The 288,358-nt window shown below is 40.4% G+C and overlaps 7 protein-coding genes across 23 annotated transcripts in view; 3 read left to right on the top strand and 4 right to left on the bottom strand.

Moving 5' to 3' along the window:
• Positions 1 to 21,156, top strand: part of INTS10 (integrator complex subunit 10) — a 23,144-nt gene extending 1,988 nt beyond the window's left edge. The window contains exons 3-19 of one of the 6 annotated variants that reach the window (XM_080659428.1): positions 204 to 307; positions 1,112 to 1,251; positions 3,284 to 3,365; positions 3,833 to 3,973; positions 4,406 to 4,577; positions 5,641 to 5,810; positions 6,676 to 6,809; positions 7,412 to 7,565; positions 8,660 to 8,742; positions 9,431 to 9,583; positions 10,450 to 10,558; positions 12,832 to 12,911; positions 14,096 to 14,258; positions 15,134 to 15,227; positions 17,494 to 17,592; positions 18,433 to 18,501; positions 20,753 to 21,053. In XM_080659428.1, the coding sequence (XP_080515554.1) occupies positions 204 to 307; positions 1,112 to 1,251; positions 3,284 to 3,365; positions 3,833 to 3,973; positions 4,406 to 4,577; positions 5,641 to 5,810; positions 6,676 to 6,809; positions 7,412 to 7,565; positions 8,660 to 8,742; positions 9,431 to 9,583; positions 10,450 to 10,558; positions 12,832 to 12,911; positions 14,096 to 14,258; positions 15,134 to 15,227; positions 17,494 to 17,592; positions 18,433 to 18,501; positions 20,753 to 20,909 (2,104 nt within the window). In that variant the 3' untranslated portion in view covers positions 20,910 to 21,053. Of the gene's footprint in view, positions 1 to 203; positions 308 to 1,111; positions 1,252 to 3,283; positions 3,366 to 3,832; positions 3,974 to 4,405; positions 4,578 to 5,640; positions 5,811 to 6,675; positions 6,810 to 7,411; positions 7,566 to 8,659; positions 8,743 to 9,430; positions 9,584 to 10,449; positions 10,559 to 12,831; positions 12,912 to 14,095; positions 14,259 to 15,064; positions 15,228 to 17,493; positions 17,593 to 18,423; positions 18,502 to 20,752 lie in introns of all 6 variants that reach the window. The other 5 variants (XM_080659424.1, XM_080659426.1, XR_013960093.1 and 2 more) reach the window with 5 other exon arrangements.
• Positions 21,157 to 28,587: 7,431 nt separating this feature from the next.
• HGSNAT (heparan-alpha-glucosaminide N-acetyltransferase) lies at positions 28,588 to 58,224 on the bottom strand (the record flags this gene model as incomplete). 2 transcript variants are annotated; one of them, XM_080659422.1, is made up of 18 exons in its annotated part: positions 28,588 to 29,122; positions 30,094 to 30,206; positions 30,306 to 30,376; positions 31,225 to 31,302; positions 33,966 to 34,052; positions 35,165 to 35,291; positions 35,903 to 36,024; positions 38,081 to 38,196; positions 39,299 to 39,459; positions 40,877 to 40,907; positions 41,825 to 41,901; positions 43,926 to 44,035; positions 44,715 to 44,784; positions 48,043 to 48,112; positions 49,756 to 49,877; positions 50,093 to 50,229; positions 53,384 to 53,499; positions 57,984 to 58,224. In XM_080659422.1, the coding sequence occupies 18 exons, from the start codon at positions 58,222 to 58,224 to the stop codon at positions 28,941 to 28,943; spliced, it is 2,031 nt and encodes a 676-aa protein (XP_080515548.1). In that variant the 3' UTR covers positions 28,588 to 28,940. The 2 variants fall into 2 exon arrangements, with proteins under 2 accessions (XP_080515548.1, XP_080515549.1); XM_080659423.1 differs by lacking the exon at positions 50,093 to 50,229 and having other exon boundaries at positions 57,984 to 58,131.
• A 5,946-nt stretch (positions 58,225 to 64,170) lies between these two features.
• On the bottom strand, positions 64,171 to 79,866 carry POMK (protein O-mannose kinase). Of its 3 annotated transcripts, none has more exons than XM_080660408.1 (5): positions 79,792 to 79,827; positions 78,657 to 78,740; positions 75,989 to 76,085; positions 74,344 to 74,646; positions 64,171 to 65,073 (listed from the first exon to the last, which is right to left on the bottom strand). In XM_080660408.1, the coding sequence occupies exons 4-5, from the start codon at positions 74,623 to 74,625 to the stop codon at positions 64,303 to 64,305; spliced, it is 1,053 nt and encodes a 350-aa protein (XP_080516534.1). In that variant the 5' UTR covers positions 74,626 to 74,646; positions 75,989 to 76,085; positions 78,657 to 78,740; positions 79,792 to 79,827; the 3' UTR covers positions 64,171 to 64,302. The 3 variants fall into 3 exon arrangements, with proteins under 3 accessions (XP_080516534.1, XP_080516533.1, XP_080516535.1); XM_080660407.1 differs by lacking the exon at positions 79,792 to 79,827 and adding an exon at positions 79,272 to 79,367; XM_080660409.1 differs by lacking the exon at positions 78,657 to 78,740 and having other exon boundaries at positions 79,792 to 79,866.
• Positions 79,867 to 86,783: 6,917 nt separating this feature from the next.
• Positions 86,784 to 113,821, bottom strand: FNTA (farnesyltransferase, CAAX box, subunit alpha). Its single transcript, XM_080660069.1, has 9 exons — positions 113,543 to 113,821; positions 111,520 to 111,605; positions 107,561 to 107,675; positions 98,979 to 99,083; positions 96,065 to 96,191; positions 91,499 to 91,647; positions 88,987 to 89,049; positions 87,702 to 87,873; positions 86,784 to 87,413 (listed from the first exon to the last, which is right to left on the bottom strand). The coding sequence occupies exons 1-9, from the start codon at positions 113,740 to 113,742 to the stop codon at positions 87,291 to 87,293; spliced, it is 1,140 nt and encodes a 379-aa protein (XP_080516195.1). The 5' UTR covers positions 113,743 to 113,821; the 3' UTR covers positions 86,784 to 87,290.
• An 11,104-nt stretch (positions 113,822 to 124,925) lies between these two features.
• On the bottom strand, positions 124,926 to 220,613 carry HOOK3 (hook microtubule tethering protein 3). The gene is made up of 22 exons (XM_080659325.1): positions 220,268 to 220,613; positions 214,193 to 214,278; positions 210,054 to 210,126; positions 207,502 to 207,552; positions 205,806 to 205,938; positions 200,119 to 200,186; positions 196,673 to 196,735; positions 194,033 to 194,116; positions 183,400 to 183,563; positions 172,199 to 172,339; positions 170,450 to 170,651; positions 164,955 to 165,065; positions 164,185 to 164,272; positions 153,943 to 154,012; positions 150,359 to 150,499; positions 146,875 to 146,962; positions 143,009 to 143,043; positions 134,588 to 134,670; positions 133,077 to 133,177; positions 131,595 to 131,699; positions 131,369 to 131,440; positions 124,926 to 128,117 (listed from the first exon to the last, which is right to left on the bottom strand). The coding sequence occupies exons 1-22, from the start codon at positions 220,322 to 220,324 to the stop codon at positions 127,977 to 127,979; spliced, it is 2,157 nt and encodes a 718-aa protein (XP_080515451.1). The 5' UTR covers positions 220,325 to 220,613; the 3' UTR covers positions 124,926 to 127,976.
• A 93-nt stretch (positions 220,614 to 220,706) lies between these two features.
• Positions 220,707 to 255,643, top strand: RNF170 (ring finger protein 170). 7 transcript variants are annotated; one of them, XM_080663068.1, is made up of 7 exons: positions 220,707 to 220,905; positions 229,190 to 229,333; positions 233,771 to 233,846; positions 235,685 to 235,793; positions 240,921 to 240,994; positions 244,878 to 244,988; positions 254,722 to 255,643. In XM_080663068.1, exons 2-7 carry the CDS (start codon positions 229,197 to 229,199, stop codon positions 254,842 to 254,844), a joined length of 630 nt encoding a protein of 209 aa, XP_080519194.1. In that variant the 5' UTR covers positions 220,707 to 220,905; positions 229,190 to 229,196; the 3' UTR covers positions 254,845 to 255,643. The 7 variants fall into 7 exon arrangements, with proteins under 7 accessions (XP_080519194.1, XP_080519190.1, XP_080519193.1 ...); XM_080663064.1 differs by lacking the exon at positions 254,722 to 255,643 and adding an exon at positions 250,628 to 253,366; XM_080663065.1 differs by lacking the exon at positions 254,722 to 255,643 and adding an exon at positions 250,628 to 253,360 and having other exon boundaries at positions 220,755 to 221,143.
• Positions 255,644 to 256,525: 882 nt separating this feature from the next.
• On the top strand, positions 256,526 to 264,451 carry THAP1 (THAP domain containing 1). 3 transcript variants are annotated; one of them, XM_080663061.1, is made up of 5 exons: positions 256,546 to 256,863; positions 259,962 to 260,157; positions 260,711 to 261,026; positions 262,483 to 262,660; positions 263,520 to 264,451. In XM_080663061.1, coding segments are annotated over exons 1-5 (762 nt in total). In that variant the 5' UTR covers positions 256,546 to 256,792; the 3' UTR covers positions 263,521 to 264,451. The 3 variants fall into 3 exon arrangements, with proteins under 3 accessions (XP_080519188.1, XP_080519187.1, XP_080519186.1); XM_080663060.1 differs by lacking the exon at positions 263,520 to 264,451 and having other exon boundaries at positions 262,483 to 262,799; XM_080663062.1 differs by lacking the exons at positions 262,483 to 262,660; positions 263,520 to 264,451 and having other exon boundaries at positions 256,526 to 256,863; positions 260,711 to 261,379.
• Positions 264,452 to 288,358: the final 23,907 nt, after the last annotated feature.

Below are 288,358 nucleotides of genomic sequence, written 5' to 3'. Positions count from 1 at the left end.
TAAGCCACACTGGCCAGGGCTGATACCCTCATTTTTTAAAATTAGTTATTTTTTTATATCTTTATTTTGGTTTGTTTTAGTACATCTACGTATTCACTTGGAATAATGAAAAATGTGTTTTTATTCAAATGTTAACGTTCTTTCTTTATTGGATATTATATAGAATCTGACATTTTAATTTAATGCATTCATTTTAAAACTAGGTTTGTGAATTTCCCAGATCAGCCGGTGGTATGGAGAGAAATCAGCATTATTACATCAGCATTAAGGAACGATTCACAGGATAAACAAACCCAATTTTTAAGAAGTAAGAATGGAGTAATTACTTAACAGTGTATAAATTACTGTTTCTGGAATACCAAGTTAAATGTAGTAATTTAGCCAAAAAATGACATCTGTAATATTGGTACCCATATGTATGTTTTATTCTTGGCAACGGAAGTCTGTACAAATGATGTCACTTGGTCCCTGTAGCATTTGCTTAGAATCCTGTAAGCTTCCTTAAAGGATGTGGATTTATCAGTTAGTTCAGGGAACTGAATATATTTTTAACAGGTTTTACAGCCATCGGAAAGTATCAGTACATTAGGCAGATCTCCACAAAACAGGAAAAAACTTTAATAATTAATGACCTTTCTTTAAACCTTTACTCTGGGTTGGTTGCTATAGCCCAGTGGTCGGCAAACTCATTAGTCAACAGAGCGGCAAACCGCGGCTCACGAGCCGCATGTGGCTCGCGAGCCGCGGTTTGCCGACCACTGCTATAGCCAATCAAATATTTCAAATTCTGGATAAAAAAGTAGACAGTTTAGGTCCTTTCAACTTAAACAAGTGCATGTTCTCTGTTTCAGCCAGCAACAAGCACTGTTGTGACCTTTCACATATATCATTCTTATCTTGTGGATCCCAAAAAGGTTTTTATGATCATTCAACAAACATCTTGTGCCCAGTGCTATCTGACCCAAAAGCCTTCTAGGTTGTAGGTGAAACCCAAGAACAGTGATTCTTCACATAGTATTTACTGTTCTGTATATAAAAATGCTGTACTTGCACTTTTGCTTCAGTGTTCTTTCTGAAAGGAACTTTTAAAAGCGTGATATGCTATGTACAGGTTTATTTGAAACTCTTCCTGGTCGGGTCCAGTGTGAAATGTTACTCAAGGTTACGGAACAATGCTTCAACACATTGGAACGATCAGAAATGCTGCTTCTACTTTTGAGACGCTTCCCTGAAACAGTGGTGCAGCATGGGGTAAGATTTGATCCTTTCCTTTTCCTTAAGAAAAAATAAAATTCATCAGTATGCTTAGGAGCTATAGTGGATATTGTAAAGCAGAAATTCTGAGGAACATTAGATAAGGTTGAACTTAAATCTTTATCAGTAAAGCTAGAAGGATGTCACTATTACCAAACTATTCATTTCCAGTAGAAGTTGTGTTATCAGTGTAAGAAAACAGTCACTGAGCTTAAGTAAAGTTTTTTAAAAATAGTCTTATTCCAATGTTTTCAAAAATGCGTTTGAATTTTAATGAGAGCCATAGTGTATATTCTTAACAGACATGTTTTTCACGTGCTTTTGCACTATGAACATTGTCTTCTCTCTATTCATTACCTTTTCTTATATCCGTAATAATTGAGTGCTTTTGGCAGGCATTGGGAAATACTAGGAATTTCCTTCTATTCTCCACAGACCCCTTGAGGTAGATAGTATCCACTTTACAGATGAGGAAACTGAATCCTAAATGTTAGTAACTTTCCGTAAGTGGGAGAGTCAGGATTCAAATCGTTAATCTTCCTACTGTTTCCTAGCTTTTGGTGGTCACCAGCAGTCTGTCATTCCTCGGTTTGCAGCTACATCATTCCAGTTTCTGCCTCCATTGTCATCTGGCCTGCTTCCTTGTGTGTCTGTGTCTTTACATGACCTTCTTATATTAGGTCATTGAGTTAGGTCCCACCCTAATCCAGTATGGCCTCATCTTACCTAACTGTATCTACAAAGAGCTCACATTATTGTAAGGTAACATCTGTGTAAGGTCACATTCTGAGGTTCTGGGTGGACATGAATTTCGGAGGGGACACTATTCAACCCAGTATAGTCCCTGATCATTACTCTGACTTTAAACTTTCTGTGCTGTGTAATCTCTCACATTGTCCCACCCCAACCTTGTGCATGCCCAAGTAGTCGCAAGGAAGATAATGCTGACATCTTGGTGAATTTGATGAGCCAACTTTCTACTATGCTAGGACATCAGTAATGGAAAGGTGGCTTAAAACTCCTACAGTCTGTCCAGCCTAGTGCAGGCTGTATGACTGGCTCCTCCAGACAACTCTTGAAAGTGATGTTTCATCTACATAACACATCTTGAGGTAAATAGTAAAGTTAGCTTCCACATTTCTTAGAAAATCTCTACATCTCTATTATCATTCTAACTCCAGTGCATTCTTTTAAGATTCTTACACATTTTGCTAGCGTTTTAATATTACCATTTCAGAGGACAATAACCCAGACAAAGTGATCTGGTGAATTAGGGATTCCCTTTTGAGCTGTGTTGCTGGTGTCTTTTTGTTTCCTAGTCTTTAATATGAGATATTTGTTTCTTGGGAATCTTGAATATATAAACTATGTGGTAAATTTAAAAATACCCTATTGCCCTAGCCCAGTGGTCGGCAAACCGCGGCTCGCGAGCCACATGCGGTTTGCTGCTCTGTTGACTAATGAGTTTGCCGACCACTGCCCTAGCCTATTTGGCTTAGTGGTTAGAGCGTTGGGTCTTGGACTGAAGGGTCTCAGGTTCAATTCCTGTCAAGGGTGCGTACCTCGGTTGCAGGCTCGGCCCCTGGCCACGGTCGGGGCACATGCAGGAGGCAACCAACCGATGTTTCTCACATTGATGTTTCTCTGGCTCTCCCCTTCCTTTCCACTCTCTACAAATCATTGGGGGGAAAAATATCCTTGAGTGAGAATTAAAAACAAAAAATACAGTTTTGCCCTGACTGGTTTGGCTCAGTGGATGGAGCATCGGCCTGCGGACTGAAGGGTCCCAGGTTCGATTCCGGTCAAGGGCATGTACCTTGGTTGTGGGCACATCCCCAGCGGGGGGTGTGCAGGAGGCAGCTGATAGATGTTTCTCTTTCATTGATGTTTCTAACTCTTTATCCCTCTCCCTTCCTCTCTGTGGAAAATCAATAAAATATATATTTTTTAAAAATACAGTTTCTTCATCGTGTAATTCTGACATGTTAAACTGTAACACATTTAAATGATTAAATGTATTTTGAAACAGGTTGGCCTTGGAGAGGCACTGCTAGAGGCCGAAACCATTGAAGAACAAGAATCTCCTGTTAACTGCTTTAGAAAATTATTTGGTAAGAAAAATTGTATTTTGTATTAATTCCTTATGCTACATAGAATATGTAGGGGTAAATATCATTTCAGGGATCAGGTCATTGGTAGAAAGCAAAGGAACTTTGCATATTTCGGCATTTAAATCCTTGTTTATTTTTTCAGTCCAGAAAGCATTTTAAGCAACTTCTAAGTTTTTGTAATGTAATATTTGATATCTCCCAAAGAATATGTGTGACTGTATATTTAAGTACACAGTGTAATAATAAACATACACCTTACCCACAATATACAATCTGCCTATGTTTTCTCGCTGACTTCACCCACTGGTATGCCTCTGCACTGCAATTTTCAAATAAATGTGCCAAAGGGTTTGTCCCCCGTACATTTTAGGTACTACATTAAGTGAACTCGAAAATAAATTTTGTTTTTGTCAGAACCCTACGATAGATAACTAAACCATTTTTTTCTTATTTTTCCTCATCAACAGTTTGTGATGTCCTTCCTTTAATAATTAACAACCATGATGTTCGGTTGCCTGCCAATTTATTATACAAGTACTTGAACAAAGCAGCTGAATTTTATATCAATTATGTCACCAGGTCTACTCAGATAGAGAATCAGCATCAAGGTAAGCGGGAATGTATTACAATCTTGTTTAGACAGACTTTAGTAAAATAGCAAAGTCCGAAATCCTTCATCATTCTGATTATTCCTTCTGGATACATACCACCAGTTTGATAATGTTTCTAAAAGATGGTTTCTAGAAAAGAAATACTGCAGTTAAGAGATGAGACTTTTCTGGACCCAATTTTACCCCTTAATTGCAACAGTTAACTTGTTCAACTCTGTTAATACACTGAGCTTTTATACATGTACCACAGTTCAAAAGTCACTTCCTACTATACCAATGGCCAGTGAAGGTCCTTGAGCAAGACACACACGAGATTCTGTGCTCTAGCTTTTTGAATAGGGAGTGAGACTTTTTTTTCTCTCTATCAAGTACCATATAAACAGTTAAGTAGTAATGTTAATTGCAGGCTATTTTTTTCTTACATCTCAGGTGCGCAAGAAACATCTGATTTAATGTCACCTAGCAAACGTAGCTCTCAGAAGTACATAATAGAAGGATTGACTGAAAAATCATCCCAGATTGTGGACCCTTGGGAGAGGTTGTTTAAGATTTTGAATGTTGTTGGAATGAGATGTGAATGGCAGATGGATAAAGGAAGACGGTAAAAAATTGTTCGTTTCTAGAATTACCTAACAAATCTTTGATAGCATAATCTCAGGATCCTAAGAAACAAAAACACTTTTTTTTTTTCCAAAGCAACTAATATATTAATACTAGAGGCCTGATGCACGAAATCTGTGCAAGGACTCGGCCCTCGCAGCCCTGGCTGCCCCAGCCAGCCCTCACAGCCCGGCTTTGTCCGGAAGGGTGACCAGAAGGTTAGCTCTTTATTAAATAGGATATTGGTACATCTCTCTTTGGGTAAATTCTGTAACACACAGTATTTATGCAAAAGAAGGTAGTTTTTCATTTTATTAAAAGATTCCCAACTGAAATAGGAACTTTTTTTTTTTTTAATATATTTTATTGATTTTTTACAGAGAGGAAGGGAGAGGGATAGAGAGTTAGAAACATCGATCAGCTGCCTCCTGCACACCTCCTACTGGGGATGTGCCTGCAACCAAGGTACATGCCCTTGACCGGAATCGAACCTGGGACCTTTCAGTCCGCAGGCCGATGCTCTATCCACTGAGCCAAACCGTTTAGGGCTGAAATAGGAACTCTTAAGATGATGTTGAGTTTGAAGTACTTGATGTTCGGAGGAAAGAGAAGCTACTTGGCATGTTTGTGTCATAAAATAATGGTCTAATCATTGCTCTAATTCAGGAGAATTTGCATCCATATGTGGACAGTAAAGACTAGTTTTACATGCCTAAAGCTACATTTGGTAAATGTAATGGCTCTATTGGGACATTTCTTTTTTTTTTTTTTTTTAATATATTTTATTGATACTTTACAGAGAGGAAGGGAGAGGGATAGAGAGCTAGAAACATCGATGAGAGAGAAACATCGATCAGCTGCCTCCTGCACACCTCCCACTGGGGATGTGCCCGCAACCAAGGTACATGCCCTTGACCGGAATCAAACCCGGGACCCTTCAGTCCGCAGGCCGACGCTCTACCCACTGAGCCAAACCGGTTTCGGCTCTACTGGGACATTTCTCTCGACCTTTTGCTGACAAGCCCAGAGTAATTAAGCAAATTTTATCATTCTTCATCTTTCAGAAGCTATGGTGATATTTTGCATAGAATGAAGGATCTCTGCAGATACATGAACAACTTTGATAATGAAGCTCATGCAAAATATAAAAACCAAGTGGTTTATTCCACTATGTTGGTCTTCTTTAAGAATGCATTCCAGTATGTCAATAGCATACAGCCATCTCTCTTCCAAGGTTGGTTTAAGAATTTTAGAGTGTCTCAAAATACTGGCCTCGGTGGGGATAGTGAAGATAAAAATGCTTACCTTAACATTGTTCTTAGATCCAGATAATTGTGGGGTGATACCAGCACTTTTTTAAGTTATTGTTTGTTTATGTAAGTACATCTTCATTTAAAGTTTCTATATCAAAAAATGTAGTGACAATATGAAACTAAATGCAGACATTGAATGCCTATATTTTGAAAAAGCAGCAGATGTAGCAAAGTATTGAAGTAGATTTCACAAAGACTTTGCAATAGGCAAAGACTTTTTAAATTATACACACACACACATACACACACTAGTATAGTGCTTGCTTCGGCAACACATAGACTAAAATTGGAATGGTAAGAGAAAAATATATATATATTCATATAAATTCTGGAAAATAAGAAAAATACGAGTGTGAAATCTTCCATAATTCTTCCAGTATAACACAGCTCTCAATTTTTGTGTATTGCCTTATAGTTTTTTCATATATTAGATTTGTTTGGAATTTGTAACCATCATGTACGTGTAATTTTGTAGCCTTACTTTTTTTGGTAATTTTATGATTCATGATTATGGTAAAAAAATTTGTAAAAACATAAGAACAAATACAAAAAAGGAATTTTTTTTGTAACCTGCTACTGATGGGAGAACCTCTGTTAACAATTGGTGTATTCCTGTACAGGCTTTTTCTATACATATATACTTGTTTGTTTTCCTACTTGGGGTCACACTGAACAATTTTTTAATTACCTATATTTTTACATAAAAGTTGAGTAAACTTTCACCTGATATTAAGTGTTCTTTTCCTTGCTACATTTTTAATTGTTGGTGTTTTACCCCACCCATAGGTCCTAATGCCCCAAGCCAAGTTCCACTGGTTCTCCTGGAGGATGTATCAAATGTGTATGGTGATATAGAAATTGATCGTAATAAACACATACATAAAAAGAGGAAACTGGCAGAAGGAAGAGAAAAACCCATGGTAATCCTTTTCAGTGATTATTAATAGATTATATGTTTATGATATTTTTTAGAAATTAATTTTTGTAAAATATGGCTTTGGAACTAAATTGATAAAGCTTAAGTCTTTAGTTATAACATGTAATTACTGTATAAATCAGTGGTTCTCAGCTAGAAGTAATTTTTACCCCTAAGGACACTTGACAATATCTAAGGACTTTGTTGTTGTTAATCCTCACCCAAGGATATTTTTCCATTGCTTTTTTTTAGAGAGAGTGGAAAGGAAAGAGAGAGACAGAAACATCGATGTGTCTGACAGATCGATTGGTTGCCTCCTCCATGCGCCCCAACCAAGGCCAGGGATCAAGCCTGCAACCAAGGCTTGTGCCCTTGACCAGAATCAAATCCGGGATTCTTCAGTCTGCAGGCTGACTCACTATCCACTGAGCCAAACTGGCCAGGGCAGAGGACATTTTTGATGGTCATATCATAGCTGGGTGGGGAAGGGTTGCTATTATTAGTATGTGGTGAGTAGAGGCAGGGATAACTGCCAGAAATTCTACAATACACAGGAAAACCCCCCACAACAAAGAATTATCCATGTTCTTCACATTCTCTAAGCAGAGTTCAGACGATGAGGACTGTTCAGCAAAAGGAAGGAATCGTCACATTGTCATCAATAAAGCAGAACTTGCTAACTCAATTGAAGTGTTAGAAAGCTTTAAGTTGGCCAGGGAGAGCTGGGAGTTGCTCTATTCCCTAGAATTCCTTGACAAGGGTAAGAATATGCTTGTCCTATTAGTGTTGTTTAATTTTTCTATATAAAATCATTGTGCTAAAAAAAAATTACTTGATATGTCAAGTCACTTATGGCTAAATTAAGTAAGATATTTAATCAGTTACTAATATTCAAATAATCATTCACCTCTTAGCTTCTGCTCTGAGTGTATATTATAGTCAGGGTTGGGGTGAAGTAGAGGGAGAGTTTTGTATCTTTTAAAATTTCTATTGCTGACCTTTTTTTTTTTTATGGGTTTGTTTGTTTTGTGCTTTTAATTATCCTGTCCTATTGCTCTGTATCTTCCTTAACCACATGTAACTAAGAATACAAAAGGTAATGCTGTTTTCCATTTGCATTAACTCCACTGCCTGAAAACCTCAAAATCCAAATGCTATAGAAAGCCTGTTTTCTTTGAAGTATAGACATAAAAATAGGGTGTTTCATCTGAATAATATTAAACTATTAAGTATATCAGCATTTCTTACAAATGACCAGCACTTTGCTAACCAACGTATTTTTGCCATCCTTTGGAGTCAAGGCTCATTACTTCCTTTTAGCCAGTGGACATTCATGCCCTGTCCTGCTTCTGTCATGTGCCTATACAGAGCCCTTGGTCACGTTTCTAAGTAAATATAGCATCATTCTGTTTCTCCTGTTGCATCTAGACTTGTGAGCATGTATGTGACTTTTCCTTTAGCTACAAATTGTCTTAAAAAGGAATAAAACTCTTAGTGTTGCATAGTATTTTAACAGGGTAAAAATAAAACAAGATCTTTTGAGGGGGAGGAGCAAAGTAATTGAAAAGATAAATAAGGTAATATGTGAAAAGCATTTGGAACAGTTCTTGGCACATCGCATGTGCTCAGTAAATGTTGGTGCCTAATACGAATGTGCTTGTGTATTACTAAGTATTCTGTTCTAACTTTACTGTCTAATTGAAGTTCTAGACCATTGTTTTAGAAATCAGACTCTACAATTAATGTCTATTTTTGGGTAATGTGTTTCTCTGACTGTTGTTCTCTCTTACTGGGTTATTTATTTCTGTTCTGTGTTACATATTTTTGGTAAATTTGCTTTGAATTCTCGCTCAGAATTTACAAGAATTTGTTTGGCATGGAAGACGGATACTTGGCTTTGGTTAAGAATCTTCCTCACTGATATGATCATCTATCAGGTAGAGTCATGTATATTTAAGCATCTGTGTCTGTACAGGATGACTGTTGCTAACCATCAGCATGCAAGATGTGTATGTCCCTCTGTGGACCATTAGTACTTGCTCTGAAGACGGGTGTTCTGTCTTCAGTGACGGAGGAATTGTGGTTCACTTTCATCTCACAGTAACTCCAAAACAGCAAGGCTGCATCTTCTGTATTGCTTTTGGTATGTCCAGTCTAGTCCTTTGTAAAATAAGATTTTTACTTTTCACTAAAAGATGGGTACTTCTCACTCCTCCTCCTCTCTACTCTGGTGAAGAGTTTCTGCCTTGCTCTGCTGTTGCTGAGCTCCTTATTCGTGGAATGGAGAGAGCAGACCATTCACTAATGGGCTGGAGAGCTTTCAGCCTCTTGTGGAAATGGACAGGCTGCTGCTTTCTCCCTTCATAAAAGTGGTCTTAGTAGTAAAATGTTGATGGAGGAATGGTATATTCAAAATGTACTTTATCAAAGGGCTTGTGTCATTTTATTTAGTCTTAAAAATTAAGACCAGAAAGGCCATTGCTAAGCCTCCTTATTCCTCCTTGGGTAATCAAGCAGAGGTACCTTATTTGTAGTTATTTGCTAGTTGCTTAGTTAACTCAGGAGGTTGGTTGGTTTGTTTTTAATGGCAGTATTTTTCCCCTTCTTGCTGTTTATCTTTCTAAGGGTCAATATAAAAAGGCAATAGCTAGCCTGCATCACTTAGCAGCTCTCCAGGGATCACTTCCTCAGCCACAGCTCACGGGACAGGGAACCTTGGAGCATCAGCGGGCGCTCATCCAGCTGGCCACTTGCCACTTTGCTCTAGGGGAGTACAGAGTGAGTACTGACACCTTGCTCGGGCCCTCAGGGGCACTCAGCTATCTGGTTTGCTCTTTCTCCTTGAGTGGCTTTTTAATTCTGTGCATGTTTACTTTGAAATTTGGTCTTTCTGCCTAGATTTATTACCCAATCTGCTGGGAAATCATGGTGATTTTGTTGTACTTAATCTTCCCTCTACTTTAGCTTCCCTGAAATTGGGCTTCGGTGTTTATTATTGTTCCATTTTGTTGGAAGATTATCTTTCTTCCTTTTTTTTTAACTTGCCTGAAATCCCTTCAGAGTGGAATCGGGCCTGATGTTCTGAACAAAAGGGGCCTTTACTAAGTGGGGAATGAGGACTTACATTAGCTTATCCGAACCTCAGGGTATCTCGGTGGTTGTGAGCCCCTCCTTCACAGTGTTCTTTATCTTGGATCTCTCACTACCTATCACAGTAGTTTGCACAGCTTCCATACTCAATAAATGTTTGAATTCAGTTCATACTGTATGTCCTATTTTGTTAATTTTTCTATCTGGTGAGTTAGTAAATGTTTTAAAGACAGGGACGTACTTCTTTTGGGTTGCCACTATGCTATTTAATAATTGGTAGTTTGATTAAGTAGTAAGTTTTGTTTTGTTGGTGTGTTTTTTTAACAACAGAGAACGAGTTATTGTTCCCTCAAAGGTCTAGTACATAGATTTCACCTTACTGTTACTTTCTCTGTATGTTGAGCAAACAGTGATGGCCACTTAAAGGATCTGGAGGCATTGCCACAGACGCTGTGTGCACGTGTTGCCCAGTTGTACGCAGATAGTCAGTGTGGTGTCGGTTTGCTTTCAGTTTCAGAAACTTCACATTAGCTCCTTCTCCTTGTCTTCCTCAGATGACGTGTGAAAAAGTCCTGGATTTGATGTGCTACATGGTGCTCCCCATTCAAGATGGAGGCAAATCACAGGAAGAACCTTCAAAAGTAAAGCCCAAATTTAGAAAAGGTACAGTGACGAGTTTTATTTTTATTTTCTAAAAATAGCTTTAGGACCCAAGGCTGGGAAATTTTTTATAATTCCTTATAAGATAGTACTGTGTGACCTGCAGAGCTTGACAGAGTGTATACAAAGTTAATCCCTTTTTCTTGGCTCTGGTTTCCTACGTAGCTGTAAGTCTGCCTTTCTTCCAGAGTTCTCTTCATTTCTTTAGTTTGTTATCTCTTCAATTCTGAACTCCTTTTCCTTCCTTTACCAATTCTAGGAAAACATGTAGATCGTACATATCCCTCTTGAGCTCTTTTGAGCTGCACTTCAAGTTGCATGTTGCTTAAAAACTACATAAATTGCCCTAACCGGTTTGGCTCAGTGGATAGAGCGTCGGCCTGCAGACAGAAGGGTCCCAGGTTCGATTCCGGTCAAGGGCATGTACCTTGGTTGCAGACGCATCCCCAGTGGGGGGTGTACAGGAGGCAGCTGATCGATGTTTCTCTCTCATCGATGTTTCTAACTCTCTATCCCTCTCCCTTCCTCTCTGTAAAAAAAAATCAATAAAATATATTTTTTAAAAAAACTACATAAATTTAGCTGTAATGTTTATATAAGAAAGATTCACTATCACTGATCTAAATTTCTACCTTAAAAGTCAGAAAAAGTTGAACACATTAATCCCAAAGAAAGTTGAAGGCAGGAAATAATAACAATATGAGCAGAAGTCAATGAAATAGAGAAAATTAATAAAGCTAACAGTTGGTTTTCTGAAAAGAACTAATAAAATTGATAAACCCTAACAAGGCTGATCCAGAAGAAAGTGAACACTGACTACCAGTATCAGGAATGAAAGGGGGACTGTCACTACAGAGCCTCCTGAAGTCAAGGACATTAAGAGAGTAAGTTATGAACAACATTATGCCAATAAATTCAGCAATTTAGATGAAATGGAAAAATTCATTGAAAAACACAACTTACCCAAGTGGACACAAAACGAATTAGAAAATCTGAATGTTCCTGTATCTATCAAAGAAATTGTTTGTTATCAAAAATCTCCCACAAAGAAAACTCCAGGTCCAGATGGCTTCACTAGTGAATTCTACTAAGCATTTAGGAAGAAATAATACCAATCCTACCTGCACTCTTTGAGTAATAGAGGAAGAGGGAATACTTTTCAATTCAGTTTTCAGACCAGCATAACTCTGATAGCAAAACCAAACAAGAGCCTCACAAGAAAACATTGAAGTCCAGTGCTCATCCTGAACCTAGATGCCAAAATCCTTAACTAAATAGTAGCAAGACAAATATAGCAAATATATAAGAAAGGTAATACAAGTGACCGAGTATACAGGGAATGCAAAAGTCATTTAACATTAAAAAATCAATAACTAATTCACCACATTAGCAGATGAAAAGAGGAAGATCATGATTGTCTTAATAGGTAGAATTTAATTATGTTTACATTTATTATTCCTGATTTTAAAAATCTTAGCAAACTGAAAATAGAAGGAAACTTCCTTGCATCATACTTAACTATGAAATATTGAATGCTCCCCAAGATCAGCAGCAATGGAAGGATGTCTGCTCTCACCACTTCATTCAAAATAGTCTCACCAATATAATAGGCAAGAAGAAGAGATAAAGGCATAAAGGTTGAAAAATACAGCCTTTATTTACAGCTACATATTTGGCTACATAGAAAAGCCTAAGAAATCTCCAAATAGAACACCATCAAAAAACATAGAATATATAGGGATAAATTTAATGAAAGAAATGTCAAAATCTTGTTCGTTGCCCTGGTCGATAATGGATCAGTTCTTTGGAGTGTCATCCTGTACACTGAAAGGTGATGGGTTTGATTTCGTTCAGGGCACATACCCAGGTTACAGGTTCAATTCCCCTTTCGGGGTGCATCCAAGAGGCAACCAGTTGGTGTTTCTCTGTGTCTGTCTGTCTCTCCTTCTTCCTCTCCCTCTCCCTTCCTTCTTTCCCCTCTCCAAGATCCATTTTTTAAAAAATCATGTTTGTAGATAGAAGACTCAGTATGGTTAAGGTACCAATTCTCCCCAATATATCTATAGATTCAGCAAGTTTAGGAAAGAAGATTGATAAATGAAATTCAGTGACCATTCAAAAACCAATTTCAACTCCACTAAACATAATTGTGGTTTAACTATTTATGAAATCATGTGACTGTTGTTCATCCTTTTTTTTTAGGAAAGCATCTTAAACATTTGGTTTTCAAAGCTGTTTTCTTTGATAATAACAATCATATTGTGGACTTTTGTTAGGTTCGGACCTGAAGCTTCTGCCTTGTACCAGCAAGGCTATCATGCCATACTGCCTGCATTTAATGCTAGCTTGTTTTAAGGTAAGCTTAAAGTTGTGGGGCAGTTCGTTTTGTGTGAAAGAAATTTAATTTGGAATATTGTTCGGATGATTCAGAATGACTTGACTTCAAAACTTTGAGAACAATGTTAGTTTAGTCCTTTGCAAATGCAGGTGGTGTAGTGAGGAAAGTGCGTGGGCTAGGAGTGAACAGACAATTATTAAATACAGACTGCACTGGGTGAAGATGAGTAGGAAGTGATCCCCATCCCTGAGAAGTTTGCAAATAATAGTGGGACAAATATGCAAATAACCTTGCTTGTAGCAGTGTTCAGTAAATATTTATGAATTACTATACAATTCAGAATATATTAGTTACAGAAGAAGGGATTGTAAATGTTGGGTTCATGGAGGGATAGTGAGTGTAATATCATAAAGATACAGTGGGTGGAAGCGTTTTAGGCATAAGGATGAACACCAGCAAAGGCCCCGCAGAGCTGGGGAAGGTTAAGGACTTGACAGAATGCCAGGCCCTCAGCTGCAGGCGCTGTGGAGCCTTAGAGTAGGCAGGTTTTATGAGCAAGAGGACGATAATACTGGGTCTCACTTTAGAGTAGTTATTCTAAACTTAACTCATCATCAGAATCACTTGGGGGGATAGAAACAATTGAAAGTGTGATTTTATGCATAGCTGCTCACTTAGATCAAAAAGTCCTTTGCCAGTTTCTCCAGTTCACACTGCTGTTTACTTCCTTTTTGCTCACTACCTTTCTCTCTCCCCGAGTCCATGTTTTCCATCCCTTCTCTCCTAGAGGGTTTCTTGCCCACCCTCCTCTCCCAACTGTCTCCTTAAAAGAAATCCCCCAATTCTTCTCTCTGTTATATAGACCACTCTGCTTTCTCTAGCTCTTATTCCCAAATTCAAAGCTTCAGGCCCACAGTGCGTGCCCAGGTTCCATCACGATACCATGTAAACCCTGCCAGCCCCATTCGCACAGTGCGGGGGTGGGGGGCTGAGGCTTCTCTGTCAGGATTCCCTCCTCGGTAGGCAGTTGTGTGCTGCTTGCAAGGCCGGTTTGTTTTCTACTGTGCTCCCTTCTTACACTAATGACCTTGATTGTGCATTTTCAAATAATAGCATTTTTCAAGGAAGTGATATTTGATGTATTTTAGATTGCCCCATGATTTCCTTTTCCTTCTATGTCTGCATAAACCCTTGTCTTGCAGCTTAGAGCTTTCACGGACAGCAGGGATGACATGGCTCTGGGGCATGTGATCGTATTGCTTCAGCAGGAGTGGCCGCGGGGAGAGAATCTTTTCTTGAAAGCTGTCAATAAGATTTGCCAACAAGGAAATTTCCAATATGAGAATTTTTTCAATTATGTTACAAGTATCCTTTTTCTTGTTTAAGCATAAGAAATTCTGATTTTTTTTTTTTTAATGAATGCATGTTCCAAAGGATTGGGGATCCAAAGTGGGACAATTGCCATTGGTCTTGTGAAAGTCATAAAAAATAAAAGGTTTCAAAGAGGTCATGTAAGGAATCAGGAACATCAACAACCCTGTTCCGTTGTCTATTTCCAGGGATTTCTGGGGAGGTGCCCAAGATGCCTAAAGTAATAGCCTACAGGTTCCTAACAGGCCCAGAGTTGCTGGTATGGCCATAGGGTATATAATAGCTCACTGGCCTTCATCTTTCAGAAGAGAGCCTCCTGGGCATCAGCCATCCCTTGGGATCAGTTGTTGGAGTTCTACTCACTGCTGCTGAGTGCTCACCAAATGTGCAGCCCAACAGTCACTTTCAGTGATAAGAAGTGTTGTATTCAGACTGCCTGTTAGGGAAAGACCACATTTGAATGGAAGGTTATGCATCAGTTTGGTGTTTCTACTTTATTGCTTATCTCAATACATTATTTTTGAGTTGCGAGAAATCTAATATCCTTGTCCAAGTGCCTAGAGCAATAGTTCTTACCTTTTTTGGGCGTACAATGCCTCTCATTTCTTATTTAGAAAACAAAAGATTTTGCTCTTATGATCATATAGAATTTTATATTGCCATCTCTGTGAAAATCATGTTTTACCTTTGTGAGGTAGTTTGGTTGATGTAAGAATCATTAGCTTTGGAATCAGAGGGACCTGGATTCCAGTACTGACTCTCCAGCTGTCATGGGGTGTAAGTTCCTCAATTGCTACAAGGCAATTTCCTCATCCGAGAGACCAGGGCACCTTGTTCTCACACGTGGTTAACCTGAATCTGACCTGCAGATATTGACATGCTGGAGGAATTTGCCTACCTAAGAACTCAGGAAGGTGGGAAAATCCATCTGGAATTACTGCCCAATCAAGGAATGCTGATCAAGTAAGCAGACTGTCTTTTGCTCTCCCCTGCTAAGTGCTCACCTATTGTGTGCTTATAGGAAATGTTTGTAAATTTCTATACCTTTTAAAAATTCAATAGAGAGGAATCCAAACCTAGTCTCTGTTTTTGAGAGATTTTATTCTGGTGCCTTTTGAAAGGCTTGGCGTTTCCTTAGTGACGTTTCTGACCAAACGTTATTTAAACTAGGATGTTTTTGTCACTTCTGAACTATTTCACCAAACAAAAGTCTCATTCGTGATATCTTTTCCTTTCTAAAATTTACAGACTAAGTCAGTAAATGTCTGATTAAACATAGAGTGCTTTTAATGAAAAACAGCCAGGCTTAATTGAAATACCAGATTAGGATAAGTCAGTGGTCGGCAAACTCATTAGTCAACAGAGTGGCAAACCGTGGCTCGCAAGCCGCATGTGGCTCGCGAGCCGCAGTTTGCCGACCACTGGGATAAGTCATCAGGAAAACTATAGACTTTAGTTATAAACTGTATTTGAATTTCACTGTTGAACTGAGACCCACTAAGCAATCCTCACTGCTTTATAGCACAAAGAAAAATAGCCCAGGCTAGAGCCTCCAAGAACACACCTGTCCCAAGAAATGATGGTGGGTGCTTGGTCTCAGGCATGCCCTCCCACACCTAGAGGAAGTTAGTGACCATTTATGATTTTTAAATAGCTCATAAATCTTGCTTCTCTCCTTCAATCCTCATCATAGTTTGGATGGTATATCCTCTGTGCTGTAAATGCCACACACAGTGTGATTTTCATACTTCCTCCTTTGTGTGCTGCATAGTCAGCATGTCTTAAGTCAGCGTTAGAGTCACTGCAGGAGACTGACCCAGAGGGAGAAGGCAATGCTGCTAAGGCTGAAAATGTCTTCCTTTCTCCCTCACTTGTGACCTGAGCGAGTATTCAGTTGTTGACGGAGAAATATCCACAGCTTGTTCTATCTCTGTAGTCTTAGAAATGTTAAGAGGAGGAGGTAAGAGAAGTTCATTCTGGATTTCTGTGACCGCAGTAATTTGTGCATAGCAGACACATGCTGTCAATAGTAGGGTCTTGTGGAATCCAGTCTAAAGAAAGGGAAGACTCAGTGGGGTTCTTGTCCTTCATCTTAAAAATGTTATTAATATTCTAAACATTTAAAACAAAAGAACAAATGCTCTTTTAAAAGAAAATGAGACATTTATACATTCGGTTGCTTCAGCAAGATGGACTGGGCATGCTCATCTTCCCATCTCCATTCACTTCCCAAAGACTGAATTCGAACTGGGAAAATAATTGCATGGGTCAAAACATTCTTAACAGTGTTTGAGAATGAAGATTCCTTTTGACATGGAGCCTTCATAATCCCTTTATGTTGTGATTTTGTGATTTCTTTTCTAGGTTTGAGGCTGGGTATACAAACATTGCTTTTTCGTTAATTCCCATTAACACCCATTGTACAAATTATTATAATATATAGGCAGCCTTAATAGAACCAACTCCATTTACTTAGGAGTAAACCCACAGAAGATTCTCACTTTGCTTCAGGGGTGGGGAACCTTTTTTCTGCCCAGGGCCATTTGGAAATTTATAACATCATTCGCAGGCCATACAAAATTATCAACTTAAAAATTAGCCTGCTGTATTTGGTCACTCAATTAACTCACCCCTAATGCCTTGACAGGGCCAGACCAAATGATTTCACAGACCTTATATGGGCCAGACATGCCCCACCCCTGGTTTAGATACTGCTTAACTGTGGAAGTGGGAAAGAATAGATTGCCAAAAAATCACCAGTTCAATCTCAAAAGTTTATTATACTGAATCTTTTTTAGCCAGTTTTTACTGAGCTAAACAGTGACGGGTACATGCAGACAGCCCCTGAGAGAAGGGGCTTGGACACCCACATAATATGGCAAAGGGTTGTTTAGGATAAGGCAGGGATACACAGCATGCATTTCTAGGCTTTTGGGAGGTAACTCCATGCTCCCTACCATCGTCAGCATAACCCTTAATTGCTAGACCACTAAACTTCGTAGGAATAAGGATTGTTATTTGGTGAGCTGACCTTGTAGGAATTTGCCCAGTCATCACTAAGTGAGTCTCAAAGTCCATTTGAAGCCTGCATTTCCAATTACTTATGCCTAACCTACAGCGGGAGAAGCAAGCGGCATAAGCCAGAGCATTCTTGCCAATTGAGGTACGGTGAAATCTTGAGTAAAACTCTATTCCTTTTCCCTTTGGGTTGCAAACAAATTCTCTGAAGCCATTGCAGACCTTGTGGGTGGCCCCTGCGCCTGAGTGGCAGAGATGTTGTGAGCAGTGTACAGCCCCTCCCCTTGGGTAAGGTTGTGAGTCCGTCCTAGTTGTGGCATCTCGGATGCAAGCAGGTACAGTACGAACACTGGGCACCGGGGGCCTGCCCCACAGGAGGGATACGCTCTTTATTTGTTACATAGTCATTTTGTTCTTATGTATGTTAAAGTAGAGAAAAATTTCTGTGCTGATATTTGCAGTGTCTTAGTTGTATTAGACCGGATGAAATAGGAAACAGTGTCCTATGTATGCTTTGAATAGGATGGATAATAATCTATGAGGTGATCACCCAGCTAATGTACTAAATCTTTGTTGTTACAGAATTCTGCAAAGCCATGGGTCCCAGGCTCTTTCCCTTCCCACCCCCCATTTTTCCTTTTCTCGGTACTTTTTTGAAATTCAAACTAACCTTTCTTTATCAAAAACATTGCCAGCCCCTCTAGTCCTCTTGGAAGGGCCTCTTCAATTTGGGGCTTCAATCCCGTCAAGGATGGTTACAAAAAGTCACCAGGTTTATTTCTAGGACTGGCGTGAGCATGAGAAGAGTGGAGAGTGAAGGAGGCTGGATTTGAAAACACGGCTTCTCAAATGTTCAGCCCTCTCCCCACTGCCATTCAATTGCATCTCATCGTCCTCTTCCTCAGTGGTTGCTTTTTATGCCAAATCTCAAGTGGGCTGAGCGCGGGGACCAGGAACCAAGATGCCTCGGGACGCGCCCCAGCAGCGGGTGCAGTGAGAGCTGCGGTCAGGGGCCTTGGCGGTTAAAGGGTTTCTGTATAGTCTGCTTCCCGTCCTGTGCATTTTCTCTGGAGTGTTGTTTTTGCAGTGCAGGGTGAGTCGGTGTGGGTGTTTGAATGCTGCCGTTTGCTGTTTTTTAAAGGCCTACTAGCCCTCCCATGGGGTTACTGCAGCAGGAATTCTTACCTGTGCTTCAGCCCAGCATACAGACTGCTGACAGGTACCAAGTGGAAAAACACCTGCTCATATAGTGTGCTGTTTTGTCAACATGTTTTACTGCCCATGGTCTTCAGCTCTTTGTTCCTCAGTGCTCTTTTCCATGCTTTCTTTATTTTTTAATTTGTTCTGCATTCCTTGGCAAACCATCTGGTTGTAATATTGTAACATTTCTTATTTTTTTGCCATAAGTTGCCAGTGTTTTTGTGTTCGGTTTAAAAATCATTATGGAACTGGTAAAACATGAAAGTTATATAAAACTGTGTCAGATTGAGTGCTACATTAGGCACTGAACTCTTTTGAGAAAATGTAAGGCATTCCGTTATAAACATTGGAGGATCTAAAGTTATTTTAAGTAAATGTTTACTCTTAAGTTTTTATACGAGTGACCAGTGTTAAGATTTCGGTCTCAACAGGCATTAGCGCAGTATTTGCCTGTCGCCGACACTGGTTTTTCAGACCTTGTCTTTCTGAATTGAAAATATTGGGTAGGCTAGAATGTCACGGTTATTAGCTGATTTATCCTGTTCTTAAACCACAAAGCTAATTCTCTCCATCTAAATTTACCAGAGGGACACATGACTGAGTTTTGCTGCTCTGTATATATGTGAAACAGTACCTTTGAACCATGATCAGCAGGATACAGTTCATTATATTTTTACTAGTATTAAGAAGAGAGTTTGCTTTGCACCACCAATGCCCTTGATTGTTTGCAAATACCAGTAACTTTTGGTTGGTCAAGAGAGTCCGCTCCAATTTGGGGTTGTAGGCTGGCTCCCAGAAATGCAGCATCTCAGGACATCCTAAGGTCTGTGTCTGTTCCCAGTGGGACTTGTGGCCTCGGCCTCACTGACACTGTGTCCTAATTGCCAAGTGAGCCAGCCAGACGAGACTAGGAAAGTCCACAAGAACTGCGTGCTCTCCGTGGCACCGCTGTTTTACCGCGTAGTCCCAGTATTGCAGTGTGCCCAGTAATGTCACTAGTGGCCTGACAAGGCTGGGTGTCTCCCTACGTTGCATTGCAACTCTATGACTTTGTTGTACTTGTTTTACATGCTAGTACAAGTTTAAAAAACAAACATTTTAGAGTGGTTTCAATAGTGTTATTTTGACCAACACATAAATATCTAATTTATTATATATGCTGCTGAAGCGAGCACATAAAAATCTAATTTTAATCCCTGTTACTGTGTCTGAGAGAAGTGAGGCAGTAGGGGGTGGGGAATGGAGGTGGCTTCTATTTGTCTACCCACCAAATTACTGCACTGGTGTTAAAACTCGTTTCTTTTTCATTGAATCCATTGAGTTTTGCTAGACTTTGCTTTTCCTTCTTCACGTTGGTGTCTTTTCTGGGATTTCCTGTGTGGTTTCCCTCTCTAAAGCAGCGGTCGCCAACCTTTCGGACCTTACGGACCACGAATGGTCCGCAGACCACTGCTTGGTGACTGCTGCTCCAAAGGTTTCCTTAAACCAATGGTCGCCAACCTTTCAGACCTCGCAGACCACGGGTTGGCGACCGCTGCTCTGAAGCACACCCTGGAGAACGTAGTTGGAGATCTTTACTTGTGCTCCCACGGGCCCTTCCACCAAGCTGCAGGTCTGTGCACATGGACTGGATCCGGGCTTCAGGTGGCTTTTGCTGGCCTTTGACTATTGCTCAGTGACTGTGCTGCTCCCTCCCCGCCTGTGCCAGACTCTCTCTCATCTTGGGAGCCAGCAGACCTGACCTGCTGGGCTCAGCACTTAGCGGAGCCGTCCTGTTCTGGCAGCAGGGGACAGAGACGTGCTTGTGACCGGTGGCTGTGCACAGTCCCTGAGCCCTTCACGGAGCCCCCACCCACGGGGCCAGGTGCCTAAGCTGTTTGGTGGCACTCATTTTGGTTTCCCTCCTCCCTGCTGCTGCCTCTGCAGTGTGGACTGGACCCAGTCAGCCCACAGTAACTGAATTGTGCACAAGTCAGCATAGGGATGCATAATGTCCAAGCTACAGGAGTTCAAAAGCGAAGCAGGTGGCATTTTACCGAACATTTAGATCTTTAAAATCTTCTTTTCTTGAATGCGAAAGGTGTCTCTCTAGTTTAAGTCTTTGAGAAGGAATGGGCAAAGGGGGCGGTTTGGTTAGGGCTTTTCTTTCTTTTTAAAATGTCTTACTTATTCTTAGATCTGAGGTAGGCTTTACTCCTACCCCAGAGGCCCTGCCCTGTAGAACCAGCGCTAACCACAGTGTCCCTCTGTTTCCCTGTTGCTGCCCTCAGGCACCACACGGTCACTCGGGGCATCACTAAGGGCGTGAAGGAGGACTTCCGCCTGGCCATGGAGCGCCAGGTGTCCCGCTGTGGAGAGAACTTGATGGTGGTGCTGCACAGGTTCTGCATCAATGAGAAGATCTTGCTTCTGCAGACTCTGGCCTGACGGGAGCCCTTTCCGCCAGAGACGACGCAGAAATTTGGGGGAGACGTGAAGCCTTGATAAATGTCGCTTTACACCTCTTAAAACGAAGAAATCCATCTAGGTTCTAACTCCTTGGTTACTTAAAAATAGTTCCCGAAAGCCTGAGAAGCTACTTCTATTTTCTAAAAGTCATTTTTTTTGTAATTTTTGTAAAACAAAAGAATCTGTTTTGTAAATAAAAAAAATCATCCCAAATTTGGAGGTTTTAGAAATTTATTGTGGTATACTTTACTTTAAAACATTATTCCTTCACCCAGCCACAGTGGCTTAGTGGTTGAGTGCCGACCTATGAACCAGGAATTCATAGTTCGATTCATGGTCAGGGCACATGCCCGGATTGCAGGCTCTGTCCCCGAGGCGAGGGCGTGCAGGAGGCGGCCGACCAATGATACTCTCTCATCCTCTCTGAAAAAACAAACATACATTATTCCTTCCATGATCTCAAGATTTTATATTCTACATTTAGGCCGTGGTTAAAAATTTATACCAACACATCTAGACTTTTTCATTCTGGAAATTTTATTAATACCAAAAACCTGTATGCCAAAATGAACTTGTGAATTTCTGCTGAAGGAGCCATGGGATTGGGGGCAGGGGTAAAGTTGGGGGTGGAGTGTCTGCCAAACTGCCCAGGAAAGGGAATGGTGGAGGGGGGCGCCTCCTCCCCCCTCAGGCCACAGGCTGGCCGGGCCTGCCCTGCCCAGGCCCGCTGGTGCCTGCCCAGGCACTTGGCCAACTGGCTTCCAACCCTGGCTCTGCAGCCCTGCACTTGCCATCTACCAGGGACAAGTTCATTTCTCTGCCTCAAGCTTGTTGGAGAAACTCGGATAGTGACACTTCCCTCACAGGTGGTTGTAAACACTAAGTGTGACTTCATGTGAAATGCTTAGAAGAGGGCCTTACACATTGTAATTGTTCAGCCAGTGTTAGCTTATCAGATTCACTTTTTTCTTTTGATTTTCCAGAAATATATCAGTAAACAGCAAGCAAACATTTGTTTCTAGAGGCTCTTTAAGAATGAAATAGCTTAAATTATTCAGTTACTTTGCATAAAAAATTTTAGAAATCTTTTCTAAATGAGGCCCTTTTTATAGCTACATTAAAATCAATAAAATGGGTTTTTTAATCTCAGAAATTGTTTCCTCTAGCTCATTTTGAAGTGTTTGTCAACTTAATATGAGTTGATAAATATATAAACCATCCTGTTGATTTTATCATGGAGTGTGTCCCCCAATAGCTTTCAAATTAAACACTCTTACCGCCCTAGCTGGTGTGGCTCAGTGGATAGAGTGTTGGCCTGTGAACTGAAGGGTCCCAAGTTCGATTCTGGTCAACGGCACATGCCTGGGTTGCAGGCTCGATCCCCAGCAGGGGATGTGCAGGAGGCAGCCAGCCAATCAATGACTCTTTCTCATCATTGATGTTTCTCTCTCTCTCTCCCTCTCCCTTCCTCTCTGAAATCAATAAAAATATTTTTAAAAATAAATTAATTTTTTAAAAAACACTCTTTTACCTTTTGGTTTTATAGCACCTTCCTCATATTGGTGTTTGGAGGCAGCATGCAGCAAAACAAGGCATTCCAAATACCCAGATGATTCGGCACCAGATAACAGTCATATTCATTTATTTAGTGGTGCCACTCCTGTGTGCCAGACTGCAGGAGAGGTGGAATGTGTGGCCACAGATAGGATAAGGTGGAAGAACAAGCAGCTAGCCATGCAAGCTGGGAAAATGAGGAAAAAAAAACCTGGTTTCTGTAGAGCAAATCCTAGTAGTCAGGAAAGAACGCCACCAGAACCCAGAATGGTAGCAGACACTGTGGGAGCCCTGTGCTCGCACCGCAGGGAGCAAGGCCGGCTCTCCTTACAGCCAGCGTTTGGATGGAATTCTGCAAAGGAAAACCAGCCTGACAATGGCATCTCGTCTTATTGTTTTGACATGCACGATTAGATAAGGGGTTTATCAAGTCTGAGGCAGTTTATGACATAATACAAGTACCAAGCAGTTCTATCAACTTTGAATTTGGAAATGCATGTAGCCTGCCTGAAGAAAAACAGTATTTTGGAACTAATGCCCAACAAATACTGATTACCAAGAGAAAAATGTTGGCTGGCTACACTGGGTAAAGAGATTATACATACATACAACTGAAAGCAAACACCGGCCATGGGTGTTCCTTTCTAATTTTACCCCCTTGCCCTCCCAAAGGAGGTAATCGCCGTCCTCCACACAGCCACGGACATGGTCTAAACCAGTTCCCATCACTGCTAGTTTTCTAAGTCGCATGAAGCACTTGTAGCCAATGAGACATGAGGGGAAGGCTGCCCAGAGGCTTGGGGAGGGTTTTCTGGAGAATACACTTAAGGCACAGATGGGAGGCCCTCTCCTTCCAGAGAGTGTCCCATTTCCTGAGTGTGTGTCCCATTCCCCAGTATGTGGCCGTCATGCGGTCCTCCCACAGCCCTGCAGCGAGCCAGCTGAGCCAAGCGGATGTGCGGGGCCTGCCCCTCCCGACTTCTCATGTGAGATAAACTTCCCTTCTAGCCCAGCTGAATCAGGATTTCCTGTTCCTCAGGGTGCAGGGCATCCTAACGGACAGATTCCCCAATTTAAGAAAAGCTGGAGAATTGATCTGGAGAGGCCCAACCCAGCTTCACTTGCTGGGGCTTGGGATGGCAGCTGTGACCATCCATCATGAGTCACTGCAAGAGGGTAGCAGCAAGTGCCCTCAAAGGTGATGTTCCCATACACATTAGCTCCACCAACATTTTCATGGGGTGCGCCAGACACTACTTTTATCAGCACTTAAGTATTAAAAACAAAAACAGCCAGCATTGCTTTGCTTTAATAAATGTTTATTTAGTGCCTGCTATGTACGAGGCGCTGTGTTTGTGCCAATGATATGCAGATGAACAAGGCATAATTCTTGCTCTTAATGAGTCACAGTCTAGCGTGGGAAACCAGACATGTAACCAATAACTATCATAAAGTGACAGATGCCAGGAGATTGATCCCAATAAGATATTATGAGAACCCAGAGGAATAAAATATTACTTTTGGATGAGAATACAAGTTTGGAGAAGTGTCTTAGAAGTAGGGAGTCTAAAGTGACAGGTCATGGATGGACCTTGAGAATATTATACTAAGTGAAACAAGTCAGGCAGAAAAAGCTAAGAACCATATGATTTCACTCATACGGGGGATATTAAATGGACACTCATGAACACAACAGTGTGGTGGTTGCCAGAGGAAGGGGGGTGGGGGTTTAAGGGAGTCCTAATATATGACGACAGAAGATGATTTGACTTTGGGTGGTGGGCACACAGTACAATATATAGACCTTGTAACATAGAAACCCACACCTGAAACCTATCCTATATAATCCTATATAATAAAAGGCCAAGAGGCGTCATGACCGAAACGACCAAATGAACAGTCACCATGAGGGGACCCCTGCCATGATCGGGGGTGTGGCCGGCCTTCAAAATGCAGGTGGCCCCGCGCGCAGGCCGGCCAGTGCCCCAGAGGGGACCCGCGTCTCAGGCTCTCCACCCTCACGAGCCTGCATCTGGCTCACCGGCAGCTGCTGCTCCCCTCAGCCATCAGCCCACCGGGAGGAGAGGAGAGGAGGAGGGAAGCTGCCGGTGCGAGCGCGATCAGAATCACAGATGGCCCTGCTAAAAGCCACACACTCCCACCAAAAATCACTCCTATAGATGTTTAAGCTCTCCCAGTGTGCCTCCCCGCTCCGCCTCTGCCGATGGGACCCCACCCCTGACATGCCTTCCTCCGGTTGCTGCCATCTTGGGAAGGTCAACGCCTGGCTGACTGCCCAGGCCTCAGACAGTAGATGCCCCGCAGATGCCATGACAAAGAGGTCATGGAGGGTCAAGACACTGCCTCTTGTTGAAGCAGGTGCTGTGGGAGCAAAGTGACCAAAAGAAATAGTTATGTCCACAGTCATCTAACTCCACACCTGGTGTGCAAATTAGTCATTGTTAGAGCCGAATTTAGTACTGGTGTGCCCCATTTTAAGCAGATCCCCCAAATAGACTTACCATGTTGATAATTCACTTTACTACAGAAAGAATGCACAAAGATTCTTGAAGTAAGCAAAATATTTTGCACCTCATAGTACGAAATGTTTACATCATTAAAAATAATCTCTATGAGTAAAGAGAGTTGATATTAACAAAATCTAATATACCCAATTCAAAATGTCATTCAGAAATGCATCTACTATGCAAAATCAAAGTATGGGATCTAGGGCTTGGAAAAAGCAAGTTTACTCCATTCTACCTGCTCATCCCCTCAGCCTTAAGCTTTGCACAAAAGTCTCAATAAAGAGATGGAGCAGAAGGAAAAGTAATGCCTCATGGCACTGAAATTTATCTGTTTCTTCAACAAATATTTATAAAAGTTGCATTAACTTTGTGCCTGTATTATAGAAACACAATACAGCGCTGTCCCCATCTTCAAAGGGCTTAAAGTCTCTGTGAGTTCCCGGTAAGGTAAACCTGTAAACAGCCAAAGAAGGAGCAGGTTCCAATACAATTCTTACTATAAAAATTACTGAGTAAAAAACTGTCCTCACTCTCCCTCTAGAACAAGAATTAAAAGGAGCAAATAAATATAATGAGTGAACCCGAACTCCTTAGGGGACCCCAACCCTCAGGGACTAACACAGGTTTTGTGAGGCCTAAAGTTTACTGAACCTGAAGGACTAATTTTTTTTGAGGGGGGGGGGGATTTTAAATAGGGTTCAAAAATGACCTTATTTAGAATAAGAAAATAAATTACAAATGCTGCTGCTGGCAACTTGCTTGCTCTCTCCCCCAGAACAAATCTAGCCCTCACAGGGGCTCTGAAGCTTCCTTAGCTTTACCATAAAAAATTAAAAAAATTAAAAAACATTTCAACAACACTCCTTTCTGGACAAAATTCTTTTTTTTTTAAATTTTTTAATTTTATCAAAGTAGTAAATACATAGTTCATAATGTATCTTTTTTTTTTCCTAATAGGTGTGTAGTGTAGTGGTATATCATTGTTGTTTTTATTCTATTGTTAACACTATTATAGATGTCTCCCATTTCCCCCCCTTTACCCTCCTTCACCCAGCCCCCCACCTCTGGCCATCACCACACTTTTGTCTATGTCCATCCCCCTCCCTTCTGACCTCTATCAGACCCTCCCATCCTACATAATAAAAGGCTAATATGCAAATCGACCAAAAGGTAGAACAACCAGTCGCTATGACACACACTGATCACCAGGGGCAGACGCTCAATGAAGGAGCTGCCCCCTGGTGGTCAGTGCGCTCCCACAGGGGGAGTGCCGCTCAGCCGGAAGCCCTGAGCTGGGCTCACGGCTGGCGAGCGCAGCAGTGGTAGCACTCCCGCCTCTGTAGCAGCGCTAAGGATGTCTGACTGCCGGCTTAGGGAGCGGGCCTAAGCCGGCAGTCAGACATCCCCCAAGGGCTCCTGGACTGCAGGAGGGCACAGGCTAGGTTGAGGGACCCCCGCGAGTGCACCAATTTTGTGCACCTGGACTCTAGTATGATCATATTAACCAATGTCACCTGTGGAGAGTGGCTACAGCATTCAGACTGACTTGTGGCAAAGCCACATACAAGTCCCAGCTTGGAGGGCAAAGCCCTCCCAGCACAATTATAGCCAAAGGCTATGGTTGTAAGCTTGACCTTATAGTCGGATGCTAGGTAGCTAAGGGATGTGGGCTGCGGGGGTGCAGCAAGTGCTGCCAAAACAAGGCTTGAGGGAGTTCAGAGAATGGCAACAACAGGAAAGAAGCAGATTTAAAATTCGCAAGAACATTGTAAACATCTTGCCCTTGTTTTGCTTTGTGTAATCTGACTATAAAATAAAGAGTCAGCTTACAAGCTATGTCACTATTTCCTCATCCAGGCACAGTGATCCACCTGGTCCCAACTGTATTCTCTTGTCTGTCTTCTTTAATCCTTCACCGCCCCTCCTCAGGTTCACCCCTGGCTGTGCTGGACGCGGTTCAGTCACCTCAATAAATTTAATTTAAAAAAATGTAGATAGGAGAAAAGAAAGAGGGAAAAGTAATCCAGGAAGACTATGATCAAAGTCGGAAGCAGGAGGTTCTGGCTAAGTGAGGGAGGCAGGAGGGGTCTAGTGGGGTTGGAATAAATAGGGTGGGCATAGCGGGGGTGGGGATGGGAAGCTGGAAAGATGTTTTGGGCTCAACTGAGGACAGTTATGTCTGCCCGGCAAAGCTGTATCAAGGTCAACGGAAGCTTTTATAAGGAGGTGATATGCTCTGAACCGGCTTCAATCAGCTTAACCTAGTGACAATGGGTGTGACTCTCTGGAAGGAGGGACTGAGGGAAGAGGCCAGTATAAAAAGAAGTAGAGTCTAGACTAGAGTCATAGGTGGTGACAATGAGCATGAAGGCGGCACAGGGGAAGATGGAGACAGAATTGGGGAGACTTGGCAATGACTAAATATGGAAGAAGCAGGGATAGTGGAGGGTGGGTGAAAGAGGGCAGCAGTTTTATACCTAGAGATGAGGTCCACTCAAAGCTAGGAAGATCCAAAGAGGAAAAGGTCTGCATTTGGGACAAGAAAGGAGGGAAGAGGTGAGCCCGGATGCTGGCGGACATCCCGGTGGAGGGGCTTGCAGGCAATCCCAAGTTCGGGGTAGGGGTCGGAGCTGAAACACAGACTAGGCCGTCGTCCGTGCAGTGGCGACAGTGGAAGCAACGCGGAGCTGGCCCCGCCTTGCCACAGAAGGATGCTCCGGAGTACAAGCTATTGTCGCATTTCCCTTAAACATGGAATTCTCACAGAAAATTCCTAAGTATGATGATGCATCACAGGAACAGTGCTGTTTCTCTGTGTCCCCTCCCACCCAAGCTCCCGAGACACGACTTCTGCAGTTTTAACTCCAAGCAGGAAAGGTGCCTCCACTGTGGAGGGTCATTCTGAAAAGACTGACTCCAACGAGAGTTTCTAAACTTTTCATTATCACTTATGTTGAAGAGTTTTCTGTAGTAAAATTATTTTTCTAAGGATTTCAGAAAAGCTGTTGATGTACCCCACCTCACTGAGGACCTGAGAGGTCATCGCTATCTCCCTCATTTCACAGATGAGGTAACTGAGACTCAGACAGGCCAAGGGACTTGCCCGGCATCTTACATGGCAAGGATGGGAAAGCCGGAGCCACAGTAAGACAGTGCGCGTTCCTCCCCCACAGCCTTGTGCCTGGGCACCAGCTTCCATCTAGTCATGCAGAGACACGCACAGGTAGCAAGGAGGTGGGTGGGTGGAGAGGTGATCGACAGACAGGTGAACAGAGAGACATACATAGATAATGAAGCAAGCGTGGCTGAGAACACACCTACATTTAACTGTTTTTCAAGTAGGAAAAAGAGAAAATGGCTTCTGACAGGAAGGCCTATTTTTTTGGACCCACCAATGCCTTGCAGACCTGAAAGGGGAATTACCCTTTCTTAAAGTATTTCACTACACTTCACACACACACACACACACACAAACTACACATCACGTTCCATCAGCCGTAGAGTTAGCCGACAGAAATGGTGGCGCGCGGTGGGCGTGTGTATACACGGAAAGGCAGTGTGCAGAACAAGACCAGTGAGAATCAGACCTTAGATGGTTTCATCCGTCATGGAAGCAAATGCCCAGGGTAATTCCCTTGTGAAAAGCTATCCGAGAAATCCTTGGGATAGAGTTCCAAATCCATCCATGTACAGAGAAGATGGAGAGAAAAGACCATTACGTTCCAAACAGTTAAGTTGCAAATACGCAGGCAGAGCTCTGACAAGCCCTGTCACAGTCACCTAGCCTGAGATATCAGCATCGTCCCCACTCATCTGGAAATACACACCCTACCGATTTCATCATTAACGGTTCCCTTTAATAAAGGCTGGCTCAACACTCCCGCCCGGCCCACCAGAGTCCCCCAGCAACACACGTCAGGTGGAGCGATCAGATTTTCCAAAAAACCTTCTTTCTATAGAGAATGTAGGCGATGAGCACCCAGAGGGCGGTGGCGACGAGGTTCTGGACAAGGTGCTCTTTGTGCGACTGGTTGTCCTGCAGCTTCCACTGGAAGGGGAAGTAGTTCTTGAATACCTCGTGGCCCACATACACCAGGATGGAATTCATTCCTGAAGGAGAGAGACAGACGGTCGTGTTTTCCTGCGTGTATGCCTTCCACTCATCTATTTAACTCTCTTTAAAATATATTTGTATTGATTTCAGAGAGGAAGGGAGACAGAGTGCTAGAAACATCAATGATGAGAGAGAATCTTTGATAGGCTGCTTCCTGCACGCCCCTACAGGGGATCAGGCCTGCAACTTGGGCATGTGCCCTGACCAGGAATTGAACCATGACCTCCTGGTTCATAGGCTGATGCTCCACGACTGAGCCACGCCAACCAGGCTCATCTACTTAATTCTTGAAATGTGATTTTAGTTCAGTGAAAAAAACAAAAGCATGCACTGATATTACTGGCTACTGCCAAAAACAAGTGATGCATATCTTAGATACTTAAGTGTAAACTATATAAAAAAGGACTAGAAAGTCTTCATTTCATAACAGCGTAATTCTTGAATACTAAATCTGAAAGGAAAGCCAAAATTTTAACTCAGATTTCCTCACAGAAAACTGGAGGTCCAAAGAAAGCAACTATTACTAGAATCAGAGGGATGCAATGAGTCGCTGAAGTTACTGGGCCTATCGGTCTCCAGGCAGAACTGCATTGTAACCATTCTGTTTATCTCTTGGTATCGTCTCTTGACATTTCTTCTGTATCATCTGTAAGGCAGTGCATTTACAGTAAGAAAGAAAGAATGCCCCATTTCTGAAGCACTGGAAACTGGACGATATGCCCCAAATCGTTGCTGAGGAAATACCAAATAGATCTAAGTAGGTAAACTGGGTGGACCGCTTCGGAACAGGCCAGGGATGCCCTGAGTGGCCTGGGCCTGCGTGGCCCCTGCTGCTTCCTCTCGCAGCCTCAGCTGGGAGACATACCACGGGGCTGGGGCTCGAGGCCCCTGAGGGCACACTCAGCTGGTCTCTGGGCCAGTCCAGTTGGTCACTGCAGCAACTCTGTTTGGGTCAGGGGGGACTTACCTGGGTAATAGAATGGGGTTCCTGTCCACAGTCCCTTCACATCCACGATGGGGTACAGGATGAGCAGGATGAAGAAGGCAAAGGAGCTCAGCGTAGTGACGTACGAAATGGACCTGGGAGGAGGCGAGCGAGGTGTTTCGGGGCTCCTGAGAGCACATCCACATGAGCAGCACCAGTCACCACACTGACGCGACACTGTTTTCTGTACCTACCAGAGATTCTTGTTTACTGGAATAAAGCCTTCGTTTTCAGAAACTTTCGTCAAAACAACAGAGATAAGCCCCTATAATGAGGGAGAAAGATGTTAAAGGTTTTTTTCTATTACCTCACAAAACAATTATGTTTCAAAACTGGAAAATATTATTTATGTAATTGCTTAGGGAGGGCTGAAATTGTGTCATATCTTATTCTTTTAATGGGAAAAATATTTTTAAGATGCATAACTAAAAATATTCTCTAAAAATATTTTTTCAGCATTCCTCTGAATTGAAGGTACAGTGATACATCAGAGTGAATCCTGAGAGGAACCATGACTGCAAGGTCGGAGTAAAACACAGTCGACCTTACACTCCTCTGTCACCTGTCAATGTGGAAGCTGGTATCTGGAAACCTGGTACCATGTGCCTGGTCGTTCTGGTACGGCTCCCCACCAAGACCCGCACCTTGGTTCTGCTGCCTCGTGCATTCCTAGCTGGCTGCTGATGCCAGTGCTGACTTCTATATAAAGACAGTTTCCTTAAAAAAATAAGCCGGAGAATTTAGGTGGGAAGATTTGTTCCTCTCAGTTATTCAACTGAAGAATGCTGGCCTGGCCAGGTGCCTCCGTTGGTTGGATCGTCAAACCACGCACCAGAAGGCTGCGGGTTGGTCCCCAGTGGGGGCGGGAACGGGAGGCAACCAATTGATGTTTCTCTCACATCAATGTCTCTCTCTCTCTCTCTCTCTCTCTCTCTCTCTCTCTCTCTCTCTCAAACCAATAAAAACATATCCTCAAGTGAGGATTTTAAAAAAAGAAAGAATGCTACCTGTTGTGATGTGGTGTCAGCTGATACACAAGTGTTGCTAACATTTTTTAATTTAAATACGTATGCGTGAAGAAAAGGAGTTTTAGGGAGGAACGTCGTTACTCACTAGAAAACACCACCAGGCAGTGAATCTGATCAGGATGCCTTTGGTCTGATCTTTGTAATACAAGAGTATTTTTCCTGCCTGGAAAAGAAAACACAGTCTGACCAAGAGAATCGCCGAAGGTACATTCTCATTTCATATCCATCCATTATCTCAACCCCTCCACTGACCCCTCTGCCAGGCACACTGCTAGGCGCAGGGATTACAAAGAGGAAAGACATGTTACCCCGCCCTTGCCTAGTGAAGACTGAGAGGCACCGGGGACCACCTGTGGGGAGGAAGACATTAGAGAGGAAGTGCCACAGAGTTGAGGCTACGAGTGCAAAGCAGGAAGGGCATTCAGGCCGACTGGAATAGCATGCCCCGAGCAGGTCAGAATGGGTGAAAAAGCCCACCAGTCCTCAGGTGCCGCAGGTAATTCAGAAAGGCTGGACGGTGGGCAGGGCACGAAGGTGACAGGCAGGTGGACTTGTAGGTCTCACTGACAGGCACTGGCCTTCCCCCATAGGTCTGCCAGATGGCCCAGTCCGGCAGTGGAGGAGGGACAGGGACAAGGTGGAACTGGAGGCAGGGAACATTTTAAACACAGTAAAATCTGAACTCCCCCCAAATTAGGAACTAATTTTGGGAAATATCAAACTATAAGAAGTGTTATCTATATATATAAAAGCCTAAGCGACTCTGTTCGCCTGGTAGCTATGACACGCAATGACCACCAGGGGGCAGACACTCCAACCAGTAAGGAGGGAGCCTGATTCCTCACAGAATCAGCCATGGGTTAGGTTGCTGCTGGGGCAATGTTGGCCCCGAATCTGCTTCACCCACACCCCAGACCCAAAGAGGAGGGAGCCCGATTCTGGGGTGTGTCACCTGAGAACTGCCCTCTCACAATCCAGAACCCCTTGGGGGATGTTGGAGAGCCAGTTTCAGCCCGATCCCCGCAGGCCAGGCCGAGGGACCCCACTGGTGCACAAATCTGTGCACCGGGCCTCTAGTTTATAATAATAGCTAAATTTTATGAATGTTTTCAGAACTTTATATGAATTAAGTTAATTAATCCACTCAAGACCTTTATGAAGTAGGTGCTATTGAAGCACAGAGGGGTCAAATAACGTGGCTGAGGCTACCCAGCTAGCTCGGGGCAGAGCTGGGTTCAAACCCAGGCAGCGTTCACCAGGTCTGCACTCTTTAGTCCCACGCTGCTTCTGCAGGCACAGACTTAGCTAGAGAGCATGTGCAGGGATTAAATGAAAGCACAATGTAAACTACAAAGTGCTGTGGAGATAAAGGCAGTATTTCTAAATATGAAATTATTTAACCACCAAATTGTATATGCTTTAGAACTGCACTATCCAATACAGGAGCCAGTAGCCAGAGGTGACTACTTAAAATTAAATTTAACCCTGGCCAGTGTGGGTCAATGGTTGGGCATCGTCCTGTGCACTGAAAGGTTGCTGGTTTGATTCCCGGTCAGGGTATATGCCCAGGTTTCAGCTTGATCCCCAGTAGGGGGCATGCAGGAGGTAGCCGATCGATGTTTCACTCTCCCATCAATGTTTCTCTCTCTCCCCTCACTTCCTCTCTCTCTCAAAAAAAAAAAAAAATCCATAGAAATAGTTTTAAAAATTAAATAAAATCTAAAATTCAGCCCCTTAGCCCTGGCCAGGTAGCTCAGTTAGTTAGAGCGTCGTCCCAATACGCCAAAGTTCCAGGTTCGATCCCTGGTCAGGGCACATACAACAATCAACCAATGAATGCATAAATAAGTGGAACAACAAACCAATGTTTCTCTCTTTCTTTCTCTCTCCCCTTCCTCTCTCTCTCTCTAAAATCAATAAATAAAATTATTCTTTTAAAATTATTTAAAAGAATAAACAGCCCTGGCTGGTTTGGCTCAGTAGATAGAGCATCGGCCTACGGACTGAAGTGTCCCGGGTTCAATTCCAGTCAAGAGCACATACCCGGGTTGCGGGCTCGAATCCCAGTAGGGGGGTGTGCAGGAGGCAGCCGATCAATGATTCTCTCTCATCATTGATGTTTCTATCTTTCTCCCTCTCTGAAATCAATAAAATAATAAATAAACAAACAAAATAAATAAAATAAAATTCAGCCCCTTAGTCATACTAGCCACAGTTCAAGTACTCAGTAGCCACACAGAGAGCTAACATACAGAATATTTTCATCATCACAGTTTCATTTGCGCTGCTCTGCACATTTTTCTTCTCCCAGTTAGCACCCCTCAAATAACAATTTCAAATACTAATGAGGAGAACTTTAGGAAGAAAAGGCCAGACTGTTCGGAATGTTAGCATGTGAGACAAACCAAGAATAACTTGTACTGACTTTATCATAAAATACGCATGACCTGAAACGACGTAAAGTGTACACAAAAGAAATGTGAAAAGTGTCACGGTGACGTCCCCACATCACCAGTACCAAGTCCTCTGCACAGTCCAGCGGAAATCTTTTATCAGAAACAGCTGTGCCTCTGTTTCCAAGATAAACCATGTGAGTAATAAGAATCTCTTTTGACAATATAGACATTATACCCAATTATTTAACGTGCTGAATTTTAGCAGCTTCTAGTTTTGACAATTTGTCAAACACAAACAAAAATGTTTAGACCTGGAATACACTGAAGAGGATATGGTCCAATGACTTTAAGGAAACAGTTTTTTAATTAGTAATGAACCAATAATCCCAAACTGTCAGAAAAAATGTTTCCTAATGAAATGGACGCGTACCTGAACTCCTAAAAATGCCATCACAATGGAGTTGATGGTCCCTAGGATGCCTTCGGGGTCGTAGGCCATCGTGGTGTGATAAAGCACCTGAACAAAACAGAACAAGGGGGCAGCACTCACTTCCTGGCCACGAAAATGCACACAACTCATAGACTAAATATAAGCTTCAATACACTCCAATATTTAATGTGCTTCATTTTTACTGCAGAAATGCACTGCCAACTTGCAGGGACTGTAAGAATAATACTTCCCGCCAAGACAGTGCATGTGATTGACACTTCAGAAGGGACCCTGAGACCAAGGGCCAGCCAGGGGCCAGCACCGCCACCTCAACTTCAGGTGGCTCAGTGACATGACACACCCCTGACCAGTGTCTAACAATTTCCAAGTTTATTCTTTTTGGTCAATCCTGTTGTAACATCAATAGCGTCCTATCTTCTTTTAAGACAAGTAACATTTAACACATCTATCTGTTATTTTATTATAAAATAAGTTGTGTGGGAATTATAGAAATTTGGCAATATCCAGTGTAGCGGATGCTGTAGTGTGCCACCCAGGTTCCCCCTCCCCCACCCTGCAGGACTAAAGCCTTCCTGCCTAGCTGCTAGAAGTGTTAGTGGCCAATAGCTCTCAGCCAAGTGCCTCTCTGGATCTGTCCTTGACTGAAGAGAGCTGCCTCTCCAGGAGTCAGACCCCCTTGCTGGAGGAAGTCCACATCCCACAGGGGTATAGGGCCAGATCCCTCCCCTCAATTCAGAACACCTCTGAGGCCTACCCCAGTCCATCCCGCTCGCCATGAGATCAGCTGAGGCCTCCATGTGATCGGGATGCATTTCAATTGCTCCCTCAGCCCTTCATTCCCCAGCAAGCCTGGGTCCCTCGGGACTGCCTGCTAAACTTCCTGCTAGTGAATCTGTCTGAGTCTGCTGCCAGGAAATCCCACCTGAGACCCACAGAACAGCACTAGACTTCGCATTTGATACAATGTAGACTCACTTTGAAATCCAAAGTAATGTTTTCCTACTGCCCCATCATGAACACTGAAGTCCCTAAAGTCAGTCACCTTTTCAAATAAAAATTAGTCCCCGTCCTAGCTTATGAAATGGACACAACTGAAAGTTGGCCAGCCCTTTCTACCTTCCTTCCCTCCCTCCCGAGCTCCTAGTGTCCAGTTCCAAGTACAAGCCCGTGCCACTCACAGCTGAGGAAGGATGCTGATAAATGTGATTGTCTCCCAGAAGCAAGCGGTCAATGTAGCCAGCAGCTCCTCCAGTGCAATTTGGGTACTTCCCCAGATCTCCAATACCGCCAGGCCCAAGGTAGCCGCTGGGGAGTGAGAACACGTTACCTGATAAGACTCCAGAGGGATAAGAGTACATACTGGCTGTGCACGCAGCCCAACAAAGAGCCGCACACATGTACCAGCCAGGAACCCCTCTGGCGCCAGGCCCTCTGACCAATGCTCTTTTTTTTTTAAATTTCTTTATTGATTAAGGTATAACATATGTGTCCTCATCCCTCCATTAACCCCCCAAACACTCCCCCCCACTCATGCCCTCACCCCCTGGTGTCCGTGTCCATTGGTTAGGCTTTTATTCATGCATACAAGTCCGTTGGTTGATCTCTCCTCCTTTCCCCCACCTCCCCTACCTTCCCTCTGAGGTTTGGCAGAATGATCCATGCTGACCACTGTTCTTTCAACTAGACTGCCTCCCACACTAAGGCTCCGCAACTTCCATTGACACTGACTCTGAAAAAACCCCCCAGGGACACTCCTCTGGACACACACCACGCTCTTCTCCCAACATAAAGTGGCCTCAACGGAGAAGAGAGAGTGAAAGGAATTCCTTGGACTTGGGGAATCTGAAAGTAGAGCCCCAAATGTCTGAGGCAGAAAATCACAAGCACAAAGGGATTACCTATACGGGGTCACTTACGTGGGGCATCCGGGAACAGGTAAGAAGAACGTCAAAGCCAGCCAAATGCTCTCCAGCATCAGGATGACGAGCCACTGAGGCCAGCTGGATGTGATGTCCTGAAGAGAAAGGCACCTTCTCTCCTGAGTGAGGCCATAAAAAACACAAGCTGAATGCAAGGAGAACGAACAGGAACTAACATGCAAGCATGTGTACCTGGGAAATTCCCTCTGATTCTTCTCTTGGCCTTTATTGTAGTAATGCAGAAACACATGCATGTTTATCTCATATGTATTGCGTGACCTAGATGTTTCCTCTCTATGAAGAACCACAGTAAAACATTAGTTACAAAGAAATCAGTGGACAATTCCAATCCTATAACCAAAGAGAATTGAAAACAGATGTTCACACAAAAACTTGTCTACAAATGTACACAGGATCATTAAAATGCATAATAGCCAAAAAGTGGAAACAAGTCAAATATCCATCAACTGATGAATGATACAAAAATGTGGTTCAATCACAAAATGGAACACTAGTCACCAAGGAATCCAGGACTAATACATGGCCAGCATGGATGAACCTTGAAGACATCACGCTGAGTGAAAAAAGCCAGACACAAAAAAACCACATATTGTATAATTCCACTGATATAAAACATCCAAAACTGGCAAATCTATAGGGACAGAAAGTAGATTAGGGGTTGCCTAAGGCTAGGGGACTTGTGGGGGACTAGCAGTGAGTGCAGGGTTTTTTGGGGACAGTGAAAATGTTCTAGTCCGAGATAGTAGTGATTGAGTGCACAACTCTGAATACCACTAAACATCACTAAATTGTATACATCAAACATGTGAGCTTTATGGTTTGTGAAATATGTCCTCCATTAGGGAAAAAGAAATAGCTGTCACCTTGGTAAACTCAGCAATTTATAGCAAGACAGAAAGTAATCACAAAAGAAGCGACTTGAATACTTCTTACAACAAAGAAACAGCCAAGGACGTACTGTCATTCTCCCACACTCTAGCGTGGCACTTTCCCTCCACGTTGAACCTTTGCAGCCTTTTGTATAGATACTGATATGTACTACAACTCAAAAAAAATACAGCCCAGCCGGCATGGCTCAGTGGCTGAGCATTGACCTAAGAACCAGGAAGTCATGGTTCAATTCCCGGTCAGGGCACGATCCCCAGTGTGGGGCATGCAAGAGGCAGCAGATCGATGATTCTCTCTCATCATTGATGTTTCTATCCCTCTCTCCCTCTCCCTTCCGCTCTGAAATCAATAAAAATATTTAAAAATATACATGTATCATATATACAATATACATATATTATATATCTATATATATAAAAGCCTAAGCGACTGGCTGATGGGCCAGCCAGTAGCTATGATGCACACTGACTACCAGGGGGCAGATGCTCAACACAGGAGCAGAAACCACAGATATGGAAACATGGAACAGACTGATGAATCTCAGAGTGAAGAGAGGAGGGGGAAGGGTGGGAAGAGATTAACCAAAGATCTTATATGCATACTAGAGGCCCTGGCCCACACCCTCTCGGAATCCAGGACCCCTTGGCTGGGAGGCGGGGGTGTCGGAGAGCTGGTTTCAGCCCTATCTCCACAGGCCAGGTCAAGGGACCCCACTGGTACTTGAATCCATGCACCGGGCCTCTAGTATATTTTATATATCTTATACCACAAGGAAATGAAAAGAGATTGAGCCAGCAATCTAGATGATGGTGATATTATTTTAACGCCATCCAAATACCTTTGGTTACTGGACACTTAAAAATGTGTTAAGAGGGTAGATCTCATGTGGTTTTTTTTACCACAATTAAAAAACAAAACACCTGACTGATAGCTCTGGCTAGGTAGCTCAGTTGGTTAGAACGAGGTCCCAATACACCAAGATTGTGGATTCAATCTCCATTCAGAGTATGTACAAGAAGCAACCAGTGAATGCATAAATAAGCAGAACAAATCATGTCTCTCTCTCTACCTTGCTCTCTTTCTCTAAAAATTAACTTTAAAATAGCTGATATAAAGACCAAATAAAAATAACTAATTGAAGTAAAAAAGAATATATTTGACTAACAGCATCAAAGAATCTACTGAAGTACAGTACTGCACTCGAATTAAAGAAAGCTCTAAAAACTACAGAGACATTTTCCCCCTCTTTTAAATAGGGTTTCTCACCGAGACACAGCTTTCAGGCACAGGCTTTGCAAAGAGGAGCTCTAACACGGCCACCACAAAGTAGGTCACCCCCAGCCGCTGGAGCACGCCGGGGATCCGCACCTCATCCCAAGACACTGCAGGAGGTCCAAGTCAGGGGAAGGTTAGCCAGCATCTCTCATCTCACCCCAAGACATTACTTTCTCCTAAGGGGGAAGACACCCTACACTGCACCTGAGTGCGTCCTCTTGAAGCTCTCGGAGATGGAAATACTACATGTGGTCAGCAGACACGCTCAGACTCACAGCAGGAAGCTGGCCCGCTGCGAGACTGGGATGAGAACAGAAGTGTCTGCCTCGGGGGTGGGGATGAAGCAGGAACTACCCTTAGCCCTGAAGTTCATCTCCTGGCCCTTTCCCATGAGACTATGGATTCCACTCACAATCCACCGACGGACTCTCCCTGCCCTATAGGCCACCGGGCTGTATCACTGGAAGAGGGGACCCTATAATGAACCTATAATGTATCCTGCGAGCAGTGGCCCGCCTCTGGAGATCCACCGAGTCAACTTTTCTGTGACACCTTCCCTAGTGACCCCAACTAGAAGTGACCTCTACCTCCTCCTAATGCCTAGTCTTAGTGGTTCTTGCCTGGGGGAGGTGGTTCATCTGGCTAGTGTCTAGCTATTTGTGTCCACTTCTGCCACTGCCCCATGAGGACAGTGACCAGCGCCTTCCTCGATTCTGATACTGGGTCCCAAACAAAGGACTTACAACCTTCCTTCAGCTTTCCTATCTCGCTCACACCCCTAAGACAATGACAAAGGTGTCATGCCTTCCCAGCAACCCAGATGGCATACAGGTGGCAGGTGACAAAGGTGAATTTTTGAACCACCACACAACAGCCTTATTATGAAAGTTACTAAAGCAAAGTGGTAGGAGGGCCAGGTCTGAGAAACAGGGGACCTGGTCTGGGCCCCACTTGGCCCCTCACTGCACTTCGATCATCTGGAGAAAGCACTCCCATGTCTCGTGGCAGGAGATGGGTTTGGGTGGCCCAGGTCTAAGAGTCCAATAGAATAACAATATGGCCCAAAGTTATACAAGCATTTTGTATATTTTCCTAATAACTTCTTTTTGTAGGTACGTGGGATGGAGAGATTACACTTCCTTCGAATTATATCATGTAGTTTCCATATTTCAACCTGAATATATACTAACAGAGGGGGGATATACTTACAAGGACCAAGGCAATAATTGGGGTTCACAATGATAATTCCTATGCAGATTAACAGGAAACTCCTCCACACAACTTTCCCCAGTAGTCTGAATTTTGAACATCCCCGCTGTAGTATGGAAGTCATTGATAGAAAAATTGAAGACCCCATAATAAATACAAACCTAAAAAAAAAAAATACCCAGCTATTACTAGATGGCCATTTCTAATTTTTTGGTCTATATATACAAACAAATTGTAAAGTATCGTAATATTTCATAATCTGTTGCATAAGAGAAGCTACACATGATTTTTTTAAAGTAGCCAATTACTGAAATGACATCGGGTTAACAGCGGAGGAAACATAGAATGCAGCCCTGCTAGGCTGTCAGGTTTGTGTGCCCTGGAGTCCTGTCTTAGAGGAAATTCTTTAGGACTAAGTGCAATTTCCAACATCAACTGTCCCATTTAATCATCAGAGAGAAATAAGGATGGAGATGCTATAATCCAATCCGCTCAACATTCACTACCATGCCCTCCAGTCCTTGAGAAACAAACCACACACTTCAATCATTTCTCACTCACTCTTGCTCCCGGAAGAAAAATGAAAGCTATTTTTTTTTCCTTTTCTGATTTTGTCTGAACCATGCATCTCTTTTCTTTCCTTTCTTTTACCATACTAAATTACCTCTTTAAAAAAAATCAGAATAGCAATTTCTCTATTTGGAGAAGGGTTATAGAGATGAGTTTGCTCTGACTACACACCTTGGTGTCTCCTGGCTTCCTTTTGGGGTCACGTAATCAGATAAAAGCCCCTAGGAGAGGACCAGGAAGTAAGCCACTTTTCTGTAGGGACCCTCACAGAGAATATACGTAAATAATTAGCACGTCTGTGGGCTTGTAAAAGTTCCTCCTAATCTGGCTCAAAAAAAAAACAACACACACACACAAAAAAAAAACAAAACAAAAAAAAACCCCAGCCTCCTTCCCCCAAAAAGCCCTGAGTTTATATTAGTGATGAAACACAAGGGACCAAAGACTTAAACCAACAGCCAGGACCGCTTCCCAGTGACAGAGCTCAAGGTGTCACAGCAAAGACACAGGTTCCACCTTGTAGAGGAGGTCAGGGTCGCCCAACAAGGTTAGCACACAGAGGAGTAAAGACAGTGTTTAGTTCTCCATTGTTATTCCAAATGTTGCTTTAGAATATCATTGCCCTGTTACAGACTTACCAGCATTCCCAGATACCAATATACAGCGCTCCTTTTAGAAATGATTTTTATACTTATTTTCAGGACTAGTGGTATTTGTCATTTCCTACAAGATTCCAGGACCTCGTGCAGTACATGTGTCCACACTAACCAAACGTCCCCTCTGAAATCAATCGTCTTTTATAGGCACACGTCTTAGATAAGCACTACGCATGTGAAGTGTAAGAACTGTGCAGTACAACGTTTGGAAGGACCTCGTCACAGCAGAGGCCTGTGAGTGACACAGGCCTGTGGCCCAGAATTCAAGGCTGGTCTCAAGAAGGGCTCCCATATCAGCTGAGAAGAAAACCTGGAGATGACCTTTGGGAGAGCTGGTGGCAGACGAACTCACCATGGGAACACAAGGTCAGCCACTGTCAGTCCTGCAGGGAAACACCAACACAGAGAGTAAGGAAAGGGAATCTAGAGTGTGAATACTTCCTAAACTGAAAAGGAAAACCTGGTGAAGGAACACACAGGCCCTCCCCGGGGACTGCAACCTGTGCCTGGGCCTACAGCTCTGCCTAAGAACAGGACTGGGCCCGGGAGAACCCAACTAGAAGCTGTGGACAAGTCTGTTGTCCTTAAGCACTGCTACTCTAAACCCATTCTCAAACGAACCGCCAAGGCCAATCAATGCACAGCCATCACTCAGCACCACTCAGACCAACTGCAGGTCAATGGCACCACGGAGGACCCGGCGTCTCCGAAGGTATGTGCATGGCTCTACTGAAAGGCATCTCTAGCACATGTCAGGGGTCATTTACAACTGAGTTCTTTTTCCTTTTTTCTTTTTGCTGTTAATCCTCACCTAAGGATATTTTTCTATTGATTTTTAGAGAGAATGGAAGGGAGAGGGAGAGACAGAGAGAGAAACATCAATGTGAGAGACACACACGGACTGCCTGCCTCTCGCACGCACCCCGACCAGGGTGGGGATCGAGCCTGCAATGGAGGTGCGTGCCTTTGACTGGAGTTGAAAGCGGGAGATTTCAATCCTCGGGCCGATGCTCTATCCACTGAGCCAAACCGGCCAGGGCTACAACTGAGTTCTTAACATCTGCAGAGCCCCTCTGTCCCACAGCAGAGACCGTGGAATCTCCGTGTTATCACAGTGAGGCATCACAGAGCCACAGAACACAAAGGACAGAACGACAAAATAACCTAAAGGTCATTCTATGGGGGCAGGAGCCTGCTGGGGCTTCATCTCTGGCTCCTGAGGGACACTGGGTGGCTCTCCTGAACACAGTTCTTTGAAGGGGTCCCACTTAAGCGACGCTACCTTTAGGAAATAACTTACCATTCCAACTTGCATGTTTGAAGTACCAGTATTTTCCTCCTCCGTAATTAACGAAGACCATGAGGATGAGTGCTAGCCTGTGAAGCAAGAAGGAGCACTGTCAGGGCTGGCACATGTGACAAAGAACGGCCGATGGTCAGAGACACACTTACACACACAAGGTGCAGTCATGACACAAGAGGGGGCACGTAGTGAGCGAAGAATGGTTGCTTCTCACCACCACAGTCAGGACCCTCCACCAAGGTCCCTCTGTTGCCAACATTTCTAACATGATGAAGTCTTAAGAAAAATTTACATTGACAGTAAACTGTGTAACCTGAAAGCAAAGCAAAACATTCCCAATCTCTCGATGCCGTGCTAAGTTTTCAGGTGTCTCAAGTTCACAGTCACTATAGCCCGACCTGAAGGTTCAAATCTTAGGTGCTTCTCTCTTCTGGGTCAAAAGACCGTGGGCAAGACTCTCATAGGCACCTCCATGTGCTTCTCTGTAAGAGGGAACCTACCCCACACAGGAAACGCTGGGACTCTTAAGAACAACGTTCACGATAGCACCTAACCAGTGCTGGGCAATTTTCAGCTCTTAGTAAATGTTAGTTCCTGTCTACCTAAGAACGTTTTATCTCCAAAAGTGGCAATGAGAATCAAAAAGAAAAATTAATACAACAACATTGATTCTGGATATGCTATTGTTTGATGAGAATTCTGTAGAATGCAGGCAACAAAGACTTTAGTATGTTAATGTGATCATTTATGGGGACCCTGGAGCTCAACTGCTCAGGATCAGATCCTGGCTGTCTCAGTCCTTCTGAGTGACCTTGGGCAAGTTACTTAACCCTGTGGCTCAATTTCTTCATCTGTGAAACAGGCATATTAAACATATATACCTCACAGGGTTGTAAAGAGAATAAATAAATTAAGACATGTTAGAACAGTCTTAGCACTTGGTGAGAACTCCAAACTGCTAGCAATTGTTACTATTACCATCATTTTTGTTATTATTACCTGGCTTCACATAAACACACCAGCAGCACTCAGAGCTCTGGGGACGCTGGGACAGGATTCTAAGGTTATCACTGGAGTGAGAGACCCTGGTGAGTAGTAATGGAAGACCTGATACCTAGATACTTTTTTCAGCTCTACACATTTATACTTTATTTTCGGAGTTTGGTCCTGGCGTTCGTTCTTCTACCAGAACTATAAAACAACTGGAGGCCGGGTGCACAAAATTCGTGCAGGAGTAGGCCTGTGCTGCCACAGCGGCTGCCTGGATCCCTCCCTTGCAGCCGCAGCGGCCCCGGCTTCAGCTTTTGTCCAGAAGGTTGTCCAGAAGGACATCTGGTCTAATTAGCATAGTATGCTTCTATTATTATAGATAACCATTTACTACATGATGCTGTGGGTTTGTTATAAAAAGGCCTGGTATTCTAGCTGTTTTGCTAGTGGTGGTGAAGTCTGAGGACAACTCTTTGGGGTGCTGGTGTTTCGTTTCTAAACTAGTGCATCTTCTCATCTGTCAAGTGACTGACCGGGCATGGGGGTGCATGTGGATGTGGGGGCCCCACATACAGCTACTTGCCCAAATGCAAATGACCTTAACTCAGCAGAATCTACACACCAGGGGCAACTGGCTCTGGTCTTGCCCACTACTCCTCGCCAGCTCACAGTACACTGACTACCAAAGCTTCCCAGTAAGGAGATGATGCTGCTTTTCTTGCTTTTTTTTATTAATCTTCACCTGAGGACATTTTTCCATTGACTTTTGGAGAGAGTGGAAGGGAGAGGGAGAGACAGAGAGAAACATCGATGTGAGAGAGACACATCAACGAGTTGCCTCCTGCACACACCCTGACCAGGGCCGGGGAATCTGCAACTAAGGTACGTGCCCTTAACTGGAACTGAACCCGGGACCCTTCAGTCCGCAGGCTGACACTATCCACTGAGCCAAACGGGTTAGGGCTGCTGCTTTTCTTTTATAGCTAGAAATCCTTCCTAGCCTAGAAAGGAAAAGAAATATGAGATACTTTAACATAAAAATGTGTTTATGTGAAAACATGTAATCTGAGACTACCTGTGCCCACAGTGTTACAAGGGAGCCACGTACCCCCTGAACGTGTCCACGCAGCGGAGGCGCGGAGGCACCACAGACGGACGCCACACTTCTGGTTGGGCATCGTCACCGAACAGGCCTGCCCTGCTTGGAGAGCCCAGCTCCTTCAGGAAAAAGGGGAGACAAGTGATTCATAATGCTAGGGAGCAAATTTCATTTTCCCATTGTTTAGAGAGAATGAACCACATGGAAAGCTAAAGATCGTTGTTCTGAACAATACTTCAATTTGCTTTTGTAAAGATTCCATCTGGAGGTTTAGTTTTTCCTTTATTTGGTTTTGTGCCTTTTGCTGAGCTTGCAATGCCTATGCTGATACACGACCACAAAGAACGGGTCCATAAGTGCATCTGTGCAAACATACAAGCAAGAATGTCCGCAAGGGGGCATCCATATGTCCATAATGAATTTATTAGCACAGCAAGATGCTTGATCATCTCAGGAGGCCTTGGCATTCATAGAATCAACACTGGTGTCTCTGGTGTTCAGTGACACTCTGTACGTAACTGGACTGATTCAACAGCGCTGCCTGCAGAGCAAAACATCCCCACATCGCGCATCGCAAGGCAGCCCAGAGGCCAACCTCAGGGAAGCAGCGGAGGGACAGTGCCCTTCACAAAGCTGAGAGACGCTGCTCTTTATTAAGGATACAGGACACACGACCTGGCCTTCCACAATGTAAATAAGATGAATTAAACCAGATACTACAGATGATTAAACAGGAAACTGTAAATTCCAAACCTACAAAACCACCCAGACCACACATGACACATTCTAATAACTCACGGAGTTGATGAGGCGATCGGTTTCCCGAGAATTTATTGCTTTAGAAATCCAATTATTAAAGTCATCCAAACTGTAAACAAATAGAAGGCACAGTTCTTTTGTTTTCTTTGGCAGAATTTCAAAATGACTGGATATCATATTAATTGATTAAAATGAAAATTACGTTAAGTTCAAATTCCATGCAAGTCAAAGAATTAAACGTTTAAAATTTTTAAAGAAACAAAAGTGCAAATCAAAGTTTATAGCAACTGTATTTTAAATGCTTGACTCTTACAGCATAATTTTCTCATCAAGAGGAATAGGAATAAAGAGTTGTTGTGAGGGTTTATTGAGGTTATTATTCCCTGTGGCTAGAATTCTTATTAATAATACTAATAATACTAATAAGAATTCTTATTAATAATACATCATATCATTGAAATAAGAATAGCAAAAAATTTCAAACAAGCACACTCAATAGAGAAATGACCCTGTTACACAGTATATGACAGCTGTGTAGCAGGGTGAGATACAGCTATTAAAAATAACAAGAATGTGACCTCTGTCCATACAAAGAAATACAAATCTAAACTGTTAAAAACAAAAAGCAAAAACTCATTACACAGACTCAACTACAACTAAACTAAAATGCATATGTGCATACTGAGAAAGCTTGAAAGTAACTTTGGAGTAATTCAAATAGTTAACATATTGGGTTCTTATTTTCTAGCAGGGTACTTTTATTTAAAAAGATATCCAGATGATATTAAACTGATTTACATGATTAACAAAAGATGTTAATCATGTAAATCAGTGTAAATCACCTCCCAGCTTCAACAAGTATCTACACATGTCAGTCTTACTTCCTCCACACTCCCACACAATACCCTTTTTATTTTAAAGAATCCCAAACATCATATCATTTCATCCATAAACACTTCAGTATATATCTCCAAACAATAAAAACTTTTCAATTTTTAAACATAACATACCTTTATTGCATTTTAAAATATTATCAATAATTCCTTAATATTATCAAATAGCCAGTTCAATTTCTCAGTCTCATAAGTTTTTCCTTACAGTATAATTGTTTAAATCAGTATCCAAGCATGATCTATAGTCAGTGAATATATTTATGTTGTTGTTGCTAATCCTCCTCAGAGAATATTTTTCCACTGATTTTTAGGGAGAATGGAAGAGAGAGGGAAAGACAGAGAGAAACATTGGTGTGAGAGAAATGCATCAATTGGTTGCCTCCTGCAGGAGCCCTGACCAGGGCCCAGGCCTGGGAGGAGCCTGCAACCAAGGAAAGTGCCCTTGACTGGAATCAAACCCAGGACCCTTTGGTCTGCAGGCCGATGCTCTATCCACTGAGCAACCGGCTAGAGCTGAATATATTTTAAATCTCTTCTCTTGTTTTTCCCACAACTCAACCTCTATTTCTAGTTTATTCAGTACTAATAATATCACTGTTACATGAAAAGTATTAAAATAGAGACATCTAAGGAAGGGTGAAAAGGAGAAGTTAAAATATTTTAAAATTGAACTTTTAAAAATTCTTGTACATGCTTATTCTCCAAGTGAAAGGAGAGAAGCTGTATTCTTACTACTTTTTCTGGTTCAGACAAACCTGAACTTCCCCAGACTTTCATGGGCATGCTGGGGAGTGACGGGGCAAGGACAAGGGACTCTTGATTTGCCAATCACAGCATTCTGCCTGCAAAGGCACACTCTCATGCAAAGCAGAGTTTCAATTCCACAGTGGAGTGAGGTGGTACCTCTTCCCTTTGCCAGAGCTTGTTTTCAGCTACTAATTGCTTTAGAAAGTGATGTAGTAGATACATTCACATGAAAAGCACCACGTGGCCGAAGCCGGTTTGGCTCAGTGCATAGAGCATCGGCCTGCGGACTGAAGGGTCCCGGGTTTGATTCCAGTTAAGGGCATGTACCTTGGTTGCGGGCACATCCCCAGTGGGGGGTGTGCAGGAGGCAGCTGATCGATGTTTCTCTATCATCGATGTTTCTAGCTCTCTATCCCTCTCCCTTCCTCTCTGTAAAAAATCAATAAAATATATTTTAAAAATAAATAAATAAAAGAAAAGCACCATGTGAAGAGAATCCTAATAAACTGGAACAGTATTTGCATCATATCCAAAGACTGACAGGATGATACCTTAATTCAAAGAAATGAAACGCCTCTGCTAGGATTATACTCTGTCCCTAAAAAGCAGGTAGATTCCACACTTGCTTCTGAGCAGCAAGTCATCCTGTTACCCCTACTTACAGTCAGGTTTCTCCTACAGGAGTTATTTCTGGGATGCACAAAGGCAGTGGGTCAAAGTGCATAAAAGTCCTAAAGTTGCAGAGCTCCTGGAGTGAGCCACCTTAAAGGCCAGGTTCTCTTCCTTCCAATTTGCATACAGCTCACCAATAAAACCCTGTGGTCCTTCCTGAGACCCTAACAGGCTGAGTGCATGAAAAATCAATCTTACTCCTTTTAAAACATACAGGAACTTTCCTTTGAAAGATGATTTGCCAGGCCTGGATCTATTTTACTTCCTTTTTCTTTTCCAGTCTATTAATTCACTCTCACCAGAATCATTGTTACTCCATGAAGAATTTCCTCTCAAACTGCTAACCCACAAAGGGAAGGAATCCCTGCTGGGGTCCGGAGGTACCACACCTCATTCCCTATCTCTGCTGCCAGATGCCCAGGCTGGCAGGAGTTGGGAAACTGGATTAGAGGGGCGGCCCCAGGGCTTAGAGCCAAAGGGAAGGAAGAAAAGTCCACTCTGGAAATCACCTCCTAAAATCATCACCACTTCTACTCTTTATTTATTTTTTTTTATAAATTTTTTTACCACTTCCACTCTTTATAAAACAGGATGTGAGACTCTTTCAGGAAATTATTTCTCAAGCATTTGCTTCTACTTTTTCAGCCATTTGGGAGGACTGAAGGCAAAGACCCAATAGAACTAGGCCAGTGGTCAGCAAACTGCGGCTCGCAAGACACATGCAGCTCACGAGCCGCGGTTTGCCGCTCTGTTGACTAATGAGTTTGCCGACCACTGGCCTAGGGGCTTAATCACAAGGAACAACAACAGCCTGTAATTATTGGAATCGAGAGTCTAGGTCAGTGGTCGGCAAACTCATTAGGCAACAGAGCGGCAAACTGCGGCTCATGAGCCACAGTTTGCTGATCACTGAACTAGGCTATCATTTCACTGAAGTCAGCGATCATCTCTTAAGCTACACTGAATCCCTAATCCTAGGACTGGAAGGGGCATGGTGGACACAGTAAGCATTCCTTTCATCAAAGAATACTACTACTTTTCCTAGGGGTGCTTACCTCATCAAGAATCTTAGAAAGCACACAGCAATGATGACCGCTAGTCCAACAAGGAACGCAATATACACAGCTATAAAAATAACAGAAAGCATGTTATCACCAAAAATGTCATCATAAGAATCAAAGTTGTCACGTTATTACATTTAATCTGTATATGAAAAAATGCAAAAAAATAAAAATAAAAAACACAACAAATGAAGGAAAAGCCTATATCATTATGCTAAATTTCCTATAGACAACTGAAAACACTTCATAAGGGGAGTGCTAATTTTCATTATGAAAAATACCAACCTACACAAAAATACAGAGAATTGTACAATAAACCCATGCACACCCATCACCTAAATTCTATTATCATCAAAATATTATCACTCTTGCTTTATCTGTTACCACTCTCCCCTCTGCTGTTTTTTGGCCTAAAGCAGTGGTCGGCAAACTGCAGCTTGCGAGGCACATGCGGCTCGTGAGCCGCGGCTTGCCGCACTGTTGACTAATGAGTTTGCCGACCACTGACCTAGACTCTCGATTCCAATAATTACCAGCTGTTGTCGGCAAACTCATCAGGCAACAGAGCAGCAAACCGCGGCTCGTGAGCTACATGTGTCGACCACTGGCCTAAAGTGTTTTAAAGCAAATCCCAGACACCCACCACACCCCTGCATCTCCAGTTCTATCTCTAAAGCAACGGTCTCATAAAAGATGTTTCAGCATCGTGCAGCTCCTGACATGATCCACTGAGAAGGGCACATCACTTCCGCAATAATCTACCGAAAATGCACGACCTCTACCTCATCGTGAGAGAACAGCAAATAAACCCAAATAACAAACTGGCCAGTCCTCTTCAAAAGTGTCAAGGTCATGAAAGACAAAGTCCCTATAGTAACTGGGACTCTTCTCTAAAGAATTTACCCTCATCATCTAGGACTATTTGATTATCCTAAAATACAGCTGAAACAGGAAAAACAGGATACAGGCTTCAATCTTTCCTTTCAACTGACAATTTTAAGTCACATTAGTTACCTTCAGGTGTCCTATAACCTCAAAAGCAACCCAAGTGTTTTGTTTGGGGAGAGGGGCCTTGTTCTTTTGAGTTTCACAGTGAACTCATTGGGGTTTGTATATTCAATGTGGTCCATTGATTACATTCATTATTCTTTTTAATACTTAAATTGACCCACATTGGCCCTTGCATACCGGCTCTTACATCCTTTGACATGACCCACAGGCTTCAATAGCTTCCCTGTGAACAGCACTTACTAATGCCCTAGGACTTACTACTAGTATATTATCTAGTGGAAGGCTCAGAGTAACATATTCTCCAGTGGAGTTATTACAGAATGAATGGCCCCTTTCTAACCTAAGGGGACCTCTGGACTCTCAACGTAAGACACACACAAGGAAAGATACTTGACAGTCGATTGCTCTATTTCTAGTTTCTTTCCAGTGCATTACCTTTTTTGTCTTATTTATGCTTCATAATTAAACAACTATGACACTATGTCGATATACCATATAATTTTTCTATATATCACATAATCTTCTTGGTACTTTAAATACCAATGACACAGTAAGTACATTTTAAATATACCATAACTATGAGACAGATAACCTATAATCCAGGTTTTAAATTGTAAAGTATTGCAAACAGTACTCAAAAACTAAAACTCTTGAAAATGCAAATTTTAAAAAAATCAACGAAGCATGTATACATACGAAGGTTACTGTCGACAGGATTCTTATTAACGACTAGGTCACAAGCAGTTTCATTGACTCCATTATGGACAGGCTTGACCAAGAGAGAATAGTTTCCAAATTCACCAAATTTGTACTTCAGCCTATAAAGATTAGGTAAAATTAAGAAAAATTATTAGATCAGGAAAAAAAGAGCTGGATTTTGGGTAAGTAATGAAAGCAGAGTGACAGGCATCCCTGGGTGCAGACCAGGAAAGATAAAGGAAAATATTTTGAAGGAAGAAAAAGCTAAAAACCAGCTAAGAAGAAAAGCAGGAGAAAACAGACTTCAGTAGGTCACAGCAAAGCAGGTACAAACCTACAAACTTCCTTCTCTTCCAATGTGCCGTTAAGCTGCAGGATGGATGTGTGCTGGGTGCTCACAGCCACAGGTGCCATGCTGGGCTTCCCAGGTTTTCCACTCCCAGAAACAGTGCCCAGGACCTGGGGCAAACACTACAAAACAAAAGCATGCGCACACTGTCGGAGGTGCTGGGAAGTCTGCTGGTTGCTGGAGGACATGAACAGCCAACTGAAGATCCTCAGATGACCTTCTTTCATACTTACAAAAAAATTGTTAAATTTCAATAATTTAGATAAAATTTGCCTATGTAACTATGTGTTGTTATGGAATTATACAACCTTTATTCATAGGTAGATTTCTCACATAATTAACAAATACAAAGCGTACATTACATCTTACATTCTACTGTTTTGATTATTATTTAACAAAGAAATTTGCATGATTCTACACAATTTGCATAGTTATAACTTTTAATGATTGTATTATATGTCATCAAATATTACAATTTTGCGTTTTTAGGCTGCTTTCAAAGCTTGTTTTATCTTTTCATATGTAATTTATATAAATTACATTGTTGTAAAAATAAATATACAATTTAAGTATATTATATATATTTACAATTTATATGTTATACTGTTTTAAAAGACCTATATATGGCGCTCTTATTCACTTAAATTCTTTCCCTAAAATAAATCTCGAAAAAATAAAATTACTGGATTAAAAAAATCATCATTTTAATGGTTCTTGTTATATGTGCCAAATAGTACTCAAGAAAAATTACAATGTATTTATTTCTCACTAGCCTTCTCAGGATTTAAAAATCATTCTTCTTTTTGTTCATATACTAGGTATTTATGATATCACAACATTAAGATTGCATTTTTAAATTATCAGTAGATTAAATAATTCAATATTCTTTTGCAATTTTGTGTTCTATGGTGTAAGCCATCTTTTAAACACCAAATTCCCTTGAACATAATAGTAGAAATGTCCTCCTCATATACTGTAATATTAAACTTTTAACTATCAGCTATTTCCCCACTCTAAGGCTTTCCTTTTCATCATGTTATATCCTTGTTTTTAATTACAAGTGTTTAAAGTTTATTCAGTCGTGCTAATCTGTCTTGTCATTTCTTCTGTTGCTTCATTAGTTTAAAAATGTACTCTGCCTTTTTTAGTATTTTTTAAGTTGTGGAGGTTTTTTAAAACTCGAATCCACTTGGGGCATTTGATAGATGGCATACAATAATTCTAAATACCTTTCCCCAGGGTTTTAGTTGTAATATGTTAAATTCTTATGTAAATTAGCTTTTGCTTCTTACACTTACTTTGGTCCTGGTCTTCACTTCTTACATATATGTGTGTGTGTGTGTGTGTGTGTGTGTGTGGTTTTTTTTTTATTGATTTCAGAGAGGAAGGGAGAAAGAGAGATAGAGACTACAATGAGAGAGAATTATTGATCAGCTGCCTCCTGCTCGTCCCCCACTGGGGATCGAGCCCACAACTTGGGCATGTGCCCTGACTGGGAATCGAACTGTGATCTCTTCATAGGTCAATGCCCAACCACTGAGCAACACCAGCTGGGCTTCACTTCTTCTTTGGCTACCTAGCCAGCTGTAGCTTCACAATAGACTGACCTGGTCTTCATAATGCCCATTCTCCTTTTGGGCTGTCCTTTGATTCTCTTGCTCACTTACTTTTTCATATAATTTTTGGAATTATTTATGCAGATTCTATGAAGTATCCATTTATATATTAATAACAATTGTGTTAAATGTATGAATTTGGTAAGTGCTGCCACTTTCCCTATGTTTAGTCTTCATATCAGAGTGCATTGGCTATTGCTTCATTTAACCTCTTTTTCCATTAAAATTTCATCATTTTCTTTTCATATGAGCTCTAAAGATTTCTCAAGGATAAAAATGTCAACATAAATAAATATTTAAATATGCTAACTTATGCCCTAGTCCAGTGGTCGGCAAACTCATTAGTCAACAGAGCAGCAAACTGCAGCTTGCGAGCCGCAGTCTGCCAACCACTGCCCTAGTCGGTTTAGCTCAGCTAATAGAATGTCGGCCTGTGGACTGAAGGGTCCCGGGTTCAATTCCAGCCAAAGTCACATGCCCGGGTTGCGGGCTTGGTCCCCAGTAAGGGGTGTGCAGGAGGCAGCCAATCAATGATTCTCTCTCAGCATTGATGTTTCTCTCTCTCTCTCCCTCTCCCTTTCTCTCTGAAATCAATAAAGAAATATCTTTTTTAGCCGAAACCGGTTTGGCTCAGTGGATAGAGCGTCGGCCTGCGAACTGAAAGGTCCCAGGTTCGATTCCGGTCAAGGGCATGTACCTTGGTTGCGGGCACATCCTCAGTGGGGGGTGTGCAGGAGGCAGCTGATCAATGTTTCTCTCTCATCGATGTTTCTGGCTCTCTGTCCCTCTCCCTTCCTCTCTGTGAAATATCAATAAAATATATTTTAAAAAAGTATCTTTTTTAAAAAATGTTAAATATGCTAACTTATTCTGCATGATAGAATTTCATTTAAGACTTTTAAACCCTTATTAATTAGAAAGTTTGGCCTGCATTTCTTGTCATCTCTTTGCCGAGTTTTAAGATGAACATCCAAACTATAGTGCAGAACAAATCAGATACCAAGCCATCATTCTTTGGGGGATGGTATATGCAGGTTAATTTATATAGATTGAGAATTACTTATTATTTGAAAATATAGAAAATGTTACCTATTTTTAGGTAGAGAAATTTGTTATAATTTTCCAGATTTCTTAATCAGTTGCTGATCTATTAATGTTCTCAATTTCTTGAATTAATCTTGATATTATTTTTTTGAAGGAAATCAATCAAGTATTGAATTTCAAATTTATCAGCCTGTAATGCTTCACTGGACCATAATTATTTTAATTACAGTGGTTATATATACCCAGCTAAAATAAGTTCTTTATTATCATGAGCCTCTCCACTGTCCTCATCACCTGGCCCTGGAAGAATACCCAGGTGCCTCACTTCCTTCTCTGGTTATGCATTAAGCAAAGGAGTAAAATAAAACATGCTCCATCAATTCTGCTCATCACTGAGAAATGGGTTTTTTAAAAATATAGGTAGTGGAAAAGATAAACAAATGTTGCTCATTGCCAGGCATTCTCCCTGATTATATTTCCTCTGATTATATAGGCTGTTTGTTTCTTTACCTATAAAACTAAAGTTAACATGTGAAGGGCTACAGGTATGAGCATCAAGGATATATCAAATTATCCCCAAAGTAAACAAAACTGTGAGCATGAACACTCTACCTACATGATAACAGCGTTCAGAATTCCAGTAGACAGTCAAGTTTGTCCCAAGTAGTTCATTATGGATGAGCAGCAAAGCCTGGTCCATCTTCAGCTCTACATGCCTTTTTTTGTCTAAACCTGGCAAGAATTAGAAAAAAAAAAGTTTAAATCAAAGAAAAACAAAGTACCTGAAAATGTGTTTGATACAAAGTACACCTGTGTGAATGGTGGCTTCACAGGAGTGCTGCTCAAATGCCTGCATTCTGGGGTCTCTGGTCCCTTACTTTGTGTATACACAGATATGCATGCGTATACACACACCCACAGATCCCCTTTCGCACAAGTGCCTCCACTACACCTGAGACCTCAGTCAACACCAGTCACACCCAGTGTGTAAAAGAACTGTGTAAGGACCTTACATTCATCAAGTGCTAAGATGCGACAGGCACTGAATTTAGTAGTTTCCACATGTCTTCTATTTTTATAAGACAATCTCATGAGCTAGGTATTTTCTCCATTTTACAGGTGAAGATATTATGGCTCATAAGGATTATATAACTGCCCATGGGCACAGAGTTTTTCTGTGAAATGTTTTGAACTGCCCAATTTGTGTGATCCCAAAGTCCAAACTTTCCTTGGCCACACTAGTCAGCTCCGCGTGCAGTACGGGCAGCATGAGACCTGCAGAACCCCAGGCCTACGGTCAGGATGAGCAGGTCAGCAGGGTTCGTGTGGGTTTTGCAGGCCCTTTCACTGAAGTCTGAGAAGCCCTGCTTTATATCACTTTGGTTTGGAATTATCAATCTCCTTCTAGCTTCCACAGCAGATTTGGGGCGGGTAAGGAGAGAGGAAAAGTCTCCGTCTGAAAGGCAGAAAGACCCAACTGCTCAGTGTTCCCTGGGCTTCACGCTCCCCACTTTCTTTTTTTTTTTTTTAATATATTTTATTGATTTTTTACAGAGAGGAAGGAAGAGGGATAGATAGTCAGAAACATCGATGAGAGAGAAACATCGATCAGCTGCCTCTTGCACACCTCCTACTGGGGATGTGCCCGCAACCAAGTTACATGCCCTTGACCGGAATCGAACCTGGGACCTTTCAGTCCGCAGGCTGACGCTCTATCCACTGAGCCAAACCGGTTTTGGCCGCTCCCCACTTTCTTAGGTGCTCCTAGGAGTCCATCAAGACATGCACAATCTAAATTTAAGTTTGCCAAATTTGGGGGGAAACGAAGTGAACTAATATTAGCTAAAGCTAAAGCAAAACATTTCATTGAGACCAACTGGGCCATTTATATCTATTACTTGAGGCCAGGGGCACGAAATCGTGCACGGGTGTGGTCTGGCCCACCCCATGGGGCCCGATTGGGGGGGGGGGGAGGAAGGGGCCGAGGGAGGTTGTGGGGACAATCAGGGTCCTAATCGGACTGGTTGGCTGCCACAGTGCGTGTCACAGCAACGGGTCGTTCCGGTTGTTCTGTCGTTCCTGTAGCTTGGCTTTTATATATATAAATATTACATGAAGAAGAAATGAATTGACCCTCTAGCTCAGGGGTCCTCAAACTACGGCCCGCGGGCCACATGCGGCCCTCCGAGGACATTTATCCAGCCCGCCGGGTGCCGCTGCCTGTCCTGCTTAGCAGCTGACTCGTCCTGGGCCCGCAGTGCGCATAGGAATTTGTTCATAGTTTTTTTTTTAAACTATAGTCCGGCCCTCCAACGGTCTGAGGGACAGTGAACTGGCCCCCTGTTTAAAAAGTTTGAGGACCCCTGCTAGCTTCTAGGCAGAGGGAAAACACAGGAAACCAGTAACAACTAGAAAGGTAATAATCGAGCCTCTTTTATTTAGTAATATGAAAGCTTCCTTCAAGGCTTAAAAAATAACAATAAATACAAAAGCCCTGGCCCCACTCCAGACCAATTAAATCAGAATCTGTACCCCAACCAGCAAGGTTTTTAAATGTTCCTCCCCAAAACAATAACAAAAACTCCCCGAGTAATTCTAATATGCAGCCAAGGTGGAAAACAACAATCAGAGAGACTATGAGTGCAAAGCCAGGGGATTTTGACATCTTCGTACTTTTTGAATCATTTGAACGTATTTTTTTAAAATCGACGAGTCTGTATCCCTCAAACACACAAAGTATGCAATTCCTAAGCCATCCAATGACACTGAAATTGAACCTGATGCTCAGTTTCAAGAAAAGCTGCCAACTCCTGACACAGCTGACTTTAGAAATATCAGGGTAACACTCAAGGAGCATTATCTGCAAAAGAGCAACTCCAGCTGGCTGGTGTAGCTCAGTGGTTTGAGTGTTGTCCCATGCACCAAAAAGTCACTGGTTTGATTCCCTGTAGGGCATATACCGGGGGTTGCGGGCTCAATCCCCAATAGGGGGCATGCAGGAGGCAGCTGATGGATGTTTCTCTTCCTCTCTCTCTAAAATCAGTAAAAACATATTTTAAAAAATAGAGCAACTCCCTCCTCTTCTTCCTGTCTACAATGTCTAGGTGAGGATATAAACTAAAGTCACCTTTCAGTAGCCCTAAGGTAATGGTAATTTGTGTATCTGACTTTTATTCCACTTCCAAATATTTAACTTCTGGTTCTATCTCTCTGCTCAGGAGTATCTTTGCTGGGCATATTTTAAAGGACATAGCCTACTTAATTTTTTTTTCTATTTTGAAGTAAACTTGAATCCTCAAATCATATGAAGATGGAGTTCTTAGTAGGAAGCTGTCCAGCCCAAACCTGGGCTCCAGGTGGCATGGAAGTTCTGGCTGTCCTTTACAGCTTGGTGAAGGTTCTGGGGTGGATCACTTAAGAATACTATGTTCTTGCCCTAGCCAGTTTTGCATAATGGTTAGAGCATCAGCCCAGGGATTAAAGGGTCACAGGCTCGATTCTGGCCAAGGGCATGTACCCGAGGGTAGCAGGCTTGATCCCTAGCCTCTTTCTGGGCACTTGCAGGAAGCAACCAATCGATGTGTCTCTCTCACAATGTTTCTCTCTCTCTCTCTCTGTGTCTCTCCCCCGCCTTTCCACTCTCTCTAAAAATCAGTGGGAAAAATACCCTCCGGTGAGGATTAACAACAACAAAAAGAATACTACTGTTCTCCTTCACTGTATACAATTACTATTTGCAAACTACTTTTCTTCCCCTAAAATAATTATCATTATGAATTGCTGCTAAAATACAAAGGAAGAGCATTGTACGGCTCTGTCCCTGGCACTGTGACTGGGCCGATTATGCAACCTCTTGGGCTGTTTCCTCAATTATAAAAGAAGGGGGAGAGGACCAGATTGAGTCCGGGGTGGGGGAGGCAGCATACAAAATATCATCAGCTAAAATACTTTTTCAAAATTTATTCTGTCATCGCCCTACAAGATTTTGACTGGGGAGGAGAGGCAGTTTGAACTTCACCCTGACACCCAAACCCCCGTGTTCTGATTCAGAAAAGGGTGAAGAGGGTTTGCTGTACTTGGTTGATCCCACAATCCCCGACCAAAGTACCATCTGGAGAGGGTCTTGGGGTCCTCCTTCCAGGGGGCTAGAGATAGGCCCTGGAATCTGTATTTCCACCATTTGCACTGGCCAGTTCCCAGGCTTTAGGGAAACAGTAGATAAGCTGAGCGCCTCTCCTCCCGGCCTCTCACTTCCCTGGCAAAAAAATACCCGCACCAGACTCCTCCAGGCTGCGAACCTCCCTCTGTGACATCCCCACTAACCGAAGGGTGCCGATACACCACAACCTCGACTCTTCCTCCGGTTGCCTCCGAAGTAAAAAGTCTCCTGAGGGAGGGAGGCTGGGGGGAGGTTCGCTTGAGATCGGACTTCCGAGTTGTCAGGACCAAATTCTGCGATCACCGCCCTCCCCACGTTGCCTCCTGCTGAGTTTCATTGCACGCTCGCTGGCCGCTGGCTGTTCGCTCCCGACTGTATCCCAGCGCCGAGCCAGGCCTTTCGGGGTCCAGCTCGGGACCGGGGCTGACTGGCACGGGCTCCCACAGCTCCAGCCGCGGGGCAGGGCGTCGCCCCCGCTCCCGCTTTCCCGCCCCGCGGCGTGGCACGGGCCAAGTCCTGTCCTCCGGGGAAGGGACTTCACTTGAGCGGAAGGACCGCCGTACACTGGCCCAGAAGAGCGATGTGCACTGGATGCACCGCTCTGGGTCAGGCCCCTCTCATCTAGCTCTGCACCGGGGAGCACACACACAAAAGTCGCCCGGAGACGCTGGGTGCCCCGCAGCCCCAGGCGGGCGGGGCGCGGCTCTCGGAGAGGTCGCACCCCGCTCCCGCCCCGCTCTCCCCGTGCTCTCGCCCTGGGGTGGGTGCCGTTTGGATGTTCCCCCCCACCACCCCACTGCACGATGCTGACCCGTGGGGTGCCAGCGACAGCGGCCAACGTGCTAACGCCAGCCTCCTGGTCCTGACACGTTCACCACAGCGTAGTAGAAACCAACATTCTAGTTCCGGAGACTCGCTTTTCTGAGCGCTCGCGCGGAGCCGAGAGGGGGCGTCGCGTCGCCCAAACGGAGGGGACCATCGCGCGCCCTGCGGTCCCGGCAGCGGGAGGGGCGCGGGGGCCGCCGAGCCGCGCGGGCCGGAGCCTCCACGCACTCACCTCGCGTGCCGCGCTCCAGGGCGTCGCCGGAGGCCAGCAGCGCGGCGCTCAGCGCGGACGCGGCCAGCAGCAGCGCGGCCAGCACCCGGCCCGCGCCCCGCGCCCAGCTCATGCCGCCCGCCGCTGCCGCTGGCCGCCGCTCCCGCCTGGGCGCCGCCTCGGCCGCTGCGCCGCCGCCGCTGCCGCCGCCGCGCTCCCGAGCTCTGCGCTTCTTGGCGGCGCGCGGCCGCGCGCCCGTCATCGCCTCCCTCCCGAATGCCGTCACCGCCGCCTGAGTCACCCGCGGGGGGCGGGGCGTGCGGGAGCCGGGGGCGGGGCCTGCCGGTGTGGGAAGGTCCGAGGGGCCGGGCCACGCCGGGCCCGGCGTTCAGGGAAGCTTGCTATGTAGAGGACCTAAGCAAAGGACCAAGATTCTCTCCAGCTGGCGCACTGCTTTTTGTTCTCGGGGAAACATCCAGAAGAGAGGCCTCCCGCAGGCCACAAGCCACTACTCCCGTCTCTGGTCACCTCCCGGAGAGACATTCTGTTAAATTCCTGCGTCTGGTTATTCAACATACAAATGGGTGTTGGTGTCTTCTGTCCACTGTTCTGGAAATGGTATGGTAAGACAGGCAGAGCCCCAGGCCCAAGGCAGTCACTATCCAGAGAGAGATGAGACTTAAAAGCCATCATGTACCACCACTTTGAAGAGCTCTTGGGCAATCTCTGATAAAGTTCAAGGGGAGCAGACACGATGACCCCGCAGTTGCACTCGCAGCTATAAGACTGGAGAAACTACCATTTCTATAAAGGGACATGTACGATAACGCTTGTAGCAGAATGGGTTATAATCGCAAACACCTGTAAATAATCTAAATATTCATCAGTAGAGGAAATGGATGTGATGGTATATATACAGCAGTATTAATGATCTAGAGTTACAAGTATTGAAATGGATGAATCTCAAAATAAGGCAGAGGGGAAAATGCAAGTTGCAGAAATGCCTTTGTAATAACATGTAAAGTGTAAAGCCAAGAACAATACTATATGTTGCTTAGGGATAAATGCATATGTAATAAAAGTGTAAAAACACATATGGAAAGATAAATGCTAAACTTACAGCTAACATGACACTTAAAAAACTAAATGTGTCCCCCTTGGATCAGGAACAAGGCAAGGATAATGGGATGGGACTCATACTTCTACTCAGCATTGCCCTGGGATCCTGGTCCGTGCAAGAAGGCAGGGAAAAGAAAAGAAAAAAGCATACAAATTGGCTTTATTCAAATATGGCATGAATAAATGTGTGTGTGTAAACTTTTAAGGAATCTCCCACACACACCCCAAAACTAACAGAATTTATAAGTGAATTTAACAAGGTCACAGAATTCAAAGTCAATATACAAAAATCAATTGTATTTTCATATCAAGATGTAAACAAAATTGGAACTTGACTTTTTAAAAATAGCATTTACAATAGAATTTTTTAATTAATACATAAATAAATTTAACAAAACAGGTATAAGACCTGAACACTAAAAACTACAAAACATGACTGAGACAAATTAAAGAAGACCTAAATAGTTGGAGAGATCTACCATGTTCATAGATTAGAAGAACCATTACTGTTAAAATGCCAGTTTTCCCCAAACTGATCTATATAGATTGAGTGCAATCCAAATAAAAATCCCAGTAGGTTATTTCTTGTGTGTATGTGTGTGTGTGTAGAAATTAACAGCTGGTTCTAAAATTTATATGGAAATGTGAAATGATTTTGAAAAAGAACAACAAAATTGTAGGTCTTGCACTATCTGAGTTCAAGATTTACTAGAAAGCTATAGTAATCAAGATAGTGTGTTATCAGCATAAGGTAGCAATAGAGATCAACAGAACAAGATAGAGAGAGCGTCTCTAAAAGTAAATGCACAGAACTGGTTTTTCACCAAGTTGCCAAAGCAACTTAATGGGGGAAATAATGTTTTTAATAAATGATGCTACGTGCAGAAGTAAACTTTAACCCTTACCTCACAGCTGAATGAGAAATACACACAACTGAATGAGAAATGAAATATGGACCTCAATGTAAAAGCTAAAACTATAAAACTTCTGGAAGAAAATAAAGGAGAAAACCTTCATGACTTTCTTAAACAGTATATAAACCACTTTATTTTTTGTTAATCCTCGCCCAAGGATATTTTTTCCATTGATTTTTTAGAGACAGTGGAAGGGAGAGGGAGAGACAGAGAAAGAGAAACATCGATGTGAGAGAGACACATCAATTGGTAGCCACCTGCTCCTACCCAGGGCCGGGGATTGAGCCTGCAACCTAGGTACGTGCCCTTGACCGGAATTGAACCTGGGACCCTTTGGTCCACGGGCAGATGCTCTATCCATTAAGCCAAACTGGCTAGGCCTAAACCATTTTAAAACACAAACTTAAATAAAACACAGTTAAGAAAATGAAAAGGGGCAAACCTCTGGCTGTGAAAAGATATCTAGTAAGAGACTTAATTCCAGATTGCACAATGAACTCCTACAACTTAATAATAAGCAAATTATTTAAAAATAGGCAAAAGATTTGGACTCTTCACCAGAGATGTGAATGGCCAATAAACATAAAAATTTATCTTGAGGAAAATGCAAATTAAAACTACAATGAAATGGCACTACACACCCACTAGCATCACTAAAATTAAATGAGCTGATAATAACAAGTGTAGGCTAAGAGTGTGGAGCAAATGGAACACTTGAACATTGCTAATGGGAATATAACATGGTACAGATGCTTTGAAAAACAGTTTAGAAGTTTCTTATAAAGTAAAACATATACTTAAATGTGATCGTAGGAATATTCCTAGGTATTTACCCAAGACAAAAGAATTGTATTTAAATGGTAACAGCAGTTTGTTTCATAATAGCCCCAAACTAGAAACAACCCAATGTCCATCAGCAGATGGCTGATGAATATACATATAATTGAATGTTACTTACCAATAAAAAGATATAAATTACTGCCCTGACCAGTTTGGCTCAGTGGATAGAGCAGCCGTGGGCAAACTACGGCCGCGGGCCAGATCCGGCCCGTTCGGCTGTTCCATCCGGCCCACGGAGCAGAAAGAGCGGAGGGTTCTCTTGCTCTCCCCTCCGCACCTTTACTTTGAATTTATATTAGTTCACACAAACACTCCATCCATGCTTTTGTTCCGGCCCTCCGGTCCGTTTAAGAACCCATTGTGGCCCTCGAGTCAAAAAGTTTGCCCACCCCTGGGATAGAGCGTCGGCCTGCAGACTCAAGAGTCCCAGGTTTGATTCTGGTCAAGGGCATGTACCTTGGTTGTGGACACATTCCCAGTAGGGAGTGTGCAGGAGGCAGCTGATCGATGTTTCTCTCTCATCGATGTTTCTAACTCTCTATCCCTCTACTTTCTTCTCTGTAAAAAATCAATATATTTTTAAAATTAAAAAAGATATAAATTACTGATATAAACAACAATATGGATGGATTTCAAAACCATTGCAATGAATAAAAAAGGCACAAAAATGTTTATACCATACTGTATGGTTCCAGTTATGATATTCGGGAGAAAATTCTAATCTTTCTAAAAAGCAAGCAGAGTCATTGCCTGAGGCCAGCAATTGGGAAAGGACTGAAGGGGTTGGGGGGAGACTCATGGGAAATTTTATGAGGGAAATGTTTTATGTTTTATCTGTAGGGGTGGTGACATGAGTATATAAATGTATCAAAACTCACTACAATGTACACTTAAACTGGTTGCATTTTATTATATACTAGAGGCCCGGTGCATGAAATTTGTGCGGGGAGGGGGTGAGGGGCAAGAAGGGTGGTCCCTCAGCCCGGCCTGCACCTTCTCGCAGACCGGGACACCTCGGGGGATGTCTGACTGCCAGCTTAGGCCTGATCCCCCTGGCAGTCAAACATCCCTCTTGCAGTCTGGGGCTCTCGCAGTCCTGGACCCCTCACTCTTTACCTCCCGCCTGCAGTGAAGGCTGGAGAGGCTCCCACCACCACCGCTGCGCTCACCAGCCATAAGCCCGGCTTCTGGCTGAGCGGTGGTCCCCATGGGAGCGCACTGATCACCAGAGGGCAGCTCCTGCGTTGAGTGTCTGCCCCTGGTGGTCAGTGCACATCATAGCGACCGGTCATTCTAGTCGTTCCGCCATAAAGGTCGCTTAGGTTTTTATTATATAGATAAACTAGGTTTGTGCCTTAGAAAATCAGATGGATGGTGTGCCACTTACAGACATAGGAAACAGAAGCAGCAAATCCAGCACAGAGGAGAGTAATTTGGAAAATGTTGAATTTGAGGTATTCTTTGTATGGACCTGTTTTCAGTTCACTTGGGTAAATACTTGGGAGTGGAATTGCTGGGTCACAGTAACTCTATTTTGAACTTTCTGAGGAGTGCCAGACTGTTTTCCAAAGTAGCTGCACCATTTTACATTCCCACCAGCAATGTCTGAGGGTTTCAATCCTCACCAACACTTGTTATTGTCTATCCTTTTGAATACAGCCCTCCTAGTGGGTTGTGGCAGTTTTTATAACAAAAAGCAGCAGTTGCCCTAACTGGTTTGGCTCAGTGGGTAGAGCGTTGTTGGCCTGCGGACTGAAAGGTCCCAAGTTCGATTCCAGTCAAGGGCATGTACCTTGGTTGTGGGCACATCCCCAGTAGGAGGTGTGCAGGAGGCAGCTGATCAATGTTTCTCTCCCATCGATGTTTCTGACTCTCTATCCCTCTCTGTAAAAAATCAATAAAATATACTTAAAAAAAAGAAAACAAAACAAAAAGCAGCAGTTAAAACAATACTGTGGGCAAGCACATTCTCTGATCAACCAGAGGACCCAGTCAACCATAGGCAGTAGAGTAGGAGATAAGACTTATACTACTGCCGTATCAGTGCCTGTGGCGCCCTGACAGGGGAGTGGTTGTCACTGCCCTGGGGACCAGTTAGAAATGCAAAGTTTCGGACTCTATCCCAGACCTTCTGAGTCAGAGACTCTGGGGTTTCTGTGATTCCAGTGATCCTACCCCTCCATGTCAGCTTTAACCACCTCATCAGGGATGATTAATATGCACCAAATCCATCATCCTCTGCAAATGACGACGGTGAGCAAGGAAAGAGCTTTTTGAAGATTCAATCGTGCAACTCAAGTGAAAGGGTTTGACACTTTCCAGTCGTGAGTGACAGTGTTGATGTAAAATGTTCACAGTAATTTTGGACAGAGAAAATACAGCAGGAAGGTAAACATGAATATCACAACTACCATCCAAGGCAGTAACACTTGTCATTTCCCTCATACTTGTTGTTATAAATATTCCTTATTCATTAAAAATTTCAGCCCAGCTGGCATGGCTCAGTGGTTGAGCACTGACCTATGATCCAGGAGGTCACGGTTCAATTCCTGGTCAGGGCATATGCCCAGGTTGCGGGCTCGATCCCCAGTGTGGGGCGTGCAGGAGGTGGCCGATCAATGACTCTTTTATCGTTGATGTTTCTCTGTCTCCGAAATCAATCCTTTATAATAAAAGGCTAATATGAAAATTGCCCCCTGGATGGGCAGTTCGACAGGGAGTTTGACCAGGGGATGGGGCCAGCCAGCCAACCGCCCGTGGCCCCTCCCCCTGGACCCACCCCCGAACAGCCCCACTCACCCCGTTCGGGGCTGGCTGGCAAGACCCCAATGGTGCACAAATTCGTGCACCGGGCCTCTAGTAAAAATATATTAAAAAACAAATTTCAAAGAGCATGCCATCATAATTCTCCTTAAACTCCTAGGAAGGAGGATGGCACTGGAGTTTCACAGAGCAATCATTTAAAACAGTAAGGGTGGCCTCACCCATAAAAATGAAGCAGACCAGGGATACTCCCAGGACCTGGTATGTTGATTACCATCTAAAAAAGAGGAAAGAAAATTCTTTGGAGAACTACTCTATGTTTCGTTCATATACTGCCATTTAAAAATCTTCTCTATCTACCTTCTTACAAGCTTACAAACTCAGCTATTAGGACAGGGAAAGGCTCTTTGCAGCTACATCTTTCTGTAGTTACTTCCTTCAGATACGGGTCAGATTCACTGCTTCTCTGCATCTTCTCCTGGGAGCGATCAGTGTTAGAAGTGAAGCCAGACTTAGATCAAGTCGGTTGCTCTGGCTTAGCAATTTCCGCCCAGATGGCCAGCAGAGGCAGCCGCTCACATGTGCACGTGGGTACAGAGGAAGAGCCACCTGGCTGAACAGCAGCAAGCTCGCTGTCAGAGCAGAACTGCTGTAACTGTTCCACTTGTTCCTTAACTCGCCCCCTTCACTGACCGGACTAGTCCTCATAGCATTTCTCTGGTCTGAGACGTCACGGTGTCTCTGAGTGAATTCAGAACCTTCTGGTACGTGTCCAGAACGGCCTGCGCGGTGGGCCTCTCTGCAGGAGTCTGGCTCTTACAGGCCTTATGAATATCGAACAAATGGAATCGGACCATATCGCTCCCTTCGACGTGCCCCAAAAGGAAACTGGAGACATCGGGAATCTTCCAGATGTCAATCTTCTCGTCGTATGAGGGCATGAGATCGTCGCGAAAAGGCACGTCCTCTCCATAGGGCCACAGCTGCTCCGGAGCCACAAAATCCCCGTGAAGCTCCCTGTGGCCGCACTTCACCAGCGCCCCGGTGCTGCGGTTCACCAGGGGCAGGGCGTCCAGGTCGTTCACCACGATGCTGAAGTTACTGGTCAGCAGGTACTGGGACAGCGTCTTGGGCAGGTCGTTGGAGTCGCACATGACCCGCGTGCCCAGGGGGCTGTGGTGCAGGTAGTGGATGATGCCCACGTAGTCCATGGCCAGCTGCAGCCGCTGCCGCCAGGTGTTCACGGTTTGGTACTTGGAAAGGTTGAGCGTCGCTTCCAGGCTGCTCAACGACCCCAAGGGGTGATACTCAGTGAGAATAGTGTTGTCATCTTCACAGAAGCCAAGCAGCGTGACAACATGTTTACTCTGCAGAGATTTCAGCATCTGCAGTCCGTGGAGGAAATCATCTTTCATCTCCAGACTGGTGAGCCGTGAGAGAGCGACTTTGCGTTCCTTCCACTCCGAAAGAAAGACCTGAAACAGAGCCAGAGCACATCACCTGTGTTAGGGAGCCGGGAAACAACTCCACAAATATCTTTCTTTAAGAACTGGATATGGTACAGAGGATACAGAAATTGATGAGACACAAGACCCGGCCCTAGGGTTGCTCTTAGTCTAGTTACAAAGACTCACGTATGAGCAAACACAAGATACCCAGCGAGGCAAGTGCCGTATTAGCGGGAGGATGGGGAGGGACTGACTCTGGTCAGGGTGCTGCAGGGCTATCCGTCTGGCCATCGGAGAGGGTGCCAGAAGGCTCCTGGGAATTGCTCTAAAGCAGGGGTGGGGAATGTCCGGCCCTGGGGCCGTATAAGGCCTGGGAAATCATTTGGTCTGGCCCTACCAAGGCATTAGGGGTGAGTTAATTAAATGTCTGACCAAGTATAGCAGGCTAATTTTTAAGGTGATAATTTTGTATGGCCTGTGAATGATGTTATAAATATCCAAATGGCCCTTGGCTGAAAAAAGGTTCCCTACCTCTGCTGTAAGGATGACCAGGGCTTGCAGGGTGGATGTGAGCACGGGAAACACATTCCCAGGAGAGGGGACTGCGTGTGTAAGGCACTGAGTGGCAAACAGATTGCCAGCTCCAAAATACTGTAGCACCGTGGTCGGCAAACTGCGGCTCGCGAGCCACATGCGGCTCTTTGGCCCCTTGAGTGTGGCTCTTCCACTAAATACCACGGCCTGGGCGAGTCTATTTTGAAGAAGTGGCGTTAAAATAAGTTTAAGTTTAAAAAATTTGGCTCTCAAAAGAAATTTCAATCGTTGTACTGTTGATATTTGGCTCTGTTGACTAATGAGTTTGCCAACCACTGCTGTAGCACAAAGGGGGAGAGTGGGGGGAGAAGAGATGACTGGAAAATCCTACACAGGCAGATCCATCACACATAAGATTACTCATTAATTTTAAAAGGTAGCACAGTAAACCACAAACAGGAATAGTTCTATGTAAGGTAAACATTTTGACATGGTCTGTGGGTTTGTGTGACTTCAGCTGTACAAGCAGGAACTGAAATGCCACAAACACCGGACTTGCCCTGGTTCACAGCTTCCAGAAAATTGTACGGTACTGCCTTAAATTCTCAATTATTATTAGGTAGGAAAGGCTTGCAGGAAGTGCTGTAATTAAGAACCTCTGATCTTCCCCTTAAATTCCCAAAGGAAAGGCAGAAGACTGGCAGAAGAGGAAACAGCTCCGAGGCCCGATCCCTGCCCCAGGCTGCTGCTGCCCCCAGTGGGCTGTGTCTCTCTGAGCTCTGCTTCCTCATTGTGAACATAGGAAAGAAATTTGGGGCGTGATTTATCAAGAACTTTTAACATCTAAGTCTATAATCTATTTAAGACAATAATTTAAAATAGATAAAAAGTTCTAGGAGTAAAAATCTGACATTATTTACAAAAACAAACTGGAAGTTATCCATCCATCAAAGAATGGGGGGTTGTTCAGTTATGGTAGGTTCACTTAAAAGCATATTATGTGGTCAACAAAATGCATACATTGATAGAGTTTTCACAGATAAAAGTATGCTGCAAATGAAAACAGGATATAAAATTACACAGAAATCAAGGAAATAGGCTAATGTTTCAGCTCGCAGTTATATGGTACAATTCTGGGTGATATTTTTTCTTTACACATTTTGGTATTTTCCATCTTTTCCAGAATGAATATATATTACTTTCCTATTTTAAAACATTTTTTAAAAGAACGCAAATATGCCCTAACCGGTTTGGCTCAGTGGATAGAGCATCGGCCTGCGGACTGAAAGGTCCCAGGTTCGATTCCAGTCAAGGGCATGTACCTTGGTTGCGGGCACATCCCCAGTAGGGGGTGTGCAGGAGGCAGCTGATTGATGTTTCTCTCTCATCGATGTTTCTAACTCTCTATCCCTCTCCCTTCCTCTCTGTAAAAAATCAATAAAATATATTTAAAAAAAATAAAAAAATAAAAGAACGCAAATATTATATCAAATGGAGGTGCATCAGAGGACTTTGAAGATTTCTTTTGGATCTGAAGACAATTCATTAATAGAAAAACCCATGTAACGGATTGAGTTCCCTTTCCCATCTAGCTCTATAATTTTGTATAGACCTGTAACACGATTTTAAAGACATGATGGAAACTTAAATTATTTCCCATTTTTTTCTTTTTAACAACAATCCTATATAAAATCGTAGTATGCAAATTGTCCCCTCAACTGGGAGTTTGTCCGGGAGTTTGACCAGGGGGCGGGGCTGGCCAGCAGGGAGGGAGGCCCAACTGGCAGCCGCTAGGGACCCTACCAGTGCACAAATTTCGTGCACTGAGCCTCTAGTGTTACAATAAATAGCCTTCTAGTTACATTTCTGTGAACATCTGCAAATATTTTAATAAGCTAGGCAAGTAGGTGAATTCCTGAAAGAATGTGTACTGCCATCAGCACCCTCCAATGTCTGTGCCAACACTCACTTTCACCAATCATGTATGAGAGAATCCAATTTCCTATAGCCTTAATTACACCAGATTCTATTAATCGTTGTAATCTAGGCCAATCTGATGGATAAAAAACATCTTACTGTTCTAATTTCAATTTCTTTGCTTACTGAGACTGAGCCGTTTTCATCTTTATTGGCATTTCTGTATGTCTTCTGTGGAAAGATGTTCATTGTCCTTTATCCAGTTTTCAATAGGGTTGTTTGCTTTGTGCTTACTAACTTCTAGGAGCTCTTTCTATATTATCCAGGTGATCCTTTATTATAAATGTAAAAGACAAACTTTAGAAAATAATTCACTTATACAATCTTTTTTTTTTTTTAATCACTGAGCTTATTTAATACTTCCTGGATCTCAGAGACTTTTATTTTCCCCAAATTTTTCTGTTTACTTTAAGTCTCTGACCCAAGAGAGGTTAAATGACAGCCCTGAACTTCCATCACAAATCAGCATGTGGACAAGGAACGGAGACCCGAGTGTGCACTTCACCTTTGCTCTCTTGGCTGTTTTCCTGCAAGCTTCTCCACATGAAGGTTTGGATGCTTTATTGGTCTCACATTACGCAGTGTCCTTCCATAGTCTTCCAAGGAAGCTTGGAGTATCATCCATAAATCTTTCAACTTGTGGTGGCCCATCAGATATTTGAAGCTGAATATCATGATCACTCTCCACCTCCGAATTTTCTCCAGGCTAATGACTCTAGTTGCTTTGGCAAGGGTGCCTTTTTTAAAGAGAACCTTCCTAAGTACAAGTTTGTTTCTTGCTCATATAGAGTTTAATTCAGTGTTTCTGATTGGTGGGAGGCTTGTCTCCAAGCAGTAATTCAGAGACCCGGCTCCTTCCATCTTGAAAGGAATGCCCAGGTTGTGGGCTCGATCCCCAGTGTGGGCTCTGCCTTCTTCACCAGCCGGTTTCCATGCCCCGTGGAGGGGAAAGAGCACAAGGACTGCACGTGGGCAATTTCAGGGGCGGAGCCTGGAGGACTGTTACATCACTTCCACCCACATTCCACTGGCTAGCACTCAGTCTATGGCCACACTGACCTGCCGGGACAACTGCAAAACGTGGTCTCGCTGTGTCCTGGAGGAAGAGAAACCACCCATCTCTGACAAATGTGTTTGTTGGTTCAGCCTCATCCTTTCTGGCCTGATTTCTTCCCAACGAGGGTAGCTTTTGAATTTCCCCACCATCTCCCCTCTGCTTTGTCAGTGTTCCCCTGAAAATGTCATTTCCGGAACTGAGCATGGCACCCAGCAGTGGTCCAAGCTGGGCAGAATCTCAGAGACTTTTTTTTAATCTTTATTGTTGAAAGTATTACATATGTCCCCTTTTCCTCCCCACTGACCTCTTTGACTTCCAGCCCCTATAATGCATTCTGTGAAAAAAATTAAATTAAAAATTAAATAAAGACTAAAAAAGATAAGTAAAAAAATAAACAACAAATTAATAAATAAAATGTGTTCTATGAATCAGGCACTGGGCTAGATGCCAAGGACACACCCTCTAAGCCAGGGTGGGGAGCCTTTTTCCTGCCAAGGGCCATTTGGATATTTATAACATCCTTGGAGGGCCATACAGAATTATCAACTTAAAAATTAGCCTGCTATATTTGGTCAAAAATTTAATTAACTCACCCCTAATGCCTTGGCAGGGCCAGAACAAATGATTTTGCGGGCCTTCTATGACCTGACCCCCCGGGTCAGACATTCCCCCCACCCTGCTCTAAGCCCTCAGGGAACTTAAGTTTATAAGAGAGACAACACAGCAGAAGACAAATGAGAAGTTTATGAGGGGTGGGGTTCAGATGGGGGTGTCAGGGAAAGCCGCTTAGAGAAGTGACATCTGAGCTGAGACCTGGATGACAAGGAACTAGCCATGCCAGAGGTGGAGGAAGCGGATTTCAGGCAGAGAACGGCAACTACAAAGGCCCTGAGAGAAAGGGCTGTTCCATCAAGGACCAAAAAAGAAAGGTAGGTGAGCCATAGCCAGTTTGGCTCAGTGGATAGAGCATCAGCCTGAGGACTGAAGGGTCCCATGGTTCAATTCTAGGTGAGGGCACATGCCTGGGTTGTGGGCTCAATCCCCAGTAGGGGGCTGCACGAGGCAGCCAATCAATGATTCTCTCTCATCATTTATGTTTCTATCTCTCTCTCTCCCTCTCCCTTCCTCTCTGAATTCAATGAAAATATATAGGAAGGAAGGAAGGAAGGAAGGAAGGAAGGAAGGAAGGAAGGAAAGAAGGAGAGTGCAGAGTAGGGAGTGAGGATGTCTGGGGTGAGTTTAGGGGGTAGCAGGGCCCAGATCAGGGAGTGTGGCAGATCATGGTAGGAGGTTTGTATTCTTCCCCATAAGGGCAATGGGAAGGCACTGAAGGGGTTTTAAGGAAGAGAATGGCGTGATCTGAATTGTGTTTAGGAAATGACTCTGCCTGGTGCATGGTGAAGGGCAAAAGTGGAAGCAGGGATGCCTGTTCCAAGGCAAGAGCTAATGGTGACTTCACTCCAATGGGTCGGGGACAGAGGTTATCGAACAAGTTTGGGATGTGGGTGAGAGGACTCCAGATGACTCCCAGGTTTGGGCTCGAGCAACTAGGTGAGAAGTGATGGCATTTTCTGTGATTTTAAGGCTGGGGAAGAAGAGATTTCAGAACAGGGAATTATCAAGTGCCAAACTGGATGTACTTAGATGCTCAAGAGACCTCCAAGCAGAGGTGTGGAATAAATAGTTGGATATACAAATCTGTGGCTCAGGGGAGGGGTACAGGCTGGAGATATAAATTTGGGAGTCACCAGCATATAAATTGTATTTAAAGCAATGGAACCAGATTAAATCAACTAAACGTGTATCTAAAGAAGACAAAAGAAGAGGTCCAGGAAGGAACCAAAAGGAATAAGGTTTCTCAGCCTCAGGACTACTGACATTTTGGATCAGATATTGTTTGTTGAGGGTGACTAGCAGCATGCCTGGCCTCTACCCATTGGATGCCAGCAGCACCCCCTATAACCCTCACTATGACAACCTCAAATGTATCTCTACTCACTGTATCTCTACTCATTGCTAAATGTCCCCAAGTGCTCTCTGATTTGGAGGCAGGATGGGGAACAGAAGCAGCAAAGGAGAGTAATCAGGAGTGGCCAGTGAGGGAGGAGGAGCGCTAAAAACACATCATAGGGTGAAGAGCCAGGGCTGCAAGCAGAGAGGAGTCCACTGGATCAGGACTGCGAGAAGGAGCAAGAGGAAGACAGAGGAACGCCAGCCTGAGAAGCGCTGGCACCTGTATGAGAGCAGTGTCGGAGTTTGAAAGCCGCAGGGCAGAGGGCGGAAGCATGAGAAAGTGAAGAGGTGGAAGAGCTACGGCAGTTTTACTACCGAGGGAGGTGGGATAAAGAGAAGAGGATGTTCCTATTCAAAGTACACGTTTGTGTGCCCGTAGGAACGATCCTCAAAGTGGGAAACACTGATGATGCAAGCGAGGGAGGGACAGACTGAGGTGAGGGAAGTTGTGAGAAGTCAGGGACCAACCACGCCTGCGCTGGAGGTTCAAGGACTAGTGGTGGGAAGATGAGGAAATTCCCTTTAGGCGGCTTCTATTTCATCACAACCTAGGTAACAAGATCATCAGCTAAGTCAGGGATTGGGGGTGTTGAGGAAATATCTGTCTCAGAGATTGGGAAGGAAAAGTTACCACAGGCATAGAGTAGGCCAGCTGGTCTGTGCTGAGTGCACAGCTGAGATTTGTGGTCATGCACTCAACCACACAGCTGTGCTTAAGTGCAGAAGGGTAGTGGGTCAACCGGGTCTGGGGCTCTCCAGCCAGGCATGATGGAGAGAGATGCAAAGGAGTTGTGGCAAGTCTGTGTGGGAGAGTGATGAGGATGATGGCCACGGGACCTCTGCTGCTGGGTAAATCGGGGAGTGCAGGCAGGAGCGCGTCGCGTCAGAAAGTGAAAACGTAACACCAGTGGCCTCAATGAGACAGGAATTACTGAAGCAGGGGCACTAGGGAGGAGGTGGGGGGCGGAGAGTGGGGCGTCAAGAACTCTGGTTACAGAAATCCCTACTGAGAAACCCATGCCTCCCAGTGTGGGGCGTCAGTGAGGAGGGGCGCCCACCCGTGTGGAAAGGAAGGAAGCTCGTTCCTTCAGGGCTTGTTCAAATAAGGGAGGAAGAAGGAAGGGGAGATGAGGAAGGAGAGACAGAGCTATGGCAGTTTTACTACAGAGAGAGGGGGAGTAAACGTTCTTACTTAAAGAGTGTGTTTGTGTACCAATAGGAATGATCCTCTGAGTGGGAAAAACTGCAGTGCAGGAGCCGTGAGAAGTCAGGCACCAACCACACCTGAGTTGGAGGCTCAAGGTCTCCTGGAGGGCAGTGCGAGTCTACGCTGGGCCAGAACCTGCCAGGCACTGAGGCTTCGATGGGGCAAGACGAACAGGCTCCTGACCCCAACCCGCCAGCATCGGTGCTCTGGATACCTTTGCCCTGAGAGCAAGTTTTGGCCAAAAGCACACACAAAATAAATGTAACAGCCTTTTAGTCACACTAATAAACAAACCACATCTCTCAGAGGTGGTACCCACATTATTAAATCGCATATTTGGATGGGCACGATGTGTAGAATTCCCTAAAATCATGTCTGCCCTCATACAACAATGATTTGCCACCATCAAAGCTACTCAAAAACCTATCCTTTGAGGTAAAAAGCAATTCCAAAAAATAAATTTTAAAATGTTCCAAGTGATTCCTCAACACCTCCAATCCCTGACTTAGCTGATGATCTTGTTACAGAAGTTATGATGAAATAGAAGCCGCCTGAAGTTAGCGGTAACCTCTGTGGAGGGGACAAATTCACTGCTGTCCTCTTCTCTACTTAATCCTTTGTGGTGCTTTCTTCACATCCGAATGCTCTCAATACCATCCCAAACATACATTCCCCAAACCAAGACCTCCACCTGCTGGACTCGTACATCCAACCAACTGCCGGGCGACGTCTCCGTGGGGACATCTAAACGGCCTCGACGTGTCCGCCTCACGCACACACACCGTCGTTCCTTCCCCTCTGCTCTGTATCAGGTAATGATGAACCTGTTCGTCCGTTACCCAGGCCAAGGACCTTGCAGTCACCCCTCTTTCCCTTGTACCCCACATGCAATCTGTTGGCTCTACCTTTAAAATAGGACTGAACCCACCATTTCTCACCGAATCCACTGCTAACACCTTGTCAAGCTGGGACCATCTCTCAGCTGCCAGGCCCAGCCGGGCCACCTCAGGTCCCCCTCTGCCTCTGCATGCTACCTCTCCTCCTCACACTGCCCTCTGGGCTCACGGGCTCCTTCCCGCTCCCCAGACAACCATGCAGGTTTATCGTGGGGCCTCGGCTGGTGCCTATCTCTCCTACTGGAACATCTTTTCCCCAAATATCCACACAGCTCACTCTCAGACGGTTCCGGCCACCTGGAGGAACAAGCCTGTCACCGCCCTGCTTTGTCTTCACAGCACATCATGGGCATGTTTCATTACACAGTTTCGTATTTTCCTGATTGTCTGACTCCCCAACTAGAAAGCAAGCTTCAAGGGTCTTTTGTTTCTTTCACTGCCTCACCCCTGACAGCCACAATGAATGAATGAATGAATCTTTAAAAGAACCAGTTACCTTGTTTTATGGTTTTACTTTATATAAATGCCTGTCCCTTCTTCCTCACTGACTTCTTCCTTTAAGATGTCTCCTTTCCACATTCATGGGAGCACAGCCGGGGTCCCCATCTCCCAAAACACAGACCAGCACTTTACCAAGCTGCAGCCCTCTCATGCATTTTCTGCTCCCTCCGTCTCTTTCATCAGTCATTCAATGCATCCTCACAAAGGAACTGTCTTTGTTCAACAGTCCTGAACTGGCTTCTAGAGTCGCTCTTTGTTTTATCAGTAAGCCTCGGTTACCATGGAAACGATGACCACCAAAATGCAGCACACACTCCTTGCTGATAAGACAGGGGTTCTTAAAGCCTCTGAGAACTGAATTCACCCCTTTGGTTTCTCTCACTAAAATTAAAAACTTTAAAAAAATCAATATACCATCATAGAGTATGAATAGTAAGAATGAAAAATATTGCCCACAATCCTTCATTGTAGCACAATTTCTATCATTTTTATATTTTTCTAGATAAATACATAATTTTGCAGTTGAAAACAGTATATTCAACAATTTTGTATTTTGCTTTTTTTTCTTTTTACTTCTCATCCTAAATTTTTTTCATGTTGCTGCCCAGGTTCCTAACTACACTTAATGGTTACAGAATATTCTATCAAGTGGTTGGACCATAACTTAATTAACCATACTGCTGCAGTTACTATTTCTAGTTTTCTATTACTATCAAAAACAAAGCAGCACAGCCGGGCGTGGCTCAGATGTTGAGCATCGACCTATGAGCCAGGTGGTCACAGTTCGACTTCTGGTCAGGGCACATGCCCAGATTGCAGGCTTGCTCCCCACCCAGTGGGGACTGTGCAGGAGGCAGCCGATCAATGATTCTCTCTCATCACTGATGTTTCTATCTCTCTTTCCCTCTCCCTTCTTCTCTGAAATCAATAAAAACATATTGTAAAAAAACACAAAAAGAAAGCAAAGCACTTCTTTAAGCATTTAGCTTTTTTCCTTCCACCAGATTGTTTTATTAGATGTGCAATTACTGGGCTCACGATGCTAAGTTGCTTTCCCAAAGGGCCACGCATCAACACCGCGATGGTAACACAGAGGTTAATCAGGAACTCACTCTCTTCACGGCTCCCTCCCCAACACGCTTCAGCTGCCTCACTTCTGTCCTCAGCTCCTCACAGGACAGCCATGCTGAGCAGTTGTTCATCTGTCCCACTCTGAAGTGACCATAGGGACAGTGCCAGGGGTCCACGGCAGAACGCCGAGGGGCGATGAAGAAGCGATCGAGGCAGAGGTAGAGAAGCGCGTTCATGACAGCCATGGCCAGCAGCAGCCCCACAACTGGGGGCACCTCCCTGTGGGGGGCACTCCTTCTACCATCCTGAGGCTTCATTTCCATGTTGTTATCCTCTGTAATTTCCTGAAACGTAAAATGAAACAGTAACGGCTGTCTTTTATTTTCAGTAAGGTGTTTTGATGATGAGGGCCTGAAGATGGCCCACACTCTAGGCCAGTGGTTCTCAACCTTTCTAATGCCGCGACCCTTTAATGCAGTTCCTCATGTTGTGGTGACCCCCAACCATAAAATTATTTTCGTTGCTACTTCATCACTGTAATTTTGCTACTGTTAATGAATCGTAATGTAAATATCTGTGTTTTCCGATGGTCTCAGGCGACCCTGCTAGCGGTTCTGTAGAGCCTAAGACCATCGGAAAACACAGATATTTACATTACGATTCATTAACAGTAGCAAAATTACAGTGATGAAGTAGCAACAAAAATAATTTTATGGTTGGGGGTCACCACAACATGAGGAACTGCATTAAAGGGTCGCGGCATTAGAAAGGTTGAGAACCACTGCTCTAGGCCTCTTATATGCAAGGATCCTGCACTTTGATGTCTTCGGGAGGATGAGAGAAATGCCTGAACACTAGGCTCACACTAAGTGCTCAGTGTCAGCTGCTCTCAGTATTTATTACAAACCACAGTCTGGGCTCCTCTATTATAGATTCAAGTAGAAGGGAGGTGTTAGTGTGCGTCCGATTTCGTCTTGACTCTCCCACCGTGTTTGCGCCGAGTTGATATTCAATGACGAGTTAGTCAAATGAAAGCAAACTGGGGGTGTTTGTCCAGTGGGGCTGGGACGGAAGCTGGACAAAGGAGAGCAGTAGGGGATTCGCCGGGGTGGTCGGTGGGGCTGCAATGCCCTTGAACCCAGCAAAGGAACTGGCATGTTCCTTGGAAGGTACTCAAAAGCTCCCTAATGTTTTTAAGCAGCAAAGGCTACGCTTTGGCAGGCGTGAAAGGTGCATCTGGTGTGGAAGGGACTGAGGCCGAGGGACTGGCAATGAGCCGGGATGAGAGCCGATGAGTAGGTGAGCGAGAATGGTGGTGGTGAGAATGGAGAGAGGGTGATGCAGAGATGGAGCTCACACTATGTAAACACTCAGGGCATGGTCACCCACCAAAGGAATGCCCTGGCGCCGGTGTGAGGACCGTGGTGAAGGCAGGCGTCACAGCTTTAGTTGTTGGACGGTGGAGGGTTGGGAGGGGAAAAGGCTGGGGAAGGGCCATGGACATCAGGTGCTTGACACTCAGGGTGCTGGAGGCAGACGCTATTCACGAATGAGAATGGAACTGTGTCAATACCTTGACAAGGGATATGGTGCGTCAGTATCGGCACTGGGATGCATGGGGGACATTAGTGACAGAACTGACCCTGCACTTCTGGGGTCTGAGACACTTGTGACATGGAGCGTTACCTTCTAGGTACGTCTTCCTTCTGCCAGCTCAGGTCTTCATCCGGACACCAGGTCAGTCAGTGTTCTGGTGGGCCCCGGGCACTGGTTTGCAAGTACCCTGCCACAAAGTACCAAAAGGTCTGTTACCTGAAAACTGCAACTCTGCACAGACAAATGGCAATCGTACAAATGGCCCGTCTTCCCCAGGGGCCCTGGCTGTGCCTGGGTGTCCCTTGGGCTCTTGATTCCCAGGCTGGTGCAGCAGCGGCAGGAAGTCCTCCTGCAGCCCAGCCGCGGTCACAGAGGCCCTGTCCACTTGTCTGGAGGCGATGCTGAGCATCTGTGTGAACCTGGCAGCCTCCCAGGAAACCAGACCCTGGGGTCCACTTTGCAATCCAGATCAGAACGTGACCTCTTTACAGACAGCCCTGCCTGCCTTTGAGCCCATCAAAATAAAGCTTCATTTCAATTTTGCCTAAACACCACCTGTAATAATACCGTGCCCAAAATTCTGTAATAACACTCTCTTTTCCTCCGATTGAGACACCAGGTCCCAACCCTGTCCAGGCTCACCCAGTCAATGGGTCAATAAACCTGACTGGTTCATTCCCATGGCCTATATACCCCTCTCTTCACACTATCACCTCTACCCCCACCCTCTCTCTCAGCTGATGATCCTGTTACCTATTTTCCTGGAAAAACAGAAGCCATCAGAGAGCACTGCCACAAGCTGCCAACATCACATTGTAGGCTCCTGCTCCCTGTACCTCCTCTCCTGTGACTATGAACAAAGTGAGGTTCCCAGCTCTGCACCTGTGCACAGATTCCTATCTCCCGCCTGCTCACGGGCACTGCCCCAGCAAGTCTCCCCTCTTCTCCTGCATCATGGCCAAGATACCCTAACTTCCCCCATCATTTCAAAAATATATTTCTTAAAAAAACTATCCATACTCACTATCTCCATCTCTCCTCCATTTCTCTTTTCTAATATATTTTATTGATTTTTTTAACAGAGAAGAAGGAAGGGAGAGAGAGTTAGAGACATCGATGAGAGAGAAACATTGATCAGCTGCCTGCTGCACACCCCCTACTAGGGATGTGCCTGCAACCAAGGTACATGCCCTTGACCGGAATCGAACCTGGGACCCTTGAGTCCGCAGGCAGACACTCTATCCACTGAGCCAAACCGGTTAGGGCTCTCCTCCATTTCTCTTGAACTCAATGCTACTCCACCCACACTGACCTTATCAAAGTGACCTCTACATTGGTAAACACAACAGTCAATTCATAGTCCTGGTATTGACCTCTCAGCATAGCTGATCACTCCCCCCTCCTTCAAACACTTTTACTTGGTTCCCAGGAAACCTCACTCTGGTGGCTCCCCCAGTCTCTGTAAATGCCGGGTGCCCCAGGGCTCATATTTGACCTCATCACTCACTCCCTCATGGGGGTTATCTATCCAGAATCATGACTTTCCATCTCCCGCTGACGGCTCCCAAGTGTCCAATAAAAAATACAATAACTCCAGTTTTAAAATGGGCAAAGAACTTGAACAGACATTTCTCCAAAGATATATAGATGGCCAATAGGCGCATGAAAAGATGCTCAACTTGATTAGCCATCAGGGTAATGCAAATCCCTCCACACATCCACTAGGATGCTGTAATAAAAAAGTCAGACAATAACAAGTGTAGACAAGGAAGTGGAGAAATAGGAACCCTCATGCATTGCTGGTGGGAATGTAAAATGGTGCAGCCACTGTGGAAAACAGTCTGGCAGTTCCTTAAAAAGTTAAACAAAATGTTGCCATATCACCCACTGCTCGGTGTGTACCCAAGAAAACATACATTCACATAAACACTTGTAGGTGAATGCTTACAGCCATGTTATTCATAATCGCCTACTTCCCAAACTCGGCACCTGCTTTTTCCCTCCCAAATAGCTGTTTTCACAGTGTTCACAATCTCAGTAAATGACAATTCTATTCTTCCAGTTACCCAGGCCAGGGAAGCTGCAGGTCAAAGGTCAGCACAGTGACGTTGCTTCTCTAAGCAGGAAATTTTAGAAATAATTCTGTGTGCTTTTTCTAATTATTTGAAGAAATAGCTGCTTTGCTATCCCTGCTGTCATTAAGAGGTGCCCAGTAAACCCTGGCTCTACTGAACTGCCCCAGCATTACTCAACCTCCTTTTCTTTTCTTTTTTTTTTTTTTAATCCTCACTCAAGGACATATTTTTTAATTGATTTTTGAGAGAAGATTATGGACATCTATTCAGCTTTGTCCGGTAACACTGCATCATGTTTAAAGATCTTTTTTAGAGACATAAAAATATTACATATACAGTTGAAGGCCCTGTGGGCCCCACCCAATCCTATACTGCTCCCTCCCAGGCAGAAATCACCCTCCACAAGTAGGTGTAGGTCAGTAGTTCTTCAGGTGTAGTCCCTGGGCCTATAGCAACCCCTGGAAACTTGTGAGAAATTCAAGTTCTTGAGTCCTCCTCACTCCAGACCTACTGAAGCAGAGACTCTGAGGTGGGGCCCAGAAATCTGTGTTGAAAAGTCCCCCGGATGACTCAGATGCACACTAAAGTTTGAGAATCCCTGGTGCATTTAATTCCCATACATGAGTTTTATTTTCACCACATGAGCCCATTTCTTTAAAAAAGGCTTTAGCCCACCTCAATACCTGATGGGCTTTTTCTTTTACAGTCATATTTCTGGGGTAGGATGCCCCGAGCCTGGGATAAGACCATGTTGCCGAGGAACTTCTCTGTCCAGAAATAAGCAAAAAAACATGGAATGTTACAGGTTGTGAAAATACCCAGCAAGTTGAATAACGATTGGGGCCAGTTGGGTAGGAGAATTCAGGCACTGTTCAGACACAAAGGGATTCCTGACATTGATAGGAAAAAGCTGGCAAACCAGGAAAAGACTGGGAATCACTGCTCTACACTCAGCTTAATTTAAAAAGAAAAGAAAATAAGGAAGGGAGAGAGGGAAGGAGAAAGGGAAGGAAAGCAATGGAACAAAATCAGTTTTTACCAATTTACAAAATAAATATCTTATACAACCAGAGGAGAAACAGATTAATGTCACTCAATACAATTTAGAATGAAACCCTTAATTAAAATAATTGTTTTAAATATTCCGGATGCTGACTTAGCTTTAAGGTTCTATAGTAAAGATAAGAGGTGGAGAAGACAGGACCACTAATAAAACAACTAGCCCCGACCGGTGGCCAGTTGGGTGGAGCGTGGTCCCCTGCACCAAAAGGGTTGCGGGTTCTGGTCTGGACACATACCTAGGTTGCAGGTTCGATCCCGGTCGGGACGCATATGAGAGACAACTGATCCATGTTTCTCTCTTTCTCTCTGTCCCCCTTCTTTCCTCCCTCTCTTAAGAAAAAAGTAAGTCAGTAAGTAAAATGGCTAAATCCTGCTTTTTTAAAAAGAGCAGCATACGTTTACGCCTAACACAGAACTTGGAGGCGGCTGGCACAGCTGGCAAGAAAGATCGCGTGCAGAATAAACTCTGGGAGAAGGACCTTAAGCCTGGAGTTTAATGTCCAGCGCGCGCGCCGGGCGGACGCGGAGGGGGCCCCGCGGGTGGACGCGGCTGCCCGGGGCCAGCGTGGCCTCCGGTAGGACTCCGGGCGAGCCACCCAAGAGGCGCGGCGGGGCTGCCCGGGCTAGGCTTGGGGGGCGCGGGCCGGGCCAGGGACACACCCCGCGGGAGGCCGAGCTGCGCTCCGCGGCAGCCCCGCAGCACCTTGTCTCGCCCCCCAACGACGTGCCCCCATCCCGATCCCCAAGCGCGCCTACCTGCAGGCCCGGCAGGGCTCGCGGCCTCCTGCGCCTGCGCAGCCGGAAACGAGCCCGGCAGGACGATCGCGAGGCTGCCCCCTGGCGCCCCCTGGTGTCCACCGCCCGCCGGTCACATGGAGGGCCGATTGCCACGTAAAGCCCCAGATTGGGCGCAAGGCAGATTCCAGACCCGGTGCACCGTACGCGACACTCTCCTCCTCTAGCTTCTTCTCCACAAACGTATGAGGACGGATGTGTTGACCTATCACTGAGACCAGACGCGCAACCTGGTGCTGGGTACGGCAGAGAGGGTCCCGGTCAGTGGTTTACAAAGGGTGTCCTCAGACCAAATGCTGATGCTTCACATCTCCAGGGAAACTATTCGATGTGAACAGTTTCGGCTCCATCCCAGACCTACAGGGTGGAGTCTACCGATCTGTGCTTAGCCAGGCCTCTGGGCAATGCTGATGCCCTGCAGGTTGAGAACCACTGGAAAGTCAGAGCAGAAAAGCTGACTTTCTCGCATTCAGACGCCCCAAAGGAGGAGCCCTGGGATGGGAAACAAGCCTATTAAATAGTATTTTTTTTTTAAAGAACATAAGAGAAAATGGGTGAGATATGAGAAACTTTGAACGTGAGAACTATGAACAGAAAAGTAATCAGGCTGTAACTGACAAGACAGGAAATTAAGGCAAGAAATGAATAAAGTGCAGTCAGTTCTGCTATAATACATTAAAAAAACAAATATATTTCAGTATGTTTGATGTATTGGGACATCATTTGAGTATTGCATAATTTCCCATTTGTATGATTTCATCCTGGAGAAACACAGGTGAATGCAGAAAACTGCACCAGCTGAGCCACACTGCACAGGAATGATCACACACATGTGCACTCCCCTCACATCGGACAGTGTCTTCAATTCACCCAGTATGTTTGAGCCACATGCATCCACACCTGGTGTTGCAACTTTCCAGTCGATTTCAGCTAATTCTCCAATTCTTCACAATAACTCACAAGCTGCAACCCTTCCAATGCCCACTTACACAAGCAAGCTTCAGGTGTTTTCCAAGGTAAACAGCCATAAAGTGTAAAGCTGTACTGCCATTTTCTTTTCTTTTTTTAACTGATTACATTTTTGAGTGTTTTATCTCTAACCCCATTTTTACCATATGCCCCCTGTTTTTTATTCGTGATTTTGCATGGCATTGTGATGTAGGAACACAGCATCACATAGCAGAACTGACGGAACAAAGGTTTTAAGTGGGTTCAGGTGGAAGAACAGTAGCATCACTAACAGACCAGATCGAGTAGGGAGAAGACATCTTAAGTTTGAAATGGAGGGGTAGTCCAAGTTAGTATGCAGCAGGTGAGTGGGCAGTAATAAAGATTCCCCATATACAAGAATTATCTCCCTCAAAGGATCCTGTGACACTCTGGAAAAGGATGTTCTCTCCAAGAGAGAGAACACACAGAGAAAAGAGCCACATCTGAGTTCTTAGAAACTGTGATTTCAGGATTAGAGGAAGCTTTTAAAAGAACAGAGAATCTGTGAAAGCTAATAAGGCAGAGTGTTAAAAAAAGGACGAGACGGGCTGATTCCTATTAAGACGGAGTAAACCCATGCAAACGTTTCTCTCCTGAATACAACTAGAAAACCTGACAATAACTCTGCAACGTTGTCGGGCATCTCTGAAAAGGGGACATCACCAGATCAAAGAACACCAGACTTGGAAGCACCGCTGATTGGTCATGATTCATTGTTTTTCTGCTGGTTTCCTCTGGCCTGAACTCAACACAGCCCCAAACCTGGAAGGCAGAAAGACACCTTCTTGAATCTGTAGAGATGTTTTCATCAAACTTGGGACATTTTCAGCCATTATTTCATCATATATATATATTTTTTACTTTCTCTTGTGGGACTCCGATTACAGAATGTTAGACTTTTTGTTCTTATCCCAAAGGGGATGGAGGTTCTGTTCTTTTTAAAGAACATTTTTTATTGATTGAACATAGCACAGAAGGAGGTTTGGAACTTCTCATATAGTTTTTGTATCTTATAAGACAAATCCAAAAAGCACTACAAGAATCTGACAACTGAACTGACTTTGGAACATAGCACAGAAGGAGGTTTGGAACTTGCAGCCTACACCTAGATATAGCAAACACTTGTTAAAATAAAAATATTGATATTCTTCATAAGATTTAAACAAGGCTCAGAATCTCATATTCTAAATTCCCAGGATACAACCCCAAATTACTAGGCATATGAGTATCCCCCAAATCTCAACTTGCATAGGAAAAGACAGTCATCAATGACAAGATGCCAGATGTTGGGATTATCTGACAAGGATATTAAAAGTTATTTTAAAAATGCTCAAAACAATTAAAATAGAAGTTAAAACGTGCTCAAAACAGAAATTAAAATAGAAAATATCAGTAAAGAAACATATTAAGAATAAAACATTTTAAAACTGAAAAATATAAAAACCAAAAACTCACTGAATAGATCCAATAGCAGAGGTGACAAAGGACAGAGTCAGAGAACTTGAAGATAGATGAATAGAAATGAACCAATCTGTCTAACAGAGAGAAAAAGATCCACAGGTGGCAAGGGGGCGGGGGGGGGGGGGGGGGATGAACAAGTCCTGGCCTAGTAGCTCAGTTGGTTAGAACACTGTCCTGATACACCAAGGTTATGTGTTCAATCCCTGGTCAGGGCACATACAAGAAGCAACAAGCAACCAATGAATTCATAAATAAGTGGAACAAATAGATGTTTCTCATTCCTTCTTTCCCTCTCTCTCTAAAATCAATCAATAAAAAATGTTCTTTAAAAAGAACAGAACCTCCATCCCCTTTGGGATAAGAACAAAAAGTCTAACATTCTGTAATCGGAGTCCCACAAGAGAAAGTAAAAAATATATATATATGATGAAATAATGGCTGAAAATGTCCCAAGTTTGATGAAAACATCTCTACAGATTCAAGAAGCTAAGCAAACAGGATAAATCCAAAGATGCGTATGGCCAGACACATCAAAATCAAGTTGAAAACTGAAGGCAAACTAAAATTTTGAAAGCAGCCTGAGAAAAATGATGCCTAACCAATCAGTGAACATTCCAATGACAGTAGACTTTTCATTGGAAACCATTGAAGGCTGGAGGAAGTGGAAAAAGATTTTTCAAGAAAAGAACTGTTAGCTCAGAATTCTATATCCAGTGAAAATATCTCCCTCAAAGGATCCTGTGACACTCTGGATTCACCATCAGGAATAGTGAAATGAAGCCCTTCTCAGATGAAAAAACTAAGAAAATTTGCAACCAGTGGACATACTTCAAAAGAACTGCCGGAAGAAATTTCTTCAGATATAAGAAAAATGACACCAGAAAGAAACTGGGAACATCAGGAATGAAAGAAGAGTAGCAGAAATGGAATGTATCTGGGTAAATATAAAAGACAACTCTTGAGTTCTTTAAAAAATATTTGGTAATTGAATGCAAAAAGTATAAAATTGTCTGATGGATTTTCAATGTAAGTTTGTTCATGATAACATTATAGGTGGCTCATTTGGAATATGTTGGTTTGTTGAGTTATATAGATCTCCCAATTATTGACATAATTAACTATATAATATTTAAAAATGGCACTCATTAATATCACTTTGATTCATTAGGAAAGAAAGGTCTATAGGTATTAAGAAGCTGTCAAGCTCACTATGGTAGATTAAAATTTTTACTTGAAAGCTCAAATTTTCTCATTGGCAAAATACTCAGTTGTTTGTTGTTTTCTTTGAAGTGACAAACTCACTTCATTAATTTTTGAGAAAAATGTATGCCAGCCATTCAAAGTATGAATAACCAGCTTTCAGTTGTTCTTTCAAGTAAAAATGGCATTCCATGAAGAGGCCACATTTTGTTGATCCAATGAAAATTGCCCATTAGGAGATGGTCCTCATTAGGAGTATCAATGCCTAAAATTATTATACATTTAAATCATGGAGGCTCCTCGCCTGACTCAATGCTCACTAAGTATCTTTTTGATAAATTGTCACCTTGTTAAACTTCAGACAGAAAATGTGAAATGGTTAGGCTGATGTAACTGTTTTGTCTGCTTCTGTTACATTTCTTAATGTAAACTGGTAAACTGCTGTTAGACTTTTTATTAAACAGTCTCTATGAGCTTTGAGTCAGCAGGCCTGAAACCAATCAATTTGGAGACACTAATAAGATAGTGTCTGAGAGTAAATGTTATCTTATGAAAACTTCTCATATAGTTTTTGTATCTATGAAACCTTTGAAATTGTCTACATAGGGATGATACTTAATGACAATTTTAATAAGAATCAGATATTATGGAGTCTAAAAACAAAAACATGGAAAATATCTATATATCTATATAAAGAGGTAATATGCAAATTGTCTGGGATGCCATAACCACTCAGGAGGAGGCTGCACACGCAGGTGGGCAAGAGGGGACTGCGTGTGTGGTGAGGCAAGCCACAGATGTGTAGGCCATGACCCAGAGAGAAGAGGGCCGGCCCGCCGCAGCGTGCTGGCAGTCCTGCCTCTGCGCTTGAGCTGCAGAAGAAACACCTTTCCTGACCACTCATTGGCTAAGCTCCCGGTACGCCACTCACAGTGTTCTTGGTAACTTGGGTAATAAGAATCCAAGAAGGTGATCTAGGGTTTCTCCACCTCACTCCTGGAGGAAAAAACCAAGGTCCACTGCTGGAGGGCTAAGAAATGTCACATCCTGTCCTAGCCAGTTTTGCTCAGTGGATAGAGCCTCGGGCTGCAGACCGCAGGGTCTGGCTTTGATTCTGGTTAAGGGAATGTACCTAGGTTGCAGCTGCTCCCTGGTTGGGGCCCAGGTCAGGGCTCATGCAGGAGGCAACCAATTGGAAGTGTCCCTCTCATATTGATGTTTCTCTCTGTCTTTCCCTCTCTCCTCCACACTCTCTAAAAATCAATGGAAAAATATCCTCAAGTGAGTATAAAAAGAAAATGTCATATCCTATGAAAGAGACATCTTGAAAATGCCTAAAGAAAGTTGCCCCTGACCGGTTTGGTTCAGTGGATATAGCGTCGGCCTGTGGACTGAAGGGTCCCAGGTTCAATTCCGGTCAAGGGCATGTACCTTGGTTGCAGGCACATCCCCAGTAGGGGGTGTGCAGGAGGCAGTGATCGATGTTTCTCTCTCATCTGTTTCTCTCTCATCGATGTTTCTAATTCTCTATCCCTCTCCCTTCCTCTCTGTAAAAAAATAAATAAAATATATTAAAAAAAAAAAAAGTTGTCATTTTTTCGTGGTGCAGGGACTGGAGTCCGTGTTGATGAAAGCACCTTGGTGGCTGCTGTGGCCAGCAGTGGCAGCAGCAGCGGGGTGATGGGGGCGGCGCCTTCCCCTGATCAGCCCGGTCGCCTCCCGCAGAGGGGCGTGGGCCTAAGTCGTCAGTAGGACATCCCCTGAGGGCTTCCGGACTGTGAGAGGGGGCAGGCTGGGATGAGGGACCACCCCCAAATGCACGAATTTTTGTGCACCAGGCCTCTAGTCTATAATAAAAGCATGATATGCTAATTAGACCAGACGTCTTTCTGAATGAAGCCGGGGCTGTGAGGGAAGCCTGGATCCTCAGTGCCTGCCGGCAACTGGAGGGAAGCCCGGGTCCCAGGTGCCAAAGGGAAGCCGGTGCCAGCAGCCAGGGGAGAAGGAAGGCCTACTCTTGCACGAATTTCATGCATTGGGCCTCTAGTTTAAAATAAAATGCCATATATTTTCTCCAGAAAGTATTAAAATATTAAATCTTTCTGAAATCTTGACATCATTTTTCTACTCTTTACAACTTCTTTAGTGGTAGTTTACTGCTCTGAACACTGAAAATTCTTTATTGATAAAGGTGTAAATATGTGCAGGTAAATAACTAGCTTAACACTCCAATGTCTTCCTAATGTGTCTTCCTGAATTGCATAGGCTGGAAAGCTATGTACTACATTTCCCAGATTCCTTTGCAGTTAAGAGTTTTTGATGCCTAGATGCACTAAAGTGAGCCTTTACTTTGTAATACATTACATGGGAAGGGAAGCAGATGTGCTCAAGTGAAATGATCCCAGGCACAGGCAAAAAAACCTTGATGGTCCAGTTCTGTAATGTGGCTTTGGGATCTATTTCTGGGAAGATCAGGCAGTTATTCAGTGAGCTACCTATATACCTTAATAAAACCTTTGGGTTTAAACTAGCTTTAGTCAATTTTGTTACATGTAGTCAAGAACTGACCAATTCAAACTTTAATAACAGTTCCTAAAGCACAATCATGTTTCTGGTTTCTACAGTTCTATGTCAGTATTTTCTCCCTCAATTGCTTTTCTAAGCTGGGAAAATGTCCCTTATATATAGTTAAATGCTATTTTTAAAAATGAAACTATTTCTGGGAATATATCCTAAAAATCCCAAAACACTGGCTCGAAAGAATATATACACCTCTATGTTCATAGCAGCATTATTCATAATAGCCAAGATCTGGAAAGAGCCCAAGTACACATCAGTAGATGAGTGGATAAAAAAAAACTGTGGTACACTTACACAATGGACTACTACACGGCCATGAAAAAGAAACTCTTACCTTTTGCAACAGCATGGATGGACTTGGAGATTATTATGCTAAGTGAAATAAGCCATTCAGAGAAAGAAAAATACCATATGATCTCAGTTATATGTGGAATCTAATGAACAAAATAAAGTGATGAACAAAACAGAAACAGAGGCATGGATACATGGAACATTCTGACCACTGTCAGGGGAGGGGAAACTGGATAAATGGTGAAGGGATTAGCTAACGAATGTATATGCCTAACCCATAGACACAGACAACAGTGTGGTGATGGCCAGAGGGAGGGGGGAGGGAGCTGGGTGGAGATGGGCGAAGGGGAACAAAACGGGGACATCTGTAATAGTGTCAACAATAAAAATAAATTAAAAAAAAAAAAGTCATACTACTATGATGTTGTTTTAGGATACATCTATAATTTTATTACAAAACCATTCTTTTGGCATTAGTTGGTTACAGTAATAGCAAGATATTGTGAGTGGCATAGCAGCTCTGAGTAACAACTGCATTCCTTGCTTCCTAAACCATAATTTAAGCTACCTCATATCCATTACATATAAGTTATCTGTAATCATTTATGATGCAAATCCTGATGCATATACCATTTAGGGAGGAGTTGATGCTAAGGGATTAAAGTAAATGTTGATAAGACTACAAAAGGACCTTTATGGGACTTTTTTCCTTCTCCCTCCCCCAAATTACTTTGCTATAAAATAATGGAATTACTTAGAGCTAGTCTGCATGGCAGCAGCACCCAAGGAACATCGTACTTAGTTCTTGTTAAAAAGCAATACCTGTGCAGTGCATGTTTTACACTATAGGCACAGGGAATGATCACTCTAGTTTTAAACTCCTGCATTAGAGTCTCTTAAAAAAATAAAAGCAGTCTATCAAGTTCTTCTAGATGGTGTTATTGCTGTACATTTGTTGGTGGGTCACTTTCTGTGCTGTGTTTGCTTTGAAGAGATCTTCCAATATATCTCCAATACTCCTTTCTTATAGTGTCCTTTTCTTTAGCTAGGATTTCACATAACTAAAAATGAAAAACAGACAATTAATTAAAGAAAATGTGTAATTAAATCTTTAGGGCAAATGCTTCTGAGCTACAGCTAATACAGTTTAACTCAATCACATTCAAATGAGATACACCACCAGAGCTGCATACTATGTGCACTAGTGACGGGGGTATTGCTCTAAACAACAGAACTAGTCCTGCATTGAATTCTGAGTAACTTTGTTGAAAGGAACATGAATATTAGTGGCACTGGGAAGACCCAATTCTGAGATAGCAAAAAGCAAGTGATGAGTTCCACGAGCTTACCTCTAGTGCTTTATTAAGAATGTCCTCCTTGTTGTCACATTGGTTTTCTAGCATATCTTCATAGATATCCACAAGAAAGGCAATTAGGTAGGGGGAACTATGACTTGGTTGCAAATCAAGCAATTGATTTAATAGATTGGGATATTTGGAAAGACCACGATCCTGCAAAATCCTAAAAACAGAAATTATTCTAAATTTTGAGAAGAGCAAAAAGAGTAGAAAGATCAAGAGAAAATAGCCCCTGTGACATAAGAAAAGGAGACATTTTGAATGAAGTTGAAACTAAATGAAATTCACACAAAATTAAAGCAGAAAATAAATCTTCTTAAAATTAAGAAGTAAAGGAAAACACAGGAGAGTTTTAACTTATCCTTTTAGCTTCTATCCCTTTAGCTCTCCAGATATTACAGGCCCCTACCCTGCACACACCTCCCAATGTGACTGGGCTACGTACTTTGGCTCTTGGAGACCTCTAAGTTCGACAGGGAACCTGGGTATGTCAGTGGCCAAACAAGGGAAACCTTGTAGGTTTAACAAGTAAGACTTGTAATAGGAGCCTAACTGGTTTGGCTCGGTGGATAGAGCATCAGCCTGCGGACTGAAAGGTCCCAGGTTTGATTCCAGTCAAGGGCATGTACCTTGGTTGCAGGCACATCCCCAGTGGGAGGTGTGCAGGAGGCAGCTGATCAATGTTTCTCTCTCATCGATGTTTCTGACTCTCTATCCCTCTCCCTTCCTCTCTATAAAAAAATCAATAAAATATATATATTTTTAAAAAAGACTTGTAACAGGAGATCTCTAGAAGTGAATCAGAGAGGCTGCCTGAATTTGTGAAATCTGATTGTAAATAGTTGGCCTTGCCTTACTGTGTTCCTGAGCTGCACATACAATGAGGGTGTGTGTTCCATTTTTTTTTTTTTTCACTGTCTAAGTATATATAATGGCTTGTCTCATAGAGAAGAGCACTGGAATAGGTTAGACTTTGTTGCTATAGCAAGCTGTATTCCATTCTTGACATAAAGACTACAGGATTCATAACTTCAGTTATAATTTATTATTGTTCACTCATGGACTACTCTAAAAACTGGGCTGGTATATGTGCTTGGGAGGTGGAGAGAAAAGTAGAGGACACTGTTCTTGGGTGTTGCCATAATACACTTCTGCTCTCAGAGAAAAACAGAAAAACTTTAGTATCATTTTGGAATCTGATTATGGAACATAGTCCCATAATGCATCATATTAACAGGTTGTATTTTATATAAAACAAGCAAAAAAATCCTCTTACCCTTTCAAATAGTTCCATGCACTTTCATTGTGTGGTACTAGCTTGATCATTTCCAGAGTGTACCTATAAGAAAAAGAGCACAAATATGTGTATAATTTTAAGAGCAGTGCAATAATTAGAAACAGTTTTAATAGGACGGTAGCATAGCTTACATATGTGCTTTCATTTCTCTCTGAGTGGACTTTGGCACCTCTCTAGGTCATATTTAAGTCTCTCCAGTCTCCAAATGTCAATTCTTTTTGACATAGTTCTTCCCTATTGAATATTTGTATCCAATTCTGGAGAAGGACACCCAATATGAAGGCTCAATTCATAACAGAAAAGAAATTGAAGATTTCCTTTAATTTAGGCTTTCCCTCTGAAGGAAAATGTCAGCTAAAACAAGATTTTCCTTTTACTTGTAAAGCAATCTTGGGGGGAAGTCTAAGATCTATTTATGGCTGTCAAATCCTTAATTGTTGAAAAAGGAGAACTATATAATCTTAGTAAATGCTTGATAAATAGTAACTATTATTAATAGTGCCAGTAGGTTATGTACTCAAATAGAAATATTACCATGATGTATTTAGTGAAGAAAAAAAAAAAAAGCAATGTGTATAATATGATTGCCTAGGTTGCTGTGTGTGTTTGCAATGTATTTGTAAGGCCTGAAAGGATTCACTACATGTAGCTCACTCTAAAGAATGGGATATGGGCCCTGGCCAGGTAGCTCAGTTGGTTAGAGTATTGTTTCAATATGCCTAGGTTGTGGTTTGATCCCCCATCAGAGCACATACAAGAATTGACCAATGAATGCATGGATAAGTAGAACAACAAACTGATGTTTCTCTCTCTCCCCCTTACTCTCTCTCAAATCAATGGGGAGGGGGAAATACTCCACAATTTTTCAAGAATGGGATATGGGAAGGAGAGTAAGAGATTTTGATGTTTAATTTTATATAATTCAGTATAATGAGTAGACTGCACTGCTTTTATAATAAAAGGGAAAAACTACAGAAAATAATCAGCTACACGTGTATTCTTAGAGTTGAATTTAATTAACAAACTAAATTATAGAAAACTGCTATTCTTAGCATCTTAAATATTTCTTTTACCTATCTAAAGGATATAATATAATAAACTTTAAGAATGGAAAACTCTTAGATTCTTGGCTGATTATTTTTATTTCTATTTGGTACTAGAAAGCCAGTGATCTTCCTTTAAAGGCTATGAGAGAAGTCTGCATTTTCCAAACTCTTTATATTCAATTTTTTAAATACCTTATTATGTCTAACCTAATGTAGTAGGCTACAGTAAATAAGGAACATACAATATTTTTAAACTTCCTAATTATTAACTGGATTATTTTAAGGTAGAATAACCTAAAGCATCCTAACTTTGGCAAGGAAGCTATCGAACTTTCTGAAGGATGATGCTTTGCTTTCCTTCAGAGCACCCTTTTCCTAATTCTCACAACGGAATACCAACTATAAAAGGGAAAAACAGGAGCTGTTAATTAACTTTCACAATTAAAATTATGATTATGGTCTCATGAGGCTATAAAAGCAAACATGTTTAAATTTAAATCAGACTACTGAGACAAAATAGACAAAAGTCAGAAAAGAGGTGGCTTTTAATGTTTATGGATATACACACACATTCATGCCAATTCAGAAATTTCTGGCTCTTATAACAGCCTTATGCTTGCTAGACCAGTAGTTTTCAACTGAGGATAACTATGCTCCCAAGGGGGGTCATCTAGCAATATTGGGGGACATTTCTGTTTGTCACAACTGGGGAGGGAGGGTTACTACTGATCTACAGATGCCCCTCGACTTATGACAGGGTTATGTCCCGATAAACCCATCATAAATTGAAAATATTGTAACTCAAAAATGCATTTAATACACCCAACATACAGAACATCATAGCTGGTTTCTACTGAATTCTACTCCTTTCACAACATCTTTTATTTAAAAAAATCTTTATTGTTGAGAGTACTACGTTCTTCTTTTTCCCCCAATGACCACTTCTAGCCCACCACCAATCCCCACCCCTTTTACAACATCTTAAAGTCAAAAAATCATAAATCGAACCATCGTAAGTCGAGGACTGTGTATACAGGCCAGGTATGCTCCACATACTACAATGCACAGGACAGCCCCTACAACAAAGATTTATCTGGCTCAAAACCCTGCACTAGAACAACATGGCATCAGGGGACTATTATCCAACATACAAAAGAATTTAATACGATAGTTTTAAACAAAGCTTCCTAGACACTATGAAATCTAATTTCTTCTCAATCTACAGTAGCAACAATATTTCAAGGAAGTTAAGACATTACAAAGCAGAGGTACATTACATACTTTTAAATTTAACATTATCAATTTCATCTAAGTATTCTGTCCTATTAGTTCCATGAGGGTAGAACTGGGGGCAGTCCTGACCTTTGCTGTATCCCCAATACCTGACATATGGTAGGCACACAAATATTCTTTTACTGAGTGAGCAAGTGAAGGAGATTACTAACTGGACTTCTCTTTCCAGTATAGCCCGATCATTGTAGCCAGTGGTGTTAGAAATTACGAAGTATCTTTGGTTCCAGACAGAATTATTTCTCACATCCTCTTTAAGAAGTTGGTCTACATACTGCAGCTCATTATCCCAAAGTTTAAATTCCTAAAAGAAAATAAATAATAAAACATCCAATTAGAAATGTCCCATTATTTATAAACAATAAAAATTAATCAAATTTCAGCAAAGCTAAGTAGGTGTAACTGAAGAAGTGGGACTCAGCACATAGTTGGTGGAGAATGACAGTTGCAGATCAGGCAAATGCAGTGGGAAGAAAAGAAATCAAAGATAAGAGATTGGTTCTGAGGGAGGAAAACAACCAGGAAGAGAGAGCAGCCAAAGCAGCCTGTAATCCAGCACCATCTTCTTGAGAACAATTCAGGTAACCAGATGCACGTTTATGCTTTCTGAGCCAACAATTATTCTACAGGACGAAATCAAAAGCAAAAGAAGTGCAATTAACTAAAAGCTTATGCATTGTTTATGGTGAAATTTTAGAGGAAAATAAACCCCACCAAACTTAGTAAGAAAATGATTATCTACAACATATTAATTTGATGTGATTAATCTGACATTAATACATTAAATAAAACAAATATTCAAAATGCACACATATGACAAAATTACATTAAAATAGATGTAGAGAAAGACCCACAATTAGGTTTAGACATAAAGTTTTCACATTATAAAGCTATTTTTTTACAGGAGAAACCAAGATGGCAGCATAGATAAACACCTGAACTTGCTGCCTCGCACAACCACTTCAAAACTACAACTAAAAGACAAAACGGACATCATCCAGAACCACAGGAAGGCTGGCTAAGTGGAGATTCTACAACTAGAAGGGAAGAGAAAAGCACACTGAGACTCAGAGGAGGTGTGGAATTAAAGTGCAGAGGTACAGAGGAGCGGGCGTGGAGAGGGCAGGCAACTGAGTATGTGGCTGGCTTTTTCAATCCTCAGGGAGACACAAGCTCCCAACTGCTCTGAACTCCAGTTCTGGGCGAGACTCTGGGGACTCAAACTCATACCGGGAGAAACTGGACTGTCTGGGATCGGGTGGAACTCGAAGGTGGCTTTCTCTCAGAGGTGCTTGCAGCAATTACCAAGGGACACCAAGACCCAGGGGCCTCTTAGGGCAGGGCTGACGGGAAACCATTGCTGTTTGCTCCGCCCTGAGACTCCACCCCATCCAGGCTGTGCGCAGAGGCTTTTGCATATGAATGGCCTGGTCCTTTGAAATCTACACTTACCTTACAAACTGCAGCTGAGTCAGTGAAACCCAGAACATCCAAAAGAAGGCCCAAGGCCCCGCAGCAGCTTGCATTGCTTCACAGCTGGGCCTCATCTGGGCACCTCCAAAACCCAAACAAAGAAGAGGAATCTGCAGATCTCTCCATAGCTCCTGCTGGGTGGCCTCAGGCAGAGGCTAAATTAGCACCTCCTTGGAGATCCAAGAGTCAGAGTAGGGAGTAGGACCATCCAGATTACAACTCCTCAGATCCATAAGGGACACACTCAGTGAGCACCAAATCCCACTGAAGCAAGTCTTGCCCCATAAGGGTGTCACCAGCACAGAAGTTCTCCCATCATAGACACAGCTGATCCTCACAGCCAACTGGCCTGGAGGTCAATTCCTCCCAGTGATACCAACAACAATCAAGGTTTAACTACAACAAGACTGTGCACACAGTCCACAAAGGGGTGCACCAAGAGTGTCCACCTCAGGTAATTGGGGAGGCTGAGCCACTGGACCCTATAGGACAAGACACCTAGCACACAAAGCCACTCTATCAACTCAGGGAAGCAGCCAAAATGTGAAGACAAAGAAAAAGGTCACAAATGACAGAAATGGAGAAAAGCAAACTACTGGATATAGAGTTCAAAACCATTGTTATAAGGTTTTTCAAAAATTTTCTAGAAAAGGTCGATAAATTTAGTGAGACCCTCGAGGATATGAAAAAGGACCAACTAGAAATTAAGCATACACTGACTGAAATAAAGAATAATACATAGAGATCCAACAGGAGACTAGAGGATCCCAAGAATCAAGTCAAAGATTTGAAATACAAAGAAGCAAAAAACACCCAGCCGGAAAAGCAAAAAGAATAAAAAAATATGAAGCTAGTGTAAGGAGTCTCTGGGACAACTTCAAGCGTACCAACATCCAAATTATGGGGGTGCCAGAAGAAGAGAGAGAGCAAGATATTGAAAATCTATTTGAAGAAATAATGACAGAAAACTTCCCCTACCTGGTGAAAGAAATAGACTTATAAGTCCAGGAAGCGCAGAGAACCCCAAACAAAAGGAATCCAAAGAGGACCACACCAAGACACATCATAATTAAAATGCCAAGAGCAAAACACAAAGAGAATATTAAAAGCAGCAAGAGAAAAACAGTTAGTTACCTACAAGGGAGTACCCATACGACTGTCAGCTGATTTCTCAACAGAAACTATGCAGGCCAGAAGGGAGTGGTAAGAAATATTCAAAGTGATGAATAGCAAGAACCTATAGCCAAGATTACTCTACCCAGCAAAGCTATCATTTAGAACTGAAGATCAGATAAAGAGCTTCACAGATAAGAAAAAGTTAAAGGAATTCATCACTGCCAAACCAGTATTGTATGAAATGCTGAAGGGTATTCTTTTTTTTTTTTTAAATATATTTTATTGATATTTTACAGAGAGGAAGGGAGAAGGATAGAGAGCTAGAAACATCGATGAGAGAGAAACATCGATCAGCTGCCTCCTGCACACCTCCCACTGGGGATGTGCCCGCAACCAAGGTACATGCCCTTGACCGGAATCAAACCCGGGACCCTTCAGTCCGCAGGCCGACGCTCTATCCACTGAGCCAAACCGGTTTCGGCATGAAGGGTATTCTTTAAGAAGAGGAAGAAGAAGAAAAAGGTAAAGACAAAAACTATGAACAACGAAGTGACAACAAATACATATCTATCAACAAGTGAATCTAAAAATCAAGTGAATAAAAAATCTGATGAACAGAATAATCTGGTGAATATAATAGGATCAGGGGCATAGAAAGGAAGTGGACTGACAAAGGGTGTGGGGGGTGTGGGAAGAGACTGGACAAAAATCATACACCTATGGATGAGGACAGTGTGTGTGGGGGGGTAAGGGCAGAAGGTGGGGTGGGTACCGGGTGGAAGGGAGCTATGGGAGCAAAAAGAGGAACAACTGTAATAATCTGAACAATAAAGATTTATTAGAAAAATAAATAAATAAATAAAAAATTGATGCTCCAACCAACAGAGCCAAAAAAACAACAACAACCAATGAATGTATAAATAAGGAGAACAGCCGAAACCGGTTTGGCTCAGTGGATAGAGCGTTGGCCTGTGGACTGAAGGGTCCCAGGTTCGATTCCGGTCAGGGGCATGTACCTTGGCTGCGGGCGCATCCCCAGTGGGGGGTGTGCAGGAGGCAGCTGATCGATGTTTCTCTCTCATCGATGTTTCTGGCTTTCTATCCCTCTCCCTTCCTCTCTGTAAAAATATCAATAAAATATATTAAAAAAATAAATAAAATAAATAAATAAATAAATAAATAAATAAGGAGAACAACAAATTGATGTTTCTCTCCCCCACCTCCTCTCTCTTTAAAAATCAATAAATAAAAAATTACAAAATATGAAACAAACAAAAAAAATGATGGTGAAGAGAACCATACAGATAATTTGGAAAAAAAAGTAAAATGATCAAAACTTACAAATGCTAAAACAGTCAGGGACGTTAACTATGAAAAAGCTAGTGGAGTTATATTTCTTATATTTTAATAGAAAAAAAGGTAGAAATTCATAAAAAATTAAAAATACTGAATACCTTAAAAAATATATCCCTTTATTCAAATTTAGAAAAGTTTAAAATTGTAAGTAAAAAATAATTTGATGAAATAATGTTGGTATAATGAATAGCGCAGAAATTAGTAATTACTGGGGAAAATTTCACAGAAAACAACACTAGAATTGTTTGGTAGAATAAATTAAATGCCCAGAGTGGGAGTCCTAACTATTCTCTTCTATTCAAGATTTAGCATAAAATTTTAACAAATGGGCGGAAATAAAATATATAATAGTTTCTGTAAAATCATATTCCTTAGTTTATATATGCAAAAACCTTAGTGTGTACGATGCTCTTGTTAATTAAAATAACGAAGTTGTATTAAAAATTAGAACTACTTTTTCTATTCAATTTGTTGGCAAATATAAGATGTGATATATATTCAATCTAAAAATATTAAGTTACTATTATTCTTCTTTAATATGAAGCTACTTATGAATATATCTCAAGAAATTATAAAGGTTAACCAACATGAAGTGTCAGATAATTAAGTAACTTAATAATTATTAATAATGACATACATATTTTGTATTTATATGTATATACATAAACTACATGTGTGTTTCAGTTCAGAAGTATACTTGCAATTTAATAATTTTCATTATTTAATTCAGTTAAAAAATAAAAAATTGAAAAACATTGTAATAAGAAAGGCAATACCTGAATAACCCACTGTCGATGTTGCCAGGCATGATAATTCTTTGCATCCTGATTAAGAATATCAGCAATAAACTCAAGCTCCTGAGATGGATCTTTTAGCCACTCCACTAATACTCGCCTATGATGCCTAAAGCCGGGTGGAAAGGGAGAGAAGTTTTGTGTGAATTTATTCAGGAACTAAAGTAACAGTTGCATGTGCTGTGCTAGGTGATGTGAAGGGACACTTAAGAAACAGAAATCATCTCTAATTCTCAAGGCTCTACTGGAGAAAAAGGTAACAAAAAAGAAACACTAAGAGAAAAAATTTCAGAATACTAAGTTGAAAAACATAAAACAGTGATTTGTGATTTTTGTATAAAATGAAATCAAATTTTACATCTTAAAGGAGGTTTAACTCAAGCTAAGTCTTTACAAAATTCTATCAAAGACCAACGGCATAAGACTATAGGATATACAATATCATTTTATCAAGTTTGAAGCTCCTCTGGTTATAAATAGACTGTCAGTTTTCCTTAAGTCCAAAGTGTCACTGTACAAGCAAATAAATACTAATTTCACTAGTTTGTGGGCAGAATTGTAGCTATGATAAGTGACAAAGTTGTCGAAAGAGGAGTTTTCCATGTTGGAAAAACAAAACAAAAAAACCTATCCCTGACTGGCTAGTTGCTATCCCTTCTTTTCTCAACAGCAAACCCTCATCTCCCATTTATGATTCATCCCACTATGTGCCTTCTTTTCTCTTCCTACCACTTCCCTCCTGCCCACCCAGTAACCACCCCACCCAGGTGGGAAGACTCTCATGCCAAGATCACTAACTCATATCCACCTAATTAACAAACTCGTTGGTCATCTTTTAGTCCTTACTTTCCTTGACCTGTCAGCAGTATTGAAACCGTCATCCACTCTTTTCTTCTTAAAACTCTCTCTTCTCTTTGTTTCTGTGATGACACTAACTTTTGGTTTCCTTGCTCAGTCTTCCTGGAATGCTTCTTTTTTTTTTTTTTAAACATATTTTATTGATTTTTTTACAGAGAGGAAGGAAGAGGAATAGAGGGTTAGAAACATCAATGGGAGAGAAACATCGATCAGCTGCCTCCTGCACACCCCCTACTGGGGTTGTGCCCGCAACCAAGGTACATGCCCTTGACTGGAATCGAACCTGGGACCCTTCAGTCCACAGGCCGATGCTCTATCCACTGAGCCAAACCGGTTAGGGCCTGGAATGCTTCTTAAATGATGTTCACTGGTGTTCTATCCTCGGCCTTCTCCTCTAATTCTCCCTGAGCATCCTCATCCATAGCTATGACTTCAACTCCTTTGAGCATTTTTCAACCATATACTGGACCACAATACTACATAGGTTTTTCCATAGGCACATCAAATGCCATTTGTCCAATACTGTATCCATCTCTCTTTCCCAGAAATGTGCTGCTTTGTCTTATAAATTCCCCAGTGGTTGGCACTACCATTCACCCAGTGGTCAAGCCAAATATATTGACATCATTGTTCTTCATCACTCCTCTAATAAATTAAACTTCAAACCTGTTGCTTCTGTCTGCAAACCCTCTCTCGAATATATCCTTCTCTCTCCTAAACCCTTTTCCCACCCTCTCTTAGCCTATACCAGTGGTCGGCAAACAGCGGCTCGAGCCACGGTTTGCCGCTCTGTTGACTAATGAGTCTGTCGACCACTAGCCTATACCAGTGCAATGGCCTACCAGGGCTGTGAACCTATTCCATCTATGCTCCACCCTACAGTCAGGGTAAAACTTCTAAGACACAAAACCAACCATGCTACTTCCTTAATTAAAATTAGCTCTGCACTGCCTAAGATCAAGTCCACACTCCTTACTAATGTTCATAAGGCTCTTTATGATCTTATCCCATTTACTCTAATCACATGGATTTATATAACTCCCTGAGTGCATTGTGCTCTTTCATTCGTCTCCCCAGAATATTTCCTTTGCCCCAGAGATCGTTCCTCTCAGAAATCAACCTTAGATCTCAGGCATAAAGACAGGCATGTGTCGGTTATTATATTGGAAAAAAAAATGGTATAACTCCTGCATTTTGAGCAGGCAGTGAGTGGCACAGAAAGTGGAGACAGTTGCTTCTGCTACTTCACTAGCTTCACTACCACTTCCTCCAGCTCACCTCCTCCTCTACCACCACCATGACCATCACCACCACCCCTTCAACCTCCACTTCCTCCACCAATATGACCTCCACTACCTCCTCCTCCTCCACAACAGCAGCCACAGCAGCTTTCATTCTTGGAGTGCTCACTGTATCCTGGGTACTGTTCAAACTCTTTATTTCTTTGTCCTCTGCTCCATTATTTACCTTTCTTTTCCCATTGTATTCTGCTCCCCTCACAAACACTAATCCATACTCTTGTCTATCTTAACTTAGGGGCTTAATTTTTAGAAAAAATATACTCTGTGAAAAATTATCATTATGCTTTTCACACTACACTGTAAAATAACTTGGTTTTATTATTTGCTTTTCCTTTTAGATTATATCTGATTCATCTTTGTATCTCCAGCATCAGTATAAATATTTTAAATTAAAAAATAAATACAAGATCAAATACCAAAAAGGCATTTTTTAACACAAAGAAAACATTTCAGATTTTTTAACTCAAATTCTTTTCTGAGTCTAGCAGAATTACATGCTAGATGTTTTAAATAATAATAGTAGCAAACATTTTAGTGTTAACCATGGGTCAGGCACTACTTTAAACACTAAAAAAATTGTTTCATTTAATCCTCCTAACAACCCTTTGAGGCAGGTAACATTAGCTTCAATGCAAAGTACTAAAATTATAAAGAAACAAACAATTCCCTATATTTGCATCACCCACTGGCAGGTACTATCAGCACAGTAACATGTTTCCCTCCTATTTTCTTCTTACCAAACTTGATAGTTTTTGGGCTGTTCTTCAATTATTGCAGTGATGTAGTTCATTTCCTCATGTAGATCTTTTTGAAGTGACTTTAAGAGAACTCTCCGGAAATGCCTATAATAAACATCAAGCATTCAAAGTCTCATTACTCCACATAAATCGCCTCCGCACAGTATCAAATAAAGCTACAAGACAACAGAATAAGACTTTTTTTTTTTTTTGGTCTAAACTTCTACATATATCTGGTCATTGGAAAAATCAAGCATTTAAAAGTAATTTTTTTCTTCCCATCCTCCCAGACCCTCTCTTTGGGCAACTATCAGTTTGTGCTCTACAACTATGAGTCTGTTTCTGTTTTGTTTTTTTATTCATATATTTTGTTTTCTTTTTGATTCTACATATACGTAAAATCATATGGCATTTGTCTTTCTCTGTCTGACTTCACTTAGCATAATACCCTCTATGTCCATCCATGTTGCCACAAATGGCAAGATTTGATTCTTTTTTTATTGCTGCATAATATTCCACTGTGTATATAGGGTGTGGCAAAAGTAGGTTTACATTTGTAATACAAATAATACAATTAATAAATAATAATACAAGAATAAACTTTTACATACTCACAACTGTAAGTCTACTTTTGCCCATTGCTGTATATACGGTACACTACATCTTTATCTGTTCATCTATTGATGGACATCTAGGTTGCTTCAATTTCTCGGCTGTTACTAGTAATGCTGCAAGGAACATAGATGTGCATAAACTTTTCAAATTAGTCTTTTTGCTTTCTTCAGATAAATGCCCAAAAGTAGAATTGCTGGATGATATGGCAGCTCTACTTTTAATTTACTGAAGAATCTTCATAAGAGTCAAGCATTTTGAAGTAAAAATAGCGAAAGGCAACAAATGTGACATACAAGAAAAGACAACCAACTAATGATTATTTTTAGGTAATAATCTAGGGCTACCTGTGTTGTATTACACAAGAATCAAAGACATCTCTTTCCTTGTACAGTAAGCTTGTTTATTTACATAATCCTATCTAAAAAAGAGGAAATATGCTAATTGACCATCACGCCCTCACAAAGATGGTACCCACAGCCAATAAAGAGGGAATATGCTAATTGCTGCCACGCCCTCAAAGATGGTGGTGCCCACAGCCATAAGATGGTGGCGCCCAGTCCCCTCAGCCCCCCAGCCGCTCAGGGCCGGCCCAAGGTGCAGGCAAGCCTCGGATGGTGGCTGCCCAGCTGATGCCCGAGGCGTAGGCAAGCCTCGGATAGCGCTGCCCAGCCGACGCTCAAGGCACAGGCAAGCCTCAGATGGCGGGTGCCCAGCCGCCCAGGGCCGCCCGAGGCTCAGGTAACCAAGGCTGGCTGAGGCTTCCCCTGATTGCCAGGTTGCCTCCCGCCCTGGGGGCTCCTGGACTGTGAGAGGGGGCAGGCTGGACTGAGGGATCCCCCCTCCAGTGCATGAATTTTCATGCACCGGGTCTCTAGTTATTTATATAATAGTTCATTTAGGTAATTATTTATATAATAGTTCATTTAGATAATTATTTATATAATAAATTAATTCCATTACAAACATTATCACATATTTTACTTTTAAAACCACCACAAAAATGCTACTTATGAATAAAACAAGTGTAGTGGACAGGGAATTCTGTATCTTCCACAGAAGGAAAAGATAATATCTAAAATGAAAACAGGAGGCAAGATGGCGACCAGCAGGAAAGTAGGGAGGGAGAGCGTGTTAGAGAGTGAGGGAGTGATAGAGGTGTGTGTGGACGTGTGTGGGTGTGTGTGTGAGTGAAATAGGGACATTTAGACCCTGCAGTTCTTCCAGGGGACTGCCAATCCAGGCAGTCTTAGACGGCAAAACCCCGTGGCCACTGCAAACACTCCGGGGAGGACACCGGCGGCACAGAGACCATGCCATCTTGAAGAACAGAACTGCTTGAGAGTAGGATCCTAGCCTCGCCACCACCCAGTCTGGTCTCGGAAGCAAACCAGGACCCTACAACCGCTCTGGTAGAAGACCTGCCACCACAGCTGCAGACCCAGGGACACCAGGACTCCAGGCACCCGGCCGCAGATTTCTGAGTCACAAAGCCAATTCCCCTCCCCCGCCACCCCCGCGGCAGTAACAAAGAAACTACCAGACCCCAGCCGCACAATAAGGCTTTCTGCACACACAAAGCAGTGGCAACTCTGCCTGACTTTGAGCCTTTGTGTCAGACATGGGAAGTTTGTTTCCCGCGACTCATCTCCGCGCCCAGGCAGGGAGACTGAGCGGAATTCAAGCCTAGCTGCTCATCCCTAGGGAGGTGGTCTTCTGCGACCAGATCCCATGCCCACGCAGGGCAGGGAGACAGCGCTGAACTTGAGCTCGGACTTGTGAACTAGGAGAATTTGTTTCCCGCGACTTGTCTCCACGCCCAGACTGAAGGCAGTCCTGAATTTGAGCATAGGTGCACGACCTTGGGGAGATTGTCTTTTGTAACCAGATCCTATGCCCACACAGGGAGACAGCACTGAATTTGAGCCTGGGGGTGCAAACCTGGGGAGTTTGTTTCCCATGACCAGACCCTGCACCTTGAGAGACTCCAGTGAATTTGAACCTGGATGTGCGGTCTCAGGGAGTTTGTTCCCCATGACCAGACCCTGTGCCCACACAGGAAGGCAGCACTGAATTTGAGCCTGGGTACACGGACACAGGGAGTTTGTTTCCACAGTGCACACCTGCGTGACCAGACCTCACACCCACACTGAGGGACAGAGCCACCTGACTTTGATTCAGGGCAAGCACACACAGAAGGCTGTTTACCGCAGGGCAGAAGTGGACTTCCTGTTAACACAGTGCAACTGAGCAACCCGGTCTCCCGGGCAGATCGGGGACCCTGAATCTCCACACAAGAGGCAGCACTGACCACCAGTGACTAGACTCCATTCCTCATTATGTGCGCCTGAGATCCCTGATTCACAGTACATTCACACTAAGAGCCAGTGACTCCAATTCTTGGTGCATGTGCACACAGGGACCTGATTCTCAGTGTGAGGTGGCACCAAGAAACAGAGACTCTGATACTCGATTCTCGGCATGGACACAGGGAGCCTCTCTGACTCCTGACACGCAATAGGGGACTTTGATTTTTGGCACACGCCAGTGGGTTCTCTGTTTCAACGTGGCGCAGGCAGGGTCCCTGATTCTAGGTGCACACACGAGGTCACACTAAGCGCCTGTGACTCTGACCCAGGGCAAGCGTGGTTCCCACCAACCCACAGCAACCACACGTCTTGGTATCAGAGCTCTTCAGTGACACTTGGGGGGTGCAAAACTCCCACTGCACATGGTCCAGGCTCCCGCAACTTGACATCTGAACCTTCTGGTGATAGTCAGAATGGGGAGATAACAAAGCAATCTCCAGAGGAAAGAAAAGGAGGAATCGCCAAGTAAGGAAAGAGAAGCATGCAACATGACAGAAAAATAATTTAGAGTAATGGTCATACAGTTCATACACCGGATGGACGAGAAAATCAACAACCTATGCAAAAATCAAGAAGAAATGAAAAATGACATAGCTACAATAAAAAACACCATGAAAGGCTTCAACAGTAGACTAGAAGAAGCAGAGGACCGAATCAGCGAGTTAGAAGATCAGGTACAGAAACAAGCCCTATCTGAATAGCAACTAGAGAAAAAAATTAAAAAGCAGGAGAAGAGCCTAAGGGAGCTTTGGGACAATGCAAAACGAAATAACATACGTATAATAGGGCTGCCAGAAGGACAAGAAGAGCAGCAAAGATTAGAAAATTTATTTGAAGAAATAATGACAGAAAACTTCCCTGATATGGGGAAGAAAAAAGTTACTCAAGTACAGAGTCCCAAGCAAGATGAATCCCAAAAGACCCACACCAAGACACGCCATAATTACAATGGCAAATGTTATCGACAAAGAGAGAATCTTAAAGGCTGAAAGAGAGAGACAGAGAGTTACCTACAAAGGATCCCCCATTAGATTATCAAATGATTTCTCAATAGAAACACATCAAGCTAGAAGAGAATGGAAGGAGATATGCAAAGTGATGCAAAGCAAGGGACTCAATCCAAGAATACTCTATCCAGCAAGACTATCAATCAAAAAATCATGAGCTTCACAGACAAAAAAAGGCTAAGGGAGTTTATCACTACCAAACAAGCAATGCAAGAAATGCTAAAGGGAATGCTGTAAAAAGAAAAAAACAAAAAGGTAAGAAGGAACACAGCCTCAAAAAATAAAAATGGCTACAAACAAGTACCTTTCAATAATAACTTTAAACGTAAACGGACTAAATGCTCCAATCAAAAGACATCGAGTGGCTGAATGGATAAAAAAAACATGACCCATATATATGCTGTCTACAAGAGACCCACCTCAGAACAAGGGACTCACACAGACTGAAAATGAAGGGATGGAAAAATATCTTTCAGGCAAATGGAAATGAAAAAAAAGCTGGGGTAGCAATACTTATATCTGACAAAATAGACCTCAAAGTGAAGGCCATAACAAGAGATAAGGAAGGCCACTTCATAATACTAAAGGGATCGATACAACCAGAGGATATAACCCTGGCAAACATATGTGCACCCAATGCAGGAGCACCCACATACATAAAAAATCTCCTGGAAGATATCAAGAGAGAGATAGACAACAATACAATCATAGTAGGGGACTTTAATACACCGCTGACATCACTTGATAAATCCTCTAAATAAAAAATCAGCAAAGAAATAATCCTAAATGACTCACTAGATCAGATGGACTTAATTGATATCTTCAGAACATTTTACCCCAAAGCTGCAGAATATACGTTTTTCTCAAGTGCACATGGGACATTTTCAAAAATAGACCACATACTGGGTCACAAGCAAAGTCTCCCCAAATTCAAGAAGATTGAAATCATACCAAGCATCTTCTCAGATCACAATGGCATAATATTAGAAATAAACTAAAATAAAAACAACCCAAAACACTCAAACACTTGGAAGCTGAATAGCATGTTATTAAATATTGATTGGGTTACCAATGAGATCAAAGAAGAAATTAACAACATTCTGGAAACTAATGACAATAAAAACACAACAATCCAAAACCTATGGGACACAATGAAAGCAGTCGTGAGAGGGAATTTTATAGCTCTCCAGGCCTACCTCAAAAAACAAGAAAAAATGGTAGTAAATCATCTAATGCTACAACTCAAAGAATTAGAAAGAGAGCAACAAGAAAAGCCCAGAGTGAGCAGAAGGAAGGAGATAATAAAGATTAGAGCAGAAATAAATGACATAGAGACCAAAAAAACAATACAAAAGGTCAATGAAACCAAGAGCTGGTTCTTTGAAAGGATAAACAAGATTGATGAACCTCTAGCCAGGCTCACCAAGAAGCAAAGAGAGAGGACTCAAACTAAATCAGAAATGATAGAGGTGAAATAACAACAGACCCCACAGAAATACAAAGGATTGTTAAAAAATATTATGAACAACTCTATTCCAACAAACTGGACAACCTGGAGGAAATGGACATATTCCTAGAAAAATACAACCTTCCAAAACTCAATCAGGAAGATTCTAAAAATCTCAATAAGCCAATAACTATGGTAGAAATTGAAGCAGTCATCAAAAAGCTTCCAGCAAACAAAAGCCCAGGCCCAGAAGGCTTCACAGGAGAGTTATACCAAACATTCAAGGAAGAACTAAAACCTATCCTCCTCAGACTATTCCAAAAAATTCAAGAGGAAGGAACACTTCCAAACTCATTCTATGAAGCAACCATCACCCTAATACCAAAACCAGATAAAGACAACACAATGAAAGAGAATTACAGGCCAATATTCCTCATGAACATAGATGCCAAAATCCTCAACAAAATCCCGCAAATCGGATCCAGCAGTACATTAGAAAGATCATACATCATGACCAAGCAGGATTTATACCAGGGATGCAAGGATGGTACAATAACCGCAAATCAATAAACGTGATACATCACATAAACAAGTTGAGGGGGAAAAATCACATAGTCATATCAATTGATGCAGAAAAAGCATTTGACAAAATCCAACACCCTTTCTGATAAAAACTCACAGCAAGGTGGGAATAGGAGTATCATACCTCAACATCATAAAAGCCATATATGATAAACCCACAGCTAGCATCACACTCAATGGGCAAAAACTAAAACCATTTCCCCTAAGAACAGGAACAAGACAGGGATGCCCTCTCTCACCACTCCTGTTTGACATAGTACTGGAAGTACTAGCCATTGCTATCGGACAAGAAGAAGGAATAAAAGTCATCCAAATTGGAAAAGAAGAAGTAAAACTGTCCTTATTCGCAGACGACATGATACTGTACATAGAAAACCCTAAAGACTCCATCAAAAAATTATTAGACTTAATAAATGAATTCGGCAAGGTAGCAGGATACAAAATTAACGCCAAGAAATCTATGGCATTTCTATACACCAATAGTGAACTTACAGAAAGAGAGACTAAAAAAGCAATCCTATTTACCATCGTACCAAGAAAATTAAGATACCAAGGAATAAACTTAACTAAAGAGGTAAAAGACCTATATGAAAAAAATACAGGACACTGAAAAAAGAGATAGAGGAAGACATAAACAGATGGAAGAACATACCGTGTTCATGGATTGGTAGAATCAACATCATCAAAATGTCCATTTTACCCAAAGCAATCTATAGATTCAATGCAATCCCCATTAAAATACCAACGGCATATTTCACAGACCTAGAACGAACTCTCCAAAAATTCATCTGGAATAAAAAAAGACCCCGAATAGCTGCAGCAATCCTGAGAAAGAAGAACAAAGTAGGTGGGATCTCAATACCAGATTTCAAGCTGTATTACAAAGCCACTGTTCTCAAAACAGCCTGGTACTGACACAAGAACAGACATATAGATCAATGGAATAGAATAGAGAACCCAGAAATCGATCCAAACCACTTTGCTCAATTAATAATTGACAAAGGAGGCATGAACATAAAATGGAGTCAAGACAGTCTCTTCAATAAATGGTGTTGGGAAAATTGGACAGATATATGCAAAAAAATGAAACTAGACCACCAATTTACACCATACACAAAAATAAACTCAAAATAGATAAAGGATTTAAACTTAAGACGGGAAACCATAAAAATACTAGAGGAATCCACAGGCAGCAAAATCTCAGACATATGCCGGAGGAACTTCTTCAATGATACTGCTCCTAGGGCAATGGAAAATAAAGAGAAAATAAACAAATGGGACTACATCAAAATAAAAAGCTTTTGCACAGCAAAAGAAACCATCAACAAAACAACAAGAAAGACCACTACATGGGAGAGCATATTTGCCAATATTATCACTGATAAGGGTTTAATCTCCAAAATTTACAGGGAACTCATACAACTCAACAAAAGGAAGATAAACAATCCAATCAAGAAATGGACAACGGACCTAAATAGAAACTTTTTGAAAGAAGACAGAAGGAAGGCCAAGAGACATATGAAAACATGCTCAAAGTCACTAATTATCCAATAGATGCAAATCAAAACGACAATGCGGTACCATCTCACACCTGTCAGAATGGCAATCATCAATAAATCAACAAACGATAAGTGCTGGCGTGGATGTGGAGAAAAAGGAACCCTCGTGCACTGCTGGTGGGAATGCAGACTGGTGCAGCCACTGTGGAGAACAGTATGGAGTTTCCTCAAAAAACTAAAAATGAAATTCCCATTTGACCCAGTAATACCACTTCTAGGAATATATCCCAAGAAGCTAGAAACATCCATCAGAAAGGATATATGCACCCCCATGTTCATAGCAGCACAATTTACCATAGCTAAGATTTGGAAACAGCCCAAGTGCCCATCAGCAGATGAGTGGATTAAAAAACTGTGGTATATCTACACAACGGAATACTACGCTGCGCTAAAAAAGAAGGAATTCCTACCATTTGCAACAACATGGATGGAACTGGAGAGCATTATGCTAAGTGAAATATGCCAGTCAGAGAAAGATAAATATCACATGATCTCACTCATTTGTGGAATATAATGAACAACATAAACTGATGAACAAAAACAGTTTCAGAGACAGAGAAACATTGACCAGACCATCAAAACTCAGAGGGAAGGTAGGGGAGGGTGGGGGTAAGGGGGAGAGATCAACCAAAGGACTTGTATGCATGCATATGGGCCTAACCAATGGACACAGACAACAGGGGTTGAGGGCATGAGTGGGGGGGATGGTGGGGTAATGGGGGAAGAAGGACACATATGTAACACCTTAATCAATAAAGAAATTTTAAAAAAATGAAAAAATTAAGCATACTATTTAGAATATAGTTTAATTCAAGAAAAAACAGCTAGAGTTACTACCTCTGAGGATTGGGACTTTGGTAGTGAGAAGGAATGGGGCAGAGGTTGCTATTTTTCATATGCGAATTATTATTTTGACAAAAGTTAAAGTTCAGTTTAGAAAAAGAAAAGCCATCCAAACTAAAACATAAGATATTTAAACAGGAAATATTAATAATATATTACTTACCACACTGTATAATTGGCTGCATTTAACTCTATAGCATCTCTGGTTAATTTAAAAGCTCGCTCACTTCTTTCATCACGCTGCAGAACGGCCCGGAAATAATCATAAACATCTCTAACTGTAAATAGCACAAAACTGCATTAGGACTATCCTTCTTGTTTTGAACTACCATTATACTATAAAATGTTGTTATATCTTAAAAAGAAAGATATTTTATTGCATTATTTAGAAGAATAAGCAAAATTAGTCAAATGATTGTGTGAATACCACCCTGAAAATACTTTGGTATCACAGGCACAAAGTTTCTAAAACTTGTTTCTTTTTTTCACTGAATGTTGTTTTTGAGATCTGTGTCCATGTTGTAACAGATCTAGATCTTCTTAATAGTTATATAGTAGTAGTACTAAATTGTATGACAACAATACATTTTATTTACCCATTAGAGGCCCGGTGCACGAAATTCATGCACTGGGCAGGGGTTCCCTCAGTCCGGCCTGTGCCCTCTCACAGTCTTGGAGCCCTCAGGGAATGTCTGACTGCCGTGGAGGTGGGAGAGGCTCCTGCCACCACCGCTGCACTCGCCAGCAGTGAGCCCGGCTTCCGGCTGAGTGGCACTCCCCCTGTGGGAGCACCCTGACCACCAGGAGGCAGCTCCTGCATTGAGCATCTGCCCCCTGGTGGTCAGTGCGCATCATAGTGACCGGTCATTCTGAGATTTGCATATTAGCCTTTTTTATATAGGATTCTCCAAAACATGGATATAGAGGAGGGAATAGAGGTACAGAGGTTAAATTTAAATAATTTGTTCAAGGTGACAGTAAAATGAAGTTAGAATGCGAACCAGGTGGTAATAAAATCTGGATAGTGACTTGCACTCATTCATAACCTCCTAGTATGTCTTCTGATGCCATATGCCAGAGTGAACCCAGAATGTATTATAGAAGCAGCACTTCAAGGTTGTAAGATGTGGGCATTTTCCAGTTTTACTAGATATAACACACTGCTTTCCAAAATGGCTAAAATATGAAAACTATCATCAGAAATACATGTATCTGTTTATATGTCCTAATACTTGATATCACAGGTTTAATCTTTGCTATTCAATTCATGGGTAGAAATGGCATTCCCATTTTAATTTGCATCGCTCTCATTCTTAATGATAATAAATTTTCCCCTCTACTTAATAGACAATGAAATTTTCTCTTCTGTGAACTATCAGTTTATATCCTTTGTCCATTTTTTAAAAAATCCTCACCTGAGAATATTTTTTCCATTAACTTTTAGAGAGTGAAAGGGAGGAAGTAGGAGGGGAGAAAGAGAGAGACATCACCCAGACTGGGGAGAGAGACTGAACCTGCAACCGAGGTATGTGCCTTTGACCAGGGATCGAACCCAAGACCCATGGGCTGACACCCTAACCACTGAACCAAACCCACTAGGGCACCCTTGGCCCATTTTTTATTTTTTAAATGTATTTTATTGACTTTTTACAGAGAGGAAGGGAGAGGGAGAGAGAGTTAGAAACATCGATGAGAGAGAAACATCAATCAGCTGCCTCCTGCACACCCCCTATTGGGGATGTGCCGGCAACCAAGGTACATGCCCTTGACCAGAATCGAACCTGGGACCCTTGAGTCCACAGGCCAACACTATCCACTGAACCAAACTGGTTAGGGCAGTGGTCGGCAAACTGCGGCTCGTGAGCCACATGCGGCTCTTTGGCCCCTTGAGTGTGGCTCTTCCACAAAATACCACGGCCTGGGCGAGTCTATTTTGAAGAAGTGGCGTTAGAAGAAGTTTAAGTTTAAAAAATTTGGCTCTCAAAAGAAATTTCAATCGTTGTACTGTTGATATTTGGCTCTGTTGACTAATGAGTTTGCCGACCACTGGGTTAGGGCCCTTGGCCCATTTTTTAATGTTTGTTTCCTTAACCTTTTGTAGGAATTCCTTATGAAGTTCTAAATTATCAATCCTCTGTTTTATATGGTATATCTTCTCCCACAATGCTGTTTGCCTTTCAATTTATTCATGGTGTTTTCTCTTATACACATTTTATTTATTTATTTATTTATAATATATATTTTATTGAATTTTTACAGAGAGGAATGGAGAGGGATAGTTAGAAACATCAATGAGAGAGAAACACCAATCAGCTGCCTCATGCACACCCCCTACTGGGGATGTGCCCACAACCAAGGTACATGCCCTTGACCAGAATCGAACCTGGGACCCTTCAGTCTGCAGGCTAACCCTCTATTCACTGAGCCAAATCTGTTAGGGCTCTTATACACGTTTTAAATTTTGATATATTCACATATCAATTTTTGATCAATAAGTCATATTTCATTATATTTTCCTTTGTGGTTTGTAATCATAATATATGTAATAATTTAAAATGATGATTTTCTTTTTTATCTTGTAGAAAATATCTTATTATTTTTAATAAGAGAAATATATGATTTATCAGTTTTCTCCAACATCTTTGTTATAGGTACCTTATGAATATGAAAAAATTGTGGTTTTTCATTTCTCTGATCACTAGTTTGGTTAACATCTCTTTGTAGATATTCTCTATTTCTTCTAGTATTATATCTCCACATATAACATCTCACCATGTGAAAGTTTTTTATTTTTTATACAGTTATACCTTCTGATCTTTTCCTTAATCAATTCTATCTTGTAACTTGCTCACTAATACCTTCTTCACTCTAAGAATGAAAGATTACTCTCTAATATTTGCTCCTAGTATGTTTATAATTTTGTTCTGAAATTATTTTCAAGTAAGCTATGAGATAGAGATATAATTTTGCTTATATCCAAATGCATAGCAAACTGTTACAAAAACATTATTTGATTAACCTATCTTTTTCATACAGGTATGAGATATCCTTTTTATCAAATATTAAGTTCTCATTTATACTGATGATGTATTTTTAGATTCCTTAGTAATCTATTTCTGTTCCAGTTCCACATGATATTTTTAGTAATACATTTTCATATTTGGTAAGGCAAACCCTTACACCATTACTCTTCCTTTTCAAACATATCTTGGTATTACTTCATAATAAATAAATAAAAAACAATTAGTGCTTTTTGTAACAGAGGAATGATCTTAGATAACAAAGCCTTAACTGAAAGAAATATATATATATATGTACATACATAAAACTACAGAACTAGCATTCCATTTTATTCATTTCACTTCCCTGGAACAACTAACAATTAACATTTGCATGACCTTCAAAGTACAAAGCATTTTCACATTCACTATGAAAGAATGATACTTTGTCAAAGAAAATAATACATTCATTTTAATATCAGTAAATGTATTCCAACTGAGCCTAACACTCATTGCTATAATATATTTCAAAATGCTCATGTTTCAGAAACAAAAGTTTATTCTAAATAAAACAGTAACTCATTTATGTTGTAGATTAACTGTAAATGAAAAATACAATCCCAAAGTAGCTATTATGTATTATAACATTCACACCTTGGCCCGATAGAGCATTGGCCCGTGCACCCAAGGGTGGTGGGTTCGAATCCCGGTCAAGGGCACATACCTGAGTTGCAGGTTTGATCCCCCACCCAAGTGGGGGCCTGTGAAGGAGGCAATCGCTTGATATGTCTCCCTCACATTGATATTTCTTTCTTTCTCTCTCTCCCTCTCCCTTTACTTCCTTCCACACACTCTAAAAATCAATTGAAAAAATATCCTTGGGTGAGGGTAACAAACACACGAGAAATAATGTAACAACATTCATTACTTAGAATATGTCTCTTTGGACAAAATAAAACACTTAGTCATGAAAATAAATTATATAAAACACAATGTTAGCTTATCATAGTCATTAGATCTTTGTCAGACAAAAATCTATCATTTACCTAGCCATATAGTTGTGAATTTCAACTCTGCTACTAAGTTTGACTTCCAGACCTTTTCCTAATAAAAATAAACTTACATTTTTCACTATAAATGATCTGGACCACTGGATTAGGGCCATCGTTCTGTGGTACTGGCTCTATATCAGCCCATTCTGCTCTGTCTCTGAAATATATATATATATATTTTCAGTGATTATATTCAAGTAGGTAAGAAAAAGAACTCGGGTATTTTTAAAATAGCAACAATTACACTTACATTAATACTAGTAGCTTTTAAACATCTTAATGTAACTATGGTTGGATTCTTCATGACCAAGTTTTGCCACTTTGCTTTACATGTTCAACTTTAAAATAAAAATAATGTAAATAATCTTCCAAATAAAATCAATTAATTAACAGTTTTCAAATTTAAGATTTATATGTAAGTGGAAAAACATATTTTTGCAGCACGTATACAATAGTTTTAAATTAGAAATCAATCTAATTCAGTGGTCGGCAAACTCATTAGTCAACAGAGCCACAGTTTGCCGACCACTGATAATTCATTGGTCTAATAAGACTCTTCGGAGTTAGTATTTTTTAAAAACTGAGTAACAATTTACTAGGAATTGACATTTTAAAATCAAAGTAAGCACTATTAACTTACTGTACAACTGTCTGAGTTGAATTTTGGCTCTACCACTTACCAGCTGTGTGACCTTAAGTTACTTAACTTCCCTGAGCCTCAGTTTCTTCATTTATAAAATGGAGATGATAATATTACCAACCAAATTTAAAAGACTGTTTGGAGGATTGAGATAACATGTCAAGCACTTAAAATGTGCATTCAATGAATACTCCCATTATCAATGCTAAAATAACACTATAGTGGCAACAATTGGATACCACAGACATTTCTGTGTGAATTGCTGTGTAAACACTCTTTATGTATAGTCTTTTCCTTTCACTTATTTTTTAGTTCTCTATACCAATCAGCTATCAATCCCGAAATTGTGTCCACCAGGGAAATCACGGGAAGCAATTACCAGGGGTGTGAGACATGAGAAAATAAGGCTGTCATTTAGTCACTGGGAAAGGAGATATAGCCACGTGAATAAGCTGAATATTTCACAATTCAGACAGACAGGAGGTTGGAGAATTATGGGGTCACCCCAACCAATTTAAAACAGTAAAACATTAACAAAAAAACAGTGACAAAATCTGGATAGCGACTTGCACTCATTCATAAAAACAAGGCAAATAAGCAATCTAATGGATTTACCTAGAACTACAGGAGAGAAAAATAAGACAAAAGAAAAATAAGACGTAAGGACTTCTCACTAGTCTCTGTAGGTTCAATTGGAGCTAGGGAACAAGCGTTATCAGAAAACAAAGAGCTGATGGAGATGGGACCGGGTGTTGGCAAAGATACGGAGAAAAGGCAGGAGAGTTTCAGCAGTTCCCAACACAGCCCACACAGCACGCGCATTACGTACGAGGCGAGGCAGGGAAGTAGTCGAGAGTCCCACAACCAACAATCTTTCCATCCGGAAAGCCCAACTAGGTGCCTGGCTGATGCTAGGCGCTAAAATGTTGAATGGAAATGTCCCAGTTCTTGAAGATCTTATACTAGCTTTCTCCATTTCAGCAGAACAAATCACGGGAAGTCCTTACACCTTGTCTTTAAAGTGAGCAAATCTGTAACTTATTTAAATAATTATTTCCTGCCAGATTGTCAAAATGTACCCACCCCCTCTGGTATACAGTCAGATTACTCTCAGGCTATTTCTGTGGGAGCGGGAACAGCGCGGGAGATTTCTTAAATTCCTGAACCAGGACACCTACACAGCCTAAGAGTGCGGTCCAGGGTGTACAGTGGTTTCTACGCGGCTGGGCATCCTGCCGCCCCCGTCTCCCGGCGACAGGGTGGGCTCGGGGCAGCGCGAGGGCCGCGGGTGGGCCTGACCCCGCAGGGCGCGACCCCCGCCGCCGGACAGCGAGGCCGCGAAAACTTTGGCCCGACAAGAGGAGGCAGCGGGAACCGACCCGGAACCGCCGCCGCGTGAAGCCACCGTCCTCCGGAGCAGGGCCTCCGACCCGCGGCCCCGCAGGGGGCGTTACCTGTACAGAACATAGGTGGGTGAGTCCAGGCTCAGGAACCCGTCGTCCATAGGGGATGCCACCGCTTCTCCAGCCTCAGCCGCCATCACTTCTTCTTGCTGCTGCTGGGGCGGCGGGGGGTGCGGTAGGGGCGGTGGCGGCTCGGGCAGACCCGGCTCGCTGCCCTGCGTAGCCTCCCCGACCCCCTCGGTAGCCGCCATCACGCCTCGGCCGGCAGCGGAGTTGGCGGCGCAGGCCCCGCCCCTCCAGGCCCCGCCCCTCGCTCTCTTTCCCCGTCGGAACCCCGCTTCCGGTTTCCTGGCTTCCTACCATAGAGATGCAGGCCAGAGAGTCTCCAGCTGGAGCCTTAGCCCTGGCTGACCTAGAAAGAAGCTCTCCTGCGGACGGGACTTCGCCCAACTGCTCAGGCGCTCGGATTACCCCTCCGTCGTCCCATCTCTATATCCATCCCACGTCCTTGTACTCGGCCATTGGGGACGTGCTAGTGTTGTTAGGGTCCCTCAGCCGCGGAGATGGCTCTCCTTGCTTTTGTTCGCAGTCTTAGGAGCCATGGATGAAGGCAGCTGGCCTACAGCTAGAAACCCAACCCAACCCCAACCACTCCATCTCCAAGGACCTGGCCTCCACATTAACCTTTTAAACGCCTTTATGTACCTTGTACACTTTTTTTTTCTTTTGGATGCTAAGAGTTTATATCACAGAATTTAAGTAATTCAGGGTTTTTGTCTTCAGAAATTAAAGTTCTAATGTACAAGTAATATGTGTATAAGTTACAGGAAAGGCAAACATTTATTTAACAACATGACTACCTGTTTTGGGCTAGGGTTGCTCATGGCAGTAAATTAAGTCTCTGTGACATTCTGGTGAAGGGTGGGAGTATAGACACCCTAAGGTATATATGACTGTAGGTGTTCAGGGTATGCCACTTCAAAATAAACTGCTTTGGCATATTTTGAGCTGTAGGTACTAGCAAAACAGCAAATGCATGGAGAAGCTTTCTCTGATCACCACCATCCCCTTTATCTGCCTAAAGTCTATCTTCCAAAAGGAACTCAATTGTCATAAATCCCCAGTCCAGGAGTTTTGACAGTAGAGGTGGACACCACACCCAGACAAACTTTGTCACAAATTATCATGTCTTCTATCAATTCTTCTAAGGGCTCATTAATCTCTTCTAAAAAAATCACTTGCCCCTAAGAGGCCTGCATTGCATCCCCTTATCCCCCTTATTAAGATGGTATTTAAGCCTGAATTCTAAACAACCTCAAGGAGTTACTAGTTTTCCCCTAGGTCTCTCCCAGGTACACATGAACTATACATGTTAATAAATCTGTTTTGGTTTTTTTCCCCTCTTGTTAATCTGTCTTTTATTACAGGGGACTCAGCCAAGAACTCAGAAGGGTAGAGGGAAAGAAGTTACAGAGGCAAAAGAAGAGTCCTTGGAGCTTAGGAGACTTTGGATAGCAAAGTTACAGCCTTGAGGGAAGAAGGGAGGAAGATGCAGGTGTGCTTGAGAGAGACTACAGCAGCTGAGGGAAGGTGGTGGAAAAGGCAGGGGCATAGCAGAGCCTGGGGGAGCGGGGGGGGGAAGAGACGGAGAGGGAACTGGGTCCTTCATCCTAAGGGCTTTTATTTGTTTACCAAAGGCAGGGGTTTTAGGGGAGGTATCAGGAGAAGATCCAATAGAATGTTCATCAGCTTTCCAGGTGGGTCCTTTCAGGGACATGGTCTCTACAAATTGCTTGGCACTAGTCATTACAGCTGGCACTGATGTCAGCCATGGCATTGTTTCAACTGGTTTTGCTGCTTTTCTGGGCCAAGAGCTGAAACACAACTGAGGCCTAGATGTTATCTCTGGTATAATGAAACTGTCTCTGTGGTCAACAGACTCGAGTCTTTGTTTCTAAGATTATTTGATGTGGGTCAGAACCTCATTGTCCTGAGGGCTTCATGCTTAAGGGAGGGAGTGGTTGTTCAAGGGCTTGTATGGGAGTTGGATAAGGCTATTTTCTGGCCCCCTTGTTCCTTCTCTAAGGGGGTTCACCACATGAGTAGTCACATGCCAGTGGAGGAAAGGTACAAACCACATGACCAGCGATATGAAAGTTGGGGTGGGGGGAGTGTCTAAAATACATGACTGGCGATATGCTAGGGCAGTGGTCGGCAAACTGTGGCTCGCGAGCCGCGGTTTGCCGCTCTGTTGACTAATGAGTTTGCCGACCACTGCCTTAGGGAAAAACACTTAAAAAACATTTTATTAATGTACTAATGTCTTTAACCTTAAGTCAAAACTTCTGGGTAAGGGTAATGCCTTACGCAGTGGTCGGCAAACTCATTAGTCAACAGAGCGGCAAACCGCGGCTCGCGAGCTGCAGTTTGCCGACCACTGTGCTAGGGGAAGAAAGATCACCCTGGGGGCGAGTTCCCCCTACACTACTTGCATTCCCAGTTTTGTCCCTTGCATCTGGGGCTTTCCATCCTGGTGACCTTCTGTACCTGGCTATGGCTTCTACTCTGCACATGTCTAACTGTTTACTATGTCAAAGCAGAAATCTTCCTTTTCTTTGAATCCAGAAGGGTAGCTGGGTGTAACTTGGTCATTTCTCCACTGAGAATTGGAGTGTAAGCAGTCAGCCCCTGAACCTGATCTTGTCTGGCAGTTTTGACAAAAAAGAAGTGATGCTGGGTATTGACTATATGAAGTTTTGAATCTTTCACTTGGGTCTCTGAGAAGTCTTGCTCGGGATGATGTGTGTGTGTGAAGCTAGCTGCTTGTACTAAGTCCATCTACCCTGAGACTCAATTTGTGAGAGTGTCCAAACCAGTCATGTCAGGAGGTTGTCTGGAGTTGCCGGATCTGCCCTCAGGTTCTGTCCATATCGGTAAAGGTATGAAATATGTAAGAATAGCCTCCAGATGACTCTAGCCCCAGACATCATCTAAGTGCAAAGGAATGAGGGACCCCAATTGAGAGCAACTGAGTCCATCTCCAAACCTGAGAGAGATAATCTAGTTTTAAAGCCATTAAGTTTTGGAGTGGTTTGTGATGTAGCAATAACCAGAACAATAGCATAAATGTTCTTAAGGCAAACTAGTAGACTTCCAGCTGGGCTACTTCTATTTAGGAACATTTCTGTGTTGTGCCCCATATATTCATCCAAATCTTTGAAGTCAGACATTTTTTGTGATTCAGCCTACCTTCTCATGTGCTTCAATATTAAATACTCAGGACACTAAAAAAATGTTAAATTTAATATGATTACCTCCATGCTAACATATACACACACACACACACACACACACACACATATACATATATTATGAAAACATGTTTTTCCAACATTAAAATAAACTATGTGTACTCTAGTTTTTAAAATCTTGGTGCTAAGTTCACTTCTGAATTTCTTAGCTGATTATTTTCATGTAAATATAATCCATTTCCACACTACTACTTCCACTTTACATAATAAAAGATGCCATATTTCAATAATGTTTAGGGTAAGGTGGAAAAAGGGTGAGTTGTAGGGGTCTACAAGGCAGGAAAAGGGGCACTTATTGTCTGTCTACACAGAATGCCAACAATAATGCTTTATATTGCTAAACAAAGTAAATACTCTACCATTGGTTCTTGCTGTACTGTCTGTGATAAGATTGATTACATTAACGTGATAACTCTAAGAGGGGAGAAGCCATGTCTAACTTTCACCCCTAAGAACTTTGAACAGTCACTTTATAAAAATTAAATACCAGCCTAAATAAAAACAAAATCTATCATTGGTACTAGAAAAAAAACTCACATAGTCTTGTTTTACCCTAAATCAGTGGCATAATCTTTAAATTGATAGGACACTATATCAAGTGCCAAATGCAAGTGGATGAAAACTATTAGACAGTTATTAAGTACTATTGGCTTGGTGCATGGGTTTGTGCACACTGAAAGGAAATTAATTAGAAGAAATATTGTAATATCACTATTCACCCTTTCTCTGTAATAGAAGTGTCAACCAAATTCACGATTGGCAAATGACAGATCGAAACACAAGTGCGATTGGCGCCAGCAAGAGCTTTATACGTATGGTGCATGTGTGAGTCAACTTAGCCCTTTATATATCTAGAATAAACTTGCTTAATTAGATGTGCTTTTAGATTTAGCTAAACTTTTTCCAGCCCAGTGAAGTACCCCAACTTCTCTTTCAGGGAATTGTCAGCAGCACAGCAGTAAATATCAACATAAAGCAGATTATTATTATAGCTCACACAAGGAGAACAAAGGGTAAAATATTTAACTGCAGCAGTGTTTGACTATATTCTGTGCAGTGAGAAAACTTGAAGTCATTTTCAAGGTCCACCATTTCTCACTTCTTTTCAGTCGGGTCAAGTTTCTAAGCCTTCTAAATCTCTTGTTTTCCGGCTGATGAAAAGAAAATAGGATCCCACTGAGTCTCCTATCTACTTACTCCCAGACTTCTGTGAGGATCAAATGAGATGAGGCATGGGAAAACGCTTCACAGACATTTGGTTAAAGTGTAAAATGTTTCCACCTGGCTATAAAGCAAGTCGTGTTCCCGGGCTGAAGAAACTGCAAGGAGGCTAGTCATCGCTAGGGAAAGGAAGCCAGGCATTGCTATGTGACATCATTATCCGGATGATTGGACATTTAGCATATTAGCCTTTCATATATATAGATGTGTTTAACATGGTTTAAGAGCAGAAAAAAAAACTCAGCTGAATTTTTATACAAGTCTTTATTTACAACTTGTTTAACAACTGTACACTTTTTGCAGCCTTGAAAACATTTTTGTACTTGAATGGGAAAATATAGTTTGACCAAATCTTAACTTTATTCTTCATATACATATACATATATTATATGCATACATATAAACATGTACATATAATTAATACCATAACAAGTTGGCAGTCATAGAATTAAATGAATAAGTGATATCAAAAGGAAATATAGATTTCAAAAAAATTAAAAATCTGCCTTGGACTTTATATCTTTGTAATTTTAATAAAAATTCCTTACTGAGGATCTCTACCCATTCATTCACCTCAGAAAAACAGTGAGAAAATTTACCAATTTAACACAGTAAATAGTTGGTAAACATGTGGAAAGATACTTGTATGCCAATGTTGCTAAATTTGTATTGACTCCACTTATAAAGTGAGAAATTTAGCCCTATGTGGATTTCATTTTTGGATTATAATGACAAAGAATGAAACTGTGAAATGATTAATAGTCAACCAGAAATAAGAACATACCTAGCAACCTCCTTTTTGCAAAGGCTAAACTTCGGTGGATAACTACAGTATCAAATATGAAACTAACAATTCACAGAACAATCAATAATACTTAAGACATGAGTATAAGGCTTTAGAGCTGGGACTGTAATCAATACAACTCCAACTCCAATATTCTAAGGTGTTTTCCAGCTCATCTGAAAAGTTTAAAAAGTACTGGGTGGGGAGGGGCGTGCAGAGGAGGAGGAAGCCTCTTTCTATCCCCAAATCTTTGACAGAATTTATTAATAAAAATAAGGCAAATTATTAGATATGTTTAATTTTAACATTCATTATACAACCAAAAACTGGGTGTTATAAATGAGGCAATTGTCAAAACATGAACATTGCAACACAAGACAAATTGGACATGACTCTCCGAGTACACAGCATTCTGAATTACACATAACCTGCAAAGAGCAGAGTTAGTGACAGCAATGACATTTTAGTGCATATGAATTTTAAATAACTAAGGCTATTAAAAACAAAAGGCTACTATTAAACAATCAGAAGGCCTCAACTCATTGATTGGTGCTTGTGTACAGTTATCTCCTGTATTTATACTAAAATGCTGTTTCTTATTTCAAGCATATTGAAAATTTCCCTTAGTAGGACTCTCTGTAGAACACATTAAATTAGGCCACCAAGAAAATAATAAAATCAAATCACACCATTTACCCATTTGAACTTGAACAAGAATTTCATCATAATTGGCTTGGAATTTGATACTACTGGAACAAATCTGTTGCTTGACTAAAAATTTTTTGAAAGGAACAGGAAAGCATCATGACTTCCTAACAGGATAGTTATAACTAAGTACCAAACTGAACTCAAAAGAACTATTATTAGTCTCTATTTTCATTAAAAACGCTCACCAATGGCCCGGCTGCTGTGGCTCAGTGGTTGAGCATTGACCCAGGAACCAAGAGGTCACAGGTTCAATTCCCAGTCAGGGTACATGCCTGGGTTGCAGGCTTGATATGCCCCCTACTTGGGATTGTGCAGGAGGCAGCCGATCAATGTTCCTCGCTCACTGATATATATATTTTTTCCCTCATTGATGTTTCTATCTCTCTATCCCTCTCTTCCTCGCCCTCTAAAACAATCAATAAAAACAGAAGAAAAAAAAAAACACCTCACCAATGGATTTGTATAGATCCTTTTAGTTACGTTAAATGCTTTAGTAATAGGCCAAGTAAATTAATAATTAAAAAACATTTCATTAACTAAAGTCACTGGAATAAAATGATTGCTTCATGTATGTATGCTTCATACATAAAATTTAACTTGATTCATAATCCAAGTTATTAAGAGCAAGAAACTGAAGAAAACCAAAGAAATTATTTGGATCTTGATGTACCTTTAAGGTGGAAGACAATATGATCTTAGGGACAGGAAAAAACTGTTGGCAACTTTCATTAGCTCTTTATAGATTTATAAGTAAAATAGAAAAATGTGTTTATCAATTTTTTTGTAAATAAATTAAGCATTCATCAGTTTCTGCTTGGTAAATGTTAGAAACTATCATTAATGTTAAAACACTACATAAAAAAACCCTGAAGATACTAAATTATAATTTATGAAATGATTTAATTATATCACTTGAAAAGTGCGAGAATCTGTTTAATAGTGTCAACATAAAAATAAAGTTTAAAACAATATATATACTGAAAACTAGTTCCAAAGAATGGGGTTTTCATCTTTCCAAGGTCTCTGAAAAGAGCTGGTATTAATTTTGCAGTAAAATCTAGAGTTATCATACATTAATTGAATACCTTTATTTTGTCCTTATTTTCCCTTTGGGTATTATTACAGCACTGGCAAAAAGTATTTTCTGCAATGACAAAAATATTCTAAATCTGGTTTGGCCAATATAGTAATCACTACCTATGTGTGGCTGTGGTTACTGAAGTACTTAAAATGTGGCTAGGTGACTGAGGAACCAGATTTTTATTTTATTTTAAATTGTTACATGTGGCTAGCAGCTAATGAATTGGACAGTGCAGGTCTAAAATCTACTCTTATCTAGATTAACAAGAAGCCAATGGATGAGCAAGACAATTGGAAGGAGACCTATCCATTCAACAACTAATTAGTAGATATCCAAAACATATTTCGTTGTGTGTGTGCAAAGCACATCAGAATAGGCAGTACTGCAGAAGGAAATACTACAGAAACTTTTCACACTATAAAAACATTTCTCTCACCTGACAATACAAAATAATACAAAACTCTAAGAGAATGTTCTGATGAGAAAATCTTCCTATTCTTTGGCAGTAATCATATGTGTCAATGCTTATGTAAGAACAACTATTTTAATACTTTTTGACTATCATTTGAATGCTATTTAAGTTACAAATGGACGAGTCCTGACCCCTAAAAACAACTCTTAGTAAGCTAAAAACTTTGCTATATTTGAACTCAAGATTTGTTATAGTAGAACTAAGAATATTTCTGTAGTATTCGGCCCTATTAGGGCCAAGCCTTTCCCCATCAGATCACGCCCACCACTTACCAGATTCTCTGACTTCACAGCTCCTGGCACTTGGCTTTCTTTCTCCTGTCTTTGGGTATATGTAGTGATGAAGCAACTATGAACCTTAGTTAAGGACAGTTTGTAGGTTTGTATTTTAGGAGCCAGGGAAATCAAAGGTAAGAACATCTTCTGATTCACCAGAAGCCTGTTTACTTTTTATTACTGCAACTCCAGAAAACAAAACGTTTCAAGGGTGTTTGCATTTGAGAGAACTTGGTTTCATGAGCTATTAACTTATAAAAGAGTTATTGTGAAATATAAAATTTAATTCATGTTTAGCAGCCCCAACCCACCTTCAAATAGATTTCCAGACTTAGAACTTCAGATCTGACTATAAAAATTTCATTAAGTGTATAAAGCCCATTTATCTAAGCAATCTTTTACATTTTTCTTAGTGAGTGCTCCAAAATAAGAAGAACCCCAGTGGAAAAGATAAATAAAACATGCCACAGAAAGGTAGAAGGAAAAAAAATTATCTAATATTAGTAAAGTGCTGTGAATCTTGCAATGAAGTATAAATAACACATAAATGATTAGAAGTAACAGTAAATAATAAAACTCATTTCTAATAGTGACATATATAAAATAAACATGATAGAATGTATATACAATAATCACCGACCGTATGTTGACAAATACACCAAGAACAAACATGAGTCGCTTTTATTAATTTCACAACATAGTTGCTAAACTAATTACTATCTTTTGTCAATTTAGAAATCTCTAAAGTCTCCCACATTATTAGAGCCTCAGCATGCTTTGATAGTTTTCTTTTTCTCACTTTGAGATTGTTCTTCTCATGGCATTTAATTTTTCCTTTAAGCTCTGAGTAGATATAATTCAGGATATTTGATAGCTCCTGAGGCCTAAAATTTTGAGGCTATGGATACCTTCTCTGATGACTTCAACTTCAGACCCTAACCATCTAATTCAGAGCCTGGTGATAATGTATTAGGTATATAAGGGCTCTTCTTGAATATATATTTTTAAAATGTAAACTCTTGCCTTCACTTTAAAAAAATTTTTCTGTGGTGCTACTACGTATAGTTAAGGGGGACAGATTTCTTCTCATCTCATCAAACCACAGTATTCTTTTTTAAAAAATATATTTTTATTGATTTCAGAGAGGAAGGGAGAGGGAGAGATAGAAACATCAATGATGAGAATCATTGATCGACTGCCTCCTGCACACCCCCTAATGGGAATTGAGCCTACAACCTGGGCATGTGCCCTCACTGGGAATCAAACCATGACCTCCTGGTTCATAGGCCGATGTTCAACCACTGAGCCACACCGGCCGGACAAATCACAGTATTCTTAATGACTTTAAATCACTACCTTAGGTCTAGTAATAGGTTAACAGTTTCAAAATGAAAACAGATGCTTTCCCCTCCAATATAACATATATAGTTAATAGTGTGTGTCCAGTTAATGCCTAATGCAGGGAAGGTTAATGAAAAAATAAATTATGTTTTTGCCTATTCTTTCTTATCGAATGATCACATAATAAAGTCAGAAAATTTTATGTGAACTTTTACTTTAGGAACATTTGTTAAGACAATGTAAGTTTTAATTGTATTAATACTTACATCTGCCTGGATGTGTTTTATAACTAGGCCATTTCTTATCCCAATAATCCACTCTACTCTCTAGGATTTGCCTTATCAGCAGTTCTATTACTTTCTCAGATTTCTATGCTCACTTATATGCAGCATACAATCTTATCTTACAGAATGTTATTAGAAAATATTAGAAAACAGAAAAATACTGAAGAGACGTAACTGTAATTGCTAATATATAATTGTTAGAAAACATTTATAGATCCCCCACTACTGCCAAAACTCATAACTAGGTTCAGGTGTCCAGTTTTTCAATAACTAATGTCCCTTCTCTATCATTTTAAGTGCAATGTGAAGAATCCAAGTGCATTTAAAGATAACATTAAATATAAATGTCATAAATTTTTATATTCATAAAGATAATACATGTCAATTATATTATCTTTATGAATATAAAAGGCTATTTAAAAAATCAGTACATACTTCCCAAAAACATAATCAGTGATTTAGAAGGGATGGATGTCATTACATCTGCACTGTCCTTCATTTACAAAAAGGAAGCTAAATATTAATGCTTCCGTGATTTGAGGGAATGGGGAGGGGTAGAAATTAGCTGATAGTAACAAATTATTTCATGTGTTTTAGGCTTCTGAGAAATGAATGATATTTACTGCAAAACTTTAGGCCCTAAAATTATTGTGTTGAAATTAGACAATAAAACCTTTGCAAATTTTTCAATAAAAGGAACATACACCAATTCTTATTTAAATATGCTTTATAGAAAGTAAAAAATTGGATGACAGATACATTGAGAATAACCTTCCTCATATAAAAACTACATGATATAAAATCATTATAGTTACAAAGAATGAGCTCTGAAACCGCTTTCTAAATGAAATGAAACTGGGTTGTACAACTACCAAAAGCAGCTGCCAAAGTTAACGTGGGAGCTATAGGAAAAGAGATGATCATTATTGAATGGAAAACCCTTTTAACTTATATATAAAAAAAAGAGCAAAATAAAAAAACATGCTAAAAGAATTTTCAAAGTGTCTGATATCCCATGTTAATTTTGTTGAGTACACTCCTTCATCCTACTTTGGGATATCACACAGGCTTTGCTGTTAAGAAGTACAATGCTACATCCGTTCTATAGCCATTTCTAAGAAAAGGGCCCCTTCATAATACAAAGCTAAAGAGTAAAAATATCCTTCCATAGTTTAATGAACAGACAACAAAAAGCATTTTGCCTTAATGTTATTTTGCCCATAGCAAAAGCAAGCTGCTGAGTACTTTCCTCTCACTGTAGGACCAGAGATGTCTGATCCACGTGTCTATGAACTAGCTAGGTTTGTACTTAATAGCTGTGAGTTGTGGATGCTTTTTCAGATAAATCTCACATGTTCCAACTGAGGATAACTGTAACATTCCTGGAGTCTGAGATCTGGACAATTGGAGATTAAATGCAGAGAGTTAAGATAATTTAAAATTTTAGATTTGTGTTTCAAGGTAATTCTTATATTGGGATAAAGATTTTCAAGTTTTTAACATGGTTATTATCTTTAAAGGAATAAATGCTTATCTAAGAGCAAGAGACACTCAAAATATTTTATGCCATTAGTTAACAAGAATGGACAAAACTGTTATTGAAAAGGAGATGTGAGTAAAGCAGCACATAAATAAAATGTCTTTTCTTCAACTAAACTCATCTTTCACTTACAACTTATTGCTGATCTATTTGGACAGCATGAATTTTCATGCCTTTGTGAAAACTAATGAAATATATAGGCTGAAGTCTCTGGCTGGATAACATTTAGCTTAATTTTGTACATTTGAGCTTTTATTATATAAACAAAGCAATAAAACTTCAACAAAATTACAAATAATATTTCCTTATTATAATCTAAGTATCCCATTAAGCCAATGTTTTTTGTGTTGTTTTTGTTTTTTTTTTTTAACCAGGCTAGTGCTATCTAATAGAAATAATTCAATCTTGGTCAATTTTGGAACATGGGTCCTTTATTTAGGGACTTCTTTTTCTTGGCTACTAACAAGTAATTAGACAAATTATAAAAAGATATAACTGGAATTTTGGGAGCTCTTTTAAGTACAACTGTATTGTTTATTCTCTTTTTAGATGTGGTAAACTACAATATTTGCTGGATTCTTTCCCCATAATGAACTTCTTAAATAGACACTACAGAACATAAATTTTATGCTTTAATATTCCTTAGTTATTTACCTAATATTTTCCTACCCTGGTTAGAAGGAAAACAGCAAATAAGCTTTTTTATTATAAGAATTCAGACACTAGAGTAGGCTGATGGGTCACCTCAACCTAATGCAATAACACTGTACTTAGTCCACTGGTGAGGACAGGACTAGCCCCACTGTCCAAGTGAACTGTGGCTACTGTGTCTAAGGAGTTTGTGAAAATATAGCACAGCTCTCACATCTAAATAAAGCACCCAATGTCTTCTACCTTCCGGATAGACCAGGCATCATCACAAACCTCCTGAGAAATTATTAAGCATTGCAGGAGAGAGAGCAATTTCATAAATCCTGTCCAAAGCTGGACAGGGTTGTCACTGTTACAGCTAAGTGTTATTCCTGCTTTTTTTTTTTTTTTTAAATCATACAATGTTTAGAAATATAATTTCTTCTATATACTTGAAAGTAATATACTAAACTTTAAGGGTACAGTAAAGGAGAGTGAAAGTTATCACTGTAAAACACCAAAGTAATAGCATACAACAGATGCTGAAGTAAGAAATAAAACTTCCTTCTAAAAGCATGGCACCTTTCCACCCCATTTAGAGAACTATTTCTGAGTAGGTGGGTAGGTCAGAGACCAGGACTGGGGCAGCAAATAGAGAAGTAAAATAAAAACTTCTTATCTTATAGGATATAATCCTTTAAATAAATAGTTCACAGATTCTTTTATGTCCATCTATCTTATTCTATAGGTATAATTTAACCAAGATTAGTTTCACACTCTGTTCTAAAACAGTTGAATCTTTATGTGATTTGTAAAAACAGGGGTTGGGGGTAAGAACCATCCTAAATAGTTTTTGATCTTTTATTATCAAAACTTTTATGTTGATTAGTTCTTTAGCCTCCTGAAACCACACAATGCACTCTACTCACGTGGTTCTGTCCATTATCACTAATCCTTGCTGCTTTATGGTCATATTAGGCAGAAGCATTCACACTGCGCTTAGATTTCTGTACTTAATGTAAGAATTAGCACAATGCATAAAGTCTTTCTTTGTATATTCTAATACTTCCTTCAAGTATGATTTCTGAGGACAAATGAAAACACTACTAATTTTTAGGTCAATTTTCTTATAAAAATGGAAGTAAGAATTTAAAACCATACATTTGACTACAATTTATGAAAATTCTGAATTACATTTGTCTTGATTTAAAATTACTAATTTGTATTAATATACAGAAATAAATGAAACCTGAACTTCCAAACAGCACGTACATGAAATAAAATCCTCTTATTTGGTGACCTATCTAAAAACAAAAACAAACAAATTAAAAAATTGACCTAATTTCAGTAATTTTTGTTTGCTTTTAATAAAATGGGCTATGGTGCAAGAAAAAGGCTGGAGGGGAACTTAAATATAATTGGGGACCAAATACTTGAATTAATATGTAAAGTTAGGCAGAGGCATTTCATTTTCAAATAAATGACATTTTACATTTATGTAGCACCTTATATACTCTAAGTGCTTTACAATCATTATTATTTGACAACCATTCATCAATGTAAATAGACATGGTTTACAATCAAACTATCAATGAATCTAAACACTCTGATGCAACCAAATACCCAAGAGAATCTGTTCAGTAGAAATTCTTGGACTAAAACATAGAATTAAGAGAAAAATGTAAAAGAGACCTGTCACAGCAGCACATATAAGAAGTCATTTGCTAATCATAATGATGGATATTAAGATGTTAAGTATTAGGAATTATTGAGGAATAGAAATGTTTATATTAACAAATAAGTAAAACAAAAGAGATGCAAGTCAACAAGGAAGTTGCCCAAAGGGTAATACTACCTAATACTTGTAAATATATGAAAAATAGGTCTAAGATGTGGAGCGCAATTGGAACTATTAATATCAGCCATACTACCAGATTCTGATCCTCAGTTACTGTGATATTCCAAAATAAGAAAAAAGTAATGCACTGCCTGATTTTTTTCTCTTCTGTAACTTCCCCCCCCTAATAACCTAACTCAGTGGTTGGCAAACTCATTAGTCAACGGAGCGGCAAACCGCGGCTCGCGAGCCACAGTTTGCCAACCACTGACCTAACCAATGCATTCACTTCTGCCAGTAACAAGATAGCAGGAAATAATAAAATTCTATGTATTTATGTTTTAAAAATAGTTTCCAAATCTTCAAACAAATTTAATTTCCTATAAAACAATGTGAAAACTAATTTTTCCCTCTAAATAACTCTATCAGGTGCCATAGGTAAGATCTGATTAGCACCTCTGCCAATATATTTATGTCTTTGCAAAAAGTGCATTTGCCAACCATTCATTTTATATAGTAAATATGCAAGTTATTTGAAGTGCATTTGGAAAACAATTGAAAACACAGATTAATACATCATAAAAAGATTAATTCCCTTTAAACAAAGACATTCTTATAAAGCATGGTAACACAGAGGCACAATAAAGAATATAAATTGTATATCAATTATTGGCAGAAAATCTAATTCATTACAAAGCCTACACCATTGGGGAAAGGACATTTTCATACAAAGAAAAGTACTATACTATTATCCAACACTTTTAATTGGGCATTTAAAAATTTTTTGGCACATGAAAAGGAACTGAAAGGACTACAAAATAAAGGACCAAGAAACTAAAACATCATAGATACGGAGACACAGTCCTCAAATGAGAAACAACTAGATATTAACATAACATAGAGACAAAAAATAAGCTGGCTGAATTTCCTGAAATGGTGTTATGTATAACAGAAGTATGTTTTGAATGCAGGATGTTTTTTATTCTACTGGCAAGACTTGTCTACCTTGCTGTGGCTGGTTGAACATGGCCTGGGTAAGATCTTCTCGTGCTGGTTGCTTGTCTTTGCCTAGCCAGAAATGACTGCCCTGAACCTGTACTAGCAAGTCTATCTTCAGCCGCCTTTTTATGCAGAGTCATTCCCTATATCACACAGAAAAAAAAGATAATCAATGAAAAAATAGTGGAACATACTCTCATAAAAGACAATTTCATCATGCAGATTTTCTTACATTGCATCAGAAGGGACAATTAGAAATGTTAATTCTGCTCATTATAGATTAAAATTTTATAGATATTTCAGTTCCAACAATTAGGTACAAATCTTCCTTTGGAAAAATGAAGAGTTAATTTTCTGAATAGACAATAACCAAAACAATACATAATAGAGACAGATTTTGGAATACAGTACCCATTCTCAATCACACTTCCCTTTCAAATCAAATGTATGAAGTGATTTTCCAAGAAAAATAGTGCAATTGATTGGTAGCAGTTGATTCACAAGGGGCTGTGGCAATCAGGGCATATTTAGAATGGCAAACCACAAATGCACTTGCTGTTCCTTAACGTGGAAAGGCACACTAGATATAATACATACCACCATGCTGTTTTTCTTCACTTCAGGTGGACTTGTATTCTCAAACAACTTAAGAAAAGTTCCTGACAGCCCAAAACAGAGGGCCCAACAGGGAGCAGGGGGTCTTTCTTGAAGACAGGATGATGGCCTACTAGCTTGGAAGGGAGAAGAGCCATAATTGGTGGGCCCAGAGCACCTTAACAGGAGGAAATAACCTCTGGGGGTGCACTCTAAACACAGAGAAATAATCACAATGAACAGCCTATGAGTAGATCAGGAAAAAAGTGGTTTTGGTAGTCATTTAATAAGCCAGTGAAGAACCTACGCCAGACAAACATGGAACACGGAGAGCGGCTGTTAAATCTGACCGGTGACTGGATACAAGTAAACTGATGGGAAGAAGTGGAAGGCAACAAGGAGGAAATGAGCAACTGGGAGCCACGAGGAGTCAGGCAGCTAAAGCTAAGCTATACTAAGACACACAGCCTTCCCAGAATGAAGTGGACACACTGGCACAGAAGGCAGAAGACTAAAACTAACTCTTCCTGTCACTAGTTAAAACACTGCTCATGGATTCGCATTTTTTTTTTTTAATATATATTTTTATTGATTTCAGAGAGGAAGGGAGAGGGAGAGATAGAAACATCAATGATGAGAGAATCACCGATTGGCCGCCTCCTGCACCTCCCCCACTGGGGATCAGCCCACAACCCTGGGCATGTGCCCTTGACTGGAATCGAACCCAGGACCCTTTGGTCCACAGGCCGACGCTTTATCCACTGAGCCAAACCAGCTACGGCTGGATTCGCATTTTTAACAGAATTTCAGGCTATCATATATTCCCAAATACATTAACACATTCCTCCATTTTGCCTACGAGACAATCCAGAATAGGTTTTTCACTCAATTTGAAATCAAAGCATTTAAGGATCTGAATAAAATTGACAGAAATCTATTGGTAATCTTTATTCAATTTGGCTACATATAAGGTGTCCCCAAAAATGTATACACTAACAGCTGATAGCTCAATTTTGAAAATGAAATGTATTTCAATAAACACTGCCTTTATAATTATTCAAAGTATGTGTATACATTTTTTTGGATACCCAAAATATTTACATTTCATTTAAAATATACTATTTTTTTCACTCTCATATTCCAAGCAACTTATTCAAATTCTTCATACACTTTTAAGACCTCAGCATCCATCACAAAGCCATTCTCTGAGATACTTTATACCTTTTCCCAGCACTTGCCACCTTCACTTCCATTTCGGTTGAATGAGATGCAGAACTTTCCGAATGTATGTATGAAGCTGTTACTGGCTATATTACCTGAACATTAACTTGTGTTTAGTCTACTCAGTTATTCCTTCACTCTATGAAGAGCTGAAAATTAGGACTATGCTTTAATATTATATCACAGGGTAAATAAGTTTAGTTCCATCAGAAACACAATATGTGGAGTCATAAAAATCAATCAAGAATATGAAATTACTAATAAGGATTGAGGGGCAGAGCTCCAAGATGGCTCTAACTTTTAAGAAGGATAGGTGGAGTCAAGACTAGTTCCCAGAAAACTTCCTTAAATATGTAGCTTTTTCCTATTGTTTAATTTTAATTTTTAAGAAACCTATACTTGCCCTAACCAGTTTGGCTAAGTGGATAGAGCGTCGGCCTGCGGACTGAAGGGTCCCAGGTTCAATTCCGGTCAAGGACATGTACCTTGGTTGCGGGCACATCCCCAGTAGGGGGTGTGCAGGAGGCAGCTGATCGATGTTTCTCTCTCATCGATGTTTCTAACTCTCTATCCCTTTCCCTTCCTCTCTGTAAAAAAATTAATAAAATACATATTAAAAAAAAAAGAAACCTATACTTGTTAACAGTAATAGTATTTTAAACTTATTTTCTTTTTTTTTAAATTGTGATAAAATCTTAAATATGTAGTTTTAACCAAGGCAAATATAAATGTGGACATGTCATGAAATTGTATTAATTTTAACAAAGATCAAATCATAGAATTAGGAGGCTTGGGACACTAACCTTTAAGACACAGTATCAATTATAACTGTAAAACAGAAATAATGATATTGTGCCATTAACACAACTTTAGTGTTGAAGAGGATTGCTGAAAGGAATCTGGTTTAATTTCCTTTCTTAAGCAACTAACAATGGAAAGGCAGAAAGTGGTCTTACTGAAGAGAAGAACAAAGAAGAAGAAAAAGACAAAAAGTCTCAGAAAAAGTATTGAAAAAAGTATAGTATTCTCTAAAAACCACAGCTATTTATATCCAGAAAATCATAGTAAAGCCAGAATGTGATGAGCATTTATTTTCCCTTGCAATACATTTTAAGTTTTTTTTTTGTGTGTGTGTCGGAAATCCAATTTCAAAACTTCTAGTCGTTCAAGGTCTATCAACCGTAAACGTTTTTTAAACCCTATGAGATAGTTAAACTACACTCAGTGTAAGTACCATTCATGCAAAGTCCCACAAAACAAAAGCTACTGCTTCAGTATTTAGATATTACTAACGTCCCTTCCCTCTAGAAGAAAATGGTTCTAAGAGACAGAAATCAAACTGTCATTTATCTTTCTATTCTCTAGGGATAATGATGTGTTCAAAATACCCTAACCATGATGTGATGGTTCTCACATCTGCTTTTCAGTCCAAGATCAGCATTAGGTTTTGTTAGTGTGTGTTAGGCCCACAATTACTTTCAGATTCCTTTGGCAGAATTACTTCTACAATAAAGGGCATGTAATAAGTATTACATATTCACTGAACTTCACAATATGTTTAGAAGTGTTCTTTTCTTACCATATTGTACCAGGCACTAACAATATATTTTTCTTCCATCTCTCTTTGACTCTTGGTTTTCTCATATTCTTTCTAAAATACAAGCACATGTAAACATGTAAACATAAAAAGCAATTTGATATCAATAGTCACAATTTACTCTCTAAATTAATGGAGACAACCACATATAGCAAGGCTTCTAGAAAAAAAAAAATGAAATATCTTATTGTCTAGTACAGTGAACTACCTCTAATGAATGGAACATTCGGTCCCGTTCCTGAAGCTGATTTTTAAGAGCTTGTATTTCTGGTGCTGCTCCTTGATTTTGTTTAGGATCTAAAGTACGGATAACCTGTAAAAAGTAATAAAAGAAAAAATTTACAAGTCTCAAACTGAAAGAATGAGAAAGCAAAGTTCCACAAAACAAAAGCTACTGCTTCAGTATTATGCTAAGAAAGCATTTATTTAAAAAACGAAAGATAAACCTTATGAAAATGAAAGCTATTGTATAAGGATACTTTAAAATTTGAATGTATGAAATATTCAATTATTGCAACTTTTAATTATATAAAAATTTTTAATTATGTAAAAGAATCAATTATAAGAAGCCATTTTTGCTTAAAATTAATAAACTTTACTACAGCAAACAGTAATGACAGCTATTTAGCCTTTCCCTTTCCTCTGATTTGGTTCAGCTAGCCCTTTGCCTCTGACCGGACATGTACTTAGAAAGAGGTCCTGATGGTTTGAAAGCTTGTCACTGAGATCTATCTCTTCTTCTGTCGGTGGCTCGGGTTAGGGATTGGTACATGATGCAGTCCTAGCTAGCCAACTAAAGGTCTTCTGGAAAAGTCTTTTTGCTTTTTGGCCCAATACTTTTAGCATCAAAAATAGCCAACCCTATAGAAAACTTGAAAGAGCAACAATAAAAACCCAGATCACCAATTACTACACTGCCACATCTGATTCCTCCCCCTCCCGCCTCCGACACACACATACACCACGCTTGCTTGTTTGGGGGACTATTTTAAAGCAATTTGCAGACCTCATGACATGTAACCCTTAAACACGTCAACATGCATCTCTTTTGACTAAGGACATTCTCCTACATAAGCACAGTAAGATTATCATCTGTAAGACAATATTTCTACAAATCATCAATCATTATTCAGTCCAAATCCACATTTCCACAGGTGTTTACAAAATGTCTTTTCAAACTGCCCTCTGCCCCCGATCCAGGACCCAAAAATTAATGTATTACATTTGGTCCTTAAGTGCCTTTGGGATTTTAAAAATCACAACAGCCTCTTATGCTCCCCTACACTCTAATGCCTATTTTTGTTTTTCATAACATTGACTTTTATCCCAAATTCTGCATTTATCTGATGATTTTCTGAAAGTGTTATTTAACTGGTTCTAATAACCTTATTTTCCTTGGGAACTGAAAGTTAGGACTAGAAGATTGCTTAGATTCAGTTTAAGTATTATTGGCAATGATACTCTACCAGGAGGCACAAGATGTTGGTTGTCCTACCATTAGTGGAGGTAATTCTGATTACTACTTAACGTGGTGACTGCCACTTATTTCCTATATAAAGGTACATTTTCCTCTTGGTACTTCTTGTTCTCCTCCTGATTCTCTGCATGAGAAGTCACTGTACCTGCATTTTGAGAAGTCAGTGGAACATTCTCAGAAAGTGAAGTGAGATGTCCATGAATGCATACTTACACTTTTAGCTTTCTCTAAATATTTTTTATATCGTTCTTCCATTTGCTTCATTTCCTCTTCTTTCTTCCGTAAAGCTTCTTGTAATTCTTCAATTTTTAAGGCTACAGATGAGACAATAAAAAATATTTTTATATTGTAATAACTTTAAAAACATTTCAACTAACAGTAAGTAGTTAATAACTTTTTTTTTTTAAATATATTTTATTGATATTTGACAGAGAGGAAGGGAGAGGGATAGAGAGCTAGAAACATCGATGAGAGAGAAACATCGATCAGCTGCCTCCTGCACACCTCCCACCAGGGATGTGCCCGCAACCAATGTACATGCCCTTGACCGGAATCGAACCCGGGACCCCCCAGTCCGCAGGCCGACGCTCTATCCACTGAGCCAAACCGGTATCGGCAGTAGTTAATAACTTTGAGATGGATCTATTCCTATAATTTTATTTTCTAAAAAAAACAATTCATAATTTTTTTTACAAAAAACTTTTCTTATAAACAAAAACTCTAGTATGAAAGTGCTCAAATTAAAAAAGATCCATTGATGGATAGATGGATACACAAAATGTGATATATATATGTATCTCTCTCTCCCCCCCCCCCCTCTCTCTCTCTCTCTCTCTCTCTCTCTCTCTCTCTCTCTCTCTATATATATATATATATACACATATATATACACACACACATATATATATATACACAATAGAATATTATTCAGCCTCAATTCTGATACATGCTACAACATGGAGACATTATACTAAGTAAAAATGAAAGACTTCATGCTAAGTGAAATGAGCCAAACATGAAAGGACAAATATTATGTTTCCACTGGTATGAATGGGAATACCTAAAAGAGTAAAATTCACAGACATAGTAGAATAGTGGTTACCAGGGGCTAAGGATACAGAGCTTCAGTTTGGGATGATAAAAAAAGTTCTGGAGATGATGGTAGTTGCACAACATCACTATACTGGACAACTGAGTGATTGCCTGTGGTTGCACAACAATGTGAATATACTTAATGCCACTGAACTGTATACCTAAAATGGTTAAAATGGTCATTTGTATTTTATGTACATTTTACCACAATGAAAAAAAGTAAAAGTCTATGTTTTACTTCACCTTCCACACAAAAGAATTAATGACGTCCAACTATGAATATGTGTAAGTTTCAAAAGAAGTAAAACTTTGGTTGACTTATATTCAACTATACCATGAAAAGAACTAATTTAATAAAGTATTCATTATCATTCACAGTTAATGAATGAAAAACACAACTATAATTAGAAATTTAAGAAATATTGGGAAGACGATTATATATATATAAATATAAAAAAGACGATTTTATATATATATATATATATATATATATATATATATATATATATATAAAATGAAGCAAATCCTTTAAAATAAGGCCTATTTCTAAAATAAACAATTTTATAAGAACTCATCACTAGGGTGAAGTAAGGCTAACTAATTTAAGACTATGCTAATTAAAAAAAACTCACAGCTGTTGTTAAATCTTGGTTCGAGATCTTCAATAATGGCTCTCTTCTTCTGCAATTCATTATTGGCTTCATGTAGTTTCTCTCTGTAACAAAATATATAACTGTGTCACCTACTATGGTTCAAATGAAAAATCTAAGTTCTTTATTCATGGGATACAGTTGCACAGCACATAATGCTATAAAACAAAGATGAGTCTGGCTGGTGTTGCTCAGTGGTTGAGAGTCAACCTATGAACCAGGAGGTCAGGGTTCAATTCCTGGTTAGGGCACATGCCCCAGTTGTGGGGTTGACCCCCAGAGGGGGGCATGCAGGAGGCAGCTGAACAATGATTCTCTCTCAGTATTGATGTTTCTATCTTTCCCCCTCTCCCTTCCACTCTGAAATCAATAAACATATATTTTAAGAAAAGAATATTTAAAACAAAGATGAAAAGACAAATCCAACATGAATTTAATAGGTTTTTAAAAATAAGTTAATCTCAGAGTTTGAAATAGTAGTCGCTTTTGCCCCACCCTGCACAAGAGTGTACAAAGAACTTCATGATCTTTATATTTTCCCTAGGAAAAATGGTATTATAAAAATTAAATTTAAAACTTTGCAGAGGTTTTACAATGCAAAATATTTTTTTTAAAATATATTTTATTGACATTTTACAGAGAGGAAGGGAGAGGGATAGAGAGCTAGAAACATCGATGAGAGAGAAACATCGATCAGCTGCCTCCTGCACACCTCCCACTGGGGATGTGCCCGCAACCAAGGTACATGCCCTTGACCGGAATCGAACCCGGGACCCTTGAGTCTGCAGGCCGACGCTCTATCCACTGAGCCAAACCGGTTTCGGCTACAATGCAAAATCTTATTGCAAAACATTGACGTTCTAAAAATAAGAAGAGAGAGAACACTATGCCAATAGAAAAGAAAGATATATGTAACTACATGGATAGATATCACAGACTGCTGAACACAGAAAGTCAGACAAAATAGGGCAATAATGAATGATTACATTTATATGAAGTTCAGAAAATTTAAAAATTTAGAAAAAGTGATTGAGATTAGCATAGTGGCTACTATAGGGATGTAGTCAATCAATTACAAGGGAGAAGGATAAATCTTGGTGGGTTGCTGCAAACATGTTGATATGGGCGACCTATGTATGCAGGAAACCATTCATCAAGCTGTTTGTAGACTTAAGGACTTAGGATTTGTGTATTTAAGTTATATTCCAATACAAATGTAAAAAAATGAATTAACAAAAAGAAACTTTGTTCCTGGTATTTATATGTGTAATTCTCCCTATATAGTATTTAGTGTGGCACTCTGTAATATGAAAGAAAAAAGACTACCAAAATACAGAAAAATAGAAAATAGAGTACTTTGTTTTCTCTATTTCTACTCTTTTAAATACATAATCCTATATAATAAAGGGGTACTATGCAAATAGACTAAAAGGCAAAACCAAACAACCAATCAAAGCATAGTATGCTAATGATATGCTAAGGCTGCTCAACCACTCGCTATGATGTGCACTGACCACCAGGAGGCAGACAGTCAACTGGTAGACAAGTCGCTAAGACATGCACTGATCACCAGGGGGCAGACGCTCTGACCAGTAAGTTAGCTTGCTGCTGGGGTCCGGCCAATTGGGACTGAGTGAGATGGGCTGGACCAGGGGTGGGCAAACTTTTTGACTCGAGGGCCACAATGGGTTCTTAAACTGGACCGGAGGGCCGGAACAAAAGCATGGATGGAGTGTTTGTGTGAACTAATATAAATTCAAAGTAAAGGAGCAGAGGGAAGAGCAAGAGAACCCTCCGCTCTTTCGGCTCCGCGGGCCGGATAGAACAGCCAAATGGGCCGGATCCGGCCCGTGGGCCGTAGTTTGCCCACAGCTGGGCTGGACACACCCTTGAGCCCTCCTGCAGTCCCTCCCCAGCCCTGATCGTGCACCAGTGGGGTTCCTCAGCCTGGCCTGTGCCCTCTCGCAATCCGGGACCCCTCGGGGGATGTCAGAGAGCCGGTTTCAGCCTGATCCCGCAGGCCATTCCCCTTGGGAGGGCACCAGATGCAGGGCTTGTGGCTGGTGAGCACTGCTGCGGCAACACGAGCCTCTCCCGATCGGGACTGATTGGGCACAAGCCTGCGGCAGGCACAGTGGGGCCGGGATGAGCAGGAGCGGCAAGTAGGAGCTGCAGGCGGCATTCGACTGCGGGTTTCTGCCTGATCCCTGCAGGCCACCCAGAGGGACCCTACCCGTGCACGAATTCGTGCACTGGGCCTCTAGTATATTAATAAATCTTTTTCAACAATTTATTGAAGGTATCTCACACACCCACACACACACAGCGTGGGACAAAAATAAGTTTATAGTTGTGAGTATAAGAAACAGAGTTTATTCTTGAATTATTATTTATTACTAGGGGCCCAGTGCACGAATTCGTGCACCTTGAAAGAACTGTGGGCCGCGAGGCTGCAGTGGGCACAGGGGTGGGTCTCACCCCATCCTCTGTGCCCCCGCCCAGCCCCTCCGCTGCGGCCCCTGGTCCCGTCTGTCGGCAGCCCCGCTCCTGCCACTGCTGCCGCTCCCACACGCTGACAGTGCCGGCCCCGCTCACTTCCACTGACGGTGCGGAGTGATCGGGGCCAGCACCAGCACCAGGTGTTGAGTGGTGCCAGCAGCAGGTGGAGAAGCCCTGAGGGGCAATTGGGGCTAACTGCTGCTGCTCGCACCTGCTGATGGCACCGAGCGACTGGGGCCAGTGCCGGGCGCCAGCAGCAGGTGCGAGCGCCAGGTGGGACCGCAGCATGTGGGAGCAAAGAATTTTCAGTAACCACCAGAGGCTTGCCCTGATGACAGCGACCGGCGCCCCGCCTTGGTCTGGTGCCCCCCCTCACCTGCTCCACCATCCTGCTGCGGCCAACGCCTGCCATGTTTTGCGCGTGCCCCCTGCGGGTCAGTGCACGTCATAGTGACCGGTTGTTTGGCCGTTAGTCTATTTCCATATTAGCCTTTTATTATATAGGACTAGGGGCCTGTTGCACGAAATTCATGCAAGAGTAGGCCTTCTGGGACCCGGGCTTCCCTTAAAGCCCCGGCTTCGTCCAGAAGGTCGTCTGGAAGGACATCTGGTCGTTTTAGCATATTACACTTTTATTACTATAGATTGTATTATTTTCTATATGAATAACTGTAATCCTACTTTTGCCCCACCCTACACACACACACACACACACACACACACACAAAATATATATAGTTTGGCTACCCATCCCAGAGGTAACCAAACCTCAGAATTTTAATCATTCTCATGATTTTTGTGACAGGCCTCTGTATTTCTATACAATGTATTGCTTAATTTTGCCCAATTTTTACATTATACAATACTTATACTGTATGTATCATTCTGTGACTTCCATATTTTACTTAACATTATGTTCTTGTGATTCATCTATCTTGTTGTGTTAGCCCTAGTTTACACATTTTTACTGCTGTATAGTGTCCTATTGTTGAAATTATCTTACTCTATATATCATTTTACAATTGGCATTATTTTTTGATTGATTGATTTTGAGAGAGATTGTTGTTCTACCTATGCATTCATTGGTTGCTTCTTTTTTTTTTTTTTTAAATATATTTTATTGACATTTTACAGAGAGGAAGGGAGAGGGATAGAGAGCTAGAAACATCGATGAGAGAGAAACATCGATCAGCCGCCTCCTGCACACCTCCCACTGGGGATGTGCCCGCAACCAAGGTACATGCCCTTGACCGGAATCGAACCCGGGACCCTTCAGTCTGCAGGCTGACGCTCTATCCACTGAGCCAAACCGGTTTCGGCTGGTTGCTTCTTTTTTAATTGATTTCAGAGAGAGAAAGGGAGAGAGAAATAGAAACACTGAAGAGAGCAAAACATTGATTGGCTACCTCCTGTACGCCCCCCTACTGGGAATTGAGCCCACAACCCTGGCATGTGCCCTGACAGGGAATCGAACTGGTGACCTCCTGGTACATGGGTCAACACTTAACCACTGAGCCACACTGGCCAGGCATTTGGTTGCTTCTTGTATGTGCCCTGAAGATTGAACCTGCAACCTTGGTGAATTGAGGATGATACTCTAACCAACTGAGATACCTGCCAGGGCCCAGTTGGTAGTATTTGTATTGTTTCTACTTTTCTGTGATTATAAACAACTAGAGGCCTGGTGCACAAATTTGTGCACGGGTGGCGTCCCTCGGCCTGTCCAGCGATTGGGGCTGATGTGTGGGGGGCAGCCGGCCGGGGGAGAGACCGCAGGACATTGGGCAGCGGGGGAGGTTGGCTGTGGGAGCGCACTGACCACCAGGGGGCAGCTCCTGCATTGAGCGTCTGCCCCCTGGTGGTCAGTGTGTGTCATAACAACTGGTTGATCGGTCGTTCGGTTGCTTAGGCTTTTATATATATAGTTGATCTTCCATACCTTCCTCTACATGTCTCTTGGTACACATGGACAAAAGCATTGCTAGGAATCTAGGGCAGTGATTTTCAACCAGTGTGTTGCAAGAATTTTTAAAACATGAAATGCCTGACTAGTCAAGGGCACTGACCTCTTTTCCCTTAGATTGTCAAATAAAAATATGACAACAGCCAACACAACAATAGCCATCCAGTGTGAATGCCCTGTCTTGAACCATAAATATATAGGTCATATAATAGAGTTGCATAATAAGGCTGTGTGTGATTGGTTACTTCTTGGTACCAGAAATCCTTACAAGTATATGCAGCTGATTTTTTAAAGTCATTATGGAGCAAAAAGAGTAGGCAATTACCATTATTATTTCTGGGGTAAATCAATAAAAATTATACCTATTTTTTTTTTTTTTTGTCAGATGGGCAAAAATGTATTTTTTTTTTTGGTGTGCTGCAGAATTTTAGTAATTAGTTTATGTGTGCCACGAGATGAAAAAGGTTGAAAATTGGTGATCTAGAGCATATATAGGGGAGTGGAATTGATAGGTCACAGAATATGTTCATGTTCAAGTTTACTAAGTAAACTGCTGTATACTCCTACGAGCAATGGATGAGAATTACCACTGCTCAACATCTTTGGCAATACTCAGTATGTCTGATTCTTAAATTTTACAAATTTGGTGTGTGTAAAATGGTCTCCATTGTCACTTTAAATATGTATAAAACTGACCATCATTTAAGATGTCTATGGTCCCTGTGTCTTCCCAAAGATATGGTGAAGTCCTAATGGCCAGGACCTACGAATGTGACATTTGGAAATAGACTCTTTGCAGATGTAATTAGTCAAAATGAACTCATACTGGACTAGGGTGGGCCCTAAATCCAATGACTGGTATCCTTGAAAGTCCTAAGAAGGCATGGACATACAGAGAGAATGCCATATGGAAATAAAGATAGCGATTGGAGTGATGCATCTACAAGCCAAGGAGCACCAAGGATTGCTGGCAGCCATCAGAAGATACGAGAGGGGCATGGAACAGGTTCTCTTAGGACCTACAGAAGGAACCAATCCTGCCGACACTCTGATTTCAGACTTCTGTTAGAGAATAACATTCTATTGGTTTTAGCCCCCTCCCAGTTTGTGGTAATTTGTTATAGCAACCACAGGAAATGAATACAGGTCTCATCTCTGATAAATTCTTTTGATGACGATTTTTACCTTGTAAATGACTAAACAGAAAAAATGGTCAGATCATAATTTTATGAAACAACAGGTATTCTTTTTTTGCCAATAAAGGAATGGAAAGAATTCAGTACTAAATCCTGACTCTTGGTAACCTTACAATGGCTGGGAGGTAACATTTTCTGTTCTAATACATTATAAATCTGCCTATTGTTAGATTTGCTAGCAAGTATCAGTTGCAAGGAGTATCTCACCTTCCCCACATTAAAAACAAATTTAGCATGAGGTAAGGTGCCAGACTACAGAATTTCTTTCCAATCTCAACAGAACAAGTGAAAATTATCTACTGGGGATATCTGGTTTACTATAGTGCAACACTAACATTCTAACAGGTTAACAATTCATGGTCACTTTGCACTCAATGTTTGCAAGGATAGATATTTGCTAGAAAGTGATAGGAAAGATTAAATTTGTTACTGGGTGTGAGAAAAACTATATAACATTCCTAACATTGTCAACCTCAGATACAGATAAAGATGGATGAAGATTTCTTCTTTATGAGAAAACAAATGTAATATTTTGAAATTTATTTCACCAATTAGATGAAAAAGCCATGTTCAGATATATATGCAATTCAAGGAAATGTTTGATAATCTGCTACTAATAAACTTTATAATACTTTTTCAAAAATTTACTTAAAAAGGATGATTTAGGTCAGAGGAAGAGCAGCAGGAGAGATCCCTTGGTCTCTCCCCTTGAAGTTTCGGCAATTTGAACAGCAGTAACTCAATAAGGATTCCCTGCTCAATGTACAATCATGCCTGGGATCCGCACATTGAAGCATTAAAGGTGGGCAAGCAGGAATAAACTGGGTAGGCTGGAAGGCAGAAGGAGGATGAGCCACTCAGCCCTGTAGCTGGGAGCTAACTGTGGGGCTCATCCTGGAGAGCAGAGGAACCCAGTTGTGGCTGGTGCTAGAGCTGCGACTGAGTCAGAGACTGGGGCACACTACACGGGGGTGCACCTATGACTCTTGGGTGGCCAGAATTCTAGACTGAGAAACAAAGCCACAAAGGCCTGCTGCCTCATAGACTCTATCCTCCCATCTCTTATGGTGTCATGTTGCAGAGCATATTACCTGAAAACCCGAAAACTGGTACTACAGAATCACTATTTTCCCGGAGCAAAGGGTGTACTCTGTGACTGGTCCCAGGTCAGGGCAAAGGGAGACCCCACAGAGGACCAAGGTCACCAATACCGAGAGGGCAAAACAAAGACGGCAACAGAGTTCCCCCAGGCCACCCAAACCCCACACATTGTGGCTACACTGATGGCAGCCAGAGACATTGCAGGGTCAGCACTGGAATTTCCCAGAGCTAAAAAAAACTTGTGATTTAACACCACCTACTGGAAAATGATACAAAGACCTCTTTGTATTAATCTGCTAGAGAAGTGCCACTCAAACACAGATGCCTAGACAGAGAAGAAATTCAACGAATACCATGAATAACCAAGGTAGCAAGGCAACTCAGAAAGAAAATGAGAAATCTCCACAAAGTAACCATAAACACAAGGAAATATGTCATATAAATGACAGAGAAGTCAAGATTGCATTTCTGAAAATATTCAATGAAATGTGAGAAAATACGGAAAGGCCATTTATTGCACTCAGAAAAAAAAATTAATGAAAAAAACAAGTATTTTACCAAAGAGACGGAAACTTTCAGAAAGAACCAAACAGGAATTCTAGGGATGAAGAACTCAATAAAAGAGGTAAAAAATGAACCAGTGAGCCCTAGCTGGTTTGGCTCAGTGTATGGAGCGTTGGCCTACAGACTGAAGGGTCCTGGGTTCGATTCCAGTCAAGGGCACATGCCCAGGTTGCAGGCTCAATCCCCAGTAGGGGGTGTGCAGGAGGCAGCCGATCAATGATTCTCTCTCATCAATGATTTTTTTTCTCTCTCTTTCTCCACCCCCTCTCTCCTCCCTTCCTCTCTGAAATTGATAATAATAAAAAAATGAACCAGTGAGCATAGGAAATGGAGTGAAGCAGATGGAGGAAAGACTTAGTGATATCAAAGATACAAATCTAGAAATTATTCAGAAGGAAGAAGAGAGAGATTTGGGCATTAAAAAAAAATGAGAGAAAACACTCTGATTCCACCAGAAAGAGCAATATAATAATAGGTGTACCAGAAGAAGAAGAGAGGAAGAAGGGAACGAAGAGTCTATTCAGATGAAGATGTGATGAGAACTCCCCACACCTATGGGAAGAGCTAGTTCCATGAATCCAAGAGGCAAACAGAACACCTAATTACTCAAACCAAAGAGGTCTTCTCCAAGCATACTATATTAAAACTGTCAAAAATTAACGACAAAGAAAGAATTCTCAAGGCAGCCAGGGAAAAGAAGAAAGTAATTTATAAAGGGAAACCCATTAAGTTATATTTAACTTCTCAGCAGAAACTCTACAAGCCAGAACAAAGTGGAACCAAATAGTCACACTACTGAAAGAGAGAAATTACCAGCCAAGAATAATATATCCAGCAAAGTTATCCTTTAAATATGAAGAAAAAATAAAACCCTGGAATCTCACTTGAAAACAGTTCTAAAGCAGTCATTGTTCTAATTTGAGGATCTTTGGTGGAGATGACTATTTATATATATCTTGCAATGTTTTATATCTTCCAGGGATATCCAAGTCATTGCCTAAACACTGTGTAACCACCTAATATAAAATACTTGTTTCACTGGGTAATATAAGAATAAGCCTCAATAGCTTTTATACTTACAGATGTTCTTCAAGTTTCTTTTTTAGAAGAACTGACTGAAAATGGAAAATAAAAAAAATAATTTATTACTTAACATTTTACAACTAATATTTATTTTCTAAAAATTAAGCTCATAGTATTAACTAACTCTGAGTGAGTCCTCAGTAATCTCTCTGGTCAAAGAGCTAAAAATACACAATGTACCAAGTTTATTTCCCTTTGATAAGGGAGAGAGCAGCCCATAAGTGACAGCAATCAGTATAAAATACCCAGAAACTGCATCTCTGAATTACCTATTTATAGTCGGAAAATGGAAAAAAAAGAAAAAAGCTACTTATGTAGACCTAATATCATCCCTGGACTCAGTAGGCAGGTAGAACTCTAATAATAATAGACTTTTCATAAGACATTTTTGGTATTGTTTTCCTAAAGTCTGAGATCAATTTCCATAAATACTTAAGACTTATTTGATCAGTGGTTTACAAATAGGCACATGTTGCAAATAATTTATGTGAAAATATGGGAATATGAAGGATGATGTATACACAGAATTTAACATGCTCCAGAATGCAGCTTTGACGGGGTATTGAAAAAAAAAATCCTGAAAAGCAGGAGATCAGAATTGACCTAAAAATAATCAAAGAATAGGGAGTGACATTTATATAGGACCCTCAGGTTTCATATCTAAACTTAACACTTGTAAGGTACATATAATTAGTGAATTCCATGAAACATTCAGAGATAAATGGTTACATAATTAATTCAGTCAAACACAATTAATATAGGCTTATTAAACAAATTGTTCAATCAATCAATAGCAATATCTCCGTGATAAGGAGAAAAAACTCCACACTAAGTTCTTTGATTTTCAGTCACCTTATTCGATAACAACTACAGTAACTGTTTAATCAAATCCATTCTAACACAACTCTGAAATATTTCAAATTCATTTCTTTGCTCAGTATATTAACTATAGCTAGATCAGTGGACCATGAAGTCCACCATAACTGCTTCCCCCAAATATAAAAAATAGCCCTATTAATTTCCAATTATGCTTGTTCCTTCCTCAGTACACAGGATAAAATGAAAATACTTTCTAAATACCTTAAACTTTAATTTTCCATATACGTTGTGATTAGGCTCTATAAAATTAATTTTAACTCTGAGAAAATATATAATAAAGTAATGATTTAATGAGTGGTCACTATGCCAGGCACTGCACTAAAGCATGTCATAATACATTGTCTCATGTTAACCTCACAACCCTGAGGAACAGTGACCCATCTTGTAGCTTAAGAAGGTAAGGCCGGGGAGATATTCAAGTTTTCAAGTGGCAGATACCTTTTCAGTAGCTTAACCGTAAAGCGTGTAAGCCTATAAGGCAAGTAATATTGGTATGTCCATTTTGCATTAAATTCCCGTAATTTAAAATTTTAATACCATCCATTATAATGGCAGATAATATATAAATAATAAAATTGTTCAATATAGAGAAATGAATAGGAAGCCATACTTACAATAGCCTTGAGCAGAAACCATGCCAAGAGACAGAGAGGATATATTAGTATGAAGCAAACACAGCAGCCAACAGAAGGAACGATTTAGTAATTCATGAACAGAAGTAAAAGATATGCATTTTTTTCAAAAATGTACATTTTTCTTTCTTCTATGGTCTCCTCATCCTGTCTTGTTCTCTGTGGAGTTTTATACACTGTGGCTAGCTCAAATTATCCATATATCCATATGACTGGATATAACAATGCTTTTCTGCTTCCAAGCTAAAAATAAATGACATAAAAATAATAATAAAAATGTGCAAAACATCCTACTCTAACTTAGGGTTACTGAAAGGACTGTGCTTTTGGTAACAGAAATAAGTAGAAATTATGTTGTTCTTCAGAGGGGACCAATCCCATTTGGCAGGTTGTTCTATGTATTATATATTCCTGAGATGCAACGCTGTGGGTTAGTGAAAAAGAAGATAAAAGCATCAAAAGTCTGCTGGGGGAAAGAACCACGTGTCCTGTACCACACTACTTCTCTAAACCATTTTGAGGCATATCATCAGAATAAGGAAAGTTTCAAATGAAATATTTCCTAGATGTAGACAAAGAGATCTGAGAGAATTTCTAAGAATTTAGAGCAAGACATCTCATGAGCATCTGAGCAGTCAAATAAACTGACTAATTTATGCAAATAGTACCTTATAGGGCTTGCATTTCACTTCTGAAATATGTTCTCTTAAAGTAATGGCAAACAGATTTGATAACCACAGTGGTACCTAACTAACCAGGCCATGCAAAATTATTTTTTACAGAATAAATTTATGTATGTTTTAATGTAAGTAAGAGAAGCAAGCATAAAGGTTATCGCTACGGCACTAATGCTGAGCTGATACTGATGTTTCACCATTTTTACTACCAAATGCATCACGGGTCCTTCGTGTCTCTGCCACAACAAATCAACAAAAGACATCAAACTTTCAGAGATCAAAACTAAGTTTACATTTACCTCAGTGTGAGAGACCTAGAGATTTCACTGAACTCTTAGATACTCTTAGTTAGGGTTACTAAGATTTTAATACACAAATGGTGGTTTTGCTTCATCTCTTTATGATTTAGCATCCTGGATAAAAGCATGTTTTAAAAGTAAACCATGACATTTCAAAATAGTTCCATTTTAATAAAGGAATAAGGTAGTTTCAACGTTGGTGACAATTTTAGGAAATGAAAACCAACCTGGGAATCTAAGAACTACCAATACATTAATTAAAGGATGAATGAAGTAAAACCACTGCAAAGAAAAGCATGCTGCCAATATGTGCTCATAAATCTTATGAAAATCCTAAAACTAGGTCTTTGATGAGCCTTTTTACATCTAATATTCTCAGGGTTTAAGTACTGTCCTAGTTTAACGCTCCCTCTGATTGCTCTTGTCCTTATACCCTCTTCTGTTAATAAGGCTGATGAAACTGGATTAGCTAGTGCTGATGCAGATCCCAAAATGACTCTACCAATGAGAACAATCAAATAAGTTTATACTCAAAAGCCAGAGTTTATAACAAATTACACTGGCAACAGGATAAAACAAAAAAACAAAAAACCCCAAAGAAACCCAACCGGCTGAAGCAAAGATTGGTCACTAAAACTTAGGTGTCTTTTCCCCCTTCTTTACATTATTTTTGAGCACTTTATAGTTGCAGTTCTATTGTATACTGCTCATTCAACATAAAGAATTTGCAAAATACGATTCATTTGCATTTGCATCAGAGACTGATTGACCACTATGTGCTACACAGCACTATTACGGATGGCATGAGGAGATGAAAAAGGACCTGGTTGCTGGCTCAACACATTTACTACATTCTAGATTTAAGCATGCCAGTCAAGCAGGCAAGGCTAAGGAAATATTTTTAAAAGGTTGTGAACTTAATTTGAGTGTGTATTAGGGGTGGGTAGCAAGAGGGATTCAGAATTTAAAGATGATGGGATTCTAGAGATGACAATTTTCTTGAATATCAATTTTACATAAACAATTTCTACCTGAACATGTTAAGTCGTACTAGCATTTGTTTGTTTTTGTTTGAAAACCCTACACTTTGAAATCTGAGTTGAGCACTTGTAAAACATAAAGCTCAATTAACTTCTTAGTTGATAGCTGCAAATAAACTTCTAATTCCCAGCAGAATAAATTGGAAAGAGACAATAAGGTATCATTTGGCTCTTTTTGAGAATGCTAGTAAAAGGAAAACATTGTTTCTTTTCTATAGTCAATATACGTAATTATAAAGTATTTTGATAGAGAACATCAAGTAAAAGAATAAAAGTTATAGGTTTTGTTAATACTGTGAAACTGTTGGACCATGGTTGGTACATATTAAAACTTACATCTTCTGCTTTTGATCCTTGATCCTGTAAAGACTTTTGCAATTCTTCAACCTGTGACTGTACTTCCAGAAGTCTTTGATTCACCAACCTAGAAATCAAATGTACATTAATTTTCCAAATTCTGACTTAACTTAGTTCTTTTTTCTTAGGTTGTTATATGGTTAGAGACAGTATAATTAACAAAATAAAGCCTAAGGTTATAGTAGTAGTAGCTCACTTTTTAAATTATTTTTCATAGTACATGAAATTTCTATGATTTCCAATGTAGTGTTTTGTGGACACATTCTGTTGAACTAATGTACCTATGCATATCTATCTAAAATTCACTTTGACATACATTTATTCAAACTATGTGTCAGGCACTATGCTCACCACAAGTGTTAAAGATCTCTGCACTCAAGAATTTAGTGGGGAGGCAAAATGTAAACAAATGAAATATGACATAAATACTTCAACATAGTGCAAGATGTATACAAAAGAATGATGACTGCTCAGAGGAGCCAGGTCTGTACCTAATTGTGTGGAGGAATTAGGACAGCCCTGACTTAAGCTGAGATTAGAATAATAAATAAAATATGTAGTTAAGGGTAAAAAAGGGGATTTAAGACAGAGAACTGAACATGTCCAAAGTACACAGAAAAATGAGAGGGTACAGTAAGTTCATGAATGGTATGGCTGAAGAATAAGTTATGAGGGGTAAGAACAGCTGAAGATGAAACCAGAGAAGAAAAGGAGAAGTTGGGTGCAATCTTGTGTAAAATGAAAAAGTATCAGGAATTTAAAAAAAAAGATGGCCTAAAATTAGGCTGGAACTGGAATAACCCAGCCAACCTTTAATAATGCTGATTCTGAAGCTCAATCTTCACAAATTCTCTAGGTCATTATGATGCAACATTCAGTAGACTAGTTCGGTTCCCTAGGTCTTGGATAATGTTGAGGACTGCCAGAAGGAAGATACATACATGATCAGATAATATTTTAGAAAGATCACACTGGTTTGAGAGTGAAAGATGTATCAAAAAGGTCACAGAGCACGCAAGAAGGCCCAGAAAATGCTCTTACACTAATTCCCACATATGCCTGAACAGAAGGGGACAGAGAGGAAATGTATTGGGAAGGCACAAGAACACAAGGAATAAAAAATTACACTTAGGATATTGACTAGGAAGAATGTGAAGAAAAGCAGAAGAGTAAAAAGGTGGTCCACAGCAAATCACCAAGCACAGGGTAGAAAGAGGAATCTCATATGGAGAATAAATAATAAGAGAATCTGGAAAAACACAAGACAAGGAAGTTACTGAAATTAAAAAAAAAGTTTGAAGAAGAAGGGGATAATCAACAACAATGAATATTAGCAGAGTGATAAGGAAAGACAAAGTCTTAATTGCTCCCACTGGATTGGCCATTTAACAGATGACTGGTTATTTCAATAAGAAATATTTTAGTAAGATGGTAGTAGTAACAGACAGACTGCCCCAAATCAAGGACAAAACAGGGAAATGAGTATTCAGAATCTAAATAGATAGAAAGTGTAATAAGATTTTTTTTTACTCAAGAAGTTACAAGAAATTCTGATCATAAACCTACATTCTATAAGTTAGTGAGAATTGCAGTAAAAATACCATCAAATCTATAATAATTGATGTTTTCACATCAGGAAATATAATATCTGAGTAGGTTTTCAATAGTGAAAGAATTATCTGAAAATCCATATTCAATATGAAGAAAGGTACATTACCAGTGGTATGGTAATTATCTAATTTTTCAGAAAGCAATATGAAAATGCAGTATACATCCAACTATAAGACTATTTCAAATACCCATCTTAGCCATTTTTAAAATTACTTAGTCAAAAATATTGCAAGCCTATTAGGTGGAGGCCACTGTAAATGTCATAAAACATAATCAGTCAGTCCATTCCAAGATGTTCTTTGGAAAGACTTCAAAGCAACTCAAAAGCCCAGTTACAGGGAATGGATAAAAAGCAAACACAGTAATAAAACTGCTCAAGTTCAAAGACGCTTTAATTTGTGATTAGAAAGGTAAAATGTAGGGCTTTGATATCATTTTGCTTGAAGAAATAGAGAAGGGAATCCTATCTAATAAAAGAATAATATGCAAATTGACCATCACTCCAACACACAAGATGGCCAGCAGGGGAGGGCAGTTGGGAGGGACCAGGTCTGCAAGGGAGGGCAGTTGTGGGCGATCAGGCCAGCAGGGGAGGGCTGTTGGGAGGGACCAGGCCTGCAAGGGAGGGCAGTTGGGGGCGATCAAGCCTGCAGGGGAGGGCAGTTAGGGGTGACCAGGCTGGCAGAAGAGGGAAGTTGGGGGCGACCAGGCCTGCAGGGAAGGGCAGTTGGGGGGACCCAGGTCTGCAGGGGAGAGCAGTTAGGGGTGACCAGGCCAGCAGAGGAGAAAAGTTGGGGGTGACTGGGCCTGCAGCGAAGGGCAGTTGGGGGGACCCAGGCCTGCAGGGGAGAGCAGTTGGGGGGGACCAGGCCTGCAAGGGAGGGCAGTTAGGGGTGACCAGGCCTGCAGGGGAGGGCAGTTAGGGGTGACCAGGCCAGCAGAGGAGGGAAGTTGGGGGTGACTGGGCCTGCAGGGAAGGGCAGTTTGGGGGACCCAGGCCTGCAGGGGAGAGCAGTTGGGGGGGACCAGGCCTGCAAGGGAGGGCAGTTAGGGGTGACCAGGCCTGCAGGGGAGGGCAGTTAGGGGTGACCAGGCCTGCAGGGGAGGGCAGTTAGGGGCAATCAGGCTGGCAGGGGAGCAGTTAGGCATCAATCAGGCTGGCAGGGGAGTGGTTAGGGAGTGATCAGGCTAGCAGGCAGAAGCGGTTAGGGGCAATCAGGAAGGCAGGCAGGCGAGCAGTTGGGAGCCAGCAGTCCTGGATTGTGAGAGGGATGTCCAACTGCCCGATTAGGCCTGATCCTACTGGGATCAGGCCTAAACAGGCAGTCAGACATCCCTTGAGGGGGTCCCAGATTGGAGAGGGTGCAGGCTGGGCTGAGGGATACCCCTCCCCCTGTGCATGAATTTCGTGCACCGGGCCTCTAGTACTATTATAAAGAGGCACAATACTTTTGGCAAGTCTGTCCATAAATGGAGAAACAGCTTAAAGTACTCTTAAAAGGAAATGGAATTAACACATCACTTCTCACAATATAATTCATGGCTCTGTTTAAGCTGCAGGGGAAGGGAACCTTTTTTCGGCCAAGGGCCATTTGGATATTTATAACATCATTCGCAGCCCATACAAAACTATCAACTTAAAAATTATCCTGCTATATTTGGTCAAACATTTAATTAACTCACCCCTAATGCCTTGGCAGGGCCAGACCAAATGATTTTGGGGGCCTTATACAACCCACGGGCTGGATGTTCCCCAACCATAGTTTAAATTTTAAACTTTAAAAGAATCAAAATCAGGGCAAACAATCGAGAAAACCTGTGACTCAATGCAGCTGCCCATATACATTCCTACCTATTCTCTGTCTCCAGTTCATTCTTGCGAAGATTTGCATCATCCAGAAGGCTCTGCAATAAGGCAATTTTTTCATTGTCTGAACCCTCTTGGTTAAGTTTTAATATCTTATTTTCATGCTGAAGACGAATAAGTTTCTCCCTAAATGAGTACAAGAAAAACTGATTACCTGGTACATTAATACAATCTATATATATAAAAGCCTAAGTGACCATTTGACCGGTAGCTATGACATGCACTGACCACAAGGAGGCAGGCGCTCAATGTACAGGCATGGAAACATGGGAAAGACTGACGAATCTCAGAGGGAAAGGGGGAGGGCAGGAAGAGGTTAACCAAAGATCTTATATGCATACTAGAGGTCTGGTGCATGGATTAATGCTCTGGTGGGGTCCCTCGGCCTCGCCTGCGGGGATTGGGCCGAAACTGGCAGTCCAACATACCCCGAGGGGTCCCGGATTGTGAGAGGCCGCAGGCCAGGCCAAGGGACCCCCCCTCACCCCGGTATACAAATCCATGCACCGGGCCTCTAGTATAGTTATCAAAATCCAACTATGTATACTTACAGATTTAATACATAGAACAGAAAAGAAAAACAAAGTACCTGCAAAGAATGTAGCTCCTATTGTAACTGGATAAGATATTACATCTCAGGTCTTAAGTACTTTCTTTTTAAGAATGGATAATCTGAAGGTAACTCTCCAAATATCATGATTTGTAATGAAAGATTTTTTTATGATTTGCATATTGAAACTATGAAAGCATTTACATATTTGTTCTTTAGTGCTTATCAAAAAACATCTCTAGTGCCATACTCTTAAATTATTAATCATTTGGTGGCAAGATATAATATCCAAAGAAGAATGCCTTCAAGATATGTAGTCCACCCATTCCTATATATATGTAAAATTTTTGTAACAAACCAGATTATCAGAGCCAACTTATTGGACTGCATTACTGTGGGATCCTGTGTTATGACAAAAGCTTACACATTAAAATGACAATTAAAACACCTTGAAGAATTGTTATTTAATTTAATCATTGGGCATTTAGGTTGTTCTCAATTCTGAGATTTAATATGCTAATAATCATCAGCTTTATAAATATATCTTTGTGTATATCCTTTATTTCCTTAGGATTAATTCCCAGAGAAATAAATTTTGGGTCAAAAGATAGTCACATTTAGATAATATACACTTTTTGCCAAAATGCTCAAAAAAAAAGTTGTACCATCACATGAAAAAAAATTTGTGCCCTGGATGGTTTGGCTCAGTGAATAGAGCATCGGCCTGCAGACGTAAGGGTCTTGGGTTTGATTCCAGTTGCAGGCTCAATCCTGGCCCTGGTCGAAGGGTGTGTGGGAGGCCAATTATATGTCTCTCTCACACCGATGTTTCTCTTTCTCTACGCTTCCCTTTCACTCTCTCTAAAAATCATGAAAAAATATCCTTTGGTGAGGATTAACAAACAAACAAAAAAAAGTGTGGTGATGGATCTTAACTAAACTGACTATGGTAATTATTTCACAATATATACATATATCACATCATTATGTTGTATAACAAAAATTAATACAATTAATATGTCAATTATATCTCATTAATAAATTAATTTTTAAAAATTTTTACCACTTTATGTTTACTCTTCGTTTATGAGTTTTCAATTTCTCCATATCTTTAATATCAGTGAAAATTACCACTTAAAGTTTTTGAAATTTGATAGGTATATTTCATTATGTATTAAACCTATTAGGCCATTGTGTATAACACATGATGAAAATTTTTGTCTTTTACCATTTTGTTATCTTGATAGCTCTCTAGACACAGAGTATATTTTAATTTTAATGAGTCATACTAAAAAAAGTCATTTTATTTTGTTGAATCTTTATCATTGTTCTTTCCCTCAATTTAAAAATCCAACTGCATTACCAATAAGCTTTCTTAAACATTGTTTTTTTAGACATAACCATTTATTTATGAATATTCATAAATAATGTGTTCATTCATTCAAATTTTAATGGTCCAATATGAAGTATCACATCAGATGGCAAAAAAAAAAAAAAAAGGTATACAAGATGCTTCCAGAGTTGGTGTTGCATTATACTCCTTTTGTGTATCCTTCTTAAATAAATGCCAACAACAATCAATATTGTCTTCATTTATTCAACAAGCATTTTAATGCCTATTTTAAATCATAGTTTATAAAACTCTTAAACAACCATTATATTATTTAATACTCCCAAGGATATTATAAAGAATCAAGGCCAGTATCAATTTAAAAAGGGGGCAAACAGAAGGTAAAAACAATATTCATATTCAGCATTCTCTTTCTCCTGGACACTTGGTGCCTCCCCACCAAATCTTTATTCTTTTTTCAAAATATATGTTGTTATTAATTTTAGAGAGAGAGAACAGGGAAGGAAGAGAGAGAAACATCGATGAGAATCATTGACTGACCACCTCCTGCAAGCCCCCTACTGGGGATCGAGCCCGCAACCTGTGCATGTGCCCTGACTGGAATTGAAATGGTAACCTCCTGGTTCAGGGGTCGATGCTCAATCACTGAGCCACACCAGCCAGGCCAGTCTTTTATTCTTATACATAAAGTCAGGCACATATTGCAATAAATGGAATTTTAAGAATGCTATGAATAAATAAAAATGTAAGATACTAGTGAGGGAAGAATAGAACAGATGGAGGGAGAGATATTTCCTCCTGTCTACTATATTAAATCTTTCCCAGACCATTCTACCTAATTAAAAGATGAGTTTTAGTGACTAATTACTTTGCAGGCTGATGGCTAAACATAGCATTTGTTTTGGGGTCAAGTGGTTTTATGGCTAAATATTTGCTAAGGTTACTCAAGCAGAGAGATGTCAGTTTGCTGTATATGTGTGAAACATTGTCCTACTGAAGTAAGAAGATCAAGTCTCTTGGGCCAGTTGAAAAAATGCACCTAACATGCTAAAATCATGGACATTTGCTACTGAGTTCATGCTGAAAGTGTTAATAAAGAATCCTATATAATAAAAGCCTAATATGCTAAGTGTCCGGTCATCTGGTAGTCCGTTCAACTAATCAAAGCGTAATATGCTAAGTGTCCGGTCATCTGGTAGTCCGTTCAACTAATCAAAGCGTAGTAAGCCGCTCAACAGCTCACTATGATGTGCACTTACCACTGGGGGGCAGACAGTCAACCAGCTGACCAGTTGTTATGACGTGCACTGACCACCAGGGGGGCAGACGCTCTGACTGCTAGGTTAGCTTGCTGCTGGGGTCTGGCCGATCGGGACAAAGCAAGATGGGCTGGACATGCCTTGGAGCCCTCCCACGGTCCCTTCCTGGCCCCGATCGTGCACTGGTGGGGTCCCTTGGCCTAACCTGTGCCTTCTCATAATCCGGGACCACTTAGGGGATGTCGGAGAGCTGGTTTTGGCCTGGTCCCGCAGGCCAGGCCGAGGGACCCGACAGGTGTACGAATTCGTGCACCAGGCCTCTAGTAAGGAAATAATCCTCTTCATATTGTAGAAAAGTTTTCTCCAGAAATACAGTGCAGTGTGACTATGAACTTTATTATCTCCTTACCTGATTTCAGGTGTAACAATCTCTGCTGCCAGACTATCTGAAGACTCCTGACTTCCCAGAGGCATTAATCCTATAAATATGTAAACATGAATGTAAGGGTAAGAGAGAGCACCACCGTTTCCTTTAGTTTCTAGATGAAATCCTATTTTGAGCCTCAATTTTAACAGCTAAAATCTTTGTTTTAGTCAAGTACAAGATCATGTCACAGTTGTTTTACATTATTATTATGTCATTTGAAAAAAAAATTTAAAAATATTTTATTGATTTGAGAGAAAGAGGAAGGGAGAGCGATAGAGAGACACATTGACAAGAGAGAAACATCGATCAGCTGCCTCCTGCACGTCCCTACTAGGGATCCAACCTTCAAATGTGCCCTAACCTGGAATCAAACTGGTGATCTCTTGGTCCATGGGTTGACGCTCCAACACTGAGCCATACTAGCCGGACCATTTGAATTTTTAAGTATACAATTGAATGGCAGTAAGTACATTCACTATGTTGTGGAACCATCACCACTGTCTATTTCTAAAATTCATCACACAAAACATAAATTCTGTAATGATTAAGCAATAACTCCCCATTCCTTTCACCACTACCATCCCCCATAAACTTTTACCTTCTGTCTCAATGAATTTGCCCATTCTAGATAAAGTGAAATCATACCAATATTTGTCCTTTCGTATCTGGCTTATTTCACTTAACATATGTTTTAAAAATTCATTCATGCAGCATTTATCAGAACTTCATTCCTTTTTATGGCTGAATAATATTCCGTGGTATGTGTATACCACATTTTCTTTATTCATTCATCTGTTGATAAACACATGGGTTCTACCTTTTGAATAACACTATTATGAATATTGGTATACCAGTATCTAGTTGAATCTTTTGGGATATATACCTAAAATTGGTATATACTTTGGGTATATATTTTGAATTCTTTTGGGTATATTCTTAGAAATGGCATTGCAAAATTTGGTAATTTTATCTTTTAACTTTTTTTTAATCTTTAATGCTAAGATTACAGATATCCCTCTTTTTTCCCTTCATAGCTCCCCTCCATCCGGTTCCCACCCCATCCCAGACCCTCGCCACCCTATTGTCTGTGTCCATAGGTAATGCATACATGCATATAAGATCTTTATCTATTCTATTCCTGCACCCCACACCGCCTTTCCTCTGAGAGTTGTCAGTCTGCTCCATTTCCATGCCCCTGATTCTATTACATTCACCAGTTTATTCTGTTCATCAGATTTTTAAAAAAATAAATCTTTATTGTTCAGATTATTACAGGTGCTCCTCTTTTTTTTCCCCCCATAGCTCCCCTCCACCTGATTCCCCACCCCACGCCCTTACACCCCCCACCGCCACTGTCTTCATCCATAGGTGTAAGATTTTTGTCCAATCTCTTCCCACACCCCTCACAACCCCTTTCCCCCTGAGAATTGTCAGTCCACTCCCTTTCTATGTCCCTGATTCTATGATATCCATCAGTCCATTCTGTTCATCAGATTTTCCATTCACTTGATTTTTAGATTCACTTGTTGGCAGGTATATATTTGTTGTCATTTTGTTGTTCATAATTTTTATCTTTACCTTTTTCCTCTTCCTCTTCTCAAAGAATACCCTTCAGCATTTCATATAATCCTGGTTTGGTGGTGATGAACTCCTTTAGCTTTTTCTTGTCTGTGAAGCTCCTTATCTGACCTTCAATTCTGAATGATAGCTTTGCTGGGTAGAATAATCTTGGTTGTAGGTTCTTGCTGTTCATCACTTTGAATATTTCTTGCCACTCCCTTCTGGCCTGCATAGTTTCTGTTGAGAAATCAGCTGACAGTCATATGGGTACTCCCTTGTAGGTAACTGTTTTTCTCTTGCTGCTTTCAAGATTCTCTCTTTGTCTTTTGCCCTTGTTGCCCTTGGCATTTTAATTATGATGTGTCTTGGTGTGGTCCTCTTTGGATTCCTCTTGTTTGGGGTTCTCTGTGCTTCCTAGACTTGTAAGTCTATTTCTTTCACTAGGTAGGGCAAGTTTTCTGTCATTATTTCTAATAGGTTTTCAATATTTTGTGCTCTCTCTTCTTCAGGCACCCCAATAATTCAGGTGTTGGTACGCTTAAAGTTGTCCCAGAGGCTCCTTACACTATCTTCATATTTTTGGATTCTTTTTTCTTTTTGTTTTTCTGATTGGGTGTTTTTTGTTTCCTCATATCTCAGATCTTTGGTTTGATTCTTGGGGTCCTTTGATCTACAGTTGAATTTATGTATATCCTTTATTTCAGACAGTGTATGCTTAATTTCTGACTGGTCCTTTTACTTTTTTTTGGCATTCTCATTAAGGTCCTTGAAGGTCTCACTAAGCTCCTCGGAGGTCTCATCAAGTTTCTCGGCGGTTTTTAAAAGATTCTTGAGTAACCTTATAAATGTGGTTTTGAACTCTATGTCCAGTAGTTTGCTTTACTCCATTTCTTTCATTCGTGACATGTTTCTTTGTCTCCACATTTTGCTGCTTCCCTGTGTTGATGGAGTGGTAGGTGACCTACAGGGCCCAGTCGTTCAGCCTCCCCTATCACCTGAGGTGGACACTCTTGGTGCACCCCTTTGTGGGCTGAGTGCAAAGTCTTGGTGTAGTTAAGCCTAGATTGCTGTTGGTACACTGGGAGGAATTGACATCCAGGCCAATTGGCTGTGAGGACCCGCTGTGTCTATAATGGAAGAACTGCTGTGCTGGAGACATGCTTATGGGGCAGGACTTGCTTCGTGGGCCTTTGGTGCTCACTGAGTCTGCCTCTTGAATGTGTCACTTATAGATGTGAGTAGTTGAAATCTGGTGTCGTCTCACACTGACCACTTAGGTACACTGGCTTCTGGATCTCCAGTGGTGTACAGGTCAGCTACTGTCTGAGGCCACTCAGCAGGAGCTACAGCGAGAACTACAGTTTTCTCCTCTTTGCTTGGGGTTTGGAGGTTTCGGAGCTGTCTGACCAGAGCTGCAGTTTGCTAGGTTAAGCTGAGATCGGGCAGGCCATTTATATGATAAAGCCACTGCATGGAGCTTGGGTGGGTTTGAAGGTTGTGCGGGGTGGGGTCTCAGGGAGTCACTAGGCAAGGGCCTGGCAAACAGCGATGGCTGCCAGTCAGCCGTCTCTGCGTCTTTGCGTTTTCAAGTCCCCACGTCCTGTGCCCCAGCGTAGTAAACAATGATTGCTGTGTGCACCTCTGCAAGAAAGTCACCCTCACTTTCCAAACCTATGGCAGACAGTCCAGCTTTTCCTCGTAGAGTTTGGGTCCCCAGTGTCTCCCAGAAACTGGAGTTCAGAGTAATCGGGAGCTTGTCTCCCTTTGGGTTGAAAAAAGCAGCGCACCCAGTCACCTGCCGCCAGCCTGATTCACGTGCCTGTGTACCTCAGCTTTTCAGCGCTTGTGCACGTCCCAATGCTCTTTTCTCTTTCCTTCTAGTTGTAGAACTTCCACTCATCCAGCTTTCCTGTGGTTCTGGGTGATAGACGTTTTGTCTTTTAGTTGTAGTTTTGAAATTGTTGTGTGAGGCAGCAGTTTAGGTGTTTACCTATGCCGCCATCTTAGTTTTACAAGCCATCAGATTTTTTATTCATTTGATTTTTAGATTCACTTGTTTGTTTTTGTTTTTAGCAATTATGTTTATTTATTTTTTTATATATTTTTTAATTGATTTTTTACAGAGAGGAAGGGAGAGGGATAGAGAGCTAGAAACATCGATGAGAGAGAAACATCAATCAGCTGCCTCCTGCACACCCCCTACGGGGGATGTGCCCGCAACCAAGGTATATGCCCTTGACCGGAATCGAACCTGGGACCTTTCAGTCTGCAGGCCGACGTTCTATCCACTGAGCCAAACCGGTTTCGGCTAGATTCACTTGTTGATAGATATGTATTTGTTGTCACTTTGTTTGCATAATTTTTTACATTTACCTTTTTCTTCTTCCACCTCTTCTTAAAGAATACCCTTCAGCATTTCATATAATCCTGGTTTGGCGGTGATGAACTCCTTTAGCTTTTTCTTATCTGTGAAGCTCTTTATCTGATCTTCAATTCTGAATGATCGCTTTGCTGGGTAGAGTAATCTTGGTTGTAGTTTCTTGCTGTTCATCATTTTGAATATTTCTTGCCACTCCCTTCTGGCCTGCATAGTTTCTGTTGAGAAATCAGCTGACAGTCATATGGGCACTCCTTTGTAGGTAACGAACTGTTTTTCTCTTGCTGCTTTTAAGATTCTTTGTCTTTTGCTCTTGGCATTTTAATTATGACGTGTCTCGGTGTGGTCCTCTTTGGATTCCTCTTGTTTGGGGTGCTTCCTGGACTTGTAAATCTATTTCTTTCACCAGGTAGGGGAAGTTTTCGGCCATTATTTCTTCAAATAGGTTTTCAATATCTTGCTCTCTCTCTTCTTCTGGCACCCCCATAATTCGGATGTTGGTATGTCTGAAGTTGTCCCAGAGGCTCCTTATACTATCTTCATATTTTTGGATTCATTTTTCTTCTTGCTCTTCTGGTTGGGTGTTTTTTTGCTTCCTCAAAAAATTGACTTGGTTCTTGGGATCCTCTAGTCTACTGTTGAATCCCTGTATATTATTCTTTATTTCAGTCAGTGTATGCTTAATTTCTGACTGGTCCTTTTCCATTTTTTTGGCATTCTCACTAAAATCCTAGAAGGTCTCACTAAGTTCCTCGGAGATTTCTAGAAGATTCTTAAAGTAACCTTATAACTGTGGTTTTGAATTCTATATCCAGTAGTTTGCTGTCTTCCATTTCTTTCATTTGTGACATGTTTCTTTGTCTTTGCATTTTGGCTGCTTCCCTCTGTCTGTTTCTATGTATTGAGTAGCTGCTAAGTCTCCTTGAGTTGACAGAGTGGCCTTGTGTGGTAGGTGCCCTATAGCGCCCAGTGGCTGGCTCAGTCTCCCCAATCACCTGAGGTGGACACTCTTGGTGCACCACTTTGTGGGCTGTGAGCACAGTATTATAGTTGAGCCTTGATTGCTCTTAGTGTCACTGTGAGGAATTGATCTTCAGGCCAATTGGCTGTGGGGACCAGCTGCAACTACAGTGGGAGAGCTGCTGTGCAGGAGACACCCTTATGGAGCAGGACTTGCTTCAGTGGGGCTTTGGTGCTCACTGAGTCTACCCCTTGAGTGTGTCGCTTACGGATGTGAATAGTTGTAATCTGGTATGGGCTCACACTGACCACTGGGTACACTGGCTCTTGGGTATCCAGGGAGGTGCAAAATCAGCCATTGCCTGGGGCCACCCAGCAGGAGCTACAGAGTGATCTGCAGATTCCTCCTCTTTGTTTCGGGTTTGGAAATACCCATGCAAGGCCCAGCTGTGAATCAAGGCAGGCTGGTGCTGGTGCCAGCCTCAGGCCTTTTATTGATAGCTTTGGGGCTCCCTGACCCAGCTGCAGCTTGTTTGACAGGTTTTAGGCTGAGAAAGAACAGGCCATTCATATGCAAAAGCTGCTGCACACAGCTTGGTTGGGGTTATAAATTGGGTGGGGAGAGGTCTCAGGGAATCTCCAGGGCAGAGTGAACAGAAATGGCTGCCAGTCAGCCCTGCACCAGGGAGGTCTCAGCATGGGAACAATGACCGCTGCGAGTACCTCCATCTGGAAGAAAGCCGCCCCCGAGTTCCTGCTCTGATGCCAGATAGTCCAGTTTCTCCTCACACGTGTCTGAGTCCCCTAGAGCCTCACCCGGCACTGGAGCTGAGAGGAAGTGAGAGCTTGTAAATTCAGTTCGCAGGGCCAGCCTTTTAAGAGGAGCAAGTGGGTATCCAGCAGCCTGTGTGTCACTCAGCACCCAATCCGCACTGGTTTTTAGTCTGTAATTCTTACAGCCCACAGGGACTTCTTTCCCCAGCTCTGGGACCCTGGGCTGGGGGTCTGGTGTGGGGCTGGGACTCCTTGCTCCTCCAGGTGGCCTCCAGAGGCGATCTCCCTACCAGCCCATTCTGCACCTCTGCACCTCCTACCAGTCTCAGTGTGCTTTCTTCTTCACCTCTCTAGTTGTAGTACTTCCACTCAGCCAGCTTTCCTACGGTTCTGGATGATAGTTGTTCTGTATTTTAGTTGTAATTTTCATGTGGTTGTGGGATGGGGCAAGTACAGGCATTTACCTATGCCCGCATCTTGGTTCTTCCTATTATTTTTAAAGTATATTTTTATTGATTTGGGAGAGGAAGGGAGAGATAGAAACATCAATGCTGAGAGAGAATCATTGATCGGCTGCCTCCTGCATGCCCCCTACTGGGGATTGAGCCCACAACCCGGGCATGTGCCCTTGACCAGAATCGAACCGGGGACCCCTCAGTCCCCAGGCCAATACTCTATCCACTGAGCCACCAAGGTACATGCCCCTGACCGGAATTGAACCTGGGACCCTCAAGTCCGCAGGCCGATGCTCCATCCACTGAGCCAAACTGGTCAGGGCATGTTTTAACTTTTTGAAGAACCACCAAAGTCTTCCACAGTGGCTGCCCTTATTAATTTTACATTCATCAGCCACACAAGAGATTTCCAATTTCTCCCCACCCTCCCCAACAATTGTTAGTTTCCTTTTTGTTTATAGCCAACCAAATGTTTGCAAAGTGGTATCTCATTGTGATTTTGATTTGCATATCTCTAATGACTACTGATCTTCAGCATCTCTTCATGTACTTTTTTGATATCTGTATATCTTTGGAGAAAAGCCTATTCAGTACCTATGCCCCTTTGTAAACTGAGCTGTTTTTTATTGTTATTGAGTTGTAGAAGTTTTTTATATATTCTGTATATCAATCACTTAGTAGATATATGATTTGCAAATATTTTCTTCCATTATGTGGGTTGACTTTTCACTCTGTTATAATGTCCTTTGATACACAAAAGTTTTTAATTTTGATGAAGCCCCATTAATCTATTATTTCTTTTGATGCCTGCGTTTTTTGGTATCAATTTCAAGGAATCACTGCCAAATCCAATGTCACGACAATTTTCCTCTATATTTTCTTCTAAAGGTTTTATAGTTTTAGTCCTCACATTTAGGTCTTTGACTCATTTTGAGTTCAATTTTGTATATGGTATAAGGGTCCAACTTCATGCTTTTGGTCGTGGATATCCAGTTTTTCCAGCACAATTTTTTGAGAAGATTTTCCTTTGCTCCATTGAATGGTCTTGACACTCTTATTGAAAATCAATTGACCACAATGTGAGGATTTATTTCTGGGCACTCTTTTCTGTTCCATTGGTCTATATATGCCTGTCTTTATGCCTGTAGCACGCTGTTTTGATTACTAACTTAATACTACGTTTTGAAATCAAGAAGTCATGAGTCTCACAACTTTTTCTTTTTTTCAAGATTGTTTTGGCTATTCAGGATTCCTTGGGATTCCATATGAATTTTAGGGTGGGTTTTCCTATTTCTGAAAAAAATGCTGTTGGTAATTTAATAAGGATTGCACTGAATCTGTAAACTGCTATCAGCAGTACTATCATCTTAACAATATAAAGTCTTAAATGATTTCCTGTGATAAGAGCACTTTTCTCTTTAGGTAAAAGTCCCTTAAACCCTGGCCAGGTGACTCAGTTGGTTGGAGTGTTGTCCCTTACACTGAAAGGTTGTGGGTTTGATTCCTGGTCAGGGCACATAATCTAGGTTGTGGGTTCTATTTCCTGTTGGGGTGGGTATGGGAGGCATCCAATTGATGTTTCTCTCTCCCATTCTCTCCCATTGCTCGCTCGCTCTCTCTCTCTCTCTCTCTCTCTCTCTCCCTCTCCCTTCTTCTCTCTCTAAAATAAATAGGCATATCCTCAGGTGAGGATTTAAAAAAAAAGTCCCTTAAAATTGATATCAACTCCACATATCAGATGAAAAACAAATCACTGAATTAGTTTGATATATATACTAGTGGTCCGGTGCATGAAATTCGTGCCCAGGGGGGTGGGAGGTGGGGGTGGGGTGTTCCTCAGCCCGGCCTGCACCCTCTCCAATCTGGGACCCCTCAAAGGATGTCCTACTGCCGGTTTACAGGGATCGGGCCTAAACCGGCAGTTGGACATCCCTCTTGCAATCGGGACTGCTGGCTCCTAACCGTTCACCTGCCTGCCTGCCTGCCTGATTGGCCCTAACTACTCTGCCTGCCAGCCTGCTCACCCCCAAATGCCCCCCCACTGCTGGCCTGCTCACCCCCAAATGCCCCCCCACCAGCCTGATCACCCCTGAATGCCCCCCATGCCAGTGTGCTCACCCCCAACTGCCTCCCCTGCTGGCCTGCTCACCCCCAACTGGCCCCCCTGCTGCTCTGCTTACCCCCAACGTCCCTGCCCCCCACCAGCCTGATCACCCACAACTGCCGTCCCATCCTGGCCTGATCACCCAAAACTGCCCGCCCCTCTTGGCCTCTAACCGCCTCTACCTTGGCCCTGCCACCATGGCTTTGTCCAGAATGTCCAGAAGGTCTCCTGGAAGGTCTCCCAGTCTAATTAGCATATTACCCTTTATTAGTATAGATAGAGGCCTGGTGCATGGGTGGGGGCCGGATGGTTTGCCCTGAAGGGTGTCCGGGATCAGGGTGGGGGTGCCGCTGGGGTGCCTGGCCAGCCTGGGTGAGGGGCTGATGGCTGTTTGCAGGCTGGCCACAGCCCCTTCAGGGTGGGCGGGTCCCACTGGGGTGCCTGGCTAGCCTGGGTGAGGGGCTGATGGCTGTTTGCATGCTGGCCACGGCCCCAACAACCCAAGCTCCCAGCCCCTCCATCTTTTCTTTTTTTTTTTCAGTGCCTCCTTGAGCGGAGGCCAGGGCCAGCTGGAAGCAGGTATCTGGGATTTATTTATCTTCTATAATTGAAACTTTGTAGCCTTGAGTGGAGACCAGGGCTGGCCAGGGCGGGAGGGAAGCTTGGCTTCCTCCATCGCCGGGGGCAACCCAAGCCTCCTGCTTGCTCCAGCTCTGTGGCCGCCACCATCTTGGTTGGGTTACTTTGTATACTCAGTATGATTGGCTGGTAGGCGTAGCGGAGGTACGGTCAATTTGCATGCTTCCCTTTTTTTTTAAATTTTTTAAAAATATATTTTATTGATTTTTTACAGAGAGGAAGGGAGAGAGATAGAGAGTCAGAAACATCGATGAGAGAGAAACATTGATCACCTGCCTCCTGCACACCCCCCACTGGGGATGTGCCCGCAACCAAGGTACATGCCCTTGACCGGAATCGAACCCGGGACCCTTCAGTCCACAGGCTGACGCTCTATCCACTGAGCCAAACCAGTTAGGGCTTGCATGCTTCCCTTTTATTAGATAGGATAACACACATATACAGATAGAGGCCTGGTGCACAAAATTCGTGCACTGGGCGGGGGCTGTCCCTCAGCCCAGTCTGCACCCTCTCCAATGTCAGACATCCCTCTCACAATCTGGGACTGCTGGCTCTCAAATGCTCGCCTGCCTGCTAGCCTGATCACCCCCTAACCACTCCACTGCCAGCCTGATCAATGCCTAATTGCTCCCCTGCTGGCCCAGTAACCCCCAACTGCCCTCCCCTGCCAGCCTGGTCGCCCCCAACTGCCCTCCCCTGCTGGCCTGATCGCCCACAACTACCCTCCGCTGCCGGCCATCTTTGACCACATGGGGGCAGCCATCTTGTGCGAGGGCATGAGGATCAATTTGCATATTATCTCTTTATTATATAAGATATTTTGTTAATCCTCACCCGAGGATATCTTTTTCTATTGATATTTAGAGTGTGCAAGGGAGGGGGAGAGACAGAGAGAAAAAAACACTGATGTGAGAGAGACACATCGATTGGTTGTGCCCTTCACCCAAAACCCCTCAATCAGTGGGCTAACGCTCCAACCACTGCGCCAAACTGGCTAGGGTAAATTTGATATATTTTTAAAGAGGTTATGAGGACCTTTCCAGAATAAGACTTTCTAGATTTATTATTAACAGAGATGACTTAACACATGTTTATACTTTTGACCTAATAAAATAAAATATTTAAATATAATTAAAATATAAAGTAGGCAAGTAAATTTGACCCCATAACTATAGACTTTCTGTCACAATATCTGGGTAACAGTTTAAAATCTGTACAATTTTCCACTTCAATTGGCCTCTTCACCAATTTTTCATTTTCATCTATTGGTCCTATCATCTTAAATGAATCTAGTATTTATACTGATACTGTGTTAGAAATAAGTAATCTTGCTTAGTCTACTGAAATGGTTTTACCTTGAGTTGTGAGCTGCCCTTCTTGAGCCTGTACACAACGAAGCTCTTCAATGGTTTCCTTCAGAGAATCCCTTTCTGTTCGTAACCTCTGGAGAGATTAAAAATAAGGAAAAGTTAGCGGAGGTTTTATGAATTTATTCATTAGTGGTCTTTGCCTTCCCTAATAAAATGATAAACAGTAGGGAACATGGATGTTTTGATCTTCTATGAAAGCATCACGGAAGGTAAAAGATTACAATAATTTTTTCTCACTTAACAGTACTGAATATCTACAATGTGCAAGGCAATATGCTATCCACAGTTAAACATAAAAAACACAACTGTCTACACCATCCTTACCAACAAGTACCTGATTATGTATATAACATTATTTTCACTAAACACAAAAAAATCAAACAATTTAAACAATCAAAATCATGATAGAGAAAATATTTTTAAAGGATTCAAAAAGCTGGATAACAACCAAAAGAATTGTATCTTCTATAATAATCATACAGAAAACAAAAATTCTACATAAATTTACAAAAAGGTATGAGCAAAACAATATAAAACATATTAGAATACACAAAAATTAGAAGTAAAAATATTCTTTTAATCTTTTATATCTATTTCTGAAATATACATGTGAATCTTAAGTTTAAATTTAAAAATAAATAGGATCTCGAATTTTTAAACTTAAAAATAGAAGGAATTAACAACAAAGCATGAATTAAATATCCGTTTTAATATTAATAGTGCTCAAAACCAAAATCCCTAATATATATACTCACATCCTTTTCTTTTTGAAGACTATCAACTTTTTCTTTTAACCGCTTATATTCAAAATCTAATTTATCTGCTTTCTTCGATTCTTCAGATAATCTATTTTGCAGTTCTACTACCTGATACAGAAAGATACCATTAATTTTTATAATCTCAAACATTAGAAATTATCATTATTTTCTTGTACAAAAATCCCTTCCCCACAAATATATTTTTTAAAAATGTGTATGATACAGCAGCTAACTGAATGGAGAGAACTAGCAACAAAAATCTGCGACTAAGTTCTGAAATCTAAAGCAAGGGTGGGGAATGTCAGGCCCACTGGCCACATAACGCCTGTGAAATCACTTGGTCAGGCCCTGCCAAGGCAACCGCAGGTGGGACTTGAAATGCAATAAATCTAGGAGCTTTTTTCATAACAACATAAATTTATATTAAGCAAACGATGTTATACATATCTAAATGGCCCTTGGCAGAAAAAAGGTTCCCTATCCCTGATCTAGAGTAACAATATTCAAAATGATGAAAAACATGGAACTTCTATTTCTTGTAATACAGATAACTTTATAGTCTAAAATCCTTTTAACATAAAGCCAAAGAAATGCTAGAAGGGAAAAAAATCCAATTGTGTAGGTAAGCTTACAAGAAAGTAAGTGAAATCCTCACTTGCTGAAACAGGAGTGGGAATTACATGTAGAAGCCAAGAGGTACAAATGACCAAAACCAGGAATCCAGAGCTTTGAATTTAATCGGAGACAGATGGCTGTTAAACCACCTTGGACTCAAAAGATGAGTCAGTAAATAGGTGGGTGAAGAAAAAATCTATCAGCTGGAAAAATCAATAGGGAAACTTGCCTTTCTTAAAGTGAATGCTCCTAGTTTGAAAAAGTATAACTTGAAAACATGCAATACATGCTAATACAGGATTTGTGTTTAAAAATGTTGCCACATGCCTTGTCTGGCAAATATTAAGCCAATCAATTAATTTAAAATAGTCCTGTTTAGTAAATGTTGTGGAAAGTCTGACATAAGCAACTGTCTGGAGGAATACCACCTCAAACCAGGCCCTCCAGTATTCCCCAAGATAAAGATGAGCCACACTAAAGAACAAAGATCTAAAAGCAGTAAGCCACTACCAACAACGATCAGCAGAAAAACATTAATAACAATAACAACAACAACAAAATGGTAGAATAAGACCGCCAAGGATTTTAGATTGTAATTATCAGATATAAAGTACTAGATTTAATACTTTAAAGCAGTGGTTCTCAACCTATAAAATTATTTTCGTTGCTACTTCAGAACTGTAATTTTGCTACTGTTAAGAATCGTAATGTAAATATCTGTGTTTTCCAATGGTCTTAGGCGACCCTGCTAGCGGTTCTCAACCTGTGGGTCGTGACCCACAGGTTGAGAACCGCTGCTGTAGAGATTTTTACATTACAATAACACAGATAACATTACATTACAAAACACAGATATTTACATTATGATTCTTAACAGTAGCAAAATTACAGTTCTGAAGTAGCAACGAAAATAATTTTATGGTTGGGGGTCACCACAACATGAGGAACTGTATTAAAGGGCCGCGGCATTAGAAAGGTTGAGAACCACTGCTTTAAAGATAAAGAAGGAAATGTAAATTATGAAAGGAATAAGAGACCATTAAAAATGATCAGGCTGGTTTGAAAGTGCATCTAAAGACAATTTTTAGAAAGAAAAATATTATCAATGAAATAGCATATTAAGCTTTAGATGGGAAACAGAATTTGTGTTTTATAGAATTTCTCTACAGTATTGCTAGGTGTAGATTATCTTTTTATTGACTTTGTAATTCATTGTTAACACTAAATCTGATGTCCTCCATTAGTTCTGAAAAATGTTTAGCCATTCTTTCCTTCAAATAATGTCTTTCTATAATTCTTGTTCTCTCCTTTGGACTCTAATTAGGTCATTTCATCTCATTTGTAATTTCCATTTACATTTATTTATCAGTTCACACTCAAGCTCATTAATTCTTTAAACCTTGTTATATGTTAAAAATGTCATAATAAAATGAGGGGGAAAATGTATCCACCAAAAATACCTGCAAGGGCTGTTCTACTAAAACTTCTCCAACTTATTTTATTAAGCTAGTACAATTCTGATGCGAAAATGAGATAAGGAAAGTGTTAAATAGAAAAGTTCAAGTGAATCATTGAGGCAAAATATTCTAAGTAAAACTAACAAAGCAAATCTAGCAATGTGAAAACAACAAATAAATCCACAGTGACCAAACTAAGTTTATCTCAGGAATGCAAAGATGGCTTAGAAAAATCCAGTAATATAATTTGTCACATTAATAGAGAGGAGAAGCACCATAGGAGTCTCTCAGGAAAAGTTGATGATTAAATTCAACATCCATTTAAGACAGACAGCCTGAGCAAATTAGAAATGCAGTGGATTCCTTTATCCTAGTAAAAGGTGGCTACAGAAAACTATAGTAATCCTTATACTGGTAAAATGTTTAAAGCATGCTGTATAAAATCAACAAAAATGGTTGTCTACTAGTATTGCTTTTATTTAAAATAGTATTAAAAGTCAGACATGCTGATTAAAAAGAAAAAGAGAGTATAGAGTAGAAAGAAAGCGGCTTTTATTTTACATCAATTTTGGCAAAAGATACAGCAGACAATTCTAGAAGTAATATGAAAATTTGGTAAGGTTGCAAAATCAGTGTATAAAAATCAACTTCAACCAGATAAATGAGCAGCAAGCTGAAAATGGTATACTTTCTTAAAAACCAAGTACATAAAATACCAAAAGTAAATATAACAAAATATGTGCATGATATTTAGAAGCATAAAACTGAATGGAAAGATATTATATTCACTGATAGGAATATTATTGTCAAAGATTTCATTTATCCTCTACAATAATCAACAGAATCAATGTAATTCCAATTCCCAAAAGTTTTGGGTATAGAGGGAAAGAAAAGGTCTAAGAATAGACAATTTTGAAAAAGAGCAAGGTGCTGTAATACCAAATATCAAAGCTACTAAAAATCTACAGATAATAAGACCATGAGGTACTGGTGTAAGAATAGACAAATAGACCAATAAAGTGAGAGTGCCCAGAAACAAACCCACATATAACATGGAAATTCAGGTATATGGTAAGTTAGACTTGTAGGCCACTGTGGAAGAAATGATTAGTAAGTGCTGCTAGGTTGACTGCTTGTCCAGACAAAGTACCCTAACCTTTCACCCTACACAAAAATGTGGCTTAACGACATAAATGTGCAAAACAAACTTTAAATCTTTGTTAAGAAAATAGAGATTAGTCTTACGTCCTTTTGTAGGAAGTGATTTCTTAAACAAGGCATAACAAACACTAATCATAAAGTAAAAGATACTTAAAATTCATTATAATAAAATTAACAATCTCAAAAAATGTAAAAAGGATAGGTCACAGATTGGTAGGAAATATTACATGTATAAAAAGATCAATATCAAGAACATATAAAGAACTTTCAGTAATCAATAAGAAAATAATCCAATTTTTAGAATGATTCTAAGATAAAAATAGACAATTCACAAAAGAAATGTGATCAGTAAATATATTTGTAATTAGGGTAATGCAAAACAAAGTATAAGTATAAAGAGACCATTTCATACCTATCCAATTGTCAAAATTTGAAGTTTGATAGTATTATTGTTAGTGATGATGTGGAGGGGAAAAAAATCATGCAAACTTCTTGCTGATAATACAATCACTTTGGAGAATAATTGGGAAGTATCTAGTTAAATGAACATATCCTATGGAAGAAATTCCATACAGTTGTAAAACTTTCACATATATAAAAAAGAGGTAATGTTCAATACTATTTATTCACAGTGGCATTTCTTATAAAAAAAATAAAAAGTTGAAACATTCTATCTGTCCTTCAACAGGAAAATGGGTAAATTATGGTATAGTCATTTAATAAGACACTATATAGCAGTACAAATGAATGGGAGAAAGCTATGTACCTATCAACATAAACAAAACTCACAAATATACTACTGAACAAAAGTAAATTATGTAGAGTTCTTTCAGTTTATAATTTATACAAGGTGGGAGCAAAAGCAGGTTTATATTTGTTTGTATGGAAATTAATATAATAATCTATAATAATAAAAGCATAATATGCTAATTAGACTGGACATCCTTCCGGACGACCTTTCAGATGAAGCTGGGGCTGCGAGGAAAGCCTGGGTCCTGGGTTCCTGCTGGCAGCCAGAGGGAAGCCCAGGTCCCGGGTGCCTGTCGGCAGCCGGAGGGAAGCCCGGGTCCTGGGTCCCTGCTGGCGGCCGAAGGGAAGCCTGGGTCCTGGGTGCCGGGGGGAAGCAGGTGTCAGCAGTCAGGGGAAGGAAGGCCTACTCTTGCATTAATTTCGTGCATCGGGCCTCTAGCTAATAAATAATACAAGAATAAACTGTCTTGCATACTCACAACTGTAAACCTCCTTTGCCCTGTATAGCCTTAAAACGTGTCAAAATGCTATAAATTTTATCTACATACATATGAATAAATATACATATGCAGCAAAAGAATAGAGCAGCAGTGCCCTGGCCAGTGTTGCTCAATAGTTAGCATGTTCCCCGAGCACTGAAGGGTCTGGGGTTCAATCTCCAATCAAGGGCACATACCTGGGTTGCAGGTTTGATCCCCAGCCCCGGTTGGGGCTAATGCTAGAGGTAACTAATCGATGTGTGATGTTTCCCTCTGTCTCTCTCTCCCCCTCCCTCCCTCTCTTAAAAAATCAACGGAAAAAATGTCCTCGGGTGAGGATTAACCAAAACAAAGACCAGAGCAGTGATTTTCTACTGGTGTGCCGCAGCACACCGGTGTGCCCCAAGAATTTTTAAAACATGCAATACTTGACTATGTAGTACGGGGCACTGACTTTTTTCCCCTTAGATTGTCAAATAAAAAATTGACAACAGCCAACACAACAAAAACCGTCCGGTGTGAATGAATCAAAATTATAACTTTTTTTTGGTCAGATCAACAAAAAATATATTTTTTGGTGTGCCACAGAATTTTAACAATTACTTTATGCGTGCCGCGAGATGCAAAAGGTTGAAAAATAGCTAGAATAGAGCGATGCATAGGAAGGAAACCACAAACAGCATAGTGGTTACTATAATGAGGGGAAGAGCATGTTTTATTTTTTAAGCATGGACACAATGTATTCTTTTTTTACTTTTGCGTATTTAAGTATTATATAATAAATTTAAAAATGAAGAGCAATAAAAGGATCTGCCATAGACACCAGTCAATAAGCTCTGGAGAAGAACTAAGTTTCACAGGTAAAAATCAGAACACCATAAAAGCAAAAGTCAGTAGATTTTGGAGAACTAAATTTCATAGGTAAAAATCAGAACACCATAAAAGCAAAAGTCAGTCGCTTTTGATAAGCCAGGGTTCTAACGGAGAACCTGCTTGAAAATGTCACAGGAAACTGTTACGATGCTTTTACCTGTCTCTTATATGTCTCAAGTTGACTTCGAGCCGCATTGGCTTTTCTTAACTCTTCCTCTAGACTGACAGTGTTCTGCATATACATAGTATTCTTCTCTTCTAAGAGTTTAACCTGCCGTCTCAAGTCACCAAGGTCTTCTAGCTTCTTTTTATATGATTCCACTTGGCCCTCTAGTTTAGACACTTTATCAGAAGAATGTCTAGAATAAGATGGGAAATCAGAAACATATTCACAGTTATATAGCTGTTTTAGATAGTGCTAAAACAAGAGGGATTGTGAGATAATAACACATTCTAATCAAATTATAAGACCAAAGATAATTCCAGGTTAATTTTTTTTGCTCAGGTTAAAAAATATAACCAAATTACAGCAAAAATTATAATGACAAAAGTTACATAATTTAAGGAAAGCAAGTCTATATGTAGAAAAGTTGGGGTGGTAGCCAGCAGACACACATGCAGTGGTAGAAAAAGCAAAATAAATTGTGTAGTGTCCATATGATTTGGCAATTAGAACAGCTGTTTCAGTGGAGTAGTTGGGGCAGGTGGGGGCAAATTTTAGGGGATTAAGGAGAGAACATAAATTTTACCCTGTATAATCTAAATTTGTTCTGGAGGGAAGGAGAGAGTAGTAAGTCTCTCCCTTTTTCTAAGATGAGAGAGACCTAAATGTACATATATGCTAAAGAGGAAGATTCAAATGTAAAGAGAAATGATAATCATGTAACACAGTCCCTGTGTAAGCAAGAAGCATTGAGACCTGGAGCACTGAAGAAGAAATTAGCACTGGACAGGAGGAAGAATAACAAGTCTATCTTCTAGAAGCAGAAAAGATTAGTGGGAATGCAGGGAATTCAGGAGGTGCAGGAGATATAGGACATGGAGAGCTCCACAGTTCATGGCCTCTTTCCTCCATGCAGCAGGAGACAATGTTATCCACTGAGCCTAAGGCATGAGAGAGGTGGGGAGCGATAGGCATGCAGGTGGGAAGAGTTATGAAAATATGTCATACCTAGGAGAGAAATGGGAGACAGAGCCATCTACTGATAAGCAGCAGAATGGTGGGCCAGTGGTAAGAAACCAGTGAAGAGTAAGCTTATTAATTTGTAGTAGGACAAAACTGTATCACTATGTGAATTTCTCTATTTGTCCTCAGTATTCAGAGCAAAAGTGTAAACTATAGATGGTGAGAATGATCCAACAGAGGATGGATTATACAAGAATGGCAAAGGTGGAAAAATGAAGTGATAGGGAGTGAGGTGCCTAGTGAGCAAATAATTGAGGTGAAGATAAAAAGGTCCATCAAGGAGATGAAGCCTTGTGAGATATGACAGTATTTGAGAAAAAGGAAGACCAAGTGACTGCAGGACTCAAAATTAAAGAAAAGGAGTAGTAATAAGAAAAGCTCCAGAGATATACAAGTATAAAGTAATGGTCAGAGATTAGTTTCTATTGACAAACATTTATATAGCACTTATTTGCCAGGCTGTTCCAAGTGTTTACAAATATAAACTCACCTAACTCCACATGTAAATCTGAGGTATGTGTGTGTATTATTTTCATGTTACAGATGAGAAAATGGTTACATGGAAGTTAAATAAATGATGACACTGAGATCTAAATCCAGGTGGCCCGCCTCTTAAACATCCTACTATGCCCAGAGATCCTAGAGCTTGTAACATTGGTGGAAGAACTGTTCTGGGTGATGACAGGTCTGGCACTGTACAAAGATGGGAAGATTGTTTACCTAAGAACATCTATTTCATCTTTTAGAGACTGAGCATCATCTGCCAAAGTGGTTAGTTCATCATTCTGCTGCCGAAGTTCAGAGATTTCCTTTTCTAACTCTTCACAGCGTATTCGATAATCATCTTTGGCTGCTTCTAGTCTGTAACCAAAACAAAATAAACCAAGAGAGTACTATTTACTGTCTAATAATTCTCCTTAGTAAACAGAAATAAAAAGCATGAGAATAAACTCTTCCTGAAATTTGTCTCCTACTTTTGTGACCATGAACTATAATTCTAAGTTTTCATTATCCTAAAAAATGGATTCCAATGTTCCGAGGCTAGTGAAAAGATAAAAACTAATTACCGTTTCTTTATTTAGAAATTTAGACATCAAGTAATACTTCTCAAAATATAGAAGATATAATTTATTTAAATATTTATTTTTAATTATAAAATTTATATTCTTTGTTGAAAATTTACAGAATACAGAGAAGCAAAAAAGATAAAAATCATGTATTATTCTAAATAGACAACTACTATTAACACTTCTAGAATACATCCTCCAGTCTGATTTCTATTCAGGTCTTTTTATCTCCCAAAATGTGGATAATACTGTTTTTACTTCTTAATTTGTTTTACTTAATATAAATCCCTCATGTGGATTTATAAGATTCTTTGTCTCTAATGTCACCAATATTTATCACTATTTACTTTTAATAATCTTTATGTATTTAATGTACTGAAATTAGTTGGTTTTTATGTAATTCAAGTGATAAATCTTATACTATATAATTTCCACTTTTAGTATATTAGAAAGGTTTTTGTCATTTTAATCCTATATAGTCTTTTAGTATTTATACGGTTTCATTTTAAACATTAAAATTCTCAATTTCCCTGGAATTCATTTTGGTATATAATGTAATATAAGAATCTAACTTTTCCTTCCACAATATTTAACAACTGTCCGCAAACTATTTAAAACAAATAATTTAACCTTTCTCTATTGATTAGAAAAATACCACCTTTATAGTGTTATAGACTTTTTACATACACTTGGGTTTCTGGATCTTCATTTGTGTTATTGGTTTGTCTGTAACTTGCTGCACCAGTACCAAACCTTTACATAGTATAGGTTTATAACATATTTCAACATTGAATAGGGGAAGTACTCCGTCATTAAACTTTGTTCTCAAAATGTTCTGGGAATCTCTTGTTCATTAACACTTCTACATAAAATTCAAATTGGAATCAAGTTCAAAGTATGTTAACAATTTAACAGAAAATGACATTCTTACAAAAGTCCATGAAAAACATGTAAAAATGTTATCTGTCTCCATATATTAAAATATTATTAATGTATAATTTACAAGTTTTTGTCTTATGAGTCCCTAATATTACAGTAGTCACCACTTATCCATGGTGGATACATTCCAAGACCCTGAAACTGTGAATAGTGCCAAAACCTACACAGACTATGTTATTTCCTATGCATAAATACCTTTTCACTTAAAGAAAACACTTTCAGCTTTTCTTTGGCATATCCCAATTGCCAGCATCACTACTGTTGCATTTTGGGGCCATTATTAAGTAAAATAAGGGTTACCTGAACACAAGCACTGCAATATTGCGACAGCTGATCTGATAACTGAGATGCCTACTAAGTGAGTAATGGGTGGGTAGTGTACTAGTACACAGGGTGGATACCCTGGCAAAGGGATGATTCATGTCCCAGGTAGCATCCTACTACTCAAAATAGTGTACAATTTAAAAGTGATTAATTACTGATTTCTGGAATTTTCCATTTAACATTTTTGGACTGCTGCTGACCATGGGTAGCTCAAACTGCAGAAAGTGAAACTGTAGATAAGATGGACTATTGTACTTTTTAAAAAAATTTAAGTACTTATTATATAGAAGTTTTTCCTGATGATATCAACTAGTTATTGCTAGAAAAGCTTATGATCAATGCAAACTTTTTACAGTTACTTCTCCCCGTTAAATGTCTATTGGTTTTAAGAACTTATCAGTTGATTCTCTTATCTGTTCTAGGTAGACAAACATAAAACCTTGGTTTGGCTTTCTAATATTTTCATCTCACTTCTTTCTCTTATTTCTTTCTCTAGAAAAGTAATAACAGCTAAATCTTACATAGCATCTATGTGCCAGGCAGTATTCTCAGTACTTTACATATATTAACTCATTTAATATTCCTTTAAAATTCTAGAAGGTAGATAATACTATTAGACCATCTTATAGTAGACAGGTATGCCCAAATTTACACAGCTAATAAGTGGCAAAGCCAAGATTTTTTAAATGTCTAGACAAAAGTCAAATAAATTAATACTCATCCTATTATATTGGACTATAAAGAATAACAAAACATACTAAGATATACTGTATTGATAAAACATTTGAATTATTAAAATACTTGAAAACATAATATTGTAGTATGTATTCTGAAACTGTTTCCTTTATAATGAAAATGTAAGGCAATTCTAAATACCACTTTCCCCAAACCATATTTTAAAACCTGGCCACAATTTGAGACTTCTGTCCAAGATGGTGGCACAGAAAGACACTGAACACACCACCTCCCATAAACCCATTGAATTTACACCTACAGAGCAATTCCCCCTGAAGAACCGAGGGCAAGTGAACAGCTTTTGCACAGCAAGTGAGAGAAAGAGAAAATGAAAGAGAGAAAGAGAAAGAGAGAGAGAGAACACAGAAATGGGTAGGAGAAACTCAGACATGGTATGTGGGAACCCCACTCCCAATGCACCACCTGCAGGAGGGAGGGATCATCGACTCTCCTGCCCTGGGGCATAGCAAAAAGAGTGGTTTAAAGGGCACCTAGATTATAACAGAAGAAAATCAATTTAACAACCCTAGAGCAGTGGTTGGCAAATGGCGGCTCGTGAGCCACATGCGGCTCGCAAGCCACGGTTTGCCGCTCTGTTGACTAATGAGTTTGCCAACCACTGTCACATACTACCCTTTACCTCTTTGCACACAATATGCCACAATTGCCTAATCCTCACAGCTTCCAACTACACGGTAACATTTAGTCTAGTGAGCATTAGCCAACAGAAGGGAAGCTTTGGAAACTCTCTTCCACTGTTGGAAATATGGGGAACGCCAACTGTTGTGCTCCCCTTCCACTTTAATCTCACGGTGGGAGCATGGTCCAGTATCTAGCCAGTTTGCCAAGGCTGTCTGAGGATGCACCAGGCCCTGGGCCCACACCAGCTCCTTGGCTTGCCCCCAGGACTCCCCTTGGCTTGAGCCCTCTCCAACTATAGCTCCAACTGACCAGCCAAGGAAGCCCCAGTGTGGCTTGCCCTCAGAACTTCCTGTGCTCAATGCCTGCCACAACTGTAGCTCCAGTCAGCCGGGACAAGGTGGCCCCAGTGCAGCTTTACCCCAGGACTACCCACGACTTCAATCTTAGCTGGTTCCAGCTCCAGCCACTGCTAGCCACTATGGCAGCCACGGTAATGCTCAGCAGCCCACTCTAGCTCCAGCTGGCTTACCAAAGGCACCCAGCATTCAGAGTTTACAAAAAGGAAGCTCCTATTCAAGACCACTGCTTCAATACCAGGAGGGGTTGCTGTTTTGCCTAATCCACAGAAACAAACACAGACAGCCAGAATGAGGAGACACAAAAATATGTTCCAAATGAAAGAACAGGATAAAACCCCAGAAAAAGAACTAAATGAACTGGAGACAAGCAACCAATAAGATAAAGAGTTCAAAACACTGGTTATAAGGGTGTCAATGAACTTGGGAGAAGAATAGACAAGCTCAGTGAGAACTTCAACAAAAAGATAGGAAATATAAAAAAGAACAATCAGAACTCAATACAAAAACTGCAATAAAAATTACACTATAAGGAATTAACATCAGATTAGCTGATGTAGAAGAACAAGTCAGGGAGATGAAAGACACGGTCATGGAAATCACCAATTAGAACAGCAAAAGAGAAAAAAGAAAGGAAGGTAGTTTAAGGGCCAACATCAAGCATACCAACATCCAAATCATAGGTTCTCAGAAGGAGAAGAGAGAGAAAGGGACAAAAAACCTATTTGAGGACATAATGTCTGAAAACTTCAACGACCTGGTTAAGTAAACAGACATCCAAGTCCAGGAAGCACAGAGAACCCCAAACAAGATGAACCCACAGAAGCCCTTACCAAGGCACATCATAATAAAAATGCTGAAAGTTCAAGATAAAGAGAATCTTAAAAGCAGTGGGAGAAAAGAAGCTAGTTATATACAAGAGATTCCCCAAGAGACTATGAGCTGATTTTTTTAAAAAAATATGTTTTTATTGATTTCAGAGAGGAAGGGAGAGGGAGAGAGAGATAGAAACATCAATGATGAGAGAGAATCACTGACTGGCTGCCTCCCACACGCCCCCCACTGGGGACTAAGCCCGCAACCTGGGCATGTGCCCTTGACCAGAATCGAACCTGGGACCCCTCAGTCCACAGGCCGACGCTCTATCCACAGAGCCAAACCAGCTAGGGCTATGAGCTGATTTTTTAACAGAAGCTTTGCAGGCCAGAAAGGAATGGCACAATGTATTCAATGTGACAGAAGAGAAAAAGCCTACAGGCAAGAATACACTCAGCAAAGTTATCTTTCAGAATTGAAGAGATTAAAGAGTTTCCCAGACAAGCAAAAGCTAAAGGAGTTCATCACCACTAGACCAGCATTGAAAGAAATGTTAAAGGGACTTTAAGAGGAAAAGGCCAAAACTAAATATAAGAAAACACAGAAAAAATTTTTTTTACTAATAAAGGCAAACATTTAATAAATATAGTAAATCAACCCAATTATTAAGCTAGTAAAAAGGTTAAGAGACAACAGTAGTAAGAGCATGTGTAAATATAATAATAAACTAAGGAATTCAAACATGTACAAGATGTAAAATATTATGTCAAAACATAAATGTGGGGCACTGGCTGGTATAGTTCACTGGTTAGAGTGCCAGCCCATGCACTAAAGGGTTGCGGGTTTGATTCCCGGTCAAGGGCATGTACCTGGGTTGTGGGTTTGATCCCCAGCCACTGTTGGGGTGTGTGCGGGAGGCAACCAATCAATGTCTCACATCAATGTTTCTCTCCCTCCCTGCTTTCCACTCTCTCTACAAAATCAATGGAAAAAATACCCCGGAGTGAGGATTAATAAAAATAAAATGAAACATAGTTGTGGGGATGTGAGTAAAAAATGTAATGCTTTTGGAATGTGTTTGAACCTAAGGAAGCATCAACTTAAAATAGACTGCTATAAACATAGCTTATATATTGTATATGAATCTTAGGGTAACCACAAACCAAAACCCTATAATAGATATACACACACACACACACACACACACAAAAAAAAATGAAGAAAAAGATACCCAAATAAATCACTAATGAAAATCATCAATGTACAAGAAAAGAGGAGGAGAACAAGAAAGGAATAGAGAACTACAAAGAAATCAGGAAATAATTAATAAAATGACAATAAGTATATACATTCATAATTACTTTAAATGTAAATGTACTAAATGCTTCAATCAAAAGACAAAGTGGCTAAAGAGATAAAACAAAAACAAGACCTGTGGATATTTTTCCAATAAGAGACTCACTTCAGATTGAAAGACACACAGAGACTGCAAGTGAAGGGATGGAAAAGATATTCCATGTAAATGGAAACAAAAAGAAAGCTGGCATAGCAATACTTATATCAAATAAAGTAGACTTTAAAACAAAGACTGTAACAATAGACAAAAAGCATTGCATAATGATAAAGGGACCAATCCAAGAGGATATAACTTCTAAATAACAATGCAACCAATGTAGGAGTGTCTAAATATCTAAAGCAATTATTAATGGACATAAAAGGAGAAATTGGTAGTACTACAATCATAATAGTGGACTTTAACATATCTTATCAGTAGGGAGGTCAGCCAGACAGAAAATCAACATGGAAACAGTGGCCTTAAATGACACCTTGAACCAGAAAGACTTAATAAACAGCAAAATACACTCCCCCCGCCCCCGCCTCGGGTGCACATGGACCATTTTCCAAGATAGACCACATTGTAGGCCACAAAACTACTCTCAGCAAATTTAACAAGACTGAAACCATACAAAGCATCTTCTTTGATCAATGAAACTAAGAGTTGGTTCTTTGAAAAGATAAACAAAATTGATAAACCTTTAGCCAGACTTATTAAGAAAGAGAGGGCCCAAATAAATAAAATCATATAAATGAAAGAGAAGTGACAACCAATACCACAGGAATACAAAAATTATAAGAGGATACTATGAACAATTATATGCCAACAAATTTGACAACATAGAAGAAATGGATAAATTTCTAGACCCATATAATCTTCAAAGACTAAATCAGAAACAGAAAACCCAAACAGAGCAATTATATTAGAAATGAAATTGAACCAATAATCAAAAAACTCCCAACAAACAGAAGACCAGGGTCAGACAAGCTCACAGGTAAATTCTACCAAGCATTCAAAGAAGAATCAATACTTATCCTTCTTAACTATTCAAAAAAAATGATTGAAAAAGAGGAAAAGCTCCTTAACTCATTCTACAAGGCTAGCACTACATTGATACAAAAATGAGACACGCGCGCACGCACACACACACACACACACACACACACACACACAGAAACACACAAAATTACAGGCTAATATCCCTAAAGAACACAGATGCAAAAATCTTCAACCAAAATATCAGCAAAACGAATTCAGCAATACATAAAAAAGATAATATAGCATGACCAAGTGGGATTTAGTGGAGGGATGCAAGTATGGTTCAATATCCACAAACCAACCCAGGTGATATACCACATAAACACAATGAAAGATAAAAATCATATCATTGATAGATGCAGTAAAAGCATTTGATGAAATCCAACATCCAATTATAATAAAAACTCAATAAAGTGGGTAGAAAAAGAACATACCTCAACATAATAAAGGTCATATATGACAAACCCACAGCTAACATCATACTCAACAATGAAAAGCAAAAATCTTCTTCTCTAAGACCAGGAACAAGACAAAGATGCCCACTCTCACCACTCTTATTTAATGGAGTATTGGAGTCCTAGCCACAGAAAGCAGACAAAAAAGAGAAATAAAGCTATACAATTTTGTTTTGTACAGTAACAAAATTGGCACTATTTGCAGATGACATACTATATATAGAAAACCATAACCAAAAACTATTAGAACTAATAAATGAATTCAGTAAAATTGTAGGATACAAAGTTAATATTCAGAAATCTGTTGCATTTCTATGCACCAATAACAAACTATCTGAAAGAGAAAACAAAATAAAACCATCACATTTACAATTGCATCAAAAAATACCTAGGAATCAATTTAACCAAGGTTGTAAAAAATCTGTACTGTGAAAACTGTAAGGTGAAAACTGATGAAAGAAATTAAAGACACAAATAAGTGGAAGGATAAACAGTGCTCATGGATCAGAAGAATTATTATTGTGAAAATGTCCATACTACCAAAAGCAATCTACTGATTCAATGCAATCCCTACAAAAATACCAATGTCATTTTTCTCAGGACTGAAACAAACAACCCTAAAATTTATATGGAACCACAAAAGACTCTGAATAGTCAAATAAATGTTGAGAGAGAAAAAAATTGGAGGTACCACACTCCCTGATTTCAAACTATCCTACAAAGTTATAGTAACCAAAACAGTATGGTAATTGCACCAAAAACAGTCACATTAATCAATGGAACAGAATAGAAAATCCAGAAATAAATCCACACTTATATGGTCAATTAATCTATGACAGAGAAGGCAAGAATACACAATGGGGAGAAGACATTCTCTTTAATAAATTTTGTTGGAAAAACAGTTACATGCAAAAAATGAAACTAGACCACTTTCTCACACTATATAAAAAATAATCTAAAAATGGATGAAAGACTTAACTGTAAGATCTAAAACAATAAAACTCCTAGAAGAAAACATGCAGTAAACTCTTTGACATTGGTCTTAGCAATATTTTTTGGATATGTTTCCTTGGCCAAGGTAACAAAAGAAAAAATAAACAAATGAGACTAGATAAACTAAAAAGTTTTTACACAGTGAAGGAAACTATCCACAAGATGAAAAGGTAACCTAGTGAATGGAAAAAGATATTTGTAGCCCTGGCCGATTTGGCTCAGTGGATGGAGCGTCGGCCTGCGAACTGAAGGGTCCCAGGTTGGATTCCAGTCAGGGGCATGTACCTTGGTTGCGGGCACATCCCCAGTGGCGGGTGTGCAGGAGGCAGCTGATCGATGTTTCTCTCTCATCGATGTTTCTAATTCTCTATCCCTCTCCCTTCCTCTCTGTAAAAAATCAATAAAATACATTAAAAAAAAAGATATTTGTAAGTTATATAATTAGTAAGGGGTTAATAACCAAAATAGACAATTAAATAATTTTAACCCAACGTAAGAAAAAAATAACAATCCAATTAAAAGATGGGCAGAGAACCTGAATAGACACTTCTCTAAAGATATACAGATGACCAACAGATACATGAAAATATGTTCAACATCACTAATTAATTTATCAGGGAAATGCAAATCAAAACCACAATGAGATATCACCTCACACTGTCAGAATGGCTATTGTCAAAAAAATACCAAAAACATAGAACAAGTGTGGAGAAAAAGGAACTGTCATGTACTGCTGATGGGATTGTAAACTATGAAAAAGTGTGGAGGTTCCTCAAAAAATTAAAAATAGAATTACCATATTACTCAGCAATTCCACTCCTGGGTATTTACTCAAAAAAAACAAAAACAATAATTTGAAATTATATATGCACCCCTATGTTCGCTGCAGCATTGTTTACAACAACCAAGTAGGGAAGCAACTGAAGTATCTTTTGAAAGATGAATAGATAAAGAAGATGTGGTGTATATATATATATATACACAACGGAATAGTACTTAGCCATAAAAGGGAATGAAATCTTGCCGTTTGGGACATAAATGGACCTAGAGTATTATGTTAACTAAATTACGTAGGAGAGAGAAGACAAGTACTATTTGATTTCACCTATTTATGAAATCTTTAAAAAGAAGCAAACAAAGGAACAAATCAAAACAGAAACAAACTCATAAAGAAAACAAACTAATGGTTGCCAGAGGGGAGGAGGTGGGGGAATGGACTGAAAGGGGAAGAGGATTAAGAATGACCAATTTCCAGTTATAAAATAAGGCATAGGGATGTAAGGTACAGTATAGGGAATAGTCAGTAATATTATAATTACTATGTACAGTAACAAATGGTTACTAGACTTACTGTGATGATCACTTTGTAAGGGATATAAATGTTGAATCACTATGTTGTACACCTGAAACTAATATAATATTGTATATCAACTATAATTTTTTAAAAACTAGCCACAATTTAGAAACAAAAAGGTAAAAATCATATTTAGATTTTACCATCCACCAATTCTTAGAAAGTCAAGATGCAAATGAAGGATTCTCAAAGTTTTTGGTCTCAGAATCCCTTCATAGTGTTAAAATTACTGAGATTCAAAAGAACTTTTGTTTACATAGGTTTTATCTATCGATATATAATCAACCCATTATGTTAATACAGACAAGATAATTTATTTAAAATAACTAATTTCCTAAAACAAAAAATACAGTGATAAAAGTGGCAATGTTTTACACTTTTGTGAATGAAATAATCTGGCTTAATGAAAGAGGTGGGTTGTCATAGCTGTTTCTGCATTCATCTGTTGTTTCTGTTTTCAGGCTGAAGTATATTGAAGAAATGTAGCTTTCCACAGACATGTAGCTGGAAAAGAGAGAGCTCTAAGATTCTGAGAGGGTCTCAGTGAACCTGCAGGGGCCCTCAGACCACACTTTGAACTGCTGATGTAAACCATAGGGGATGGATTGTTTCTACAGTTTCTGAGAAGACTAAAGTTTTTAATTTTCTCCTGTTAAGGCAAAAAGAAAATAAAAATCCAGAAACATTTCACTGAGGAATAATACAGGATAGGTTATCATACTAAGTTAGTTGATAAAGTAAAAATATAATTGATATTTAATTTCTCTTACTATTTTAACACTGGAAATCTACCTCTAGGTAAGAAACAGGTCATAACATATTTATAATAAATTATAGTATTTTTATCGTACTGCTAAGCCCTTCAATTTTGTGGTTCTGTTCTGTGTTGCAGGACACCAAGTTTTTCCTTTTCTTCTTTTCTCTTTCACTATCCAAGTGCTATCGGTCCCGTCCTTATTACTCTCGATCTTTTCCTCTCCCAGGTGTGTTTAGAAGACTGTCCCTTTAAATCAGTTTGTCCTTTAAGTAAATCTGTCTCTAGAAATCATGTACTTGGCATTTGTATTGTGTCTCTTTAAACTGAGTACTCAAAAGAGTACCAATCTCTTTAAATTCAGTTCCAGTATCTTTTTATGGCATCAGGCCCATTAAGAAGATGCACTGCCCTAGCCAGTATGGCTCAGTTTGTTGAGCACTGTCCAGTGCACCAAAAGGTTGCTGGTTCGATTCCTGGTCTGGGCACATGCCAGGGTTGCAAACTCAATCCCCGGTGGGGGCGTGCAGGAGGCAGCAAATTGATGTTCCGCTCTCATATCAATGTTTCTTTCTCTCCCTTCCTCCCTCTCTAAAAATCTCTCTATCTATATATATAAAAACAGAAGAAGATGCACTTACTTTGAAATTTGTTCCCTGCAGTTTGTGGTCTAATCTCCATTTTTGTTTTAAAAATGATTTCAGATTTTGAGTGAATTTAATCCTTTTGGTGATTATTCCAACTCACCCATAGGCCCCTTCACTAGTGTTCTTCTGTGTTCCTCTAATATTTTCCTCAGTCTGCCTTTCTTGCCTGGCAGAATAGGGGTAGGACAGGTGTGTGGGATGGGGCTGGTGTTTGTTTTCTTCCTTTCACTCACAGTTATATTTCAGTTGGGGATTCTGTGTTCAGGTAATATTGAAGGCGTAGCTTTGATAGAATTGTTCCTAGATGTAAAGCTATTTCAGGTCATGTGGGAAGATTTTTGGAAAGTTATTTATTACACAGCATCCTTGGTCTGCAGCTACCCAGAAGTCCTAATACTATATTCTTAACTTTAAGACATAGTTACCAAATTTTTAAAAATCAGACTTTAGTGAGTGGTCTTTTACCTGAATGTTTCTTCTTGGAGTTGTTCTAATTGAGTTTGGAGCTGCAGATGCCTTCTTCCTGCTGGACTGTTAGGATCTTCTATAGAATCAGATTGATTAAGTCTTTCCATTAATACCTGATTCTCTGCCAACAGGCTGCTTTTCTCCTCTTGCAATGCTGCAACCTGTTAGAAGAAAGGAAGACAGCGGTTATTTCTTCCAATGACACTGGCATTGGCATAATCACCTATGAATTACCATGATAAATTAAAACCTGTTTTTTAAAAAGTACAGTAAAAAAATAATAAAATAAATAAAAAGTACAATCAACCTTCACTTAAAACATTCAACATTACTTTTGGAATATTACACAAGTAGAGTAATACATTAAGAGTAAGCAAGAATTCATTATTTTATATATCTGAAAAGACAGTTAAGCAAGGATATATAGATGGCAATTAAGCACACAAAAAGATATTCATGATTAGTCATTAGGAAATGCAAATTAAAACCACAATGTTACACCAATACACTCTGACTACAATGGCTAAAATTAAAAAGACTGGCTGTACCAGAGTGCACAAATGGAAGCCTCATACATTTCTGGTGAGCATATAAAATAGTTTTGCATTTTCCTAAAAAATTAAACATGCAACTACCACATGACCCAGCCATTCTACCCCTATGTCCGTGGTCAGCAAACTGCGGCTCGCGAGCCACATGCGACTCGCGAGCTGTGGTTTGCCACTCCATTGACCAATGAGTTTGCCGACCACTGCCCTAGGTATTTATTTAAGAGAAACAGAACCACGTGTCCACGCAAAGATTTATAAAAAAATGTTTATAGCATCTTCATGTGCAATAAAGAAAAACTGGAAACAGCACAAATGTCCATCAGCGAGTGAATGCATGAGTAAATTGTGGTATATCATACAACTGAATACTATTGTAATAATAAAGAATTAACTATTGATACTGACAACATGAATAAATCTCAAAATAATGCAAGAAGTATGAGCAAAAACAAACAAAAAAAACCACAACAGTATGCACTGTATGATTCCTTTTATATAAAATTCTAGAAGACACAAGCTAATTTATAGGGACAAAAAGCAGTTTGGGACTGGAAGGGGATTACAAAGAGTCACGAGAAACTTGGAGGGTTATGGGTTCATTATATTGATTGTGGTGATTTTACATGTTCATACATATGTTAACATCTATCAAACTTGTACATTTTAAAGGTGAGTAGTTTATTATATGTCAAGAGGCCTGGTGCATGAATTTGTGCACGGGTGGGGTCCTTCAGCCTGGCCGGCTATCGGAGCCATCTGGCCCAGTCCCGATCAGGGCCGATGGGGGCTGGCAGGCCGGGGCGGGGGGGGGAGAGGGACCACGGGAGGTTGGCTGTGAGAGTGCACTGATCAGCAGGGGGCAGCTCCTGTGCTGAGCATCTGGCCCCTGGTGGTCAGTGTGTGTCATAGCTACTGGCTGGTCGTTTGGTCGTAATGGTCGCTTAGGCTTTTATATATATAGACTAGTGGCCCAGTGCAAGAAATTTGTGCACGGAGGGGGGCTCCTCAGCCCAGCCTGCACCCTATCCAATTGGGGACCCCTTGGAGAATGTCCAACTGCTGGTTTAAACCCGATCCCTGTGGGCCTGCAGTTGGACATCCCTCTCGCAATCTGGGACTGCTGGCTCCTAACCGCTCACCTGCCTGCTTGCCTGATCACCCCTAACTGCCTCTGCCTGCCTGCCTGATTGCCCCTAACTCCTATGCCTGCCTGCCTGATTGCCCCTAACTGCCCTACCCTGCTGGCCTGATCTTGCCCCGAACAGCCCTCCCCTGCCGGCCTGATCTCACCCCTAACTGCTCTCCCCTGCCGGCCTGATCACCCCTAACTGCCCTCCCCTGCCGGCCTTATCTCGCCCCTAACTGCTCTCCCCAGCCGACCTGATCACCCCTAACTGCCTTTCCCTGTCAGCCTGATCTCACCCCCAACTGCTCTCCCCTGCTGGCCTGATCACCCCTAACTGCCTCTGCCAGCCTGATCACCACTAACTGCCCTCCCCTGCCAACCTGATCTTGCCCCCAACTGCCCTCCCCTGCCAGCCTGATCTCACCGCCAACTGCCTTCCCCTGCCGGCCAATTTGGCTCTGATTGGTCGGTTTCTATGCCAGTCAGCGTCAAAAGCTCCGCCTTCTAGGCAGCCATTGGCTCCTCACAGTTCACCCAGATTTGGTTCTGATTGGTCAGTTTCTATGCCAGTCAGTGTCTCCAGGCCTATCTCCGGGCCTGATCAGAGAGGTGGGGCTGATCAGCAGCCCCTGCAGAGGCCCAGAGAGAAACGAGAAACAGAGGTGCGGCTGCTGGCGAAGCCCGGAGAGAAAGAGAGAGACAACAGCTGTGTAACAGCAGCCACGGAGACTGCAGATCAGACCCTGCCTCTCTCCAGGCCTGATCCGCAGCCCCCTTGGCAGTCAGTGCTGGGTCACCGTGCCTGCACCAGTGGCAGTTAGTGCTGGGTCGCCACGGCAAATCAGCACTGACTGCAAGACTGACTTACGGTATTCAGTCGAGCCTTCGGTTGGTCGTTACGTACCCTGGGTTTTTATATATTAGGATTATTTCTCAATAAAGCTATAAAAACAAAAGTTGCCTGCCATTTCTAATTCTCCCTCTCCATCCCCCATTGCCTTCTGAACTCGTTCTAGTTGGATACTGCCCCTACCTTTCCACCCGAACTGCTCTCCCGCTGACTTCCAGGTCACAGCACTCTACCAGGAACACTTGACACAACCGATCACATCCTCCTCGTTGAAGTATTTTCTTCACTTGGCTTCCAGGACACCTTGCTCCTGGTTTCTGTACCAACTCACTGGTCTACCTTATCTTTCTTCTCCATCTTATTTGCCCTGCTATTAGAGTACCCCACCACTTTTCTTTTCTAAACACAGTCATGGCTTCCAGTTTCATGGCTGTAAACACCATCCTTTCACTGACAACTTACACATTTCTATTTCTAGCCTAGAACCCTGACCAGGATATCATGTCCACTTGGATGTCTAATAGGCATCTCTAATTTAAATTGTCCAAGCTGAACTCTTAATTACCCCCTGCCCAGTCCTTTCACAGCCTTTCCCATCTCAGTAAATGGTAACTCTATCCTTCCAATTGCTTAGTCATAAGCCTTAACATCTTTCCACCACATCCAATCTGTCAGCAAATATCATTGGCTTTACCTTCAAACACATTTGGACCACTAGCCCTAAATTTTGATGACCTAAGCCAACATAATTTTTTGCCTGGATTACTGCAATGACCACTCAATTAGTCTCCTTGATTTGGCCCTATTTTCCCTATATTCTATTCTCCACACAGCAAAACAAGCACACTCCATTAAAACAAACAGATCACAGGACTACTTCGTGAAAAATCCTCCAATGACTTCCCATTTACTCAAAATCAAAGTCTTTCCAAAAGCTTATAAGGCCTCTCCAGACTGATCTCTACACTCCCTTCCACTCCGGCCACCCTCACTATCCTGCTGTTCCTGAATGTACCACCACGCTCCCACCTCAGGCCTGTGCTCAGCCTGTAATGCTCTTCCCCGAAAATCTGGGAGGCTTGTTCTCATAACCTCTTTAGGATTTTACTACCAGGTCACCTTCTGTGGTGCACCTGTATTGACTACTCAATTTAAAACTACTAACTCTTCCTATCCTGGATCCCCTATTCTATCTTCTCTGCTTTATTTTTCTCTAGAATACTTATGATCACTTAAAACTACATTTTTTATTTACTGTCTGTCTTCCTTACTAGAATATAAACACCTTGGGGGTAGGAACATTTTATCTATTTTTCTATATCCCCCCCCACCTTCATTGTATCTACAGTAACTTGAGCAGTGGATGGTACATAGTAGGTGCTCAGTAAAAGTCTAGTGAATAAATGAATGAATCTGAAATGCCAGCTCTATAATTTATCAGCTTTCCATAAATGAGTCTTTTTTGAAATTATTTTTTATTGATTTTAGAGAGAGGAAGGGGGAGAGCAGAAAAGGAAACGAGAGAGAGAGAGAGAGAGAGAGAGAAACATCCATGTGAGTGAAAAACATTGATTGGTTGTCTCCCACATGTGCTCCAGCTAGAGATTGAACCCACAACCTGGATATGTACAGTGACCAGGAATCGAACCACCACCTTTTGGTGTTCGGGATGATGCTCCAACCAAATGAGCCACACCACCAGGGTTGTGTAAGTCTTTTCTCAGAACAGAGTTATAGCTCTATTCTATGCCATTGGTCTATTTCATTCATTTCTGCTCTTTCATTCTTCTTTCTTAAATAAATGTTTATGGCGTAAAATTTTAAATTTTAAAAATTAATTTCTTTGCTACTAATTTCTGACTTTAATTGCATCTTTATCACAAAGCATGATCTAAAGACACAGATTTTTTAAAATTTTGTTAAGAACTGCTTTATAGCCTGACTGGTGTGGCTCAGTGGTTGAGCATCAACCTCCTATGAACCAGGTGGTCACAGTTCGATTCCCAGGAAGGGCATATGCCTGGGTTGTGGGCTAGATTTTCAGCAGGGAGCATGTAGGAGGTAGCCAATCAGTGATCCTCTCTCATTATTGATGTTTCTATCTCTCTCTCCCTCTCCCTTCCTCTCTGAAATCAATAAAAATATATTTTTTTAAAAAAGAACTACTTTATAACCTGGTATGTGGTCAGTTTATAAAAGCTAAAACTTTAATGCTAGACTTATCAGACTAGCAAAGGTTGCTAAAATATTTTAACTCAATATATTTACCAGAAATCCTTTTCACAAACACAGAAAAAGGAGACTAATTAAAAATAATATAGAAACTTGATTTAAGCAAAATATCAAACAAGGCAAAGGGGCTTATAATGAAAAGCTAGTTTCCTATTGACATTTTCCACTTCTAAGAGACAACTAGTTTTTAAAGAAATTTTTAAAATAATTTTTATTGATTTCAGAGAGAGAAAGGGAGAGGGAGAGAGAGAGAGAGAAACATCAATGATGGGAGAGAATCATTGATTGGCATGCCCCTCACTGGGGATCAAGCCTGCTATTAGGCACGTGCTTAGACCAGAATCCAAACTGGTGACCTCCTGGTTCATGGGTCAACATTCTACCACCGAGCCATGTCAGCTGGGCAAGAGACAACTAGTTTTAACTATTTTAAATTCTATTGCTTTCAGTTGTTAGTTTACATCTCTTAATAATATGTTTTAAAACACTATTTCTTTATTTATCAACCTTAGACATTATCTCGTGACTCTTCCTCTGAAAAGTTAAATCACAGCAACTTCTGCCACCTCTCCTTTCCACAAAGATAGTTATATCACTATTCTCCTTCACTGGTCACTTCTGCAATTTTAAACAACTACTCACTGACTCATTTCACTCAATTACTCACCATTAATTCACTCACTCAGATATTCATTGTGTGCCTACTACATACGAGGCACTGTTGCAATTTTATTGGTGCAAGGCATACCGTGATGATTAAAGCAGAGAAAGTTCTTATTCCACTGAATAGTTTTATATTCAAAACAAATCACATTAAATATATAAACAAAAACATATTAAGTAAACTAATAAATTCATGCAAAAATGAGAGTGACAAGTGCTATGCAGAGGGTTAAATAAGAATAATATGAAAGAGGATCCAAGATGGCAGCGTAGGTAAACACCTAAACTGCTGCCTCGCACAACAATTTCAAAACTACAACTAAAAGACAAAACGTCTATCACCCAGAACCACGGGAAAGCTGGCTGAGTGGAAGTTCTACAACTAGAAGGAAAGAGAAAACAGCATTGAGACGTGCACAAGCACTGAAAAGCTGAGGTACGGAGGCGCGCAATCCGAGCTGGCGGCAGGCGTTGCTTTTTTCAACCCGAAGGGAGACAAGCCCCCGATTACTCTGAAATCCAGTTTCTGGGGAGACATGGGGGACCCAAACTCTTACGGGGAGAAGCTGGACTGTCTGCCATCGGGTTGGAAAGGGAGGGTGGCTTGCTTGCAGAGCTGTGTGCAAGAATAATTGTTTACTGCGCTGGGGCGCGGGGCACAGGGACGCGGTCAGAGACGCAGAGCCAGCTAACTGGCAGCCATCGCAGTTTGCCACGCCCTAGCCTAGTGACCCCCTGAGACCCCGCCCCACACAACCTACAAACCCACCCAAGCTCCAAGCAGTGGCTTTAGCATATGAATGGGCTGCCCTATCGCAGCTTAACCTAGCAAACTTGCAGCCCAGGTCAGACAGTTCCAAAACCTCCAAACCCCAAGCAAAGAGGAGAAAACTGTAGTTCTCGCTGTAGCTCCAGCTGGGTGGCTGCAGACAGTAGCTGACCTGCACACCATTGGAGATCCAGAAGCCAGTGTACCTAAGTGGTCAGTGTGAGACGACACCAGATTTCAACTACTCACATCCATAAGTGACACATTCAAGAGGCAGACTCAGTAAGCACCAAAGCCCCACTGAAACAAGTCCTGCACCATAAGCGTGTCTCCAGCGCAGCAGTTCTTCCATTATAGGCACAGGGGTCCTCACAGCCAATTGGCCTGGAGGTCAATTCCTCCCAGTGTACCAACAGCAATCAAGGCTTAACTACACCAAGACTTTGCACTCAGCCCACAAAGGGGTGTACCAAGAGCGTCCACCTCAGGTGATTGGGGAGGCTGACCTACTGGCCCCTATAGGTCACCTACCACACAAAGCCACTCCATCAACACAGGGAAGCAGCCAAAGTGCGAGACAAAGAAACATGTCACGAATGAGAGAAATGGAGGAAAGCAAACTACTGGACGACATAGAGTTCAGAACCACATTTATAAGGTTACTCAAGAATCTCCTAAAAACCTCTGAGGAACTTGGTGAGACCTTTAAGGATCTTAATGAGAATGCCAAAAAAAATGGAAAAGGACCAGTCAGAAATTAAGCATACACTGTCTAAAATAAAGAATATACAGAAACTCAACTGTAGATCAATGTACCCCAAGAATCAAACCAAAGATCTGAAATATGAGGAAACAAAAAACACCCAACCAGAAAAACAAAAAGAAAAAAGAATCCAAAAATATGAAGATAGTGTAAGGAGCCTCTGGGACAACTTTCAGCGTACCAACATAAAATTTTTGGGGTGCCAGAAAAAGATAGAGAGCAAAATATTGAAAACCTATTAGAAAAAATAATGACAGAAAACTTTCCCTACCTGGTGAAAGAAATAGACTTACAAGTTCAGGAAGCACACAGAACCCCATACAAGAGGAATCCAAAGAGGACCACACCAAGACACATCATAATTAAAATGCCAAGGGCAAAAGACAAAGAGAATCTTGAAAGCAGCAAGAGGAAAACAGTTAGTTACCTACAAGGGAGTATCCATACGACTGTCAGCTGATTTCTCAGCAGAAACTATGCAGGCCAGAAGGGAGTGGCAAGAAATATTCAAAGTGATGAACAGCAAGAACCTACAACCAAGATTATTCTACCCAGCAAAGCTATCATTCAGAATTGAAGGGCAGATAAAGAGCTTCACAGACAAGAAAAAGCTAAAGGAGTTCATCACCACCAAACCAGGATTACATGAAATGCTGAAGGGTATTCTTTAAGAAGAGGAAGAAGAAAAAGGTAAAGATAAAAATTATGAACAACAAAATGACATCAAATACACACCTACCAACAAGTGAATCTAAAAATCAAGTGAATAAAAAATCTGAAGAACAGAATGGACTGGTGAATATAATAGAATCAGGGACATAGAAAGGGAGTGGACTGACAATTCTCAGGGGGAAGGGGGTGTGAGGGGTGCGGGAAGAGATTGGACAAAAATCTTACACCTATGGATGAAGACAGTGGCGGGGGGTAAGGGCATGGTGTGGGGTGGGGAATCAGGTGGAGGGGAGCTATGGGGGAAAAAAAAGAGGAACACCTGTAATAATCTGAACAATAAAGATTTATTAAAAATAAAAAAGAATAATATGAGAGTCTGGATGATTACTTTAGATTGGCTGAGCACAGAAGGACTTCTCAAGGAGGCCTAATTTAGTACTTGACACATCTAAGTGCCCAGTAAATATTTTATGACAAATAAATCAGGTGGTTTGAGCTGAGATTGAATGACAAGAAGGAGCCAGCCATGGAATGACTGTTGCCCCACAGAAGTGGTTCTTAACTCTCTTCTTGGAAAGACAAGAACATTAGTGGCCCTCCCCTTCCCTCATTGCTCTTGCACTATTTTCCTTCTCAATCTCTATCATCTATACCTTTACTTTCATAATAACATTTCTCTACAAAATAATTATAAATGTTGAAAAGCCAGAAAGTTTACATTAGAGGTCATGTTCATGTTACAGGGCTACCCTTTTTTTTAAAATTTCTTTATTGATTAAGGTATTACATATGTATCCTCATCCCCCCATTAGGGGCTACCCTTCTTTTTTCTCATAACTTCTCTGCAACCTTGCCATTCACTTTGAAATCTGTTTATACCAATAAAACCAAGGGTCCCTATGACTTTGATTACATTTAGTTTTAAATCCTAGCTCTCAAAATCATATCCCTCTTTCCATATATACCCCTCAGAGACTTAGCCTTTCCCCCAATAACAGCAAACCCTGAGGCAGCAGAAGACAGGAGCCGGACCTGACTAATGGTCATAGTCTGGACCTCTGGCAGGATGAAGATAATATCTTGACCTAAGTTATGTTTCAGCTCCTGAGCATTAAGGTGGAATGACCGCCTGGCCACTTTCCCATGAGACCAAACAGGGATCTGGAAAAGACTTCAGCACTGTCCTCAAAACCTGAAGAAATAATTTATTACCTTTACCTTGCTGCTGACCAATCCGTTCCCAGCATGACCCTGAAATCTCTAAGCCACGGTGTCTTGTGATTTTGTCCTATACATATAATCTATAATCCACACGCCATCGGGGCGTCGGATTTTTGGAGCATAAGTCTCCATATTGGCCAATTCAGTATTAAATTATCTCTTTCTATACTGCAAACTCCTGCTCATGCATTTCTCTGGGCCAGTGCATGCAGGGAGGTAGAGTCAAGGAAAAAATTGGAGTTACAGTAACACCAGGGATTGGTAAACGTTTTTGTAAAAAATCAAATAGTGACTATTTTAGGCTTTGAGAGACGTAAGTCTCTGTGGCAAGTACTCAACCTGTCATTGTAGCATGAAAGCGGCCACAATACATCAATGAATGTGTAGCTGTGCTACAATAAAACTTTATTTATAAAAACAGATGGCAAGTTTTAGTTTGCCAATCCCAATGTATAACTTTAATTTTTTATTATTCAAAGATAATATTTATATTCTGCTTGTAAAATTAATTAACTCTACTTTTATTATAACTCTTAACATTTATGTATAAGTTCTAAAATCTGATTGATAACATTTACATTATTACTAAATATTATTTACTATATAACCTGTGTGCTTTGATTATACTACTTCCTATATGCATCAAAGCAATAATCAACTCTTATGCTTTTCAGAGTAAAATGCTTCTAGTGTAAATGTTATCACCCCTTTGTAACCATTATCCAGGTTTAACAAATATCAAAACATGGTCCATTACGTTTAATGTATACCTTGACACACTCTCCCCACCTCCCTCATTTTGAGGTAATCCCAGAAAAATAACTTTATTTCTTATTTTCTTTATTTGTGAGAGATTTCTTCAACTTTATCTTTTAACTATTCTACTGAATTTTTATTTTGACAATTGTATTTTAGGTTTACTTAAGTGTTTCTTGATCTCTACGTTTTCCTTTTTTAAAATAGCATCTTGTCCTTATTTTACAGACAAAGTATCACTAATTTTACTGGCAGTATTAGATTAAAAGGGAAAAATCTCCTCAAACTTCACCACTTCCTCTATGGCCAGTTTCCGGTTTATCTTGATCCTTTTATCTTTTGTTAAGCAGGTTTCCCCGCACATTTAGAATTAGTCAACAGCAAGGGTAACTGGAAGCTATATGGGACCACAGGCTTCACTTTAGGGCTTTATCTACAAGAAAATGACCTTTATGTAAATTAGAGAACCCAGAAAAAAAAATGAAAAGGACCTCACTCTGCAATACTAATACTCAATCTAACCTCCCTATACTTCTGTTTAAATTCTTTGGAGAAGATGGCTCTGCTGGGAAGCTGGCTATAGGTCATTTTATATGCAATGGGTGACAGGGTTGATGGGACTTAACTCTTCTACATAAAACCTCTAGTTGCAGCCTCACTCAGCCTTCCCTTGTACCTGTGCTGTCCCTGGGGTTCTGCTTCAGTAGACTGCCCTTCCCTTCTTGGCCACTAGATTCTTTACTCCTTTCAGCCATTCAGGACTTTTCCAACTGCCTTCTGGCTTTCAGAGATTGGTGAAAACTGGTAGTGTGTCATGCTACTTATAACCAAGCTGATGGTTAAATATTCAGAAAAGGAAATTAATGTATTTGCTCAGTCTATCTTTAACCAGAAATGTGTTTTCCTTTATTTTTCTTTAATTAGGGTTGCATTGTAGACAAACTGTACTTATGGCAGGACACAGTACGTTTTGTGGTATTTACAGTGGTACATTTCAAACAGGTGGTACACAGCACAGAACTCTTACCTGCATATCCAACTCATGGCATCTTTGAGCAATTTCTTCCTTGGCTGACAAAGCTTCATTTAGTTCCTCTGTAGTTTTCTTCAACTGGTTGGAAACAAAGAGATACAATAAGCATTTCAATATGAAGTGGCAACAATTAATAATTACATTTATATAATAAGGAATTAAACATTATCCTCCTTTTCTTTATGAGGGACAGGGAGAAATCAAGACCCCTCTATGCAAGAATCAAAAGAAGGCACTTGTTTGTTTGTTTTTTTTAAATACATTTTTATTGATTTTAGAGAGGAAGGGAGAAGGAGAGAGAGATAGAAACATCAATGATCAGAGAGAGTCACTGATTGGCTGCCTCCTGCATGTCCCCTACAGGGGATCGAGCCTGCATGCAACCCAGGCATGTGCCCTTAGCCGGAATCGAACCTGGAACCCTCCAGTCCGCAGGCCGACGCTCTACCCACTGAGCCAAACCAGCTAAGGCAAAAGAAGGCACTTCTAACTTTGAATACCTTTTAATCCTAAATCTGTCTTTTCTGTACTTTGAATTTGGTTCTTTCTGCATATCAAGTTTTCCTACACATTTTCTATCTGGGCTACTTGGTTCTTAGTAATGTTGACTTAAATAACAGAATTTTTATCCTAGTAAAATACGTATGTGCTAGAAGTCAAGGGTTTCAATTGTATATAGCTAGTGTATTTCAATACAAGTTTTTTAGTCATATTAAAACTTTAGGTCAATTTGTGTATCAGTTTTAAAATAAAAGACTTTTATTATTCTGATCCTCAACACAAACCAAACATTCCTGAGTTGTGCCCCATCCTATATAATCCTATATAATAAAGAGGTAATATGCAGATTGACCATCACTCCAACACACAAGATGGCCACCCCCATGTGGTCAAAGATGGATGCCCCCATGTGGACACAAGATGGCCGCCACAAGATGGCCGGCAGGGGAGGGTAGTTATGGGCGATCAGGCCAGCAGGGGAGGGCAGTTGGGGGCGACCAGGCCAGCAGGGCAGGGCAGATAGGGGCAATCAGGCCGGCAGGGGGGCAGTTAGGCATCAATCAGGCTGGCAGGCAGAATAGGTTAGGGGCAATCAGGCAGGCAGGCAGGCGAGCAGTTGGGAGCCAGCAGTCCTGGATTGTGAGAGGGATCCCAGATTGGAGAGGGTGCAGGCTGGGCTGAGGGACAGCCCCCCCACCCCGTGTACGAATTTCATGCACCGAGCCTCTAGTTATTATATAAACTCTAAGTTAGCAAAGTATGAACAATTAATCAATTATAACTAAATAATTAATCACTTAATTTTTAAAAAGAAAAAATGGATCAAAGTAAAATTATATTGGCTTCTCATTTCATGTGACCAAACCTCTGTGTAATATAAAAAAAAAAAATTCATTCAGAGTAACAACTTTAAAACCAAACACACCACAAAGTAAGGGAAGGACGAATTACAACTTGGGTTAAAATTATAGTATGCCCCACCCTAACTGGTTTGGCTCAGTGGATAGAGCGTCGGCCTGCGGACTGAAGGGTCCCAGGTTTGATTCCGGTCAAGGGCATGTACCTTGGTTGCGGGCACATTCCCAGTAGGGGGTGTGCAGGCGGCAGCTGATCAATGTTTCTAACTCTATCCCTCTCCCTTCCTCTCTGTAAAAAATCAATAATAAAAAAAAATGTATAGCATGCCCTAAAGTTTTCCTGCCAAACACTTAGAAACTATGGAGAAGAAATGAACGAAGACAAAGACCACAAAGGTTTCTCCACAAGGTTTGGGACAGATGTCCCAGAATAGCTGGAACACAGAAAGTGACAATGTAACTAATTGCATTTTATTAAAATGCAATAACTAAAATTACAAATTAACTCTTCCATTAAAACCATAAAAACACACTGTAGTTCCTTTAAAAATGTAGGACTAAGTTTCTTAGTGTATTGTTTCTTAGTGCATTTAAGTATGAAGGTTAGAGGAGTCATCTTCAATTGAAGAATAATGTGAAATAAAATGTAAACTATCTTTTTATCATAAACTAGAGGCCCAGTGTACAAATTCATGCACGGGTGGGGTCCCCCAGCCTAGCTGGCAATCGGGACCATCTCGCCGAGTCCCGATCAACCGGACCCCAGCAGCAAGCTAACCTACAGGTCAGAGTGTCTGCCCCCCTGGTGGTCAGTGCACATCATAGCGACTGGTCGAGCGGTCGACAGAACAGTCGACTGATTGGTTGGACACTTACCATATTACGCTTTTATTATATAGGATAAATCATAAGATTATATATACCAATGGAAAATGCATACAATTTTCCAGAGAAGTATCTATTGTGTTAAATGTAGTATACAGAAACATATCACTAATAGAAAAAGAAAAATCAGGACTAGAAAACACAAATTACAAAAAATTAAGGAACTTAATTTAAAGTGGGTTATACAATAATACTTTATTTACAAGTTACAAATTTAATTATAAATGTGTAGTATCCATAAGTGGCTTAAGTTCTTAAATTTTTGGCAAAATGCAAAGAATTATACTGATATATTGCAAAAGCAATTTCAACGGAATCATCCTTTTCATTAATATTTAAACTTTATCCTTTTCAATCTTTGCATGCATAAAAACAATGCAAAATTAGATACCTGGCGATCAAGGTCAACATAGGCATCATTTCCAGCAGAGACGGGAGATTCTTTACTCATCAGCTGAAATTAAGATTTAAATGATTATAACTATGAGGCAAAAAAGACATTCTATATAATATACTTACACAACAAACATGAACACCCAGCCACTATAGAATTATAAAAATTAAAATGAAAACGCAAATGTAAAAGGAGTATTTTCTTATACATTACAACTTTTCAGTCTGGAACTTTGTTTTCATTCCAAGATAATGCCTTCATTTAAAATTACAGGTCTAAATTCTGATACTCATTTTCTCTGTAGGCCCAGTCACAAGAACCAAGTTTTATTCTTATCACTAAAAAGACAAGTTTTTAAGTTAAAAATGTGACTAAGTATTTAAAAACATAGGATTTTCAGTAAAAAATGGCAACGCTAGCCCTGGCTGATTTTGGCTCAGTGGATAGAGCGTAGGCCTGTGGACGGATAGGTTCCGAGTTCAATTCTGGTCAAGGGCACATGCCCAGGTTGTGGGCTTGGTCTCCGGTAGGGGGGCGTGCAGGAGGCAGCCAATCAATGATTCTCTCTCATCATTGATATTTCTCTTTCTCTCTCTCTCTCTCTGCCTTCCTCCCCGAAATCAATAATAATAAAAAAAGACATATAATAAATGTGAAGAAATACAGGAAAGTGACATACTATTAAAAAAAAAAAAGGCTGCCGAAACCGGTTTGGCTCAGTGGATGGAGCGTCGGCCTGCGGACTGGAGGGTCCCGGGTTCGATTCCGGTCAAGGGCATGTACCTTGGTTGCGGGCACATCCCCAGTGGGGGGTGTGCAGGAGGCAGCTGATCGATGTTTCTCTCTCATCGATGTTTCTAACTCTCTATCCCTCTCCCTTCCTCTCTGTGAAATATCAATAAAATATATTTAAAAAAAAAAGGCAGCGCTAAATATTTTTAAAGAATAAATGTGGGCAGCCCAGCAGGTGTGGCTTGGTGAATTGAACATCATCCCACACACCACGAGGTCACTGGTTGGATTCCAGGTCAGGGCACATGCCCGGGTTGCGGGCCCGATCCCCAGTAGGGGGTGTGCAGGAGGCAGGTGATTGATATTTCTCTCTCCCTCTGCCTTTCTCTCTCTAAAAGCAAAAAGCATTTTAAAAAACAGACAAGTAAATGTGGACAACATCACAATATCCAAAAGGTGGGAAAAACCCAAATGTCCATCAAATGAATGAATGGATAAACAAAATGTAGTATACCCAGACAATGGAATATTATTCAGCCATAAAAATATTGATACATGCTACCACACAACCTTGAAAATATTATGTTAAATGAAACAAGCTGGGCACAAAAGGGCACACATCCAACGACTCCATTTAAATGAAATACCCAGAAAAGGGAAGTGCAGTGACAGAAAACAGACTACTGGTTGCAGGGGCTGCAGGGAAGAGGAAATGAGCACTGCCTATTTAATGGGTACAAGGCTTCCTTCTGTGGTGATGAAAAAGTTCTGGAACTAAATAGTGGTAATGTTTCCGTAACATTATGAAATGTATTAATGTCAGTAATGGCAAATTTTATGTTATATATATTTTACCACAATAAAAATTAAACACATAAGTAGAATGTGCCTTAAATAAAAAGTCTGCCATCTTATAAAAGCTCTTCTTCAATCCTATAATTTTATCCAGCTACCTACTGTCTTCCTCCTAAATCCAATCAGTCACCAAGACAATTGATGCAAGCTCTGATAATTTTCAACTCTGTCCACTTCCCTCTACCCTAACTGCTATAACCTAGTTTACCTCCCATCATTCTTCACTATATAATTATTTAGCTAAGGTCTCTTGACTGCTCTACCTTTTTCTAACTTGTTTTTCTCCAATTCATTCTTCTCATTGCACGGAGTTTCTCAGATACAGACTTCAATGTCTTTTCTCCTTAAAATCTATTGTTTTCCAAAATTCTGACTCTTTTAACAAAACTGCTCAATATCCTAATGATCTTGTCTCGTTTCACCTCTTATTTTTACCTTACATAGTTTGCTACAGGCATTCTTTTAATACCTCCAGCATGCCATTCAGGACTTGCTTTCTCTTGTCTCCTGGACTTAAGCACAATTTTTGTCCTTTCCTTACCTTATTTCATTCTTCTGTGCTTGGTCTAGATGCCACTTTCTTGGAAAAGCCTTTCCTAATGTCCCCAACTGGAGTTAGATACTCCCTTGAGGTGCTCCTATGTTTTTCCCCATCATGGCACTTGTTTTGAATGCCTTAAATGTATCTGAATTGCTTGTTTAGCCATTTCTCCCATGAGACTCACTTTGTGAGTCAAGAGACCATGTCTAACTTTTTCATAGTTGTATCCATACTGCCTACCACACCTCCTCGTACATATTAGGTACTCAACAAGTATGTGCTAAATGAATAAGACGAATATGCACATAGTAAACATATAATCTATTCCTAAAATCTAATTATACATACAAATTTTATGTTGCTTTGTTCGCTTGACATTTTAAATGTTTTCCTTTTGTCATAAGATACCTCCTATTTTGTGTGTTGTTGTTTTTTTAAAATATTCCATGGAATGGAAGTATGATATTTTAATTACTTGCTCACCAATGGATAGACCTTTTTCCCCCCCTACATTTCCGCTAATATAAAATAACGGAAATGTGGGGGAAATTCAGGGACTGTTATGCCCAATCTTGGTCTGAATTTTTAAATAATTCCTTGGGATAGAGTCATAAAATTAAAAAAAAAATTTGTTACAGATTTTAATTTTTAAAATATTACTGATTATAGATATAATGCCTATTATAGAAAAATTGGAAAATGTAAGAAAGAGTATAGAACATTCCACCACTTGGCAATGATTAACATTTCTGCAAATTTGTTTTCATTCATCTTCATTTTAATTTTTAACAGAAATGGTGTTATGCTGTTCATTGTGCTCTGTTTCCCTAAATATTATAAGCCTTCCCCCTATGTCACTATGTATTTTTCAAAAATTTAATGTCTACAGAATATGCCAATATATCATTGTACCATAATTTATTTATCCATTCCTCTAATAATGCTGGGCAGTTAGTTTTTTCTGCTTTTAATTTTTAGTACTAAGAAATAATGCTGAAATAAACAATCTTGAGGCATTACAGCAGAGTGGTCACGGGTATGAGCTCTGGATTCCGACTGCTTAGATCTGAGTTCTAACTATGCCTCTACTTCCTGTGTGAACATGAGCAAGTTATACTGTGAGATTTAAATAAAAATGAGAAATTTAAGTGAGTATGACTTCCTTTAATAAAAGTGAGATAAGTTCTATCTAAAGTGTAAAGAAAAAAAATTTTTTTAATGAGAATCTCTCTTTTTAAATTTCTACTTGTATTACTTAAACTCATGTTTGCTCCTTTATTTTCTCACAAGCTGTAAGCACAAAGCTCCAACGTACCTCTTGAATGGCTGTCATGACAACATGTTGAACAGATTCTTCCATCATCATAATGGCCTGGATGTACTCTGAAAATAAGAACAATCTGGAATGTCACTGTTCAAGTTAAAGAGAGTCAAGGGAGCAAAGGCTAACCACAAATTTTTATAAGGACTTGCCAATGTTTCGATTCTTCCGAGGCATTCCTCATATGACTGCACATATGTGCCATATGTAAAGGCTGCAAATCACAGTATTTATCTTTCCTTAATATGTCACCCAAACCCATCCCCAACCATTCCTTATAAAGTTGAGGCTACAGCTAATGGTCACGGGAATGCAGGGTGCTAGGAATGTAAAGCAATGAAATGGTAAACCCTAAAGATGGGGTGGAAAAAACTACATATTACTGTTCTTAAAATCTAAAAATTATCTTACTTTCACATTATTCTTTGTTATATGTTAAAAAAAAACTTTCAAGTCTGTGCTCTATTCTTATGTGACATAGAAGCACTGAATTGTGTATAATTCCAACATGAATATTTTCTACTACAGGAAAAGAAAAATCTTAATGACCTGAAAGCTGCTTAGGAGAAAGAATTAAGATGAATTTAACATAGAAACTGATACTACAGGTAAACAAATATTTAATAACCCTGAGCTTTTAAAATAATGATTCACATCTCTAACAAGCTCAAGGATCAACTTCATCAATCTTCCCCTTACCATTGCTGAAAAAGAGAAGGATCTCTTAGCTCAGTAGTGACAAAATTAGAGGAAAACAATGGCTTGCCTTCTTAAAAAGCCCTGGAAGTAGTTTTTATTATTTTCAAATCCAACAATGGGTGACAAAAGTGACATTAAACATAAGAAAATTTAATAGGCCAGCTAGATTCCAATAAAAATGGTAAATATGTTTTAACTAGAGGCCCAGTGCACATTTGTGGGGGGGGGGGAGGTCTCCCTCAGCCTGGCCTGCACCCTCTCACAGTCCAGGAGCCCTCAGGGGATGTCTGACTGACGGCTTAGGTCTGTTCCCTGTGGGGAGCAGGTCTAAGCCGGCAGTCGGACATCCTTAGTGCTGCTGCGGAGGCGGGAGAGGCTCCCAACACCACTGCTGCACTCGCCAGCCGTGAGCCTGGCTCAGGGCTTCTGGCTGAGTGGCGCTCCCACTGTGGGAGCACACTGACCACCAGGGGGCAGCTTCTGGCCTCTGGTGGTCAGTGCGCGTCATAGCGACCGATCGTTTGGTCGATTTGCATATTAGCCTTTTATTATATAGGATAAGAAACATTTAGAAGGGCAAAATAATTAGGAAATTTTAGCATCATCCTGCCACACATATAAAAACAAACACAAAAACTTGTCTCAGCATTCTAAGTGTTAAATGAAGGAGTCTTACTATGAAATTGTTAAATTGTTCTTTCCCTTTGCCAAGAGACACATGTCTTTGGAATACCAAACTGTAATCCTTTGCTTGACAGGTAACTTGTTAAAAAGAAAAAAGTATTTTGATAGTACTATTGTACTATTAAAGTACGACATTCTGACATTCTGTTTCTGAATGCCAAAGATTTTAATCAAAAACATGTTTTTAAGGAAGTATTGCCCTAACTACACTTTATACCCAATCAAATGTGTGGTTAAACACAAATATACACAACACACTTAAATCACAGGCATTGTTCTTAGGCCAACAATAGGAACATATCGTAACTTAAAGCACTATTCAGTAAAAAACAAACAAAACCAAGCCTTTCGTCCAAGTTTAATTTTTTGTTTTGTTAATGAGGAGCACCCAATGAGTGTTTAAATGAAAGGAAGTGTTTTTAGATATTCTGTTCCAAGGTACCAAACACAGAATTCCAAGGCTACTGTAGAAAATGGCATAACTAGAATGACTAAAACAACCCTCAAAATAAAAGACTGTGAACATGGAAGAGAAGAAGCAGTGGCACTGATAATGGGGAAGGAAAACGTAATGACAGCCTACTGGGAGTGAAGACAACAGAATAGGGAGGTTAGGAAGTTATTAGTAAGGTGTGAGAGGGGAAGCGTTAGTTAAGAAGCGGTGTTGCCACGTCAAGGCCCTTCCCCGCGAACACCGTAAAATGCTAAATGATAAAATGATGATGAGAACTACATTAATGTACAATTTTTGAAAAGTAAAAATATAATGTAAAAGTCTTAGAGGTCCAAATACAAGTATGGATGATTACTGGGCACAGAGCTATGAGACTATGCTGAAGAATGAGGTGTGCTATATCAGGGAGTTGATCCTGAAAACTTATCTTTTTGTTCCAAAATTTACAGCACAGTTTAATAGAAGAGTATTAAGTTTGAATGTGGAAGAGATAGGGGTTTTTGTCCTTGCCTAGCCTCTCACAAGCCCAAAATCTTGGGTAAGTCATGTAATACTTATGTGTCTGAGTTTCCTAATCTGTAAAAAGTAATTTTTTGTTCTGTTAGTGTCTAGTAGAGTACCAAGCAGAAAGGAGACACTCAGTAAATATTATTATTAGTGTTTTTCCTACTACTAATCTTTGCTTCTTCAAATTTATCACCACTTATTTGTTCCAATTTGAGAAGTCAGATAGTTCAATGTTCTGACCAATTGTTCCTTACTTCTAACTGAAGAAATCATCTTAAAGTCCTGATATTTGTTTTTGCTTTTTAAAAAAATATTTTTATTTATTTCAGAGAGGAAGGGAGAAGGAGAGCGAGATAGAAACATCAATGATGACAGAGAATCACTGTCATCACCCCACACTGGGGATCGAGCCCAAAATCTAGGCATGTGCCCTGACCGGGGATTGAACCATGACCTCCTGGTTCATTGATCAATGCTCAACCATTGAGCCACACCGGCTGAGCCAAAGCCAATTTTTTGTGTAGTGCTTTATGGATTATAAAGCAAATACACATACACAACATCACACACTCCTCATGGCTATCAGGTTATGTATGCTCACTCTGTAGATTGGGGAACATTTGGCTGAATGTCTTGTCTGATGTTGATCATGTGGTAAATGGCAGAGTCACTTCAGTAAGCCTTATGTTAATGTCATAAATGTGCAGTTACATATTACCAGGTAATATGTAATAATTCAAAAATCCATTTAATTCAATTCTTAGCTCTCAGCTGTGTTCCAGAGAGCAGAGAATGACCTCTGGATAAGTGAGATGTTAAAATTCTCTTCAAAGTTTTCATCATTTATATATAATTTCAGGGAAAAACTGAAACTAGGTTTTAAACAGAACACTTGATCTGTGTGAGAAGCTCGATAAATGTAATTGTCTTCTTTTCCACAGGACTATGCATATAGTAACATCCTCGTCTTTTCTTAATCTTTCCCTCTAATAAATACGATTAGCCAAGTGGTTAATAGCTACACACTTCAAAGGACCCTTACTTATGTACTAAAGATAATCCCAAGAGCTGATTAATCTCCTTACAGTATAAATATAGAAGCTATTATCTGAATTCAATGAACTACATTAAATAACTTTTCATCCACCTTTTAAAATCAAAGCATCCGCTTATTTAATATGTCTTTAATCTTATTATTTATACTAATCTTATAATCTTTGACAAAAATTTGTTAGATATTTCAGTAATATACAAAAAACAAAATGTAGAAAATTCTCTATTTTAATTCTTGAGTTAAACTAAATAAACAACTAAGAACATGGCTGCTAAAATCTACTAAGAATGGGGCTAGAGTGAAATAAATACATTGTTAGAAAAAATTCCTGAATCAGAAACCAATAAAACAATGTTGACAGTTATTAAACTTAGAACTAGAACACCAAAAATTAGTACAGGCAGCAAGTTAGTAAAAATTTGTTTTGTATCACCAGAGGTGGGGTACGACCAAGAAGAAATACCTTTGGGCTTAAAAAAAATCCATTTTCTTCAAGGGTCATATAAATAGCAGTAAAATACTGTCATCATTTAGAATAATCCCTAAATACTTTTATCCTGCTTCATTTCATCTTCCTTTATCCTCCTCACTATTCTCCATTGTCTTTTTAATCCCTCAAAGGTAACACAGGTCTTTCTGACATTCAAATTCTACTATTCAGATTACTCTTAACCCATATTCTCCATATCTTCGCTTAAATAACTTCCCTGCCCCCCATTACAGCACTCACCACTACTCAGATTACCTCATTCTGTGCGGCATTATTTATTGCCCTCCACCTCCACTCAAGTACAAGTTCCCGGAGGAAGGTATCATGCCTGCTTGGTCTGATACTGTGTTCCTACCCCAGCACAATGCATGAATTCAGTAAATATTTGCAAAATAAATCCTACATACTTGCAAACTAAAATATCTAATTTTAAGTCCCAAGAGCTGAACTGATCCAGTATATCATTATTATCTACACTAGGGGCCCAGAGCACGAAATTCGTGTGCGGGTGCAGGTACAGTCCCTAGGCCTGGCCTGCAATCAGGGCCATCTTCCCGGCTGCCCAAAGCCAGCCCCGCCCCCTGCTGTCACCCACCTCCGGTTCCCCTTTTGCCGTCAGGTGATTGGTGCCTGACGGCTGGGGGGCGGGGGGAAGGGACTAAAAGGTAGGCTGTTCCTGCCCTCTCGCAGGCCCCGCCCCTGCCTCGGGTTGCCCTCTGTGTGGCGCGACCGGCTGGGCAGGGGGCCTTGGCCAAGCACCGCTGGCATCCCCAGCCACATAACCCCGTTCCCCATCAGGCGATCAGAGCCTGCAAGCCAGGAAAGAGACCAAGAGGTGGGCAGTGTACCTCAATAGTGACTGGTCCAGCGGTCATTCCGGTTGTTCTGCCTTTAGGGTCAATTTGCATATTACCCTTTTATTATATAGGAATAGAGGTCTGGTGTATGGGTGGGGACCAGCTGGCCTCCCTGATGGGGGCCCGATCCAGGTGGGAGGTCCCCGCTGGGGGGGCGAGGCCGGGCTGGGCGAGGGGCACCAGTGGTTTGTAGGCCAGCCTGGTTTCACCCCCATGGGGTGGGGGTCCCCATTGGGGGTGGGGCTGGCCTTGGCGAGGGGCTGCGAGAAGTTTGCAGGTGGGCTACGCCCCCAATAGGGGTGGGGGCCCCCACTGGGGGGAAAGGCCAGCCTGGGTGAGGGGCACCAGCAGTTTGCAGGCCAGCCCCGCCCCCCTCGGGGTGGGAGTCCCCACTGGGGGGCGAGGCCGGCCTGGGAGAGGGACCTTGGGTGGTTTGCAGGCCAACCATGCCCCCATCAGGGTGGGAGAACCTGCTGGGGGGTGAGGCCAGCCTGGGTGAGGGGCCCCTGCTGGGGGGCAAGGCCGGCCTGGGCAAGGGGCTGTGGTGTTCTGGTCTCTGGTCTTTCCAGTCGTGATGGCATTATATATATAGATTAGTTAATTGATTTAGCTGGACCTTATCTAATTAAGAGTAAATTTCATCACATTTGGTATAGTTAAAAATAATCTACTCAAAATCTTGTAAAAAGGGGAAGAATATCATCACAATCAAATGTATTCTAACAGCAAAATTAGAGAAAACGGCATTCTTTGAGGATAGTCTTTAAAAGATGTTATAGTTTGTACTAGTTATTTATAAATAAAATATACAATATGTATCACTTTAAAATATACTATTAAATATATGTTTATATATTTATATATTATATATCATTATATATATTTTATGTATTATAATATTATTTTAAATGCATACACTAACTTCAAATAAATTACCTTGCTTCTGTTCACAATTCACAGCACAGCCTAAAATGAGTTGAAGCATCCTTCCGAGTTCTGCAGCATCAGAATGCTCCCCAATAAGGTTCACATCAGGAAGGGTAAAGTCATTAATTTGCTGCCCTAAAATCTAAATAGAGATAAAAGAATTAGAGTTGCATTTACATGTATAGGACCAAATAAAGTATCTGATAAAGACTAGACTGTCGGCAACAGAATCTCCTGCTAAGGACAGAGCTGTCATGTCCATCTCACTCCCAAGTTCTATTTTTACCCATACACCTAAGTTATAACTATCTTGAGTCACAGCAAGTTAGGCCCCAATCTGGTATATGGTATGTACACTTAGCAAAGAAATTGAGTACTACTGATCCCACTACCACCCCCAGAAAAACTGCATGTGTGTACTCTGAAGTAGAGCCAGTGAAGTTCTGACCCAGGGGGCACTAGTAAGAGTGGAGATTAAATATAGGTTCATGTCCCCAGTGGTAAGATTCCTCCTAGTAACCTTCACCTATTTGACTCCAAAATGCTGATAGCATGACACCTGTACCAGGAAGGAGAATGGAAGATTCCTTTACGGGGAAATAAGAGTGATCCCAAAGGAAATGACTTATATGCAGACAAGTGGGTAGGTCTCTGATAACCCTACAGTGAAAAATGAAGATCCTAAAAGCACAGAAGCAGGATGAATGCAGCTGCAGTGTTATGGGTTAGGGGAGAACAGTGTAAGAGGAAGTTAGAGGGGTCATGCAGTACCTGGTGTCTCACAGTAAGAAGTAAGGATTTGATTCTCAATGCAATAGGAAACCATGGAAGACTTTGAGGAGAGAATGACATAATCCAATTTATATTTTAAAAAATCATCCTGGCTTTAGAGTAGAGAACAGATTGTATGGGGCAAGAGTGAAATCAGGGTCACCAGTTGACCACTCTAGTAATCTAAGCAAGCGTTAATAATGATGGCTTGGTACAGGGTGGTGGCAGTAGAGATGGAAAAAGCTGTAATTTGGAGGCTTAATAGGTCTTTCTGATGATCTCAAAAGAAGGAAAGGACTACAGGGTGATTTGTAGGTTTTGGGTTCGAGCAGTAGGATGGATGGTAGAGTCACATACTGAGATGATGAAGGTAGATGATGTAAGTATAAATGTAGATATAAATGCAAGTAAGCTTGTGAGGGGGGAAAAACAGTAAGGAAATCACGTAGGTCTTTAAGCTGTGTTGTGTCCACTACAAATTTAAGGTAAAACTCGTTCCACAGCCTGATTTCACCCCCTCAACCCCAGCAATGTCTTGGCTGTTCTGATGCAGACTGAGAAGATAAACTGAGTTAATCAAGGAAGGGGGTTTCGCTAAGGAATACAGTAAAAGTAGATAAGGGAGTTGATTATAATAATGCATGGACTCTAAACCACATTCACAAGTAAGGGAAGAAAGGAGAGAATCAATAGATAGCAGAAAGCAAGGTTTGACATAAATTAGTATTTACCTATAAATATTCATATTATAGTAAAAACTATTTATCCAGGAACCATACAATATTGTTGTTTAAAGCACATCCTAGAAACTATGGAAGATAAACTGATTATTAATTCTGAGATAATTTTTCCTTTAGTTGAAACTATTATAAAATATTATAAAATTAAATTATCCTATAGTAATATTTCCAAGCAGAATGAGAAAAGTCTTTACCTCATGATTATAATCCAGGATTCCTTTTAAAATTTTCTTTAGATTGCTTATCTGTTTAAAGAGAGAGAAAATAACTGGATAAATCAAAATACAGTTTAACAAAAAATTTCTAAATCAACTAATCAAACAAGTTAATCATAAAGTAAATATAAAAAAAATTTAATAGCATATTTGAATTACCATCATCATAAAAAAAGGACTCTTGATGGTCTAATTTATTTAATCTAAGATATTTATATAACAAATTAAAGTTTCCAATAGTATTAAAATTTCAATATTATGACCAAAATTGGACGGTAAGTGAGATTTAACAGTAAGATTAAATTATTCAGATTTTCTGCAGCTAAAGAAAAAATGTACCATCCTTAATGAAGACTTAAGTTTGGTGCTGTTTTCCATAAAAATGGAGTTGCATCTTACATGGAGGTTAAGTTCTACCAGTAAAAGCATTAGATAAAAATTACTCTTGGAAGTCTTTTCTCTTTTAAAATATATTTTTATTGATTTCAGAGAGGAAGAGGGGTGAGCGGGGGGGAGAGAGAGAGAGAAACATCAATGAAGAGAGAATCATTGATCGCTGCCTCCTGCATGCCCCCTACTGGGGATACAGCCCACAACCCAGGCCTGTGCCCTGATTGGGAATCCAACCGTGACCTCCTGGTTCACAGGCTCATGCTCAGCCACTGAGCCGTGCCAGCTGGGCTACCCTTGGAAATCTCTTAAAGTAACCTACGACATATGTCTCCAAATTCCTCCACTGTCAGAAAATGTCAGAAAATATTGCTGTTTCTTCAATTGAGCACCAAAGTAAATATTTAAGAGCCATAAGGTTAAAAAGTCATATCTTGAAATGCTAGAATAACACTCTGCATTGCAAGATACTTGTGCTATAAGAAGCAACCTAGAAACAGACAGGATGAGAGACCAACATACAGATGTATCCCAACACTCACTCACTCCAGAAAACAGATCCAATGGCCATGTTTTCTGGATGAAATGACAGGCAGAATAAACTGCGCTATTTATTGTAAGCCATTATTTTTTCCTCTATTTTTTTTTTTACCCAATTCATATGGTTGCATTTGTGTTAAGTTAAATGTGCATATAATATGATTCTGTTGATCATCTACTTAGCTGTTCCTAGCCAATGTTAGTAGCTGAGGATGTCCTAGGACAAAAGGCAGCAGAACCTGTGACCATAAAATAAGAGGCTGAATCACGGCAATGTGATCCAATGGTTAACCACAGACATTTTTAATTAAAAACAAAACAAAAAAACCCTGGAAACTTTATTTAAAAAATTTTTCACATATAAACTAATGTTTATACTTCTAGAAAAACCTGGAGACATGAAAAATATATAATACTAGAAGTCCGGTGCGTGACATGTGTGCACTGGAGCGGGGAGGGGTCCTCGGCCTGGCCTGCGCCCTCTTGCAGTTCGGGACCCCTCGGGGGATGTCTGCCAAGGGGTCCCTAGCTCTGCCAAGGAGGCAGGAGAGGCTCTTGCCACTGCCGCTGCATTTGCCAGCCATGGACCCAGCTTCTGGTTGAGCAGTGCTCCCCCTGTGGAAGCGCACTGACCACCAGGGGGCAGCTCCTGCATTGAGCGTCTGCCCCCTACTGGTCAGTGCGGTCATAGCGACCAGTCGTTTCGCCGTTCGGTCAATTTGCATATTAGGGTTTTATTATATAGGATACTTTATTTCCTTTATTTTAGTAGGTTCATTTTTTACATACTTGAACATTTTAAATTAGAATGCCTTAAAAAAGCAATGTGTTCACTGGCCCTGGCTGGGTAGCTTAGTTGGTTAGAGCAGCGGTCTCCAACCTTTTGGACCTCATGGACCACCAGTTGGCGACCACTGCTCCAAAGGTTTCCTTAAACCAGTGGTCGCCAACCGTTTGGACCTCAGAGACCAGCAGTGGTCCGCAGACCAACGGTTGGCGACCACTGGGTTAGAGCGTCACCCCAAAACACCAAGGTTGCAGGTTTGATCTCCAGTCAGGGCACATACAAGAATCAACCAATGATACATAAATAAGTGGAACAAGAAATCATTATTTCCTTCTCTCTCTCTCCCAAAATCAATCAGTCAATAAAATTTTTAAATTCAATGTGTTGATTTAAATTATATTTCCTAATATTTTCTCATTATTAACACTAGCTGTTATCATTACATATTCCATGCACTATCCTAAGTACATTACATACATTAACTCATTTATTTCTATGAAGTGGATTCTATCACAATACTCATTTCACAAATGGGGAAACTGAGGCATAGAAAAGTTAAAAGACTTTCCCACAGATAGTAAATGGCAGAGCTGTGATATGGACACAGGCACTCTGGCTCACTATACTTTACTACTTTCCATTACATTTTAGTGAGCAATTTCAGGTTACCTCCAATCTTCAAATCTAGATTATTTCACTAAAGACTACCTAAGTTTCTAAAGCTTATTGAACACATCTGATCAAAAAAATCAACAAATTCTATATACACCAAGTAAAAGATTAATTTACAGATAGAAAAAAAGAAAGAAAATACCTTTAGTCTCCAATTATCTCCCACTTCAGATTTGATTCTGTTTAGCCAATTTTCATCAAAATATACAGGATCTCTACAAATAAGAAAAAGCTAGCACATTAAGATCATGTAGCTATCAAGGTAAAAACAAACAAAAAAGAAAATTGAAACACATCCCATATCACCACTTAATTGCAACATAAAAATGTATTTGCCACATATCAGTCATTGAATAGCTCAGTACATGAGACCAGATACAATTATAGATTTCTCTAAAATTAATTTGACTGTTTTCAGATCATTAAAAGATAAAAAGTACTAACATAGTTATTATAATTTAAAAATAAATTATAGCTAAATACACTAACTTGGAATTAACATAACTTGTAGACACCACGCTAATACCTAAAAATCTAAAATATATGTAATTTTAAATAGACAAAAGAAATATACTATTAAGGTTAAAATAAATTTTTTAACTAATATTTCAATGACCTCCATCATTTAATACTTCAAATGCCACCAATACCATCTCTAAAATGTCAATTTTTAAAAATAATATAAACTGAGAACCTATATTCTCAGATATAATACTAGGTGATAGACAAAGTTGGACACCATTACTATTTGCAAAAGGCTTAACATCTAAGATAACATTGGTGTGGACAAACAAACTGAAACAAAGACAGAACCTGAATATACTTATGGCTATTTTTCTTAGGAAAATCTCCCAACACTAGAAAAGAAGAAAAACAGAACAAAACTTTTTAGCCCAGCATGATCCTCATTTCAAAGGTTCTGAAACTGATGCTCTAAGAAATTATTTGTTCAAGACCACGGAATGTTTGTCTATGTTCTTGTTCACTGCAGTTCTGCCAATACCTCTTGTCCGACACATAGCAGGTTCTCTATAAATATTTGTGGACCGAAATGCATTTGGAAAGTGATAGCACATTCATTTAATAAACTTCCAATCTACTACTTGGTCAGAATATAGCAAGAATAGTAGTTTACAGCTTTCTTATATTCAGTATGACTTTTCTTAGTAATAAACTTTGACTCACTATGCAGGAATCTAGCCATAAGACTGTTTTGATAAGTAGTTACAATTTCAGCAATGTTTTCTAAGTAGCTCTTAATTGATGCTCTCAGGCTAGGATAAAACAACATGAAAGTAATTTTCTCCAAAATCTCAAAAGATTGTAGTTCTGCACAGATATGGACATAACAACTGATAATCTTACTGGGAGTGTTCTTCATGAGTAAGGAGCTAAAGATAGCTATGTCCTAACTGCTGCTAAGAAAGAAAAACAAAACTTACAAAACCATTTCCTTAGATTTTGCCAGTACCAGCATATTTAGTTGTAACTTATGTACCAGTCAAATGCCTTCAGAGAAAATAAAAAATTAAATTTTATTTCTACTGCTAAAATTATTTAAACACTGCAATGTTCTTATTGAACTTACCCAAATTAAGGTGGGGTCTAAAACAAACACTGTATTTTTATTCCATTCCTTAGTATGGCATTTTTATTAGCAAACCTTAGTATTTTTATAGATATTTTGTTTCTTAAGTCTATTTTCTTTTAATTAAATAATCTTTTAATTACATAAAAAATATTTTGGTTCCCTGCCATTAAATGTTTATTGGAAAGTTAGCTATACCCAAGGATAATGGAAGCATATGTCTGCACAAAGATTTGTACACTGATGTTCACGACAGCTTTATCTGTAATAGGTCAAAACTAAAATAACTCAGATGTTTATCAACCGATGAACAGATTATGCAATAGCCATACAATGGAATATGTACAAACTGTAAGTACAGGCAAAAACATGTACATATCCCCAAATAATTGAGCTGCACGAAAGAAGCCACACCCCTTTCCTCAAAAAAGAAAATATACTGTCCATTGATATAAATTTCTAGATATTGCAAATGAAGCTATCGTGATAAAAAGGGAAGGCAGGAAGGAGGGACTGAAGAGATTTAAAAAAAAATTTTTTTAGAGAGTAAGGAAGAGCAGGGAGAGAGAGACAGAGAGAGAGAGAGAGAGAGAGAGAGAGAGAGAGAGAGAGAGAGAGAAGAAACATGGATTTCTTGTTCCACTTATTTATGCATTCAGTGGTTACTTCTTGTATATACCCTTACCAGGGATTGAACCCGCAACCTTGGCGTATAAGGATGACACTCTCTAACCAACTGAGCTACCTGTCGAGGGCAAGGAGACTTTCCAAAGTGACTGATATGATCATTATCTTGACTGTGGTGATAAGTCTCATGGGCATCTATAAGGTAAAAATCTATCAAATTCTATACTTTAAAAATGTGCGATTTATTGAATGTCAATTTAATTTCAATAAAGCTTTGAAAAAAAAAGGAGGGTGGGAAATGCTAAAATGCTATCAAGCCACAAAAACACAGGGAAGAACCTTAAAGGCAATACTGCCAAGTGAAAGAGAAGCTGACGAAGAAAATTCTGAGAAGTGCTGAATTAAATTACAACAGGTCAAAGGGTGGAAGGAAAAGACAAGAAGGGGTTAACCAATTAACCACTGCAGTGCACAAACAAGAAAAGACTGTTCACATGCCTTAGTGTATGTTGGAATTATTAAATTGCATGTAGAACATGATGGTTTCTTATGATCTTCACTTGTTAAATCAATACAGTCTTTCTTCTGGTTTCTTCAAGTGAGAGAAATCCCATCCAAATTAACTTAAGCAAAAAATTCATCTACTGACACATACATGGAAAGCTCACTTAGCTATGTCTACATGCCCACAAATAATTTTTATTAAGAACTTCAATGAAACTCTCTAGACCTTTCAAAGGCTAAAAGTTATTAGGGCACCACTCAGAGGTGACCATGATAATCACAAGATCACTCTGGTCATGTCTCAAATGAGCCTTCTTGAGCTCCATCAAAAAGAGTGTGCGCCTGTAGAGCTGGAAAGATGTGCTATGTAAGTTCCACAAGAAAGCAATAGCCAACTATAGTTTTTAAGCATGAGTCCCTAATGCTAAAGGCACAGAGAGTCTCTGAAACGCAGGCACTTGAGCTGCTTCTCAGACGGGCAACTGTATAAGTCTCACTTTAAGGTGAGCAACAGCAAGAACTCATTTAATGATGACACTGGTTCTCAATAGAAATGCAGGAAATCCTCATTAGTCATATGTAAATCTTTTAATATCATCAGGCTGACAAGTGCTTAGGGCTTCAGAAGACAAAAGTATCCCCCAAATTGCATCAAACCTAATGAATTCTTAAATTCACAGGTAATCCTTTATTTGAAAAATTCCCAGGTCAAAAGTTGTAGACAGTCATACAACGATTATGTTTTCAAAGTACTTAGAAGGAAGGAATCAGGTATGTTTTATATAACCCAAATAAATATTTCATTCCCTTAGTCATTCAGTAAACATGAGCATCTATTATGCAGATGAAACCATAAGAAATTGCTGCTATTTGACCATTTTTGATCTACAAAAAAAGGTAATTTTCATATGGCCCAACCAAACACCAGGCATTGCCCTAGGTGCGAGGACCTAACAGTAATCAAAACAAATACCCTGCCTCTAGGTGGAGTTCACAGTGTGTGTGTGTGTGTGTGTGTGTGTGTGTGTGTGTGTGTGTGTGTGTCTGTGTGTGTGTCTGTGTGTGTGTGCGCGCGCGCACAGCAAATAACAAATAAACAAGCAAATACATGGCATATCAGGTAGTGCTAACATACTTTGCAGAAGAATACAACGGTTAAAAGGGATAAGAGCACAGGGGAATGTTTGTTGCTTATTTCACATGGGTGGTCAGGGAAGACCTCACTGTTACATTTCAGCATTATTGCTAGAAGTGAGTCTCCGAGATTCTTCTAGGATGGCAAAATCTGGTTACTAACATAAAAATTTCTGCCAAGCTTATGCACAAGAACAAATAATTCTGCTAAAACCATTAGAGTATTATAACTATTACAGCCCTAATTAAACTTGCAGTCAATTTGTAACTAAACAAGTACATGCCATAAAAAATATTACTGCTGCTTACAGTTCTTATATTATGTACAACACACGTCATGTAAGCACTTTATTTTTTTGTCCGTGTCTTCATCTAACCACATATCCATGTATAAGAACACACACAGAGATAAAGCAGTTTATTCTTACATTTTTTGAAGAACCTGGGCCATCACAACCCCACTCGTTAAATCTTCCACAGTCTGGCATGGTGCATCCACATTAAATGTCTGGATCTGAAGGGAAAAAAGATTCCATGGTTAACTATATAGAAGACTTCTTAGGCTTCTTTTTGTGAGTACATCTTGGGAGTTGTAATAAACTTCAAAAGGCAGAAGAGTTGGAAAGATTTTCCCTTTTTTTAAAAATATATTTTATTGATTTTTTTACAGAGAGGAAGGGAGAGGGATAGAGAGTTGGAAACATCGATGAGAGAGAAACGTCGATCAGCTGCCTCCTGAACACTCCCTACTTGGGTATGTGCCCACAACCAAGGTACATGCCCTTGACCGGAATCGAACCTGGGACCCTTGAGTCCGCAGGCCGAAGCTCTATTCACTGAGCCAAACCAGTTAGGGCAAGATTTTCCCTTATGGGAAATTTCCTGCAGGTTATTATTGTAAATTTTTCCTTCGGCAAAAGAGAAATTGTGGAGGACACTGGGTGTCTTCTCAGCATCCATTCTACTCACAGATGATCAATCTAAGATCCGCTCTACCAATGACCGACTCAGGGATGTATAATAAGGCAAAGACAATTTGGATCAAAGAGATGCAAGGGAATGCTTACTTGAACTTCTGGGAAAGAATAACCAATTTCCTCTTGATGTGAATAAATATGTTGCCTCAATTGCCACTAGCAGTCACTTTGTGGCTATTAAGGGAATCCATCTCAGGATGAGGCCAATGCAGTGGAGTGCAGAGAAGAGGTTTAGAAAAACTAAGTCCTGGAGGCCAAAATTAAGCCACTACATTAAAAAACCTTGAAGTCTCCTGTAATGTGAGAAAGATCTCTTGTTTAAGCCTGGCCAGATTGAGATTCCTTATACTCAGCCAAATATATGTATACAAATGTAGAATTCACACTACAGTTAGGTTAGATATTCAATGCACTTTGATTTTAAATGTACTCTGCATTAGAACTGTGTACTAGTCAACATGATGTGGCCAAAAAATAGTAGATATTATTTCCATGAGTAAGATAATACAGCTGAGCCAGCAATGATTACAGCCAGCAGTTCAGCCAGGACTTAGAAGGAAATAAATCACTGAGGATAGACAGATACAGGCCACGCTCTCACAGTTTATAGGTTAGTAAAATGACAGTATTATAGGAAATGCAAACAGCAAGCACAAGTTTAGAAGTGAGTGGGATGCAATCTAGGAAAGAAAAGAAGCTTAGTATGGATTGTGTAGACACTGGAGGAAGAGAGAGTACAGGGAAAAGAGTAAACTGGTGAAAGACCAGGTTAAAGAGGAAGCATTATTGTGCAAAACCTCATTATCCATGTTAGGACTTGATCCTAAGAGCAATGAGGAGTAAGCAGCAGAGTGAGGTCAGGCAATCTGCATTTTACAGGGGTGGGCAAAAGTAGATCTACAGTTGTTCACAGGATAATAATAATACAAAATAAATAATAATACAAAAATAAATTCTGTTTTGCATACTCACCACAGCTGTAAACCTGCTTTTGCCTACCTCTGTATAAAGACCAGATGATTCTGTTCAGAATCAGTATCATCATTAAATGAATTCTTGTTGTTGCTCACCTTGCAATAACCTCGGAAATTAACACATCCGTCTTCACACACATTTTTATTGATTGGATTACATGTCTACAAGATATTTCAGGATAACAGTACAATAAAACTTAAATATAATTGCACTTAACTGCATTAAGGCATAACATTCTACCTGATGGGCCGTAACCTCTCTTTTAATTCCAAGAAGCCATTTTAACACCACTCAATCTCCACATCACCCTCCCCCACAAAAATGTGAGAAGAGTAAAGCATGAGATCACCTGGAATTAGTGTTTCTAGAGCAGAGGTTCTCAACCAGGGCAACGTGACTCCCTATGAGACATTTTTGGCTGTTACAACTAGATGGGTGCTATTGGTATCTCGTAGGTAGCAGCCAGGGATGCTACTACTAAACATCCTATAATGAATGCACAGGCAGAGACCACAACGAAGAATTACCAGCCCAAAACGTCAATAATGCTAAGATTAACCAACACTGCTGTAAAGCAGTGGTTTTCAAAGTGTGACCAGGCCCCAGGCTACTAACGATAGCATCACCTGGAAAGGTGTTGGAAATGCAGAATATCAGTTCCCAACCCAGATCTACGGAATTACAAACTCTGGACGTGGAGCCTGGCATTCAGTGTTTTAATGAGTGCTCCAACGAAGGTGACCATAAGAGCCACTTCTCAGATAAAGCATAAGAGCCACTAAAGCATAAGAGCCACTTCTTAAGATTTAAACTGAATGCAATCAGAGCACAGAGGTGAAATTACCTGTCCAAAGTCACCCTCAGTGAGTATGAAACAAAAATCAGAATTTGAACCCAGGTGGCCTAATTTTAGAACCTATACTCTTACCACGTTGTACCAACCCCGAACTTAAAAAAAAAAAAAGTTTATAAAAGTATATGTGCTTTAACTTTTGTACATCTGATTTCTTTACTTGTCCATTAGAAGACAAAAACTGTTTGAGAATGGACTTAGGCAAAGCACAGAGAATGGAATGGGGAAGATAAATTACACCCACCATAAAAATTATATCCTCCATAATTTTACACACCAGTGTGCATTTTATAGGCTGCTAAATAAGTAATATGAGAATTATAAGGATATGTTAATGTTACTGCGTTTCCCAGAAGAAATGCACTGAGCCTATGGGATGATGCTTTCCCCACTTAGCTTCCTGTCATTAACTGGTCACATCCCAGATTCTTTCTGGTTTTTCAGTCTCTATAACCTAGGAAAAAGCAATCTTTTCATGTACAGTTCAAGAAATTAGGCTTGACAGATGCAGTAGGCAGGGCAAATTTTTCTAACAGGTAGGAATCCATTTTTGACTCAGAGGGTGGGGAGAGGAGATAGAGTGGAAATTTTCAAACACATCTTGCTGAACTTGCTTGTAGTATAAACTTTGATTTGGAATTTAAGCTTAAGATGTTTTCCATTGGTAGGGTGATACTTTGTCTTTTCATAAGCATTCCTCTTTCAAAAATTTTTTTTGAAACATTTGGTTCTTGGGCGAGTAAACTCTTTGATACAATAGCATTTTAACCAGCATTTGGGGCAATGATATGTTCCACAGAACTGAATTCTGCATAGGTGACTAACAGCCATCCCTTTAAGTGTTGAGCTTTATTTTTACCATTTCTAGTGGAAGAACTTCTAAAATGTACTATATACCTCATATCTCAAAGTAAATGCTATGTAATTAAACTTTTATTTGAGATTCAGGATCATAACTATGATCTTCAGTAACTGAACAAGGAGCCTCTGGAAGTATCAAAGACCTCAGCTCAAAGACTGAATCACCCCGACTAAACTTTGAGTTCTTACATCTTCCATGTTACTGACAGCTGTCTGTATTTTGCTGAGTGCTGTAGTTACCTTCTAACCTGCTGTATGCAAAGTAACCACACAACCAAGTTGTCTGTATATTTATATTCACACTAGAGGCCGGTGCACTGGAGGGGGGCGTCCCTCAGCCTGGCCTGCCTCCTCTCACAGTCTGGGGGTCCTCAGGGGATGTCCTACTGATGGCTTAGGCCCACTCCCCACAGGAGCGGGCCTAAGCCACAGTCTGGCCTCCCTCTGTGGGAGGCGACCAGGCTGATCAGGGGAAGGCGCCGCCACCATCATCCTGCAGCTGTTGCTGCTGCCACCCAGGCTGCCTGCCCTCAGTCCTTGCAGCCGCTGCAGCTCCGAAGGACATCCGGAAGGACGTTCGGCTGTCTAGTCTAATTAGCATATGCTTTTATTATTATAGATAAATTATTGTAAATGGGAATCTTTTCTTTGGAGTGTATTGTATACAATTTCCCTCCTATTTAACTTTAGAATTGCGTTCAGCATTAATCTGGCCTCCAGACATAAGGGGAGCTATGAGACAATGTACATTTTCAGCTACCTCACACATTTTCCACATAAACATTTGTGACAAAGAGAACAAACATAGCATTGAACTCAATTTCCTTTGGAAACATTTCATTGTGCAATGTTTTATAATGTTTCCAAATCTCAGAATTGTACATCTCTGTGTGAACTCTGATCTCTAATCTTCTCTTCTCCAGAAATTTTGCTTGATGAACCATCCAGTGGCATTTCAAAAAGCCTTTTCTACAATGCCTTATTCCTTGACCTCTATCCACAGCTGATAGCCTGGATTACCTGTTTTGACATTTTACCAGATTCTATATAGGTGCTCTCACATTGTGTGCTTCTGTTAGTAACTCCTTCAAACTTCCCTCTATGATTCTTCCTCTTACTGTATTAGCATTTCTCAGTCAAATAACTGCACTACCATCTTTTTGCTGATGGCTCTGAAATACACCTCTTTGTTTCCATGACACCGCTTTCTAGACTTTAAACAATGCAGCCCTACTTCCAATTCAATTAGCTCCCTCATCTTTGCCCTCTTGCCTCTTTTTCTAGCGTGGAGGAAGGCTCTACTTTGTACGGACTCAAAAACGCACATCTTAAGATCCTTAATCTTCTGTTTACAACCTCTGCCAAACCTATCCCTTCCACAGTATCAAAGAATTTGATAATGTCTTTTCTTTATCTCTCCTCTGCCTAGTCAAACCTTGGCCACATTGTGCAGCTTATCAGTTTTTTCTCCTCTAAAATACAGCAGTGAAACCCATCTCCCCCCGCCTGAAGTTGGAACCCATTACAGGTGTAAGCTGTATGTTAATATTATTGCAAACAATCTGAAATCCCGAGAATGGCCAAATATAAAAGTTAATGAGTATTATCAAGCTCTGACATTGTATGTATTGTTTCAAAAGACATAATTTGATTCGTGGCATAAGCCAAATTATGAAAACATCAAACTATTTTCATTACATTTTTTACAACCAACCTAGGAATGCCTCTCTAACCTTTCCACAGAAGTGCCCCACATAGGCGAGTGAAGTCTATGCTCGAGGGATCTGAACTTGTAACCCAAGGCACCGCTAAAAGAATTTCTTTGACATTTGTGTTTTACTTTTAACATTATGAGTTCATCACCTCCATAAATATAGTATTTTATTCTAAAAAATGGTATTTAACGTTTTCAGCAATAAGACGAATGCTCCAAGAAAGAAGCACTAGGTTTCTCCTGTGGCTCTGACAACCTGTATGCACACACACCAGGCACGGACACCACGGAGCGAGAAACACACACAGGCCTGGGGTTTATGTCCAGCTCTTGAAGAGGCTGCTAAAGGCACAAATTTTGGCATCATAATCGAACACATTTTTTACATAAAGACGTGAGGATTTCAATAAACGTTTAGTAATTTAACATTAGAATTCCACAACGTTGCCAGCGAGATGTCGAGTTCCATTGCTGATTCCCAAATACCTTCCAGATCTGTGTTTTATCTTCACTACCTTTAATTAGTGCCTCCACACCGCTTCCTCTCTAATCGCTAAAGTGCATCTCGCATTTTAAATAGTGTTTCTGGGTGCCTTTTTGTCTTTTTCCTACCCTCCCTTAAAAGCACTTCTCCTTTTCCAGTGGGCCGGCTCAGCCCTCCAGGGGCTGCGCTCCATCCTCCGCGAACCTTACAACAAAGACGAGGAGCGTCGCAACCAGGGGTCCCGAGTGCCTCCGTCGGCGGCCCCGGAGGCAGGAAGCAGCAACCCTTCGGTGTCCCTGGGAGCGAGAAGCGCCAGCGCCTCAGCAGCTGCAAACAACCCTAATTACAGTGCAGCCTGCACCCCATCATTAGCCTCCACCGGGCCAACACCTCAAGCCCGGGAAGTCTTCGTCGGACCCCGGGCTGAACCTCCCGTGCCCGGCACCTCCCCGCCGACCCCCGCCCGGCCACGGGTGAAGACGCGGCCGCACCAACCTTCCCGGGCTCCGCCCGCCCCAGGCCCCGGATGTGACGGCACCGCAGTCCTGGGCACTCGCCCCCCGCGACGAGCAAAGGGGGGGATCCCGGAAAGGCGGTCTGAGGGAGGGGGTCTTCCCGGCCCCGCCGGTCATCGCATACCCAAGTGAGAAGGCTCTCGCACAGCTCCACCCGCTCCGCCGACTCCACGTTGAACATCTTCCCCTGCTGGGGCTGGCAGCGCCTCCCCACCTCGCCAGAAAGCGCAGCCGCTCGGGCTGGGGCCGCGTCGGAGGGTCCGGGGAGCGGATCTGGCCTCTTGCCCACCTTGCCCTTGGGCCCGGGCCGCCGACTCCGGTCCGGCGCTGGCAGCGGCTCCCGCACCGTCACCCCGGTGCCCCTCCTTTCCTTTCACTCAGGACGCGCGTCCACTGCGCGCGCGCCCGGCCACGCCCGCAGCCCCGCGTCCCCGCCCCTAGCCCTGGTCAAGCCGCGGCCCACGGGCTCCTGCGCGCAGCCGCGCTCCGGCCGGCCCGCCTCCCGGCCGCCGCCGCCGCGCGCGCGCCCCCACGCCCACCCCTGCACGTCTGGGTGCGCGCGCGCCGGGCCCTGGCGGCGACGGCGGGTCCTCCGCGCGTGTCCTCACGGAAGCGCGGCAATGCGCGTGCGCCCGTGCTGGCATTCCAAAGTGGGAAGGAGACAGCTAGTGGTCGCCCGGGAGGGGAGGCGGGGGCCGTCCCCGGAAATAATCTCTACCCTCAGTCACCGGGAGTTGGCGAGGTATCCTCTGCGGTGGAGAGGTACGCGCCCCCTACCCACCCCTCCCGGCCCGCGGCCGGCCACGCCCACCAGGGTCCGGGCCCAGGGAGCTGTCGGCGGGGCTCGGCGTGGGCGGCACTGACCCGGGGTCGCTGCCTTGGACCCCGGGGCTGCGCCTTCCTTCAGGAAGCCCGGACAGAGCCCCAAAGTTGCCCGGTCCCGTCCGGAATCCCGGAGACGGTGCAAGGGCCGGAGTGGCGGGCGTCTCGGCGTTTCTAGGTGGGCTTGGCCGGCGGTGAGGAGAGCCCGCCACCCTTATTGGGTCTCGTGGCTCCTCGACCCCCTGAAAACTTTAGTTACGTAAAGAAGGGAGAGGGTGTGCCCCAGTTCGCGGATCCGTGAGGACCCGACAGTTCCTAGGGCCTGTTTCTCCCAGAGTCCTGCTGCTAAGTGTTGGCCTTCGTCCGTATGGCTAGGTGGATCGTCCCCAGCTCTCTCCTTTTTAGAGGTGTGAATCTCTGCAGGGTTACCGACACATTTTAATGCTATATGACAGGCGGAAAATTGCATACAACGTACATGTTTAAAGAAGAATTAATAATAAAACACCCAGATAAAAACAGAACATTGCTGGTACCTCAGGAGTTCCACCCACACTTTGTGTTCCCTTCTGAGCACAATTTCCTCCCTAGACTGACTTTTTTTGCTTTTCCTTATAGTTTTACCGCCTAGGGATGCATGCCTAAACAGTATAGTTTTACTTATCTGTTTTTGAACTCCGATGAGTGGGACCATATTGTATTATTTTGTGGCTTTGAATTACTGGTGAATTTCTATGTTTCTGTAGGTAACTTTTATTGCTGTCTAGTATTTCATTGTGTGAATATAACTTCTCCATTCTACTGTTGATGGGCATTTTGTTGTTCCAGTTTGGGGATACTAAGGACAATGCTATAAGCAGTCTTAAACCTAGATGCTACTGCAAATGTGTAAGTTTTTTTTAGAATACATGCCTTAGAGTCCAGGGAGAATTGTTGAGTCATAGGGTGTGCATAACTTTACCAGATGATGCCAAACTTTTATTGGAGGTGCAGCAAATTTAACTTCCCAGGATACATCTTTACTTTGGTTTGCAGTTCCTGGAGCCCCTTTTTTTCCTCATTAGAAGTAGGTTTTGTCAGTGAGCATTCAGAACAATCAAGATGGCACTGACTTTTTTTTTTTTTTTTTTTTTAAGAGAGAGAGAGAGACATTGATGGGTTGCTTCCGGTGGGGATGGGACCCACAAACTTGGTATGTGTCTTGACCAGGAATCAAACCCACCACCTCTGGCATAGGGGATGATGCTCCAACCAACTGAGCCACACTAGCCAGGGCAATACTTACTTTTTAATAATGCCTTACAGAGTACCAGTTCACAGTTCGTATGATGGCTTTTCATTATATGAATGTAAAAAGTCTTTCTTGAAGATTGGGATGAGCAGTCTGACATGAAAAAGGAGATTTTAGTCAACTGTGTCAAGTCTTGAAAACTTGAGCAGATCTTCTCAATGATGTTTCTTTTAAACATTCTTCCTTACACTAAGGCAGTGGTCAGCAAACTGCGGCTCGCGAGCCACATGCAGCTTGTGAGCCGCGGTTTGCCGCTCTGTTGACTAATGAGTTTGCCGACCACTGCAGTAAGGGGTAGAGAAATAACAAATATGTATCTCACCTGGCTGTGTCCTTTGATGCCTTGTGGATCTTTGTCAAACCAGGTTTCCTACAAACCAGTTTCTGTGGAATCTCTTGCACTTAAAGTGACCAAACCATTACCCTTGCTAGGCATGCAAAGTCAGTAGGTGAGTCTGACTCCCCTGTAACTTGTTGGATGTAGAGGAAAACAAGATGCTAGACTTTCCTGGAAGGACTGTTGTGTAGAGAGCCCCTATATTCCAGCTGCTCAAGTTTTCAAGACTTGACACAGTTGACTAAAATCTCCTTTTTCATGTCAGACTGCTCATCCCAGTGCATGATAGTACAGTGTTCTTGAGGTTTCATTGTGTAGCTCCAATTACCTTCCATGAAGGAAATTATTTTAAAAGCTTGGCGGACGTCAGTAATTGTCTGCAGAAGCCATGTGGCCATCACATTCCTACATGAGCTTGGGTACAAAGACAATGAGTTTATCCTTTGAAGTTATGGAATTTCCTGTGTTTTCCTTATTTTCGTGTGTTTGTGTGTGTGTGTGTGTGTGTGTGTGTGTGTGTGTATTTCCTGAACACTTTGGAAAAGACCGAAGAGAAGAGAGTGGAACTTAGCTGTCTCCTTTCTCAGGTTAGTTCTCATCTACAGCTGTTTATCATGTTCATGTAAACATGTGCCCTGCATGGTAATGTTCCCAAGTTTATCCTGTCTTCCCAGGGAATACCTACTTAGAGCTTTGATTAAAGGCAGTTTGAGATGCTGTATAATGCAGCTATGGGAAAGGTATGGCTAAGTTTTATCATGGTTCTACTGATTCCTTGACAGTTGTTAATAACTGTTAATACCAGTAATCAAAATATTATAGCTCTGCCCTGGCTGGTGTGGATCAGTTGGTGGAAGTATAGTCTCGTACCCCAAGGGGTCTTGGGTTCGATTCTGGTTGGGGCACATACTTAGGTTTCATGTTTGATCCCCAGCCCCAGTCGGGGCCTTACTGGGGGAGGCAACCAATCAATGTTTCTCTCTCTATCTCTCTCTCCCTTTCCTTCTCTTTAAAAATAGGTGAACATGTCCCCAGGTGAGGATTGAAGAAAGAAAAATAATTATAACTCCCATTTACTGAGAATCTATATAATGTGCCAAGCAATATGCTGAATGTTTTTTCTTTGTTATTCTCTAAACTCCATAAAACAAGGTGCTTTTTTTTTGCCAAAAAGTGGCTGTTTGATATTGTTCAAATTAATGTTATATATTTTACATATAAGGAAGCTGAGATTCAGATTTTACTTAAGCACACAGTTGTCTGACTCCAAAGTTTATGCTTCTTTGATATATTAAAGTAAATTTTTCACTAAGATTTAGCCAGTTAAGCAATAACAAAGCCAAAGCTAGAAATTAATTCTGCTTCTATAATTATTCTATCAATTATCAACACAGTTTCCAACATATACAGTATTTTGTTTCTGTAAATCTCTAGTAGTTAAAAACAACGCTATCAACACATTTTCATATTTGACAGGAACCTATTTGACAAGGTTATTAAATTTATAGAACATGGTATCTAAATAGATTAGATACCATGTTCTATAAATTTAATAACCTTGTTTCTGGGTTTGCATTTAGTAGCCGCTATAACATGTGATATTCCCTGTGCACTGCTCAACGGAATAAGATGTAGTCAATGTGTGTTCCTCCCAGTGTACTCACTGAGATCTTTATAAGACACCATCAAGAAACAGGTGGTAGGTAAGAGTGAGACTGAGACAGATGATTTACATCTGAGCACTTAAACCGAATTTTCATCTCTCACAGGAGGAAGCAGGGACTGACTTTTATTTTTATTGTTAAAGTAATATATACTTGAAAAGAATTCAAACTATAAAACTGTATCCTGGGGAAGATTAAGATCTGCCTTTTCCAGTCCTCCCCACTTGTAGTCACTTTAACCTTTGGTATTTATCTTTTTTAACTTTATTTTTCTATTGCAAAAAAAGCTCTGGATCATAAAAATGTAGTGGTGGGACGAATTAAGGAATCCTCAGGTCTAGCTTTTCCATTTTGCAGTAAATGAGAGGTCCTATGAGATTAAATAGGGTCATAATTGTAGTAGCAGAATTGGAGCTACACTCCAGGCAATGCTTGGGCTTCAGTTGAGAGCTATGATGTTGGACACAATTGATAGCACTGTTCTGTTCTAGATAAAAACTGACTGTGAAAAGCAAAAGTCGGACAATTGAAGTTCAGATCAACTTTGGAATTCATTAGCAAGATTGAGGTTTATTGTCATCTGCAGTAGAAAATCTTTCTATTGTTTATCCCCTATAATCTTAAATTTGCTTCTTTCCAAACTAAGGTGGTATTTTAATACCTCATTTTTGAGCCACTAGCTCCTACAGTTCCTTTTTAAAAAATCCTTATTGTTGAAAGTATTACATATGTGCCCCTTTTTGTCCCCATTGACCCCTTCTAGCCTGCACCCACCTGCACCCCAGGCTTCACCACACTGTTGTCTATGTCCATGGGTTATGCATATATGCATACAAGTTCTTTGGTTAATCTCTTCCCACCCACGCCTTCCCTCTCAGATTCGACAGTCTGTTCCATGCTTCTATGTCTCTTGATCTATTTTGTTCATTAGATTCCACATATGAGTGAGACCATGTGACACTTGTCTTTCTCTGACTGGCTTATTTCGTCTAGCATAATACTCTCCAGGTCCCTCCATGCTGTCTCAAGGGGTAAGAGATCCTTCAGTTCCTTTTTTATACTCTGACTAGAGGCCCAGCACATGAAATCGTGTGCAGGTAGGGTCCCTAGGTCTAGCTTGCAATCAGGGCCATCTTCTGTCTGCTCACCAGTCCCCAGTCCCACCCTGCCACCGCCCACCCTGGTTCCCTGTGGTTCCCCATTCGCCATCCAGTGATTGGAGCCTTCGGGCCCAGGGGAGGGACCAAGAGGTCTGCCTTCTGCCTGCTTGCCAGTCCCCAGTCCCGTCCCGCCATTGACACCCACCCCAGTTCCCTGTGGTACCCTGTTTGCCATCTGGCGAACGGAGCTTGCGGGCTGGGGGGAGGGACCAAGAGGTGGTCAATGCACCTCATAGCGACTGGTCGATCAGTCGTTCTGGTCGTTACACCGTTATGGTCGCTGGCCTTTTATTATATAGGGTTATAAGTGAAACTACTTTTGAAGCTCCCAACAAGTAGGTCTCAGTCATCATTAGTAGTTCTCCCTATGAGAGCCCCTAGGTTTAGGTAGGGTTTCCACATGACAAGAAAATGCAACTGACTTCTCTGTGCCTCTCAGAAATTTATCAGCAGTCTCCCATCCTACCCTTTTTCAGCCCAAGCTCCTTCTTTGGTAGTACTGGAATGTGTGGAAATAAAAAATAACTCATTTCAACAACTTTGGGAACTTCTATAAAAATGATAACAAGTAACATATCACTGTGCAATACTTAACATATTCTGCCTGGGTCTCTGAGCTCTTGGAAGTGTTCATATGAAGCAATATCTTAAGGGAGTAATTATGTGGAAGTCATACACACACACACACACACACACACACATATTAGAATAAATATATATAGAGAGAGAAAATTAGGCAGGGCCAGTGTGGGACAGTGATTGAGCATTGACCTATGAACCAGGAGGTCATGGTTTAATTCATAGTCCTGGTCTGGCATATGCCAGGTTGCAGCCTTGGTCCCCACTGGGGGCATAAGGAGGCGGCTGATCAATGATTTGCTCTCATTATTGATGTTTCTATTTCTCTCTCTTCCTCTCTGAAATCAATAAAAAAAATTTAAAATGTGGCTAGTGTGAATTAAGATGTGGTGTGTTATACTGTACTTTATTTAAAATAAAAAATAAATAAAATTAGTATAGTAGGCCCTAGTTGGTGTAGCTAAGTGGTTAAAGTTTGGCCCATGCACTAAAGTGTCACAGATTTGATTCCTGGCCAAGGGCTGATACCTGGGTTGCAGGTTTGATCCCTGCCCCCGTTGGGCCATGTGCAGGAGGCAGCCAAACTGATGTGTCCTCTCACATCAATGTTTCTCTCTCTTCCTCTCCCTCCTAACCTCTCCCCAACCCCTTGCTTTAAAATCAATGGAAAAAAAAAACCCTTGAGTGAGGATTAACAACAACAAAAAATAGTACAATAGAATTTAGTCACATTGCCACCAATTACACCTGGAAGGACGTAGAAACAAATGTAATCATTCCATTTTTTCAAAAAGTACAAAGTGGTAAACTCCCTAAGTCAGTGGTCGGCAAACTCATTAGTCAACAGAGCCAAATATCAACAGTACAACGATTGAAATTTCTTTTGAGAGCCAAATGTTTTAAACTTAAACTTCTTCAAACGCCACTTCTTCAAAATAGACTCGCCTAGGCTGTGGTATTTTGTGGAAGAGCCACACTCAAGGAGCCAAAGAGCCGCATGTGGCTCGCGAGCCGTGGTTTGCCGACCACTGCCCTAAGTGTATAGCATAGGAGAAGATCCTCCCAACTGTGAAATAATTTGATTCAGTAATTAAAGGCTGGGAATCTCAACACAGGGGATTACAGTTTGGTTATCTTTGAGCAGATGCAAGTAGTCCCCACTACCCTTAGGCCTTTTGACAGAGCCATAGCATCTCTAATTTAAAAAGAGGAAATCTGATAAAATAAAAATCTAAATTGACTACATGGCTAACTCCTAGCTTATGAGGCTCTTTCTTCAGTTTCAGTTGGCAGTTCGTTTGACTGTTCTTTTGTATAAAAATACTGAAGTTAAGGCTCTTTTCTCTTGAGTTTTCTGGTGTGAGCCTTCATCATGGATATCTGAAACCTGTCATTAGAAAGTTCCTCATATATTAGGCCATTATTATGTGTAAAGCTGATGGAAGCCGCCTTTGATCTGTTTGTTTGCTCAAGTTTCTTCAGTGAGAGGTAATTTTCTTACAAGCAGTGAGTTCAGATTCTTTCAAAGGTCTTAGACTCTCACACTCACAGATTCCTCTTAACAGAGAGTCTCCTGATTAATGATATTGACTAAAACTCTTTTCATGCAGTAAGTTACATAAATACAGAATTTTATTTTTTAAAATTTCCATCATCATTTATTCCCTCTATGCCTTCTTCCACCTCCACCCAACCTCCTCCTTACCACCCCAAAACACCACACTATTGTCCATGTCTATGAGTTCTCTCTCTTTTTTTTTCTTTTTTTTTTTTTTTTTTTTTGCTCAATCCCTCTACTCCACCCCCACCAGAGCTGTCTGCCAGCTCTGAATAGTTATATATATTTAATCAAATCTTTATTTCCATTTAGGTGTCTTATAAGTCTTTGAACTTTTCTGTTTTGCCATCTGAAAAACATGAATTACCTGTGACCTTTGGACTCCGATGTGGTTGGGCTCTCTCTCCTTATACCTATAGAAATTGGGTGTTATCATTTGTCTCTAGTTTCATCTATGGGAAGGAGAGTTTCATATCCTCCCTTTTCTCTTCATAAGGAAATGCAGCCTGAGAGCAATTCCATATTCCAGGCAGGTCAAAGAATTCTGAACCATAAGCTGAGCTTAGTCCCAGGTGAGGCTACTAGTTTCTCAAGCACCAGAATTTTCATTAATTCAAGTAATCTTAGTATATGTATAAATGTCCTATAGCCTCATTGTCTTTTATTTTTCAAACTAGAGGCCCGGTGCATGAAAATTCATGCACTGGAGCGGGGGTGGTCCCTCAGCCCGGCCTGCTCCCTCTCACAGTCTGGGAGCCCTCGAGGGCGGGAGGTGACCCGGTGATCAGGGGAAGGCACGCCCCATCACACCTCTGCTGCTGCCACTGCTGGCAGCGCAAGCCTTAGCTGGCCCTGGTTACCTGTGCCTTGGGCCGGCCTGGGCAGCTGGGCAGCCAACACCTGAGGCTTGCCTCTGCCTCGGGCATTGGCTAGGCAGCTGCCATCTGAGGCTTGCCTGCGCCTCAGGCCGGCCTTGGGCAGCTGGGGGCCTGAGGGGACTGGCAGACTTCAGAGGCCTTGCCGCGTACCTATTGCCCCAGTGGGGCTGAGGGGACTGGGTGCCGCCATCTTTGAGGGCGGGGCAATCAATTATCATATTCCCTCCTTATTGGCTGTGGGCGCCACCATATTTCAGGGCGGGGCAGTCAATTAGCATATTTCCTCCTTATTGGCTGTGGGTGCCGCCATCTTTGTGATGACGTGAGGGTCAATTAGCATATTCCCTCTTTATTAGATAGGATTACTAATACTATAAGTAAGGTAAGTCACTCTTATTTAAACATTTTATTAGGTCCTACTGTACATAGGGCACTATGCTAGGTAATATAGGAATATGTACAGAAAAAATTAAATATGTTAGAAGTCAATTATATTTATACTAGAGGCCCGATGCACGAAACTCGTGCAAGAGTAGGCCTTTGCAGCTCTGGTAGCCTCAGCCCTCATCTCGCGGCCCCGGCTGCCTCGTGACCCTGCGGCCCTGCCCCCCATCCACTAATCATTCCGGAAGGTTGTTCCACCGTCGGGTCTATTAGCATATTAGCATATTAGCTTTTTATTATATAGGATTTTTATTAGTATATTTTCTTTTCACTGTGTCAGTTGTAACTTTCATCTTATTTCTTTATCTTTTAGACCTGGAATGGCCAAATATCAGGGTGAAGTTCAAAGTTTGAAACTGGACGATGATTCAGTCATAGAAGGAGTAAGTGACCAAGTACTTGTGGCAGTTGTGGTCAGTTTCGCTTTGATTGCTACCGTGGTATATGCACTTTTCAGGTGAGACTAAAGGACAAAAGAATTGAAATAATATATATTTCCTAGGACCACTGACTTTCTGACTGCTTCTAGTAATGCTTAATACTTAATATGAAAAGCAAGTAATAGATCTCAGTGATTGTATATATTTACTAAAGTATTTTATTTTCTACATGGCCCTAAATGCTACCATACATTCCCTGATATTAGCTGTCTTATCAGATAAATTTACATTATCATATTTTGAATAAAATATTAATATTTTCTATAGGAGTATCACTGTTTGAAAATATAATTTTCATAATTGAATCCATTAACTTGTAAGTGATATAATAGATACAAAATATTTTCAGTGTTTAAATATAAAACGAAGGCAAAAAAGGAAAACCCATTTTATAGTATACTTAGAGGCCTGGTGCACGAAATTCGTGTATGGGTAGGGTCCCTAGGCCTGGCTGGCGATCAGGGCCAATCAGGGCTTTCTGGCTGCCGGACAGGGCCTTCCTTTGTTCCGCACCACCCCCTGGTGGTCAGCACATGTCATAGCGAGTGATCAAACTCCCGGTCGAACGCCCAAGGGGACACTTTGCATATTAGCCTTTTATATATATAGACTAGAGGCTCGGTACACAAAATTTGTGCATGTGGGGGGAGGGGTGCGTGTGTGTGTCCCTCAGCCCAGCCTGCACCTTCTCCAATCTGGGACACCTCGAGGGATGTCCGACTGCCCTCTCACAATCCAGGACTGCTGGCTCCCAACTGCTCGCCTGCCTGCCTGCCTGCCTGCCTGATTGCCCCTAACCACTTCTGCCTGCCAGCCTGATCACTCCCTAACTACTCCCTTGCCAGCCTGATTGATGCCTAACTGCTCCCCTGCCGGTCCGATTACCCCCAACTGCCCTCCCCTGCAGGCCTGGTCCTCCCCAACTGCCCTCCCCTGCAGGCCTGGCTTGCCCCCAACTGCCCTTGCCTGCAGGCCTGGGTCGCCCCCAACTGCCCTCCCTTGCAGGCCTGGTCCCTCCCAACTGCCCTCCCCTGCTGGCCTGTTTGCCCACAACTGTCCTCCCCTGCCAGCCATCTTGTGGCAGCCATCTTGTGTCCACATGGGGATGGCCATCTTTGACCACATGGGGGCAGCCATCTTTTGTGTTGGAGTGAGGGTCAATTTGCATATTACCTTTTTATTATATAGGATAGGGACTTTAGATTAGAATTAAAATTATTGTTATAGAATCAGAAATAATACTTAAACGTTTCAGATGTCTACCGTATATACCAATGATTTTCAGCCAGTGTGCCACAAGAATTTTTAAAACATGCAATACCTAACTATTTACTCAGGAACACTGACCTGTTTTCCCTTAGATTCTGAAATAAAAAAAAAATGATAGCAGCCAACACAACAATAGCCATTCAGTTTGAAAGAATCAAAATTATTCCTTTTTTTCTTTTTGTCAGATTGGCAAAAAATACAATATTTTTTGGTGTGCTGCAGACTTTTTAGGAATTAGTTTATGTGTACCATGAGATGAAAAATTTTGAAAACTGCTGCTATATACCAATATACAGAGACTAGTAATAAACTAGAAATTTAAGTGTTAACACATGGAGGGAAAAAAAAAAAAAAAAATATATATATATATATATATATATATATATATATATATATATCAGTAAAACCTTGATTTAACAGGCGAGGTGGTGTCTGTTAAAGGTGAAAGGCTGTTATATAATAAAGTAGGTTTTCTGAATGTGTATGTTTAAAAATTGACAAATTAGTTTGCCTGTTTTTACTTAGGTAGACATGTTTGTGTAATTAAAATTAAGTATATATGAAAAGTTTAATTTTACAGAATAGTTTCCTATGTGGTTTTAAATTTATACTGAATAGGTGTAATAAATGCATGCATTCACTAGTCATCTGGAGTAAACAAATGTACATGGTTCGGGCGTGGCTCAGTGCAAGTCAGAACGTTGGCTAGTGTGCATTAAGACTGCTGCAGAAAGTCACCCAACCCGATAACAGAACCAATTACTGTGAGCGATGTAGTGTGATCACATGCTAATCATTTGCTGAACATTGTTTACCAGTGATGCTTCTTGGATTTAAATATGTAGATATAGTTGTAGATATGTAATATTTATTTATGTCAGTGAAATTACTAATGTTTTTTCTAACATATGGCCCATTTGCTAAAATTTGTTAAAAAAGGGTGGGAGTGCCCTAACCGGTTTGGCTCAGTGGATAGAGCGTCAGCCTGCGGACTCAAGGGGTCCCAGGTTCGATTCCGGTCAAGGGCATGTACCTTGGTTGCAGGCACATACCCGGTGGGGAGTGTGCAGGAGGCAGCTGATCGATGTTTCTCTCTCATCGATGTTTCTAACTCTCTATCCCTCTCCATTCCTCTCTGTAAAAAATCAATAAAATATATTTAAAAAAAAAAAAAAAAAAAGGGTGGGAGTGCCCTGGCTGGTTTGGCTCAGTGGATAGAGCGTCAGCCTGCGGACTGAAAGGTCCCAGGTTCGATTCCAGTCAAGGGCATGTACCTTGGTTGCGGGCACATCCCCAGTAGGGGGTGTGCAGGAGGCAGCTGATCGATGTTTCTCTCTCATCATTTTTTCTAACTCTCTATCCCTCTCCCTTCCTCTCTGTAAAAAATCAATAAAATATATTTAAAAAAAAAAAAAAAGGGTGGGAGTAAGGGAGAGAGATCAACCAAAGGACTTATATGCATTTATATAAGCCTAACCAATGGACACAGACACCAGAGGGGTGAGGGCATAAGTGGGGGGTTGGGGGCTATGGGAGGATAAGGACACATGTAATACCTTAATAAAGAAAGAAAAAAAATATTCAAAAATTACAAAAATATACAAACAAAAAAACCAAAACAGTGAATTAATAACAAAAAAATAACCTGTTAATTTAATTATAATTAAATCTTGGAAAACAGCATTTTAAATTAACAATGTGTTCATTTTCACATACTACATAAGGACCGGAAATTTTTTCCATTAAATCCAAAGTCTGTTAAATCAAGGTCCGTATAATCAAGGGTTAACTGGAGTTCCATTACATTTATACTGAACTTCTGATTAGATATTTGACTTTAAATTGTTTTTATGTCTTCTCTGAAATAATGGTTATATTAAATCAGCTTTCTTTTCTAAAATTTGAATTTTTTTTCAAATATTTTTTTATTGATTTCAGAGGGGAAGGGAGAGGGAGAGATAGAAACATCAGTGATGAGAGAGAATCATTGATTGGCTGCCTTCTGCACGACCCCTATTGGGAATCGAGCCCACAACCCAGGCATGTGCCCTTGACTGAAATCGAACCCAGGACCCTTCAATCCACAGGCCGATGCTCTATTCACTGAGCCAAACCAGCTAGGGCTAAAATTTGAATTTTTTACTAAAAATTGAATAATCATAGGATGGATTCCTTTAAATTTCCTTATCCCATTGGAATATTGATTTAGAATTCTTATTGCTGTTAGATATTGATTCACCCAGAGAGTAAAGGCTCCTCTATAGAGTAACACCAGGATTGTGTGGACTTAAAATATTGCTGTTAAAAGAGATTTTAATTTAGGAAAAACTTTTACAGTCAAATGAAATTAAGTCATAATTGAGATATAAATCTTCACCCCCAACCTGCTAACCTAAGTACTTCTAATTTTCAATACTCGTTGTCTTATCCCATCCTATTATATCAGTCACTATCCTCTTGCCTTTGAGTATCCAGTTTAATTGTTAATGTTAAGATATTAGTGGCATGTTAGCTTTTGGCATTTCTACATTTTATAATTTTAAAAAAAATATTTTTATCGATTTCAGAGAGGAAGGGAGAGGGAGAGAGAGATAGACACATCAATGATGAGAGAGAATCATTGATCAGCTGCCTCCTGCACTGGAGATCGAGCCCACAACCTGGGCACATGCCCTGCCCGGGAATCAAACCTGGGACCTCCTGGTTCATAGGTGGACACTCAACTACTGAGCCACGCTGGCCAGGCTATAATTTTAGTTTTTGATTTCTCTGTCCCCCACCTCACCATAGTTTAAAAAGTTGGGAGAAGGACTTAGTTAGATATGGAAAAGTGTTCAAATGCATAATAATATATAGATTTATATAGCTGCTTATTTGGAAGGAATTGTACAAAAGAATTAAATGTGTTCATTGTTCTTTTATTATTTGTAAGTCTGTGATTACATTAAATCCAAGGTACTAGGTCTCTGGATTTCATCATTTGCCAGTTAAACCTGAAATGGGCCAATAATCAGGGATCTCAGAATAGCCTGGAGTGTTCAGTCCTGGAAGTGGAGTACAATTGTCCACTATCATTTACATTTATTTCGTTATCAGTAATTCTAGGTCAAAAATTAGACCCATAAAGAAAACTGATTCATCTGACAGTATTTTATATTCAAAGTTTATTGTATTTTATTCAACAGAAATGCACATCAAAACATTCACCCAGAAAACCAAGAACTAATAAGGGTTCTTCGGGAACAACTTCAGACAGAACAGGTACTGTTTATGTAAATATGTGCATTTATGCAAGAAGTAGACATTATTACTCCCTTTGTGTATGAAATTGTGATGAAATATTAATAAATTACTTTTTGGAAACATAAGCTTCTTCCTGCTTTAAGACCTTAAATTATCCTATCGATTGTATATTTTCAGATTAGGCAAATGACTAGTATTAATCTATTCAGGTGTTTTCATATTTTTTTAACTTGCTTTAAAAGCAGTTTTCCTTTTATTTACTTGTGAGGAAATAATCACTGTCTAATTGGCTTCAGCGAAATGTAGTGGAAAAACTATTCTTTCTAACATATATTTTTCAAAGACCTACAAAGAAATGACTATAAAGAGTGGCTTTTTTTCTTTTTCTTCAGCAGTCAAAGTTAAGAAAACTAGTTAGGCAAAAAAAGAAAACTTTTCTCATCTGCCCTGTCTTTGTTTCTAACCAGATGGACTCTCTGATCCAGAAATGTAACATTTTATGAAGGCTGGATTAAGTAGGATATTATACACCTTCATGTATAGCTCACATCAAAAAACAAAATTTTAAAAGTTGATTTCCTACCCACCAAGCAAACTTTAATTCCAAACAGGGTTTTATTGATTATCCATTCACCAAATATTTATTGAAAATCCACTATATGCCAGACAGTGTTCTGGGAATTGGGAATTCAATTCTGAACTAAACACACAAGAATTCCTGCTTCATAGAACTTAAATTAATTGATGCAAAAATAGTTTAAGCATGTTAGTAGTACTCTGTTCCAGAGCTGTTATCAGTAATTCATGCTGGGATAGTGTTTAGTAATTCACAAAATGATTTCACATACTATTCTTATTTAATCTTCAAACATAAGAAAGGCAACATTTATTCTCATTTAACATATTAGATCACTAAGATTTTCTTAAATTTCACACTAGGGTTACATGACTAGATCTAGATATACAGGAGTCCCAGACTGAGGGGGATCGTCCTTTTTTTTTTTTTTTTTTTTACCACTCTCCTATGCATGTACCGCATACCTTCCATAGCTTGATTAGAATAAGCTAGTGCTTATCCTATACTGTGCTGTCCTACTATTGTAGGCACTAGCCACACATAGCTACTTAATTTTAAATTAACTAATATTAATTAAAAATTCAGTACTTTAGTCACATTAGCCATATTTCAAGTACTCAATAGCCATTTATAGCAAGTGGTTACCATATTGGACAGCACAAATAAATTTCCATTATTGCATAAAGTTCTGTTGGACAGCACTGGTAACTGGTTTTTCATTAGTTAATTCCCGAAGAATAATGAGAGAAAAGGTAGGGGCGAAAACATTTAAGTGCTGTATGTTTTTTGTTTTTTTTTTCACCATTAAAAATGACATAAAAGACTATAACTTCAAGGTGTGACCTTGGCTAAATAAGTAGCTAAACACTGGTCAGGAATGTATGAATGAAAAAAAATATATTAAAAATTTTAAAAAAGCTAATACTTCAGAAACAGTTTGACATTTCTTATCCTTCATTTATGCATTAGCTCAGCCTTGTGTTACTCATTCTAATGGAGTAAAAGAGAAACTCCTAAGTTATCCTAGGTTTTTATTTTTAAATTGTGTTCAGGAAAGAAGGTAGAGACCATGTGATTTATAAATAAAACAACAATATTTATAACTTTAAATATTTCTTCAGCAAAATTAAGAAAATAGTTAATTTTATTAAACTATTGCAAATCTCAAATTTGATGAGGACTACACAGTATTGGCTATATTCTTAAGTGTAGTTGAACATGCAGATAACTGTGAAAAGCCTGTGTTTCATATATAAATGTATACACATTTTCTCATCAGGATGCACCTGCTGCTGCTCGACAGCAGTTTTACACTGACATGTACTGTCCAGTCTGTTTACATCAAGCCTCCTTCCCTGTGGAAACAAACTGTGGACATCTCTTTTGTGGTAAGCAAACAGTGCTGTACTTGGTAATAGTGACTGTTTGGACCAAGACTCATATGTAGATTGCTCCAGATATCCTGCCCTACTTAGCAGCCACTTTTACTTAGTGTCTTTGCATTCAAAGATGTAAAAAACTAGTTATTCAACTTCTCAATAAACAGAAATATGTTTCTTTGAATAGTAATTTAGGTATATTAATACCAGGATGGATTGACTAATAGTTCATCACTTTTTAGGGTTTCATTTATTATCCATCTTTCCCAAGGCAGGAAGGTTCTTCTCTCAAGGACCCTGCCCAAGACCTTCTCTTAGCTCTACTAACTCTTTTTTACTCTGAGTCAATACAGTCAGTTCTTAGCCTCTCTTTCTTGACCTCAAGAGGTTTGGTGATGGAGAATGAGAAACTTAGAGCATATAGTGGGACAAAAAGGCAATGTTGATGTCACACTTACTTAATATCAGTAAGGGGTGCTTTCTACCCTCCAGGAAGATTTCATAGAGAAGAATGAGATGCCATATAGTCATTGCTTATTTGTTCATATAAGATTGGGGAGAGTCAGTTATTACATGATAGTTAACATATTTCAATTCACCTAACCCCACAAAACCAAGGCTCAGAGGTGTTAAGAAATTTTACAAAGGGTAAATCTAGCTGCTAAGGGACAGAGGTAGTTTTAAATGTAGGTCTAACTTTAAACTCTAGCTCAATTCTACTCTGATTGGTGGCTTATACAACTACTCTCTACTTAAAATTTATCCAGTTTTTCATTGTAGTATTTCTTTGTTTGAACAGCTATATTAAAGATAGGATTCTAATTGCTCCCAAAATGCACACAATTTCCATATAAAGACTAATTTAAAATGTAGCATACAATGACCCTATAAATTACTTCTGTTTAAGATTCATTATATAGAACTAGTGACCCAGTGCATGAAATTCGTGCACATTCAAAGGGGATTAATTAGAGGAAATAATTTAATATTGCTATTTGCCCTTTCTCTATAATAGAAGTGTCAGAGATGAAAGAAAATTAGTAAAATGTATATGAAAACCTTCTTCCTGTCAGAGTCTGGGGCACACCACGGGACCCAGAGTCAAGTCCCCCCCCCACCCACATGCACCTCAAAATTGCGTGAGACCCAGACCTGGCTGGCCCTCCCCCACATTGGGCTAGATCCAGATCTTGCCAGTCCCACCCTTGTCAAGCCTTGTCAAGCAGGGGGTGTAGCCTCAGGTCCCCTGGCCCGGCGCCAGGAAGGGGGGCATGTCCTGAGGTCCCCCAGCCCAGACCAGGGCAGGGGGCGTGCCTTGAGGTCCTCCATCAAGCCCCGCCAGGTGGGGGACACAGCCTGAGATCCCCTGTCAAGCCCCGCTGGGTGGGGGGCATGGCCTGAGGTCCCCTGTCAAGCCCAGCCAGACCGGGGGGGGGGGGGGTGCAGCCTCAGGTCCCCTGTCAAGCCCCGCCAGGCAAGGGGTGCGTTCTGAGGTCCCCCGGCCTGGTGCCGGGGTTGGGGGACACGGCCTGAAGTCCCCTGTCAAGCCCCACCTGGTGGGGAGCATGGCCTGAGGTCCCCAGGCCTGGCGCTGGGGTGGGGGGAGCAGCCTGAGGTCCCCCAGCCCAGCACCAGGACAGGAAGCGCACCTTGAGGTCCCCTGTCAACCCCTGCCAGGTGGGGGGCGCAGTCTGAGGTCCCCTGTCAAGCCCTGCCTGGTGGGGGGCGCAGCCTGAGGTCCCGTCAAGCCCTGCCAGGTGGGGGGTGCAGCCTGAGGTCCCCTGTCAAGCCCTGCCGGGTGGGGGACATAGCCTGAGGTCCCCTGTCATGCCCTGCCGGGTGGGGGACACACCCTGAGGTCCCCTGTCAAGCCCCAAAGGGCCAGGGGCGGGCTTAGCCTCAGGTCCCTGCTGATTGCTCATTAAGGCTCCTTATGGGAACTTGGCCTCAGCTGTGGGTGCAGCCATCTTTGTGATAGAGTGATGGTCAATTAGCATATTCCCTCTTTATTAGATAGGATTCTTAGGTATATAGTGTTACTGTTATGTTGTTGGGGATGACATACATATTTGAAATCCGTACCAGGCATTGCAGGATTTTCTGTACCTTGTGCTGATTTAGTAAGTATTAACCAACCCCATTATTGCCTCATCCAATAATTCCAACTTCTTTTCTAAGGTTTTTGCCTAAGCAGCTAACAAATTATAATTATCTGTTGGAAATGCTAATGAGGAGCAAAATAATGAAAGATCAGATAGGGAGAATTAAATGGCCATCAGAGAAAGCAGATACTTCCCCCCACTCTCAAATCTCTGGTAGATATTCCTAATCAGTTGGCCACTTTTTCTGAGTCTGGATATGAACTCAGCCATCCTCTAACACAGTACTCCAGGCAAGTGTTAGGAATCACTGAGGTTTGGCAGGCAAGGTGAACTCTGTTTGCCAATCCAGGCTTAAGTAATTCATTGAGTGGATAACACAGTCAGTTGAAAGATGGCTGTATTGTGTTCTTGGTTTTACCTTTGGGTCTGAGGTAATAGGGTAGATTGCTTCTGATATCCTGCTCTACTTGTTAGACACTTTTATTTACTGTCTGTAAGTTCAAAGGTTAAAAAAAAAACTTGTTATTCTACTTCTCAATAAACAGACATGTGTTTCTTTGAATAGTATAGTTTAAGTATACTGATATCATCAAGTGCACTTTAGCTTAGTTCCTATATATGGAACTAGTTCTGTCCCTTTACAGGGAGTTAGAAATGATGCAGCAACAGATTTTACCTTACTTGCCATTGTAGCCATCATTATTTTATTCTCTAGCAGTCTTATGAGGTCTTATGAGGTCTTATTCCCATTTTACAAATAAATAAATTTAGAGAGATCGTGACCCAGATTAAAGTCATTGAGTCATCTCTCCCACATCCTATTTAGGTGGATCTCTCTTCTTAAAGAAGGGGGAAGTTGAGAAAAAGGAAACACATCAAGCATGTCATAGCAGATGTGTATGAATTGAAGTGTTTAATTTACTGGACCATAGTTTCTCAGTACAGGCAAGTGGCTGTTATATAATTGCAAAACAAGGACACCTACACCCCAATTTGTGGAAAAGAGATGTGGGATTAAGTTCACCCGGGGCCAGGGTGGCTCAGCTGGTTGGAGCATTGTCCTGTGCACCGAAGGGTGGAGGATTTCGATTCTTGGTCAGGGCACATGCCAGGGTGGCGGGTTCCACCCCACCCCCACCCCGTTGGGATACATGCGGGAGGTGGCCGATTGATGTTTCTTTTTCACATTGATGTTTCTCTCTCCATTTCTCTCTAAATTAAAAAATGAAAAAAACATAAGCTCATGTGTCAAAACACATTGAACTTTTTGAGTTAGAAGAAGTAGATAAAGCTAAGGCATCATTACAAATGGTGATAATAATACTAACAGATTTATAATAAATTTTGCTTTAATATAGTTTCGATATGAAGTTAGATTGCTCAAAGTACTTAATATTATCTAACACAATACTCTGAGAGTAGGGGGAAAATATCAGATAAAAGATTGGTTAGCTTTTAAATTCATCTTTAAATTGTCAAACCAGTTTTTCCCCACAGTCACTGGAATGTCCAATTTGTATAGCTTTTGCTTAGCCCAGTGGTTTGCTCACCCGTCTCCTCTTCCATCCATTTCTTCTTCTGGTGATTGCTCATGCCCTCCCTCCTGATTTTTGCCTGTCTAAATTTTTGCTATCCTACAAAGTTCAAATCTTTCTCCTTTGCATGTTACTTTCTAGCACATCCCAGAAAGTTCTCCCTCTCTGTACTCCTTTTGTACTTAAAATTAATATTTTTTAAAATATATTTTATTGATATTTTACAGAGAGGAAGGGAGAGGGATAGAGAGTTAGAAACATCGATGAGAGAGAAACATCGATCAGCTGCCTCCTGCACACCTCCCACTGGGGATGTGCCCGCAACCAAGGTACATGCCCTTGACCGGAATCGAACCTGGGACCCTTCAGTCCGCAGGCTGATGCTCTATCCACTGAGCCAAACCGGTTTCGGCTTAAAATTAATATTACACAGTTCAATATTTACCTACCCTCTGATTGAATTAACGATGTCACCTTGGTCTCCTCACTTTGATTGCAATTGCTTCTTCTAAATTCTGGACATTTATTTGATCAGGAAGAATCAGAATAAGGAACACAGGAGGGCTAAGCTAGGTTGCCAAGGCAAGAGTAAGAATACCAAGAAAACCCTGGAGGTACGAGGGAGACATGAAGCACTTAGTTCAGATTCACAATGGAACTTGGATGGTCTGAGAAACAGGTGTCCTGCAGAAAGGAAAATGAATCAGACCCTTAAACATCAGAAAATATTTAAAAATATTTCTTCTTCATTGTTACTGGTCTAAAATTTAGTGCTTCTGCTTTCTGAGGTTTCTTAGACTGTGCTTAGCTGTTTTGCTGCTCACAAACACCTTCAAGCAGAAAAATCAAACTCATCCAGTACGAAAGTTGATTCAATTACTGAACTGGATTATAAACTTTATTAGGGCAGAGAGCATGTAATCTGTATAATTTTGTTCCTTTTTCACACTACTTAATTACTGTTGTTGATACCTAAGTAACTTGGCTTTCAAAACTCATAAAGTAAGAATTGTGTTTTTGTAACATATATATGAAATTTTGAACAGAAAATTTAGGCTGATTTGTTGGTGTCATTTATACAACGATGTTTAATTACTGTTTTATTTATTTTACATAGGAAATGTATTTTCTAATAAGCCTCAAAGCATTGAAGCAATTAATGCATGCTTGCTTTTGTCTAAAAATATCTACATCTTAACTGGTAGTTTAAATAAAAATGTTTTTTAATAGCTGGGAATTTTTATTAGATTCGAATTTGCCTGAAGAGATGTGGGATGAAGTAAAAAAAAAAATCTATATAATAAAAGCATAACATGCTAATTAGACCGGACATCCTTCTGGATGAGGCCGGGGCTGCGAAGGAAGCCCAGGCTCCAGGGGAAGGAAGGTCTACTCTTGCATGGATTTCATGCATCGGGCCTCTAGTTTTAAAATAAGATGATACTGTTCAAATATTTTAGGTATTCCAAACATCACTATTAATTTCTTTTCCCCATTAGGTACCTGCATTATTGCATACTGGAGATACGGTTCTTGGCTTGGGGCAATCAGCTGTCCAATTTGTAGGCAAACGGTAATGTTTGTATCCAGAAAGCATCATTAATGCTAGTTCATTTTGTAAATCTTTGTAGTTTCTGTATCTGAATTATTTTGATATTTTTAGAATTTCCTTTATCCAAAGCTTCTATGCTGTTATTCCATTATTTTTATGTCTTTAAGACACCTCAAAAAAAGGTAATCCCTTTGAAATTCTTCAGTTGTAGGGAAAACAAATGGTAAGTGCCTAGAAAGTCTTTGTTGTAATACCAGCAAAGTAATAGCTGAACTAGCTAATCAGGCTTAAGAAAATATCGTTCATATTTCTCATGGGAAAAAATGGTATTTCCTTATTAACATATTTTTAATCTGTCCTTCTCCAATAAGGGTCCAGAAAGCTTTAAATAATGAATAATTTTTTAACTGTCTTTTTTAGAAACATAACCACATTGAATTATCCAGAACGGATTTGACTGTTATAGTTAGTCTAGAAGCTAATTCAGGAGGGAGGCAGTAAGTTTTCATAAACATGTATTGAAGTCTGAAATATCAGCACAGATGGGATTGCCAGATTTTCTCTGTTTCTTTGACAAACTGGGAAAAGCAATATACTGAAAATTCTGAGAAACTGAAGTTCTTAGTTTTTTTAATTAATAAATATAGCAAAATAGTCCAGAGACAGAGATGCATCGAACAGACTGTCAAACTTCAGAGGGAAGGCAGGGGAGGGGGGCGGGGTAAGAGATCAAACAAAGGACTTGTATGCATTCATATAAGCATAACCAATGGACACAGACACTAGGGGGATTAGGGCATGTGCTGGGGGGTTGGGGTGGCCCGGGAGAGGTCAATGGGATGGGGGGGAAAGGAGACATATGTAATACTATATGTAACACTTCAAACAATAAAGAATTTTTAAAAAAAGATAAGCAAAAAGAAAACTTATCTAATCATAAAAATATATAGCAAAATAGGACATTCTCTCAGTTGTGTATAGTTTTTCATAATATCCTTTTTAGTTATTTTATTTTTCACTTAAAATAAAAATATACACCTTTCTTATAATGAGTTATGAATATGTAAAAAGATAGCATCTCCCTAGGAAGTCTTCTAGTATGTAAAATAAAGTCCTAAAAAGGATAGTTTCCAAGTAAAGATGTCAGATTAGATGCATATATTTATTTTTGCTCCCTCTTATAACCCCACTAAAACAACAGTAGAGGATTTATTTTTTAATATATATATATACATATATATATATATATATATATATATATGTATATATATATTTATTTATTTATTTATTTTTAGAGAGAGAGGAAAGGAGAGGGAGCGAGATAGAAACATCAGTCGGGTACCTCCTGCATGCCCCCACCAGGGATCACACCTGCAACTTGGGTATGTGCCCTGACCGGGAATTGAATCGGCACCTCTTAGTTCATAGGTTCACGCTAAACCACCGAGCCACACCAGCCAGGTTTAAAGGATATTATATAAAGACACAAACCCACAGAGACCAAAAAATAAAACAGAATGATATGAGAGGTGACGATTTATCAAAAATTCTTTGTAAAATATAACAGACATACAAAAAACACACTAAACAAAGAAGTACAGCTCATTAAATTATCACAAAGCAACTCTTGAGTCTTTATCACTCAGGTGAGGAAACAAGAATTGGCCAACAGCCCCAGAAGGCTCCTCAGGACACGTCCCAAATCGTCACCCCTTCTTCCTCTCCTATAGGCAACTTCTGTTTCACTTTTATGATAAGCATTTCCTTGATTTTCTTTGTTTTATTATCTTAGCATACATCTCTAAGATTATTTAGTTTTGCCTGTTTTTTGGAATTTAAGTAAAACCATATGGTATACATGTTACCCCCTCCTCCCCCTCCCACACACAGATATACAGGAGTGGGCAAAAGTAGATTTACAGTTGTTTGTATGGAAAATAATACAATAATTAAAAAATAATAATACAAGGATAGACTCAGTGTCTCACATACTCACAACTGTAAACCTTTTGCCCACTCCCATATACCTTTCAGCCTTTGTTCTAACTCTCTACTTCCTTCCATATCTGCCTTCATCTTTGGTGTAGGGGGAGGTTCAGGGCTATCTCTTCTTTCCTTCTTCCTTCTACATTCCCAAATTCTGTCTCTTTCACATTTGACTCTTTATCATATGGTCAGGTGGAAAATCTTTTGGTTGTTTTTTTTATACTGCTCCTCTGGACGATTTTATATGTGACACAAAGCAGTCAACACTGAAACTTATTTGCCACTCTCACCTTTCATCATCTTTAACTATCTGCCAGCCACACTGAGACCAGGCCCTAGGTCCTGTGTTAAAGAATTAGTTCCACCACCCGCAGCTTTTCCCAGAGTATATATAAATTATCAGGTGGTATCCTTTGGCCCTCCCATAAATTGGCTAGAGACTAGAAAGATGGAGATAAAATTGTTTCAATATAATAGCTTTTGGTTTTCTAACTATAGAGTAATTCATCCTGGAGGCAAGACAGGTGGCAGATACCTGCTTCACTTCCTGTTCCACTGGAACTAATAATGCATAGGCTGATGCCTCCGGCTAGAACACCCTCACCATTTCCCTCCGTGAACACATACACACCCATGGTCCTACCTGTGTTTCAAGGGCTAGCTTAAGTTTCAGGATTTCTGGACACTGCAGGGAGAAGTTCTTACTTTCCTGAGCACCATTATAACACCTACCACAGTGCCTTAGAATAGGCTGTTGAACAGGTCTGCCTCCCCTTCTATCTTGGGGATTGTGATCACCAATGGGCAAGGCTATGTCTTCATTTTTTTTGTATATCAAGCACTTAGCACAGTGCCCACAGTAAAGTGCTCAATTAATATTTATTTAAAGAATGCATTTAACAAATTCATGAAGAGCTAACAGTACGTGCTCTTCCTACTACTGACTGCTGTTAGTCACTCCTTTGTTTAGCTGTTGGAGAGTATCTGAGTACTGGGAAGCCCTGGTTTTACAGCTGAACAGAGGAAGGACAGAAACAACAGCTAGGCCTGGCCAGTGTGGCTTGGTTGGAGCGTCATCCCGTACCCTGAAAGGTTGTGGGTTCAATTCCCAGTCGGGGCACATACCCAGGTTCCAGTTCGGTCCCTGGTTGGGGCACATATGAGAGGCAACCGATCGATGTTTTTTTTTCTTTCTCTCCCTTACTCTCTCTGAAGAAAAATAAACAACCAACCACAGCTAGATGATCCAAACCTAAATCTGTCATTGTATAGCAACCATCTCTATCAGGGTTTTCAAGTCTATCATCTTCAGATTACCCAAAAGTGTCCAGGGATATTTGTGTATCCTCACCTCTACCATGAAGGAAAATGGGTTAAATGTACTATGTTATATAACAGTATCAAGAAGGAACTTTTTTTATTATAGCAGGGCTAGGTGTTTGAGAACATCCTTGCACTAAGTTAATCCTTTATTATGGTTGGTAATATTCAAAGATATTTCAGATACCAGTGAGGATAAGGAATCATTATTTTAATCAGAGAAGAGATCCCCTGTTTTTCTCTCTCCAAGTGATATATATATTTTACGTCACTTTGCTCCTGAATGTTTTCTCATCATTCTTATATTTTCAACTGTAGAGAACTACTGACTTTTTTTCCTAGTCTGGACTGGAAAATATTACAACCAATGTTTGGATAAGGTGCCCATTTTATTATAAATGTTCAAATTACATTTTGCACTGGATTTTATTGTAGGCAGTAATCTTACTTTCCTCCCTTGTGTTGCCTTTATTAAAGGAAATGAGTGAAATATAAATTCAAAAGTTTTTTCTCATTTTACTGAATAACACAAAATGGAAAAAAAAAACAAAAACTAATGCTGCAGAAAGGTATAACTTTTTTTTCTGTAATATTATAGGTAACTTTATTGCTACCAGTATTTGGTGAAAATGACCAGTCTCAGGATGTTGTATCATTGCTTCAAGATATTAGTGATTATAACCGGAGATTCTCAGGGCAGCCCAGATCTGTAAGTAACATTATAGCAGGTACAAAGTTAGAGGGAACAAAGTGAAAGTATAATGATACTTCTCTTTTGTAAAGTAAGATTTACCAACAAATATTCTTTGACTATGAAAAACCTCATTGTTTACGTGTGTTGGGTAAAGTTTTTGCTTTCATCAGTGTTGTCATTCACTGAGTTACAGCTTTCCCAAGAACTACAGTGTTTCTATCTTAAAAAGGCATTGTAAAAGTCTTTTATGAAAGAGATACCCACAAAAAAGCAATAGGAAAAATTGGAGGGAGATGTAAAATTATCAACTCCTATATGATTCTAAAATAGGGTTTGTTTTATGAGAAAATTACAACTCAAGTTATTTACCCTAGCCCGTTTGAAATGTTCCTTTAAGTAACCTTGTATGTTATTTTAGCTATTAAAAAACATTCTACTTTTAAATAACATTAATTCTACAGTTGACCCCTCCCCTTAAGAAAGGCATTTGATAGATTAAAAATTGTCACGTCTTATTGTCTCATTCCAGTTTTCTCAAAATCTAACAGAAATCTAGAAGTGTATGTATGACTGAATATGTATTTCAAAAACCAGAATATACTAAGCACAGATTTAATACATGTATGGAAAGCACAGACCTCTCCTCCGAGCTCTAGACTTTGTATATCAACTGCTTAGCTTATATCTCCACTTGGATGTTCCATCGGCCTCTCAAACTTAACATGTATAATATTGAACTAATTCCCTCCCTAACTCACTTAACTCTCCTCTCAGTCTTACTGAGCTCCCCTTCCCCGCAATCCCCTCATCTGATCTCTAAAGAAGTCATACCATTTCTTGTCTTTTGGGGGGCTCCTGTCATTTTTACTTCATAAAAATATCATGTCTGCGGCCATTTTATTAGTCAAAGTCACCATCCTCTCTTGCTTAGGACAGTTACCGTGGCCTCTTCACTCTGACTTTTTTTCTCTGCGTAGCACCCCAAGTAATGTTTTGAAAACATAAGTAAGGCCATGATGCTTTTGTGTTTTAGAATTTTCATTTTTTTTTTTTGCCTGGCTGGTGTGACTCAGTGGTTGAGCATTGGCCCATCAACCAAAAGGCCACGGTGTGATTCCTGGTCAGGGCACATGCCCAGGTTTTGGACTCAATCTCCAGTAGGCATTGTGTAGGGGACAGCCAATCAATTTTTCTCTCTCATTGATGTTTCTATCTTTCTCCCTTCCTCTTTCTAAAATCAATATATTTTTTAAAACCTTGCAGTTTTTTGTAATAATGTTCCAACTCCTTACTGTGCTTCCAAGGCTCTGCATGACTTGGTTCCTCCTTCCCTCCCTAACCACTTGTGTCCCTCTCCCCACCTCTCACCATACTTCAGCCTCACTGGCCTCCTTCCAGCTGTCAGAATAGCTCCAAGTCCCTCCACATTAAAGCCTTTACATGTGCCATTTCCTGTTTGGAATGATTGTCTCTCTGCTCTTCTCATGGATGACTTCTCATCCTTTAGGTAGTTGTTAAATAGGCCGAGGCTTTCCATTACAAATAAGGTATTCTCTATTATTGCCCTCTGTACATTCCCTTCATAGCATGTCACAAAGGGCACTCAAGACTTGTTCATTGTCTTTCTCTCCGTAGACTAAAAGCATCATGAGAGCAACGACTGGGTTTATTTACTCAGTACTATATTCTCACTGTGAAATTCAGTGTCTAGGATACAGTAGGCCCTTAATGTTTATTGAGAAATTTAATGAATTATCCTTAAATTAAGAATTGATACTACTACTCCCAGCCAAGAATATAAGCTATTGCTCTGGCCGGGTGGCTTAGTTAGTTGGAGCATTATCCTGTATACCAAAAGGTTCCGGGTTTAATCCCTGGTCAGGGGCGCATACAGGAGGCAGCTGATCGATGTTTCTCTCTCACATTGATGTTCCTCCGTCTCTCTCTCTCTCTCCCTTCTTCTCTAAAATCAATAAAAACATACCCTTGGGTGAGGATTAAACAAAAAAGAACATGAGCTATTTAAATGCTTTAGTAATAAACAACTAGTGCTCTTGTGCTCCCTTGCTCATATTCCTTATTCTGTAATGTCATGTCTATTTAAAGGTACAATTTCATCTGTTGTAGATGATAATGGGTAAATCTTTTAGATGTTGAAGCAACAAGAAAAACAATCCGCCAAAACCGGTGTGGCTCAGTGGATAGAGCGTCGGCCTGCGGACTGAAGGGTCCCGGGTTCGATTCCGGTCAAGGGCATGTACCTTGGTTGCGGGCACATCCCCAGTGGGGGGTGTGCAGGAGGCAGCTGATCGATGTTTCTGGCTCTCTATCCCTCTCCCTTCCTCTCTGTAAAATATCAATAAAATATATTTTTTTAAAAAAAGAAAGAAAAACAATCCAGTCATTCTTGTCCTCCTTAGTTACTTGGAAGCCTCTTCTACTAATTTTTAAAATATATTTTTATTGATTTCAGAGAGGAAGGAAGAGAGATAGAAACATCAATGATGAGAGAGAATCATTGATCAGCTGCCTCCTGCATGCCCCACAGTGGGGGTTGAGCCCACAATCTGGGCATGTGCCCTGACTGGAAATCTAACCTTGACCTTCTGGTTCATAGGTTGACATTCAACCACTGAGCCACGCCGGCTGGTCCTCTTCTGCTATTTTCCATCCAGCATTTTTTTTTAACATATCCTCCAGTGACACCTGTAGGATGATTCTTTGAAAAATCAATGTTTCAAATTCAAGAACTACCACTGGACTTTAAAGAAATCATTTTAAGATATTCATTCATATTTTTAAGTGTGAAACATACCATTGCTCAATTCTTATTTTTTTTGTGTCAGGTATGTATTTAATGAGTAAGAAAGCTTGGTATGTGATGATATTACAATATAATAAAGACATTTAGCCCTGACCGGTTTGGCTCAGTTAGCTCTTACTTTCGTATTACCTCATTCAAAGTTGGAGTAAGATTGTGATTAATATACAAACATTTCTTAGTAACTCATTTCATATTTCTTGTCTAATTAGATTTTGTATAAACAATGCCATATGAGCAGTGAAAAATAGCTGTGATGACAGAAAAGTATTCGTTAGAATATTTAAAGTAATTTACCATAAATCTTGTAAAAACTGAATAGCTGTTTTCCTTTAAATATTAGTTTCTTCCATAGACAGTAGAATAGAAAATTAACATAGGAAGCGATTCTAAAAAGACCATTTTTGTTCTTTTGTGACCAGTTTTCCAAAAGGATTTACAAGATTTTCTTTATCTGGTGTTTTTTTGAAACTATTTTTTTCTACCTTGGAAAGTGTTGCTAAGTGGTTAGAGTGACCTGCACACCAAAAGGTCATGGTTTCAATTCCCAGTCAGGGGCACGTACCTGGGTTGCAGGTTCAATCCCTGGCCCCACTGGGGTGTGTTGCAGGAGGCAACCAATAGATGTGTGATGTTTCTCTCTCTCTCTCCCCCTCCCAACCTCCTTCCCACACTCTAAAAATCAATGGAAAAATATTCTGGGATAAGGATTAACATAGAATAAAATAAGACTGTTTTCTCATCACTTACTCAATTATTCCTATTTTTGTCTCTATCTCCCTCTCAATTTATTTGACACTTGTTAAACAAAATATATACAATAGAGTTGGATTTATGACATACAAATTGTTAAAAATAGCAGCTGAACTGTGGGCAGTGGAATGACGACAGGAAGTGATTTGCTTCCTCTGGTCAGTTTCTCTTGCATCTACCAAACCCTGGATAATAAGATAATAAAAGAAGTTGAAGAGTCATGGTAGGTCATTAATACACAAGACCTTACTGGTAGATCATATAATCAACTAATAACTATACAAAACAACTGAGAAGTTTGGAGTCAGAGAATAAACTGACTTGCTAAAGGTCATACAAATACAGGATGGGGTAAAAGTAGGTTTACAATGATTTGTATGGAAAATACAATCATTAATAAATAATAATACAAGAATTATATTTTGTGCACTCACAACTGTAAACCTACTTTTGCCCCACCCTGTAGATATTGGGACTATTGTTTAATAGCTTTATTTAGATGTAATTTACACACCATAAGTGAACCTGTTTTAAAGTACATAATTCAATGATTTATAGCATATTTAGGGTAGATATAATCTAATTACCACTATGATATAATTTTAGAATATTTCATTCTCTGAAAAGCTTTATATTCCCTTCCCATTATCCTCATCCCTTCCCCTCTCCCAGTCCTTGGAAACCACTAATCTATTTTCTGTCTCTATAGATTTTCTGTTCTGGGTATCTCATCATTTTATTTGAATGATATCATACAATATATGGCCATTTGTCTCTGGCTTATTTCACTTGGCATGTTTTCAAGGTGCATCCATATTGTAACGTACCTCAGTACTTCATTGCTTTTTGTTGTATTTTTTTGTTTTTATTTTTCACTTACAGTTGACATACAATATTATATTAATTTCATGTGTACAACATAGTGATTATACATTTATATAATTTACAAAGTAATCACCCCAGTCGGTCTAGTACCCATCTGCCACCATATACTTATTAGAATATTATTGACTATATTCCCTATGTTAGTAATTCATTGCCTTTTATGGCCGAATAATATATCACATTTTGTTTATCCATTCATGAGTTGATGGACATTTGAATTGTTGCCATTTTTTGTCTGTTATGAATTATGCTTCCATTAACTTGTGTACCAGTTTTTGTGTAGATGTGTTTTCATTTTTCAAGAGTATATGCCTCGTTGTGCAGTTGCTGGATATTATAACTGTTTAACATTTCAAGGAACTGCCAAACTGTCTCCTAAAGGGCCCTACATTCCCACCAACAGTGTATGAGGGTTCCAGTTTTTCCACATCTTAAAAATTTATGTCATTTGTTAAATTTCAGCTGTGAAAATTTTGCTCATTTATGTAAAAACCTAGTTTCTGATGTGTGTTTCTGTGCATATTTAGAAAGTTAATCATTTTCAGAAAGGTAGAGCTTGGTATTCCAAAAATCTTGGTAGCAATTAGTGATTCACTTAATCTCAAGCTAAGCAGAATAAACATCCTAAAAAGGGATCACTTTCATTGCTATTCTTAGACTGTCAAAGCCATTAACTTCATGTGTCTTTAATGGGTAATGTATATTGTTTGGCAATTTATGAAGGTCATTTATATACAGTATCTCTTTTAGTTCTTGAAAGTCCTCCTGGTACATAAATACTCAATTAGTTGATGACCTATCTCTAGTAGGTTAAACAAGTTTCCCCAGGGTCATCTGGCTAATAAGTTGAGACTTGACCTCAAGCCTCAGACTCTAATCCGATACAGTCAGTTCTTCATTTAGTTTCCTAATTCAAATTAGAGATAACTTCAGTTTTACCTTATTATGTCCTATATTTTAAGTTTGTTGACATTTTAGTTGCTTTTCAATTATCTGCAAGACCAATTTTATAGGAACCTAGCAATCAAAGAACTATTTTTAAATACAATGATAACTAGAAGATATGTTCAATCAGTATGTGAAACTCAATAGTTCATGTTAACTGAGTTTGTCTGCACATTGTAGGAAAATTATATTATTTGTAAGCCTGACACATTAGATGCTAAATCATAATATTTGTTCTTCCTCCTACCAGATTATGGAAAGAATTATGGATCTACCCACTTTACTGAGACATGCATTCAGGGAAATGTTTTCAGTCGGGGGCCTTTTCTGGATGTTCCGTATAAGGATAATACTTTGTTTAATGGGAGCTTTTTTCTATCTTATATCACCTCTAGATTTTGTACCGGAAGCCTTGTTTGGAATTTTAGGCTTTTTAGATGATTTCTTTGTCATCTTTTTGTTGCTTATCTACATCTCTATTATGTATCGAGAAGTGATAACACAGAGACTAAACAGGTGAAAAAAGAGTTTACTAAAATATGAGCTAATGCACAAAATCAAACAAAAGGACTGACCCATGGCAGTATAAAGCATTTGAATAGTATCTTACAAACTTAAAACCACTGTATGACAGACATTTGATTATCATTTGGCAAATACCTAGCAATATATGACTGGAATTTTTACGTTGCAGGTCCTAATATTAGGGTTAGAATTATAATAATTTACAACTGTATCTTGATTGTGTTGTCTTTTAAGTCTCTGGAAAAAAACATGGAATTATATAAAAAGGGATGCTTTTTTTATCTTTTTCTTTCCTCTAAAATTACTCAGATTAATTGGATGTATAGTAAGATATTGTTAAATGTATACTTTATCCAATTTTTCCTTCTCAGTGAATACCTATATGATAATATATTGCAATGAGATGCATCTAAATATTTTTATTATAATAAAATATTGCACATTATTGGGCAAAAGTCAGTGTTTCTTTTAGTACTAAGTTTTATGCATTTGGAGCAGTTCTACTTTTCCATTCTAAGTCTTTGTTATCAGCTGAAAGTGAACGAAAACTTGAACTTTATAATTGGGTTTCACATTCTGGTTTCCAGAATGCTAGAAGAATTAACAAGATATAAGACATTTATCTCTAGTCAGCACACTTAGTTCTCAGTTATGGCATTTACACAAGAGTTTGGTCTTTTTATAGGAACAGTGTATCAAAGGAACTTAAAAAGGGAATGTTTTTTCAGGAACCTGGGTGGTATAAACACATAGTAGTTTGATGCATTTTTGAGGAAAGTGGTTCTTCATGGCTTGAGCATTAAAGACCTTAGGAGGGTATACCTTAAATCTGACAAATTACTGGGGGCTACAGTAGTAACAGAATGGACAAATTTGATTTTCTCTTGACAGAAAACTTACAATACTGACCCTAGATGGCAGCAGATAGCCCAGATTCATCAAGTCTTAGGAAGAATGAGTAAATGTCAGAGGTGGTTCAATAGGAAAATTATCTTGATTTATTTAATAGCTACAGCATAAGTATCAAACGCTCTCTTCTGCAGTTTTCTGTTTGAGGAGAACTAAAACCACAAGTATTAAGAAATCTTAGCTCCCTCAGCTGGCACTGCTCATTAGCAAACTGGACAGCAGAGTGGTGTTGATGCCCAGGGGTGTTAGCTGTCACCTGCAGTCACCGATAGTCATACTGTCCATTCAGGTATTAGTGAGCCTCACCGTGTATAGATAGGCCAAAAAAATCTGTCACAGTCTCCCAAATTAATCTAATTAGCCATTAACTAATAAGATTCTGAATAAAATATCAATAATAGTGTTTTCTAATTTGGGCCTAGGACAAAACTATTGCTTGTCAGAGGGAAAAATAATAATGCTTAAATACAGCACATTATAATTTAAGCAATTTCTCATATATTTTTCATTTTATCCTTAAGACAGCATGTGAATAAGGCAGGGCATTGTCTTCCTTTTTATAGGTGAAATCTCTATTACAGATGACAGGTTTTTCGTCTGAAGCCATGCACAAATAAGTGATTGAACTGGCATTAGACTCACTAGGACTCCTGCATGGGTTCAGATAAATGTGAAGGTTATTACCAAGGGGTGAAACTGGAGAGAAACTGGGGTCATTGGGAGTCTTTCGGAACACAATGGAGTAGGATAGCTTGGGTGCTCCTCAGAGAAAAAGTATAGAAAGATGACATATCAAGACTTCATGAATCATAGTTCTATACTTCCAAATCAAACATCTAATTGTGTGGCATACATCACAGAAAAACATTTCAGCTGCAGTTACCAACTTGAAAAACAATGAGTAGGAATGTTTTACACCAGACTGGAAATGCATTTCCTACCAATTACAAATTTGATGTGGGCTATATAACAATATCATTTTTTAAAGTATTTCATTTTCTGTGCATATGTTCTGCTTCAAAAAACTGTATGATTTGAAGTCTTATTAAATTGAAAAGGAAATGTGAACATCTCAGAACTTTAGACTGCTTATTATGTCATCTGTATTGATCACTGATAATAAATGTAGGTGCTATCTAAGAAAAATATTTAAAGCAAGTAGAGTCAATCAGTGTTTTAAACATAGTAATACTTCTTCTATAATTCAGAGTGAGATCATATAAATCAAAGCAACAATTTGAATTTTTGTAAACAACAATATTGTAACTTTCACAAAAATATGGTCCTACCCCAGGAGCAGGTAACTTGGGTAGGTCTATGGAAACAAGACTGAGGAAACAACTGTCTTCATTGCCCACTAGCACAGTGGTTTCAGCTCCCAGCTCCCAGCATCTGAAAGCAACAGGGGAAGAAAGGACTGTGTTAGTCCCTGTGGCTGTGCAGATACCTACCTCACAGAGTTGTTACAGAGGATTGACGGTTTGGTTCAAACTCGGTGATTTCAGAATTTGTCAAACACTTATTCTTTTGAATAAAAACAATACATCTAAAATTTAAAAGTAGCTGGTATTTTCCTGTTTGATAGTTTGCTTTAAAATTAAGAACTCCTGAAACAGCATTCAATATAATGTTCGCAATGACTTTCTTTTTCATTGGTGGACATCCAATACCTCATCACATTTCTAATTAATTTTCCTTAGATGTTTTTAAATTTAAAAAGTAGAAGTGTTTTTGTTTTTGAGGAAAATTTCTTAATCTGGGTAATCTATATATTAATGCTGGACAAGAAGGGTGCAATTGAAATTAGAGATTAGGCTTGTATCCTGATTCCCCACCCCTTTCTTTTGAGTGTATATTTGATGACTGAAATGATCTTTTCTGAGTCTGTGCCCTTATGTTTGCAAAGCACTCGTCCCATTCCTTTCTCCATGAAACCCTAAATGTACTCCAGGCTATTCTGTTTTGCTAAATAGCAACCCATAAACCTGGGACTGGGTCAGAATAGGAAAGGGCACTCAAGGTTTGAAGGCCCTAACACTTGTCTTCCAGGACCAAGCTAGTAGGCTTTAAGGGCTGCTGATAATCACAGAGATAAAGACAAACATTGAGCTTCTGTTGTTCTGTCAGAACCTGACCATTTTCATGACATCAATATTTGTTTTAAGCATTGAGTCCTTGACTGCAAGCAAATTTTAGATGTTATCAGTCACTGTCATCTTCATCCATCTGTACCCTCTGACTGGTCCCATATCCCAGATTGGTACATGAGAGGAGTAAACACTGTCAGAAAACACAGAGCATGTTTGGATATTTTCCTTTATTCTTTATCGGACTAGTGGTATTTAGCTATAGGCTTTTTGAGGGAAATGTAATATGGGATGTAGGAGAGGGCTAAGGGCTAAAGATGTTTTTGTTTTTTTTTAAACATATTTTATTGATATTTTACAGAGAGGAAGGGAGAGGGATAGAGAGCTAGAAACATCGATGAGAGAGAAACATCGATCAGCTGCCTCCTGCACACCTCCCACTGGGGATGTGCCCGCAACCAAGGTACATGCCCTTGACCGGAATCGAACCCGGGACCCTCCAGTCCGCAGGCCGACGCTCTATCCAAAACTCACTGTTATCTAATAGATTTTAATTTGTTTAAAAACACAAAAATTTTAAAAACTATCTAAAGATACACTATTCAGATCAAAACATTCACCCCTGTAGTCTTAGGGAAAACCTATAATTTATATCTACATGAAAATTAATCTTGTTTCACTAATCCTAGAATATTAGAGATGTAAGGGTCCTTACAAATTGGCTAGTGTTTGTATTTTCTGTGAAAATCAGATGAAAGCTATGGGCAGCTCCCCAGAAAAATGCATGTATACACATGTATGTATACTTTTTATTCCTTTTCAGGGGATTCAAGACCTGAACATTGTGGATTCCAAATTAAGAATTCTTCATTTAGTCCTTCAGCCTTACTCCATAGATGAAGATAAGGAGGCCCAGAGAGAGGATGAATGCAAAGGTATTTTCTAAAATACAAATGGATAAAATCTAAACTGTTAGATATCAGTGAGTTTAAAAACATCTTTAGCCCTCTCCTATGTCAAAACAAGTGGCTTATTTTTCTTCAGTTTATCAAACAAGATAAAGTTTATCCTAGAATAACTGTAACAAAACTTACTCTTTAAATGTCAATGTTTAAATTTTTTTCCTTAAAAAGTATCCTATATAATAAAAGGGTAATATGCAAATAGACTGAATGGCAGAACTCAACAACCAATCAAAGCGTAATATGCTAGTGATATGCTAAGGATGCTCAAGTGCTCGCTATGACGTGCACTGACCACCAGGGAGCAGACGCTCAGACTGGTAGGTTAGCTTGCTGCTGGGGTCTAGCCAATCAGGACTGAGTGAGATGGGCCTGACACGCCCTGGTGCCCTCCAGCAGTCCCTCCCCTGCCCGATCATGCACCAATGGGATCCCTCAGCCTGGCCTGCGCCCTCTTGCAATCCGGGACCCCCTCACGGGGATGTTGGGAGAGCCGGTTTCAGCCTGATCTCGCAGGCCACTCCCCTTGGAAGGGTGCCAGACGCAGGGCTCATGGCTGGCAAGTGCTGCTGCAGCAGCGCTAGCCTCTCCCGATCAATCGGGAATGATTGGGCGTGAGCCCGAGCACAGTGGGGCGGGGATGAGCGGGAGCGGCAGGTAGGAGCTGCAGGTGGCCTTGGACTGTGGGTTTCTGCCTGATCCCTGCAGGCCACCCAGAGGGACCCCACCCATGCATGAATTTGTGCACCGGGCCTCTAGTTATAATAAATGAATTAAGCTTTGAAAAACATCAAACTTCTAACTACCCTTCTTCAGTTTATCCCTATTTATTATCTTTCCCTCGAACGGTCGTCTAAGACATATATTCAGTTTTTAAATATTTATTGAAGGGGCCAAGTGAGCATATAAGCATATCATTCTCTTAAAAAAGGGCAGTTTTGCATATCTTATATGGCCCTTGTTTGCTTAAAAGCTATTTTATTAAAGAACATCAAACATTTTATAAATCAATCAAGGTCACTGATTACCATAAAGTGAGCACAGTTTAACCACTTCAGTCAGCAGGCACATTACCACCATCCCATAGGCCCCCCTTCATTGCCTCTCTCCCCAAAAGTAACCTCTTCTGACTTCCGTTTTGCCTACTTTACTACTCTACAAAAAAAATAGAATCACATAGTATATTTTGTCTGACTTTTGTAAGAACCTTCCATAGCGTATGGGCCACAGCTTCTTTATTTTGGTTGCTCTATGGTATCCCATTGTATGACTATATCACAGTTTATACATTCAACTATTAATGGGAATTTGGGTTTCTACAAATCATGATCAGTGGCCGCCCTTTTGAGGAAATCGGCGCCACATAACCCAGCGACCTCAGCTTTACACCTGTCCCCCTTTACACCAGCAGGCCCAGTAGACCGTACAGGTCTCCACGCTAACCCGCCCCTGATAAATTAACCCGAGGACAGCTGGGGCGGCGGAGCCTGACCCTACAAACGCTCAGCTCCCCTCCCCGCCTCTCGCAAGCACTTCCTTTCTCCCTTCCGGAAGGTCGAAGGCCCGCCCACTTCCGCAACGCTGAGCCCGTCGCACCACACGCCGGGTCTCAACCAATGGCCTGCTTCCCAGGGAGCGTTACTTCTGACCTCAAAACTAATCAGAGAGAGCAGGACGAACTCCTCGCGAGAGCTGAGGTTGAAGCTGCCTCCGCCATCTTGGAGATGGGAGACGGGGGATGGTTGTGGTCCTTCTGCTAATGCAAACAACAAAACGGGCACATTAGGCACCCCGGACGGAGGCTATCATCACTGTAACTGTTGGCCAAAGCTACAGAAGAAGCGAGAGTGTCAAAGCCGAGAGCAGCGACATTGGTAACAGCTTCACCTGCCTGCTGGAGCGGCAGAAGTGAAACGACTGAGGACTAGAAGGATGGTGCAGTCCTGTTCCGCCTACGGCTGCAAGAACCGATATCATAAGGATAAGCCTGTTTCTTTTCACAAGTAAGTACCCCTTCGCCTCATCTCGGGCTGGGGGCGCGCGGCCGATTAGGCTCGGGGGCGGAGCCAGGCGCGTGTCCGCGCGAGACCCAGCGAGAGGGGCGTAGGCAGGGGCGGGGCGCGGCCGTGCGCTCCTCGGGGTCTACTCCGCGCAGGGCAGCGGGCGTGCCCGCCCGGTGTCGGTGCCCGCGTCCCCGTTGTTGCGGGCTGCGCGTTCTCGGCGCGCGTCGCCGCCACTATCGGCGACCGTTTCTCGCGCTTCAGTTCCGGCCCCTGGCGCGAGGCTCACTCGCCGCCTGGAGTTGGAGTATTCGGGCCCCGCTGGTCGTGAGGCCGAGAGGAAGTGCCGGGTTTCACCACCAGGTCATAGAGAAGCCGGGTGGTAATAAATTACTCTTTAGAAGTAAATTTGAAATTTAAAAAAGGGACCTTAAAAAAAAGTCACTCTTTTTTTTTGTGGATGGGAGGCCAGCATCATTAAGGATTGGTTTTTGGCCAGGATTTCAGGGAGGATGGGTATGTTCCAATTTCTAGGAACAACCATGAAGGGCCTCTTAAGTTTTACTGCTACGATGAATAGTTGGTTTTCAGTACACAGCAGTGGTAACATGGACAGTAATCATACGGACCGTGATCCAGTGCCACAGTAAAGGTCAATGTGAGCTATTTCAGGAGCCTAGAGGAAGCCCTGGGAGAAGAACCTGCCCCGCATCTTTCGGGACTGTTTTATCCAAAAGGTGCTGCAGTCAGAGTCGTGGAAGAAAAATACTTTCTTGAAAATAAAACCGCAAAGTGGAAATGACTTAATGATAATGAAATATCTGCAAAGTGTGACACAATGGCATTTTATTTCAGCCAGATTCAGTACAGTATTTTCAAATTTTATTACATTCACATTAAAACGTTTTTGCAAAAAATCCTGACTATAAAGGTTGATAGCTAAGAAATTAAAACCGGTGGTAAGTTATGTGATTTTTTTCATAGCTAAATGATTACACAAGCAAAATGTTAAATATTCTTTTAGGGTTTTTTTTTTGTTTGTTTTTTTTTTTTGTGGGGGTCATTTATGTTTAACAGCAGATGTGGATGCATTTTTATATTTTTTATCTGGTATGAGAGGGACCATACATAGAAAGATCTTGAGTGTTGTTGTTTCCCTCCTCTGAGAAGGGAATGAACACTAACACTTCTAGGATTCAGTTCAGTGTATCCTAATTATCACTTACTGGGATTTCCAAAAGCTGATGAATTGACAACCTCTCCAGTGTAGGAATCGGTGAGGAGATGGTGATTGTACATTTGTTCAGCTCTCTACCTCCCCATTCTAATGATAGGGCAGAAGGAATCTAAAAATATGGAAAGCCCTTCATGGGCACTGGGAGCTAGTTAAGGATGATGTTCACCCATCAGAGATACTGAGTTTCTGCTGGCTGTTAAACAGTTCATTGAATCGAAAGGAGTAACCTACATCTCATCCTTTATCTAAAAGAACAGTTTTTTGGGAAAGATCTTGATGGAACCTCACAAACAACCTGAGCACTTGTAATCCTTGGTGTTGAAGGTTACCTGTGATTGCTACCATGTTTGTACTTCTAGAAGCCATTTCTAGCAGGGTCTTCTAGGAATACTACTTTCCCCAGTTTCTACATGGTGGCCGTGGGAAGAGCTGTGTTGGACAAAGGGACTGTCATAAGGGTCCATTAGATCTTCATGACAATAGCAGAGTGAGGCTCTAGCATACCTTACGTGGAAGAGAAACTGGAAAAATAAAATCGCAATAAATTTAAACTCTTACTACGTCCCTTTATCTGGGCCTAATTGACATATTTCAGTAGGTTAAAAGGTAAATCAAAATAATCTTTTATTTCTTTGTTATAGTGATTTAATATAATTTGATTCATTCATATTTTTCAGACTGTTTCTAAGAACTAGAATCTTCTTTTTCTCAGTCTGTAGATATAAACATGCAATTTTGCTTTACAGTGAACAGGAAATCACTGGTAAAAAAATAATACAAATTCATCCTATAGTATGTATTTTACTTGAAATTTTCAGTGTCTTCAATATAAAAAGTCAAACAATAATAAGTGAGAGATTAGAGAGCTACATGATTTACCCTTGTGTATTTAGATATGTATGGAATACCTGTATCTGTTAGTGAAAGTTATTTACTGTAATGGAGTGGGGGGACAGATACTACACATTTGGGCCCTCCACCCCAAACCTTTCTTCAGCTACCCTTCCCACTGCATACATCCATCAACATGGCTAACTTTTTTTAAAAAATATATTTTTATTGATTTCAGAGTTGAAAGGAGAGGGGAGAGAGAGATAGAAACATCAATGATGCGAGAGAATCATTGATCGGCTGCCTCCTGCATGCCCCTTACTGGGGATCGAGCCTGCAACCTGGGCATGTGGCCCTGACTGGAATCGAACCCGGGACCTTCACTCCACAGGCCGATGCTCTATCCACTGAGCCAAACCAGCTAGGGCCCTAACTTTTTTTTTTAATAATATATTTTTATTGATTTCAGAGAGGAAGGGAGAGAGAGAGAGAGGAACATCAATGATGAAGAGAATCATTGATCGTCTGGCTCCCGCATGCCCCCTACTGGGGACCAAACCCACAACCCTGGGCATGTGCCCTTGACCCTTCAGTCAGCAGGCCGATGCTCTATCCACTGAGCCAAACCAGTTAGGCATGGCTAACTTTTAATCCATATATTTTTACATTCGGTAAATTTTTAAAGGGCCTGTCTTATTACTAATATCTGACATTCTTAGAACTATTGTGTGATCAGTAAGATTTCTATAAGAAATACTGCTTTTAAAAAAAATACCATGTTGGGAGGGGTGACTTATATCCCACATTAGTGAGTGGTCACTTTATCGGATATTTAAAACAAGTACATTTTTAATGAACTGAGGTGAATAAAGGCACAACTAATAACAAACAAAAAAAAGCAGAACTAGCGTTTTAATGAAATACTCAGTGTGTTAACAATGTAAGATGTTTCTTTCCTAAGCAGAAAGTTTGGATGTGCCTTTAAAAAAAATAAAAAATAAAGTCAGAGAACTGAATTATGTCATTTTCTTAGGTTTCCTCTTACTCGACCCAATCTTTGTAAAGAATGGGAGGCAGCTATCAGAAGAAAAAACTTTAAACCCACCAAGTATAGCAGTATTTGTTCGGAACACTTTACTCCAGATTGTTTTAAGAGGGAGTGCAACAACAAGTTACTGAAAGAGAATGCTGTACCCACAATATTTCTTTGTACTGAACCACGTGACAAGGTAATGTGTGTTTTAAAAGACTGGCTTTCCCCCCCATTTTAAAAACTAATGTATTTATTGTGGAAAATTCAGAGTAGTCTTAAGAAAATAAATGCTACCTGGAACCTATTCCTCATAAATAACCACTGTTAACAGTAATATACTTTTAAAAAATACAAAATATACTTTATCAAAGTTAAATATCTTCACACTAAGAAACTCAATCAAGCTTTGTAATTTATTTTAAGAATACTCTGTACTCCTACTTTGTATAGTGATCAGTTTTTTTTTTAAATCAATGACAGTTCAATTTCAAAGTATTTTCCCCCTCAGTTTTAAATACTCAGTAATTCATTAAATTTGATTAGTCATTCTGTCTCATTCTTGCATCTCATTTCTACTTCAGGTAGAAAAATATAATTAAAACAAAGTATTTCCTCATTTTGGAATAATTTTTTTTACTGGACTTCATTAAAAAAAAAAAAGTTTAACATTCTTAAATTCCACAGATAAATTCTTTTAAACTGTTGTTTCTAGTTATTAAATTCAAACATGCTTTGCATTATTGTTTTAGAAGGAAGATCTGGAGCCACAAGAACAGCCTTCCCCACCTCCTTTAAAACCTCCCATTTCCCAGGTTGATGCTGCTATTGGATTACTAATGCCTCCTCTTCAGACCCCTGATAATCTCTCAGTTTTCTGTGATCACAACTATACTGTGGAGGATACAATGCACCAGAGAAAAAGGATTCAAGAGCTAGAACTGCAAGTCGAAAAACTCAGAAAGAAGCTCAAGACTGCACAGCAACGATGCAGAAGACAAGAACGACAGCTTGAAAAATTAAAGGAGGCCATGCACTTCCAGAAAGAGAAAGACGTACCAGAGAGAGGTTTTGTGTTTCTCCCAGAAAATTACTTTGAAATAGTTGAAGTACCGGTATAGAAAAAATGAAATTTGTATTGGTTTTTAATGGGGCAATACCACATACCCTCTTCTAGCCTATAAAGGAGTTTCATTTGAAAAAATAGCACTTGATTACTTGTATAAAAACAATTCAGAATATTTTTTTAAATAAATTAGATATATACTATAAAATTGTTAATTCTTTGGTTTGTAATTTCGGGGTTTATACGTTTTAACAAATATTTTGGAAGTTATAAACTAACCTCAGAGCTCCAATATAAGTTGGTTTCAAGACTGAGGGTTTTTGTTTTTTAATTTGAGCATTTACAGAAATAATGTAAAAATAAAAAGGAAAGAGAATGAGAACAGTACAGTAAGGATGATTTAAGTTGAAAATTTAAAATTAGCTTATTGAGAGAACTTAGTTATATTTTAAATCAGAAGTATGGGTTAGATCATGGGACATAACTTCTCAGAATATAGTGGAACCTCGTTTCTCGAACTTAATTCTTTCCAGAAGGCTGTTCGAGAAGTGATTTGTTTGAAAACAGAATCATTTTTTCCCATTAGAATTAATGTAAATTGAATTAATTCATCCCAGACCCCCAAATGATTCCCTGTTTCAACCTTTCTTATATACAGTACATGGCTAATGTACTGCTTAATTTATAAATAAACACTTCTTTTCTTAAATTTATGGAACCACCCCTATTAGCCTTAAAGGAATTTTTCATAGATCACTGCCTCCAGAATGCTATCACCAGCTAACTTCTTTTCCTTTATCCAATCAACAACAGTTTTTCTACCTATTCAATTGCCTGTGATTGCTGTTTTGTGAGCACTTTCACACTCTTAGCTACATTAGCACTCTTATTGGCATCTTTATGTATTAAAATTGTGCTAATTGCCAGCAACAAAAGCATTCTCTTCTTTGCTTGTTGCCTTTGAGAAGCTTTTTGTTATGCTGATACCTCAGCATGAAAGAGTTGTTGGTCAAAAACTGAAGTTTTGGTCGACAACTGAGACATTGTTTTCTGTGAATGACTTGGTCTAGAACCAAATTGTTCCGAGATGGGAGATGGTCGAGAAACGAGGTTTGACTGTATGTAATCTTATTCACACATTCTTATTTGTAAAGATAGAAGTTTCATTTATCTTAATCATTTGTCAAAGATAAATTGACAAGCCAATGCATTAAAAAAAGATAGGATATCTTAAAATCAGAAAATGAAGAGTGGATTTTTTAAAAGTGGGCCCCTCTTTTTTGCCCCATTGTCTAGCATTATAAAATTAAAAAGTGTATCTCCAGTGAAAGAAACACTCTTTAACAAACAGGAAGCCTTGTTATCAATGAAGTAATAAAAATGGGTCTTATCCATGTCAGTAGAGTTTGATTTGTACCATAATGTAATTTTTTAAAAATATGTTTTTGTTGATTTCAGAGAGAGGAAGAGAGAGGGATAGAGAGATAGAAACATCGATGAGAGAGAATCAGTTGGCTGCCTCCTGCACGCTTCAAGCTCACAACCCTGGCATGTGCCCTGACGGGGAATCGAACCATGACCTGAGTTCATGGGTCAATGCTCAACCACTGTACCACACTGGCCGGGCCATAATATGGTAGGTAATCTTGAACTTGACTAATTGATTTTGGTCAAGGCTTCACATAAAAAATGATTTCTTCACTTTTACCGCAAATTAGAAATTATATCTCACTGAAATGTTTTGTATTCAAAAGCAACTTAATATGTAGTGTTTATTTTCCTGAATGTTGAGATTTAAACACTGAGGTTTCTGTTCAAACTGTGAATTGTATTCTGACTGTGATAAATTTTTCATATATTTGAAATGAAATATGTTCTGAGTAATGAAATACTGCCATAGCATGTACCTACTTAGATTTAAAGTAACAGTTTCAACTATAATTATTTTAAATTTCAAAGTACACTGAGATAGTTGAAGAGTAACAGACCTTTTAAGGCAGTATTAAAAATGATGTTCAAAGTGTTTTTGTAGACCTATTTTTCAGTGTAATTCACTGCAAGGCTGCCAATGAATAGTACTTTGATTCATGGAGATTTGATTTTTGATGAACCAGTATTTCAAAAACAGAACATTTTGATTCGAAGATTACTTGAAGCTATTTAGTCTGATAATATTTAGAACTAATTCTAATGAATCACAACATTTTCCAGTTGTAAAGTCTCCATTTCATCTCTCTAGCAATTCTTGGAGGATATGTGGATAAATATTTTGTTTTTATATAAATTGTTGTCTACATAAAAGAAAATCTGTGTGTGTGTGTGTGTGTGTGTGTGTGTGTGTGTGTACGTACACGTGGGTATATGTGTGCGTACATGCGGGCATGTGTGTGTGTCCAGAATCAAGAATCCAACATTGAATTGTAAAAGTGATGATAATAATTACTAAGCATCTTAGCATTATGATTTAACCTGAAGCTATTTTCTTTTCATGACAGACATAAATCCATGCTTGGAGAGAACTGAGCAAGAAACATGTATACCAACTGTTTGCATATTAATATGTCATAGTTTAACATAGGGATTTTGAGGTACAGGTGCTTATTTCTGAATTTGAGATGTAACATTTGTTGAATGTTTTAAATATTCATTTTGTCTATTATTTATAACATTGCCAAGAAAAGGATAACATTTAGGATACAATAGGTCCTGTTCAAACATAGTGAAACTCATTCTAAAACAGGGACAAGATCTCAATCTGAAACAAAGTGATAGAGGACTTGTGAACTGCAGCATATTCTGAAAGGTAACATTTATTTTAACATATAGCAACGCACTAAAATATCCACCTGTGTGTGACATAATCTAGCTATAATTAATGGTGAGAACAAATAATTGTTTCTTAATAGAACTGCTAGGAAAACTATAGAATTTTAGAATTAGAAGGGACTTAGAAATCATTGAACACTAGCCCAACCTCTAAACCCTGAAGAAATTTCCTTGTAAAATATTGCTGACAGTGGTCATCTGTTCTTTCTTTGCCGTTTACATTTAATCAATTCTGCTTAGATTCTTTAAATTGGGTTTTGGGATTAGGATAGCATTAGTTGCCACTATTTGTACTTGTTTATAATACAAATATAAACTTCACTTTGAACTGCTGCATAGTTTGAACTGTCAAATTCTAAATTACAGAAGTTTTGAAAATTTGTAAAATAATTTAAATGTTTACTAATTGTTATACCTGTTATGTGTGCTAAAAATATTTCTGCCATTGAAGTAAAAAGCAGTGGTGTCTAAAATTACTAGCACAACTTTTTACTTGGAAATCCAAGTACATGAAATTATTTTCCTTTATAATTTGTGTAATCCCTTTCTTAGCAGTATAATAATAATGGTGAAGGCAAATAAAAGTTTCACTTGAATGGACTTTTTTAGGTTAAATTAATGTGGACTTTTTAGGTTAAATTAATATTCTCCGATCACTTATCAAAAAAATTGTACACACATACACAATACCCCACACCTGTGGCTTTTATAAAACCACGAGTAAGTGACATAAAGTAATGTATTTAAAAGTCCTCATGATCTGTAAAAGAAAACTTAATTTGTGTTCCAGAATTTTAAAAAGATAGCCAGCCTTGAGTAGCATTTAAAGGAGAAAAAGTAAACAGGTGGGCTTGCTTGGTTTACTACTCTCTAATATTGCGAAGTGCATTGGATGACAATGAGTGAAGAGCATTGCTCTGTCTGATGGTAACTTGTGTTTCTGGGCATTATGGCTTAGTACAGTTATGTATTAAAATACAATCCTTGATGTGAAAGAAAAATAAAGAGCAAACACTGATTTGTAGACCAACAAAAATAGCAGTTATAATTAAGCTTTAAAAATCTGTTGAGAATTTTTATTCTTTTCTAAATTCATAGTATTTTGGGTTTTGAGATGATAAAAGTTTTATTTTTAATATCCTAAGGGATATGAATAAACTTTCATTGTTTTAAACTATTTTTGGTGAGACAAACTACAATATTAATAAATAGACCTGACTTCTGGAATGACTACATGAGGACCTGTGACCAGCTCCCCTCCATAACTGCTGTAACAGGTGAAAAAAAATTTTTTTTAAATAACCATTTAAAGTCCATGTGGTCCTAAGGGCATATAACAAACGAAACATTCAAGAAAACCCAAATCTCTGTAAGAACTTTAAGATTGTGGCATTTATGCCACAACCTATTCTCTTCCTACACCTCCCTCTTCCCTCCCCAACCACACACATAGCTCAGTGCTATCATAGCTCCACTCCCAGTGGGTATAGCCAAGAAGACAATGCTCCCTCTTCCTATCAAGGATATGGTATCTTTAAGGGAGGGGCAGGCTGCCAGTATTTCTCAGGCCCCTCTAGCTTTGTGTTGCAAAGGCTAAACTCCCAAGTATATGCAGCCAAGAGATCAGGACTCCCTTTTCTCAACCAGTTCCCACTCATAGGATGGGTACAGCTGGCGAAGAATACTGGGACCCTGAGTACCTCTTGCTGGCTGGCTTATAGGTAAAGTTTCTGTACCAGAAGTGCCAACCCAAGAAGACTAGTGGCTTCCATAATTATTGAGCTCTACTCATAAAGTTGGCCTATCAATCCGAGAGAAGCAGGCCATGGTTCCCACTCCCAGATACAGAAAAGTGACTCAAATTTTTTCCCAGGGTAGAGGCAGCCTAGAAGAATCAAGAGCTCTCAAGCTCTTCCCAAAGGAACTGATTTGGAAGAAAGTAGGAAAGTTCAAGACAGGGTGCTTTCAAAAACAATGGAATTTAGTTGTAAGCAATTAGGAGGCTGGAGGCTCCCTAAAGCAACAAGCCAGATTAACACAACCAGGAAAAGAGGTAGGAAAAGCCCTCCTACAGTCATAACAAGCCTCAAAGGCCAGCCTCAAATACTGCCTCCCCAAAAGGGCCCAACCAAATCTAATGGAATCACACTGCAGAGCCATTTGTGCCCCGGGCACCATCAAAAACAGCAATCAACTGGCCATTGGAGCTAACGTGTGATGCCAATTAAGGCAGATAGGCTTAACAGAAAGCAGGAAAATATTCGGAGAAAGGCCTATTAAAATCTCACCCAGGTGACTGCATACCCAAAGCTGCACCCTCTAAGAATGACATTGGAAGTTTCTCAAGCAAAAAATGAGGTCAAAAGGCTGTGGGCTGATGTATCAAAAGGGCTAAAAGAAAAACAACCTGTACATCAAGAATGCAGTATCTTGCAAAACTGCCCTACACACGTGAGAGAGACATCATTACCATTGTAATTAGTTATTAAATTAATTATAGGAAGAAAGCAAAGGAAAGGCCAGACATTATAAGCTCGGTCACCTAGGCCAGTGGTCGGCAAACTGAGGCTCGAGAGCCACATGTGGCTCTTTGGCCCCTTGAGTGTGGCTTTTCCACCAAATATATGCAGGCGCGCACGTACAGTGCGACTGAAACTTTGTGGCCCATGTGCAGAAGTCAGTTTTCAGCCTGGGTGAGTCTATTTTGAAGAAGTGGCGTTAGAACGCTCAAGGGGTCAAAGAGCCGCATGTGGCTCGTGAGCCACGGTTTGCAGACCACTGACCTAGGCAGCTTCGCCAGGAAGCTGTAACTTCACACTCCCCAGGGAACCACCAGTCCACTCCTTGCAAATCACTGGGGGAAGGGGCCCAACAAAGGGGAGGATGAATGCGTGTGCAATGAAGTTGGGTGACAGGAGGTGCTTGCCCATCAGTCCAACCAGGGGAAAATATAATTAGCCATAGGGGTGGAGCCAATGCAAGCCCACGAAATTCTGAAGGCTCAACTGGTTAAGCTCCTAGTTATAACCCTGAGACAGAGTTCTTGCTCTCTTGCTTGCTCGTGCTTCTGTTTCTCACTTGGCCCATGACACGCACTTGCTGTGAACCTCCATAGCCATCTGGCCTTAAGCAGCCGCATGGCCGATGGCCATGCCAGCCCCACACGCAATGGACTACAGCTGGGAACACAAGCTAAGCTGGCCAGATGCTGGACTGGACTGGACTTTAATATGGAATGAAGACTCTGGGCAGTGGCTTTAATCCTAGCTCTGCTGAAGACAAAATGGGACTTTTTCCATGGTGGAAGGAGGGAGATGGGACCTTGGAGGGGAACTCCCTTAATGTTACACCATCAATAAAGCTTTCCACGATACCTCACTTTCCCCTGGGAACCTCAGGAAATTTTTGTTTGCACGGCACCCCAAGAGCCCCACTTCCACTAGTAACAGGTGGAGACTCAGAGGGGACTCCACCACTAACAAAATTATGATAGCCGAAACTGGTTTGGCTCAGTGGATAGAGCGTCGGCCTGTGGACTGAAGGGTCCCAGGTTCGATTCCAGTCAAGGGCATGTACCTTGGTTGCGGGCACATCCTTAGTGGGAAGTGTGCAGGAGGCAGCTGATCGATGTTTCTCTTTCATCGATGTTTCTAACTCTCTATCCCTCTCCCTTCCTCTCTGTGAAATATCAATAAAATATATTAAAAAAAAAAATTATGATATTCCCAGATAAACAAAAACAGGGAATTCCTTACCACTAGACCTGCCCGGCAAGAAATGGTAGGATCCTGAAGGTTGTGATAAAAGGAAACACTAACTTGAAGCAGTATGGAGACAAATTAGAGTGTGATAACTTTAGGATGTCAAATTTAATCCCCATGGTAATGACAAAACAGTATAAAATATACACAAAAAGAAATAAAGGAATTAAAATATTTCACTATAGCCCTGGCTCAGTGGATAGAGCGTCAGCCTGCGGACTGGTTCAATTCCGGTCAAGGACACATTCCTGGGTTGCAGGCTCGTTCCCCAATAGGGGACATACAGGAGGCAGCCGGTTAATGATTCTCATCATTGATGTTTCTATCTCTCCCTCTCCCTTTCTCTCTGAAATAAATAAAAATATATTTTAAAAAGCTTAACTCTAAAAAAAAATCAATGAAACACAGAAGATGGCGATAGTGCAGAATTAGAGTGAAGCACATCAGTGCAGGAAATGGACCAAAAATGCTATAAAACATTGAAATCAAATAGCTAAATGAGAGAAATAAGTCCTTCCTTATCAGTAAATATATATAAATGGAATAACTCCAATCAAAAGATAGAGATTGGCCAGGTGGATTTTAAAAACATGATCTAGCCCTGGCCAGGTGTCTCAATTAATTGAAGCATCATCCCATACACCAAAAGGTTGTAGGTTCAATTCCCAGTCAGGACACATACCTAGGTTGGTTTGATCCCCAGTCAGGGCTCATAAGGGAGGCAACAGATCAATGTTTCTCACATTGATTTTTTTCTCTCCTTTCCACTCTAAACATATCCTCAGGTGAGGATTTAAAATAAAAATGATCTAAATATGCAGTCTCACTTTAGATCCACAGACACAAATAGATTAAAAGTGAAAGGATGGCCCAAACCGGTTTGGCTCAGTGGATAGAGCGTCGGCCTGCGGACTCAAGGGTCCCAGGTTCGATTCCGGTCAAGGGCATGTACCTTAGTTGCGGGCACATCCCCAGTAGGAGGTGTGCAAGAGGCAGCTGATCGATGTTTCTCTCTCATCGATGTTTCTAACTCTCTATCCCTCTCCCTTCCTCTCTGTAAAAAATCAATAAAATATATTTTAAAAAAAAAATGTCAGCCGCCGTGCTGTTCTCTCATTAAAAAAAAAAAAGTGAAAGGATGGAAAAAGATATTTTATGCAAATAGTAACTGAAAGAGAACAGGAGTGGCTATACTACTATCAGACAAAGTAGGCTTTAAATTTAAAAAGTTGACAAGAAACTGAACATTTTATATTAATATAAAGGTTCAATACAACTTAAGATATAACAGTTATAAACCATCTAATAATAGACCATCCAAATATATGAAGCAAAATTGGACAGAATTGAAGGGAGAAATAGTTATACAAAAATGAAGGTGAAGTAAAAATATTCTCAGATAAAAACTGAGGGAATCTGTTGCTAGCCAACTCATCTTAAAATAAGTACTAGAGGAAGATGAAAGCAAGTGACATCCTACAGTAATCTGAAGCAAGAATTGCCAGTAAAGGTAGTTGTGCAGGTAATTAATTATAATGACTTTATAACTGCATTTTTCCTCTTAACTGATTTAAAAGCAATTGCATAAAACTAGGTGTAGCATTGTATTGTTAGGCCTATAATTTAGAGAAATGTAATCTACTTGACAATAACAAATGGGTGGAAAGAAAGCTGTGCTGAAATAAGGACATAACACTGGATCATAACTTGAATCCATAAGGAGAAATGCACATTAAAAAGGAAGGAAATTCTGACACATGCTAAATTGGGCATGCGCCCCCCCCGCCCCCCCCCCCCCCCGCCCCAGGCTGCTACAACATGGATGAACCTGTAGTGTGTTATGCTAAGAGAAATAAGGCAATCACAAAAATACAAATGCTGTATGGTTCCACTTATATGAGGTACTTGAGTCAAAATCATTAAGACAGAAAGTAGAATGGTGGTTTCCAGGGGTTGTGGGGAAAGGAGAATGGGGAGTTATTGTTTAATAGATATAGAGTTTCAGATTTACAAAATGAACAGAGTTATGGGAATGGATGATGGTGATGGTTGCACAAACAAGGTGAAAATATTTGCCACTGAACTGTACATTTAAAAATGGCTACTATGATGGAAGAAAAAGTGATGTGGGGTTACTGACACTCAGTCTGGTGAAACAGTTCACACAGCTGTCATTGATGAAGTGTCTGCTACTGCACTTAAGTCTCACAATGACCTCGTGGCAGAGGTTGAAGATTAATGCCCCAATATTATAGATGGGTTGAGGAGAGACAAGTCCAGGTGGCATTGGAGGTACATTGGTAGCTTAGCAAGAAACTGATCCAGCAGGTTGCATTCATTCTGGTTTTTATCTTTTATTCTCTGTATCTTAATGATGTTTTGACATCTCTCAGGAGCTTTTCAGACCCAGAGAAAGCCTGTCCCTCCCAGGGCTAATTCCTGGGGAAGGAGATGGGTGGACAGGTTGCCTGGAACATACCTTTCACATACAGACTGGCAGATCCAAGGCCTCTAACTTTCACACACCAAGCCAATATTTCCCCTGCCCTAAATCACCCCATGGCCAGGAATGGGACAAGTAGAGACCACCCCCATAGCCCCAAACCCACTGAAATTATTGGAACTAGCCAACCCTAAATTGTATACTCTTTCCTCTTGTGCCTTTCCTGAGGGAATCCCAATAAAGGCTCTGGTCTCTGCTTTCCCCTCATGCTTGTCTATCACCCTCTGACCAAACCTGGTTTTGCCCCACTGGCCCTGCATGACGTGGTATGTCCCCTTCTCTTGGGAAATATAGGTCATAAATTCTTCTTTCAATGGTATTGACCTCTCTGTGTTGGCACTCAGTCACCTCCATAAATTAAAATCTTGCAGGTGTAATTTTAGAACACAGGTCTGACAGGCTGAAACCAGAGTTTGCCCCTAGAGGTCCCTCCTTCTAAAAGGGCCATTTCCTCCTCCAGAAAGTGAAGTATGGTAGCAATCATCTCAGGTAGAAACTGCAGTTTTTAACCTTAACTTTAACCCTGCTGTTTGGCTTCTGTAATTATTTGCTTGCTAAAACAATAGAAAAGTTATTTTGATTTTCTGAACTTAGGTATGCTTTCCCAATCGATTGAATACTCCATTGATGGTGGTTTGAATATCCTATTGATTGTGATTGCCTGATCTCACTGGTTATCGAAGCACATTCTTCTGGGAACCAGGACAGCTCAATTACCCTAAATTGTCTCAGTAGCTACAGATAATGCATTCCGGTTGACTCAGTGGTCCTGGAATCTGGACAGCACAATTATTCTAAATTGCCTTGATGGCCCCAGATAATGTGTTTCTGTTGATTCAGTGATCCGTAGACCCAAAACTATACTTAATCTTTATAGATAACTAACTTGCTCAATTTCGCCTCTGTAACTGCTTTGTGCAAACCAGGTTCCTCATTCCAAACCCAAAGATGTAATCGATACCTTTGTGATATTCTGCCAATATAAGCCAGATGTGGTGAGCTTTTCGGGGCTGCGAGATTGGAGCATGTTGCCCCTCGTATGTCACCGGCCTTTAATAAATGACTCCATAATTCAACTTCTTGAGGCGTCCTTTGTGAGATTCGGGGTACAATACAACAAAAGTTCCTATAATTATGGCTTCACTTAAATGTTCCCTCTGGATCTCCCCGCCCCTACCTCCCCCCAGCTAGATTGTTATTATGGGAGTGGAGTCTTCCTACTGGCACTTCCCTGGTGTGCCCAGCCATCTCTGCCCAACCCAGCACCCTGACCCACAGGGGATCTTTGGACTCTGCGGCCTTTCTGTCTATGAGCTTCCAAAGAAACATTGTCCTTCATTTATACTGAATGGGGCTAGTAATAGGTGGGTTTGGGACTCTTGTGCACAAAGGAATCACTGCTTAGCTTACTCAAGGTCTCACTGCCAGCAAATGGTTGTACCCCAGTTCCAAATGTCATTTTTCCTGATTTTTGCAAATCTTATCAGCTTCCCTCTGCTTCTTACTTTTTTCAAAAAAGTATAAGACAATCTCTTCCCAACATTTCTCCACTCCAAATATAGAATGGTGCTGAAATGTTGCTATTATACAAAGCAGCTAAGTGACAATTCAAGACAGAAGATAATTAAAGGCCATCATTAGTGGTTGGGACAAGTAAAATTGTTACAGAAGACCAAAGAAATACCAAGCATGCTTCCTAGAGAAAGGGAGGGACCCTGTTTATTAACACTAGTGGACTCCAGGAATAATTTCCAAATCAGAGTGAAGAAACATGCAGAGAGCCTGTCTCTATATATCCCGCTGGGGTCTTTGTCCTGCAGATATGCCCCCTGCCTCCTTCGTGGCCCTGCAGGAAGGCCCCCAGGTGTCAGGCCACATCTGATGGTCCGTCCTGGCACCAGCATAACAACCCTCCCCGCCCCCAGGGCAGTGCGTTGTTCACAGTTTCATGGCCTCTGCATTTAGATAACAAGTTCTGCAAGACCAGTTTCCTCCAGTTTACTCCTCAAAATGACTAGCCTTTTACACCTTTTCGCCTTTGATTGTTTTCCTTACCTGGAATTTTCTCTCCTCAGCACCTAGGACATGCCTTTGGCCTTTTTGGTCTCCTAGTCGCATCTGATTACCCCTATTGGGTATCTTTCCTGTACGTTGTGAAGACTTTTTATAGTAGTATCTGTTATACAGTATTGGACTTAGTTGTTTCCATGGGTGTCTTTCTCTGCTAGACAGTGTTAACGTAAAAAACATTCAGACCTGTAAAGAATTTTGTGAGTTTATTTGAGCCAAACTGTCAACAGATGCTGGGAAGCAGAACCTCGACAAATTGAGATAATGCTCCGGAGAATGGGGAGTTCATGTCTTGTTTTTATAAATTTACCATCAAAAGGAAAATATGTAAGTGGGTTACATGAAATTCATTGGTGATAGATTAAGGAGGTGGGATAAAATAAAGCGGGGAAACCTCTGGGATAGGATAAAAAGTGAAATGTTGGACATGCTTCTTTTACAGAGATGGATACAGGATAGTTTAACATAATTAACAGTTGACAATTAACTTGATAACAATAACAATGAGGGAATGTCCTGGTGCCATTTGTTGTGCCCTGAGGGGTCCGGAAAAAAGGGAAGTTACAAGTTACCCAGACATTTCACGGATATATTATCTTAGAGGCAAAAAGACAAATGTGCTCAGTAAAGATCTAAGTTGATCTTTGTCAGGGAAAATACTGGCCTAGGACATGACTATCCACCATAACCTGTGTGTAGTTAAATATTTAATTTTCAGACCATCTTTTGTGGTTATTTTAGGTCTTTGAGATTGCACAACCGTCATGCAGACCTTCCCTGAGTTTGTCAGGTTAGCATGTGGCCTCTTTCGTCCACAACTCTAAGATACTGGAATGCAAGGGTCATTCACCATAGTCTTCTTAGCAGGGTGCTCAGCACATGATAGGCATTCAGTTGTTAAGAAATAATATCCTGTGGGAAGCCGCCCATTGTCTTCACTAGCAGAGAGGTGTGGAAAAGGAACTCAGAAGGCTGGAGACCTTGAGCTCTGGCAAAGGTCAGAGCTATGCACCCACTGTTTAGTCGAGACAATGGTAGCTGAAGCAACTTCCCTACCAAACAGTCATGTAAATCCTTACTGATAAGATAGTCTGCCTGTTACTGGAATTGCCTGCCTAAGGGCTATGGGTGTATCCCAAACCTGAATAAAAAGGATGGCAAGGCCAGAGCAAAGCGGGGTCCTTCCTTGGGCTTCCGCCTGGGCCCCAATTTCCAAATTATTTCTTGTCTTGTCTCTTTCATTTGCATGCGGCCTCCCCAGAGCCAGAACCTGAACCCTGAACCTGAACCCTGAACCACGCGGGACGTGGGACATTCGCAATATCCAAAACATGGAAATAAGACAAAGGATGACTGCAAGTTCCGTCGGAATCATACCAGATCATTATCTAACAGGCTCTCCAAAGATTTCAATTCTCTAAGAAACTGTACCTTTTTTTGACTCTTTGTAGGGATGCATGATTGTTGCCAGGTAGAAGAGGTAACCCAAAGGATGCAGTCTTAATACTTGGTAGGATATTAACCTGTTTTGTATCTAATCTAGCCAATATATTTCAGCATCTGGCTTCAGTACCTACATGTATTCAGTCTTTTGAATACTCTGAATTAGTGTTATCCTCCTGCTGTTTCCTTCATAAAGGAATTAAATAAATCTTTGACATGTGTTCACTTTATATGTGGGTGACCTGTCATGCTTTCAATTTTTAAAAGTTACACTTTGATAGTTTTGGAAGCCCCACCAAGAGTCCACAGAGACTCACCTGTCAGAGCCAATTAAGTTGTGTTGCTTCGTCGACTGTTTAACACATCTTTTCTTGGCTCCAGAATGAATCCCATGTGGAAACAGAACTTCAGTTTCATTAATTCTCTGATTCCATGTTTTTTTATTTTGTTTCTGGTTCTTGGTCATCTGTTAGTTCTTTCACGATTTGGACCCTGTCCTTTCCCATAACTGGGTCCAGGGACTGGTGTGTAATGGACCACTAAGTCATCTTCTATGAGTGGCAAGAGAACACGCTATGTAAACATAACTGTGGTTTGTGTGTGGCCAACAAATTACTTCCCACTGGTAAGGGCAATATTTGGAAATCTGATTTTATTTTTTATCTATTTAGTGATTTCTGTTGAGATTATGGGGATCTATTCTCCGCTGGGTGAGAGATAACAGATAATTTGTTTTTGTTTATTTGTCTACTTGTGAATCCAAATTAATTAAGAATATGTCTTGTCATCTGGACTGACCAGTTTTTGTTGTCTTTGTTTACTTTTGACCAATGACTGATGCTATAAAATCGAAGCTATAGGCTCTCTGGGTGTTTGTGTGGCTGTAATTGGGAAAAGTCTTTACTTCCTTATATATATGAAGTATTTTCTTACCCATGGAGGCATTCATAAATTAGATGACCGTCTCTTAAAATAGTTCTGATTGGTTTATAGAGACAATGTTTTCATAAATCTAGTGCTCCCATAATTCCCAGAAAATATAGAAAGAGAACTTCTAATATAGCATGGGGCAAAAGTAGGTTTACAGTTGTGATTACACAAAACAGAGTTTATTCTTGTATTATTATTAATTTGTATATTTCCATATGAACAACTGTAAACCTACTTTTGCCCCACTCTGTATTAAATGTAATAAACTCTTATAAAAAATGTTTAAAAATAGCAACCCCCACCCCCTGTTGATTCATATACCCTGTGCAAAAACCATCAAGGTCATGAAACTAAACCACAAAGAACTATCACTGCACACCCATTGGAACTACAGAAATCCAGAAATCTGACAATATCAAGCAGAGATGAGGATGCAGAGCAATGAGGACTGCTCTACATTGCCATTCAGAGCATAAATCCATGGGACAATGGCAATGACAAAATGTGTAAACATTATGACAAAACAATTACCTTCTTGCTGTTGTATTGTACCCCGAATCTCACAAAGGATGCCTCAAAAAGTCGAATTATGGAGTCATTTATTAAAGGCCAGCGGCTGCGAGGGGCAACATGCTCCAGATCTTGCAGCCCTGAAAAGCTCGCCACATCTGGCTTATATTGGCAGAATATCACAAAGGTATCAATTACATCTTTGGGTTTGGAATGAGGAACCTGGTTTGCACAAAGCAGTTACAGAAGCGAAATTGAGCAAGTTAGTTATCTATAAAGATTAAGTATAGTTTTGGGTCTATGGATCACTGAATCAACAGAAACACATTATCTGGGGCCATCAAGGCAATTTAGAATAATTGTGCTGTCCAGATTTCAGGACCACTGAGTCAACCGGAATGCATTATCTGTAGCTACTGAGACAATTTAGGGTAATTGAGCTGTCCTGGTTCCCAGAAGAATGTGCTTCGATAACCAGTGAGATCAGGCAATCACAATCAATAGGATATTCAAACCACCATCAATGGAGTATTCAGTCGATTGGGATAGCATACATAAGTTCAGAAAATCAAAATAACTTTTCTATTGTTTTAGCAAGCAAATAAGTACAGCAGCCAAATAGCAGGGTTAAAGTTAAAGTTAAAAACTGCAGTTTCTACCTGAGATGATTGCTACCATACTTCATTGCTACCTAAGACACACAACATTTACACATGAGAACATAGTCTAGAATGTTCAGAGAAGCAATGTTTATGTTAGAAAAAAAATGGAAGCTACCTAAATGCCCATCAAAAGGATTATAGGCAAATCAATTGTTATATCTATTAAATAGGATTCTGTGCAGCAGTAAAAATGACTGCACTGGTCAACATGGAGGAACCTCATAAATATAATATTGGTTTAAAAAGTAACCTGCAGAAGATTTCATACAGGAGAGTCCATAAAGATATATGAACTTTTAGAAATATACCAGCATTACTTGGAGATACATATACATGAGGAAAACATTTTAAAATGCGTTGAGATGACATACATACAATTCAAGCGAATGGATACTTCTGAAGGGTAGGGGGGGTTCAGTCAGGGAGGGAGATACAGGAAATTTCAAACGTCATTGATAATGTTTAATTTCTTAAGCTGGAACATTGATTGTGGTGTTCTTTATACTTTATGTCTTACTCAGAGGAAATTTTTTAAAAATCGCAACCAACAGTCAGTAGGTGGCAGGAGAAGCTTGGTATTTGCAGTGTCTGAAAGAAGAAACCGGGTTTTTCTTCCCTTAATCACACCAAAGCCATGCCTCCTTTAATGCCCCTGTGGTCACACATCACTCTTTAAATTAAAATGAATTCGCTAAAACTATTATTTTCTTTTTTCATATGCATTTGCATTCTGGTATTCATCGTTCTTAATCACTTTGGTCTTTCTTTCAAAACTTTATTTAACTTTCCCATGGGGCAACTCTGGCGTTTATTCTGGTGTTACTACTGCAATGCTTTAGTGAACCGGGTTTGCACTGAAGGTTCATGGTAACAGAGGGTTATTGCAGCATACTTCACACACACACACACACACACACACACACACACACACACACACACACAGTAAAGCTTTAGCCATCACATCACTGTTCTTTACCTTCTCCCTCTCCTTGGATGCAGACTACCAACCATATTCTGAAATCTGCTTTCATACTCACTCATAAGAACTTATTTCTTCTTTTTTTTTGAATCCCCAAATTCCATGGAAATTAAACATTTATTCTTTAGAGCAACTAAGCAATGTAGACTAGCAACTAGCTCAGCAAAAAAGACCCACCTACATGTTTCCAAAGTAATACAGCAATCTTCTACCTAACAGATATTCTAATTTTCCTCTAAAACAGAATTGAAAATTGGGAGTCAGGGTCTGAATCTGGCCAGCAGATGTAGTTTGTGGGGCCACAAGCTACTCAAAATGTTTTTTAATTTGTCAAAATTCAAAATCAAGAGAACCTTGGCCGGTGTGGCTCAGTTGGTTGGAGCATCATTCCATACACCTAAAGGTCGCTGGGTCAATTCCCGGTCAGGTTGTGGGTTTAATCTCTGGTCAGGGTATATGCAGGTGGCAGCCAATCGATGCTTCTCTCTCATATCTCTTTCTCTCTCTCCCTTCCTCTCTCTCTGAAATCAATAAAAGCATGTTCTTGGGTGAGGATTAAAAATTAATAAGAGAGAGAGAGATCACAGAAAATTGAAACCTTACATTTCTTTTGAAAAATCAGAAATTCTGGCAATACCATTCCATGTGCCCCAATGGGCTGAGCAGAGCCGGGCTGCCAGCATCTCCAGAAGGAACATATGCACATCACCCTTGGCTGTTATTTGGTTCTAAATGATGAGAAAACATGCCTTCCTATGTTTCTGACGGTTTATTTCTTTTAGGCAACCAATATGACCATACCTTTTATTTTCCCTCTTAATCCTCACCCAAGAATACTTTTCCATTGATTCTTTTTAGAGAGAGAGGAAAAGACAGAGAGAAACAGTGATGTGAGAGAAACACATCAATTGCCTCCCACACTCAGGCCTGGGCCGGGGAAGAGCCTGCAACCAAGTATGTACCCTTAACGGGAATTGAACCTGGGACCCTTCAGTCTGCAGGCCAACGCTCTATCCACTGAGCCAAACCAGCTAGAGTGACCATACCTTTTATTCTCTTTTAGTAAATTGACTTTCTCTTAAAATTTTATGCTAAACCTAAACCTTATATAATTATGACAACATTTCAGACCAAAACTTCACTTGATTAAATTTGTTAGAAACTCTCCTACTGCCTTGCAGAACAGAACTGGGGTTTCCAAATAAGTGTCTCAAATGTGCATATAAGCCACAGTAGACAAAATAGCCTGAACTTTTCTGTTCGGTCCAACTTGGCCACTGTTATATAAATATGACCTTAACACTAAAGTCCTTGAGGTAATTTGATTTAGTGTTTAGCTTGAGAGCTATCATAATCCTATCTCTTAGCTCCTTGACATTTAAAATGCTTCTTCAGGCAGAAAGAAAGGGTCACTGGTTAGCCCAGCAGGATTCAGGCAGCTAAGCACAGGCTCCACGGCTTTTCCCCTCCCATGATTCCCAGGTGCTGACTGAGTGGATAACCTTCGTTATTATCTTGCCGTTACCCTCTCACTGTTCTATGCACAAATATAATCTCTACATGTTGTATTTACATAGTAGATCATTCCCTCAGTCAAATAAATGAATTACTGCTAAAGGTATAACGAGTTAACAAATATGATTACTTCCGTTAGGAGGTTATCTTCTGGTTTGGGTAAGTGGTTTGGAGTTTGGATTTCCAGAGCCTAATTAAGGTTCTTGGGGGTAAATGCTGAGGTTGATCTTAAACATCTATTCTACCCCAGATGATTAGGCGCTGAATTCACATGGCCATTCCAGCCTCCTTGCCTGTGATTGGCTTAGGCCTGGGAGTGTGACTTAGTTCTCACACTTGAGATGAAAGGAAAACTCTGGGAAAGTTCTTCTTTCCCCTAAGAGAGAGTCACAGGAGACAGACTTCTGGTTAAATGTGGAAAAATGCCTCTTAGCCAACTGAAACTTCATTAAAAAGCTAGAAGGCCTGGCCAGTGTGGCTTGCCCAGCCAGTGTGGCTTGCCCAGCTAGTTTGCCTCTGTGGTTGATCTAGGAACAAGGAGGTCATGGTTCAATTCCTGATCAGGGCACATGGCCAGGTTGCGAGAGGCAGCGGATGAATGATTCTCTCTCATCATTGGTGCTTCTCTCTCTTCCTCTCTAAAATCAATAAAAATACATTTTTAAAAGGTAAAATAAAATGCTAGAAGAGGGATTAAAAACAGTATACATTCATAAGGGCAAAATTATGAGAAAGAAAGACAAATTTTGGAAGACAGAAGAGAGATAGATGAGTGATAACTGACTTAATGAACCCAAGAAAGCAGAAACTTAAGCCAGCAGTGGAGAAAGCCCCAAGTCAATTGGCACTGCAGAACACCAGAAATGCCAGAAGTTGAATGCACTGGACACTAATGAAATGAAGGGTGCATGTAAGGATAAAAGCAGAGAAACTTTGTAATGTCAGTATAACAAGTAGTAGATACCAGATCTCTTCTCCTTCTCTAAGCAAAAGACTCTATTTCTTGACTGAAAGGGTCCATTTGTCCACACCACCAAAGCCCAGTGAGACACAAACAGGAGTTTGCAGCCAAGAAAGTAAGGATTTATTAATTAAGGACATGGCACAGGTGAGCTAATGCTCAAAGACCTGGCTCCCTGATGGCTTCCAGGGGATGGATTATATAGGGGGGAAAACATTAATCATGGTGACTAAAGGAGTTAGGGTCACGGTCTCTACTGATGGGTTGGTGCTAGAGTAGAGGTAATCGATCGTTGCATCTGGTTTTGATGTGAGCCATGGAGTCTTTCTGATTTTGCAAGGATGTTTTTGATGGGATCATTCTGCTTTCCTGGGTCCAGAGTTAAAACACAACTGAGATATTATTTTTAGTTTGAAAACTCTGTGTATTTAATAGACCCAAGAGCTTGTTCCTAAGACTACCAGATGCTGACCAGGACGTCACTGTCCTGAGGGCTTGATGATTAAGCAAGGGAGAGAGAGGTGGGTGAGTCAGGGTGCAGGGTGAGGTCAATTTGAGTCACAGAGGGGGGAAAATCAAAATAAAAGGCCAGATTAAAGGAAAGAAGGTTTCTGCATGGTTATAACTAGAGTTTCATTCTCTTGAGATATTAAACCAAAGGGACTTTGCCCCCTTCTAAGGATGGGGATAGGCGGAGGCTACCATGTGACATGTGGAGTAAAGTATTACATCAAATGATGACACCTTTCCTCAAGGCATGGTAAAGTGAATGAGGCACTTGCCCTGGGCATACAATTTAAGGGAGCACCAAAAAACTCAGAAATCAAGATAACATTCATTTACTTCAATCCACATGTTTATGATTTCCTTTGCTCACTATATCTTCTTCCATCTCTGACCTTATGTTATCACTTTCCTTCTTAAGTGCATCGTTTAGAAGCTACTATAGTGAGGGTTTCTTAGTTAACTCCTAGGTTTTGTTATCTTTTTGTTGGAAGTGTCTTTATTTTATCCTGATTTTGAAAGATAATGCTACAAGGTTCACAATTCTAGCTGGCTGGTTTTCTCTAAGCACTTTGAAGATATTATTCCACCAGCTTCTGACTCACTTATGTTCAGTCTAAAAGTCATGTTTTTGCACATGATCTCTTTTCTATCTTCTTGTGTTTGAGATTTTTTTTCTTTAGAGTTCTGCATTTTCATTGTGGGTGGGTTTCTGTCCTTTTTCCCAAGAGCAGTCTTTATTACATTCTTAAGTGAACAATCACTATTACATTACCTAGTCAATGCAATATTAAATTATGTGCTTTCTCACCTCCCCTTTTTACATAGCATAAATGCAATCAATATTGGGGGGGGTAACATGCTTTTTTAAAAAAAGGAAGGCAGGTTCAGGACTGCACTATTAAATTCCATGTTTATCTTTGTGCTATCTAATTTGAACAACATGTATAAGACATTTTTTTTGAAAGAAATACTTTTTGGGGAAAATATCTGACCAGAATCTTTGACCAAATCTGAACTACCACTCTGTTTTCTAACAAAAGAGAGAGAACGATGTACTCGAAACAGATTTTATGATAGTTCATATTTGCACATAAATTCTGCCACTGTATTCAGCACCACCAAAGTGAAATTCTTTAATCTTTTGTTGAAAATGAAAAGATCTGTCACCTGTTCCCAGTGAAAAATGGATTGTTCTACAAAATCAGGTGATTTAGTCAGCTAGGAACTGATGTGTGAAACATGGTCTTTCCAGGCTGAGAATTCATCAAATAAAGACCATGTTTCTTCAGTATTACTATTATAGAAATATTGATGTTTCTTCAGTATTACTATTATAGAAAATATTACTATTGTAGTAATACTGAAGAAAATGAGAAGGCCAAGCAGAATGACCACCACAGAAAACTGATAAAAGCTCCAGGGAATGTTGCTAGTGAATGTGCCAGTGTCTCGAGGCAAAGAAAGTATATGTACATCTACTAGTTTTCTGTTTTCCCACTGATTGATATCACAGTTCTTCATTAAAAGGGCTTGTGGGAAAATTAGAGGGAGGTGAAGGAGTTTTCTCCATTACTCTTATTTTCTACCTGACCTCTTCTCAGTCCAGCCCAGCATCAGGAGAGCTTAGCTTGTGTGCCCAGCTGCAGTCATCAGGCCCTTGTGTGTGGCCTTTTAGGAACCTGGGCAAATGCAAGGGAGCAGGAGCAAAACCAGAGGAACAAGAGAGAAATAGGAGAGCTGAGAGAGAGAATTCCTTTGGGGATTTTTATCCTTCAAAGATTTTGTACCCTTTCAGTGGCCCTGCCCCACAGTATCCAATTATCTTTGCTTCCAGGTTAGACTGACAGGCTTCTTCCCTTTGTCACCCTGACTTCACTGTGTATGCCCCCATCTCCTCTTTGTGAACCCCTCCCCGCAGTGATTTGCAGGGAATGAACTGGTAGTTCCCTGGGAAGTATGAAGTTGCAGCTTCCTGGTGACCATACTCACATGGCCATGCGTACTTAATAATGTCTGGCCTCCCTTTTGCGCCTTTCCTATTATTAATAACTAGCTAATTAAAACAGTAACAAAGAGACAATTGTTCAGTTGTGAAAGGCCAATGCCTGGCCTCAGAACAAGCACATGCTTTGTTCTGTGATGAATTAGAAGTTATCATCTGAACTGTTTACTTAGAAAACAGAAGTTTGGCCATTTGAAATAATTTTACCAAGCAGAGCTAGTCAGGTTAATGATATATTTTTGGACCACTTTTGAGAAAAAAAGAATGTGCCCAGCATGTGTTGCTCAGTGGTTGAGCGTTGACCTAGGAACCAGGAGGCGCGGTTCAATTCCCGGTCAGGGTACATTCCCGAGTTGCAGGCGCTATCCCCAGTGTGGGATGTGCAGGAGGCAGCTAATCAATGATTCTCTCTTATCATTGATGTTTCTATCTCTCTCTCCCTCTCCCTTCCTCTCTGAAATCAATAAAAATACATTAAAAATAAAAAAACAAAAAATTTCAGATAAAAATTATACTCCTCCATGTTTAAGAACCTTGTAGAATTTTAATGTATATGTGGATAAGAATCACTATTATTCATCTCAGTAACCTTTCCCTCTATCCCAATACCTTACATGTACATATACTCTGGGAATGCTTTTAAATAAAAAATAGAATATTAAGTGTATAGTTCACAACACAATAATACTTTAGGTTGGACCATGCAAAATCATTTTTGTAGGTCAAAACAGTTGAATAGCAGCTATTCCTTTGGTTCAACCTAATATTTGTTAGGGAAAGTGAAAAATAGTCTTGCCAATTGTCTCAACTGAGCCATAAGATGTCAAATAAATTAGCCCTCTTGGTTTTGAAATTTCTGGGGAGCATATGGAAACTAATTAAACATAAAATTCAAGTCTTAAGTTACAAATTCCTTAACTTTAAACTAAAATATAAAAATTAGTAGTATAATATGAGCTTGCAGAAGGTTCTTAAATTTTTATTGTAAGTCATGAAAGCATTGGACTCAAAGAGAGCACTGGGTTTTAAAACCTTTAAATGTCTTAAGTGAGTGAATTGAATGCATTTTAATATTTTTCAAGTCCTTAAAATATTCTATAGAAACCACTCATAAATTATTTTTAAAAAGTCCAATAAGTCAACCCAAACACAGAAGAAGGTGGAAGTTAATGTTCTTAAATACAGTTTCCATCTTGTTAATCCCTTATACTAGCTTTTTAGTGGTTCCTATTACCCAAAGACCAATTTTGTTAGTTTATCATTCAAATTCCTTCAAAATCTCACTCTAAGCTATCTAGTCAATGTGCCATCTTTACTCCTCAAAGCAAGTTGCCAAATTGGTCTACTTACCACCTTCTTCCTCACTTCTTTGTTTTTCTTCTGCCTGGAATGCTCTGCTATCAGTTGCTTTAGAGTTTATAGTATACATCTTTAATTTATCACAATCTATCTTCAAGTAATATTATTAAATTTCACATATGGTATCAGAATATATAACAGTATTTCCATTCTTCCTTTCCTATCACTTTGTGATATTATTGTCATACATTTCATACATTTCACAGGTTATAATCTCCACAATAGATTTTAAAAACATATTTATTTTCATTGATTTCAGGGAGGAAGGGAAAGGGAGAGAGATAGAAACATCAATGATGAGAGAGAATCATTGATTGGCTGCCTCCTGCATGTCCCCTACTGGGGATTGAGCCTGCAACCCGGGCATGTGCCCTTGACTGGAATTGAACCTGGGACCCCTCAGTCCTCAGGCTGATGCTCTATCCACTGAACCAAACCAACTAGGGCCACAATAGACTTTTTTAATTTATGCTTTAAAAAGGTGATTATCTTTTAAAGATATTTTAAAAATAAGAAAAATATTATTTCTATTTACCCACATACTTACTATTTACCAAGCTGTTTGTTTGTGTAGTTTCCATTTCTATCTGGTACTATTTTCCTGCTGCTTGAATAATGTTCTTTAAAATTTATTGTAGCATAAGTTTGCTGATGATGACAGTTTTCCTGCTTTTATGTGTCTGCAAAAATATTTATTTCCTTTTTACTTGTGAAACATATTTTTGCTGGAAATAAAATTCTATGTTGACAGCATTTTTCTTTCTTTTAGTACTTTAAAGCTCCATTATCTTCTGGCTTGCATTATTTGTGACAAGGAGTCTGTCATTAATCTTACTTTGTTGCCTTGTATATAATGTGTCTTTTTTCTCTGTATAACGATTAATTTTTCATCAATGGTTTTAAGCAATATCATTTTGTTGCACTTTAGTATGTTTTTCATCATGTTTCTTGTGCTTGGTGTTTCTTACACTTCTTGAATTTCTGTATTTATTTTTTTATCAAACTTGGAAAAACTTTATGAATTATTTCTTTAAATATTTTTTTCTGTCATTCTCCCCTCACCCTTCAACACAATATGAGGATTCTAGTTACCAATACACATATATATTAGGCAGCCAAGATTTAGTGTGGGCCCTAAATAAAATGACTGGTGTTCTTATAAGAGGAAGGAGAGGGAGATTTGAATAAACAGAGACAGAGGGAAAAAGGTCTTGTGAAGACAGAGGCAGAGATTGGAGTTACGCTGCCACAAACCAAAGATGGCTGATAGCCATCAGAAGCTAGAAGAGAGGCATGGGACAGATTCTCTATCAGATGTATGTCTGACCTCCAGAACTGTGAGAGAATAAATTTTTGTTGTTTTAAGCCACTTAGTTTATGGGAATTTGTTACTCCAGCCCTAGGAATGAATGAATACATTGCCACAATTTTCTCTTAGAAGTCTGGGTATAGATGAAAGTGTGTAAAAGTGTTTTACACACTAGCTGGTTTGGCTCAGTGGGTAGAGCATCAGCCTGAGGACTGAAGGGTCCCACATTTGATTCCAGTCAAGGACGCATGCCCAGGTTGCGGGCTGGATCCCCAGTAAGGGTCGCGCAGGAGGCGGCTGATCAATGATTCTTTCTAATCATTGATGTTTCTATCTCTCTCTCCCTCTCCCTTCCCTTCTCTAAAGTCAATAAAATATATATATGTATATTTTAAATATATATATATAAAATATATATATATATATTTTAAAAAGAGTGTTTTGAAGAGAAAATAAAATTTTGGATTGGGAAATATCTGTACTTTCTAACTAAGTCTGCTGGATAATTTATTTGATGATATTACAGTTTTCTTTCCTTGCAACATAGTGCACTATACAAAGTTAAAGCATTCTAAAAAACTTACACAAACACAAGTTTTCTTCTGTGGAGTGAGGAACTGAGCAGAGATAATTGACATATGACTTCACCAAAACAATCTACACAATATCACTTTGTCAGTGTACATTAAATTTTTAATTTTATGGTAGTTATGCAGTGTTTGTCAAAGTTTATTTTTCAAAAACTCTTCCTTTGAATTTGTCAAATCAAAATACCACCAATGATGAAGAAAACCAAATCTGAGTTCGTTGCTTCCTGGGAAAGAGAGCATGACATCATTTAAAAACACAAAACAAAACCAGAAGCAGTGAGTCTCCCTGAGCAGAAGTTGAAATGGCTAAATATAGGACATAAAGGAGGTACACCAAATAAGGTGAGATTCTGCGCTCAGGCCTCTGGTTGACTCTGGTAGATTGTAAATTCTTTTTCAGTTGGTCATTACAAGAGTGGGCACAGTTCTCAAGGAACTCTGGGATGGGTACTTTAAGGTTCTTGTAGTCTCAGGGTCACGTTGCAGGCAAATTAATATTGAAAAGAGTTTAAGTAGAATTAGGTAGTTAGGGTGAGGGGTGTAACTAGCTGAAACAAACAAAGAATGTGTTTTGCAGGAAACAGGATGTTTTTTCTTGGAAGTGAAAGAGAACAATGTTGCAAGAAGGCCAAGAACCAACCAGAGAGGGGCACAGGCTGCTGCCTTTATGGTTTGGGGAAGAAGGAAGTGTTCTGGTGCCTGGACTCCAGAAAAGAGAGTGCCCAGTGGGCGCCCCTACCAGCAGGTTTATGAAAGTCCGGGTAAAGCTTTGGCACAGGCAGCCCTGCTTCAGCACATTGCAGAGTGGGGGGCAGGGTGGATTTTCTGGCACCCTTCTGCAGGGATGCCTCTCCTGCTATCTCTGACCCAGGGCAGCTGTGGTGTTGGGAAGACAGCCATGCTCAGCCAAGTACCAGGAGAGCCTGGGGCAGACAAGCTCCCACCGGGGCATGAACAGCAGCCTGAATACCAGGGCAGCTTTGGAGGGGGCTGCCTTAGCGAGGCTCACAACTGGTTGATCAGGACTTTTGATGACTTTGATCTCAGTTATGTTCAGACTGGTGAAACTTAACCCACATGAGTTCTGTCCATTATTATCTTTACCTCCCTGCCCCTTAAAAAAAATATAAGGCTGAGATAACATTTGAGACTGGCAAGAATGGGAAGTTTGGGGCATTATCTTGGAATTTATTTTAATATTTCTTCTTTGTGAACAGAGAATGTTCTATATTGTGTAGATTCTTTGTTACTCGTTGAGACTTTTTTGGAGTCCTAATAAGAAGTCAATTTTTGCAAATGTTGCATCGGTTCTTGAAAAATAAAGGTCTATTTCCTACAGCTATATTTCAAAATTGATCAGTGTGCCCAGAACATGGTAGGACTTCATAACTACCAATGTTGAATTAGCTTTCTCAGATGAAACACAGTGCCTGTATAGCAACTTCAGAATCCCTCTAACATTTTCGTTTTGTGACACACAATTTTGTGGGGATGCATTATGTCCCAGAAATGTCTAACTGTAGACATCACAGCATGTCTTCCTGAAGCCCCCTGGAGAGCTCCTCGGATGTGATGTGCTGACCACCTGTATCAGGACCACCTTGGGATGTGGTTTTCCAGGTCCCTCTCCAGACCTACTGAATCAGAATTTCTAAGGATTTCTTTTAAGACCATCTCCTACCCTTGATTCTGATGTACACTAATCAGGAACATCATATAAAAGACTTTTCAGCATTTCTTCTTTGAAAGAACATGAAATCTGTATCATTTTATGTAAAAACGGTGATACTTTTGGGGCCTCCTCACTGGTCTCCAAAGTCTGTTGTACCATTGAAACATTGCTCTCTCTGGAAGAAGAATATCAATGTACATTGTCCCTACAGCACATCAGTAGCTGCTGTTATATACACGTCCTAATTAAATCCTGACCACAACGCTGTGATGTGAGTGAATGTTTCCTTCTTTGGAAAAAGGTCTCTGAAGATGTAATTAAGTTAAATATATTGAGATGAGTTCATCCTGGATTACCTAGTAGAACCTAAATTGAATGACCAGCTTCCTTAAAAGAGACAAAAGAGGAGAAAGCATAGGCAGAGAGAAGGCATCCTCGTATGAATTGACGATTGACAGAAGCAGAGATTGGAGTGATGCTGCCACAAACCAAGGAATGCCTGGAGCCACCAGAAGCTGGAAGAGGCAAGGAAAGATTCTCCCCACTACAGCCTTCCGAGGGAATATGGCCCTGCCGACACCTCCATTTTGGATCCGGTCTCTAGAACATTAAAAACAACAACTCTGTTGTTTTAGGGCCACTAAGTTTGTGCTACATGGTAAGGCAGCCTTAAGAAACTAATACAGACTGGTATTGTTATTCCCGTTCACAATCTCACAGCTGGGTCCACTGCAGTGGAATACATGTCGTTATAATAGCCCCTGGGTCCTGGGAAAATGGTAACCTCGAATTGATTCTTCCTTTTAGGGAATTTATGATCTAAGAAATAAGTCTCTTATTTCTACCTCGATGGACCCAGAGGTAATTACTGCCCACTTAGTGAAGTGAAAAGGCTGGAGAGAAGTTACAGAGTTCCCAAAAGTCTGTGTAGGAATTATTCTGGCTGGAAGAGCATGGCCCACCATGCCCTTCACTGGTACTTAGCCTAGTGACTGCATGGCACAGCCACACCAGCAACCCCAAAGACATGGCTGTGGCTATAACCCCGCTCTCCCAGACTTGGGAGCTTGCCTGATGTCAGCCTGTCCTTAAGCAGGGCGGTTTCCTGGCCTTTCACTTCTGTCATCTGGCATTATGTCCACTATTTCAACTCCCTTTACAAGTTAGTCTTGGTTTCCTCAGCTCATGTGAGGGATCCACGGGGAATGATAACCAAGTTAGTGCTAGCCATGGCCCATTTCAATAACATCCCTCTAAAAATATATTGAGCATATCAAGTATCCACGGATCCAAAAGCACTTGAGGATAGCTTTAAGGTTAAAGCATTAACCTTAGATTCAGACAGACCTAGATAGGACCTAACTCAGCCAGTTAACAGCTATGACAGATGTGGATCTTTAAGTGTTAGTGTGCTCACTTACAAAAGTGAATCTCAGTTCATGGGGTTGATGTGAGCATTAAGAGAGAGAATGTAAAGGGCTTGCCATGGTGGGCTTAGGGTTAGGGTTAGAAAGTGCTGGAAAGTAGCTATAATTAGTATTCAAAGTCTTAACATTTCAACACAGTCTTGACTTTCTTTTACTGCATTACCCCAACCCAGGTTTCCTGATTCTTAAAATTTAGGTGGACAAAATGTGGGCACAGTAGGGTTAATTTTAGCCTTTTATGGACTATAGATTTAAGATTTTTTTTTGGTTTGTTTGTTTTTTTGTGGTCTACAATTAGCATTTAATTT

The sequence above is a fragment of the Plecotus auritus genome (genome assembly GCF_963455305.1).
Source record: "Plecotus auritus genome assembly, chromosome: 3".
Lineage (NCBI taxonomy): Eukaryota > Metazoa > Chordata > Mammalia > Chiroptera > Vespertilionidae > Plecotus > Plecotus auritus.
The sequence above is the reverse complement of the archived record's forward strand: the minus strand, read 5'-3'. Positions and strand labels throughout refer to the sequence as shown.

Bases quoted from the DNA above. Each gene is read 5' to 3' on its own strand.
- RNF170 (XM_080663064.1), top strand. From the start codon at position 229,197: ATGGCCAAATATCAGGGTGAAGTTCAAAGTTTGAAACTGGACGATGAT. The intron at 233,847-235,684 runs GTACTGTTTATG...TTTTCTCATCAG, and splicing joins AACAACTTCAGACAGAACAG to GATGCACCTGCTGCTGCTCG. The intron at 244,989-250,627 runs GTAAGTAACATT...TCCTCCTACCAG, and splicing joins TCTCAGGGCAGCCCAGATCT to ATTATGGAAAGAATTATGGA.
- HOOK3 (XM_080659325.1), bottom strand. From the start codon at position 220,324: ATGTTCAACGTGGAGTCGGCGGAGCGGGTGGAGCTGTGCGAGAGCCTT. The intron at 134,671-143,008 runs GTAAGTATAAAA...ATTTTGTTACAG, and splicing joins AAGAAACTTGAAGAACATCT to AGAGAAACTACATGAAGCCA. The intron at 131,441-131,594 runs GTAGTTCACTGT...CTTGTATTTTAG, and splicing joins GAATGTTCCATTCATTAGAG to AAAGAATATGAGAAAACCAA.
- THAP1 (XM_080663060.1), top strand. From the start codon at position 256,793: ATGGTGCAGTCCTGTTCCGCCTACGGCTGCAAGAACCGATATCATAAG. The intron at 260,158-260,710 runs GTAATGTGTGTT...TTATTGTTTTAG, and splicing joins GTACTGAACCACGTGACAAG to AAGGAAGATCTGGAGCCACA. The intron at 261,027-262,482 runs GTTTTGTGTTTC...TGTTGATTTCAG, and splicing joins GAAAGACGTACCAGAGAGAG to AGAGAGGAAGAGAGAGGGAT.
- POMK (XM_080660409.1), bottom strand. From the start codon at position 74,625: ATGGAAATGAAGCCTCAGGATGGTAGAAGGAGTGCCCCCCACAGGGAG. The intron at 65,074-74,343 runs GTGAGTTCCTGA...GCTCTGTTTCAG, and splicing joins GGGAGGGAGCCGTGAAGAGA to GTCTTTCTTTCGGAGTGGAA.
- FNTA (XM_080660069.1), bottom strand. From the start codon at position 113,742: ATGGCGGCTACCGAGGGGGTCGGGGAGGCTACGCAGGGCAGCGAGCCG. The intron at 111,606-113,542 runs GTAACGCCCCCT...TATATATTTCAG, and splicing joins CCCACCTATGTTCTGTACAG to AGACAGAGCAGAATGGGCTG. The intron at 96,192-98,978 runs GTAAGAAGAAAA...ACCCGGCTTTAG, and splicing joins CCCAAAAACTATCAAGTTTG to GCATCATAGGCGAGTATTAG.